Consider the following 288,358-nt stretch of genomic DNA (forward strand, 5'->3'; position numbering starts at 1 on the left):
ACTGTCTCATTCCAAAAAACATGCAAACACATCAGTGTCCCAGACTCAAAGACTCAGACTGGTTTTTATGATTCACACATTTTCCAAGCCACTGTGTCTGACACAACAGTGACCCTGGATTCCACCCATCACTGGAGAAGAATGAGTTTCAGTGTTATTCTTTCTGTAATTGGTGAAAACAAATAAAGATTACCAAGCCTCAAGTCAATGGAAACATCTGTAGGGGACTGCTTCATTTTTCTCTCTTTTTTTCACAGCATATTGTTGCTGAGAACATTCCAATAATCTGATACTATCTTCTGAATCCTTGCATTAGCCGTTCACGGCAAGATTAAAGTATCTTAAATTCAGTCACAGTTTTGCTGAAGCAATAGCAATAGAGTTAGGAAACATCTACTTTGTTTTCACCATTCAACTAAATTTCAGAATTCAGTGAGTTTCATTTGAATATGAACTGCTGAGTTAAACAGGAGCAGAACCACATTTTCAGCAGAGCTTTCAAAGAATCAGTTTACAAAAACAGTAAAAAATTTGACTCAATCTGAAACTTCTGAAATAGACATTTTTGGCACTGTAAATGATATCATATACAAGCAAAATCAAAATAGAACTAAAATACAACCAAATGATTTATAAATCAAATAAAATGTGTTCCAAACTGAATCAAATCAGAAAATATGTATGGACATCCAGTCCAATAGTTTTGTATTAGAGACTGTATGAATGCGTTGGTTACCGTTACGGTACTAAATCACCTTAGAGTGTCAGTTACTACAAGTCATTTCCAGTGACCAAGAGAGTAATGAAACAGGCAGTTGTATCTCAGCTTTATGAATTTACTCTTTTAGAAGTTGAGTATCAAGAGATCGACTCAATATACGCACACTCTCATGATTTAACGAGTCCACATAAGTGCAAATACAATGTACATATAAGGAGCGTAGGCCTACGCAAATAACAACTGAAAACAAATAGTTACAACAGATTTAGACCTCAAGGATACACAATCTTGCAATTATGCAGAGAGAAACAATGATCACAATAGTCCTGGTTGGTTTTCACAGTCTCAGGAACGTTCAGATGTCTGGTTAACTGTGAACTTGGGCATTGAGCTATAGTCTAAGATCCACTGATGCACAACATCCGAGGAGAATAAATGCAGAGGTCCATAAATGAATGTATGTTACTGCAAACGGATCTTGTTCGTATGGTGTATATAATTATTGGGTGTGGTTCTACAATACACAAATGAAACTAGTTAGTAATGGAAGAATAAAATGTGCAATTAATGTTAACAGTTCAAAGGAAAAATGCAGCTCTTTAATTGCGATCGGACTTGTCACAATTAGCAAAATATTTCACATAATACGTACTCATACTCTAGTATGAGACAAAATATAACTTATAGCAGTACTTATAGATATACTTAAGCAGTATATCAATGAAAACATTGATGAAGAACAGTTAAATAACACTCACGGTCTTCAATGACGCACATTCAAATCCTCACGAAGCAAACTTCGGTGAGAGATTATTAACAGGAATGCACCATCAGCCAAGATCACAAACATTCTCCCTACAGTTCACAACGTGAAATTGCCGCAGGATGACCTTGTTTCGGACCAATTCACAACTTCCACATGCCAGACAGCAGGACTGATTCTCTCCGTCATTGCTGAACTAATTAAACCGCGTCTACTCAACTAGAGTAAATGACCAATCTGAATACGGTACAGCCCTTTTATTATAAAGAACATGAACTGAACATGTTTTATTATAAAGAACATGAACTGAACATGGGCTTTTTTACAAGTTTCACATGCTGTTATGAGTCATTTAGTTTAGTTACTAATTCATTTCATACTGGCAATTTTTCTTTTTTAAATAAATAAATAAAAGATTTGATGCATGATTTGGGTTTTCAGTCTCTAACAAACATTGAGGGACACACGCCCCCTCCTGTAGTTTGACCAGTCTGAGCTTGATGTGAGGGTTAAATATATATATATATATATATATATATATATAGTCCAGAGATTTGGCTCAGCCAAAGGGAGAGGCATTTCCTGATCCAAACATTGACAGCATAGATTCTAATGAAACAACCCATCCGCAAACAAAACCCGCAACCTATTCTTTGGAAATCCCTGCAAGCAGCACATTTCGGAGTGGCATCCGTTCTGCTAGATCAATCAGCGACCCAAAACAAAAGAGAGAGAGAGAGAAACTGAGGTTGGAAACAACATGGCCAATAAGCAACTGGAAAAACCTCTCACTTTTGCAGCATGGAAAATTAATACATGGAAAAGAAGCCATCACTTTGTCCAAATCATCCAGCAACAGGACTCTCAACAGGGGAGTTGGTGCGAAATGGCCACCACAACAGAGTTGTAGCGTGAGTGATGTATGTGTATGGATAGGTTGGACTACTACACAAACTGAGAGTAGGATGATAAATATGTTTCAAATAATGGTGGATATGAGTTTTCACGGTGGCCGGACCATACATCAAACTGTGTTTTAAAGGCTTGTGCATATATCCTTTCCTGGAGCGGTTTGGCTTTGGATAGGTCGGTTTGAGTTATGGCACTCACTGCGGCTGTGTTTGTGTTGTAATAGCAGAGCAGACGGGCTTCCGGAAATCAAGTCCAGTGAAAACGGCTGCACCTCATTAACACACCTTACACTCCCCACCCCCAAAACTGTCCCATGAGCAACACACTGGAATGTGCCACCGAGAAAGCACTGACACCATCTTTCACACACACTCAACTGAGAGAGATGAAATGCCACACATGCAAAATTAATCAAATGTGCAAAACAAGTTGTAGCACCACGTTATTAACCACGCTTGGCCTTGTAAAGCACAAAACATCACACCCTCTACATCTGTTTTTTTTTTTTCAGAACCCCTACCTCCTTTTTTATTTTTTATCTACAACATCTTTTGACTGGAACATGATTATTTACTGATTTTTTTTTTTAGGAAAGTTGGGAATACAAACAGTAAAAAAAAAAAAAAAAGTATTATATATATATATATATATATATATATATATATATAAAATAGTATATTATGTTAAATGCATTGTATATAGGATACATTTTTCACGCAACAATACTCATTTTTCTCTTATATAGTTATATTCATATTAGAAAATATATATTTAAATCAAAGAAGTTCAGATATGACTCAGATATGAAAACATCTGAAAAACACTAGCCAGATGAAATGCTTTCACCAGGGGGCGATATGGGAGATAAAATTGGTGGTACTTCACTCCAAATGATTTTAAAATACACAACCGCCAAACACTAGGATAAATACTGAAGAGCTTTAAGTACAGGTCTATTGTTTTCTTTCAAAACATTTCTTTCTTGTCTATTCTAAAAACTGAAGTCAAACTAGATTCTCCTGCTTGCTTTGAAGTAGAATTAAAAAGATTATAAGAAAACAAAACATCTAAGAATATTAATTTAAGTCTAGTAATAAGTATAAGCTGGTGATTCATCAGGAGCATAACCGCCAACGCCAACTCACAAACTCTCTTCAGTTTACATTTTCAAGCAATAAAGTCTCAAAGACATAAATAAAGCCTTTCAGACAGCAATAAATCAACTGCCTACTTACTCCAGACAGTATTTTCTAGACATCAAAGATGCTGTGATCCTCTCAAAGAGTTTTATGACTCACTTAAAAACTGTTTGCATGCATGATTCACACTCACCGCTGAAGAGAAGCCTAAAGGGTCAAATATTGTATAGTTTGGAGACGAAGTGATGCAAGCGTGACCGTGACTGCAGGGTAAACGTAGTAGTAGTGAAATGAGGAAAAAGTGCGCGCTCCTCCTCTCCAAAATCCTGAACAGCCCAGAACTCTTGTTGGGTGTGGTCTGGAACTCAATACGTGCTGTGCTGTGCTGAGGAAGGAAGGGAGGGAGGGGAAGCTTTCTGGAAGCATTAGGTGTTGACAGTATGTACAGAATTCATTGTGGAATGCTTCCTTTTGAATCTGGACAAGTTTTAAGACTTCAGGACAAGTTTTAAGACTTCAGAAGTCGACACTGCATGTCATTTGTCCCAAAACGACCTGCTCTGAACGTCTCACACATCTATTTTTCCACTCATTCTCACATGATTTTGAAGGGGAGTGTGACAGATTTGGTTGGTGGTTTGCGTGTGTCTATATGTGGTTCTCTGTGGTGTTGAAGAAGACCAAGAGCGCAGGGGAAAGTCTTAGCCTGTTCCTGGCGGGAACTGAGAATGAGGCCAGCGGCAGGAAGAGTGGAGCAAGGAGATTTACTCACAAAGGAAACGGCTTCGCCCCCCAAATTCAGCCACTAAACAGCTGCTTTCTGTGAACATCCAGATGGCTATATCCAATACAAAAAATATCTGCAATATTTATAGTTAAGTACATTTATAGATAGATAAGCACTATGTAGCTGTGCATATTTGTAGTTCCACTGTACATATTTATTATGTAACAGAGTGATATTGATATATACCATTGTTGTATGCCATCTGCAGCCATCTGCAAATATTTGTCCATTCATTTCCCATGTGCGCCTCCCTTTTGCATTACATCCCCAGGATTCTGGCTCTGTGGGTTTCCTGAGCATATATGTATGTGTGTGTGTGTTTGTATGAGATCTAAGCTAGCTGACTTTAGGTTTGACTGACTCTGATCCACTGATTGGCTTTCTCTCTAATAGGACAACAGTGCTTAAAAATAAGCTGTAGCACTTTCCTTTCAGTAAACACCTGTTTCTGTTACAGGACATGCAGCTTCTTTACAAAAAGAACCAATTTTTTATCTGATTTCAAACTTACTTAAACATACAAATGACATTTCAAACTACAGTAAAGACTGTAGACAAACTTTGACTAATTAACCCTAATTTATAGGAAAATTATATCACCAACACTAAGTCCTGAAAATTTAGCTACAATAAAATTCCACATTGGAATTACGAAATTCTAAAGTTTTTGGAATTTTGAACATTTAAAAAAAAATAAGTTATGATATAAAGTAAAGTAGAAATAGGTAAGTTTCTGCACTTTTCATTCCGAGATTTTTACACATATTTGCAACACTAATCTTAACACTTTCTAGATTTCTATTTTTGCAATAAAAGTATTCAAGATACATTCTAACGGCTCTAGTTAAAATTTATAGCAACCCCTGACATGCCTTTATCATCTATGGGGGGGGGGGGGGGGTTTCAGAAAATTCCTTGGATGCCTGTCCAAAGTACTGTATAGGATTTGTCATAGAAAAACAAATCCTTTCACAGTCTCAATCAATGATTCTGCTAATTTACAACTTGAAGCATCAGGCATGTATTTTTTATGCTTACAATTCTTATAATGGAATCGGTAGCTAACAATGCAAAACTCCGTTCTAGAAAGAGTTTCCAAGCATACAAACTCCACTCGAGTCGATGCATTCCTCTTTTGTCGCTCAGCTGTCATTTTGTGTATTCTGCAGTGATTACAGAGCAGGCAAACTTTGCTCATGATATATTTACATCCACGATGGCTTATGAAGTGCCATTGTTCAGTTGAAGACAGCAGAAATGCAAATAACAACCTTCTGAAAGCGTTGCCAAGAGTAATTCTTATGAGCCGTTTTACCCATAGACAATATTTATACTGCAAAAAGCATACAAAAACAAACAATCCCTATTTGATCATATCACGCAGATGAAAACTGGTTCTTTTTTGCCTACCTTGCATATTTCAGCTGTGTGCTTTTGTTGACAAAATGTTTCGAGCACAGAGGGATGTTATACACAGTTTTATGCAGTAAAATGTGTATTAATCATCAGACCTTTAACAGCAAAAACATTTTGGAGGAAAATTTAGGACATTGCAACAACTGCTAGGGCATTGCTTATAGGCACCATAAATGTCATAATAAAATACTTAAATAATAAGCAAAATAGTATCGCAAGTGTATTAAAAGTGAAGTGTGTAATTTCTGCATAAATACAATCACTAAATCCAAGCCAAGCTGATGTTGCTGTTTTGGGCAGTTCAGATAAACTTTTTGGTAAATCAAACTATCGATGACTTATCTAAAACTTACATCCATCACATCTATGCTTCGCTTACATAAAAAAAAAAAAAGCTGGTTTGGATCAGACAAGGCAGGTTTATATGCTCAGTCTTTGTGCTGTATGCTTCTGGCTCAGTCGGTGCAGTGATGTGGAAATTCTGGCGATCCAGACAGCTGTGAAACAGCAGGCCAACTGCCAAACAGCACAGAATAAGGTGGAGCCAAAGACTGGGGAGGCCCCACCGTGGCCTCTCTACACCCTCCGTACCAGTTTAACATTGTGCCTCAGATCTCTGCCTAATGAGACAGGAAAAACGGAACAAGTATTCCATGTCATGCAGTGGGAATGCAGTGTGCATTTATACAGTCCAGTATATGGAATCGTTTTGTTTATAGTCTACCAATGATCCACTGTACATCCAGGTCACAGGTTCCTCCCAACTTTTCACTATTCTCAAATATAATTTTTGCTGATTCAGTGGAACAATAAACTCTCCAAGTTAAAGCTGGAGTTGTAATGTGTCAAATTACAAAAACAATGACTGTTTTCAAACAGGTTCCCTGAACATTTCTCATTTCACATTCAAACAGATAGTCCAGTTCCCCAGTGTGATAACATTGGTTAAATCAGTGTTGCTATGATGGGCTGGTTGGAATGTTCAAACAGAGCAGTGTTTTGATAACGCCACAATGTGTTAAACTTTTTAGGGAAGTCAGCCCATAAAATTCATTACCTAAAATTTATGTGATCATTCACATTTTAAACAGCTCTAATGACCATGAGTGTCACCAGGATTCTTGAGTAGCCGGGGTGAAAAGGTGCAGAGGAGGAAGGTCAGAAGCTGTTTTTGGAAAGAATGCTGTGGGTGATGACCAGATCACAGGTGGAGAAGTATGGTGGTAAAACCCTGGGGGGCTAAAGTGAGTTGGACTACCATATATCTTTAAAAGCAATGAATCCATTTGTTTCCATGATAAAGAGCTTGTTTCCTTATGTGCAGATAAGTTCACTTAATTTATGCAAATGTGCAATGTATGCAAAACTCCATATCACAACCAACCAAGAACAACATAACACAAAAAAAGGAAAAGTCATCAAAAGCAATCAAGTTGTGCATTTTAAAAGGCAAAAAATGATATACATAATTCCTATATAAATTCAGAATAGCATATTTGATAATAAAATAAATATTTACTGTTCATTTTGAAAGAGAAATATATGCATGTTTCCATTTATTTTCCAGTAAAAAAAAAAAAAAAAAAAAAAAAAAACTCCTTTATGTTAGCAGTAAAACCAGTTCTAACACTCCCTCACACTTCCCAATCCCATCAATAGCTGTGAACAGCACAACCTTTATTTTCCAGCACACGCTTTCCATACAATTTACATTTCATCTTTCGTTCATTTGTTTAAAATGTGTGAGCCACAGGAGAACATTTGAGCAGAGGAGTCAAGAGCTCTTCAACCTCATGACAGAGACTCCTCTTTCGCACTGACATAAGCAGAATGAATTGCTTTCTCCCGGTTCTGATTAAGCTCAAGTGCTCTCGTAGCTCTGAAGAAGTGGAAGGAAATTAAGACAAAAGTGGCCTTTCTGATGAATATGAATGAAAGGTTTATAAAAGATCTCTAATTGTGCCCAAGCTTCTCGACAGAGTCTAGTTCCTGTCTGTTGTTGGAGCAGTTTTTCTTTGTGCCAGTTCAACTAATGATGATGTGGGCTTCTGGCCATTGATGCAAGACCACACCTTCTGAATCAACACACCTCAATAAGCTCAATAAATAATTAAATATACTGTAGGTCAATGAAACTACAGTGAATTGGTCCTATCTTAGATGGTTGACCACCTGAGCAATATTCAAAATGTAAGAACATGCTTCACAAGTAGGAATTCACAGGACGTTGAAGTGGAATTTCAATTGGAATGACAGGAAGAGGACTTTAATGAATTTACTTTACTTTTAGTCATTTAGCAGACGCTTTTATCCAAAGCGACTTACAAATAAGAAAAAGTAACTAAAACTAAAAATCAAAACTCTGTAAATACTATATACACACACTTTTAAGAAAATAAAGAAATTAAATAAAATTGACAAATGCATACAACATTTCAATACTAAACATTTAAATGAAAACAAAAAATAAGCTAAAAACAATTCAAAATATTAAAACAAAAGGTACGAGTATAATAATGATTCTAACATAACACTAAGCCAAACACCAAAAAAAAAAAAAACTACATGTACAGCCACACACATATACATATACATGCATATAAAAATAAATTCAATATACTGTATATATTATTTCATTTCCATATAGTATGAAGTACTAAAATAACTAAAATTAAATAAAACTAAAACTGAATAAAACAACCTATACAGACATCAACACTGAGCCAAGCACGCATGTTTTAAAACAACAACTTACACATAGTAAGAAATTTTATAAAAACTGAAACAGAAGTGAAACAAGTTGCCGTAGCTATTTAACACAAGAAATCCACAACGATATGTTTGGCATCTTTTTATAGGTTCAAAAGTGTGCTTTTTGTCAGAGCAAATTTTCACAACATGCATGAACGGTCTTTTTTTTTTTTGTAGCCAAGGCTAATGTGAGAACTTATTCCCCCGGTTTCACAGACAAGGCTTAAGCCTAGTCCTAGACTAAAGTGTAAGTCTGAGCTGTTTGAACTGAAATAAACTTGCACTGACTGGTCTTAAAATATATCGGTGCCTTTGTTTTGTCTCAAGATGCACCCCAGTAATGTTTTTTTATCTAAGCATGTTTATAAAAATTACTTAAGTGTCCTAATTGAACAATGATCTAATCCTGGCTTAGTCTAAGCCCTGTCTGTGAAACCAGGCAATAGAGTCTCTCATTTTAATTCAAATTTAAATTCTACATCCTGTTTCCTTGCTACATTGATTTAAAATTTCATAACTGAACTGGACTAAAATGCACACACTCCTGATTGACGTCTTATTACTTTTGACGGTGGTCTGAATATTCCAGGACTGAATTACACTGCAAGCAAACTTCTAACACACCTTCATTTAATCAGCATTCAGCTACCATAGACTCTTTGAAGAATGCCTTTCACACTCTTCAAGTGTAACAATAAAAATCCATCGGCAGAGGTCTATGGTTGCAGATGTGATTTGTAAGATGGGGAGTGTGTTTGCACAGCTGTTTGAGGTCATTGCAGGCAATCCTTCCCCCCAGACGAACATCTACTGCTGCCTCCTTCAATGTGACTGATGATCTAGTAGCTCAGTATACACACCCTAACATCCTACAAGACTCCCTGCTAGTCCTGCAATGTTCTCAGAGGTAAAACGCGTGTAGCTGGTTTTGTAAGGAAATGCATGTCTGGATCCTTCTTTAGGAACGGAGTAAATTTATACTGGTCGGAGTACAACCAAAATAGAAAGCTCATTTCCTTCCTGGAGTGTTTTCTTGGAGCAACGGTGTCAAATGTTGGTTGCAATGTCACAAGGTCAATTGGCTTGCCATAAATCGCTTGTTTGACCTAAGACACCTGACCTGAAGGGTTTACTGGGTTAAATTTGGTCTAACCATACGATTTACATATACGGGAGGGACTAAAGTGTTAGAGAACACATTTCCATCCTGGCACCCACACATTCCTACATGCCAAATTTGGTTCAGCCTCATAATACATCCTGGAATTTCATGAATTTCACCAAGTGAGAATAAATTGAACTAATAATATTTAGAATTGAGCTATTTTTTGGTAACATATTCAAAACCAAATCAAACTCTAAACGGCGAAAGCTGATGTTCCAGAACTCAATCAAATGGGTGCACTTTTCTTTCTGAAAACCAAGATTGAATGTCACCTTGCTAATGATGGAGCTTCAGTACAGGATCTTGGGCAAGGATCAATGGACGTCTCCCTGCTGGCAGTACTACTGTGCAAACAAACTGTATGAAAACACATTTATCTTCAGTGAACAGAAACTAGCTTTACTCTCAAGTATATGCTGGCAAACAAAACAAGCCGTAACAAAACAGCAGTAGTGTGATCAGTTCAGAAAAATAGTTTCTTAAATCATCATGAAGTCAAAAGTGACCTATTTATTTCACTGCATGTTCCTGATCTCATTGTGGACAATTCACTGGTGAATGTTATTCCAAAGAAAAAAAAAAGTACCACCGGTATTTGTAATCTTTAATCAAAATGTACTAACTTTCTCTTCCTCTGAAACAACTTTTCCACTGATGTCACTTAGGCTGTGTAGACTATTAGATATTTTTTTTGACCTATTGGTTAACATTATTTAGACAAAGTGTTAATCTCAAAATCACTCTGGGTTTATTCTGGGAAGTAACTCCCATTTTCCGAGATTCATTTCTTTTTTTTTCCTCACTAAATTTCTCTTTTCTTTTGAAAATACGCCATTAAAAAAAGTAAAATTCTACACAGACCTTCTTACTCGCTTCCTTCCTACTTCATTGCCTAAAATGTACATATTTATTGAAGTTCTTTAGAATTTCTATGGAGAAAATGAAAAGGAAATGACCTCAGGGACCAACACTGCTCAGAAAGTGGCCGTAACAGTTGCAGTCTGTTCACAATGACTTTAATCAAAGGACTAGACTCCAATCACTCATGACAACTTTGCTTTGAAGACAAGCTGAGTGCCACTGACTATAAATCCACCCAATAACAAATACGGCAGCAAGGTGAAGACAGGAAACTAAATGAAAAGAAATGCCTTTGATGCTCCAAAGCAGGGCAGAATTTGCATGCATGAGATGTGAAATGGTCGTGAAAAGCTGGCACTCTTTAGTGGTGGTTTGCATGTCACGCATTTGCTGCTTTGTATTGCCGTTGGAAACGGGTCATGCATCATTGTTTGAAAAAATCTATCACCTTCATAAAGGGGAAACTGCTGGTTTCATCTGGCCAGACAAGAATGATGGAGTTTTGGTTCCTTCGACACACTATTTTCCTGTTTAATACTGTAAAGCGGCTTTGACACAATCTGTATTGTAAAGAGCACTATATAAATAATCGTGACATGACTTTACTTGAAACTGGCTGAGACACCCTAACAGTTGTGGAAAAAATTGATCCAGATGTGCTTAGACACGCTTTGCTAAAATATCCTCACTGTAAAACTACATATTTACTTTATGCAAACAACTGAAACAATTAGCAAAATATCCTACTTTGTAGAAACAATTCGTAATAAAACAATTCATACAAGTTTGGGGATTGACGGGGTGCTATTTATTTGCACAACGTGACTGAAGCCTAGTTTAGATTTTGCATGGTGGTCAAATCATAGTATACAAGCTATTGGGTGCTCAATCACCAGTTTGCTCCAAAACTGTACTAAGATTTGCTCAAACCGCTACTATCACCATGCTGATGATAAAATGTGCAAAAATCTGAATTCTATTGAGAATATTATTTCAAAACATGGAAAATCAAACATTAAAACATTACTGTCAAGCACCAACATTAATAAGAAGGCTTAACTACTCTTGACTCCCTTAGAAAGTATTTTTTTATTGTATTAAAATTGTTACTGTGGAAAAGTTTGTAGTAACTTCTTGGTGAAATTTGTAATAAATAATCTGTTGCAGTATGTTGTAGCTAGATGTGCAAGCTGCTAATTTTCATTATGTTATAGTTAACAAAAAAAGTCTACATTGGCTCAAGCATGGTAATGGGAGCTATCAATGGTGTTGCCTGTCATTAGCCCTACTGTAACAATGCAACAATTACAAGAACTACAGTAAATTTTCATAAGGCCAAGTACAACACAAAATCAAGAGCCGTTCATGAAGTCATGAATCGTGAAGTCCATAACTTCATGAATTGTTGACGAAGCAGTCAATTTTCCCCATGTCTAACATGTGGAACTGATATTAGGAAAACCTTTCTTTGAATATTCCAAGGTATGATGTAAATCATTAAAAGAAATGAATGAAATATAAAAAAACTGTAACAAATGCTATAGTTAGACAATTAAAAGAACTATGGTACATTTTCATTAAATCAAGTATAAAGTAGAATCATGAGCTTTAATATCTGGACCTTCATGAATTATTGATCAAGCAATCAATTTTCCCTATGTATAAAATGCATTCTGTTCTGGTGGCTAATATTAGGGAAACTTGTCTTTGGATATTTCAAGAGATGATGTGAACATTTTCAGTAGTAAAAAAAAAAGTTAGTTTGATGGCACTCCCCAAGCAGAAAATTGTGTCAAACTGATAGGGTTCCAGGTGCTTCAATAATTCAAACCCCTCACATATTTTATGCAAACAAGTAATTGTTAACTATTACTTAATTGCAGTTGTGTTATTAACCTTTTTTTTTTTGCATGTGTGGATGATAGGTAAACTACTACAAAAGTCCATTCTGAATGCATGAATAAATCAATAAATCAATCTAACAAGGGCCAGCATGCCCTAGAACCCGACTTAAATGGTTTCCCTCTTCAATTCCCCCAATGTTCAAACCAGACCTACTGTACACCCTTGTGTAATGGAGTGGAAAGGTATGTTAAATTATTGCATAAATGGGGACAGCGCCATCTATGTGGTGCGTGATGTAATTTAGCATGTGGAGTAATGACCGCCCACAGCAGAGTTAAAGGTGGGGTAAGCCATTTCTGGAAGCCAATGTTGATATTTGAAATCACCAAAATAAACATGCCCCTACCACAAAAGGGTCTCGCCCCTATTTTGATAGCTCCACCCCACACATACGTAGCCTATGCAACCCAATGATTCTGTGAGCGCTCTGTGAAACAAAGCAAAACCAATGTTACACCGTGTCTACACAGGACATGAGCGGCGTGCCAAAATACTATAGAAGTCATTATAATCAGTGATGCTGTCTACACTGGATGCTGCGTGGCGTGACAAATCTCTGACAGAAAACAACCTCGCCGAGCAACCTCGGCGTCCGATCACAGGCCTTCCGCTGCTTGAGTTCTCTCCAGTGCTGGAAAGCTGATCCAATATTTACACGGGCCCTACTTCTTGCCTTATCGTTCCGCAGACGTTTTCCTCTTTTGTTTTTTATTCGCCATCCCTATCTTTCTGTCACTCAGCTCGGCTGTTCATTGAACGCTCTCTCCTCCATATCATGAGTAAACATGCCCCTTACTGCTGATTGGCTACAAGTTTGTTTTGGTACTCGCCCCGAAAAATTACATACCCCACCTTTAACGAAGCATTGCTGTGGGCAAATTGCACGTTTTTCACAGTCTGAGAATTACCATTTATAAGTGTCCAAAACACACAAATATTTGCTTTATTGTGATTATCTTTCAGTGAATATGTTGGGACTCTGTTAAGTCGTGTTTGGCGTTAAGTGTGTTGCTCAATATTGAGTTACAATGTGTTTATATTGAGACCCGATTGTAATCAATTTGTGTGTTGTCTTGTGTTTTATGTAGAAATGGTTTATTCTCGTACTGAATCAGAGAATCCCTATTTTCACACGCTGTCTCCATTGTGCAGGTATGTTGTTAAATGTGTTAAATTGTTTGATTCAAAATGAGTTGCTCAAGTTATCCGCTAGGTGGGGATGTTTCCCGTCACTGTGAGTTTAATTGTATTACTCTGTATTTCATTGAGGATCTTCATTCATTGATTTGTGATTTATAATTAATTGAAAGTTTGTCATCAGTATTCAAACTGTTTATATTTACAACTGAAACACAATACGATCACAAAGTTAAAAATGATTTAAGTGACAGAATTAAAAAAAGAGAACTGTTTTAAATTAAACAGAGTAGAGTTAACAAAGCATTGCTCTGGAAATGGTTTATTCTCATACTGAATCAATGAAACCCTATTTACACATGCTGTCTCCATTGTGCAGAGAGCGGACCACCCAGGCAAGACCGTCACATTGGTGCCGTGACCCGGATGGGAGTGAGGTTTAGGGGGGTGAGTGTAGCAGAGGCCAGCAGGTAAGTGCTGTACAGGTAAAAACTCACTCCCCTGATCTCAAGAGGCACTCCAGCGAGTGACACTAGATGCCTTTAGCTTCCTTGTTAGAGCGCCCGCCTCCCACACCAGAGACCATGGTTCAAATCCCGCTTAGAGCAGGATGAGTAGGACCGCAACACTTGCATATAGGTCTGTTGTGCTTAGAAATCTGAATGAATCTTACACCTGGTGGGGTGCACAGGGAAAACTCTTGTGCAAGCCCATGCGACGCTCCAGGCCTATGTGTGGCCTTGAAGTCAGCCAGCCAGCTGCTGCATTGTGTCACGTGCATCACTGAGCCACTGCTCCAACATGTTCATTGCCTCATGGATATCCTAGCACTCAGTGCCAAACACACACAACATATTATATCTGAGAGGTCTAATATTACATCCAATTGTTGTGCCACTGGTTCTACTCATTTTATCTTAACAGACATGTCCGTTTCTCATGATACACAAGGACAAATCTCCAAAGTTGGCACAGATCTGTTGCATCTGTTTAAAACGTGAGCAGTGAGAGCTGTAATAATACCATGAGAGGCATGCAAGGCTCTGACACAGCTGAAAGATTTCATAACAAAGAGCACACAGCATAAACAAAGGGTGAGATACGGGCCAAACAATAATCGACTCAAAGGAATGTGAGTCTTTAAAGATAATGACAGCTGAGTATGTAAATGAACATGCCCTGAACTGAAGGATTTGTGAGGAGCACTACAAAACAATGGGGTCAGTGCCAGCAGGCTTAATTATTATTACCCATACAATAATCAAAAATGTCACTTTAAAAACAAGATATGATTTAAGTACAATGAACAGGTAGCCTATGAAAGACAAAGGCTGAAAAAAGATGGAGTTGGTCTAAATGTTTGGAACATAGTTAAGGAACCATTCAAACTCATACTGAAATGATTAGTATGTACTCACCTTTATGGTGTTCTGTATCTATATGCTGTTAGTTTTTCCCAGAGACGCAAAAGGACAAATTTTGAACGGTTAACAGTTTATAGTGGCATGCTTGTCGAGTTCCAAAAAGGACACAAAAGGCCGAATTCTCGATGTGAACCTTTATCGTCGTTTAATAATAAGTTGTAAAATACGAAACATAGATAAAATGTTGAATGATGTCTAATAATCTCCAGCAAAAGAAGTCAAAACAAACGTATTTTTCTATAAACGAAGAAATAACACGAATGCTCCGGTTCTTTATAGTGAATCAGCAATATACTGCGCAGTTCAGTTTGATTCACGAGTATGACTCTTATGAACCGGTTCTTGTAATAAATCGTTCGAAAAAGATTGAAGAACTCACCGGTTTGAATCAGTCTGAGGCACTCTTCAATGAACTCTTCAGTCAATCAGGCAGAGTGCTGAGTGAATTAACATCTGATTCACATACTGAAAAGGAGGTTATCATTATTTTCAGTGATGTTTGTTTACTAAAATAAGTATCATTACTAATTAGTAGGCAAGTTACTTATTTAGTATATATATGGGTCATTCCTGGTATCCGGTAACATTTTGGCTTCATAATTTTTGGAAAAAAAGTTACATGGTTTTCATGTTTTTAGCATTCTACCGAAATAGTGACATGTTTAACTATATGGAACACATTCTGGTCAAGCTCAGTGACTTAAAAAATAAGAATTATGGGTATATTGTTCAGACACTCGCTGTGAATGTATTCCACCCTGTTAGGGACATATACATAGTTACCACACAATTTTAATAATGTAAATGCTAAACAATAATGAGCAATAATAAGATATGATATGTACCAAAATGGTATTTTTTATTCTTGAAACAAAAACAAAACAATTATTAATGAATAGATTATATCTTGATTATTAAGAACAGGTACTTTTTTTGTGCCCATTTTTGCCAACAGTATAGTAAATAATATAAATATTTTGCTCAAAAACATATATATGCTGGTAATGCTCCTCACCTCACAAAATAAGACAAAGGTATGCCAAACATTTAATGTTGCTTTCCAATTTTTATTTAAAATTACTTGTCTAACAGGGTGGACCGGAGCATTACAGGGTAGACCGGAGCATAACAGGGTGGAACGGAGCATAACAGGGTGGAACACCAGTGTTAACAGGTTCTAACAGCAAATGAGCTTTCTGTAATTGTCCTGCATGGTTTGCCATCTGTAATGTGTGGAACTGCACCTACATAATATTGTTTCAAAACATAAACATACAAAAAATAGCTATGTGGGTATAACTACAATCAAATTCAACATTTATCAGGCTTTAAAAATAACTTTTAATTTAAGTGAACTTAAATATTTTTTTTATCTAATAAAAGATTTTAAGAAATAAATAATTGACCTGTTAAGAGTATGTTGACAGTCTGTCTTGAGCTACAGAAAACCAGAAATCAGGCTTTGACAGTTGCAGATTTGAAAAACAAAAAGTATAATGCAAAAAACCATCTCAGCATATGAACTACATGTAAAAAAAAACTTTTTTTTGTAGGTAATATACAGAAATAAAGTTATCAAACACTTTACCGTCTTAACTGCATAAATTATAAACTAAATATAGACTAGTCCATATAGCTACAATTATTGCTATTACTTTTGTTCTTTGATTTGATACCTTTGTTGCTCTGATGCACATCTAATTTTCTCACAACTCTAAGTTAATTTAAGATGTTATCTAACTCATTTTAGACTGCGCTTATGAGGATACCCAACAAAACAAGATTAAATATTTTTATATATCACTGCTCGCCCTATTGGGTGGTATTTTTTTCCTCCAAGCTCGGGTTCTCTACCAGAGACCTGGGAGCTTAATAGTTCTGCAGAGTATTTTATATATATATATATATATATATATATATATATATACACACACACTACGTATATTGGCAAAAGTATTGGGTCACCCCCTTCTAATGAACATGTTTGACTACTTTAGTAATTTCTATGAGTACAAATCTTAATGTTTAAGCATATAATGATATTCTAGGGAATTGTGTGCTTCTAATTTTATAGCAACAGTTTGGACAGGACCCTTTTCTATTCTAACATGACAGTGCCTCTGTGTATAAGGCACGGTTAAAAAAAGATATGATTGAATCAGTCAGTGTGGAAGAACTTGACTGGTCTGCAGAAAGCTAAGTCCTGATCCCAGCTGAACTCCTCTGATGTGACTTTATATGCAGACCTTGAGCCAAAAACTCATCACCAAACACCAATGACTTGTATATGGGTACAGTCATTTTAGACACTTTCAAAACAGTGGAACAGAGATGGAAATACAGTTTTTAAATACATGAATTATGCTTCCATCTTTGTTGCCACAGTTTTGGAAGTGCCTTCTTCTTTTCTAAAGAAGGGGGTGTCCCAATACTTTTGGCAATATAGTATATATATATATATATATATATATATATATATATATATATATATATATATATATATATATATATATATATACACTACCGCTCAAAAGTTTTAGATCAGCAAGATTTTTTATGTTTGTAAAAGAAGTCTCTTCTGCTCACCGAGGCTTCATTTATTTGATCAAATATACAGCAAAAACAGTAATATTGTGAACATTTTTACCATTTAAAATAACTGTTTTCTATTTTAATACATTTTAAAATGCAATTTATTGCTGTGATGGCAAATCTGAATTTTCAGCATCATTACTCCAATCTTCAGTGTCACATGATCCTTCCAAAATCATTCTAATATGCTGATTTGCTGCTCAAGAAACATTTATTATTATTATTATTATCAATGTTGAAAACTGTTTTGTATGATTGTTTTTTCAGGATTATTTGATGAATATAAAGTTTAAAAAAACAGCATTTATCTGAAGTAGAAAGCTTTTGTAACATTATCACTACCGTTCAAAAGTTTTGGGGTCAGTAAGAATTTCTTTCTTTCTTTCTTTGGAAAGAAATTAATACTTTTATTCAGCAAGGATGCATTAAAGTGATCAAAAGTGACAGTATAGACATTTATAATGTTGCAAAAGCTTACTATTTCAGATAAATGCTTTTCTTTTGAACTTTCTATTCATCAAATAATCCTGAAAAAAAAATTGAACAACTGTTTTCAACATTGATGTCAACAAATCAGCATATTAGAATGATTTCTGTAGGATTATGTGACACTGAAGACTGAATAATGATGCTGAAAATTCAGGTTTGCCAACACAGAAATAAATTGCATTTTAAAATGTATTCAAATAGAAAACAGTTATTTTAAACTGTAAAAATATTTCACAAATTACTGTTTTAGCTGTATTTTTGAAGCCTTGGTGAGCAGAAGAGACTTCTTCTAAAAACATTAAAATTCTTGCTGATCTAAAACTTGAGCGGTAGTGTACATAAATACAATTGTATTCATGTACATTACCACTCAAAAGTTTCATGGAGGTAGATTAATTTGCAGTATACAATAAATACTAGTTATTCTATTAGAATTTCCACCCTGTTAGTTTCAAATTCCAAATTAGTTTCAAAAGGTTTATAGACCTAACAGGGTGGACAATTTTGAGCTAAATTAGCTGTAGTTTTTTGAGTTATCAACATTTAGCTCTCTAACCTTCTATAGATGAACATAACCTTTATAACTATGTCAGATATGTTTTTAATTTTTCTTTGATCAGACAAACATTCTCCATAATATAGCCTAACAGGGTGGAACTTTAAGAGTGTGACAAGATTTCAAAATTAATTTCAAAAACTAAAAAAAAGGTTGGAGTGAGAGTTGACACTTACCTCCATTTGTACAGTTGAATTCCAGCGGGAAAAATAAACAATATCACTTCCTGAAAATGATCTCTGTGGAATTGTAGTCTATTTTAGAAGGCGGGGGAGTACATACTAACAGGGTGGAAGATGACTTTAGGGACACGGTAAATTAAGAAAATAAATATAGTTTCACATGATTTATATGTATGATTAGATTAAGTTTAGCCTAGTCCATAACATAATTTAAAAATATTTTGAGGTTTTTATCATTTCATGGTTTATATTTATAGTGTAAGTTGATTACTTTGCACTGAGGACATGATAAAAAACTGAAAGCATGTATCAATAAAAACAAAATAATATTTTTAATGTCTGTTATCTCTGTTTAAGTGATAAAGTAGACCTATTATGTATAATTTAAGAGAAAATATGAGTAAGTAAAACATAGAGACAGAAAAGTCACTGTATGGCCAACAGGAATGACCCACATATGTATAGAGCGAGAGAGAGAGAGAGAGAGACCTTATAGACAGGTGTCTCTTCCTAATTATGTCCAATCAATTTACTCCAATCAATATTTAGAAATATCTCAAACATTTTCCAGAGAGATTTGGTGTACCTGAGCTAAATTTGAAATGTCATTGCAAAGGGTCTTAAATATATATATATATATATATATATATATATACACAGTGGTGTGAAAAAGTGTTGGCCCCCTTCCTGATTTATTTTTATTTTTTTGCATGTTTGTCACACATTAATGTTTCAGATCATCAAACAAATTTAAATATTAATCAAAGATAACACAAGTAAACACAACATGCAGTTTTTGAATGAAGTTTTTTATTATGAAGGGAAAACAAAATCCAAACCCACATGGCCCTGTGTGAAAAAGTGCTTGTCCCCTAAACATAATAACTGGTTGGGCCACCCTTAGCAGCAACAACTGCAATCAAGTGTTTGCGATAACTTGCAATGAGTCTGTTACAGCGCTGTGGAGGAATTTTGGCCCACTCATCTTGGCAGAATTGTTGTAATTCAGCCACATTGGAGGGTTTTCAAGCATGAACCGACTTTTTAAGGTCATGCGACAGCATCTCAGTAGGATTCAGGTCAGGACTTTGACTAGGCCACTCCAAAGTCTTCATTTAGTTTTTCTTCAGCCATTCAGAGGGGGATTTGCTGGTGTGTTTTGGATCATTGTCCTGCTGCAGAACCCAAGTTCGCTTTAGCTTGAGGTCACGAGCAGATGGCCGGGCATTGTCCTTCAGGATTTTTTGGTAGACAGCTGAATGCATGGTTCCATTTATCACAGCAAGTCTTCCAGGTCCTGAAGCAGCAAAACGGCCCCAGACCATCACACTACCACCACCATATTTTACTGCTGGTATGATGCTCTTTTTCTGAAATGCTGTGTTACTTTTAGGCCACTCCTGGGAAGGTTCACCACTGTTCCATGTTTTCGCATTTGTGGATAATGGCTCTCACTGTGGTTCGCTGGAGTCCCAAAGCTTTAGAAATGGCTTTATAACCTTTTCCAGACTGATAGATCTCAATTACTTTCTTTCTCATTTGTTCCTGAATTTCTTTGGATCTCAACATGATGTGTAGCAAACACTTTTTCACACAGGGCCATGTGGGTTTGGATTTCGTTTTCCCTTCATAAAAAAAACCCTTCATTTAAAAACTGCTTGTTGTGTTTACTTGTGTTATCTTTGATTGATATTTAAATTTGTTTGATGATCTGAAACATTAAAGTGTGACAAACATGCAAAAAAAAAAAAAATCAAGAAGGGGGCCAACACTTTTTCACACCACTGTATATATATATATATATATATATATATATATATATATATATATATATATATATATATATATATCTATATATAAGGAAAGGACGTGATGTGTGGCCAAGTATGGTGTCCCATATATATAGGCCTTATATATTCCTCTAGTCTCCTCTAGTCTGTATTTCACCGGTTTCAGTTTTTTATGATTTTTTTGTTTTGTTTTGGGGGTTTTTATCAGCGATGGCTGGTTGCAGCTCACTTGCAGTCCTCTCGATCTAACAAATCTCCTGCAGGGTCTGCGGACAGAGCACAAGAACAAATTGTGGCGGGTATGCTGTCATATTCTGACACTCCAGTGTTTTAGTGTGACTCAAGCTCTCCAGTATGACTATGTGTGCTGATGTTTCTGTCTGACTCTCTTATTTTCTGTACAGGGCTATGGAGACAAATAAGAAATGGCAAGATTAGCACATTTATAGTGAGTGAATCCAATCATTGTGATGGCTGGTGATGCCAGTGAGCCACTCCCCATGGGCAGCACACTGGCACTCTGAGTCACTGCAACAATGCACATTTGCATTCTTGCTTCTCTCTTTGCTTTGCCAGCACTTTATAAAATTCACTCACACATCAGAGGGCTCAAGATTTGTTTAATCTTGTTGATCTTGCTCTCCACAGAGCAAAATTCAGCTGGAATGCTATTTTATCTGGTCCATTTAATATCTTCTTGAGCATTAATTAATAAAAAATATGGTTGTTTTTCAACCAGCTTTGGCTGTTTTCACTGGATGTTCACATAAATACTTTGGGAGGAATGTGAGGTCAGAATAACACTACAGTATGTATTCTCTCCATACCAGCATGGTGATTACTGTAATTACCTTCCAAAGAGAAATGAGCACCCGCACTTAATAGCCTACTAAGCACTGAATTTACATCAGATGAATTATAGACACAGCAAAGCCTGGGTTCTCTCAAGCATTCCTCCAAATATATTGGATTAAATGAAGGCTTGGCAGAAATCCTGGATCATCCGTGACACATCTACTGTTCCACTTGGAATCATCAAGACACGTCACTGAACAGAAGTCATGTTGTTCTAGTATAACAAGTGAGGGCTGTGTATGATGAAATTCCACTAGAGTCTGTATCGCTCACTGGAAGAGAAGAGTGAAAGTACTGGAGATCCGCTCTCAATGATCCACAGTGCCATCAAAAGAGAACACTCTTGTTAACAATTGTTGAACATGTCTCTGGCCCTTCAGGGTGAGTGCGTCCATGGATATTGGTTACACATTCTTCGCTCTTCAAGAGTGCTCACCAATCGGCCGCATGTTGACTGAAGTGCGCTCTGCCATCCTTTGTCCAGGCCTTTAAGAATGGGCTATAGCCAAGCTTCGAAGAGCAAAATCTAATCCCGCAGACTAGCCTTGGAGGCTAATCTACGCAGGAGAGCGAGTGGTCCTGAAGGAAGTGCAGCAGATTAAAGCCTTTGTCCTTGGGGCCTGGAAGAAAGACCCATCACATGGGGGCTTAGCTCAGTTTCTCCACCATGAATCATAGACTCTCCTTCTCAAAGAGTTTGAGTTGAAGAAAAGTGTGCTCTTTTTTTTTTTTATTAATAATAATAATAGTAAAACATAAATGAAGGAGTGGATTGCAGATCTACAATGGCCCTCATAATAATGTTAATTATAATATTTCTTGAATAATTATTTATCACAGTTACATTTATGCATGTTAGAAAATAAGTTAAATGTGGCTTTAGTCTGCCTTTTTACTCTCTAAGAAGCTGATCTCATTGTGTGTGTGTAGTTAAACATATTTGTTAAGATTCAGGGCAGAGCCCGGCAACCTTGAAGTACAGATAAGTGTTCTCTCTATGTGTGTGAATGTCTATCTTTGCAGCTAGATGCAGAGAGCGAGAGCTCTAGGAGGAAATCGTCATTTGCCATCACCCTGATGTCCAGAGTAACAGATATATGTTGTATTGTGTCTGACCTCTGATCAATTGTCACCAAAATAATCACTAGAAATATGCTTCGAGTTTTATGTCCATGTGTGGAGATTTTCTAAGTTATCTACCAACCAGAATCTTGCTTACTTGCTTACTTAGTATTGACGTTCAAGTCAAGTTCAAGTTCAAGTTGAGCTTTATTGTCATTCCGCTACCTGTGGGGACATGCAGTGGAACGAAATGTCGTGTCTCGCAGGACCACGGTGCTACATAAATACAGACATTACAACAATGAAGTAAAAAAAACACTATAAACCTATACACTACTAACAGATTTAACTATAAGTATACTATATATAAGTATTTACCCTATACAAACTAAAAAGGATAAAAAATACAACTATACGAATGCTTCACATAAATATTACCCTATACAAACTAAAAAATAGAAGATAAAAAATACAAACTATACGAATGCTTCACAAATACTGTACATGTGCAAAGAGAGACATTTGAGTCAGCAGCTGGTTGGGGAACAATGCAGGATGGTTTGTAGTGCATGAGCATGTAAACATACATATATTGCTGAGTTTTTTGTGAGATTGTGCACACGCAGCAGTGTGTGTAAGTGTCCATAGTGCACATAGTGTAAGGTGTAAAGGGTCCATAGTGTAAAGTGTCCATAGTGCACATAGTGTAGAGTGTGAGTGTCCATTATATTCTAACAGACGTAATTAGTGACCTCTGTTAGAATATAACTACTGGTGTATAGAACATGTACGCAGAGTGGCCTACGAACTCCATCGCGAGCATTGAAGCTGTCTTCTGCTGATGAAACTGCAAACTATTTTCCTTCAATCTGACTCCTGGTATTTGTTCAACACACCTGGGGCCTCATGTATAAAACTCTCCCCAGACAGCAACATAGTGTTGGCCCAGATCCGGCCCATATCTGGCCCGTGTGAAATCCATGCTGGCCAGATGTGGGCCGGATCTGGGCCGACACAGATTTCATCCTAAAAGTGTACGTACGCACAAAAGCTCGATTTTGAGTACGCACAAAAGTTTTCAGATTTATAAAACCACGCGTATGCCAGAACCTGCGCAAAAATCCCTTTATAAAGCCCAGTCAGGGGAAGATTGTGCATACGTGCATCTCCACCCCGACTCCTCCCAGAGATCACATATATGGAGCTTACAACGCCTAGTTTTGCAATGCAATACATCATCTGCATATCATTTCCATGCATATTCCCATCCACGTGACACCATGTTTAACACCGTCAAAGGTACAAGACCTTAAGGAAATATGAGATTTTCCATGGCCAGTGGAAAAGAATGAGGGCAACTATATTCTAAAATAGGCTATTTATCGGATAACTAATTTGTATGGATATTTTTATATATTTATTCTAAAACATACTGGATGATTTAGAATAAATATATAAAAATATCCATACAAATTAGTTATCCGATAAATAGCCTATTTTAGAATATAGTTGCCCTCATTCTTTTCCACTGGCCAAATAGTATTTCAATTGTTTTAAACAATTCAAATCAAATTAAATGTATGCAGTTTTTCTGAAAGGGTGAACATCTTTTAGCTATTTTTAGTGGAAAAAGATAAGCCTATTTTTAGTGGAAAAAGATAAGCCTATATATTTTATTGCAGTGTAAATACATTTGTCTGATTTGGCGCATCACTGACAAAGTATTTTAAAAAGGAAACGCAAATCTTACCGTTTTTTCAAGCTGTATCCTTCAAATACAGTGGTATTTTTCATAATGTTGTGAATATGCCTTGACATGCCATCAACACCTCCGTGCAGCTGCAGTTGTACAATAAGTTATCATCATTACACCTATCTAAATCGGACAATGGACCGTTCGACCACCAAATTCAGCAGTATCCGCCAGTATCTAAGTAAGTGCGCATATGTATATGTATATATATATATATATGTGTGTGTGTGTGTGTGTGTGTGTGTGTGTGTGTGTGTATATATATATATATATATATATATATATATATACAGTATCGCACAGAAGTGAGTACACCCCTCACATTTATGTAAATGTGAGTGAAGTGAGTGAAGTGACATACGGCCAAGTATGGTGACCCATACTCGGAATTCGTGCTCTGCATTTAACCCATCCAACGTGCACACACACAGCAGTGAACACACACACACCGTGAACACACACCCGGAGCAGTGGGCAGCCATTTATGCTGCGGCGCCCGGGGAGCAGTTAGGAGTTTGGTGCCTTGCTCAAGGGCACCTCAGTTGTGGTATTGAGGGTGCAGAGAGCGCTGGACATTCACTCCCCCCACCTATAATCCCTGCCGGCCCGAGACTCGAACCCGCAACCTTTGGATTACGAGTCCGACTCTCTAACCATTAGGCCACGACTTCCCCATATATATTTTATTATATCTTTTCATGTGACAACACTGAAGAAATGACACTTGCTACAATGTAATGTAGTGAGTGTACAGCTTGTATAACAGTGTAAATTTGCTGTCCCCTCAAAATAACTCAACACACAGCCATTAATGTCTAAACCGCTAGCCACAAAAGTGAGTACACCCCTAAGTGAAAATGTCCAAATTGGGCAATTAGCCCTTTTCTCTCCCTGGTGTCATGTGACTCGTTAGTGTTACAAGGTCTCAGGTGTGAATGGGGAGCAGGTGTTAAATTTGGTGTTATCGCTCTCACTCTCTCATACTGGTCACTGGAAGTTCAACATGGCACCTCATGGCAAAAAACTCTCTGAGGATCTGAAAAAAATAATTGTTGCTCTACATAAAAATGGCGTAGGCTAAAAGAAGATTGCCAATACCCTGAAACTGAGCTGCAGCACAGTGGCCAAGACCATACAGCGGTTTAACAGGACAGGTTCCACTCAGTACAGGCCTCCCCATGGTTGACCAAAGAAGTTGAGTGCACGTGCTCAGCGTCATATCCAGAGGTTGTGTTTGGGAAATAGACGTATGAGTGCTGCCAGCATTGCTGCAGAGGTTGAAGGGGTGGGGGGTCAGCCTGTCAGTGCTCAGACCATATGCCGCACACTGCATCAAATTGGTCTGCATGGCTGTCGTCCCAGAAGGAAGCCTCTTCTAAAGATGATGCACTAGAAAGCCCGCAAACAGTTTGCTGAAGACAAGCAGACTAAGGACATGGATTACAGGAACCATGTCCTGTGGTTTGATGAGACCAAGATAAACTTATTTGGTTCAGATGGTGTCAAGCGTGTGTGGCAGCAACCAGGTGAGGAGTACAAATACAAGTGTGTCTTGCCTACAGTCAAGCATGGTGATGGGAGTGTTATGGTCTGGGGCTGCATGAGTGCTGCTGGCACTGGGGAGCTACAGTTCATTAAGGGAACCATGAATGCCAACATGTACTGTGACATACTGAAGCAGAGACTGGGCCGCAGGGCAGTATTCCAACATGATAACGACCCCAAACACACCTCCAAGACGACTACTGCCTTGCTAAAGAAGCTGAGGGTAAAGGTGATGGACTGGCTAAGCATGTCTCCAGACCTAAACCCTATTGCATCTGTGGGGCATCCTCAAATGGAAGTTGGAGTAGCACAAGGTCTCTAACATCCACCAGATCCATGATGTCATCATGGAGGAGTGGAAGTGGACTCCAGTGGCAACCTGTGAAGCTCTGGTGAACTCCATGCCCAAGAGGGTTAAGTAATGGAAAATAATGGTGGCCACACAAAATATTGACACTTTGGGCCCAATTTGGACATTTTCACTTAGAGGTGTCACTTAGAAGTGACTTAGAGGTCACTTAGACATTTTCACTTTTGTGGCCAGCGGTTTAGAAATGAATGGCTGTGTGTTGAGTTATTTTGAGGGGACAGCTAATTTAAGGGGAAAGGGAAGTGGTGTGTGGCCAAGTGTGGTGACCCATACTCGGAATTTGTGCTCTGCATTTAACCCATACATTGTAGCAAAGTGTCATATCTTCTGTGTTGTCACATGAAAAGATATAATAAAATATCTATATATATATATACTGTATACTTGGCCACACACCACTTCCCTTTCCCTTTCCCCTAAGTACCTGAATATGCCAAGTATGCTAAAATGAATGAGTGAATGAATGAATTTTACCTGAAAAGCACTGTAATAATGTTCAAATGCGTATCTTTTGGTCAGATGGCCATGAAGTCACCTTTTTCAATCAACTGAAATATAAGCCTCATTGAAGCCTTATAATATGGTTGCTAATTGTATATGCTAATCAAATGTTGTATTTTGGATGTAGGTATGCTTCTAAATGAGATCTAAAGCCTTTGAAAACTTAACATAGTCTGAAACACCAAAAACAACCCATATTGGAAATTGGGTGTACTTCATATATCTGGGCTCTGCTCAAATCCAGAAAACACACATATTTGACATCTCAGGTCAGTTAAGATGTAGTCGTTCTTCATTCATTATCATTCACCCATGAGATAGCCTAGGCCTATGATTCATGAAAAACAAGAATTTTTTTTTAGTTCAACAAAATGATTAATTCCTTTGATTCACATAACACGACACAAGATAAGGGTGATGCACAAGACAAAAACACTTGATCCTTCAAATTCAATGTGCATCTACAAGATGTTATCTATATATGTTGCGCCTTTAACACTCAAAGCACAAACTCACGTCCCCTGTCTTGCCTTATTCATAACATAGCTGTTCTAAAACCCATTTTTGGTCTCTCACTCTAACAATGATAACCATAAGATAGATGAGCAAATATAAATACCCACTCTTCTTATTGGTCTCTGAAGTACAACAAAATAAAAAGAAACCCTCGCACACCATTTCCAGTGAACAATGACTGGCAACTTGGTCTACCTTAAGCTAGCCAAGTGGAATAGTTTCCTTGGCAACAAACTGACATTTATTTGTGCACTTGCCCTAGGGTATTTGAGGTTACAGAGACACCTTTATGGGTAGTCAGTGACTTTCTACCATTTATGAGTCAGTGCTTTTATATAGATTTGCATGATTTGAGTGCAAGTCATGTGAATGAGGGGATCTCCAATCACAATAGTGTGCTTGTTATTCAAAATGTTGCTGCTTTGTGTTAGTATTTTTTATTAAAATGACGTTTGAGTTTAAAGACATTTCTCAGTTATTATAAGTAATAAATAAATAAATAATTAAAAAAATAAAATAAATAAAAACAGTTAATTGATTATAAATTCAAAAGAAATTCAGACATGCCAATTCCCTTTTCCTTTAGTGATTCCTTTGTCACCCCCTACAGAACAGAATGAAGTATTGCACTGGTCTTTGCATCCACTAAAATAACTTTTGTAGTTTTAATGCTGTACATTTGACTCTTTTCGCTCAAAGCTAAAATGCATTTAAAAAATGTACTACACTAATATTTTGTATTGCCTTTCCAAGAAAATATAGCTTCTGCACAGTTTTCAGATCAACTCAGCAAGAGAGACAATTCCTCAGCACACCTGAGGGGCTCATAAAAGAGGTTTTATATGAATGCGGGATGAGGGGGTGCGAGAGCTCTCCTCCCATAATGCCTGTCCATGGGCGTGACTCTTCATGGCTGGCTGCACTCTATAAGCATTTGTAAAGGGTGTAAAAAACAAAGGACATCTCATATTACATTCCCTGTCCATGGAAAACTCATGGGTGCAAAATTTGCCACCTTTTCCCCACAACATGAGCCTCAGAAGTTCAAAGAGTCAATCTCAAAAGCTTTGTAAGAGTTGTGGATGACAAATGGCCAGAAGTCAGCCAATCACCTTTTGCCTTTTATGTCGCTCTCTGGCATTTAAAAATAAATATCCGTAACTGGGCAATTCAAGCACAAAGCCATCCTGTATACAGTGCCATGGCCCTTGGGAGGGACTAGGAAACTAACTCCAGTGATGCCAGAAAGTCATTTCTGCTTCCTCAAAAACCCTGCACAAACACTTGAGTTAACGCTTTGATGGCTTAGAGGTGCAACTGCATTTTAATCATTGTTTAACTAAAAACAGCTGAGTGAGTGTGAAGATCTGAGATCAGAAATTGTGGCTTAATATATTTGTAATTTGTAGCCACAGGGTGACATTCCTCTTGATTTGCACAAGAGTTGTTACAGCTGACCTTTCATACACATTGCTCAAGTAGGAAGAAGGTCACCATTTGTTTTTTTTTTTGTATGACACCAATATATCTCCAAGTCACCACTAAATATGCCACATACTAAGAAAACAACAATGCCTTGATAAAAAAGTCATAAGTATAAGAGTCACATCATTTTGTAGAAAATCTGAATAGACCTGTTAGCCTACCACCTAGAAGTGAGAAGATATTCAGAGAGAAAGTTCTTCATAAAAGGCATCCCAGAGCTACTTGTCAGTATAAAAGTTAAGGAATTCCTAAATAAACAACCCTGCAGTTATATAATTCAATACCTTTCTCCAAAATACCTTCACACTTTGTTCTAAAACATAAATTACACACAATCATACCTCAAAAATGAGTTTTAAAGCTGCTCTAAATATTTTTAATATATGAATATGTTTCTATGATTTTTAAATGGTTTATTATGTATAGGCTATATAAGCTTTGTTTTATATTTATATGTTAAAGTTGATAACTACTTGCTAAGGACTATACATCTGAGATGAATCAGATACCCACTGCAGGCTTTATGTAACAGTTTGTTAAAAAATGTGCTAAATTCATGGTATTACTGTATTTATGTAGAACAGAATATGAACTTATTCATAAATCGATCAATACTATTTTAAAAACTCACAGACTATTACACATATTTTGTGTGAAAATGATTTGGTGTAAAGTGGCCTTGAGAACACAGTCAAAGGTTTATTTTTATCTGGAGTTAAATTTATAACTCATCATTATAAATGCATCTAAAATAGTAAAATAGTTAAAATAATATTTTAGGGGGAAAACAGAGGCACATAAAACAACAAAAGAAGAAATAAAAAGCAGTTTAAAAGAAAGAGATAATTATGTTGCTCATAAAGCTTTCAAATGATTGAAATATTTAGTCATTTATCGTGTTATGTGAAATTTTTGTTATGTTTGTATCTTAATTTATTTTATTTTTTACTTTTGACTGCCACACAAACCAAAGCCTCACTGTGTGTAAATTGGATGCCTATAAGTTATTATGCACCCAAACAAATTTACCGCAATGCCCTAACAAGAGACTGTGCGGAACCTTCGACACGCGGCATTATCCGGGGAAGTTCATTGTCATTGCACCACTGTCAGGAAGTGCGCATGTTTTGAAAGATGGCGGACGTTCCTAATGATGCACCAGAGCGTAAGTTCTATGAATGTTAAGGCATTTTCACATTTAGCGTATAGAGCCCCCAGTTTCCCAGGCTGCCTTCTGTGTAACTTACAGTTTAAATTACTCTTTCGCCAACTCTACACATATTAGACACGCTGTGCCTCTCTGATCTTGGAAAATGACATGTGTCATATGAGAGAGTCTGTCACAACAGCTGCCTAGACCTTTACATTACTGTTTACTTTAACATCCACAAATACAGTTACAATATGCTGTCAAGCTAAGCTTGGGAACTTCTGGTCTTTGAATGGCATAGTGAACCTATGTCTAAATCCGCCTGTCTTTCAGTGTATTAATAATCTCGGTTACAGGCAGAAAAGGGAGAGACGGAGTCATCTGTACAGAGATCAAACTTACAGAGGCATCTGTTCAAATACACACTACACATTTCTGTTTATTAAACAAAATATTAAACCTGTTGTCATTCTCTCTAGACTGTCCGGGCACGAGCAGTGACCAGGCTGGTAAATCATCAGCATGTCAAGGATGCCCAAACCAAAACACATGTGCGTCTGGTGCTGCCAAAGCTCCTGATCCAGGTATGCATACATACATAAATATCACCGCTAAAATCAGTTTCCTCCACGATGCTTTGAATGCTCATAAAGGAAGAACAAACAAAATTAAATTGAAATTGTTCTAAATGTTATTCAAGGTTGATGGCATGTCTTTTTAGATGTTAACAGATGATTATATACAACATCAGTGTTCTTTTTTATTAAAATAGCTTGCTGGCTCGATCTAAATCTGAAGTGTGTGACTTTGTTTAATCTCATTGCAGCCATAGAGGAGATCAGACAGAAATTAAAGCACAAGATTCTGGTTTTGTCTGGAAAAGGGGGTGTTGGGAAGAGCACGTTCAGCGCACTTTTATCTCATGCATTGGCCAGTGATGACTCCAAAGAGGTAAGACTAAAGAACGCTGCATCTCTGTACTATGCTGCAGATTTTTTTCAAAACACTGCAGTAGTTTTATACAGTTATCACTTGTTAACTGTAATATATATATATATATTTATTTGTACCATGGTCTGTCTGAATACTACAAGTCAGTTTAATCACTTCTATATTTATGTGCTGCTTTAATTGATGCACACAAACAGAGAAATCGCAGATTGCATTGCGCACACACATAGAGTAGCATAGAGGCTTGTTGTCAATGCTGCCCCGTGACTTTTATTAATAAAATTGCTTAGAAATTGGATCGCAATATTATATTCCTCAGCAACAAGGTGGTAAAATTGCTGTTTTTTAAGGGGTCATCGGATGCGACATGCACTTTTACAAGCTGTTTGAACTGAAATGTGTGTTAGCAGTGTGTGTCCACAACCACCCTATAAAGATCCACCCAGTGTTTTTATTTTAATCTCGTTAAATCATTTCCCCTTTGTCAAATCGAGTCGATCTCAGATACCTGTCTGTGTGATGTCACACGGACAGGCCCCTCCCACAATTGTTCGATTGACACTAGCGTTTCAGCACAGACTGGACTGGTGTCTTACCTTAGATCCGCCCTGAGTGAGCTGTCATCAGTCCGCCATTGTTTCACCGCCGGAGCACATGTAGACAAGAATCTCTCCAATTGAGGTGTTTTGTTGTTGGATGTAATAATGAACATAGCAGTCGTCATTTACTCCCGACATCTGAGCCACTGAAGACGCAGTGGATTACATTTGTTTCTGAAGGGAATGCACCCCTTGATCTACCTAAATGCGAATCGTTTGTGAACCAGCTTCACCTCCAGAAGAAGTGAGTGTAAGGTTTTTTTAATGAATCTTTATAAATCGCCTTCCCTAATAATGTGCTCGTTATCGATGAATGCGGCTAAAGTTGACTGTCTCTCAGAGAGTGGCTCGGAAGAGAGGGGCGGGGTGAGCAGAGCTCATTTGCATTTGAAGGGGAATGCAATAAAACAGCTTAATGTTGACAGAGCTGTTTTTGACAGGGTAAAAACTGTGTTGTTTTACACTACCATTGAGAAATTTTAACCAAACTCTGTTACAGACCTTTCATTAAGACATAACATAAGACATAACTTGTGGAAAATGGGCATCCGATGACCCCTCTTAGTAACAAAACACAGCGTCATTGTTTGTAGAGAGAGACGCAAAGACACAGGTGATTCACACACATAGCTGTCGTCTCTCTCTCTCTCTCTCTCTCTCTTTCTCTCTCTCTAGATCAATATATTGATAATTTAAAAAAATTGTGCAATTCATTCAAATAAATGTGGTCTTATCTCTGTGTCTGATTTGAAGCGGGCAGAATGCCTAGCACTAATGACCCATAACAGACGAAAATAACCATCATTTTTACCCTTCTGATAAATAATCATGGTATAAGCGGGATAATGCACAGTTAGCTGTGCATTAAATGATTTTAATGCACTCTGCTTTGCGTCGGGTGGTGGCGAAGCAGAGTGCATATTTTCTTCTTTAAAGATTGCATGCAAGTTGTTCAGAGTAGACAATACATCACTAATTTGACTAACAAAGAATTTTATGCTTTTCTTATTGCTAGGTTTGTACACAGCTATAAGTGTATTTTTATGATTATCATGTGGTGTTGGTTGGTTTATGCATAAGTTCTTGGAAGCTTGCACAGAAGGAAAACATTTATGTCGGTGTTCACATTAAGCCTGGTTCAGGTGTTTTATTAAAGTGTTGACTTGATGGTTAGTACAGATTTGGACTTTAGATTTTTAACAGATTTTGATTTATTTGCTAGTTTATTTACATTTTGATTAGTGCTGTCAAACGATTAATCACGGTTAATCGCATCCAAAATAAAAGTTTTTGTTTCCATAATATATGTGTGTGTACTGTGTATATTCATTATGTATATATAAATAAACACACATACAGTTGAAAATATTTACTTGTATATACAGGTATATATTTATATTATTATATTTTGTTATATTTAAATATAATTAATATATACATAATATATTTTTCTTCAATATATACATGCATGTGTTTGTATTTATATGTACATAATAAATATACACAGTATACACACATTATGTAATCACAAACTTTTATTCTGGATGTGATTAATTGCGATTAATCGTTTAACAACACTAATTTTGATATTTTGATACTTTTGAGCTTTTCTTTTTATTCACATGCACACACAAATTGTCAAATATTTGTGAACTTTCCATTTTTTTCTTCTTTAATTACTATGCTTATTATAAATAAAATCTATTGATTCAAAGAAGTAAAATATATTTTTTCAGCCAACTAGGCTTACACATAGGACTGTGGCATGTCAAATGGTACATTACATTGCCTTTGACGTTACACTGACTTTGACTAAATTATAGAGTGTTAGTAGAAAGGATGCTAATTCTGGCATACCTTGATGTCTTCCTTCCTCTGCCAGAAAAGCTAGCATTGTTTAGATATCAGACAAAGCTATTGTTTTGTCCAATATTTGTCTCACTATTAATGTGACAACAGTCAAAGTTTTTCTATCAAGACTCAATCATGACCTGCCCTTTTTGATTAAAAATGCCTTATTTTTTGCACAGAAGAAATAATGTGCCTCGATAATGTGCCTCAAAATGAGTTGGGAAGCCATTTGATTGAATGCCGCAGTAAAAGGGAAAGAGTAGCAATGCTCGGGTAAACCGCTATAGAGCTGATGTCACGACAGAGTTAGAGCCGGTGAATGCGGTTTACAGGTTTCATAGAAAGAGAACTATATGCACCAAATGTGTCGTAGAAACTGAATACTTCAATGGTTGCGGTGCGCTCAACACGAGAGACGACGCAAACGCAGTGACATGTGAAATAAAACATCCTCATGTATTAAAGAAGAGTGGCTTGATTAAGTGCTGGAAATAACGGAGGATGGGTAACAAAACTCTGAGACATACAGTCACACACAAGAGTATTATACAAACTGTACTTCATAATGTTAAGACAGCTATAGAATTCATATGTTCACGTTTTTTTATATTTAACTTACAGATCTCAGCTTAAGTTTTGCTTCAGTTTCTATTCTATTCTATTCTATCAGTTTGTTTTGATAATATATGTTAGGCCTATATTATAGACTCAAAAACAAGGTCCGTTATTTATCAGGTTTTTGACTTTGAGTCTCTTGCTCATCAAGGCTGTATTCATTTCAAAAATACAGAAAAAACATTGATATAGAAAATATGAAATATTATTGCAATTTCTAATATTGGTTTCCTATTTTAATACCTATACTTTAAAATAGCATTTATTCCTGTGATCAAAGCTGGATTTTCAGCATCATTACTCCAGTCTTCAGTGTCACATGATCCTTCAGAAATCTTTCTAATATGATGATTTATTATCAGTGTTGAAACTGTTGTGCTGCTTCATATTTTTTATGGAACCTGTTACTTTTTTCTTTGATTCTTTGATTAATAAAAAGTTTAAAAGAACAGCATTTATTCAAAATAGAAATATTTTCTAACAATAGAAGTCTTTGCTATCGATTTGATCCATTTAACACATCCTTGCTGAATAAAGTTTATTTAACTTTCTTTAAACTTTTTTAAAGTATCCTTAAAAAGAAAGAAAAAAATTTCTGACCCCAAACTTTTGAATAGTTTATATCGTAACACAAAATCTCTTTCTTGACTAAACACTGTTCTTATTAACTTTTTATTTTTAAAAAATATCACAGGTCCCAAAAAATACAGTATATATAAAAATAATAATAAAAAAAAAGCAGTACAACTGTTTCCAACATTGATTAAAAATCAGCATATTAAAATGACTTCTAAAGGATCATGTGACTCTGAAAATACTGCTTTGCTTCACAGGAATGAATTCAATTTTAAAGTATATTAAAATAGAAAACAATTATTTTAAATTGCAATAATATTTCACAATATTATTTTGTGAGATAATATTCAGTATTTTTTATCAAATAGATACAGCCTTGATGAGCAAAAGAAACCTCTTTAAAAAACTTTATTGATCCAAACGTTTGAACTGCAGTGTATTGTACAGTAAAAATGTTTTCTCAGGTAACCTAAAATGTACATCATTTAGTTACATCAAGGGTCAAATCAAATATAAATAGCACATTAAAGTTTTTTGTGTGTGTGCTGTACAGGTCTGGTATAAAAGAATGCTTTTGCTCAGGTGCCCGAAATGTCCGCTCAATAGAGAAACGTTTTGCTCAGCAAGAAAAAAAATTAGAGAGAACATTGCCCCCACGGGTCCTTAAATTTGATACGACTAAACTGAAGAGTTTTTAAGGTTTTTAAATACGTTAAATGGTATAAGAAATAATTTTTCAAATTGCCTTAAATTGGTTTTTAAGAATTCTGCAAATACCTTGTAAATAATAAAATAAAACCGTTTCCTTGATATTCATTCATATTTGTGTATTGAAAATGTTTTTGATTGACATTTATGGTCTTTATTTTATTTGGGCTAGTTAAATTCATTTTCGGGCTACCAAAATCTGAAGAGTACCTGCCCGAAGGGCTACCAGGGATTTAGAGATTTTGCGAGCCCTGGTATTAATCAGAATAGGTAAACAAACTAACTGCTGAGGAAAACGTAAGCTTTCGAACTTGGATGAATCACTACGAAAGAGCAGTGAACAGGAAAAGCTTCTGTTTGTATATCAGCATCCGACCCAGGCGCTTCACAATAATTTTTCTCCATTTGAGACTGCTGGCTATTTTTAGTGCATTGTAGAGCTCTGCGGCAGAAAGAGCTGTGTTTACCGGGTTCATTGAGAAGAGCCCGGCTCTAACTGGGACTCTTTCTGAGCCAGTGCACTGGGGAGAGCTTTATTGATCTCGTCTCAACTAACTGTGGCCACAATAGTGCAGTCAGCATGCAGACTGCGGCCGCTGTTTACCCTTTGGCAGTTCACTGACTGAAATAATCTTCAATCCCTCAAACAATTTAAATCGCACCGCTTGGGGACTTCCACAATGTGAAGCGCTCCATTGTTGGCAGACATCTAAAAAGCAGAGAGGAATGGAGTCCCACGCTCTCCGCTTCCAGTATTCAGAAGTGGCTTTAAAAGGTCTCACTGTGGAATTATGGGTCATGTCTTTTTTTCCTCTTACATCTCACTCTCTTTCCATTGTAATATGGCAGTTTGTGCAACTGTGAATTTTTTTTCTTTACTGATTTTTGTTTTCTTTATTATTCTTGGAGCACATGGTATACACTATATTGGCAAAAGTATTGGGTCACCCCCTTCTAATGAACATGTTTGACTACTTTAGTAATTTCTATGAGTACAAATCTTAATGCTTAAGCATATAATGCTATTCTAGGGAATTGTGTGCTTCTAATTTTATAGCAACAGTTTGGACAGAACCCTTTTCTGTTCTAACATGACAGTGCCTCTGTGTATAAGGCACGGTTCAAAAAAGATATGATTGAATCAGTCAGTGTGGAAGAACTTGACTGGTCTGCAGAAAGCCAAGTCCTGATCCCAGCTGAACACCTCTGGTGTGACTTTATATGCAGAGTTGCAGACCTTGAGCCAAAAACTCATCACCAAACACCAATGACTTGTATAAACACGATAAGGACAAAAGTGTTGGGACACCCCCCTTCTTTAGAACAGAAAAAGGCACTAACAAAACTGTGGCAACAAAGATGGAAACACAATTAATGTATTTAAAAATTGTATTTCCATCTCTTTTGCAGCAGTTTTGGACATGTCTAAAATGACAGTACCCTTATGTACAAGTCATTGGTGTGTGTGTGTGTCAGTATGATCTCCAAACAGCACCTTCCACTCAGGCCTGTGTGCTGATAGCTCCCTCTTATCTGCTGTCAAAAGTCCCTCTTCTGAATCCGGAAGGGCTGTGAGCTTGAGTGAGAACATCCTGTTGTATGCCTTGCATTGTATGCACACTTCCTGAAAACTGAAAGAGTGAGGAAAGCATTGAGAGGCTCCTCTAGTGCGACCTTCAGCAGATAAGAGAGGCATCCATCCCAACGCACACGCATGGACAGTCATAAGGAGTTTATTTCACATGGAGGGAAATAGATATGGAACAGAAAGAGAAATCTTGCTTACACTACCTAGCCAAAAAAAATGTAGTTTGGATTTAAATAAGTAAATGCGTATCTACAACATTATTGCAGTGATTAATGTGTTTCTGGCATGTTGTATGTTTGTGTTTAACTATTCTTTTAACCCTAACTGATGAATTTTATTTTAGCTTTTTATTTCTCAACCAACCATGTTAGAAGATGTACCCATGTCTTTATTCCAAGATGACAATGCAAAGATTCATCAGGCTCAAATTGTGAAAAACTGTCCAACGCCATTGAAAGCCTTTGGGATATGTTGGAGTCAACTTTACACTGCCTGTCCAAAAAAAGTCCCAAACTCATAACATTTTGTTGGATTGCCTTTAGCTTTAAAATCATTATGCTTTCATTGTGGCATTGTTTTGACAACATAATGCAACATTCAAACATTTATTTCCATCAAGAGTTGCATTCATTTTTGGCAGAGATCTTGAATTGACAATAGGAGAGTCAAACCACTTGTTTGAATCCAGCATCAAGACTTTCAGTGGGTTTAAAGGGGTCATGAACTAAGAAATCAAAATTCCCTTGATCTTCCCTTGAAATTCCCTTTTGATATGTAAGAGGTCATTGTACTATAAAAACACCCTGTAAGTTTCAGAACTCAAACCTTTCTGGTTAGTCTAAAAACAGCTTGTATTGAAGGCAGTCTGCCAAAACGACAGCTTGTGGAATGTACCACTCTGTGATGTAATAGTGTGGATAGACTCCGCCTCCATAGAAGAAGATCAACGCCTGCTTCTACGTCACGGCCTGTTTAGCCCTGCCCACCGATTCACGCATGTAATGTAAATAACGAGAGAGGCAAGAGCAGGTCTTTACAGAAACCAAACGAAAACCTTCATTTAATTTCCAGACTGTGTCAGTAGGCTGTCAAACATACACAATTAGCCAATCATAGCAGTGGGCGTTTACTTCTGAGTCTACAATTCTGCCACGCCTATTCAAACAGAGCATTCTGATGAGGGGGGTCAAAAACAGGACTGAAAATAACCTATATTACTTATAATTTGTGAAAATGATTCCTCATGCTAGCTAAATTACTCATTTAACTAAATTATCCTGGAATATGTACATGGATATCCCAAAATAGTTTTTAAAAAATAAAAAACTACACACATCACATCAGTTAGGATTAAAAGAATTGGTACCAGACATACAACATGCCAGCTTTAATCAGAAAGCAGACACATCAAGTGGCACATCCTGACTTCCTGTGGGAGGGTTCGTAGAAGCATCTCTGTATTCTCAATAAATATTTTCCCCGTTGTTTTTCTAGCATGTCCTCTGGAGTGAGTATGTCAGCAGGCCCAACTACCTCCTCTTGTCATTTTGGTTTTCTACACAGTAAATGCTAAATGTCATAAACTTTATAGACCGCCATCATGAATTGCAAAAATGCTTCCCAGTGTTGATTATTATGGTAAACATTGTTTGCCCTAAGACCCATTTCTTGCTAATAAGCATCTATGTAATGAATTTACTCAATTTACATTTTAATGTAGGTTAAGTGCTGCAGGCTTTGATTGAAGGTGCATGCGAGTTGGAAAAGTAGCGTAATTTACAGGTGCATTCACTCGCAGTAACTGGAGCAGGAAGGGGATGAGGTCATCACTGCAGCATAATGACAAGCGTTATGTAGCTGTTAATGAGAAAGTTTGTGTGTTAATGGTGATAACTGGATAAACCTGCTCTAGTGTAATCAGAGGCTGTTCACACATTTTGCTGAAAAACACAATGTTTAGTTGTATACCTTTATGCTGAAACAATTAAATTGTGATGCAGCATAGTTTTATTATCAAATGATTATATATTACACATGTTTGTACCAAAAAACAAAGGCTGTAACAGATGTGCTTTTGAACAATTGTGAGGTTTTTTGTTTCCATATGGAGTCTGTCTCATAGTTTTGATTACAGGGGAATACAAGAGACTTGTGTTCGACCCAAGAATGTCTTGTTCTTCTGCCATTTTAAGTGCTTTAGGCTCTTGCAAACACCCTTTTTTGGTTCTCAAAGTAGAAGCCACAATTTATTTATTTTTTCTGGCTGTTTTGATTTTTCTCAGACATTTCTATTAAATCTCTTTCTGTTGGCCTGTAGACATATGGTGTGACATTGTCATAATTTGCCACTAGACGTGTGAAGAAATAAGATATAAGAAAGAATTTCCCTTTGCATGAACTCTGTCCTCCTGCTCCTTCTCTTTAACAGAGGATAAATACCCTTTATGAGAGAGCTGTGCCTATATCTTAAACTTTTTCTATTTTTTCTTGTGTGTCCCAAGCTGCTTTCTAAGTAAATGATGGTGGTTTAGTAGCTGTCTGCAGAATCCTGATGAATATAGCAGCCACTTGTTTAGATGGTTGAGAATAATTGTCTGCAGCTGGGTAGTTTAAAAGCCAGTTCTTCAACAGTATTTTTGTTGTTGTTGTTGTTGTTGCACATTTGTAGCATGTGAACTTAATTGGAAGGCAAATTTGATCAGTCTTTAGACGTTCATTTATGGTGATGTGCCAGTCACCAGAAGGTCTGTGAATATGGTTTAGGAATCCCTCCTTTTGGGCCTCGAACTAACAACCTTTGGTTTACGAGTCCAATATCCCCAGAAGTGAACAAACTTGGGGAAAAAAAACATAAAAATGTCAACTATTCAGCACTCATTAGCTAGGTTTCCATCCAAATATTGTTCTGCAAATGTTGAGATATTTGGGGTATCCTTTATTGGTGATAAACATTGTACATTTGTACTTCTGATCCTTCTTCCTATCCTTTTTCTCTGCATAGTCAAGTATTAAAAAGGTATATATTTGTTTTGAAATTCTGGAAAGCTTTGTGTAGTATAACTTGAAGGGGTTATGATGTTCTTAAAAAGAACGCTATTTTGTGTATTTGGTTTAATGCAATGTGTTTGTGGTTTAAGGTTCAAAAAACACATTATTTTCTACATACTGTACATTATTGTTGCTCCTCTATGCCCCGCCTTTCTGAAATGCACCGATTTTTACAAAGCTCATCATTCTGAGAAGCGAGGCATGCTCTGATTGGCCAGCTATCCAGTGCGTTGTGATTGGCCGAATACCTCAAGTGTGAGACGGAAATGTTACGCCCCTCACCGTATTGTGATGCCGTGTCCTGGCGCAGTGACACAAAAACAATTTAACCCACTATAAATGAGGCATTTGTTGCATCCAGTGGGGACATAATTACTGATTATACTGTCTTTGTCGCATTGCATCTGGCTGCGTAAACATTACCATGTCTGCATTTGTGATCGGAGAAATGACAAACAACAATCACTACTCTACACTGCTCAAAACTCAAGTTTGAATAGTCAGTAGCAGCAACGTACTTACAAGCCAGCAAGCCAGCATTGAAGGCTACTCTGCGTGGCAGAGTCTTAACTTTTATAAAGAATATCTCTTTGGTGTTGAGACTTCAATCTTTGCGACTTCGGGGATCTTATCTATGCACAAACAGCTTGTAACACTCCAAAGAGAAAGGAAAACTTGAAATCGCATAATATGACCCCTTTAACTTTTAGAAAGAATATCTCTTTGGATTTGAGACTTCAATCTTTGCGACTTAACGGATCTTATAATTGAATAAACAGCTTGTAACTGCAAAGACGAAATAAAACTTGAAATCGTGTCATATGACCCCTTTAATATGTAACTTTACCTGTACACATGTATATGAATTGTGTAAAAATGTGATATTTCCTGAAAAAAGTTGCATTACATAAAATTTGCATAAAAATGTATACACTCACTTAAAGTGGATAATAATTTTAAAATATTAAATATCAGTTGATAAATATAAATTGGAAGGCATAAACCAGCAAATAATTTATGTTTAACATAACCATTTACATTTTGCAGCAGTTTTCTCAGAAGGGAACAATTTTTCTTTTAAAAACATGGGATGTAAACACTTTATTCGCGAATAAAAAAAAGGTTTCTTCTTTTGGATAAATTAAATTCACAATTTAAATGAAAGCAAGGCTAATGTCTCTTTGCTTTTCTAGAAGGAGCATTTAGGCTAAATCTGCTTCTGGTCCCAAACAGGCCAGTTTGTGGATGTTCCATATTCTCTCAAGAGCTCTGTGTGGGATTCCTTACATTTTTCTAAGGTTAAGATGTGCTTTTCCACTCCTCGCTCATCATATATTTGATGAGCCCTGAGGGTTTCAGACATTGATTTAAGAAGACCAAGTAAGACACAAGAGCACGGACATTTGTGTTTCTAGCCCAAGAAAGAGGGAAGTACTGGAAAAGAAGAGCGTTTGCCAGAAGAAAAGTATTCAGACTCTGGGAGGAAGTGGTGTGACTTCCCCTTTAGCTCGGTGGAAGAATCCCTGACTTTTGCCACTATGGCCTCCCTACAACCCTGCTCACCGAACATCCATTTCCTGTGAGTGCGAAAGGGAGAGCGAGGGAACCTGCTCGATTCTTGTGGGACTATTAAGTGGAGTTCTGTGCTCCTCCCCGTTTGCTGCTTTCACTCCAAAGTTTCCTTTCAGTAAATTTCCTTCAGGAAGCAGAAGAACAGGGAGGGAGAAATAAACAGAGTGTGACCCTTCAGAGGGTGTGTTTTAAGGGCGTGCTGCATAATTCAGCCGTCGACAAATAACATTTAACTCAAGCCAGGGGCAAGAAGGTCATACATTTAATTAGACTCTATATTTATTTTTAAACCAAAAGCATTTTACATTTTAAACAAGTGCTTGTAATAACATCATTGTTAATATTTCTGATCCATTTAGGTGCATGTCATGTCTTTGTTGCATCAAAAGAAAGAGCTTTCATGGATCCAAAAATGAAAATCATCAGCACATCTGGAATTTTAATCTGTTCCTATCACGTCCACAGATCAGTCACACGAACAAACTCTTATTCTGAAGTGATTATCTAAACACATGCTGCAGTATAATCCAGTGAGCATGCTGCAGATCTCAGGGGTCTATTGTAAGAGAAGAAAAGGTTTTCTATACAAAAGCCAGGAATATCATCACTCTAAAAGATTCCCAGGTTTTTTTTCCCCCTCGTGCCCAATGACATTTGCATCTGTTTCTGTGAGGCCCTGTTGAGGTGTTTGCAGTGACAGACAGACAGACTGATAGATTTTCATTATTGGTACAATGTGATCCAGTCTGTTGGCAAACTCATATAGTTGTGTTTGCTGAATGATTACTTTTAATGAACAGTTTGAAATTCAAATACATTTAATTCCCCTGCCTGCTCTAGTTTTGGCGGTATTTCTCGAAGTATTCTGGATCTATTGTCACGCTCGCTGACTCACATTGAGCACCTGTTCTTATGTCATGCACATCTGGCCCAGAGTTCATATATAACTATTAGGTCTTGTATAAACTCAACCCACACCAAATCAAGTCTGCACACTCAGAAATGAGACGACAGACGTGATGTGATTTCATTCATACCATAAAGGAAATGGAAAGGTTATGTTTCCCAGCCACAGCAGGGTAGAAGTGACATTCAAAGATGAGTTTAAATAGCCCAAACGTGTGTTGGAGGTGGTTGTGGTCTGTGTACAGAGCTGGAACTGAAGATGGCCTTATGTAATGACTGAGTCACTGCTGGTCAGACTGAAGCTGTATGTGTGTGTCTGTGTGAGTTGCTGACTCAGTAAGCTATGCCATGCTGACATCTTGTGTTAACTTCATTGAATTGCCATGGTGCAATTTTCATTTGTCTTTAGGAAATGTTACCTGGGTTCAGATCTCAACTTTTTTTTGTTTTTTGCTTTGTTTTGTTTTGCTATGTTTAATATGAGTAAGGTACTTATATGAACTAGTAATGTATTGCTGAAAACACATTACAAAGACTGTGAACTCTGTAGTGTACTGTATTGTGTAGTTAGTCATGTCAAGTCAAGTTGAGCTTTATTGTCATTCCACTACATGTGGGGACATACAGTGGAACGAAATGTTGTGCCTTGCAGGACCACGGTGCTACATAAATACAGACATACAACAATAAAGAAAAAAAAAAAACACTATAAACCTATACACAACTAACCTACTGACAGATTTAACTATAAGTATACTATATATAAGTATTTACCCTATACAAACTAAAAAATAGAAGATAAAAAATACAACTATACAAATGCTTCACATAAATATTTACCCTATACAAACTAAAAAATAGAAGATAAAAAATACAAACTATACGAATGCTTCACAAATACTGTACATGTGCAAAGAGAGACATTTTGAGTCAAGCAGCTGGTTGGGGAACAGTGCAGGATGATTTGTAGTGCATGAGCATGTAAACATACAGTCAGGTCCATAAATATTGGGACATCGACACAATTCTAACATTTTTGGCTCTATACACCACCACAATGGATTTCAAATGAAACGAACAAGATGTACTTTAACTGCAGACTGTCAGCTTTAATTTGAGGGTATTTACATCCAAATCAGGTGAAAGGTGTAGGAATTACAACAGTTTGCATATGTGCCTCCCACTTGTTAAGGGACCAAAAGTAATGGGACAGAATAATAATCATAAATCAAACTTTCACTTTTTAATACTTGGTTGCAAATCCTTTGCAGTCAGTTACAGCCTGAAGTCTGGAACACATAGACATCACCAGACGCTGGGTTTCATCCCTGGTGATGCTCTGCCAGGCCTCTACTGCAACCGTCTTCAGTTCCTGCTTGTTCTTGGGGCATTTTCCCTTCAGTTTTGTCTTCAGAAAGTGAAATGCATGCTCAATCGGATTCAGGTCAGGTGATTGACTTGGCCATTGCATAACAGTCCACTTCTTTCCCTTCAAAAACTCTTTGGTTGCTTTTGCAGTATGCTTTGGGTCATTGTCCGTCTGCACTGTGAAGCGCCATCCAGTGAGTTCTGAAGCATTTGGCTGAATATGAGCAGATAATATTGCCCAAAACACTTCAGAATTCATCCTGCTGCTTTTGTCAGCAGTCACATCATCAATAAATACAAGAGAACCAGTTCCACTGGCAGCCATACATGCCCACGCCATGACACTACCACCACCATGCTTCACTGATGAGGTGGTATGCTTAGGATCATGAGCAGTTCCTTTCCTTCTCCATACTCTTCTCTTCCCATCACTCTGGTACAAGTTGATCGTTTGGGGCAGTCCATGTTTCAGGAGGTAGGGGTTTGCATGGGGTTTCAGAGGGGGGTGGGGTGATTTGAGTTCAGGGCGCTCACAGCCTGGGGGAAAAAGCTGTTGAGCAGTCTGGCGGAGCGGGCTCTGATGCTCCGGTACCGTCTTCCTGATGGTAGGAGCTGGAAGAGACTGTGGGAGGGATGGGTGGAGTCCTTCACGATGCTGTTGGTTTTGCTGGAGCATCGTGTAAGGAAAATGTCCAGGATGGTTAGACCGTTTTGTGTTCGGGATTTTTTGGGTAAGCCTGAAATCATGTCTCGATGCACTGAAACCACTGAGCATGGGACTTCCCCTAAGACTATAATAACTAGAGAGCGCATTAGCATCGGTGGTTCACCCGCTCAAACGCTAGTTACTGTCAGCCTTCAGTTTGTTAGCTAGCTGCGCCTTAATCATGTAAATGCATATTTCATGTATGGCTGTGTAAATCCAATTAAGCTGCTAAAGGGAGCATCCATTCAGATTGTTGCGGTATTTGACAGTCGAGGTGGCAGCTTTCCCGCGAGTGGGCGTGGTTTCTGTGATTTTGATGACTTATTTTATTTACTTGCCTTTTTTTCTTTATTCAAATTTGGCTGGGTGGTTAATAACACATTGTTTGTGGTGTTACAAACTCGGAACACGTTTAATATTGCTTTACAGACTTTCAATGTCTGGGTAAAAGGCACATACTAATTAATCCATACCCCTAATAAACATTATTAAATCCTTGTACCAGTTTTTGTGGTTGTTTGTTTTTTTTTTTTTTTTTTCCTCTTCCAGGTTGCACTGTTAGATGTGGACATCTGTGGGCCATCTATTCCAAAAATAATGGGGTTAGAGGGGGAGCAGGTATGTTGTGTATCTCTGGTTTCATTTTGCTTCTTGCTTGTGTCAGAATGCTGATTGGGAATCTCAGTCTTTGCTTCTTTTCTCTGTAGGTTCATCAGAGCGGTTCAGGCTGGTCCCCAGTGGTGAGATCTTTTAAATCTCTATTCTTTTGACTTGTATTCTCAAGCATTTGTCATTCTTCCATAAGGATATATTCTCTCTGTCTAGTATGTTGAGGACAACTTGGCTGTCATGTCCATCGGCTTCCTGCTCAGTAGTCCAGATGATGCTGTTATCTGGAGAGGCCCCAAAAAGAATGGTTTGTGCTTTATTTTAGCCCAGCCTTCTGTTGTACACATCAGGAATATTTTTCATTTTATTAAATAGTTTAAATTGTCTTCCTCAAAGTCATGCAGTTTTATTTAGCTATCAGTTGTATCGGAAGCCAAACATGGCAAAAGTATGACAGTATGTGCTACCTGACTGCAGAGCAGTCGTTTTTGAAAATAGAAATCTGTTCAAGGTCAAAACAAGCAGGGGAGCCCGCACAATCCCACAAAACTATATGACCTATTACCAAGAATGCACTACTTCAGAGTTCTAGGGGATTTCAAGCACCTGATGAACAGACACATTAAAAAGCGCTGACGATCTAAACCGTCAAAGCATCTTGAAATCTAGTTTGAATTTCTGTCCAAACCAAGAACAAAGTAGAATTTGTAAATTACAGAGTTAGATGGGTGAGAGATTGACAGTGTTACTGATCATTACATTTTTAGTGGTGGGAAAAATATACTGTCATGCAGATATATGAACATCGTTCTAATCTGTTGATTTTAATTTTTTTTTACGTATTGTCGTAATTAAACTTACTGCCCTGATATGATTATAACCATTTATAAGAATTCAAAATAACAAATGGCACTTCACATAAAAAAAGACCCTATAAATATATGCCCTCCTAAATAATAAATAAATGATTAATCATAAATAATAGTGCTAAATACTGCCTACTTTCCAGATCAGGTCTAATCATGTCACCAGTGCAAAAGACAACAGTTAGTGGGTGTTTGTGTTGTGGGCAGCAATCATATGATTGGTTGCTTTGATGGGTAAGTATATCGTGGTGATGCATGTCTGGTTTCATGCAGCTGTTTTTAAGTGGCATGTTTCCACTTGGTTAGTCTGGTTAATCTTGGTTAAATGTCATTTCAGTAAGCAGGTTTGTTAATCTCTGCTAACTGGTATACAATATCTGGTGGTTTTAACAATCATATCATGATTAACTTTAGTGTAATTAAATAAATGATTTGTGTTCCAGTGATAGCTAAAACAAGGGCAGAATTAACTTCCAGCCACAATAAAACTCACGAAGCAGAAGTATTGCTTTGAAAATTAAAAAGGGTTCCGTTCTCACAGGACAACACAATGCACATATGACTATTAGCGGAACTTGGATTAAATCCATTTTATGATGAACAACAAAAAATGCATTGTATGACATTCTTCTTTCTTTCTGCACCAAACCTGAACGTATTACTGTTTCAGTGTGCTTTATACTTTATGCTACAAAGGAACAGAAAATCGGGTGTCATGTTCCACGATGAGATGCTCAGAAAAGTTTTCTGATGAGAGTGTTGTTTATTTTAAGCACTAAGTTAGATTTAGACCGGATGGGTTTCACTTCCTTGAACTCTGCATTTTAACCACTGTCTGATATCGAAGCGTCTCATCTGTGATGAGAACTGGTTCCCTTTACTGTGTGTTTCACAGGTGCCTTGAATGTAGCTTCCTTTAGAGTTGAGAGACCGCATTGAACAAGGTGTTGAGTAGCTTCATTGATATACATACTGAAGCTGAATGACTCTTGTGTACAGAAATATATATGGCATGTATTGCAAACAATAGAAGTTATCGAGCACATTCATCTGATAAACTTAATAAATCTTGTGGGAGGTATTGTTGATTTCTTTTTTTCATCTCAGGAAGTAACATTGTATGATTGAAGGGAAGTTGACGTAATGTCTAATGTTTTGTGAACCTCAAATCATATGTACAGCTCTCTTGTTGTTGTTTTGAGGATGCTCCTGAATACAAATGGACAGAAAGTTAAAGGAAAGGTCATAAGGCTTCAAGTTCAGGACATTTTTGTTTTAAAATAAAATTTTAAAAAAATATTTATTTGAATAAAATGTAAATGAATAAGTAAATTTTTGTGTACATTTTGGCCCAAGTGTTCTTTTTTTGGAAGACTGTAACTATGTGTGATCATTTAGCATGGGTGGAAGGTTTGGAAGGACAATGATTATTATGAAACAAGAATGCCTTTGTGTGATATGTTTGGTTTGGTGTCATAACAAGTGCAATGTTTTTCTCTTGTTATCTGTGTATTTACCCCGTGTTAGGTACTCTGTGTTATCTATGTGGCATCTATTTACTTTTGAGTTGTGAGAAAGGCTTATTGTAAGTTACACTGGCCTTGTCTGCCAGGAATAGGCTTCAGGAAATTAGAATTATACTCCTATAGTTTAAGACCATGACTAAAATGTCTGACAAAAAATGGCACTGTTTTGTGCGTAAAACAACAAACATGATGCAAGCCAACAGGAACAGGATGTGTGAACGGGTACTTTTTAATGCGTCAGACAAAATATTCACACAACTGCCTCACTAGTGAGTTAATGGAATTAATCTGGCTCATTCAGTCAATTATTAATTACAATTTTTAATGGTATTAAAAAACATTCAGATGTTTGTCAAAATAAAATTGGTTTTTATTTAACATAAGAGGTTGTATTGTTGAATTAAAGGAAAGTTAAGGGTAATTTAGTTTGAACCATACCCAACCACCAGCATTTTAAAATTGGAACAAATTTAAACTAAAAGCCAGTAGAAAGACTATATCATAGTCTGCTGTATATATTAAACTGGTTTGGTTCCATGTATTACAACACATAGCGGTTAGTGCTGTTAAAAACTAAATTAACATGCTGTGTACCAAGTCTCTTTAAGGCAAGTCATGTCACTCGGCGGCCATCTTTGAAACGCCTTTGGGGCATGCATCTCCTATCTCTTTGAATGGGGAAACATCAGATTCACCAAAACTGGTCACCAAGCCTACGATTCAATTTCATATTTGAAATCATCGATGAAATCTGACAACAGCTGTATCATAAATATGACCCTGGACCACAAAACTAGTCATAAGGGTCAATTTTTCAAAATTGAGATTTATACATCATCTGAAAGCTGAATAAATAAGCTTCCAATTGATGTATGGTTTGTTATGATGGGACAATATTTGCCCGAGATACAGCTATTTGAACATCTGGAATCTGAGGGTGCAAAAAAATCTAATATTAAGAAAATCAACTTCAAAGTTGTCCAAATTAAGTTCTTAGCAATGCATTTTACTAATCAAACATTAAGTTTTGATATATTTACAGTAGGAAATTGATAAAATATTTTCATGGCACATGATCTTTGCATAATGTCCTAATGATTTTTGGCATAAAAGAAAAATCAGTAATTTTGACCCATACAATGTATTTTTGGCTATTGCTACAAATATACCCCAGCGACTTAAGACTGGTTTTGTTGTCCAGGGTCACAAATGTTGTTTATTTTGCTCAAATAGCATTATAAAAAGCGTATTTTTCAGGCTAGACCATCCAGTGTACATACGCAGTCCTTAGCACATGTCTCAGAACACTGACTGTTTCTATAGCAACTGGGACTTCTAAGGGCAGTTGCAGTGATGCGCTGACTTTACCGATTAGCGATTGGCTCTTTTACTGAGAAGGTGGGGCTTCGTTCGATAGTGTTGCTTTTTTTCCCCCATTCAAAACCATACGAGTGACACGTCTTGGGTGTTCTGTAGTCTTTGTGTGTGTGTACTCCGAGAGCTTAATCTCTTTTGAATGACAGTCTTTGTCAAACACTTGAGAAATGTCTCAAAAGGTCATTTGGCTCCAGATGTTTCATTAAACAGCCTTAGTTGTCTGTTTTTTTGGTGGAAGTAAATCACTGTGGGAATACTGAATATCTGCATGATTACAGCCTAGTTATGTAGACAGTTTTGTCATACAAACATATTCGATCGTGTTTTATTGTGATGCACATCAAGCATCAAAACACTACAAGTATACAAAAAGAAGGATTTTGAGTTCAGAGTCATCTTGAGTGGCAAAGCTCTTTGCTTTTGTGATTTTCACAGAGATTGTATCTCAGATAAGATAAGACTGGAGTGCTAGACAGTGCAGTTTTTTGTAACATATTTTAATTTCTTACGAAGCTGCTTTGAAACAATGTGTTGTGTAGAGGCCTGTACAAACAAATGGAAATTGAATTGAATTCAGTGACATTTTCTTATGGTGCATTGTCACATTTTCAGTCTTTTGCTAATGTTTAGGCATGATAAAACAGTTTCTGAGGGATGTGGACTGGGGAGATGTGGATTATCTGATCGTAGACACACCTCCAGGAACATCTGATGAGCATTTGTCCATCGTGCAGTATCTCAGCGGCGCTGGCATCGATGGAGCCGTCATCATCACCACCCCGCAGGTGAACAAGCAACACTCAGACACGTGGAACGTGTTCCAGGAAGTTTTCACATCTTGTGATCTGCTTTGCATTATAAAAATAAAATATTAAAAAGAGATTCAAATAAAAAGATTTGCATTAAAAAAAAGTTAGATTTCTAATCACGAGTTTAGATGTGTGGAACAAGAGGCTTTCACACTTAACTGAAAGTAAAAAAAAAAAAAAAAAAAAGTTGATTTCCTGCACATTAACAGTGAAGTGGAACTCAGTGGTGTGAACAATTTCTAAAAAATAAGTTATTTATGTCTTCACACGAGTTGCACTTCTTAATTGTGCACATGCTGAAAGAAGCCATCAACACATTTCTCAGAAATAAGCATTTGAGCTTTGCTGTAAATTTTTAATCGAAGGTGATAAATGTTTATAGGCTTTCACTGAAACTCTGTGATAGGACACATAAATGCACTTACACTTCCTTAAATTTCCACAGGTGTTTTTTTTTTTTTTTTTGGTAGAATGTTGTATTTTGCAATACCAGACGGTGTTGCAGCAATGCACTTTAAGTTTAATTTTTGTTTTGTAGGTGTTAGGTTCACCCTTGTTGTGGCACTTTGCTGCCAGCACTGCACATGAGAAGAAAAGTATCGGCCATCATAAACAATTTTGCAGTAGTTGCAATGTGTTTATAGGAATACAGTGTAATAATCCTCCTTATTAATATGAAACTGTATGCTTTGACTGCTGTATGCTTTTTTTTTATTTTATTTTATTGTTCCCTTCTCGAATAGGAAGTATCTTTGCAGGATGTGAGAAAATAGATCCGATTCTGTAAAAAGGTCAAAATCCCCTTCATTGGTGCGGTTGAAAACATGAGTGGCTTTGTTTGTCCTAAATGCAAGGTACAGTATATGTTAAACGCAGTATCTCACAGCAAAAACACAGCACACATCACCCTTGACGTTTTCTGTATGTTAACGGTGTTGCGCGTGACTCTTTTTTTGTAATTAAGTTTGAGATTGTCGTCGCCTTGTTTTTGTTTTTTTGACATTATTTACTCACCCTCATGTTATTCCAACCTGTATGGCTTCCTTTCTTACATGCAACGCAAATGGAGAAATTAAAGATTGTCCTCTATTTTTTTTTTTTTTTTCTAGGCAGTTACAATTAATGGGGACTAGAGCTTTTAAGCTTCAAAGAGGATGCGAAAGCACCATTCAGTATCTGGAGAGAAGTCGGTTGGAGTCAATTGATCATATGATGATATGTGACTAAATTTTATACTACTATTTAAAAGTTTGCAGTAAGTACGGTATTTTATTGAAAACAATACTTTAATTCTACAAGGATGCATTAAATTGGTTTAAAGACATTTATAATGTTACAAACGATTACTATTTCAAATAAATGTTCTTCTTTTGAGCTTTCTATTCTTTAAAGAATACTAAAAAATTGAATACAGTTTCTACAGAAATATTAATCAGCACAACTGTTTTCAGCATTGCTAGTAAAAAGAAATGTTTCCTGAGCTCCAAATCAACATATTAGAATGATTATGAGTGATTATATAATGTGTTCTCTGAAAAGAAACTTATGTCATTAGTGTTTGGAGCGACACAAGGGTGACTAAATAAAATGTTGCATTGTGAAATGACCTGCCGCATTATATATTGTTTTTTGAACCCCTTCTCTTTCTGTTGACAGAATACATCACAGATATTTCCTCCGACCACAGGAGGAGCGCAGAGAATGTGTGAAGAACTAAATCTCCCTCTTTTGGGCAGAGTTCCCCTGGATCCACGGATGGGTACAAAGATCTTTAATCTTTTACCATTCACAAGGAAGCAAATATTTTAAACCAGATTAAAAGCAAGAGCAAAATATCATTCTACATTTGTTCCGCATTAAGTGGTCAGGACATGAGGAAGTTTAACAATTCACATCATAGCACTGCGGTGGAATCCATTTCTTTATTTTGAGAGAGTGTTTCCTTGTTTTTATATTTACAGCATGTAGTCAGTGAATCAAGTATCAAAAAACTCCCTATGGTGGTTCTTATAAAGTGTCTGAAGGAAAGTCAGCAGCCAGCAGTTTCTAGTTCTCTAAATACACTTCCGTATTTTGCTTTTCAAGGGAAAAGCTGTGACGAGGGAAGGTCTTTTCTGATTGAAGTTCCAGACTCTCCTGCTGCAGTGGCCTATCAGAATATTGAGTAAGTCATCCAAACCCCAGCAAGCATCTCTAAAACAGACCTGCCTCACACATAAGCTGATAAACTGCCATAACTAACCATTCTGGTAATGCTGCTTTAGTCTTACCTAACAGTCTTAAGTACTGGTATTGACAAACCAAGAATGCCTAGCTTTGCCAGAGGCAAGAAGACAATGTACACTAAATAAAGGACACTGACACTTAAGGAAAACAACTGCACAGACAGCAAATGTAAAGACATTAAATATACACTCACCTAAAGGATTATTAGGAACACCTGTTCAATTTCTCATTAATGCAATTATCTAATCAACCAATCACATGGCAGTTGCTTCAATGCATTTAGGGATGGTTGTTGGTGCCAGACGGGCCGGTCTGAGTATTTCACAATCTGCTCAGTTACTGGGATTTTCACGCACAACCATTTCTAGGGTTTACAAAGAATGGTGTGAAAAGGGAAAAACATCCAGTATGCGGCAGTCCTGTGGGCGAAAATGCCTTGTTGATGCTAGAGGTTAGAGGAGAATGGGCCGACTGATTCAAGCTGATAGAAGAGCAACTTTGACTGAAATAACCACTCGTTACAACCGAGGTATGCAGCAAAGCATTTGTGAAGCCACAACACGCACAACCTTGAGGCGGATGGGCTACAACAGCAGAAGACCCCACCGGCTACCACTCATCTCACTACAAATAGGAAAAAGAGGCTACAATTTGCACGAGCTCACCAAAATTGGACGGTTGAAGACTGGAAAAATGTTGCCTGGTCTGATGAGTCTCGATTTCTGTTGAGACATTCAGATGGTAGAGTCAGAATTTGGCGTAAACAGAATGAGAACATGGATCCATCGTGCCTTGTTACCACAGTGCAGGCTGGTGGTGGTGGTGTAATGGTGTGGGGGATGTTTTCTTGGCACACTTTAGGCCCCTTAGTGCCAATTGGGCATCGTTTAAATGCCACGGCCTACCTGAGCATTGTTTCTGACCATGTCCACCATGTACCCATCCTCTGATGGCTACTTCCAGCAGGATAATGCACCATGTCACAAAGCTCGAATCATTTCAAATTGGTTTCTTGAACATGACAATGAGTTCACTGTACTAAAATGGCCCCCACAGTCACCAGATCTCAACCCAATAGAGCATCTTTGGGATGTTGTGGAACGGGAGCTTCGTGCCCTGGATGTGCATCCCACAAATCTCCATCAACTGCAAGATGCTATCCTATCAATATGGGCCAACATTTCTAAAGAATGCTTTCAGCACCTTGTTGAATCAATGCCACGTAGAATTAAGGCAGTTCTGAAGGCGAAAGGGGGTCAAACACAGTATTAGTATGGTGTTCCTAATAATCCTTTAGGTGAGTGTATTTACAATTTGATTAAGTTCATTGATTTCCCCATTCCTTTTATGAAGAACCAGTTTTTAAAGGTTTTCAGTGAATCAAAAAACTTACTGGGCACATGATATTTAATCCTGATTTGAGTGCCAAGACTACCCAAAATAGCTTTCTGAGAACTTCTGTATACAGATTCTGTCTTTCCCATTTTTTTGTTCCTTAAAGACATTACACTTGGTATATTTCTCTTTAAGCCTGGAACACACCAAGCGGTCGGTCGGCCGTCGGGCAGTTTTTTTTCGTCAGCCGACAGAGTTTTCTCAGTGTATTCTGCACCATTGGCCAAAGTTGGTCCTCGTCTGCTTTTTTTCGGCCGATTCGACATGTTGAATCTGCGTCGGAGCTCGTCGGTCAGTCGGGCCATCTGATCATTCTGATTGGCTGTTCAGCTGGCAAACCAGTGCACGAGAAAGGCGCAGAACGGACGTGCTACTTGGCCGCGGGACTTAGTCAGGGTAACTGGACCCAGACGCTGCCAACGTGAGCAGATCCCGCAGTCTGCTTTCGTCACCACTACTTTGTTGGCGTCGGCTTGGTGTGTTCCGGGCTTTATTCATATATACTGATCTGCAACTAGGTGTACTTGCTTGTTTAATGACATCTACATGTGGTAGAAACTCAATTCATAAATATAGCTTCTTAAAGGGGTCAGGAACTGAGAAATCAACATTTCACTCTCTCTCTCTCTCTCTCTCTCTCTCTCTCTCTCTATATATATATATATATATATATATATATATATATATATATATATATATATATTAGGGCCGGGACTTGATTAAAAAAATTAATCTAATTAATTAGAGGCTTTGTAATTAATTAATCGAAATTAATCGCATTTTAATCGCATATAAATATTTGACCTGAGAACAGTGAGAAGTAAGTTTTTTTTATATGGATTTTTAAATTTCCCATCCACAGGGCCAACCAAAGCGGTCTCATCAGCTCCTTTGTCCATGTTCACTGTGGTTTGTTTTTGGCTGTTTCTCAATATGCGTTCTTCAGCGATCTTGCGTCCTTGTGTTCTCGTTCTACGTCATCATTAACCGTCGAAGTTCAGTTCCAGTTCTCAAGAACGCAAGTACAGAGGATGCATGAAAGTGCCCGGATATGTTCTTGAAACTGAGGATGCATCGAGTGCAGACTTGAGAGAATCGAGCCGTTAGAAATCCCAGAAAACGCTGTGGGTGGCCGGTGTACGGAAGCCTGTAAGCTTTAAAGTCGCTCTCACAAATACTTAACGGCTCTTCAAGTTGAAAGTAAACATTTATCGTTTTGTTTTGGTTAATTTTAATAAAGTTATAAGACCCGGAGAAAGTCTGCATTTTTATTGGCATATTAAAATGAATCTTAACAGTAAAACATATAACGCTGTAAAATAAAACAATACAATTATATGAAAGTAATATCTATAGGCTAATAGCATGAAATGTTTTAATAAGTTATGACATTTTGTAATATTTATTGTTCATTGGCCGTTTCTTATGCTGAGACTATGCGGTAAGTTAAGCAAGAACGCAGTACATCTCAGTTCTCATAAGTGTGCGTTCTGTGTTCTCGCGTCCTTCCGAGTTCGTTCTTCCAAGGAAGCTTGGCAAGACCGGTCTCCACGAGAACGCAAGTCCGTTCTTTGCGTTCTTGACGCTAGTTGGTGCTCCAGTATAATCGGTCCGCCGAAACTCATCCAGTGAGAAACGTTCCGCGGTGCAAAAATAAGTGCGATTAAAATGCGTTAAAAAAAAATTAACGCGTTATTTTTGTGTAATTAATTAATCTAAATTAACGCGTTAAAGTCCCGGCCCTAATATATATATATATATATATATATATATATGTGTGTGTATATATATATATATGTGTGTGTGTATATATATATATATATATATATATATATATATATATATATATATATATATATATATATATATATATATATATATACACACACAGTTGGGCAAAAAAGTATTTAATCAGCCACCAATTGTGCAAGTTCTCCCACTTTAAAAGATGAGAGAGGCCTGTAATTTTCATCATAGGTACACTTCAACTATGAGAGACAGAATGGGGGGGAAAGAATCCAGGAAATCACATTGTAAGATTTTTAATGAATTAATTGGTAAATTCCTCGGAAATATAAGTATTTGGTTACCTACAAACAAGCAAGATTTGTGGCTCTCACAGACCTGTAACTTCTTCTTTAAGAGGCTCCTCTGTCCTCCACTCGTTACCTGTATTAATGGCACCTGTTTGAACTCGTTATCAGTATAAAAGACACCTGTCCACAACCTCAAACAGTCACGTTCCAAAGTCCGCTATGGCCAAGACCAAAGAGCTGTCGAAGGACACCAGAAACACAATTGTAGACCTGCACCAGGCTGGGAAGACTGAATCTGCAAAAGGCAAGCAGCTTGGTTTGAAGAAATCAACTGTGGGAGCAATTATTAGAAAATGGAAGACGTACAAGACCATTGATAATCTCCCTCGATCTGGGGCTCCACGCAAGATCTCACCCCGTGGGGTCAAAATGATCACAAGAACGGAGAGCAAAAATCCCAGAACCACACGGGGGGGACCTAGTGAATGACCTGCAGAGAGCTGGGACCAAAGTAACAAAGGCTACCATCAGTGACACACTACGCCGCCAGGGACTCAAATCCTGCAGTGCCAGACGTGTCCCCCTGCTTAAGCCAGTACATGTCCGGGCCCGTCTGAAGTTTGTTAGAGAGCATTTGGAGGATCCAGAAGAGGATTGGGAGCATGTCATATGGTCAGATGAAACCAAAATATAACTTTTTGGTAAAAACTCAACTCGACGTGTTTGGAGGAGAAAGAATGCTGAGTTGCATCCAAAGAACACCATAGCTACTGTGAAGCATGGGGGTGGAAACACCATGCTTTGGGCCTGTTTTTCTGAAAAAGGGACCAGGACGACTGATCCGTGTAAAGGAAAGAATGAATGGGGCCATGTATCGTGAGATTTTGAGTGAAAACCTCCTTCCATCAGCAAGGGCATTGAAGATGAAACGTGGCTGGGTCTTTCAGCATGACAATGATCCCAACACACCGCCCGGGCAACGAAGGAGTGGCTTCGTAAGAAGCATTTCAAGGTCCTGGAGTGGCCTAGCCAGTCTCCAGATCTCAACCCCATAGAAAATCTTTGGAGGGAGTTGAAAGTCCGTGTTGTCCAGCGACAGCCCCAAAACATCACTGCTCTAGAGGAGATCTGCATGGAGGAATGGGCCAAAATACCAGCAACAGTGTGTGAAAACCTTGTGAAGACTTACAGAAAACGTTTGACCTCTGTCATTGCCAACAAAGGGTATATAACAAAGTATTGAGATGAACTTTTGTTATTGACCAAATACTTATTTTCCACCATAATTTGCAAATAAATTCTTTAAAAATCAGACCATGTGATTTCCTGGATTCTTTCACCCCATTCTGTCTCTCATAGTTGAAGTGTACCTATGATGAAAATTACAGGCCTCTCTCATCTTTTTAAGTGGGAGAACTTGCACAATTGGTGGCTGACTAAATACTTTTTTGCCCAACTGTGTATATATATATATATATATATATATATATATATATATATATATATATATATATATATCCTGTAAGTTTTAGAACTCAAAGCTGTCTCGTTAGTCTAAAAACAGCTTATGACAGCTTATTGAATGTTCTACTCTATGATGTTATAATAAATAATAGTGTGGCTAAACACCGCCTCCACAGAAGATGATCAACACCTGCTTCTACATCGCTTTCTGTTTAGCCCCACCCACCGATTCACACATGTAGTAGGTAAATGATAAGAGAGAAAAACGCAGGTCTGCGCAAAAACCTAACGATAAATTTCATTTGATGAACTTTATTTTTAATGAAGTACCAGACTGTATCAGTAAGAACTTGGTCTTTTGTTCACTTAATTTTACCACGGATTCATTTACAAACAAAGCACAATTTGACGCATTATTTTCAGAAAGAAAAGACAATGCTGTGCTGACTATATTGGATCCAACAATGTTTTCATTACATGATCACTATTGCTTTGTCTCTTCTTACAGATCGCTTGATGTGTATTGAGTTATTTATGCGTTTTTAACCTAAAACACAGCAGCACCCATCTGTGAAGGATGTAGGCTGTCAAACATACACAACTGTGTATCATAACAGTGGACGTTTACTTCCGAGTCTACAATCCGCCTCGCCTATTCAAACAGTGCGTTCTGATGAGGGGGTCAAAACAGGCCAGAAAATAACCTATTACTTCTAAATTATGTTTTTGATGTAAAAATCATGATAACACAGAAAAAAAAGAATTGATCTGAGTTATTGTGGTTAAAACAATGATTGGAGTTCCCTAAGATTTTGCACAACTGTAAGAACTGTAGTTCAGAACTTAAAGAGAATGCTAATAATAATAATAATAATAATAATAAAACAAGTAAATAAATAAAAATGAATTAAAAAATGTATTCTTATGTGGCTTTTTAAATTAAATCTAACAATTGATGTATTTGTGATTTTCAGAAAAATGATTGTCAAAATGTTTGTTGTCAACCTTGGAATTTCATAATATTTCATAACGGTTTTAAAACCCTCATCTGACCTGTTTTTTTCTATAAGAATATTTGTTGAATATTTGTTCGATTTTGTACTTAAATGCAACAACATAAAAAATGTTGGGAAAAAGGAGCAGTTTATTTTTGTAATGATGTAAAATTATTAAATATCACTTTCCATGCTAGGTTAAATTTTAATAATAATCAGTGTGGCCAGATTTTGTACATTTTGCCTTTTTGCGGGGTGACCAGGTGCTAATAGTAACTGTGCTGTAGTACTTGCAGATTTCTTCACAGACATATTTAAAACATCCTTCAACCAAGCCACTAAATGTATATCTCATAATATAAGAGAAAAATTGTTGAAATATAGACAAAATACTATGTTCAAAATCTAATCTCAAGGAAAGAATGTGTAGCTTGTGAGAATCCCCCCACCCACCCTTTTTTTAATTTAGAAGCAGATTACAGAAGTGAGTATTCGTTAGAATCCGGATATCTTGTTATTTTAACTCAATGTTGTTACACAGAATGGAGTGTGGCCTTCATTTGTGCTGACAATAACAAAAATATATTTTTTTTCTTTTCACAGAAATCAAAGATTACTGTTCTTCCCATTCTACACCAGATGATCCTTGCTGATGCAGAAGTATACATCAAATCTTTGTCCAGCCAGCTGGGATGAGACAAAGTTCAGACAGCAGTGTCATGTGATTAGTCAGTCACAAAAGAAAGGTCATGATGAATTGTGCTTTCTGCTCAACACACTTGCTCACCTTTATAAACTCATTTACAGGGCAAATGGAAATATAGTCTGAATTCTTGGGTTCCCTTCAAATCACAGATTGTGAAAATATATATAATTTTTGAGATTTGAAAAATAGTTTGCTACAATATGTCCAAAAATGAATTCATGTTATACATTAGAAGTAGAGATCAATCCAATTCAAGAATCCAAATTTGTACATTGTAAATGATGAAAGTGAAACCAAAATATAATTATTACTATAATGACGATGGGCATGTTTCAGCAGGCCAGGAGAAATTGTAATAAGAATGATTATTATCAGAAAAGGTGATGTGTGCTATGAAGTGGCTTTTCCCATCAATGAGATGTAATGGCTATAATGTTTAATTTTGCTACTAAATCTCTTAAGATCATTTCTAAATCCGGTCTGTACTAAATCTTTGAATTTTTTTATGTTATTTGATCAATAATGTAAGTAAAAATGTTTGTTTTAGTACACATCCACACATATACACTTGAACATTTTTGTATTGTTCCTTGTTATATTGTATGTCAAACCAATGAATGCTTCCTCCTTTCTGATATACTTCAGAGTATTTATATTATTCTTCCTAAAATATTCAGATTGCTACCATAAATACTAATCTAAATTTCAGGGGATTTCCACTTTCGGTTTATGAAGGCGTTGTCAGCCAGTGCAATGTTTTATTGTGAGTCATTGTGAGGTATTCAGGGGTCTTTATACAGGATCAAATGTTTTTGAGCTTTACCCAAAAGCAAAGGCTGCTACCTTGAAACCGAAACAGTACCACATTGTTGATTTGGCTGCAAAACTTATTTTCACTATTAGACGAGCCACTGGCACAGAGGCTCACCTCAAAGCATAGGCCACACTTTTCCTCACAGCTGCCATTTTGGACAAAATAATTGACATTTATTAATTAAATGCAACATTTCATTTTAGAAGAGTAGAATACATTGTGTTCAGTATATGGACGCATTTAATTTGTGGTAGTATACTAGTGGTAGGGATTGGGCTCTGTTAATGACATGTGTATATATATATATATATATATATAATCTCTTCCATATTAATTCCTAGTAACAAAGGAGAAGTGAGATGGAGATGTGGTCTCCTGATTTGTCCATGCACAGCACATTAGCGACATTAGTTTTCTTCAGGAAAAAGTACATGTGAAACTGTCCTCATCTGACCTGGATAAAACTGGTTATCCTTAAACCCAGTGTAGTATTAAACAAACAAGTGGAATCTGCGGAGGGGATTGTTTTTATCCAGGAACAAAAGCGCAGATAATTGGCTTTGGTGTGAGGAGGAGGAAATGAAGTATTAAAATGAGCTTTTCTCGCGGCTGCTGTCCAGTCATGGTTCCATTCGAGGAGGTACTGTTTCAGGTGAAGAAAGCTTTACAGGTCAGCCCTATCCTACTGCACGAGCTTCTCAGAGAGCTGCACAAGGCCAACGTCTTCTCTACCCAGTATTACCAGTCTCTCTACAAGGATGGGGAAATTGGAGAGCAGCCTTTATGTGAAGTCTTTTGTAATGATGGAGAAGATCTGGCCAGAAGACTCTCTTTGCCTGTCTGGCAAAACTGGGACATCAGCCAAGGCATCTTGGATTTGGCACTCTCCAAAGAGGAAGATTTGGTTCCTTCTGGTGAGTTAAATATTTGTATTTACACGTGCTGTCAAACGATTAATCGCATCCAAAATAAAAGTTTTTGTTTACTCAATATATAATGTGTGTGTACTGTTTATATTTATTATGTATTTATAAAGACACATACATGCGGTATATATTTTGAAAATATTTACATGTATATATTTATATACATGTATTTATTATATAAACATGACATTTTTCTTAAATATATACATGCATGTGTTTGTATTTATATGTACATAGTAAATATACACAGTACATATGTATTATGTGAACAAAAACGTATATTTTGCATGCGATTATTCGTTTGACAGCACTAATATTTACACATTCTTTGTCTACTCACTGTGTATGTATAATGTGTTACCCTAACTTGTTCTAAATAAAGATTTGAAATGGCATTTATTGTTCTGTCAATCTGTTGAAGCTTCTCATTCCACAAAATTTTATTTACAGTTGAAAAAGTTTCTTTCGATTTGTTCAAATGTTCTTAACACTTAGTTTAATGAAGAACTGTTCACTGAAAGGATCTTTGCTGAACCAAAAATAGTTCTTCCATGGCATCGCTGCAAAAAGCCACTTTTGGAAACTTAATTTTTGGCAAGGAGGAAAGAGATTAATTCTATTTGATTATGTTTATATGTTAAGTATCAAATAAAATTAGAGCATCGCTTTTATAAGTTGGCCATAAAGTGAATAAACAATAATAAAAATGCGGTTAAGTGGTAATGTAGGACAATTCTGCGTTATTGAGAAATGCATCAACATTTAGCTTTTCAAACAACAATATGAGCATAAATTAGTTGTTTGTATTAAAAACAATACTGCATATTATTCACAACTCATCCTGAAGTGTTTGACACAGTTTGCCCCACAGCTGGCATTTTTGGCAAAAGCTCAATTTAGTAATTAATGGCCAATATTAAGGCAAAAATGGCTTTATAAATTATAATTTTGCCATCATTCACTCCAAAAAAAAAAAATCCATAACAATAAAGCACAATGGTCAGTGCCAATAGCCTCGTGTTTAGTGCGCCGTCATACAGCGCAACTGCGCACAGGCATTAAAAAAGCCCAAAATATAACTTAAAAAATAGTACTATATACACAATGTACTATATTAATATTAAGGAATTTTCTGTTTTGATTTTTTACAGGTGTTTTTTCCTGTATTTTAAATTTTGTTGTGTTTTAGCATTAATGGAAACACAGTACAGGCTTTCCTGTAGCTCAAATAGTAGAGCATGGCGCTAGCAACGCCAAGGTCATGGGCTCGATTCCCAGGGAAAGCAAGAGCTGATAAAATGTAAAACTGTAACTTGAATGCAATGTAAGTAAAGCGTCTGCTAAATGCATAAATGTCTATAAATTTAATGCATAATGTCAATATCCTGGCAGAAAATTACCAGTGCTTTTTTTTTTTTTTTTATATATACAATGTGTATAATATGTATTTTTAATTTGTATTATATTATGAAGTGTAAATGTGCTCATCGTCTGCCATTTAAAATTTACTTAAAATGCAGATCACTTTCTCATGCGCATTTCTCAGTCACGGAGAGCTGCACATTATTCACGATGTTCATTCTCACAGACAGTTGTACATGATGGGCCCTGTTTGTCAGAACACTGCCCACAGAAACAGTGCACAATAGTTTATTTGACTACGGGGTGACGCATCTTACCCCAGTCTCAGCACAGATTCCCTACTTCAGTGCGAGTTCTGCCAATGTGAAGACTAGATAAAATGCATCAAATGTCTTACAGTTCTGAGAACTTGAGGAGAAAAATGCTTGATCTTTTTCTACGAATACTAATTCAGTTAAATAAATAGCTCAAAATTTTGCTAAAATGTCCTCATTCTTAGGCCATCCGAGATGTAGATGGGTTTGCCTCTTCATCGTAACAGATTTGGAGTTATCTAGCAATTCATCAATTGCTCATCCATAGATCTTCTGCAGTGAATGGGTGCCGTCAGAACGAGAGTTCAAATAACTGGTAAAAGCATCACAATGATCCACAAGTAGTCCATGTGACTTGAGTCTATCAGTGAACTTCCTATGAAATGAAAAGCTTTGTGTTTGTAAAAAACAGATTCATTAAGGCGTTCAACTTTAAACCATTGCTTTTGGCCAAAATACCAGTCCAGAGCACATAACACTTCCTCCAGTGAAAGGTTCCTCCTTTTGTCCTCTCACATCAAAATCCTCCTTCATATTTGTTTAGGGCTTTTTTGAACTTTTATCACTTGTAAACTGTGCTTAATCTGTGCATATTTTTCTACTGATTCAGATGAGATGGCTTTTTCACTGGAGAGGCAGTTATGGATAGAGGAATCTCATTTTAGCCTATAGAAATGTTTGTTAGTTAAAAACATTGATTGATTTGCATATTAAGGACAGGCAGCTTTTCGCTTCAATTTTAGGTAAACGATTCCTTTTAACCCTCTGCACAGAGAATGACATCACTACAATAGCAGTGCAACAAGAGGGTGTAAATAACATTTAAAACAACACTGCAGCATACTAGGCCAGCAGTGAAACTGTTGAATACATGTAAATACTGTCCACATTTACTTTATGTGCTTAATATTGCTATGTGTTGCAGCTCACAAACCACTAGTCAGTACAGGATGCACCTGTAATTAGATCTCTTACAGACACTAGAGGTGGTTTCTAAGCACGCTGTGTGGAATAGTCTCTGAAGGTTTTGTTTTTCTTCTGTGGGGATTGCTGATCAAAAAGCAAGAGGACACTGAACAATGTCAGGGCCAAACCCAAAAGGTGCCACTAAAACTTCTAATGGTATATGCCCTTCCTTGGTATAACAAATGATTGACTTGACTTTAAGAGATTGTGTGGTAAATGAGGTTAAATGTGATGTCACCAGCATGCCAAGCCAGTTGCCATGAGTTTATGGTATGGGCAAGGTTAACACAAAACTCCGTAAACAAAGTACTTGTCATACCAGTCTGATACGTGCACAACATTTTTGTTTCATTTTAGGAGGAGGATGGCATCAGATTTTTTTTTTTTTTTTGGAGCTGGGAATGTATTATTTTAGGATTTGCAGAGGGGTTTTTTTTTCTTTTTCTGGCTGGCTGGTTTTGGAAAGTCATAATAATTAACATTATGAAAGCATAAATGTGTGTATTATATAAGACCAATCTGTAAAAAAAAAAGAAAAAAGGGCACAATAGATAATGGAAAATACCTGGCACTCCTGGGTAGTGCATTTCCGCATAGAAGTGGCAAGCACCCAAAAAAAAACACAATGAGGGTCAACTTTAATTCTTCTTTCTTTTTTTTTTCTTTTGTCAACTTCTTTAAAAAAAAAAAAATCTATATTTTAGAGTTCCTTTTAGATTATATACTATATCAGTCTATCAACCTGTTGTGGCAGATCTATTTGTTACTGTAAAATGTAAGCTACTGACATTAATTCTTGGTAAAATGAAAGATCACATAATGACTTAATCACATGGCAATTCAGTAAACATTAACATTTCTTAAAATATTTTTCTTTACAATAATTTACTGTAAAAAACATGAATCTTTAAAATTTAAAATACTTTATATTAGCCGCCAGCATTTAAATAAAACTAGAGCTGGAACAGACACAAATAAAAAAAAAATAATAATAATAATAAAAATATATATATATATATATATATATATGTGTGCAGCCTATGTGTGAGTTCATTATCTCCATCATCTCAGAAAAAATTATGACGATGCAGAATGCATGTTCTTCGTGAGAGAACAGATTTGCTAAATGAACGAGGCTGGCAGAGTTTGGTTTTTGTAACGCCAAACCAAGTCCCTTCACATACTGAAAGTAAAAGTAAGCAGTGAGGTGTAACCAGTGTTGGTGTTTGCCAGACAATGCCGAGCCCGTGTAATCTGAGGACACGTCGAGCGCTCATTGCCCTATAAAAGTTTTTTTTCTTCACAACTTTAATGCAATGGATTAATAATTCTTCAGTAAACATGGAATATCTCTGTAAAGCAGGTAATGTGTAAATATATTTTAATTTATTAAACAATTGTATATTTGTAATGCGTTTTGCGTCATAACCAAACTTATTTTACTTTGATGGTGCATAAAACTAGGCATTTATGTAAAATGTCCAAAAGAACATTATAATTTGAATAGTCAGATAATTGTTTCTATATCAGAAACGGGCTTTTCTCTTTGCGTTGTTTTATTTTCTCTCAGCAAGGAGCGCGCGCTCCACAGCATCTTGCGCGTCCACGATATAAGCAGTTACTAACAACACTATTAGTTTTCCCTGTGGCACATTAATGTCAAAATAATGTAATGTAACGTTGCACTATGTTACAACAGATGCTGAATCGCAAGATATTGGTCCAGACCCAATGTCTGAACTCTTACCCGGTGAGTAATAGATGGACAGTTGTCTACTTGTTATAACATGGTTAACAATTTCAGTTTTCAAATGAAAGATTTACCTTTTGTTATTGTTTTTCCACAGATAATGTCATCTTAAAATATCTCGAGTCACTTGAGTCTTTTGAAGATGATTTCGGTCAGTTTCACCGATTTCCCTATTTATTGCATAACAGTGTGTTAATGACATGAAGTCTATAATAACTTCCTTGTGTCTTGGCAGATCCCTCCTTCCTTGATAGCTTTTCAGGTAAGACTCTAAAATAATATACAACCATATTAATAATATTAAATTTGAATAGAATCAGTCCTTGAATCGCATATGACATTAACATTTTTGAAGGTGAATGGGAACCAGTGACTGTTTTAATAATGCATTTGCATATCACAATTAGTTTTTTAGATTTGAGTAAAGGGAATTATATATAGCAAGTCTTTCATGTCTGCTTTGTAAACAACAGGTGACATAGACACAACCTCCACGCTAACACCAGAAAATGCTACTTTCCCAGATGAAGTGCCAAAAAAAAAACCAAAAGGTAATGTTATTTTCTCTTAGATGTTCTCTAATAAAAAATCTGCATTGAATTCAGTAAATAAGAGTTGTGTTTTCTGTCTGTCGATAGTTGTTGCAGACAGACCCCGCAGAAAACGCAACAAAAAAGGTAATTCAAACATCACAATGTAACAATGACACAATCATTGTAAGTGGTTTACTGCAGAGAACCAGAAGTACCGTGGTGGATTATTTGACTCCCAAAAAATAGTTTTAAACAATACAATTTTTAATTTTTTTAGTTTTTAAGTAACTTGTTTCTAAAAAAAAAACTTTTGTTAGAACTATTTATTTAAGAAAGGAAGGAAGCATATATCTCAATACCACAAATAAGATGAAACATTTCAAACCGAAAGCCTAATGTATTGCAGCAACTAAGTACCCTGAAAGTCCCTCAAACGGAAGGACGCCCACCATTACCCCTGAGAGTAGTTTCCATCTGGGCTCAAACCAATTCCAGCATGTATTACGTATACCCTTCACCCCTTCTCTTCTGCCTCCTAGTGGTGAGTAGCTGTTTCCGTACTGTATTTGCATTTCAAGGAACTATGCCTTGACTTGACTTTTGACTATGAGTCTTTGAATATCTCAGGAGGTTCACCACTACAAATCATCCAGACCATCGGCCCTTATTCGACACCTCTAATTGGCACTATGGTTCCAACAGGGTCTACGTACGTGATTGGTGAGTCAACTGTAAAAGTATCATTAAACAGCTGCATGTGCCTGCATGCTCTTTTTAATGTATCTCTAATTTCATATTCAATATCTGCAGTCTCGCCCCAGTGTGTGAGTCCAGGCACTCAGATAATTCCTCTTTCACCTGGTAAGTTAAAAAAGATGGTCTCATAAATAATTATGCTTTTAGGGTTAACAAAATTGTGGTGTGTGTTAACTGAAATCTTCGTCTTCCAGCCATTGGCACAGTTGCCCCACCAGAACTCACTGGTTCTATTCCTGTTGGCTCATCCTCAGACAGCGCATGCCAGGGTTCGCCAACAGTAGCCACACTCTCCCCTACAAAAGGTGAGCTCAGGGTTTGATGACAGCAAATACGTGTCTGTGGTAGGTTTTAACCAAGTGTATATATCTGTTAAAGATACAAGGTCTACAAACTATAGAATCTGTTCAAAAACGCATTTTTTTATTTTCAGTGCCTCCATTGTTAAAGTGCCCCTATTATGGGTAATGAAAGGTTCATATTTGGTTTTGGGAGTCCCCAACAACAGGTTGACATGCATGCAAAGTCAAAAAACACTTTCATTGTCTTATAATATGCAGTTATTTTTACCTTACTTGCTCAACGACTCCTAAAGATTCGCTCAATGATTCACTTTTCCAAACCCCTCCTTTGCGTGATGCTAATCTGCGGTGATTGGTCTCATTTCCATTCATCATGCCTGTAATGCCTAAAAAAGCAGCGTTTGTGAGCACAGTGCTGCTTTGTGTACAGCGTTATCAGGGAAACCTCTATTTTTACTGCTCCAAAAGCTGCACCTAGTGGCAAAGAATGAATTAGCATTTTCATTCAGACCAATGCCAAAAACCAACAAGTGGGCAGGCAATATGCTAATGTTTCATGTTGACCTCAACATTTATACACAGTGCATTTTCAGATTTAAAACTTTGCAGGATGTTTTCATTCACTTAGAGCTGTGTTACACACTGCATGAAAGGTAATTGTCAAAAATCCATAATTGGGGCACTTTAAAGTATTATTTGGCAGCACAAGAGACATTAGATGGAATAGTGAAAATAACTATATTTCAGTGCTTTTACGAGGGAACACAAAAGTTTATCTGAGGAAATGCAAAAGTTTTGGGAGCGAACAATACAAAAACATTGAAATATAATTTGATATCATCCTTATAAAGGATTACACATGTGCAAGACTAATTATTTTTGCTTTGAATACTTTCACATCAGCTATAACAGCACAGTGGTCACACTGAATGGCACAGATTGTACTATGGACTATTTAAACTGAGTAGTGTAACTTATTATGTTTCTTTAAATGTATTTTGCAGCTTCTTCATAAAAAAAAAATAGTTGTAATCCACCTCAGAAGGTCTGGTATTTACCTTTGAGTCCAGCTAAATTTTCACATTTTTATCCTATCTTGCATTGAGTTGCTGGATATTGTCTCCAGTTTAAGATCTACCACTCGCTCTCTTGATATTATTTCAGCTATGTAAGGAAGTGTCTGACTCTGAACCTAATATTGTTTCTGTTATCAGTAGTTCTCTACAAACTAGTTGTATTCCATCTCGTTTTAAACACGTGGTGGTTCATCTGATGCTTTAAAAAGCAAATCTGGATCCATCTGACCTTAACAACTATAGACCTATTTCATAATTGCCATTTTTATCAAAAGTATTGGAAAAGGCCATTTTAAATCAGTTATACCCCCTCATTCATTGTTTATCGATTTTATTTGCCTTATGCTCCCTCTCCACTTTATGCAGATCACACCCAATTATACATGCTGATAAAACCAATGTCAAAGCCCTTATCTGATTTGCTAGCTTGTGTAAATGGCATCAAAAGTTGGGAGGATGATACTTTTTCTCAGTTAAATGAAAATAAGACTGAAATCAATTTGTTTTTGTTTTTTGGCTCCCCTCATTTGTTAGATAGTCTGACCTCTAGTTTAGGACCACTTCAAGCAAATATCCGCACCCATGTAAAGAACTTGGATGTCCTTCTTGATTCAGAGTTAAAATTCAACAAGCAAATAAACTCTGTATAGAGCCAGTTTGTGTAAACTTTAAACTTTCTTATCTTTTACTGATCTAGATACAGTCACAGTGTTGGGGAAAGTTACTTTTGAAAGTAATGCATTACAATATTGTGTTACTCCCTAAAAAAGTAACTAATTACGTTACTTAGCTACTTTTTTGGAAAGTAATGCGTTACTTTTGCGTTACTTTTTAAATATGAGCAGGGCTTGATTGTTTTTAATACAAGAAGTTCTAATTATAGCAAATGTAAAAGCTCTTTCACACCAAAAAGTGTAATGAATAAACCTCAGGCTGAAGGAAAAGTAAATTCACATCTGTACAGTAGAATGCAGGAGAAGAAGGTTCAACACTCTTCAGCAATAAAAAAAATGAAGCACAATTGTTAGTTTATCTAAAGTCATTTTTGCTTATTAGTATGGTTGAACTGGATCATCAAAGGCCAGCAGCAAAGACATTGGTTAATAAAATGGGATTAGATACATTTGTGTTATTTAACATATTTAATTATTGCAGGTGTGCATCATATTCATCATCTGAGTTTGCATTTCACTGTTTTAATTCATTTTGATGAATACTAAATGTTTTTTGCGAGTGGGATGAATTAATGCACATTCACATTTAGTCTAGAACTACAGTAACAGCATGTTCACACCGCACACTGTCAGTTACTTTACTAGTTACTTGAAAAAAGTAATATTATTACGTAACTTGCGTTACTTGTAATGCGTTACCCCCAATACTGTACAGTCATTTATGCCTTCATTTCAACATGGCTTGATTATTATGATGCTCTATATTCTGGTGTCAAGCAGTTTTTCCTCTCACGCTTGCATCTGCATGTTTTTTTTTTTTTATGGAGTTAGAAAAATAGTGAGCATATCACACATTTTAGCACATTTAGCACATTCGGCCTGGCAGTCAGCCGGTGCAGCAGAAACTGAGGCGGTTACCTTTCTCAATTCGCAATGAGGTGTCCAAGGAATTACAGAAGCTTGTACAACAGGATGTAATTGAGCCTGTGGATGCATCTGAGTGGGTCTCCCCAATAGTTGTCACTAGAAAAAAAGATGGGGGGATTCGGCTCTGTGTCGACTTGCGTGAGCCTAATAAGGCAGTGGTAGTGGACAGTTTTCCTCTTCCACATATGGAGGAGATGTTTGCGAACCTGTGTGGAGCGACAGTGTTTTCCACATTAGACCTCCAAAGTGCATATCACCAGGTAACGTTGCATAAGGACAGTCGAAGCCTTACTGCATTTATTACGCATGATGGATTATTTCGTTTCAAAAGGGTTCCATATGGACTGGCCTCAGCCCCAAGCTGCTTCCAGAGGATGATGTCTGAAATCCTTAAAGGTCAGTCTGGAGCTCATTGTTACTTGGATGACATCATGGTCGCAGGAGCAACGCTCAAGGAACATGACGAAAATCTGCAAGCTGTGCTGCAGCGAATCAATGAAGCAGGCCTCAAATTGAACATGACAAAGTGCCACTTCAGAAAAGCAGAACTGTCATTCCTGGGTCTGAGAAGGGATTACAGCCTGATGCTTCTCATATCTCTGCAGTGTCCGATGCACCACCTCCTTTTGATGAGGTTAGCCTTCGTTCATTTCTGGGTCTCACATCATGGTATTCTAAATTCATACCAAATTACGCTACAGTGGTGGAGCCATTGCGTGTGCTTTTACGAGGCTCTACTCCATTTGTTTGGTCACCTGAGGCTCAGGAGAGCTTTGAGACAGTTAAAGGACTAATTGTGAATAGTGCTGCCCTTGCGCTTTTCAATCCAGAACTACCTACTATAGTCACCACAGATGCCTCAGACTACGGAATAGGAGGTGTTCTTACCCAGATACATGCAGACAACATGGAGAGAACAGTGGCTTTTGCCTCACGCACTCTTACCGCAGCAAAACAGAAGTACTCCACAGTAGAAAAAGAGGCACTAGCATGTGTTTGGGCCACAGAGCGATGGAGGACATACTTGTGGGGACGACACTTCACACTGCGGACAGATCACAGCCCGCTGACCACCCTTTTGTCATCTAAGGGTCAAGGCAGAGCAGGTATGCGCATAGCAAGATGGTCAGCTAGGCTGATGGCTTTTACCTATGATATTCAGTACAAGCCGGGGCATGAGAACGTGACTGCGGACTGTTTATCTCGGTTACCACTCCCTAGTACTGAACCTAGTCTGGAACATGATTTGGAAGTCGTAGCTCTCACTTCTACGCTTACGGCAATAACCAGTTCAAAGAGGCATGTGATTCCTGTCCTATCCAAGCTGAGCTACGCAGACTGCTCGCTTCAAAATGGCCAAAGTGTGCAAAGACACTGGATAATGCGTTAAAGCCGTATTTTCAAGTGCGGCATGAACTTTCACTCCAGGATGGTTGCGTGGTGTGCGGAACCACACGCCTACTGGTTCCAGAATGTATCCAGCCGAAGTTCATCGCACTCGCACATGATACACATGAGGGCATTGTGAGGACAAAAAGGAGGCTGAGAGAGCTCTATTGGTGGCCTGGCATCGACAAACAAGTAGAAGCAGCTGTCAAAGCTTGTGTCACTTGTCAGTTACATGACAAATCGGCTGTCATACATACCACACCACTCCAACCTGTTCCTTACCCTACTGACGCCTGGGAGAAAGTGGCCATAGACATCATGGGACCTTTTGGCGCAGCACCTGCTGATTATCGTTTTGTGATCACTCTGGTGGACTATTACAGTAAGTGGCCTGAGATAGCATTTGTCTCACATCCTACCACCCATGCCGTGACACGGTTCCTTTCTACAGTGTTTAGCAGGGAAGGAAACCCGAAAGAGCTGATTTCTGATAATGGAGTACAGTTCACTTTGCACGACTTCAAACTGTTCTTGCAAAACAGAGGAATCATACACAGGACATCATCTGTGTATTACCCAAGAGCAAATGGGGAAGTCGAACGTTTCAATCGCAGCTTAAAGGATAGTTTACAAACTGCTTTACTGGAAGGAAGAGGGTGGAAGGAGTTCACCACAGAATTTCTGCAGGCATACCGTGCAACGCCTCATGCCACAACACAGTGCACACCAACAGAACTTTTGCATGGGAGAGCCATGTTAACCAAACTTAACGTCTCGGGTCTTTGCTTGCCACCTGCAGGCAGGCCGCTCACACCTCACCAGCTTGCCTCACACGTGAAAGAGAAACAGAAAAAAACTAAACAGTACAGTGACAGAAAACGCAGTGCAAAACATGTTTCATTTCCGTGTGGATCGTATGTCCGTGTAAAGAAACCCGGAATTGTGCCAAAGATTGCTTTTATTGATACACTCAACTGCATTCTGAATCATTTGTAGAGGTTTAATTGTGCTTGATGGAAGTTCAGCCAGAAGAGCATTACAGTAGTGCAGCATAGAAATGACAAGGGCCTGGACAAGAAGTTGTCCAGCATGCTCTGTTAGAAAGGGCCTGATCTTTCTGATGTTGTGTAATGCAAACCTGCAAGATCGAACAGTCTTTGCAATGTGGTCTTTGAAGGTCAGCTGGTCATCAAAGATTACACCAAGATTTCTGACCGAAGTTGATGGGATAATTGTAGAAGAACCTAGCTGGATGGTGAAATCATGCTGTGGAGTCGGAGTGGCAGGCAAGACAAGAAGCTCAGTCTTTGCCAGGTTGAGCTGTAGGTGTTGTTCTTTCATCCATGCAGAGATGCCTGCCAGGCAGCCTGAGATGTGTGCAGCTACCGTTGGATCTTCTGGTTGAAAAGAGCGATAGAGCTGTGTGTCATCAGCGTGTAGGAGAAGCCATGTGCCTGTATGAGGGGACCCAGATGTAACGTAATAAAAACGTACTATTAATATGTAATTTAAAGAAGTAGTTTAATTTAGCTCAAAAGGGAATCGTTTATGATATTATAGAGATTTGAACAGAATCACTGTTACGGTGATTCACTGAACGAGCCGTATAACAACCTCTGCACTGGATATTAAAATCCAAAATATAGTGAAAACACCATTAAATAGCACAGTAACAAGATCGGCAGATTAAGACATTAAGTCAAGTCAAGTTGAGCTTTATTGATTAACTTGTGAGCACAAAACACAAGATACTTCTCTTTTCAATATAAGTAAGATTTTATTTATATAAGCCTAAGACATAAACTAATCTAACACAAGCATTCACACATTCACACGTTGCAGAAAGAGGGAAAGTAAGGAAAGGATGAGTTTGAGAACGAAAATGTGAAATCCCAAGTTTACAGCAATATGTTCAATTGCATAGACCTGAACAACCATCAATCACTTATTTAACCCTCACTTTGAGTTTCTCAATGAGGCTAAAATTTATATTAACTGCACCTGATTCAGTTAGAACCTGGAGGTGTTACTTGCTTGCTTTGCTAAGGGAATCCCTTTTGTCGTCGTCGTTGTTGCAGATAGGGGGGTTCCCCGAAGTGGCTGATTGGTTGAGAGTTCAGTAGCCGTGAAGTGACATCTTGGGCGTTGGCTGAGGATGCAGAGTTGGTCTGGTTGAAGTTTGAAGCGAGTGCAGTCGGAGCTGGACTTTGCAGCAAACTTACATTAGAACACGAAACTCCACGGAAAGAAAAGAAACTAAAGTAAAAGAATAAAAGGATGTAATGAGACTAGGTTTTCTTCTCATTATGGTAGCAGCTGGCACGTGGGCCAGAGCACGCTCAAAGAGCAGCGTCAAAACGCGGTGGCAAAAGAGAAGAAAAGGAGAAGGGTGACCAAGAGGTTGTAAGAGCATTTTTAAGAAGAAGAGCGAAGGGTGACTAAGAGAGAGTTTGATGATGTCCTGAGTTTTTAAACTCGGCTTCTGGACACATCCCCTCTGGTGTCTTGACCAATTAGATAGGCTGTCCTTGCTTGAGGTATTGCTTTGTTTCTCCACCCCACTAATAAATCAACATGTTATCTGTTCAGTCAGAGGTCCGAACTTTACAGGCTCTTGCAAAGTATACTTTTGAACATGATTTCTATAACAAGACTATGATGCATTTGACAAAGAATTGATTGGAAGAAACATTTAAAGCATGAATTTTCAAACTCATACATACCAAACATGAATATTACCCTTTAAGGCTTAAGCTATTCGATACTTATTAAAAGCAAGACATACACATTGAGTGATTAAAACAAGGATAGTCAAATGTGTGGGTTACATACATAATATGCAGTTATGCATAGAAATGATTAGTCTCATTAAAAATTGAAATTGAAAGTCGTTTAAGATGATTTTAGGTGCATATGGAAGCAGACAGTCTTTGTGAACCAAGGAATTTCAGTCGGGTTCTTTGTCTTCTATGTGTGGGGAGAAGTCAGTCTAAGGAAGCTGGTGAATTCAATCGTGGAACACGTGATGACCATCTCTTTGACAATCAGTCTTGATTATTTGCCCCAAATTTGTCTCCTTACTGAATTGGAATTATCAATAAGTGTTCTTTTGTCTCAAGGTTGTAAGCTGTTCTGTGAAAGAGTTGGTTAGTTTGCTTGCTTCAGACTAGTGGTGCCAGAATCTAATTTATGACATTGTCCTGTTTCCTTGGGAATTCCAGCTCCTCATGTTTCAATGGTCTGATCGCATCTTAAATTTGTCTGATTCAGTCTCTGATATCCTACACAGAGATGTAGTGTATGTGGACAAGAGGAGGGGTCCAATAACTGATCCCTGAGGAACCCCAGTGACCAGTTGATGTGCTCTGGATACCTCCCCTCCCCAGGCCACCTCGAAAGACCTAAACCAGCAAAGTGGAATCCCAGTGATGCCCAATGATGAGAGGGTGGACAGGAGGATCTGATGATTGACAGTGTCAAAAGCAGCAGATAGATCCAGCAGAATGAGGACTGATGAGTTGGAATCAGGTTTTGCAATTCGCAAGGCTTCAGTGACTGAGAGTAGCACAGTCTCAGTTGAATGGCCACTCCTGAAACCTGACTGGTTAGCGTCCAGTTTGTTGTTCTGTGAAAGAAACAATGATGCCTGGTTGAAAACCACTTAGTTTCGAGTGTTTAGCTATGAAAGGAGATTGCTTGGAGAAGGTGTAAGGGGATTGGTCTAGAGGACATTTTAGGATGGCTGGAGACGGATCTGACGGATCTTTTGATTTGTGCCATTTTCTGATTTGCTGCCCTGAGTTTGGTCCTATGCTCACAAAGAACATCGGATAACCAGGGGTTAGAAAGGGCAGCCCATGCTGGCCTTGAGGAGAGAGGACAAATGTTGTCTAGACAAGAGGTTAAAGTAAAGCATAAAGTGGCAGTAGCTGCATTCACATCCAGAGATGAGAAATGGGTAGGTGAGGGAAGAGAGGAGGATACTACAGAGGAAAGATGGGAGGGAGAAAGGGAGCGTAGGTTTAATCTAAAAGTAACCGGTAAAGGGGTTGGTGGTACACGGGTAGCAATTCACAATTAAATTCAAGTGTTACATTAAATCTGTATAGTAGTTCTGTGCATATACTAACAATTGTGAACAGGAATTAATAGTCACAGAATGACTGCTTGTTTGTTATGCAAATTACAGACCTACAAAAAATCTATGATTCCACATCTCCAAAAACCGGAAAGAAGATCCACCCAGAAGCACCAGGTAAGAAACCAATTTAAACATTGTGTAAAGCTTAAATTACTTTATTAGACTATGTGAAACATGATAAATGTATGTTTTACAGAATGTGTTAAGGACTACATACATCACATAAAATCCGTCGTGAGAGATGTCTGCTGCTCAATGCATGGGGGAATGGAAATGGAGTCACACTACGTGGACACACATCTGATCCAGAGAAAACTACTTATCAAATCTGGCAAGAATGCAAACAAGTGTCTGGAGAAAGAATTGGTTGTCCTTAGTGAATCACAGCGAAAGAAAGCAAAGCTGGAGAGAAGCCAGTTGTTTCATAACAGTGATTCCAAACCAAAACAGTCTGTCGCTCTCCTTGGAAAAGCCGGAGCGGGGAAAACCACATTCATTCAGCGTTTATGCTTGGACTGGGCGAGTGGGAGCCTGCCTCAATTTCAGTTTGTTTTTTTGTTGAACTGTAAAATTTTAGACTTCACACAATCAAACTACAGCTTGAAAGGCTTACTGTTTGATTTGTCTATGTCTCCTCGCTGCGAAGACTCAGACTCTGTGTTCAAACACATTCTGTCCTGCCCTGATGAAGTTCTTATTATCTTCGACAGCTTTGATCACATTAAAGACTTTGAGGGGCTTCTCCAGTCCCCTGCTAAATCACACACAAACACTAAATACACAGTCAAACAGCTATTTTCCGGTTTGTTCCAAAAGGAAATCCTCTCGGGCTGCATGCTTCTCATCGCTACGAGGCCTAAAGACGTTTTAAATCAGGTGCTGCGAAAAATGGACAGCCTTTTGGAGCTTTGTGGCTTCTCTCCTGAGGACATTGAGTTGTATACGTCAAAATATTTCGGAGACGCTTCCCTCCAAGAAAGTGCACTACAACAGATTAAGAATGAGAGATACATATTCAGTTTATGCTCCAACCCGCTGCTTTGTTGGACTACTTGCTTCCTGCTTGAGCACCAAGAAAGCTGCAATGATTTGCCCTCAACCCTCACGGATTTGTACCAAAGAGCAATCTCAAAGCATCTACAACTAGCTAGCCTTGAAAACAGCACAATGTGTAAAAACAGAAAACAGCTGGACATCCCACAATTGTGCAAAATGGCATGGGAGGGATTCAAGAATCATGATATGCATGTAAATCTTGCCAGTTCTACAGAGCTGCTGGACTGCGCTCTTAAAAGTGGCATACTTACATCCTACAAAACATCTGAGGGTCAGGAAAACCACTTTGCAGACCTTTTCACTCAGATCCTCCTGAGCGCTGTGCACCTGGTACAGTCTAAACAGGTGAACGAAAAAATGGTGGTGGCAAACAGCGTAGTCCATCAGAAGAAACGAAAGGTTCAGGGAGAGTCGCAAGATGTGCTGCAGAGGTTTATCACGGGCTTGGTCTTCCAGAAGGTTCCCGATGGAGTCAGCATCCTGGACAGCAGTGTCAACATAAAAGCCAAAAGAAAGGCTGTCGAAACCCATCTGGAGAGCATGAAGCCTAATGATTTGGTTCCTGTCAGGTTACTAGAACTGTTTCATTGTGTTTACGAGACCAGCAGCGACAAATTTGCCAAACTGCTGTTGAAGAAACTGCCTGACAATCTGTCATTCTATGGGACACAGCTTTGCCAATCGGACGTGTACGTTATATGCCATCTCCTTCGATTTGCCAGCACGCTGAAGCGGACCTTCTCCATTAACCTGCAAGATACATGCATTCCCATCAGTGGCCTGAAAGAGCTTGTGGGACTCAAATGTATCAAAGAATTCTGGTGAGAAGTTGTCAAAATGCATTCTAGTTTACCTAGAAATGGAAATTCTATCATCATTTAATAACCCTAACATCGAGTTCATAACCTGAATGACTTATTTCTGTAAAAATACAAAATTGGATATTTTAATACTTAATTCCCATGCAATCAAAGTGAAGGGAAACTGAAGCGTTTGAGCTTCAAAAAAGATGTAAAGCCATCATAAAATCACAGTGAAATTAGACTATTGTGTGATTATCACGTCAAAACTTAAATAGTTATTCACTGAACAAATGATTCATTTGAAAGATTTGACACAAAAGGCTGATTCACTTAACAAGCCAGATCAAATGACTCAAAATAATGATTATTTCATGAATTATACATTGATGAATGAATCATTATTTTGAGTAATTTTTTTCCAATTTATAAAACAGGAAGACTAATCGCTAGTTCACTTTATTTTTTCATTAACATTGAAATTAAAGCTAAGGAGGATGTCAAGACTGTCAGTGAGTAATGACAAATGAATAATGATGATTTTGGAAGATTGGGTACAAGTTGTATTTACCACTTTTGTGACCATTTGTGTCCTTTTAGCAAACCATTTTGAAAGTAATTTTAATTGCATGGAAAACTTTTCTGCTTTTGAGTTTCTTGGTAGCAAGAAATTTTGGAACTTACAGAATTTTCACAAGGTTTTCATTTATATGTCATGATGTTTATTTACTATATTATTATTTGTTTTCCCAATAGGGCACATACAGCAGACACCATTGGCTTATGGGAGGACTTGCACCAAAGCAATGATGAACTGAACCTGAAAAGTGCCATTGAGAAATTCACATTGCACCCATTCAAGGCAACCGAAGGTTATCACATAGAGAGCCTGCCTGTCCTTGTCCAAATTCACAGAGAGAAGAAGCTACCAATGAGGTACAGCATCAAATTTGTGTTTGATAGGAATTCTGATGACTATTTATAACTGACCAATGACATTCCCATTCATGCTCTTCACTTCAAACTGTAGCATAAAATGATGCTGTTGATAAGGAGTATGATTGTACTTTCAGTGAATTTGTGTCTGCACTGGATGAAGGTGTGCCAGCCCTTCGGCATCTTCAGAGACTGGAATTTGAGTAAGCTTCCTGTTTCCATTTTCTCTGCGTCCTTGTATATATTCCGTGTTTTTATACTAAGTTCTGGTGTTGTGCATTGCAGACTTGGAGTCCAGAACGGTCCTGAACTTTTCCCTAAACTCGTAGAGGTCCTGCCTTCTCTGCAGTCTCTCCAACATCTGGAGTGAGTATTAACTGGTGGATATCATATGGTTTCACGACTATGATTGGATTGGAAAAAAAAAAATCCTTTAGAGTTTTAAGATTTAAAAACGTTCTTGATTCTTTGTTTGTCTTTTAGCCTTGAGAAAAACCAAATAGGAGACTCTGGAGCTGAGAAGCTAGCTGGCGTTTTACATTTTTTGGAATGTCTGAAATTGCTAAAGTAAGTTTTGAAACCTCTATGCCCTTAAATATCACACACAGGGTTTTAATAGTCTCTGGAAAACTATGTTTACAAAGTAAATACAACTTGTAAAGGAACAACTGTGTCACAAATGAACCGTCCAATGTTCCCACCATACAGTCTGTCTCAAAACCTCATTGGAGATGCAGGAGTAGAGAAACTGGCTAAAGCTTTGGCATCAGTCCCTTCTCTACAGAGCCTCAGGTACAGACACCCTTGGAAATATATTTACCACCACTAAGTAAAATGTGAATTTTGGAAGTGTTCATAAGACCTCACTGTTTTGTCAAAATTGTTCCACGTTCCTCACTTCTAGCCTTTATGGAAATGCAATTGCTGACATTGGAGCTGAACATCTGGCCTTGGTATTACCAGACATGAATTTCCTGCAGGACCTGGAGTAAGAATCTATTCAAATCATGTTAAATCTTCTTTAAAAGATTTAAATAATTTTTAAAAAAATGAAGCATCTTAGTCATTTTTACATACATTTGCTCTTCTATTCTCTTCTAATGCTTGTTAAAAAAAGAGAGAGAATTATATTATATCATATTATGTTATATTATATTATATTATATCTATGCATTTCTCTTTTTTTACTTTCAGTGTTAAGTTCAACAAGTTCACAGACATTGGAGCTACAAAGCTCAGTGCTGCTCTGAAAAACTGCAGAGGAATGAAATCCCTGGAGTGAGTCTCCATTTTTTTTTCCCGCATCTACCATCCTTTTGGACATGTAATGTAGTGGTCTGATATGCCAGCACATTAGCTTTTACTTGGATAATATTTTCTTGTAATTAGGTAAAAGATACTAAGATCTCAAGAATGAGCACAAAATTTGAGCTAGTTTAAACCGAAAATAAGAGATCTTGCTACAGTTTGCCAACACAGTCGGGTGGACAGGAAGAAGTTTATCTCTACAATCTGACCACAGTCACTAAGAAAAGTCCATTATTGTTCATGCATTTAGTACCATTACATAACTCGACCATTTTTCCTGATATGCACATTTCTTTTCCTTCTCCCTCATTAGGATGTGGAATGACTGCATTCCATATGGAGTTTTTGAACACCTCCGTCTTCAAAATCCACGGATAAGATCACTTTGACGCACATTTTAAAATGACCACATGCTGGATACTGTTACTTTTTTTTTTTCATCAACATTTGTCAACCAGGACACTAAACTGCTTTAAAATGTTATTTCACTTTCTCATTGAAATGACTGTACATGTGACTTGTATTATGACTGACTTGCACTTTCTCACTCTTCTGTGAATATACTCTTCCTCAGCACTAAAATTACTTTTTATACTGTATTTTTTTAACAATAAACACAAGTTCTGTGAGTCTGCTTTTCTGATTGTGACAGTTACAGAAGTCAGATACATCAAACTTTTAGCTGCTTCTGTAATTCATTATAATTTGAATTAAACATTAGTTAATACTGCTGCTTTGATTATCTGTTCAGTTACAGTTTTCAGGGGCTGAAAAAATATGTACAATGAAATTAAATGCATACATACAATGACTTGAATACACCTCTCCCCTCTTCTATGATAAGCATGTTTTTAATTTCTTGATTTATATAGTGGAGATCAAATGTAGTAGAAGGGCAGTTGTTTTAAGCATATTTCATAAATTAATTGTAATCTGAAGCACAATATAAAAAAAACTCAGTTGAGATATTTGAAAAGGAACTCTGATAAAAATGAGAGAACAGACAAAATCAGAGATACCTCCAAATTATTGGTGTTAATCTGGCATCTGGTGCTAATTTCTTTAATATCTGACAAGCCCCATTTAGCTGGCAGCATTCATGTCATTCACCGGTGACAAAACTTTGAAAAAAGGGGAAAGGGAAGCGATGTGTGGCCAAGTATGGTGACTCATACTCGGAATTTGTGCTCTGCATTTAACCCATCCAAGTGCACACACAGTAGTGAACATACACCCGGAGCAGTGGGCAGCCAATGCTGCGGCGCCTGGGTAGAAGTTGGGGGTTCGGGGCCTTGCTCAAGGGTCTCACCTCAGTCGTGGTATTGAGGTATTGAGGGTGGAGAGAGTGTTGGGTATTCACTCCCCCACCTACAATCCCTGCCGGACCAACTCTCTATCCACTAGGCCACGACTGACTATTAATTATTATTTTTTTTAAGGGACAAATTACTGTTTGTAACATTACTACAATACCAGGAAGGAAGGACAGGTCAGGGTATTTGGTAAACTCCCATGCAATTTGTGTAAAAAAGATCTGAACGCCAGTTTGCAGTTAGTTGTGGGGGATTTCTTTCCACTGGATTCACCGCCGACACCCTAGCGTGAAGAATTTGTATTTTTTTATTAAGGATGATGGCGACGAGGGCGATCACTTCAAATGTGGTCACCCTAGGGCACTACACTGTGTTAATCCGGGCCTGATGCTTACTAATTATGCATATAGTGATTGGCTGATAGGGCAGGGGTCTCTGTCAGAGATTTATTCATATAAATATTGTAGAGCATGATATTATGTTACTATATTCAAATAAAGATTTTAAAATAAAAATGTTAATTTGCCACATTCAAATTAAGATTTTAAAATGCAAGCTTAGTGTCACTTATTAAACAAGTATATGTTCAGCTATTTAGCAGGAGGGGGATTAAGAAAACAGTCCCGTACAGTGCTTTAATACAAAAATGCACACAATGAATGGCGAAAAGCAAAAGCCAAATCCTGGACATTTCGGGCGATTTAAAAATCCTGGCAGGATGCATTTTTAGGTGCAAAAAGAGGACATGTCTGGGGCAAAGACCTAATCAATTAGGTCACCCTAATTCCGAAAATGTTGGGTCGTTTTTTTAAATTTGAATAAAATGAAAACTAAAAGAATTTCAAATCACATGAGCCAATATTGTAATCACAATAGAACAGATAACATAAATGTTTAAACTGAGAAGTTTTACAATTTTATGCACAAAATGAGCTCATTTCAAATTTGATGCCGTATGTGGTTTTGCAATGTCCTAATGAAATACAAAAGGCCTTCCCTGAAATAAACGTCCTCTGGAGGGGAGCACATGTTGCTCTAAAACCTTTATATACCTTTCAGCATTCACAGTACTTTCCAAAACATCTTCAAAATTTCTTGCTTTTTTAGCTCTTTGTTGCCCCCGTGCCAACTTTTTTGAGACCTGTAACAGGCATCAAATTTGAAATGAGTGGATAAAAGTGTGACATTTCTCAGTTTAAACATTTGTTATGTTATCTATGTTCTATTGTGAATAAAATATTGGCTCATGTGATTTGAAAGTCTTTTAGTTTTCATCTTATTCAAATTTAAAAAAACGTCCCAACATTTCCGGAATTCGGGTTGTATGTAGCTATAATGCATGCATGGGTCAATATTCAGCATCACCCATTTATGATGTTTTGTCTTCATATTTTCAGCACAATGTAAGTTAATCTGAAATTGGTTTGGAAAGTGCATTATGCATAGAGAAAACTATAAAGACATTGTTCTAAATCATGGACTTTAAGCTATGCAAATAGACCTCATGCCAGAGAGGCCATACCACCAGAGAGGCCACCTCTGACAGCATCAGCCAATCCAAATGCTGGGTCTATAAAGCGCCAACTTGCAAATCCCTTCTTCTCAGGAAAGATTAAAAGGTTCTCTTCAAGAAAAAGAATGCTAAGTTAAATGTAGTAAGCCAAGAGCTGCTAAGTTACACTGTGCTAAGTAAGCTAGCCCAAGATGTGCTAAACTGCTGTTGTTGTACTACTGAGAAACAAGGAGGTTCTGCAAGAAATGAATTTGGAAACTGCCACAGCAACCTCAAACACAAGCTTCTGCACAGATGTCAGACATTTGAAATGTAATCAAAATATTCAACTGACGGTAGTGACGAAAACCTGAATTTTAACTATCAAATACATTGAATCAATTTACTGTATTAAAACAAACACAGCAAACAGGGAGTATGTTATTGTTTAAAAAGCTTTTATTCAAGAGTCACATTTCATTATTTTGATATATCATTGGAACACAAAATCTCATGGTGGTGACATCTGACGGTGTTGACAAATTTGGCATTTCTTTCACAAAACAAGTAGCCATTTTTTAATAAAACCCCATTTATTACACTTGTGTCTTCCTTGCGTTGATAATACAGTAAGATGGCTCTACAAGTTAACAATATCTCACAAATCCTTCTGACTGGTCAGAGTACAGCTTCTTATCATTTATTCAACAATCTTTCATGATTATTATTTACTGTCAAGGTGAAATTCCTGGAAGGTGCCCCATGAAATAGTATGGCCAAAACTAAATATTAATATTAATATTGAAGCTCAAAGCCATTACACTGGTGGTGCTACTTAAATCTAAAATCATTACATTTAGTAGTGCCCCATGTGAGGCTATCCCATGCTGATTTCACTACAAGTACATTACTTTTTACTTGATGAACCCATGCCACACGATTCACAGAACTGAAACCTTTCGTAAAAATGGGTTAAAGGTTTTTCAAAACCATATGAAACTAACAATTATAAATAGAACATTTCTAAGAAATCAACATGTGTTTAATTTAAACTAGATCTTGGTTCCCGACCTTTATCTTTTAAGCAAACAATTGTGATTTCACAGTCAGTTGTTGTAGTAAAAGTCTGATGCTATACACGAAGGCACCGGATATTTGAAAGTCAAAAATGACACCATGGCAGCACAAAGTGAAAGTAATCATTTATTAAATATATATTGAGTGGATAAACGAACCTCAATCAAATATATCATTCTTAGATGGTCACAAATATGCGGTTCATAAGTTGAGACTTTTAGGAAAAACCCAGAACACTGATTCAGACACCCTGTTTGTCTCATGACGTATTGCTCATTTAAATAGTGTTAAAGGGAACGAAAACATGCCGAGGCTGACCACGTATAAGGGTTTTGCCTAGAGAGTAATAACAAGCCCTTGCTGGGCTGACACAGAATCCTGCATGAGTGCTGAATGCCCAACTAAAAATAAATAGGCTAATGTAATATTTATATCCACAGTAGTGGTTAGTGCCTGAATTTGATCTCTGTAGAGACACTGGCTGGCTGTCCCATTGAAAACCACACGGTGCATCTGGCTTATCTGTTCCAGGTAAATATTCCATGTGGCACGATGGCTTGCTTGCAGGTCAGTCCCCTGAGCCAGGACAGCCTGTGGAGACACGATACTTAATGCACATATATTCTTTGAGTATGACTCATTATTTAAAAACTGACTACTTACTTATCCATGAAAGTCACTTTTTTATAAGGTGACCTTTGCAGCATCTTTTTATGTCTGCAGAGATCATATGTAGTTCCCTTTGACAATGGTTCTCCAGTAACCAAATGAGTCAGCCAAAAGACAACTTCCCCAAGATAGCTTCGGCTGGAAGTGTCAGTCATGGTTTGTTTATTCCAGATATCCCTCAAAAACATCCAGCTCCATGTCTGTGTCGTACGGAATTGAGGCTGGGTCAGAAAGTACACCCAAATCCACCAGTGCCTGGTCCATATCCTCTGGCAAGAATACTATCCCTACATTAAGGACTATGTATTCCATTAAAAAGGCATAGTAGAGAATTAAGACATTGACAAAAAACAGGCCGAGATAAAACATATATGGAAGCTGGTTGATTAGCGATTCCACTGAATCTAAGCGAGAGTAAACTGAGTGGGTCATAGACTCCAAAACATATGCTTCAGTCTCATTGAGCAGACTGGGCGAATTAAAAGCATTTAAACACACTTTATATGAGACAGGTTAGTTTGGAAGCGTCAATCCATTCATTTCACTCAAACACGCGGTGAAACAACTCCCTTTTCCGCAGTATTTCCCCTGCAATCCGTTCAACGTAAGTATGTTTCCACTATACAGCAAACAAGTTAGTGAAGAAAAGCATGTCTGAATGCGCCAAGGCCAGGCGCTGCTATTTGACATTAGGGCTATCCCGTGTGATCTTAAAAGACCGACGATGAAGAAAAGGCGTAAATAAAAATCATCTGAAGGGTCGGCGGAGCTTTATAACGCGTGAAAATCAAAAACAAACGGCGCTTTCTCATGAGTTCACCAAAACCGTTGCACTCGCACGGAACTCTGGGAAATTGAGTCCGTAACGGTCGGGTGACTTGGTTCGAACGCACTGTAATGGCTTCCGCAATAAACTACAAATCCCATAATGGCTTAGAGTTGAGGTTCGGGCTGTCATGAGCGATAGGACGACAGGTATGTTTTCATGTGAGGATTCTGGGCCTTCACTGCGGCGGATATGGATCCATTCGCCTAGCAAACTGTGTTAAAAACATACATATTGCGAAACAGAACAACCGAAAAATGTTCGGCCGTTCAAGGAGCTGGGTCGGAGGGCAGGGGAAGTCCAAAAACATTCATTCTTTGGACCATTTGAAGTAAGCTTTTATAGACATTTTGTGGCTAATTCGCTAGCTAGCTCAGCTAGTGCAGTTCAAGCTTTTTAAACTCTGTCAGTGTTTATAAATGATGTGGAAAGTCACCAATAGTCCGTTTAGAAATGTAAATATTCATATTACTCATGTCGCGATATATTCGCGATGTAAAACTGAGAACATATGAGCAAAACTGTAGGCTATGTGAAGTATTAGGCTAGGTGTCCAAACCTAGTGAGCTGCCTACCAAGACAGCATTTATGTGACATTCGGATATATGCATAAAATGGTGTCTAGGTAGTCAGTTCACTGTTTTTAGCCATTGTGACGTACAGCATGAAATGCTGGGTTAGTATCTAAAAGCAGCAGCAGTGTCTTATTTAATATGTCACTTACATTATTTTCTAATATACAGAAAGCATTTATGGTCGTTACGATCTCAAATAAATTATAATAAATGATACGTTGTGCTCATAATATGAAATGTACTGTGTCATTTAAGTGGCATTTCTTTTTTATCATTATTATTATTATTATTATTATTTTTATTATTATTTATTTAGGTACATGTACCACGTCCTAACAAAGAACACAACAGTGACTGATCACAACAGAAATCTGCTGGTGGAAACTATCCGATCCATTACTGAGATTCTCATCTGGGGCGATCAGAATGACAGCTCTGTCTTTGAGTGAGTTTCACCTTCAGTTTTGACAGTGTTTCCACGTTAAATTTGCATTAAAATAGGCAAACCCAAAATCTTGCTCTTTTTTTGTAGCTTCTTTTTGGAAAAGAACATGTTTGCATTTTTCCTCAACATACTACGGCAGAAATCCGGGCGGTATGTGTGTGTCCAGCTTCTGCAAACGCTCAACATCCTTTTTGAAAACATCAGTCATGAGACTTCTCTTTGTGAGTACACCCCTGGACAAAGTTAAAATTTTATGCTTTTTAATTTTATGTTTATGTCCTGAACATATAATATGTTGTCTTTCCTTTTCTAGATTATTTGCTGTCCAATAATCATGTCAATTCCATCATTGTGCATAAATTTGACTTCTCTGATGAGGAAATTATGGCCTACTATATCTCCTTTTTGAAAACTTTGTCTCTGAAACTCAACAACCATACAGTGCACTTCTTCTACAATGAGGTAAGGTGCATTAACTAGGGCAACTGTCATTTTTCAAATGACAGTTTATAGACTGAAAGCAGAAGGGGGCTTGTATTTGTGGGCTCGCATGCATTCTGTGTGTAACAGACCGTAGTGCACTTCCAGGAAGAGATAACAGCTCACTGTGACTTTGTAAAACCACGTTTCCTGTGTGTTCATGCAACCTGAGCAGTTATTTTATTTCATTTTGGACAAATGCAGTCCAGCTGTAAGTTTACAACTGTTTTATGTAGATCGGACCTTGACGGAAATGTTTGGGGGCTCCTTTGTATAGGGGGAAGTTATTGGTGTACTGTAAATGGTTGTATTTAACCGTCATGTGTTCTTTATTCTGTGGCACCTTTGATGCTTTTAATCATTGGTGTCAGGAATAGAGAGGGCCTGCATGGAAGGATTTGCTCTAGGAGAGATCTGATGCTGCACTGATTGACTTTCTCTTAATGTAAAATGTAAACCAGTGCGTAATAAGACAAGCCTTTTACAGAAATATACTAAAACTACTTTTTAATCTGTTAAAGACTTATGAAGCTTATGAAATCAGCTTTTTCCTTTACTATATAAACCAAGGTCAGTGTAATATAACTGAATGAGATAAATTAGTTTTATAGACACATTAACAAAGTGAAGTTTTGGGAGTGACAACCGCATTGCTTGAGGAGTCACATGAGTCTCATATGAACTCATTATAATTGTTATACATATAAATGTAATTTTGCCATTTCTGGCCAAACTAATATTAGCAAATGTAGACATAGACTTAGTAAATGAATGATCTAAATCTTATATCACAGCATAAAAAAATATAGGAGCGAAACGCATTTCAGGCATCAGCATTAAAATAGTTACATATTATGTAAAACTTGGGTTAAACGTTATAAAATATTCTTAAAGTTTTATAAAAATATTTCCAACTCTAAATTATTATTGGAAGAGCCACATTGAAAATTGTTCTGCAAACACAGGCAAAATAAATTTAATACCATTTAATAGTTTGTATTTTGTCTGTATTTTCATGTTACTCCATATTTCTTCTTTTTCATAAGGAGCCCTGCCACTTTTAGCTATGAATATATTTTTACTACAGCATAATAACAAAATGTATATATAATATATGGGGTTAATTTTACATTAAACTTTTTACATTAAAGTTTTATATTTTACATGTGTCATTCAACTTTCTATTTATCAAAGAATCCTGAAAAAGAAAATGTCATGGTTTCCACAAAAATATTAATTGATAATAGCAAGAAAATTTTCTTGAACAGCAAATCAGTGCATCAGAATAATTTCTGAAGGACTGTGGGACAGTGAAGACTGGACTAATGATTGCTGACAATTCAGCTTCACTTCCATCACAGGAATGAATTACAATTTTAAAAATATATTAAAATAAATGATAGTTATTTTAAATTGTAATAATATTTCGCAATATTACTGTTTATGTTTTTGATCAAATACAGCAGCCTTGGTAAGCATAAGAGACTGTAAAAACATTCTTTTTTAAATCTTCCCTACCTGAAACTTTTGAACCGTGCTGTTCATTCAATATCAATACGGCCTAAATTTTCACTACAGAAAACAAGAGGAGAAGAGTGACAAATTTATTGAGGTGCAGTCACGGTGTGTGTATGAACTATATATAACAAAAGCTTTAATTAGACACATTTTAAGCCAATTTAATACCCAGTTGCATTGCATTCAGCACACTTTTCAGTGTCAGTGATGTTATGTGCCTACTTCTGCTTTGTAGACATACTGGATTCACATAAGAGAATAAAAGTGCAGGGATCACCAGTTGCAGTTCTCCTCTCTCTGAGCTAATCCTCCTCGCTGACGGCCTCACTCTCTGTCTCCCATGCTTCTAGCACACTAATGATTTTGCCCTGTACACGGAGGCCATTAAGTTTTTCAACCACCCAGAGAGCATGGTCAGGATTGCGGTCAGGACTATCACACTCAATGTGTACAAAGGTGAGTAGAGCCCTGACTCAGCTGCTGCTGCCGCCCGATCCTCCTCTCTTCTGTCAATCGCTCTGTCATGCCTCTGATGCATGGGCATGCTGACGCTGTTCTCTGCCATCTGTGAGTAACACACTTACATTTAGTGATTGCTGCTGACTCCACACGCATGCACGGGCACACTGAGGTTTCACTTGGGTATGGTCACGTGCTGAAGACTGAAGGGCTTTCGGTGATAGTTTCTCTGGCTTGAGCTTGTATGTAAATCCTTCTTACCTTGAATAACTGACTTAACTGTTTCTTACTATCTGCTTGGCATTTGCCCTTGAATTGCGGTCCGTCTTATAGCTAATCAGTCGTTCCCTATGGAGATCGTTAAAGTCGTTGAAGTCAAACTGCCATCGGTGCATGTTACTGACGTTAATGTGCATTCAATGGCCCTAAATAATATTTAGAGATGCAAACAACACTTAAAAGTTTTTAAATGTCATTGCACTGAATTTTTTTAATACAAGCCAGTTGGTATAATATTTTATAGGGATGCTCCTACATGGATAATATGTCTACATATAAAAATTCAATTAGTAATATTTTCAGTAACCAATATATATTGGATATGATTAGATCTGTCTGCATTTCCAACATAAAGACAATAGATAGTTACATACATTCACATAAACACAAATAAATCTTGTTTACTTACTGCCAACTTTCTTTTATCAATGTTAAAATATTATTTTAATAATATCTAGGCCAAATAGAAATAAGGTGGTCACCCATGATCACTTTGTCTTAAATATCAGCCTTATTTTTATTTATTGGTTCAATAACCATCACATAAAAATCTCACGACTGAGTCTGCTGAAACCTTCATGACTGCAGTGCACCATGTGTCTTCAAGATTTTATGTAATGCAATAACATTCATACATTTTTAAGTGTTGCTTAATTGTAATCTGTGTATTTCTTGATATGGCAGATCACATAGCTAATTACAATATAAATGCAGTTAAAATCCCTGATTGTCAGAAAAAGCAGTTGGGTGGTATGCTTTGCTTTTTAGCATGTCCTGGCAGCTTCGTGGATCTGGTTGATATGTTTTGTGTTTTTAGGCTGTTCTTGGTTCCAGATGCTCTTTTGTGCAGGTTTAGTACCAGCCACTAGGTGGTGTGATGGTTTCATCTTTGGGCTTCTAGGGCCCAGAGCTCCACTAGCTCAGTCCCCTTATCCTGTTTAACCCTTTGTCTGTTCTTCCCCTCTCCCTCTATGGTGACTCCTGTGTGCCTTATTCCAGTGTCATGTAAGTTGGTTAAATTCAGAACTCTCTTGTGCCACTTGTATTGCATGATCTCTTGAACAGTTTTTATTGTTTTCACAGTTGCTTCTTTTGTCTGTGTGTACACAGGTTTACAATTCACACACTGATAGGAGTTAAAAAATACAATTCACACATTGGTGCCTTTATTTAAACCCTCTTGTTTGGCTTTGATGGTGATTTTTGGCAATATCAGTTGTATTTGTGTGTTTTAATTTCCAATTTAAAAAGATGCTGGAGGTTCATTGAGCATTGTTCATATTCAGTTTATTAGTGGCACTTGCAAAGGTCTTTTGACTTTTGACCACTTAGACCCATGTTTATTTGTTACTATTTATTACATAGTGAGCCTTTATAAGTTTAGATACATTTCACAACATCTAATTCTCTCATGCTTAGTACATGACTAGCTTCGTTTAGCGACTTTGCTTAGGGAATGTCATTTAACATAACCCTCCAACATCTGACCAATCACATTGCACATTGCTCTGTAATTAACCCCTATTGCTTTTTAAAGACCACTTACCGCCAGTAAGTCTGGCGCTGTTGTGTTATTAGTTACACTAAACCTAACAGTTCTTTTCCCACGTCACTATGACTGTATGGTTTCCTGTTTCTCTGCCGGTTCGTGAGTAACCGTGTTTCTTTTTGGTTCTGCTCCGCAGTGGACAACCAGCATATGCTACACTACATCCGGGACAAAACAGCTGTGCCATACTTCTCCAATTTAGTCTGGTTCATAGGCAGCCATGTCATCGAGCTGGACAAATGTGTGCAGACTGATGAAGAGTAAGGTTTTTGTGACACCATTTTATGTGCGGTTCACCACCACACCACTAGGTGTCACTACAGACCACATTTGATCACTGAAAATCTGAATTCACAACATAGCCTGCTCAGTAATGTTTATGATTAAAATATTGCACTTTTTCCTATCTTTACCCATTCTCATCAGACATAAAAACCGAGGAAAACTAAGTGATCTGGTAGCTGAGCACCTGGATCATCTTCACTATCTGAATGACATCATCATCATCAACTGTGAGTTTCTCAATGACGTGCTGACCGACCACCTGCTCAACCGCCTCTTCCTTCCCCTATACGTGTACTCTCTGGTCAGTCAAGAGCAGGTGAGGACACAACAGCACATATCTGAAAAACAACTAACATACAGTACATAACATAACAGTAGGCTAGTGTTTATTCCACGTGCTCCACGCACCCTGTTTATCATTATTTACAGGCCTCCACGGTGCTCCACGCACCCTGTTTATCATTATTTACAGGCCTCCAAAATATTCTCCAGCCTTTGTTGATGATTTCACTGAACTGTTATCAATGATTTCCTCAGAGTTTGACTGTTTTGCTATTGCAGGGGATTTTAATATTCACATAGATAATGCAGAAATCAAAACTACAAAAGAAATTATAACTGTTTTAAACACTTTTGACCTGATTCAGCATGTGCACGGACCCACACACAATCGTGGACACACCCTAGATTTACTCATCAGTAGAGGTCTAAACATCTCATCCATTGTAATCAAGGATGTAGCACTATCTGATCACTTCTGTATTTTCTTTGATATATTTATCTCAGTCACCACTGAATCTAGATCTGTCTCTATCAGAAAGAGATGCATTAACGAGAACACTAGTACGCTATTTATGGAGGCAATATCATTAACACCAAGCATTTCTGCAGACTCTGTTGATCTTCTCCTGGAGTCATTTAACTCAAAAGTTAAGAATGTTATTGATGATATTGCCCCGATAAAGGTCAGCAAGAAGACGGGGAAACAAAAATCAATTTGGAGAAAATCAACAGCAGTTCAGAGCATGAAAAGACAATGCAGAAAAGCTGAGCGGATGTGGCGGAAGACGAAACTCGAAATTCACTATAGCATCTATAAAGACAGCCTTCATGCTTTCAATGTGGAACTAGCCACAGCTAGACAGACTTTCTTTTCAAACCTTATAAACAGTAACTTAAACAACACCCGCACTCTTTTTGCGACTGTTGAGAGACTGACAAACCCCCCAAGTCAGATTCCCAGTGAAATGCTCTCCGACAGCAAATGCAATGAGTTTGCTTCCTTCTTTTCTGAGAAGATCAATAATATCAGAAAGGAGATTGGCACATCCTCAAGTTATGCAGAGGTCACACAGATTCGACCGCAATTTAAAAAAGAAGTGACTATGTGTGTTTTTAAAGAAATTGATAACAAAATTTTGGAAGAAATAGTACAGCACCTTAAATCTTCAACCTGCTATCTTGACACACTTCCCACATCCTTTTTCAAAAATGTGCTTAACTGTTTAGAAGCTGATCTCTTAGAAGTGGTGAACGCCTCATTCTTTCTGGGACTTTTCCAAACTCCCTTAAAACTGCAGTTGTTAAGCCCCTTCTGAAGAAGCGCAATCTTGATAACACCATCTTGAGCAACTATAGACCCATATCAAATCTTCCTTTCATAGGTAAGATTATTGAAAAGGTAGTTTCTAATCAGCTGAACAACTACTTAAAGTCAAATGGATACCTGGACAATTTTCAATCTGGTTTCCGAGCACATCACAGCACAGAGACAGCACTCATTAAGATAATAAATGATATTCGCGTCAATTCTGATTCTGGCAAAATATCAGTGCTGGTACTACTAGATCTTAGTGCTGCGTTTGACACTGTCGATCATAACATACTTCTAGAGAGACTGGAAAACTGGGTTGGGCTTTCTGGGATGGCACTCATATGGTTCAGATCATACTTAGAAGGGAGAGGTTATTATGTGAGTATAGGAGAGCATAAGTCTAAGTGGACGGCCATGACATGTGGAGTCCCACAAGGCTCAATTCTTGCACCGCTCTTGTTTAACCTGTATATGCTCCCACTAAGTCAGATAATGAGGAAGAACCAAATTGCCTATCACAGCTATGCTGATGATACCCAGATTTACCTAGCCTTATCTCCAAATGACTACAGCCCCATTGACTCCCTCTGCCAATGCATTGATGAAATTAACAGTTGGATGTGCCAGAACTTTCTTCAGTTAAACAAGGAGAAAACTGAAGTCATTGCATTTGGAAACAAAGATGAAGTTCTCAAGGTGAATGCATATCTTGACTCTAGGGGTCAAACAACTAAAAATCAAGTCAGAAATCTTGGGGTGATTCTGGAGACAGACCTTAGTTTCAGTAGTCATGTCAAAGCAGTAACTAAATCAGCATACTATCATCTCAAAAATATTGCAAGAATTAGATGTTTTGTTTCCAATCAAGACTTGGAGAAACTTGTTCATGCCTTTATCACCAGCAGGGTGGATTACTGTAATGGTCTCCTCACCGGCCTTCCCAAGAAGACCATTAGACAACTGCAGCTCATCCAGAACGCTGCTGCCAGGATTCTGACTAGAACCAGAAAATCTGAGCATATCACACCAGTCCTCAGGACCTTACACTGGCTTCCAGTTACATTTAGGATTGATTTTAAAGTACTTTTACTCGTTTATAAGTCACTCAATGGCCTAGGACCTAAATATATTGCTGATATGCTCACTGAATATAAACCGAACAGACCACTCAGATCATTAGGATCGAGTCGGTTAGAAATACCAAGGGTTCACACAAAACAAGGGGAGTCAGCTTTTAGCTATTATGCGGCCCGCAGTTGGAACCAGCTTCCAGAAGAGATCAGATGTGCTAAAACATTAGCCACATTTAAATCCAGACTCAAAACTCATCTGTTTAACTGTGCATTTGTTGAATGAGCACTGTGCTATATGTCCGAACTGACTGCAATAATTTTTATGTACAATCATTTTCTTTAAATTTATTTTAAATCATTTTCTATATAATTTTAAAATTCCTTGTTTTTATTATTTTTATTTCCATGTTTTTATTGATTTTAATGTCTATTTCACTTTCTTTTATGTAAAGCACTTTGAATTACCACTGTGTATGAAATGTGCTATATAAATAAACTTGCCTTGCCTTGCCTTGCCTATTCCGGGCTAACTTTGCATAACCATTGGAGGTGAGGGAAGAAAATCTGTACGCTACATTATTGCAAACCCCTTTCAATATAAATTCACTGTATTGACTTGAGTTATTCTTTTACTTACTCCTGTTGTGCATTTATGACTCTTTTTGTACCATGTATAATGGCTTCCAAAGTATGTTGAATAGAAAAATACACTTAATGCAGTCTTCAGTGTCACATGATACTTCAGAAATCATTCTAATATGTTGATTTGCTGCTCAAGAAACATTTCTTATTATTATCAATGTTTAAAACTGTTTTTGTGGAAACCATTGAAACATTAGAAAAGATGAAAAGAAAGTTCAAAGTAACGGCATTTATTTGAAATAGAAATTGTGGTAAAAATGTAATTCTTTACTGTGACTTTTGATCAGTTTGACGCACCTTTGCTGAATAACATACTAATATCTAGATATTTTATTTCTTAAAAAAAGAAATATATATTACTGACCCCAAACGTTTGAATGGTAGTGTATGCATATAATAGTGATCCAAGCATGTAACTATGTAGTTTTCATGCCGCATAATAACAATCTTTGTTTTCCAGTCTGATGAGCGCAAGATCAACCCTCAGGTGTCTCTCTACCTGCTGTCACAGGTACAGTGCTTCAGTTTTGTTGAAACTTGCAATGAGTAGAATAGCCACAATACACACGATGTGAGCTGTGGTTAGGTGACAACATGTGATGTCCCGCTGTCTCTAGGTGTTCCTAATCATCCACTACCAGCCGCTTGTCCACTCTCTGGCTGATGCCGTTCTGAACGGAGACCTGTCAGTGTTCACCGTGCAGACTGAGCAGAGCGCTCACAAGAGTTCAGTGAGTACATTCGCCAGTTGGCCTCTTCATTTGGATGTGCATGCAATAGGTAACCAGGATGCTGTATTGAGCCATGAACCATTTATTAGGTTTTATGGGAACAAGTGACTCCTAGTCGATACAAATATTGCTCTAAATGTCCTTCCAATGACCTTGACAGTGTGTGGTGACGTCATGCTTTAAGTTATATCAAACTAAAGTTATATCACTGTGTTTGCAGTTGCTATTTTTATCAATAATTTTGCACATTTTCTGTTTTCTTGTGTACTAGCAAGTTTGTTTGCTGTCACGTAAAAAAAAAAGCTTGTGTGAAAGGTTATTTAGTTTAAAGGCCATTTATTTCTGTTCAATAGTTACAGGTATTTGGTAGATCTCTCTCTCTTTCATAAGCAGTTTGAGGTTTATTGGCCTCGATCTGATATTTACTTGATGTCAAATGAGTTGTCATGGCTACATCAAACTGGCCAAACATTCCCCTACCTCAAGGAAACTTCAATCAATGTGTCAGTTTTACAGTGACACCTGTGTCCAATTAGCTTGTTAAATGTTTTCGCTTCTGTTGATCACCTAAAAGGTGTCAGTCTAACGCTACAGTCTCACCGTGCCCTTTTTTTAATATAAGATGCATATCGGCCACAAATAAACTTCTCAGAAAAGAGGTAGTTACGATACACCGCTGCTCCAGTCTGTGGATGAGATGGTTGAAGAGGAGAGAACTAATCTGTGGTTTGCCTCTGCCCTTGTTATTCTCATGAGGGTATTTACACTGAGGTAAGGCAGACAGATAAGAGCGCTGCGATATCAGTGGTGTTAATGAGCTGCTTTGATGTTTTCTCCACAGCATTGCAGCGTGTAGGTGGATTTGAGACTGATTGTGTAGTGCAGCCTGTTGTGCATAACTTGTTTTTGCTTTTTTTTATTGTCTGGATATCAGAATCCGGGCCAGGCCGTGCATATGCACATATGCAAATATTTTGCAATGAAAGCGTCCCGAATGTTTGGCTTGTTGAGTCGTTAGCTTGCACCTGGCAAAAACAAAATCACTTAAATGTCAGATTTGTTTCTCAGAGAGGAGAATGTCATGCATGCTTGAACTGTAGGTTTCCACTCTTTTGAGACTTATCATGTGAGAAGCATCTCAGTTAGTAGTGTTTGTTTATGCAATGATATTAAGTTGCAACATGAATTAGGCAATGCCAGCAGATAGTTGGCAGATTCATTTTTGCCATTGCTCATACTTTGATCTGTAATACTCTAGAAACCTATCAACACGTGCAATCTTAGCAACAACCTGGCAACAATCTATGACGTAATTTCCTATGTAAAATAATATATATATTTTTTTTTTACTTATCACCAGTGATGATCCTTAGTTATTTGAAGCTATACTGTTTTGGCTGATTCAAAATAACACAGTTTGAAATGAAATCTACAATAGTCAGAAGGAAAATCCATTTCACTACAATTATACACACTATACAAGAAAAGATGTTGCTACTTCCACTTCATTGTGACTTTAATGTACATTTACATTTATGTGTTTGGCAGACACTTATCTATTGAACTTATGAATGGTATCAGTTCATGGCGTTGCTTGCGTTATGCATATATATGGCAAAAATCATTAGGATATTAAATAAACAATGTTCCATGAATATTTTTGTAAATTTCCTACTGTAAACATATCAAAACTTACTTTTTGATTAGTAATATGCACGGCAAAGGACTTAATTTGGACATCTTTAAAGGCGATTTTTGTCAGTATTTAGATTTTTTTGCACCCTCAGATTCCAGATTTTCAAATAGTTGTAGCTCAGCCAAATATTGTCCTATCTTTAAAAAAAAAACATACATAAATGAAAAGCTTATTTATTCAGCATTCATATTATGTATAAATATAAATTAAAAAAAAATTACCCTTATGACTGGTTTTGTGGTCCAGGGTCACATATTCTTATTATTTAAAATAAAATTGGTATTTTTGTTTTCTTTAAAAACAAGACAGATAATTAAAATGATTCTAATTTTGAAAGTTGATGATATCACAAATATATTCTTAGAATAGTTATTAATTAGTGCTCTGGTAATAGTATACCAGTCTCAGTACACCATCCTGTACTATTCTGAATATCATCAGCAAAATAAAAATAATAATGTTAGGGACAGTCAAGCAGCCTTTTCAGGGAAATGGTCTGTGTTTTCATGTGTCGGTATTATCAAAAGCCATTTCCTCTTTCCCATTCTCTGGCTCTTTCTGTGGTCTGTTTCTGTGTCTCACCTCTCAGGCTTAACCGCAGCTTGCTCTACTAGACCCTTTTTTACAAGCTGACGGTAATCTGTCAAACCCAGCTTCCCTAAACCAGTGCAACTTGTGCGATTTGCAATTTTAGATCAGTTTAAGAAAAGGGGACATTTAAACAAAAATGCTTTGTTCAAGACAACAACACAAATTGCAGATCTTGAAGTCCAAAAATGGTTCAAAATGAAGATGTAAACACATACTGTAGATCAGATAAACTGCACTATGTTGAAAGTAAGACCATGACAGCAACATTAAGTTTGCATTCAGTGCTGTAATAATTTAGCTGACTGCTACATTTGTTTTGGTTTGCACAAAACTGTTGACGGCATGCATATCCTTGCAGTCATGTACCGTAAACAAAACTTTGTATGCCTCTGCAAAACTCAGCACATCATTATGCTGTAAGGTCCTGGTTTGTATTGAATTTCATGGGAGAAAATGTTGTTTATAGCATATAATGAATGTAATGAGAAATGTGTATGTATGGATATGCATAAGGATGCGGATTAAATAGTTGGCTTCAAATTATGAAATGTAGTGTTATGCAGTATACAACATCATGATCATTTTTCAGATTTCAATACAAATACCCCCCAAAAAACCTAGCAACAATAAAGATGCTATTCAAAATGAATTGGCTTATTGTTTAAAGGGGTCATGAACTGCCTTTTTATTATTATTTTGTACTGTTCTCTGAGGTCCCCTTATAATGTTATCAAGATTTTACATCAAAAAACATAAAAATGACCGGGATCTCAATGATCGTGATCGAGGCCGATCAAGCCTTTTTTTTTTTTTTTTTTTCAACGGAGAGTCTGTTTACACTAAGTGCAAATAGCCCGCCTTGTTGGCAAAGGCTATTTATACTAATTGCGCCCACTAATGTGTGATTTGGTTAGTCAACACTAAAAACAGATGCCACTTTAGTATCGATTTCAGTGGCGTAAATGGTAAGGCGTGTGCTTTTTGACACGATCGACCCAAGTTCGAGCCTGCCTTTTGCAGAACTTTTTTTCTCCCTTTTCAAATCTCATATGGCATTGGAAAGGCATTTATTTTCAATAAAAATGAAAGAAATAATCAAAAAGTTGAAAATAAAGTATAGGGTAGGGTTAGGGTAGGTGTAGGGAGGGCTTTATTGTCCCAATGAGGTGGCATCCATTTAATAATTTGAATTAAAACTATAATTTACACTCAGTACATTATTATTGCGTACTGTTTTATAATGTACTACATTACTGAGGTGCAGATAATTGCCACTATTTGTAATAAGTAGTATAAATAGCAGAAAATCTTGCTATTTTAACATAGTGTAGTCAACTAAGATGGCCGCGCGATCAGATGCAGCGGCTGCTCCGGGTCCCAAAGATGGTGCTTTTATGTCTTTTAATATCGTCTGTTCGTCTCAAATAGTGTCAGTTTACTGCTAACTCATAAGGAAATCACCCCAGAACTCATCTATGATCGCCAAAGTCTTTTGGATATCCGTAACGCATACGAACATAAACTCTCGCCGGCGGCTACTGAGAAGCTACGAGGCCTTTGTTTACTGCTGAAGCCGGACCTCGAGACCGCGGCCTCGCCTACTGACGCTACCCGCACAAGACAGCGTCGCAAGCGGTGTGAGAGAGGACGGAAGCGCGGTAAGCGCGGAGGTATACGAGCTAGGCTAAGAGCTAACCCCACAAGACTGGCTCTTCCAACACTCATGCCCTCAAACGTTCGCTCCCTGGAAAACAAACTGGACTTAATTCAACTCAGTCGGTCTACACAGCATGAGGCAAGGGATTGTTGTGTGTTTGTTTTCACTGAAACATGGCTAAACAACAACATCCCGGACTCCGCCATTCAGCTGCACGGGCTAACCAACTTATGAGCGGATAGAGATTCATCACTGTCTGGTAAGACCTGCGGAGGTGGCTTGTGTGTGTATATCAACAAAGACTGGTGTAACAATGCTGTGGTATTATCAAAACACTGTTCATCGCTGGTGGAGTTTATGTTTGTGAAGTGTTGACCGTTCGATCTGCCGCGGGAGTTCAAGGTCATTGTTATTGTTGCGGTCTACATACCCCCGTGTGCAAACGCTAATGACGCGCTTCGTGAACTGTATAGCGCCATCAGTGAACAACAAACAAAAAACCCAGACGGCTTTTTCATCATAGCCGGTGACTTCAACCACGCAAACTTAAAGACAGTTTTGCCAAAGTTCTACCAACATGTGAACTTTGCAAAAAGGGGAAACAACACACTGGACTTTGTTTACACAACAGTAAAGAACTCTTACAAGGCTGTACCCCGCCCCCACCTCGGGTACTCAGACCACATCACTGTTATGCTAATCCCAGCATATAGACCACTTCTCAAACTTGCCAAACCGGTTCAAAAGCAGATCACAGTATGGCCAGACAATGCCACCTGAGCACTGCAGGACTGCTTCCAGGACACAGACTGGAACATGTTTAAAGAGGCAGCCACCTACAACAACCACACAGACCTGCATGAGTACACTGAAACTGTGACTGCTTACATCAAAAAGTGCACTGATGACGTGACAGTCACCAAGACCATCACCACACGTGCAAACCAGAAGCCATGGATGACAGCAGAAGTTCATGGGCTGCTAAAGACCAGAGATGAAGCATTCAGATCAGGAGATAAAGCAGCCCTCAAAATAGCAAGAGCCTGTATGTCCTGTGGCATCAAAAATGCAAAACGGTCATATGCTCAAAAAATCAACAACCACTTCACAGACAACAGAGACACACGGAGCCTGTGGCAAGCCATTCAGACCATCACTGACTACAAGCCCCCGCCACAGGCCTGTGATGAGGACACATCCCTCCCCGATGCACTCAACCACTTTTATTCACGGTTTGAAATGCAGAATGACACACCTGCACAAAAACTGCCCACACCTCCCAACGACCGAGCGCTCTGTCTGTCTCCAGCCGACGTAAGGAAGACCCTATCTAGGATTAACCCACTCAAGGCTGCGGGTCCTGACAACATACCTGGCCGTGTTCTGAGAGACTGTGCTGCACAGCTGACAGATGTCCTAACAGATATCTTCAACACCTCGCTGAGCCAGGCAGTCGTCCCCACATGTCTCAAATCCACAACAATCATACCGGTACCAAAGAAATCACCTGTGTCCTGTCTCAATGACTACCGTCCCATAGCACTGACTCCAATCATGATGAAGTGCTTTGAGAGGCTAGTCATGCACAACATCAAAACCAGCCTCCCCAACACACTTGACCCGCTCCAGTTTACATACCGTCCAAACCGCTCTACGGACGATGCAATTTCCTCCACCTGGCTCTTACCCACCTAGAAAATAAAGACTCCTATGTTAGAATGCTGTTCATTGACTTCAGCTCAGCATTCAACACAATAATCCCACAACAGCTCATAAATAAACTAAACCTGCTGGGCCTTAACAATTCCCTGTGTAATTGGATACTGGACGTTCTAACCGGAAAACCTCAGTCAGTCCGTGTCGGCCACAACACCTCGAGCTCTACCACACTGAGCACAGGGGCCCCACAAGGCTGTGTGCTCAGCCCGCTGCTCTTCACACTGCTGACCCACGACTGCACTGCCAAGTTCAGCTCCAACCACATCATCAAGTTTGCTGATGACACAAAAGTGGTAGGTCTCATCAGCAACAACAATGAAACGCACTACAGAGAAGAAGTGGCACAGCTGGCTGAATGGTGTGGCACCAACAATCTGTCCCTCAATGTGGAGAAGACAAAGGAGGTTGTGATGGACTTCAGAAGAAACTCGGTTGACCACCCCCCCCACTGACCATCAACAGCTCGACTGTGGAGAGAGTCAGCAGCACTAAATTCCTGGGGGTGCACATCACAGAGTATCTCACCTGGACCACCAACACCATGCCACTCTCCAAAAAGGCACAACAGCGCCTACACTTTCTCCGCTGGCTGAAAAGAGCAAGTCTCCCTCCACCCATCCTCACCACATTCTACAGAGGCACCATTGAGAGTGTGCTGACCAGCTGCATCACTGTCTGGTACAGGAACTGCAGTGCTGCTGACCGCAAGACCCTCCAGCAGACAGTGAACACAGCTGCAAAGATCATCGGTGCCCCTCTCCCCTCCATCCTGGACATTTTCCTTACACGATGCTCCAGCAAAATCAACAGCATCGTGAAGGACTCCACCCATCCCTCCCACAGTCTCTTCCAGCTCCTACCATCAGGAAGGTGGTACCGGAGCATCAGAGCCCGCTCCGCCAGACTGCTTAACAGCTTTTTCCCCCTGGCTGTGAGAGCCCTGAACTCAAATCACCCCACCCCCCTCTGAAACCCCATGCAAATCCCTACCTCCTGAAACATGGGATTGCCATTAAAGGGGTCATATGATGCGATTTCAAGTTTTCCTTTCTCTTTGGAGTGTTGAAAGCTGTTCGTGCATAGATAAGATGCCTAAAGTTGCAAAGACTAAAGTCTCAAACCCAAAGAGATATTCTTTATAAAAGTTAAGACCAGGGCTCTGAACGGGTTCAAGAAACGAAAACCGGAAACAAACTAAATTTTTACTGGAACAGAACCAGAAACCGAAACAAAATAAAATGTTATATTTCCGAACAGAATCTAAAATTTTAAATGGCCATTAACCAGTTAATAACGTTATTTTATCGTTCTATTTAATATTTGAAATTTGCTGTCAACCAATCAGGAATTCAAGTAGTACGGAATGTGCAAATGGTCGCAATGGCAGTGCACCGGCGTTAGAGTGCACCTGCAGCGCATCTGTGAACAGAGAAAACAGAATAAAACTATAGGCTTACATAAAAAGGAATATGTATGCCTGTACACTAAATATATTTCACTTAAATCATTTACAGATTAAGGAAACGAAAGAAAAAAAATGTTGTTAGGTCTACGGTTCATTGTGAATGCGTTCCAAAGTTCTCGGAAAGGAAAACGAGACAGCAGAAAGTAGTTTTCTTCATTTTGCAAAAGCTTTACAGTTTTATTTACAGTTTTATTTGTTTTGCAAAAGCTTGACAGTTTTGAATGATGTCTTGCATCTGTATAACCAACCAGCGTTGGTATGGCCACATCGTGCGCACAGAAATTTTTGCGACATTGCAGCCTGTTCATTATCAAAATAAAAGTTAAAAAAATTATAAAAAGTTACAGTGCTCCATTGGCCAATCTGTTGCTTTCAGCGTGACCACCGTAGATATATATACGTACATTAGCGACTGTTTCTATGGACCGCTATACGCAAGCCGTCCACCACACTGTAGCGGTCAACTTGACGTCATTTACCATAGTAATCACTGAATATTCAAAAGCCTCCCCGGGCGCCGCAGCATAAATGGCTGCCCACTGCTCCGGGTGTGTGTTCACGGTGTGTGTGTGTTCACTGCTGTGTGTGTGCACGTTGGATGGGTTAAATGCAGAGCACAAATTCCGAGTATAGGTCACCATACTTGACAGTATTTCACTTCACTCACTTCAGATGCCACAATCCTGCACAGCCGATGGTCTGCGACAAAAAAATTGCTGAAATTATTAAAATAACCCCATTCAAAAGTTTGGGAACCCTTGGTCCTTAATACTGTGTGTGGTTACCTGGATGATCTACGATGTTTTGTGATGGTTGTTCATGAGTCCCTTGTTTGTTCTGAACAGTTAAACTGAGCACTGTTCTTCAGAAAAATCCTCCAGGTCCTGCAGAATCTTCAGTTTTCCAACATCTTTTGCATATTTGAACCCTTTCCAGCAGTAACTGTATGATTTTGAGATCCACCTTTTCACACTGAGGATGATTGAGGGACTCAAACACAACAATTAAAAAAGGTTCAAACATTCACTGATGCTCCAGAAGGAAACACGATGCATTAAGAGCCGGGGGTGAAAACTTTTGAACAGAATGAAGATGTCCAAATTTTTCTTATTTTGTAGAAATATAATTATTTTTCCATTTAGTACTGCCCTTCGGAAGCAACAGAAGCTACTTGCATGTTTCCTGGAAGACAAATTAAGTACAATTTACCTTGATCTTCAAATTCAAAAAGTTTTCACCCCCGGCTGGTGCTTCTGACTCGCAGCCTGTAAGTACATTTCGATATTTAAAGAATTTGCTACTGACTATTCAAATGTGAATTTTGAGCAGTGTAGAGTAGTGCTTGTTTGACATTTCTACGATCACAAGCCCAAAAGAGCGCATGTTACACCTCTCTTCATCTCCTTGCACTGGCTACCAGTGGCAGCTTGCATCCAGTTCAAGACACTGATGCTTGCATACAGAACGACCACAGGCTCAGCACCCTCCTACTTCCACTCACTTTTACGAACCTACATCCCCTCCAGGGACCGGATTCACGAAACATTCTTAAGAAGAAATTTCTTCTTAACTGCCATTTTCTTCTTATTTTTTAACTTAAGAAAAAAGTTAAGAATATTTTGTATTCCCAAACATTCTTCTTAAGAAGAATATTCTTATCTTTTTTTCTTAAGATTGTTCTTAAGACAAAAATGAAGAAGAATTCAAATTCTTGAAAAGAATCTTCTTAAAAATCATCGTAAATAACTTCTTAAATTTAGGACAGCCCCAGACTTGTCTTGAATCCAAAACAGTAAGAATTATTTAATTAATTTATTGGGTTATTTCAAATTAATTGTTATATTTAAGCATTACAACAACGTTAGCTACATATTGCCTAATACATAGTATGACTATTAATAGCGATGTGCGCAAGTTTTCTGAAGTAACAGCGATGACTGATAATGTAAACAATGATCGGTCATGATTAGCCTGTGTGTGACACTACTTTTTGGTGACTTCAAAACTCAGTAGCAACTCTACAAAAACGAGTAAGATAGGGAACTTTAATTGGACGCTATTATTTTAGCTTATAAATACAACATAAGCTTTGGCAGTATGCAGCGCATATGACTGTGCAGCGCGGACACACATACCGGAAGCGTTCACTCGGATGAGAGTGCAAAAACACAGCACTGCAAAACTGAATCAAACTGTTCAAAAACATACTGCATTAAAAATGTAAAGCTGAGCGCCAGTCAAAATCGCGACAAAAAGAGTGTGCGTGCTTACTATGATTATTAGGGTAATCTGCAGGAAGCACAAAAAGACAATAAAGAGTTTAGACTGTCATTTTCTTCTTAAGAACACACCTTTTTAATGATCGCTCATTCATTTATCGGTTACTTATATCTGCCGTCAGACTAACATGGGACGTCATTGTCGTAACGCACTGCTATGGGTTGCGTTCTTGCTTCGGATTTTACTGACAGACTGGCATTCTGACACTGCAAGCTTCATGCTTTCTAACCATATCTCCACTTTTTTATCTTTGTTACAATTATTTAATTTATTATGCAATTGTATTTTTCTAATACAAGAAGTTTACGTAGTCGGCACAGGATTATCTTTTAGTTTCAATCTTTCTGAAAATCCTGCATCGAATTGTGCTTTGTTTGTAAACAAATCCACAGTAAATTTAAGTGAACAAAGGACCAAGTTCTTACTGACGCGGTCTGGAACTTTGTTAAAAATAAAGTTAATTCACTCTTTCCTAACATTGGGATCAGAGGGAAGGCAATGCAAAGACTGTTTTTCCACAGCTTGGCACTGCACAGCGTCTTGTTGTCTTTGGAGCCAACTTTTTCACGTGGTTCATGGAGCTCTCAATAGTTCCAAACAACTCCGCGCTGTCAATAGGTTTGAATGGGATTAATCGGGTCAGACAACAACAGCAGGTATACTTGCAGCATTTTCCGGCAAATATTAACACAAAACGTCCATTGATTATTTTGTTTAATACACTGATAGTAGCATTTTGTCTGTGGAGTTTAATGGAAATAATATTAATGGGTTTTCCTTGTTTAATTATGGAGTAAAAACATAGTACAATGCAACACACAGGATAAGGCGGTTACATTTCTTTGTATGCAAAGTATAAATAGTGTAAACTGCTTACTAAAGATTGGAGACTTGAGGCATGACTTTGTGTATTTTTGTGTTACACTTATTCCTGTGGATGTGCAGACTAATGAGGAAATAAATTATGCTTATTTAAAGAGTATAAGAAATCTAATTAGTATGTAAAATGTGTTATTGTATTAATATATATTTCTTCATTATGGTCATCTATTATTCACATTTTAAAACAATATTATGTTAAAATATAAGATACAATATGCATACACAAGTGAATATCAATGAATGTTAGAAAAATGCTAGAAATTGTTTTAGCCATTTAAAAAAAAATACATCTAAAGACATCTTTTTCGCCACCATCTGACCAATTAATACTATCACTTACCTATTCTATATATATATATATATATATATATATATATATATATATATATATATATATATATATATAATTATTTTTTTTTTTTTTAAAGCATTGCTATGTGAACTGTGGTAGACTAACTGAGACTTGTCACATCACTTGTATTTTGTTGCTCTTTCGTTGGTCTGTTTGCTTCTACATTGTAAGTTGCTTTGGATAAAAGCGTCTGCTAAATGACTAAATGTAAATGAAAAAAAATTAAATTTAAGTTTTGCAAATACTTCAAAATAAAAAAGGCAACCAACTGTATTCATCAAAATATTTTATTATATAATATATCTACATTATCTAACTGCAAATATAGCATATACTGCCTATTATCTAAAAATAAACATTAACTATAACGCGTTTCATAAAATACAACTACTGGTCAGATTTCCGCGAGATAAACTAATGCGTTAAAATGGAAAAAAATTCAGTAATTTCCTCAAATTTCTGGCGACTGTGCTTGAGAAGCACTGAAATGAATGGGCTTCAATGCTGAAACTATTGGTTGTTTGGAACTATTGGCTGCTCCATGACACGCTTTACTTCCACATTCCTAAGTTCCTATGGAAGCCTATGGGAGTGTCGCAACTCTGTTTCTCAATGGCTCTGGCTTTGGCTTTAATATAAGCTGTTTTTAGACTGATAAAGCTTTGAGTTCTGAAACTTACAGGATGTTTTTATAGTATAATGATCACTTATATGACAAAATATCAAAGGAATTGTGTTTTCTCAGTTTATGACCCCTTTAAATATGTTGTTAAAATGCATTACATTTGCTAGTATTACTAATTTATTCTGTAATTTATCAATAAATCAAATCCAGAAGGGTAGTGTGTAGGAAAAGTAAAGTCATTTACACTCTTTGAATTGCAGAAGTGTATTATTAAAGCTCAATAAGTACAAATATTGTATTTTTGTACAAACAATGAATACCATCAGATAACAGTGGCAAAACATGACAAAATCTCTCCCACTGCAAAGACTGCACTGTTTAAGAAACACTGATATGCAATATCAAGATTTCAAATTGAAGCTCTTTATTGTCTTTGTACTGGTATAAGTTTTTTTGCACATATATTTCACTATGCAAGCCAACACCTTTTTCCCCCCGATGAACTGAACGCATCAGCTACAAAATAGTTATGAGTTCAATCACAAATGATTAATATTAAATAATTGAAACTGCACGAGTTTCATGTTTATGTTTCCAATTCTTGCAAATGTTCTGAATTTATGCCAAAACTGAGGTTAGCCGAAGTTTGGTTATTGAACAAACCATCAACGTTTCAATTTATAGTAAGCACACAGTGTGTGAAGGACTGTGTTGTGAAGAGCTCTGTTGAGGAAGCCAGTGGAAATCCTTATGTAAATGCAAAGTTCTGGTCTATCATTTGTTGTGGCTCTCGTTGCTCTGATGTACAGCGATTTGCCTTACACCATCACCGCACTGCCTCTAACCTACTTTCCCTTTCCCGTAAAGCCTGTGAAATAGAAGCTAGTACTTGTGTTACCAGCAAGCCTCTGCTACCCAAACACACATACACGCACATCACATGACCTTCCTTCACCACAAGCCACAGGTAGAGGATGAGCACAGAAGGGACCAGACAGAGATGGTGGGTGCGTAGATCAGGATTTCAAACAGGTCCTTGCGCAGATGACAGGAAGTATGAAGTTTATGTAGTGCAGAGATGAAACCGCCACCGTATTAGAAGCTTCCCCTGTTTTCTCATTATACATTTACATACTGCACAACGAGCAGGGTGCATGTGTTAGCAGACGCACACCTGCTACGCAGTTTGCTGGAAACGCACCTGTAGCCTGGTGGCATGCTTTAGCGACCCCGTTTCGGGAGATTAAATGAGCACAATGCAGCGTTTCGGCGAATGCAACTTGGTCATTTGGGGGGGCTGAGGTGACTGGAACTCTCACATCAGTGCAACATATACCTGATGTCACAAATCTGTTGTTTTGATTCATAAAATGATGTCACACATGTATGAGGGGATGCAATGCATGTCAGACAACCACACTTTAGCCTTTAGTAGAACTCTAGATGTGTTTTTTAATATATATATTTGGCTTATCTTGACAGCAGTGGCAGTGAGTGAGGTAATCATAAATTCTGATCAGCTGCTTTTTATCTCTTCGGTCGTTTCTCGTAAATCGCTCAGTCTTGACGACACGCTTTGCACTTTGAATAGAATTCACTCATTAAGCCTGTGACCACAAGCAAGACCCCAGATGGCTGTTTTTTTGCAAGTGTGGCATCCTACTGAGTGCTCCACTTATCAGCTGCGAGCTGTTCTTCGCACCGTGTCACTGTGACCTGTTGTGGTCCTGTTTTTTTGTCGAGAGCGGTTTTTAACTCTTTTGCTACCTTAGGTTCCTTAAACCTGCTTTCTGAACTTAAAAGAGAAACTGTAGATGGAGAACATCGTTTCACGTATCGAAACAGTAGAGGTGGGTTCTTTGAATCCTCTCAGGCGTTCTTTGAAAAGCAGACCGAGTGTTTCAGAGTGCAATAGTGCAACTGTGAGACCACGAGCAGGTGATTGTTCACAGTGTTTTCCTGCTGTTCTAAGAATGAACGTCTTATTTCTTGTGCGGTTGTCGTAAATGAGGTTGGGGGTCCTGTATTGTCATGCCCAAAAGCACTGCCTAGGGCTTTTCATGTCGTGTGAGTTATTGGAGCTCCTTACAAACGTCACCTCTGTCCGTGCTGCATTTACCATGTGTGTCCTTGACTGTTTGGCAGCTGTTTCCTGTTTTAGCGGGTTCTTGTTTCTGAGAAGCCAGAGACTGTTTTCCTTTCACTGCGTCTTTAAGTTCTGCAGACGCTGTAAAAGCAGCTATTGCTGTTATCCAAGATGGTTTATGTGTGAATATGTTGTAGACCAAGCAGCAATAGGTTTATTGTATTTATTTGTTTTATAGGGAGATATTTGAAAACATTTATAGAATTTTTTAAATCGAAAAAGTTATAGATTGTTTTATTCATATTTAAATATCTATTAAAGTTTATTAATGTTTGAAAGTAGGGATGCACGATATTATCGGTCCAGTATCAGAATCGGCCGATAATGGCTTTTAATGTAAATATGGGCATCCGCCCGAAATGAAAAATTAGGCCGATATGTCTTGCCGATAAGAGGAATACATTAACTCACATGTGCTCAGGGTGTGCTAGCAATTAGATCACGTTAACAGTGCGATTAGATCACGTCAGCAGTGCGGCTCGTTCTTAAAGCAAAGTCTTGCTGTTGGCCTACTTCTAATAAAATGAAAGCAAAATACACAAATCATATTTAGACTGTGTTTTCTGATTAAATAAAGGAGTAATTGATGCCATAAAATCATGAGTATGTTTTTATTTTAAGGTCAGAAGCTATAGCTTACATGAAAGAAAAATAAATCGTAAACATGAAACTTAAATTAAATAATTTTATATATATACTGATTTATTCATTAATGTGCAATATGTTATCATTTTTAAACAAATTATGAGCTCTAAAAGTTTTTCAGAATTTTTACAACTTTTGCTTTAGACCATTTAGAAATGTTAAACCTTAAATAAAATGTTAAGGTTACCACTGCATCTTTCTGGAAAAAAATGCAGGGATTAATATACAGTATATTTATAGTTATTTTCAAATCTTCAATGTACTGTCATATAGGGCTGTTGCGATTCGTTGATTTTTTTTTTTTTTTTTTTTTTCAATCGTCGACTTCATTTTGCTCGCGCCGACTAACCGGACAAATACCGGAAGTGGCGCATTTCACGAACGACAATCCATAAAACACATTTTTAGACTATTTTCCAAGGCTGCATGATATAGTAAACCCATTTAAAAATCATAATTAAGCATAATTGTGAATTCACAAACGCTATGATTTAACTAAATAATTATATGCGATGCAGTTCACACAGTATATGCGCTTTAATTATTTACATGCGTGCAGTTAAGCAAGTGCGTCTCACAGCAGAAACTGTAGCTCTACAGAAACTGTTATCATTTACATGTGGAGCGTCATCTCTGCATGTTGTGAGTTTGTTTATAATAACGTTCATCTGGGAACGCAACGTGCGTCGTTTCATCAGATTTGTAACGTAAATCAGTTATAAATCTACACAAACACAGGAGAATACATCGATTTCAAAATAAAATCTCATACCCTCAGTTTACAAGGATAGATCTCCACATATTCATTTAATTACAGAGGCTGTAACATTTCTGTCCTAAAGAAATGAACAAATATTAAAGATTAAGTGTACGTTTGAATTAAATGGTGCTTGGTCAATATTAAACAGTAATGTGTAAAAATCATCGGCGCCTCCTGCAGGCCTTTGTTGTAATGCGTTATCTACATTAGCTCTATTGTTTATATTACATTATGCATTTTAACAGTTTTGTTCAATAAAACCATATGATTTCTTGCTTTTGATACTTTATTTGAACTAATTATTATTGCATCATTGCGATTTATATATGTACTTTAAGTCATTTTAAAAGCTATTGTTCACTTAAATGTTTTTATTACCACAAAACAATATTATAATTATAGGGCCCTATGAAATCCTTTTTATTTCCAAATTCAGTTTTTTACATTTTATTAATCAAAAAGCCTGTCTAATTAATTACAGTTTTACTGTAATTACAGTTTTACAGTTTTGTCTTTTACCAAATTCTGTTTTCCATTATTTTCTGGATTCCATTTTAATTGTTCCATTTACTGGTTTTGGAGTCCAGATATCAGAAAAGTTTCAGTCTATAAACCTGTTTTATATTTTAAATGCACATGTGTTACGGACGTGACCAAAAAAGACACGAGTTTCTGGGAGGCAACATATTTTGTAGACGTTCTGTGAATTCTGCACAAACCAGAAGCAACAATATCTGCAGAATGGAGAAGGGTTGGCCATTTGTAAAACCTAAAATATAAATTTTGTTTAAGTTTTCGTTTTTGTGTGTCAGAGGAAAAATCAATGTTACGGATGTGACCGTTCTGAAAGCAGAATTTTTCAGGCTATGGAAATGCATATGAAATGCTTTAAAAACTTTAACGGAAAATTCTAGAGGGTGTTTAGTAGGGCTGCCCCCCACTAAGGATTTTTCTAGTTAACTAGTCGTTTGTTTAAGCCATTATTTAACTAATCGCACATTTATATTAAGCTTCAATATGTTCTGCTCAAGCACACACACGTACAGTTTTCCACAAAGTAAAAGCAAAAGTAGATTAAATTAATGATTATTAATGTATAGAAAAATTCGACGTTTTAATGATTTATCAATAAACGAATGTTTTCTTGTCGGCTGCAAGATGAAATTCACAGTGCTGACTCTCGTCTCCACTGTAGCCTACTGGACGTGCCTTTAAAAAGAAATGTAACTTTCATACAGATTACATAATCAGGGAGTATTTCATTTAGTTTTTAATTGATTCGTTTAACAGTATACATTTCAAGCTATAGCTATGTTTCTCTTGTAGCCTATGTGAGAGAGTTTTGGTTCTTTTTTGAGATGCGCTCTAGTTCAGTGACAGACGGCAAAAAGCATATCCTGCTTGTTTTCATTATTTTACAAAATCACGTTTTTTTTGTCAATATGAATTGACATAAAATCCGTTTCGAACTGATTTTAATTTGTTTCATTATCAGGAAAAAGTGCAAGTGATCGCACAGGCGCCTGCCTCCCTGTCATGCTTGCACACAAACACTTAAATATGGGCCAAAAATGTAGCACATTTATATAGGTTAACGCTAGAGTTTGGAATCACATTAAAATAAATCTTCACCAATCTACATCTGTGACAGATGCAGTTATAACCTATCAATTGAAGGCTATTTGACATTTTAAAATTGGGCCGTTTTAAAAACAGGCCAACGCAGCTCCAATTCGTTGATCAGTTGTTGATCGAGATTAAAAGGATGCCGCTGAAAAAAAGGTTTTAATGATTTGCTTATGCATTAAATAACTAGGATAAAATACAGGTTAAGTAAAATATGCTGAATATATAATAGGCCTGTCTACTGTACAAATATTTATAAAATAGACTACGAATAAGATGGCAGATTCACGTTTTGCATCTGCACAAAGTGAATTATTTTAATATGCAATGATACGAAGTTGAACCAAACAAGATTTGTAATGAAAAAAATATTTAGACCAAAAAAAAAAAAAGATGGGCCTAACTGCGGCATGCTCACCGAACGCACAAAATCTTGCACTACGCATGAATGCAGCACAGATAGCAAACAAGAGTTATTTGAAACACATAAAAGGTTTAAATTAGATAATATTGACAATGAACATTAGGCCTATATGATATTTAAAAAAAATTGTTTTGGCCATCTGTCATCGGCTATACAGTCCGCCCGTGCATATTTATATACAAATGCTTAGGCTATCTTCGCGAAGTTCTCGCAGAGAATGCGATTTCTAAAATGTTATTAAAATGGATTTCTTACTAAAATGTTATACGGTAAGCCTGAAACTAGTCACAGCAGTAGACCTTTATCAGTCATCAGCAACGAGGTAAACATGCGCGCCGGTATGCTTTAATATGAAGCATCCATAGACTACAATAGATTTACAATGCACAAACCAGAAGCAACAATATCTGCCGAATGGAGAAGGGTTGGTCATTCACAAAGCATAAAATATCATTTTTATTTTTATTTTCGTTTTTGTGTTCAAGCACACGCGTAAAGTTTGCCACAAAGCACAGGCGATAGCCTAATGATTATGAAAAAATTAGACATTTTAATTATTTAATAATATACTAATGTTTCTTGAGTCCTTGTCGGCTGCAAAGATTAAATTCACGAAATCTCCACTGGACGTTCCTTTGGAGAGAAAGGCATTCATAGATTACATAGCCTAATCAGAGAGTGTTTGATTTCATTTTGAATTGGTTCGTTTAAAAGTAGACTTTACTTTATATATTTCTCATGTATGTGAGGCGCCCCAATTTTAATTTTTTTTTTATTATTATTATTATCTTAAGTCGTTTCATTATCAGGGAAAAAATGCAAGTGATATTACCAAGAATCTATCTTTTTATGACCCTCAAAAAGTGTCAATGTCCTTCATCCATTGATCGTTTCATTTCAGAGCAATGCTGGTGTTCGTCGCTTCACCAAGCCTCCAGAAAGTCTGGAACGCTCCCTGGAGATGAGTCGTCATCGTGGGAGGAAGAGGACTCAGAAAAGACCCAACTACAAGAATGTGGGTGAGGAAGAGGAGGAAGAGCGGGGATCAGAGGAAGGCCTGGAAGAAGAGAAGGAAAAGGCTAAAGGTACAGAGGCTAGTTCAAAGGCCAGCAGGACAAGTGGGGACAAGGAAGGTGAGTAGCACTAGATGAATGTCCCAGCATGACTGACTGACCCTCCATTCTTTGGATCACACCACACTTCGGCTGTGGCTCTGCTCTCAAAACTGACCGAACAGCTGCGCCCACTTGAGTTTGTAGAAAGTCCCGCATTAGCACTCTGTACAAATCTATGGGGAGGTTTACAGGGAAATTTCCCCTGAAAATGAGAACTGTGTCATCAGTGTACTGGCCCTCATGTTGTTTCAAACCCATATGGTGGATGAGGAGATACCCACTGACAATGTAGAGCACTATGAGTGCTTAGAAAAACAGAAAAGCGCTATATAAATGTAATGAAATATTATTATTATTATTATTATATGACTGACTTCTTTCTGTGGAATACAAATGGATACATTTTACTGTGATTTACCCAAGTAGGATATAAGGATTGGAGCAATAATCCAATCAGATGTTAGGTTTAGACTGGGGTTAATGATTTGAACAATGTTTTAATAATTTTAGGAATGGGTTTGGTCTTTTGATTGTTTCTTAGCATTGTTGTTCCAGGACCAATAATGATGACAGTGTTGACCCAGCAATGCGTCCTACTTGGCAAAATCATGTTTTGCCAGTTGCGAGAGCACTCCACCTTCTCACATCATTTCTGTGTTATGACACGGTCACTTTGGTCCACATTCATTTTGTGCTCCACACCTCTCCGATTGGGCAAAACCTCACCCCCACCCTCTCCCTCTCCAACCTTGGGTGACATTTTTGTGTCTCCTTAATCTTGCTGGGAGTAGTCAGACTTGAGAGGGAAAGTGAGCTAAGCCCTGTCTCCTGTCGTGTTCACTCCTCTGTGTGATTCATTCTTTCAGTCGCCCTTCCCCACGTCTGACACACATGTTGTTCTTTTAAGTAACTTTTAAACTTTTGCAGGTTTACTAGTTCATAAGGCATTCAGGCATTAGAATAGTGTAATTTTTTTTTTTTTTCACCTTGTGGTCTCTCAACCAACCAACCAGTTGTGTAAACAGCTGTATAAATATTTATTTACATATTCTGTTCTGCAAAACTCTGTAGATTTTCCGCTTACAATTACTGCCAAATATGTTTTAATAAAATTCAATCCATCGGTCACTACAATCAAATTCTAGAAAACATTCCCTTGTGGCTTGGGTGGTTAGGTTCAATTCTGAAAGTTATTAAATGCAACTAAGTGGTTTCCCTTTTTGAAATAAATGTCCACTGGCATATAATCATTTCAAGGGAAATGCATTAATGTAACTTTAGACAGCTTAGATCAGTTTGATTCAGGGATCTTCCACTGCTGACATCTAACATAGACAATGCCAAAATCCAGCTTTGCTGTTATACTCTTGGTGTTGTGTTTGTGTTTTGCAGAAATTGAGATGGTGGTGATGGAAAAATGTAGGATCTCTGAAGTGTCCTCGTTGACAGAACAGAACATTACAGACGAGGAGAAGAGCGCGGCTGCGGCACGATCTGAAGGACAGAAGAGCAGGTACACAAGCAACCACAGACCTAGAAGAAAACATGTAGCTCTTTTTAGGCTTAGAAAACACATTTACAAGCAATTTTAAGAGTGTCCACAAATAATTTTTGTCAGATTAAGCCAACCTCCTGTGTAGGGGTGGCTGATATGACCAAAATCTTTTCAATTATGATATGAGGAATTTTATTTCACAGTAACAATATATATCACAATATTTTGTGCCCATTTTCTGATTATTGGATTTCCGGTTTGATTGGGAACGCTGGCGCGTTTTTGGCTGCCGCTCCTTATACCGTTTGTTTTGTGTTTTTATATTAACGCAGTTTTAAAATCTGCGGCATTTCGCAATGTTGCGGGACTACTCCATATTCCTTGGATTATTGTTTTTATCTGCCTCCGTTCTCTGGAGGACTTTGGAGCCAAATCGGAGGAGCTTTCCCTGTGGTCTTATTGGGAATTTTCGCAGCATTGGGATTGTTGAAGTCCTGGACTCACAGAGCATGGCTTTAAGGTATACTGCAAAACAGCTGCTCAACTTAAAACAGAACTACCGTTTACAAAAAGACGCTTATGAACTCTGTCGTAATGCTGGCTTGTTGAGACAAAGACGGTACTTACATCGGAGTCTAGGACGCAGTTATTGCCTTTCCACATCTAACAACATCTGCGTTCCTGTAAGTCGGCGACAGACTAAACGAGCGTCTTATACTGGTGCGGTCCTCAGCAACTTATCTTCACTTGTTCGTTCGAAGTTACCTTCTGTGGTGCGCCAGAGCCGTGTAAATGTCGCGCTGTTTAATGCGCGCTCAGTAAACAACAAAGCTCTGCTTCTGTCGGACATCATAGCAGATCGAAAACTGGACCTTTTGTTTTTAACTGAAACATGGCATAAACAAAATGATGGCCTCCTCTTTAACCAGATTACTCCTGAGGGGTATGGACTGTTTGACCTCCCGCGCCTTACTGGTAGAGGTGGGGGAATTATTGTGGTTTATAATCTGCAATTCAACATCAGCGCTGTGCGCGTACCACAGTTCACATCATTTGAATGCCTTGTTCTGAGCATTTCTGCCCCTAAAGCAATTACCATTGCTACTGTTTATCGACCACCAAAGCCAAATGAAGCTTTTATGTCTGAGTTTGCTGATTTGTTGTCCATACTGTGTTTTAAATTCAAGAACATCCTTATTTTGGGGGATTTTAACATTCACATTGACCAAAATGACTGTATGTTGACAAAGAATTTTCTATTTTTGTTGGACTGTTTTAATCTTAAACAGCTTGTTAGCGGCCCGACACACAACAAAGGTCACACATTAGACCTTGTGATTGCAACTGATGAAATTGTTTCACAGCTGTCTTCTGTGGACATTGGTCTTTCTGATCACTTTGCAATCTTTTTTAATCTGGATATGTCTCTCTCTTGTACTACTTTATCACACACTGTTAATTTCCGTAAATGGAAATCAATTAACTCATCTGATTTTGCTGACACTGTTGTTTCCTCTCTTAGTGTTTTTCCATCAGCTGTTCTTGAAGATAAGATCCTGCAGTTGAATACTGTTCTTGCTTCTAATTTGGATTATTTTGCTCCCCTCAAGTCTCGCTGTGTTTCTTTTGCTCGTTCCGCCCCTTGGTATAATGACGACCTGCGCTCTAAGAAAGTTGCTTGTCGTAAATTGGAGCGCAGGTGGCGTGTCTCAGGTCTGAATGTATTTTATCAAGCTTGGAAAGACCACTTGGGGGAATATAGAACTGAAATTGAGTCTGCCAGATCTGTTTATTTTTCTCAGATTATAGATAATAATCAAAGTAATCCCAGGCATCTTTTCCATACTATTAACAGACTTCTCAAAGTTAATGATGGTATTTCTCTACCTGTATCAAATAAGTTGTGTAATGATTTTCTTAATTTTTTCAGTTCCAAAATTGACAACGTTTACAAACTTATCCAAGTTGTACCTGTTCCATCTTCTACAGTTTCCTCGTCTTGCTTTCATGGCACATTGTTCACAACTTTTTCTCAAATTGACTCTGAATTGCTTATTAGGGAGGTATCAGGTATGAAAGCTACCACTTGCGTTCTTGATCCCCTCCCTACAAGCTTATTTAAGTCTTGTTTTGACTCTTTGTGTCCAGCTGTTCTCAGCATTGTTAATGATTCTCTGTGTACTGGTGTTGTACCAGCAGCATTGAAAACTGCTGCTTTAACACCTGTTCCAAAGAACCATAATGCTGACTTGGATAACTTGAATAATTACCGTCCTATATCAAACCTTCCATTTCTTGCTAAAGTTTTAGAACGTGTTGTTGCTTTGCAGCTCCACAATCATCTCATAGTAAATAATCTTTTTGAACCCCTTCAGTCTGGCTTCCGAAAATTTCATAGTACTGAGACAGCTTTGGTCAAGGTCACTAATGATCTGCTAATAGCCTCAGATTCTGGCTCTCTCTCCATTCTTATTCTTCTTGATCTTAGTGCCGCCTTCGATACTGTTAATCATATTGTTTTACTTAAACGTCTGGAAACTGTCTTTGGTGTTTCTGAGACTGTTTTAACTTGGTTTAGATCTTACCTCACTGATCGTCAACAGTTTGTTTATATGAATGGTTCAAGGTCTGAGATGGGCTCTGTCCGCACGGGTGTTCCTCAAGGTTCAATTTTAGGCCCTTTACTTTTTAGCATTTACATATTTCCACTCGGTCTGCTTTTAAGATCACTTGGGCTTAACTATCATTTTTATGCAGACGACACTCAGATTTATATTCATTCTAGGCCTGGTCAAAATTTGGACGTACCTTTCTTAACACATTGTATTTCTGAGATAAAAATATGGATGTCTGAAAATTTCCTCTGTCTAAACAATGATAAGACTGAGGTCCTGCTCATTGGCACTTCTTATCAGCTTCGTAAAACTGGTTCAATAATTTTAAACATCGATGGTTCTGTTTTGGAGTCACAGCCTAAATTAAAAAATTTAGGAGTAATATTTGACTCGAGTTTATCTTTTGACTATCACGTGCAGTATATTGTCAAAAACTCTTTTTTTCATCTCAGAAATATTGCGAGACTCCGTTCTATGCTATCCCTTCCTGTGACTGAAAGGCTTATAAACACCCTAGTTTTTTCTCGCATTGACTACTGTAATGCACTTCTTGCTGGGGTTCCTAAAACCACACTTAATAAATTGCAATATGTGCAAAACTCCGCTGCTAGGATCCTGACTGGTGCCAGAAAAAATGAGCATATTACACCAATTCTCAAGTCTTTGCATTGGCTCCCGGTCAGGTTTAGAGTTGATTTTAAAATTCTTATGCTCACATATAAGGCACTGCATGGTCTGGCCCCTCAATATATGTCTGCTCTTTTAACTTTATATACACCTAAGCGTCATTTACGATCTTCACAAGCTGGTTTATTGGTAGTTCCTCAGACACGGATGCGCTCTGTAGGGGACAGGGCTTTTTCTTCCTATGCTCCCAGGCTTTGGAATGTACTCCCTCTACAAATTAGAGATGCTCAGAATTTAAGCATTTTTAAGTCTTATTTAAAAACTCATTTTTTTAGGTTAGCTTTTTCTTGACTGTTTTGATTTTAAATGATATCTTAGTCTGTTTTTAATTAGTTGTCTTTTGTGTGTTGTACTTTTATTTGTTTCGTTTTATTATGTGAAGCGCTTTGAGAAACTGTTTAAAGGCGCTATATAAAAATAAAGTTATTATTATATTATTATTATTATATAGTTATTTTTGCTTTAAATAAGGTCTTTACAATATCAACATTTTTAATACAGTAGATATTTTATAATTCTTGTCACCAGTGTCATTATCACAAAAAACTAATACTAGCCTAAATTAAAAAAAAAAAAAAAAAAAAAACTCAACCTCCCTGAAGACAAGTGAACAGTCTGAGATTAAATAATAATAAGAAACTAATTACATGCAATAGGGCAAAAAAACTACAGTAAAACAAATTAATTAGAAATGCTACATGCATTGTACAAAGTAGTCAAATGTATTAAACATTGCATATTCTTTACTGTGTGTGTATGTGTGTGTGTGTGTGTGTGTATACAGTTGCATGCGAAAGTTTGGGAAACCCTTGCAGAATCTGTGAAAATGTGAATAGTTTTAACAAAATAAGAGAGCTCATACAAAATGCATGTTATTTTTTATTTAGTACTGTCCTGAGTAAGATATTTTCAATAAAAGATGTTTACATATAGTCCACGAGACAAAAAAAGTGCTGAAATTATTTAAATAACCCCATTCAAAAGTTTGGGAACCCTTGGTTCTTAATACTGTGTGTGGTTACCTGGATGATCTACGACTGTTTTTTTTGTTTTGTGATGGTTGTTCATGAGTCCCTTGTTTGTTCTGAACAGTTAAACTGAGCACTGTTCTTCAGAAAAATCCTCCAGGTCCTGCAGAATCTTCAGTTTTCCAGCATCTTTTGCATATTTGAACCCTTTCCAGCAGTAACTGTATGATTTTGAGATCCACCTTTTCACACTGAGGATGATTGAGGGACTCAAACACAACTATTAAAAAAGGTTCAAACATCCACTGATGCTCCAGAAGGAAACACGATGCATTAAGAGCCGGGGGTGAAAACTTTTTGAATTTGAAGATCAAGGTAAATTGTACTTAATTTGTCTTCCAGGAAACATGCAAGTAGCTTCTGTTGCTTCCGAAGGGCAGTACTAAATGGAAAAAAATTATATTTCTACAAAATAAGACAAATTTGGACATCTTCATTCTGTTCAAAAGTTTTCACCCCCGGCTCAAATATGAGTATACAGATCTCTCGCGCACACTCGCCTCATAATCACACAATCCCTGCGTCCCAATGCGCATACTATCAATCCTGTATGCCCTAAATAGTATTGAAAGTGACTAATATCACATAGAATTTAGGATGGATAGTGTGCATATTGGGACGCAGGCTTCCGTGCTGTGATGACGGCAAGAAGTTGGAGTCAAACCTTATCAAACGATTAATTAGCGTAAAAAAAATATTAACGCATTTTTTTTTTTTATTTACATTAAAGAATATGCTTTTTTCTTATTAAAGTTACAAAAGTGATTTGGTTAAGAGCAGTGAGAGATTTTCTTTCTTTTGTTGTTTGATTAGCATGAATGACAGACAGCAGGAATATTAGGCTGCTATCACTTTAAGAACTTGCCGGATCCAATATACTGTTACACACGGTTTCTTTCTCAGCTGTTTGCCTTCACTTAAGGCCTCAATTACTGTGTTTATGAGCATTCTTGCAAAGACGGGCGTTTTGACACATTACAAGTAGGGCTGCAACTAACGATTATTTTGATAATCGATTAGTTGGCCGATTATTCTTTCGATTAATCGATTAATCGGATTAAAAAAATATTGACCAAAAAAAACACTATTCCACATTCTGCCCAATGTCCTTCAAACAAACGTGACAACTGAATGCTATGAAAACATACAGTGCTTAATTTATTAGACCACTTATCATAATAAAGAGAAAACATATTTTAGAAAATTTGTCAAAAATTTGTTTAAATTTAAAAATGTTATTGTCATTTATTGGACATAATAATAAAAAATGTCCTCATAACAGCTTGCATTCTTGCTGGTATTGTTTATGTACTTTTTGACTGCAATTGGGTATCGCGAAAAAAAAATACTCAAATAAAAAATACAAAAAAAAAATAAGTGCTCTGGTTTTCTTTCATAGATAACAGCAATAATGATATTATAGCATTAAAAATAGCCTACTACTGTTACTAAAGAGCTTACACATATTGGAGTACTAACCAGTACAGAAAGCCGAAAAATGATTTTGGTTATCACCAATACTGTTACTTTAGAGCAGCAGTGGCACAAACCTTACATAAACACATTGTTAAAAAACTTACATAAATTTGTTAAGCATTGTAAAAATTGAATATAGTTTAAACCTCTATTAAAAATTAAAATAATAAAGATAATAATAAAGACGAATAAAAACACAAACTCAGTGTTAACCAACAGGTAAGAGTAATGTTCTGCAGGAACTACTTTGATCACAGTCACCTCGTCATTTCTTTATCCTGTAAAAGGCCGTTATGGAGCGTCTCATGTTTATATTCAGACAGACAATTACACGCTGTTATCCCTTTAAAGTTCCTACTCTCATAAAATATTTTAATTTATTTTAAACCTTAAATTAACTTTCAACAACAGATAATTCAGCACAATGGATATGTTTGCGCTGAAAAGCCTATTAATTGTCTCCCTCTCTACTGTGTTCTGTCCGTCTGACGCGCGTGCGCGCGCCCGCCGCGCCGGCGCTCATTCGGTATTTTAAATTTAACACAGACTGTCAGGACGGACCTTAATGCAAAAATGGAAATGCTCGCGTGAATTTGTGGCATTTATAGATAAGGATATGACCGTAAACTGAACGTTTTTGCGCTGAGGACGCACACGCATCTGTCAAAGCGCCTGACAGGGCAAGCCATTACTCTTATGCATTAACTTAAAGCTTAAAATAAAGAATTATCATGTTTTGGGCAGCTCATTCTGTTTCCTCCACTATTTTTAGATGCATTTTGTCCATAGAAATGCATTATTCAGTGCCGTAATTTGACTAACCAGCTGAAGTTGGACGTACACTGTGGGCAGACCCGATTAATCGATAATGAGAATCGTTGTCGATGATTTTCATAATCGATAATAATCGATTTTATCGATTAGTTGTTGCAGCCCTAATTACAAGTGTGTTTATTTAACCATTGAAGGCTTATTATTGTACAAAAATAACTTGGTTTAATACTCCCCCGCTCTATGAGCAGCGTCTTCACACTCTGCTCTCAGACATTGATGATTGCATTCCAGTGACTTAAAATCACTTGTTATAAACTGCGTGCAAACAATATGTTTTCATGACCACATAGCACAGCAATGTCACTTGAGTGTGTAACTGCGATGGAGACGATACTCCAAAATCTTTACCAGTTGACAAATTTCTAAAGGTTAATTGTGTTGACCGGTAAATCACCCATCCCTACTTCTGTGACTGTTTTCATTAAGGGTCAAAAGCATCTATACTGCTCCACCTTTTAGTTACATCCATTAAAACTGCATTGTAGTCCAAAATTATGCTTTATGAGCCATTGTATTGTCAGCATTGTTAAAGGGTGTTAACGTTGAACCGATGACCATGCAATTGACTTGTTTTGCTGTTCATTGAAGTGCAGCAAAGCTCCCCTATTTAGATTGGCGTGCTCCAGAGAAAGAGAGCCCAGGACATGTTCAGACTGTTCCCCAAGCCTTTCAAAAGCAATATTTATGTGTTTTCGATATCCCAAGAAATACATGGCATGCCTGTGAAAAAGCATTATTCTTATGAATACTCTGCATGGACATGATGTGATACTTTGATACTAAGAAGAGTTTACACCTGTGGAGAATACTTTTTAGTTTGAGAGGGAGGGAGGTAACTAGCGTTTAGTCTGGATATGAGTGCTTCTCGAAGCCAGTCTAAGTTTGGCATGATTTATAGACAATAACTTGCGTAGTAAATGCCTTTCACATTTGCAACACTCAAACAAAACAGTATGTCCTCACAAACTGCGCAATGCGCATTGCAGACAGTGTTCTGTTGTTCATATTTTTGTGTGATTTCCAGAGAGTGGAATGAAAGAATAGCTGTTATCTTCTTGTTTGTTGTTCTAGGCCCTTCCTGGACATGTTGTATAACGCAATGGACTGTGACACAGAGGATTACCAGGCTCTGTTTGTGCTTTGTCTCCTGTATGCCGTGTCTCACAGTAAAGGTATCTGATCTGTCTCTTCAGGAATAACGGTCTCAAACAAAGCATTTCAAATAAATGGATAATTATGGTAATAGGTGTGAAAGGGTTTCTATATCAAATATTTACAATAATATTAAATAAATTGTAAATAAATATTACCAAAGAAACTTAATGTTTAAACACTTAGACTCTGATACTAATCAGAAATGTTTCTTGAGCAGCAAATCATCATATTGGAATGATCAATGATTTCTCAAGGATCATGTGACACTGAAGACTGAAGTAATGATGCTGAAAATTCAGCTTTGCCATCAAATATATTTAAAAAAAAAAAAGAGAGCAGGAATTGTAAACTTTTGAATATTTCAGAATATAATTTTTATTATATTTTAGAAACATTATGTCCAACCATTCAAAAAAATGCTTACATGTAACATGTTTGCTTTCTTGATAAGGTAATACAGTACTTAATACTGTAATACAATGGTTATATTGTTTCATGATTTCAAAAATTTTAGACAGCTTTACAAGTGTCAGCATCACACTCCAGCATTCTGTTTATAATCTCTTGTTGGTTTATGCATGCGTGTTCATGTGCAGGTATAAACCCAGAGCTCTTAGAGAGGATCCAGCTACCTGTGCCAAATCAAGAGAGGAGCTCTTACAGTCAGGTGTTGGTGGAAAGAGTGATCCGAATCATGAGCCAGGCTGCTCAGCCAGGTACACACACACACACACACACACACACACACACATTCTCACTATACTGTACTTTACAGACAGATTCCAAATATAATCCTTCACCTGCTTAGACATGCTCATTAAATACTACACGCTGCAAATTTCATTGGTGTGCCTGAACTTGACAGTGTAGACCAAAGCACTCACTGTTTATTCAGGGTAGTCCTTGACTCGTATTTTAATACAGTGATTGTGCAACATTTTTATGTGCGCGCACTTTTTTTTTGATGTACTTAATAAATATATCTGATTTCAATGTGTGTGATTCATCAGTGCAAATTATTTTTCAGTTTCTTTTCATAATCAAATAACTTTCTCTAACTCTGAACCAGTGCAATTTTAGTATTATTTAGTTTTTTTGTTTGTGTTGTTTTTATTAGGTTTTGTTTTGATTTTAACTTTAATTTGCTTTTGTGCTTTTGGTAACACTTTAGAATAGGGTTTTTTTTTCCTGAAAAAAAAAATCCTAATTTGCTGGCTATTAATAGTTAGTAAGGTAGCTGTTAAAGTCCTTATGAAATCAAAGTTGACTTTATTTACTTTGTTAGTGCACATAGTCTTGAGGTGAACAATTAGTTTTTTCTTGGTGATCTTTAATTGAAATCTGAACATTTGCGTCTCTGAATTGGCATTCCTTCTCTGATGACGTCAGTTTGACAGCTTGGGCAGAATATGCTTAATGTCCATCCAATCATGAGTGAGAGGTGGAGTACTAAGATAAAACTCCATCCTCTATTCAATTTTCCGTTTCTGTTGGAAATATGTCACCATAGTGAAATACAGTCGGCAGTAACTTCCGGTTCACGTGGACTTTAAGTTTAGGTATAGGGTAGGATTAAGGGATCTAAAATATGATCATGCACAATAAGGCATTAATATGTGCTTTATAAATACTAACAAACAGCCAATATGTTAGTAATATGCATGCTAATAAGCAGCTAGTTAATAGGGAGTATTGGTCTTTAAAATAAAGTGTTGCCATGCTTTTTAGTTTTGATTTTCTTAGTAATTTGAGTTGTTTATTTTATCTCAGTTATTTGTCAATGTAACATTTCAATTTTTCGTTATAAAATATTAATATTTTATTTAGTGCCGTCAAACGATTAATCGCATCCAAAATAAGTCTTTGTTTACATAATGTAGGTGTGTACTGTGTATATTTATTATGTATATGTAAATACACACACATACAGCATTTTGAAAATATTTGCATGTATATATTTATATTCATATAATTTATATTAGATATAGATATTTAATATAAACATTACATATTTTCCTTCAATATATACATGCATGTGTGTGTATTTATATATACATAATTAATGTACACACAGTACACACATATATTATGTAAACATAAACTTTTATTTTGGATGCGATTAATCCCGATTAATCGTTTGACGGCACAATTTTATTTCATTTCAGCTTTTAATTAAAGATTTTGATTGAAATTATTTTTAATTGTTTTAATTTGAACAATAACGGCGCTTCTCTTAAATGACCTTTCTTTCTGCTGAAAATAATATTAAGGGGAAAAAAACAGCCCATAGAAATGCTTTTTTGCAATACTTTTTTTTTTTTTCAGCTCATATCTGAATAATATGCCTTAAATTTTTGCCACTTTTTTTTAGCACATTTTGCCAAAAATCTTGCTGTTTACAGAAATCTCCAGTTTTTTTTTTAAGGAATGTTTCAAAAAGCTTTAGCAACAGTTATTGTCAGTAACCGTAACCAAGGGGGCTAAAGTGCAGTGAAGTGTCACTTGTTATTGATGCATGTTTCTTTAGCTCTGTACCCTTTACCACAGCCTTGTGTAACACAAATTGCAACCAATTTCCTCTGACCGTTGATGTCTTTCACCTTTGTTTAGAGGAATTGTAGCTGATTTCTTCTCGCAGGGCTGCTGTTAATTGTGACATTTGAATGCTGACTTGCTTCACATACTCGCTATACTTGGAATTAAAATGTAGAACTGATTGAGTCCACAATATACACAATGAGCTGTTATCCTCATGTTATATGATTCATTCTCCATTGTGACACTAGCATGACAAGAAGCGAAACACCTCTTTCCCCAAGATCCACAGATTTTCCTCTTCATTTGTGTCATTTTTTTGTCTGCTAACATAGTTGTTTGGCTGTTGCCGTGATTACACATGTCACATCTGAGCTATTCTAATGCCACATACTTCCCTTTTTAAGTCATGTTTGCATTTTTCTCCTCTTGAGAGTCCGAAATTAGTTGCATAATATGAACTGTCACGTGTTTGGTCTGCTTTTACATAATGCCACTTTAATTCAGTTTTAAAATTAGAACAATTGCACCTTATCTGTTTGATCTACTACATCATCACAACTTAGTGTGTGTGTGTTTCAGATGGAAAGGTGCGTCTTGCCACCTTGGAGTTAAGCTGTCTGCTTCTGAAGCAGTCTGTGCTGTCTGGCTCTCAATGCATTATAAAGGACATTCATTTAGCCTGTTTGGAGGTAAGTCTTATCACAGAACATCTCCTACTTCCAAAGAACTTCACTTTACTGTTACACGCTCTGCATTTATATATGCCAGCAACTGTAATAGCTTTGCCAGAATTTTTTTTTTTAAGTTCATGGTGCATAAGATTCAAGTTTACCAAATGGTACTGGTGAAATCCATTAATATTTATATATACATATATAATGTTAGGAAAATTTAAATTGAAGAAAAAAAAATGAAGCAAACAGGAATAAGGTGATAAAATCATTTACATAAATGATGATCAAAGTAATTTATTGACATCAAAGAATATTAATCATTTATTTGTATAAATGAAAATATTAATCAAATTTACTTACATAAATATGAATAATAAATTATGATAGACAATGTTTGCAAACTTATAAGATACATCAAATGTAAGTCATTCTGAATCACTTATATTGTGGTGACTATTTTTACAATGAATGTACATATTATTTATGGCCTGCTTTGTCACTGAATATAAAGGCTTGGAAATTTGGCATTTCACAATAATTTAAAAGGGTGGCTTTTGACACCAAGTTAAAAAACATGATTCATGCTGATTTGCTTATCAACCATTGCATATTATATGATTTAAGACTGGTTGCAACATATTTCTAATTAATCAGTTGTTTCTTAACACAGGCAATATGCACATTTAGGTTTTTCCCAGTCATATTTTCTTACATTGGGTAGCCTTTCATTCTTATTTTGAAACTAGACAGATTTGCAGGAAGTAGGATATTTTACTTGTTTATATTGCGCAACTCAATCATACCATTGCTATGATGATATTTTGTTTTTTTTAGGGTGCTCGAGAAGAGAGTCTTCACCTTCTGAGGCGGTTTTATAAGGCAAGATGGTCTTTTATTTTATTTTCGGTTCAAATAAAAGTCACCAGTTGGTTCAGGTACTTACTGGAACCCAGAGAGTTCAAGGGAGCAGACCTTCATACTAATAATTCTCATAATTACCACCTAGTCACCCCACTTGTATATGATTTCCTTTAAAGTCTGAGGAAGAATTAAGCTCAGACACCTCATCCTAAAGACTTTGTTGTTTTGATATTTGGGAAAATCCCAACAGCTTCCTGTTGAAACTTGTTAGCGGTCTTGGTGGCTCATTCGCATTGAAAAATTTCAGTAAACTACAATTAAACTTAGATTCCTGCAAGATAACGAAGTACAGTAGTGCGTTCAACTTGTGTTTTGGCCGCTCTGCCATTGAAGGACATGTTTTCCAGCTTTTACTGCAGCCTGCAGCACTTTCTTTTTTTTTTTCTTTCTTTTTTTCCTTGAAGTCATTTTCACTCATGAAATTTGAGTGCTCTGGCGTGATTCTGTTTAACGTCCGTGAGAACAACAGCCAGTTTTGCTTTCACAATTCAAAGAAAGCTCTCTTTCGGAATTCTTTATGCAGGCTGAACATTATCCAAAACCTCTGTGACTGTGAGGGATTATGGAGGGCCCTGGGAGGACCCATGTTTTGGTATCTCATCTGCATTTCTTGTGTGCATAATTGATCAGTGTGTCCCAGCTCTTCCAAGAAACTGGACAGACACGTACAGCAGCAGTCACGAGTTTAGACACATCCACTGTTTCTTTATTGTTTCTGTTGTCTACACTATAGCATAATAGTGAAGTCAAAACTATGAAATAACAGAAGTGAAAGCATGGGAATTATGCAGTGACCAAAAATGACTTGTACTGTATATGTGAAAGAGTCAGACTGTTCTGAATAATTTAACTCTTGCTCATTTTCTCTTTAATTCTGTATATCATCACCTTTTCTCATAATGTCCCTCCCTTCATCCTTCCCATGGGGATTTTCATGGAGTGTTCACACTGATACATGTTAAGAGTTGATCTTTCTAGTGTACCAGCGTCAGATGGTAACACAAGTTGAATAACTTATTAATGATAATTCATTTTTAAGAATGTGATAGTCATTATTTAAATAGTTTTTTAGCTTTCCCTGAGGGACATTGGGATTAAGTTTTGACTTTTTTTTCCTCTTTTATTTTAATATACACTATCATTCAGAATTATTATTTTTTTAATGTTCATGAAATGCCACTTGTGCTTACCAAGGCTGCATTTATTTAATCAAAAATACAGTAAAAACAGTAATATTGTGAAATGTTAATATGATTTAAAATGTTTCATATATTTCAGTATAGTTTTAAAATGTAATTTGTTCTTGTGATGATGGTTGAATTATATGCAGCCATTACTTCAGTCTTCAGTGTCACATGATGCTTCAGAAATCATGCTAATACTGAAAATGATTTGCTGCTTAAGAAAAATGTCTTAATATCACTGATGTTGAAAACGGTGTACTGCTTAACAACATTTATTTGAAATTCTGAATCTTTTGTAACATTGTAAATGACTTTGTGGTCACTTTTGATTAGTTTAATATGTCCTTACTACAAAAAATTATTATTTCTTTTAAGCCAGTTTTTACCTTTTAATCCAAATATTACTGACCCCAATCTTTTGAAGAGTCATGTATCCTTTTTTTTTCTTTTATGATAACTTTTTTTCCGTGTAATGTCCCTCTTCCTGCAGGGGGAGGAGATTTTCCTGGACATGTTTGAGGATGAGTATAGGAGCATGATGGTAAGCTGCCTTACTAAACACACAAATTTTGTCTTTTTTGCAACCTTACTGTTATTGTCTGTTATAACCTGATGACACAGCAACACATTCTGCTTCTGGGTGAGAGGAAATCTCTCTTATCAATCAGACATTTACTGGACAAGGAGTGGCTAATGCACCATACGTTTATACTACTTCCTCTTTACAAAACATTGTTTCCTGGGAGTATTGCTTTTCTTAAAGAATTAGCTTGGCTAGAATTAAAGTTTTGCCATTTACTCGTGCTCATTTCATCCTTCCATGTAACACAGAGGAATAAAAAAAAAAATTAAAAACATAAATTTAGTTGCTCTCTCATTTTCCTGCTTATATTGAAAAGAGTGGCCAGGATATTCTTTAAAAGTGAACCTTTAGTGTTTTTGCAGAAAAAAGAAAGTAATTTGGGTTTAAAATGATATGAGAATGAGTAAATGAATCATGGCTGTTGGATTTAAAATGTTGAAAGTGAAAGTTACGTGACATACGGCCAAGTATGGTGACCCATACTCAGAATTCATGCTCTGCATTTAACACATCCTAAGTGCACACACACAGCAGTGAACACACACACACACCATGAACACACACCCGGAGCAGTGGGCAGCCATTTATGCTGCGGCGCCCAGGGAGCAGTTAGGGATTCGGTGCCTTGCTCAAGGGCACCTCAGTCGTGGTATTGAGGGTGGAGAGAGCGCTGGACATTCACTCCCCCCACCTACAATCCCTGCCGGCCTGAGACTCGAACCCGCAATCTTTGGATTACGAGTCCGACTCTCTAACCATTAGGCCACGACCTCCCCAAAATTGTCAAATTTAAACTGTGAATCTTAACTGTCGTGTTTACACTGAACCAACAACAAATGCCAAGAGAGTGTTTATCCAGCCAAATAAATGTTTGTGTTTGGTGGACCAGGATCAACAGGCTCATAGAGTTGATTAATGTTTTTGCATTTTTTCTTTGTTCACTGTGTGTATAGAATAAGCCCCTAAACGTGGAGTATCTTATGATGGATGCATCCATTTTACTTCCTCCCACTGGCACCCCCCTTACCGGCATTGATTTTGTGAAGCGATTGCCCTGTGGAGATGTCGAGAGGACACGCAGGGTCAGTGATCAACATATATACTCATGCTGAAAGATCTCAGATTGTATTATATGGGAGGGTCTTGTGAACTTTTGTCAAATATTTTGGCTTTTTTGTCAAACGTTCTCCCCGAACGTTCTTCACGATCCGTGAAAGTATGTATTTCTTGGCCAGTGTGTGCACCGTTTGTCTTCTGGGAAACCATCCAAAGCTTTTTAGAAATGGATTTCATGTGCTTCAGAAACATAACAATGCCAGGATTTCTGCCATATTGATAATATAGAGTATCAACTTAATTTGGTCTGAATGACAAGTAGCTGATTTTAAATAGGCAAATGCTTACTTGGTGATGCAGAGCCAAAGCTGTAATCAGTGTCTGCGTGTGTAGCCTCGTGGTTAGTGTGTCGGCGTACAGCACAACCGCGCTCAAGGCGACCCGAGTTTGATTCCCATCTCAATGTCCTTTGGCGATCCCGCTCGCCTCTCTCTTCCCAGTGCTTTCCTGTCATCTCTCTACTGTCCTATCTCAATAAAAGGCATAAGAAGCCAATAAAAATAACTTTAAAAAACTGTAATCAGTACCATTATATGTATGTCAGTCATTCAGTAAAGACTGTAGAAGCACTGTAAGTAGTGTTATTTTATGTCTGATATGTACAAAGGAAACTTTAAGCACTGTTTACTTAAGTAAGCAGTTGTTTTACTGTTTTATTTTTCATTAATATTTAACTTTCTACATAAAGGATTGTTGAATATTATATTAGTTATGAAAGTGGTGCCGAGAGTTGTAAAATTTCACAGGTGTCAGTACTGAAACTATGATATCATGACAACTCATGGCATAAATTCCAGGAAGATTCATTGATGCTGCATGTTCATTATTCATTATGGCTGCTATAGCAGATTTAATTGTGTGTGTGTGTGTGTGTGTCTGTCTGCAGGCTATCCGTGTGTTCTTCATGCTGCGCTCGCTGTCCCTACAACTGCAGGGAGAACCAGAAACTCAACTTCCTCTCACCCGACCGGAAGATCTCATAAAGACCGATGATGTGCTTGACCTCAGTAAGGCCTTTACAGTCACACAAACCTGATGCTGAATGAGTTGGTTTTGCAGTTCAAACATTTTCCATTTTTCAGATCTCAACTGTAAGGATTTTTTTCTGCTCGTTCAGGTTTTTATTTGCTTTGCCAACGTTTTTTTCTCACCATCAATTTGTTTCCATCCTGTATAAATTTCTATCTTCTGATCAACACAAAAGAAGATATTTTGAAGAATGTTGGTGACCAAACAGTTTCTGGTCCCCACTGACTTCCATAGTATTTTTCTTTCCATTCTATGGAAGTCAGTGGTTACCAACATTCTTCAAAATATTTTGTTCAACATAAGAAAGAAGGTCATAAGGATTTTGAACAATTTGAGGCAGGGGAAATGACAACAGATTTTTTTTTTTTTTTTTTTTTGGGTGAACTCACAACAAAAAATTATACATTTAAAGGGATAGTTCATCCAAAAATGAAAATTCTGTCATTAATTACTCACCTTCCTGTCATTCCAAACCAGTAAGACCTTCATTCATCTTTGGAACACAAATTAAGATATTTTTGATGAATTCTGAAATCTCTCTGACTCTCTCATAGACGGCAAGGATACTACCACGATCAACGCACAGAAACATAGCATGGACATCGTTAAAATAGTCCATGTGACATCAGTGGTTCAACCGTAATTTTACAAAGCTACAAGAATACTTTTTGTGTGCAAAGAAAAAAAAATAACGACTTTATTCAACAATTCGTCCATTTTGGAGAGTACCCACTGAATGTAAACAATGTTCTGTGTCAGCTGCGCCACGCGGAAACGTTGTTTTCGTTCAGATCAAAGCGTAAACAATGTAGAAAACGTATTCGCGTGGCACAGCTGACACAGAACAGCATACGTTGTTTACGTTCAGTGGATAATCTCAAAAATAAAAGAGACGGCATATGATTTTCCAATGATTTTTTTTTACAACAATGTTCAGTTAATCACAGAAACCAAATGTTTAGTTCTACAAGGATTAAAATGGCCCTATTATATCCTTTTGCAAAGTCTTGATTTTGTTTTTAGGATGTTCTAGAATTCACATAACAATCCTTGATTGTTCCAAAAACATTATTTTTGACACATTTTACATTATTGCAGCACCTCACTTCCCAGTCTTCTCAAATGAGCTGTTAGTTCCAGTTTCAATGAAACCCCTCCTTCCAAAATACGAAAAGCGCTCTGATTGGTTAGCTGGCCCAGTGCTTTGTGATTGGAGAACCGCTGAGAGCGTGTTCTGGAAAAGTCATAACATAACTGTGAGTTTCCGTCTGCTCAGCTGTAAATATTAACAATGGCGTAAATTTTTTCTTTTTCCAATTTTGCCATACCAATTCAATTTTATTTTTATAGAGTCTATGGTCTAGTGAACCAGCCAACCAGGCCTCACCTCCTTTTTTGCATATTCCATGGGCAGGAGTTATTTAACTGACTTCATTTGTGACTTCACCATATCTGGCAGAGGCACACTGTCGTCCGAACTTGTTGTAGTTGTAGAGAATACCTCCCTTTGTAGTGGACTTTGACCTTGCAGATGTTTTTTTTATATATATTAACAGCAACATTACACTTAAATTAAAGATGAAAAAGCATAATAGGACCACTTTATAAAACATTTATATGCCCAATAAATGTAAGATTCAGTGACCTCACATCCCCCAACGTGACCCGATGACGTTTTTGTTCAGTCCTTCTTTTCTTAGCATTTAAATTCTCTCAAATCCACTTTACAAAAATTGATTGTGGTTGCTTATAAGATTTTAGCTATAAAATCATAAAAATCCTACCTCGCTCATAACATCCTGCTCTTATCATTACAAGGATTACTACTCAGTTTCATGCGAATCTTTGCGATAACTTGATAACAAACATCTACAGCTGAGTGATTCACATACACTGAATTGTGTGCTAGCTCTTGTTTCTGTGGTATCAGATAAAGTGCAGTTAGATAAAGGTGAAACTGCAGCCCTTCGGTTGAGTTTTAATAGAAAAAGAACATAGTCAATATATTTCTCATGAACTGTGACCATCTCCTTGGTTTTGAGTTCCACGTTAAGACCTTCCTCGTTGTATCTAGCACTCAGTCACGAAGTGTTTACCACACATGATGAAATTCATGCTTCTTTCATGCAATCTGTGGGTTTGCACTGTTAACCGATTTTCACTTCACCCCAGATGTGTTGCATGGAGGCCCTTGGTCTCAACACCTCCAGCTCAGTTCTTGTGTCCAGGTGTCCTGGTTAACTCAGGTCGTCTCACTTTGACAGGTAAGAAAGAGGGGGTGTGCGCAAAGACAACTGACTCAGACCTTCCACTGTCGCTGAGGCCTTTGCTAGAGCTGGTGCAGCTGTTGTGGGCAGCAGCCTTGAGCTCTTCCAGTATATCTCATGTCTAACAGTAAGGCTGCTTGAGAAGCACCTACGGCATGGGTCAGAGAGTGGGCAGAACGAGCCCTGGAAGTGTGAGCAGGTGGGAGGAAGTTCAGATTTTTGCTGCCAAAATCAACCCTGCAACTTCCTGTCTCACAGCCGTTTGTGCATAAAAGGGTTAATGCACAACGCATGACATCGGCTGACTGTTTTTGCTCTGGGTTTGAACCGGTTTCATTTGTGAAGAGCAATGTTAGGTCAAGTGGATGAAGATTTAAGTCTGTTAGTCTAGCATTAAACCTGGTTTTATGTTTAAGAATCTATTTTTAAATTTATATGTAAAATGAAAAATGTTCTTTGTTTTAATAATGTCAAAATCCTAAAAATGAATCATTTTGATTCAGAATTAATTTATTGAATTGTCCAGACTCATTTGTTCCTTTAGATCATTTAAAAACCTTAAAATGAATCATTGTGAACCATTTCTGTGTTTTGAAAATTTCTAAATCCAAAAAATGAACCGAACAAATCCAATGAATCATTCAGATGAATTTGTGAACCATTTCTTTGTCTTGAAATTTTCAAAATCCTAAAAATGTTATGACATAAGATTAATTCCCGCTGGATAATATGATCATCAGATTTTATACAATTTGTGGAGTTCATGGAGCTCAGATCCTACTCTAAATAAAGCCAAAATGGGGAGAAACCAAATATTAAAATTAATCATTCTCTTAATTTAACTTTTCACCCAAATTATTGTGCTGATAATATAATTTACAATGAAAGGACTTTTGGACCCCACTATATGTCTGCAAACATTTTAACACATAAAATAATCTCCAGTTTTCATATCTGGAAAATCTTTTGTACATCCCCCAGCTTCACAGTAACTACAGCTGGTTCATCTTGCACCATCATGATTTGTGATAACATTAGCCTTTTATGTTCTTTTTTATTGTGCATCCTGGAATGGCTCATCAGTGAGTGGATGAAACAAGCACCTCGCTATCAAATGACGAGAGAGTCAGTCAGACAGATAGACAGACAGATCGACCTGAGAACCTGACGTGCCACTGATCTGTGTTATTTTTAGATGTGCAGGAAATGATGCATGCGCACAACACAGTAGACGCAGTGCATTGTGCGAACTTTGTGTGAACATGAATTCTTGCTGAATATTTTCCACTCTTTGCTGTCGTTTTTTTTTTTTTAGAACACATTAACTGAAACGTTGAACTGAGTTGCAGCTACACTACATATTCAAATGTATTTTGTGCCCTTGTTTCATTTTTTGCATGCATATACATAATTGGTGCACATGACATGTGAACACTTTCAGACGAAGTTCTCAGAAAAAGTTTCTCTCCTTAAACACTTAGTCACATGGTGCTTTTGCATGTAACACCCCACCCCCACTTTGGTTTAGAGCTGAAATCTCTTCTATTAATTGGGGTTTGTTAAAATAGACAAGCACATTACATTTTCTCATAAAATTACACAGGATGTAACTATATATTGATTTAGCTGGTGGTGTCTGGAAGATTTGATTCAGTTGCTCATCCAGGGTTAGAGTGAGCGATTTGTCCTGCAATAAACTACATTTATTGTGTGTATTGAAAACTACGTTTTCTACGTTATTGTTTAGTTGACTCTTGCTTCAGGATTCCCAAGGTCATGAATAACCTGAAATATGAGGGAATTGTTATGTTTTTCTAGCAACGACATCTTAAAGGGATAGTTTACCCAAAAATGAAAATTCTGTCATAGTTTACTCATCCTTAAGTGTCTCCAAATCTGTATGAAATTTGTTATTCTTTTTAACACAAAAGATATTTTTAAGAATATTCATAACCAAACAGTTGACGGTAGCCATTGACTTCCATAATATTTTGGAAGTCAATGACGACCATCAGCTGTTTGGTTACCAACATTCTTCAAAACAACCTGCTTTTGCGTTAAACAGAGAAAAAAGAAATTTGCACTGGTTTGGTGAGCTGTTTGTTGTTTTGATTAGTAAAGTTTGATTAAAGTTTTAGTTATGATTTGCTTCCCCCCCCCCCCATGTTTCAACACTGCGCTTTCACACCTTAGACTTGGAAAAGACTCCAGAAATGGGCATGTAAAGCTGTGGAAAAGTGGAAGTGTAGAGGGTGGGAAGAGGGGAGAAAACTACACAGGCCAACAACACTCATTATACAGACAGATGAATATTTAAAATAGAAAGAATAAAGGCATAGTTACTTTTTGTTTACTCTTCTTTGAATTTTCGGTCCATATATCATAGTTTGTTGTTTATCACAATAAACTGTCTTGTGATCGCGTTCATGATCAGACGCACCACTATATAAGTGCCCTTATTTGCATGTATTTTACTTGAAGACAAGATATGTGCGCATACACGGTGCTGGTTCACGTTTGGAGCACATGAACATATCATATTTTCAGAGAATATGAAATGTGCACAAAAACTTGAAACATGTTTGCGCCGGTCCATCTGTGAACTACGGTCCGCACAGCAAGTGTTGTTGCAGAAACTGCTCTCTCATGCGCACTCTACGTGTTGTTACACATTAAATATTGTTACTGTTATGTTTACAGAGGTAAAGTGACAGCGCAGAAGCTCTTTAATGAGATTTGAATTCTCTGCTGTAAGATAACCTCATGCATAATATTACACAGTGATTGGATCATAAGAGTTCATTCTCATGAATAATACTGAGAAAAGCTCGGTAAACCAGAAGATTGACATGGCTCCAAAAAATTAAACAAATAACCACTTTTTCCTTAGAAATAGACACAACAAATGCTATTGTTGTTTTCACTGATGTGCAACCTGTAAATGTTAAAGGAATAGTTCCCCCAAAAATTAAAATTTTATGTTTATCTGCTTACCCCAAGGTCATCCAAGATGTAGGTGACTTTGTTTCTACAGTAGAACACAAACAAAGGTTTTTAACTCAAACCGTTGCAGTCTGTCAGTCATATAATGGCAGTCAATGGGACTCACGGCTTTGAGAGAAAAAAGAAACATACACAGACAAAACCAAATTAAACCCTGCGCCTTGTGACGATACATTGAGGTTTAAAGACACGAAACAATCGGTCTGTGCAAGAAACTGAACAGTATTTATATAGTTTTTTTACCTCTGATCTGCCGCCCGGTCCAGTTGTCCTGAGCGCGTTCACAACAGGCCGGCACGTGACGAGTCTTCTTCTTCAGTGCTCTCAAATGGACCATTGACACTCCCAATTGAGATTGTAGATAGAGTGTCAATGGTCCATTTGAGAGATAGGTGGAGGTAAACGCACTCAGGACAATTGGACAGTGCAGTGGATCAGAGGTAAAAAACTATATAAATACTGTTCAGTTTCTTGCACAGACCGATTGTTTCGTGTCTTTAGACTTCAATGTATCTTCACGAGCCACAGGGTTTAATTTGGTTTTAGTTATGTTTGTTTTGTTTTTTTCTCTCAAAGCCGTGAGTACCATTGACTGACATTATATGACTGACAGACTGCAACGGTTTGAGTTAAAATCTTCGTTTGTGTTCTACTGAAGAAACAAAGTCACCTACATTTTGGATGTCCTTGGGGTAAGCAGATAAACATCAAATTTTCATTTTTGGTGAACTATCCCTGGTGTGTTTTCGAGTTTCATGACCCTAACTATTGCTTAGTGACGCTGATTACTAAACAGGTTCTTCAGAGAAGATCCGTTTTCCTGAATTGATCAAACTGGTTCACAAGTATGAATGATTCATTATATTAGTTCGAATGAAGTTACCCAGCTTCCACATAAACCCACTGCCATTTATAGACACTGAAGTGAAGGCTCTTTGTTCTATTTCCTTTTTTTTGAATACAACTTCATCATGAATCAGCCAGCATAACCACATGTAACCACCCTGAAGTGTATCCTGATTGTCCTTAGGATATGAGAATCCACAGAGCTGGTGTGAATCATGGTATATGTGGCTTTAAAAACGGAGAACTACTGTGCCTCAGCTGTCTGGTTAGCTAGTTAGACGGTGTGTATTCTATGGTATACGGGCAGATCATTTTCCCCAGAGGCAACACAATTCTCTGTCATCACTTTTGGTTGCGAGTTAAAAGGAAGAGCAGCGCTTGCTATTTCAGCTCTAAAGTAATTCCTCAACCATTCAGTGTGACTTCTTAGGAAGTTCAGAGAGAAACTGGTACAAAGTCATAGTACCTCAGTTGTGACGATGCTATTTCAGTTATTAGTTTAGTTGGTCTACCTAAAACCAACTTCAAACGTTCATGACCTACCTCTCTTATTTACCCCTCCCCATCTTCCCCCACCCCCCTCTCCACCCACCTGTGAGTAGCTGTGATGCTCTGTATAGCTCATGACTCACTGGAGTGTTTTTGAAAACTCCCGCATGTCTGAATACAATCTGATTTCATGCCAGGTTAACACACTCTCAGTTACTGAGTCTTTAATGTGATTGAATTCACCCTGCGCTAACATTTTCTCAACGCTTTATAATAGGAAGTGCATGACTATATTTAGTTGTGTAAGGCCTACTGTTTCTTTGGAAATAGATTAGGTGGTTGAATTGAAAATTTTATGCTAAATTTCCTGACGCATGTGATCAGAGTCTACTAATGCAATGTAGTAATGTCGAAATCCTAATGTAAGTGGGCATATCTGGACTTGCATATTTGTACAATTTTTTTCACTGGGGTTTGTTTTGAATGCATGAAGTTGTTACACAGTGTTCCCATCCACAGTCTGAACTTTGACCTTTTATGGTTTGTTTTTTTACTGATTTATGTAAGTTTGTTGAAGGACCCTTGGAATTAACTATCAATTATTCTACCTTATTTTTCCCTTGTAGATAACAGTGATCTTATTGCTTGCATGGTGGTGAGTAAAGACGGGGTTCAAGCTCAGCGCTTCCTGGCTGTGGATGTGTACCAGATGAGTCTTGTGGAACCGGATTCAAAACGTCTCGGCTGGGGTGTTGTCAAGTTTGCTGGCCTTTTACAGGTCTGCTTTGTTCCCACTCCTACACTGCAAACATGACACTCAAACCAAAAAAAAAGTACATTTTGGCCACATTCTTGTCAGAACTATGATCTTCAGCTCAGAGATGAAAGTCTGATTGTAAAGTTAATGCATGTAACAAAGGAGGGTATTTAAAGGCTTTGGTTGTTTTTAGCTGTTGCAGTTCTGCATTAATATTGTTTCTAACAAAGAGATCAGTTAAATGCTGTCATTTGCTTTGCAGTGCAAACATATGACTAAATTTGTGTAAATATGGATATGATGTGCGACTTGTAAGTTGCTGCATTTTTTTATTTTTTTTACTTTTCATCCAATCATGTTATACAATGCAAAATTAAGGTTTAATGCATACTGTATTTGGTAACAATGTTCCCTCTAATTTTTTTCTTGCTGAGCAAAACTTTTCTCTATTGGCTGGACATTTCGGCCACCTGAGCAAAAACATTCTTTATACCAGACCTGTACAGTGCACACAGAAAAAAAAAATGTGTTACTTTTAACTTTAATGTGCTATTTACAGTGTATTTGATTTGATCCTTGATGTAACAAAATGATGCACATTTTAGGTTACCTGAGAAAACATTTTTACAGTGCTTTGTTGCCAAGAAATTCTATTAAAAAATCTCACACAGAACAGTTCACTTCTTTATAATAATAAAATATAATATAGCTGATATGAAAAACATGAAGCCGTTATTGTGCATGAATTCCTTGAGGTCAATTAAACATTAGGCTTATAATATAATATTAAAAATATATATATTCAATAAATATTTTCAAAAAAAGTGAACATGGGAATTCTTTTACAGTTATCTAAACATCCCTATGTAGTAGAGTTCGCACACTACTACACCTGTATTGGCTCCCGTGTTGAGCTGTTTCGTCCCCAGCCAGTGAAGTATTCTATTTCTACAGCGACTCATTTGGCGCACATCTTCCTCTTTCTATGAGACCTGTACACCGCATTCACCGGTTCTAACTCTAGAGTGACACCAACTCTATAGCGGTTTGCCCGAGCATTGCAATTATTTAGCATTTAGTACAATTTCAATCAAATGGCATTACAAACTCATTTTTCATGTGTCCTGTGGCGTATTATTTGTTCTGCACGGCTGCGTACACGCGCAGGTTAGAGGAAACATTGTTTGGTGATGTGTTGCTTCGAAAACCTCTGTGAGCATCCTGGCAACTTAAGATTCATGAGCAAAACCTAATAGTATATTTAAATGACCACATGGAAACACGTTTGCAGTTAGGCATTTTACAAATCATTCTCTTTAGCCAAACTTGGTCTTAAGTGGTTCCTTTCAGCTACTTGTCAGCACAACAATTAAGTCATTAGGTGCAGCTATTTGATGACGGAAGTAATTATTATTAGTAGTAGTTGTAGTATGGGGATTGATTTTTCAGAAGACATTTCCTCAAAGGCACTGGAAGTGTTATAGGAAAGCCCAAAAATAAAAAAAGAATACCAAATTAATTCTTAAACTAATTCTGAAAACAAAAAAAGCAAAAAATGAATAAACACATTATTTTCAAAAACATTGTTGTCTGAGAAACCAGCATTCACATTTCCAGATTTTAATCTAATGCTTATGTTCACAGGACATGCAGGTTTCAGGTGTAGAAGACGACAGCAGGGCTCTGAACATCATCATACACAAGCCCACGTCTAACCCTCACGCCAAGCCTGTGCCCATCCTGCAGGCTAATTTCATTTTTGCAGACCATATTCGTTGCATCATCGCCAAACAGCGACTAGCCAAGGGCCGCATCCAGGCCAGACGCATGAAAATGCAGCGAATAGCAGGTCAGGTCTTGGCGGTAATTTGCCTTTAAGCCAAAGCCATAAACTGTGTTTTTACAGCAGCTTGTATCTTCTGTTTATAAATGATACTTCTGAAACCTCCCAGCTGTTGTGCAACCTTGGGGGGGTGGGGGTCAGTTGAGTTGAATGGGGTCAGTTGAGCTGAATGGGGTCAGTTGAGTTGGACTTTAGTTATACTTTAACTGCCCAGAATAACATTCTGAATTAATGGATGCCAGGGGCAATAAGTTTAATTGTACTGATTCCCAGAGACGCATGGAATTTCCCTTTAGCTTGGATTTTACGATTTAGTTTTAATTGTAGCTGGAAAAATTTATTAATATTTTTGTCACACATTCTTATTTTTAATTTTTTGCTCATGTTATCTTTTTTTCCCCTTCTTTTCATAAATATTCATCCTCCAGCTCTGTTGGACCTTCCTGTTCAGCCTTCCACAGAGGTTCTGGGCTTCAGCCAGCCGTCTGTTGCTTCATCTCTGCCTTTTCGCTTCTATGACCAGTCCAGACGCGGCCCAGCCTTCGCTTCTGTAGATAAAGTTCCAGGTAAATGTGTGAATGATTGAGGAGGAAATCACAGAAGATTAAGGTGCCAGGTGTTTTTTAAATGCTTCTTGCTTTTTTAATTTAAGCTTCTCGAGGTTGCATTAAATTAATTAAAAATAGCAGTAAATGACAGTAAAAATTTAATTGTTACAAAAAGACTTCGGTCAAATAAATGCTGTTCTTTTGAACTTTCTGTTCATCAGAAAATTTGGAAAAAAATTGTTGCGTTTTCCACAAAAATTATCAGCATATTATTAATGATTTCTGAAGGATCATGTGACACTAATGACTAGAGTAATGGCTGATGAAAATCAGATTTGCATCACAGGAATAAATTACATTTTTAAATATATTAACCCCTAAATTTTTAACAGTGGTTTAGTTTATAATTTCACACTTTTATTAATCAAAATTCTGAACAAAAATGAATGTCTAGCCTGTCTTCAGTTGCCGTTTTTGAGAAAGCTGCTGCATACTTTCTTACGGATGATTTGGTGGTAGATGAGTTCTTAATGTAAGCTTTCTATTTTATGGAAAAGTGCTCACAACATTAGAGGTTCCTGTTTCTGTTGCAGTATAAGATATATTTAATATATGTTGTGAAACATTTACCTCTTTTGCATTTTTTATTTCTGAAAGGGACTTGCTCACTCACTTCTCTTTGTGGAGATTTGCACAGAAATTAGACTAATTCTCAACTATTGCACATCCTAATTTTGTTTTCCCCAGAATTTCTCTAGTGCTCTTCTAAGTTATAGTTCTGTTTTGTCTGAAAAAGGTTTCTAGGTAATGCTTCCTCTCTACCAGCTGTGAGTCTGAGCAGTCATGGTATACAACCCTTATTTAGACTTTTGGATCCAGACCAGTTGGTCATTCACAAAGTAATGTGGTTTAATGTGCATTTAAGTGTGATGACTATATGTGTGTGTGTGTGTGTGTGTGTGTGTGTGTGTGTGTGTGTGTGTGTGTGTGTATATATGTATGTGTGTATGTGTATGTGTATGTGTGTGTGTATATATATATATATATATATATATATATATATATATATATATCTATCAAACCACCTAAACCACTGCTCAGCCAAATACAGCAAAACAAGCTAACAAGCCCCCTCATCAAAAAAAAAAAAAAAATAAATCCGCCATATCTCTCAATATTTACAAAATGTATTGAGACTTTCAGATTTCAGTAGGATTGTGGTGGTTTTTAATTTTGCAAAAGTGAGTTCTCTGTATAGGGAAATGGATGACTAATAGCTGTCTCTCAGTCCCTTTTGATGACGTGTTGTTGGTTCAGGTAAAAGAGATTGTGGTTCCCAGAACTCTTGGTTTGATGCCAAGTCTGTTCATTGCCTGCCATTGGATCACATTAAAGTCATTTGGATAATTAAGATTATTTGTACCAAAATGTAGGAATGAGATGAATTAGTGTTTCAATAATCGGCAGGTAAGGGTATGTAGTTGTGAGTAGTGTTGTCAAAAGTACCAACCACGATACCATTCGGTACTGAAATTTTAAAATCTTAGCGCTCAAATCTTAGCGGGAAATGGACGTTTTTAAAATTTCAGTACCGAATGGTATCGTGGTCGGTACTTTTGACAACACTAGTTGTGAGTGTATATGGGACCTCTTTATTTTTATTATTTTGTAATTGGATGGAGACGGGTCATTATTTATTAGAGGACTAATGTCCACACTCAAATCTTCACTTTAATCCACAGTACAGTACAGTGGGGAAAAAAACATTTTTGATCCCTTGCTGATTTTGTATGTTTGCCCACTGACAAAGAAATGATCAGTCTATAATTTTAATTGTAGGTTTATTTGAACAGTAAGAGACAGAATAACAACAAAAAAAATCCAGAAAAATGCATTTCAAAAAAGTTATAAATTGATTTGCATTTTATTGAGTCAAATAAGTTTTTGACCCCTTCGCAAAACAAGACTTAGTACTTGGTGGCAAAACCCTTGTTGGTAATCACAGAGATCAGATGTTTCTTGTAGTTGGCCACCAGGTTTCCACACATCTCAGGAGGGATTTTGTCCCACTCCTCTTTGCAGATCCTCTCCAAGTCATTAAGGTTTCAAGGCTGACGTTTGGGAATTTGAACCTTCAGCTCACTCCACAGATTTTCTATGGGATTAAGGTCTGGAGACTGGCTAGGCCACTCCAGGACCTTAATGTGCTGCTTCTTGAGCCATTCCTTTGTTGCATTGTTGCCCGTGTGGTTGGGTCATTGTAATGCTGGAATACCCATCCATGACCACGACCCAATTTCAATGCCCTGGTTGGCCTCAGTGCCCTGGCCCTGATGGTATATGGCCCCGTCCATCGTCCCTTTTGATGCGGTGCAGTTGTCCTGTCCCCTTAGTGGAAAAACACCCCCAAAACATAATGTTTCCACCTCCATGTTTGACGGTGGGGATGGTGTTCTTGGGGTCATAGGCAGCATTCCTCCTCCTCCAAACATGGCGAGTTGAGTTGATGTCAAAGAGCTGGATTTTGGTCTCATCTGACCACAACACTTTCACCCAGTTCTCCTCTGAATCATTGGCAAACTTCAGACGGGCCTGTATATGTGCTTTCTTGAGCAGGGGGACCTTGCGGGCGCTGCAGGATTTCAGTCCTTCACGGCGTAGTGTGTTATCAACTGTTTTCTTGGTGACTATGGTCCCAGCTGCCTTGAGATCATTGACAAGATCCTCCCGTGTAGTTCTGGGCTGATTCCTCACGTTCTCATGATCATTGAAACTCCAAGAAGTGAGATCTTGCATGGAGCCCCTGGCAGAGGGAGACTTACAGTTATTTTGTGTTTCTTCTATTTGCAAATAATCACACTGTTATCACCTTCTCACCAAGCTGCTTGGCGATGGTCTTGTAGCCCATTCCAGCCTTGTGTAGGTCTACAATCTTGTCCATGAGATCCTTGGACAGCTCTTTGGTCTTGGCCATTGTGGAGAGTTTGGATTCTGATCGATTGATTGCTTCTGTGGACAGGTGTCTTTTATACAGGTAACAAACTGAGATTAGGAACACTCCCTTTAATAGAGTGCTTCTAATCTCAGCTCCTTACCTGTATAAAAGACACCTGGGAGCCAGAAATCTTGCTGACTGATAGGGGATCAAATACTTATTTGACTCATTAAAATGCAAATCAATTTATAACTTTTTTGAAATGCGTTTCTTTCTGGATTATTTTTTTTGTTTTGTTATTCTGTCTCTCACTGTTCAAATAAACCTACCATTAAAATTATAGGCTGATCATTTCTTTGTCAGTGTGCAAACATACAAAATCATCAGGGGATCAAAAAAAAAATTTCCCCACTGTATGCCAGGACATTCAATGATACCAGGTCTGTCAGTGTCTAAGTGATTTGCATGTGCCGTGTGTTTGCTTTCCAGGTTTTGCAGTTGCTCACATTACTCAGCACAACCCCTCATCATCCTCCTCCACCTCACTCCCTTCTAGTGGCCCCACCGGCCCCGCTGACTCTGCCACAGCCAGCAGTGCATCCACTCACACCTTCACACAGAGTCAAACAGGTAACAAACACACTCACATATGCAACTCCCTTCTCTACTTTTGCTTAACCACGCTATTTTACTACCAACTGAAACAGGTTCATCGCTGATAAATCGCATTTGATTATGAACGCAATTTTGCGTGGCTTGTCAGCGAACTATTGCTCCGTGTATTAAATGCCGCTCCATCTGAAAGCAGGTGATGGAGATTTACTGCTAATCGAAGAACCAGCTTTACTGACGAGATGCGCATGACAATCGCATGCGATTAATCGTGCAGCCCTAGCGCTGCTACAGAAACACCCTATTTGCAAAGAAACAGATTGCGTAATCTTTTTTGTTTTTCTCACAGTAGATCAGACTATGTGATATCCAGGGTCCAAGATTACTTTTTTTGCCACACTTGTCAATGGCAAATTGACAAGTGTTTTACTCATTCTCATGAAAAACATTTCTTGTCATTTTCCTTTGTATATTTGCAGCAAACAATGCAGGTCATTGTCTCTTGCATCATTGTGTGTCTGTCAGTTGCCAAAGAGTGATTTTGTTCCCTGTATTTTCCCTGTATCTGTTTTTTATGCATTTCCACAGATCTGGAATCAGATCAGACGTTTTATGAATAATTGCATTGTGATTTACATTTACACGTTTGGCAGATGCTTTTATCTGGAGCGACTTACATTGCATACAAGGTATACATTTTAGCAGTTCATGTATTCCCTGGGAATCGAACCCCTGACTTTGGCATTGCTAGCGCATGCTTTACTGTTCGCTATACATGTTGCTGTACATACAACACCATTTAATTAAATCTTCTAAGCCAGTTTGTACTTTCATTTAGTGCTTGGCAAGTGTTCATTTTGGATCCTGCTGATATCACAGTCCCACTTTTACAGTATCAATTTTATTGTTGCAGCCATATAAATGCATATTATAACCTGCCGTTGCACTATTACAGCTATAGTACATGGTTATACGTAGGTTAAAGACCCGTACACACCAGGGATGAGATGATAACTATTGCAATAACTATAAATATACAATTTTAACAATCCTTCTAATTCTAGAGAATAGGGAAGTCTACTCCACAGCTATAACAGTAAAGATACAGAGAAACAATATCGTTGGAATTACTTTCGGAACGCTTTTTTTCAGCCGATGAACAATTTTTTAAAAATGGCAGCTAATCAGTGATTACACGCATTGAAAGCAGCAGATAACGTAACTGTAGTGTTTATTTAACATATTGTTATCATCCGTTGCTGTGGACACTAATATAGTTATCATTCTCTGTGTGTTAAGACCATGCTTCTTTTACTATAAGCTCAAAGCCTCATAGCTCATACTCTCTAGTTATTTTTTTAATCTTCAATTGCATGTAAATGTGGTTGAATGTGTGAGTTCATGTAATTTCATGTTGACATCATCTTGTCAGACAGCCAGTTTTATCAAAATTAGCAAGGCACGAATTCCCTGGTAAGCTGTGGTCAAGTACTTGTTTAAATGGAAGACTATTTTATGACTACCAGCTAAATATTCCTCCAAAGGGCCTTAAGAATTGATGCTGGGTAGAACAAGAGTCTCTGAGGGACTTTGTTCACTTCTAAAGGTCTGTATAGCGTCTGGCTGCTCTTTCTATCTCTGCCTCCTACACTGCATCTGTCAGCAGATCGCTGGTGGTCAGGTGTGGTTTTGGAAGAACTTGAAAACTCACAAAGTCTTCACACCACACGAGCCCAGGAGCCAATCTGGTGGCTAATTCTCTGAATAGAGGAGTGGAGTCTTGTGGCCTCTGTGAAGTCTCCTACAGATTTCAGTTTTTTGCGGGGGCGTTTAACTAATACGGTCATGGACTTTTTTCATTTCTTTCATTATGTATCTCAGTTCCTTCTGTTCTCTGAATCACTATGATGATCTATTTTGAAATACAGTGACCTTTTGGGGTTGTCTGAGGTGAAACTGTCCATGTCATTTAATAATCTCTTTGATTATTTTTTTTTTTTTGGACAGAGTCTTGTGAAGTCACTCAAGTTGTTTGAATAAGGACACTGTCACAAACACCCAAGTGCACCAGTGTGAGCTGACCACATTCATTGTTAGTTAATGCATTGTGGGGCGGCACATCTTTGTAGAGAAGTTCTTAGAAAAAGCAGCGGTAGTAGCAGATGACATATTGTTTTGAAGGTGTGGATTTGTGGTGAGACATCCATTTCTCCCTCGGTCTCTGTCATAACAGACATGTACCACATAGTGGTATTCAACCTGCATAGTGTTAAAGTCAACAGGAAATCCATCTGACCCTTTTTTATCTTCTTAAAGCACACTAGTCTTATAAAGTGCAACAGTAGGGTTCCAGTAGTAAAAACTTAGAAGCCTTTAAAGACAGACCTAGTTGTTAATTGATGGTACATGCTTCTGTTGAAGCTACCTGTTTGCATTATTTCAACTTATTTTTAAAATAACTCTGTTTAACAGTTGAATTTGTGGTTAAAAACGACATTACCCATTGTTATGCAAAGAAAATTCCATCTATCAGAGAGTCTCATTTATGTTTCTGCATAGCTTTTAATTAGATTGTCATTCACAGTGCTTCATGGGTTTGTAGCTCTTTGCTTCAAATTAAAGTTTTTAATGTTGTGACTCACTTTGTAGATGGTTGGTTTGGTTCATAGCTTATAACGCTTTAAAAAAAACTATTTTAAAACCCCTATGGGAAAAATGAATCTTGAATCAGTACTGCTGTACTCTATTGTGTATGATTTATGAGTTCGTGTCATTTCAAATTTGAAAAAAAAGTCCCACCTTGCTTTGTCCCATTGCAGAAGTAAAATGGGTTGAGGGAATAGGAGGAATAAGATCAAGACATTTTGCAGTCTAGACTCGAACCCAGATCACTGGCATAAGCATCAAGTGCTCAAATGTCGGATAGCTAGCCAGTGCACTTTCAAGATTCAAGATTCAAGATTTTTATTTGTCACATACACAATTATACAGGGTATAACCAGCAGTGAAATGTAGGTAAATTTTTAAACAGTGCCGATGTGAAATGTGTAAAAAGAGAAAGTAAAAGTAAGTAAAAAAGTTCAGTGAGCTGTTGTTTTTAAATCAACCTGTCACCATAATCCTGCTTTGATGTTGTTCTATGTAGATATAAAATAGTGTACTTTGCATGTTAAGATAATTGATAATATACTTTGGCTGTAGGTTTTGCTCCATGTATGCTTCAGATTAGATGCTAAATACATTTGTCAGTAGGATGCGTTCTGATCTGTCCCTCTGTTCTCTAGTCAGGTCTGGCAGGGAAGGCCGAAGGAGCGTGTTTTCTCTGTCTGAGGATGACAGGCACGGTGGAGAGTGGGTTTAGAGCTCCATGCACACATAACAGGCATGTCCGTGTGATGTTTTTACATAGATTGACTATGCAGAGTCCCCCCCCCCCCCCCCCCCCCCAGTTTCCAGTGACTTGCATTGTGCTACTAAAAACTAAAGCTTTGAGAGTGTGTTTGCATTGTGCTACTAAAAACTGAAGCTGTGTGTGTGTGTGTGTGTTAGGGATGTGCATCTCTTGACTGAGGCCGATACATAGTCTACGATACATTAAAGATACATATGAAGCAGCTACCGATGCGATTCACTCCATTACGATTTAGTGCGATCTGATTTTGATTCGATTCAACACAATGCGGTTAGATGCGATACAATGCAATGGAGATCACTTTTAATGCCTTGAGTCCCGTTTCATAAAACAGGTTAACCAAATAACCCAGGCTTATTTCAGTTAGTCTGACTCATTGTCAAATGATTTGGTTCCATAAAGCAAATTTAACATAGGCTTAGATCAAGCTTAGTCACTGTGGCAACTTATGCTGGGGAACTAACTGACTAACAGGTCTATGGTAACCTGGTTTTATGACAGCTGTACCTTTTATAGTTTGCAGAACAGATAACAGAACATTACAATCTAAAATTGCTCTTTAAAGCATTAAAATAGCTAAATTAAATAGTTAAAATCACTGAATTAAAAATGAAAGTAAATGACTATTTTAACTGCTGTAAGAAACTCATTTTAACTTGGTATTTTAGTTTGAGAGCTTAGTTTGAGCTTACATTTGATTTACCCATTACTATAGTCCCTTTACAGTTACATAAAAATACACTTATATGTAGGTTTAAAATTCCACAAAAGACACATTTAATGTCCAAAAACAAATATTTTAGCAAAATGTATATTTTACTCAGAATTATTGCACTCTGTCTGTTTTGCGCGCAGCAGCGCTCGTTGCTCTCGCAGGCCTCGCCCATTCCGGACCGTAAAATAGATATGTTTGCATGACTTTCTAATATTTGCAGATGAAAGATATACCAATGATGTGTCAGTTATGCACTGAGGAAAACGCCACGTCTCAAATGCATTAAAGAGCACAGATATATTCACTGTTTGCCATGGTTCATCGATATGATCCATGATCGACCATTAAGGGCTGCTTAAGAATAAGCGTGCACAAATTAGTGAGATTGTGTAAATTTAATTTGTCATTTATGGAACCACCCCGATTGATTTGTTTTTCCTTGGGTCTCCGTGGTGTTGTGATTTGTCATTCACACAGCAGTGATGATGAGAGAACGCGCTTGAGACACAGTTTCGAGAGGAGAAATCAATCTACATATAAAATATTGGTCACAGATTATTGGTCGCTTTCTAAATAATAAAAGTATAGCGCATCCACTAGTAATTATATAGAAATAAATCCGTTTTTACCGATGCAAACATGTTAGAAACGATGCATCATGATATAAATGACAACTTGTAGCCGATGCACACTTTTTAAACCGATGCATCGCATCAATGGCTTTTTATGCTGATGCACCGAACGAATCGGGGAATCTTCCCATCTCTAGTGTGTGTATGTATGTATGTATGTGTGTGTGTGTGTGTGTGCATGCACTTGGTAAGCCTAATATAATGCAACTGCTCAGGAAATGATTTAGATTAGTTGATAAACAAAAATAGCTGATTTATTCATTTCATGTATGAGTCAGTGTTGCAAATAAAGAGCAATAAATTAGCAAATTTTAAACTTTGCATTGCATTTATCTGAAGTGACTAGTGAAGTGATGAGTATTTATAAATGTATACATCATTGTAGAAACTGTGAAACCTCACTCTAAAAGTGCATGGTATTAGCAAGTGTGGGTTGGCTGATGAAATCCAAAGGCTCTGTGAATTAATACCACCCCAAAATGAGAAAGCACTTTATCCTGTTTTTCTGCTTCACCCTTTTTTATCTTCATCCTTTCACTTCCATGGCTCTCTGCCATTCCTCCATTTACATCCATACTCGTATTCTTGGCAGAGAGCTTCTTAATAGAGAGACCTTAAACACATCTGACTCACATAAGCATTTCTTAACTTGTAGCATGAATTCAGTTATCTACACACCTCACATTGTCAGTTATTACCTTATCTATTATCTTACCATATATATATATATATATATATATATATGTATGTATATTAGTGCTGTCAAACGATTAATCGTGATTAATCGCATCCAAAATAAAAGTTTTTGTTTACATAACGTGTGTACTGTGTATATTTATTATGTATATATGAAAGCACACACTTACAGTATATATTTTAAAATATTTAAATGTATATATTTAGATTCATTTATTATATATTTATTATATAAACATAACATATTTTTCTTAAATATATATATATATATATGCATGTGTTTGTATTTATATATACATAATAAATATACACAGTACACATACATATACAAAAACGTTTATTTTGGATGCGATTAATTGTTTGACAGCACTAATATATTTTCAGATTTAAAACTTTGTAGGATGTTTTCATTCACTTAGAGCTGTGTTACACATTGCATGTAAGGTCATTTTCAAAAATCCATAATTGGGGCACTTTAAATTTTGAAATGATATGATCTAATTTACATTAAAAACTACTCATACTATCTACCTTTTTCTTCCCGTAAGAGCAGGCTTGGTCATTTGTTAATTCTATGGGTCTAGCTTCATGTCTCATCTGCATCCATTTTTAGCTGTACAAAAACAGCTCGTTTTGCTGCTTGATATTGAAAATTGGTGTGTATTACCATATTGTCTTAATTATGAACACACTGGTTTGTAGTGCAAACAGTTTTACCATTTACCGTCTTCTCGTTACTTCCCTTATAGCGGCTAATGAACCGGAAGTCTCACCCATAGGCTTACTTCCTACGTGTTGAAAGAAAAAGGTGGATACTGTAGAATGTTTGTTTGGATTGTGATTAAAATGCAGTGGTTTTGCAACTGTTTCATGAAATCTGATTCATATAAAGGCACAGTCAGGGAATGCTAAACCGTGAAACCACCAGAATTCTAAAAAAAACGTGATACAGATTTTTGGTCAAACTGCCCAGCACTAGTATTTAGCCATCCTATCCGTCTACCAATCATCTAATAAACTCTCACATCGCTCACATTTGTCTATCTATCACAAGCAGTTCTCCCTTTGACTGGTTTGTATTAGGGCTGGACGATATGGGCAAAATTTATATCACAATATATTTCTTAATTTAGGTCGATACGATATAATTCCGATATCGATATGAACTCTATTTAAAAAAAGCCTCATAAAAACTGCCAAGAATAGCCACAACAGATGTCTGTAGCTGCAAACTTTGCCAATAAATTTGCCAAGTCTACGAAACCTCCTCCTATAAAACTATATATTTTATATATATATATATATATATATATATATATATATATATATATATATATATATATATATATAAAAAACCGCACAAATACATAATGTTCACCTTTTTATTTGTATTTAGCCTTCATACAAACAAGAAATGTGAAATCACTGTCAAATAAACATCTCAGACGCACATTAATAATATTAATATCTTTAACTTCAAACTATAGGCTAGCATACATTACCGGTCAAAAGTTTTTAAACCGTATGATATTTAAGGAATTCTCTTCTGCTCACCAAGCCTGCAATTTATTTGATCCAAAATACAGCAAAAATATTTTGAAATATTTTTGCTATTTAAAATAACTGTTTTCTATTTTAAAATGTAATTTATTCCTGTGATTTCATTTGATCTGATAGTCACTCATGAACGCGACTATCAGATCAAATGAAAATGTCATCGAAACTTTTCTGAAAACAGTCGGTTCCCTTCAGAGATACATTCATATAAAACAACCGCGATGCGTTTTGATTTTGAAACGTGTAGAAAAATTATATCGCGATACATATTGATATTGAATTATTGTCCAGCCCTAGTTTGTATGTTCAGTATGAATAGACGTTTCTACATGTGTGTAATTCCCACCTCCTGTTTCAGGATTCGCCCTGGCGCCTAGCCTCACCCCTGCACCGCAACCCACCATCTCCCTCCTGTCTGACAATGATGCCGAAACGCTGAGCGTGGACTCCCTGACCCTGCTGCCCCCTGCCGACCCGCCTCGCTTGCGCTCCTTTAGCACCCAGTCCTCCGTCCAGGATGACGCCTCTGCAGACGGAGCAGAGACGCCGGTTGCCATCCGAAAGGAAGACGACGACACTGGGGCTAGGGACGAACCGTCTCAAGACGACAGGAAGGATATTTCAATTATTCCAGAGGAAGATGAGACATCATCTGAGTCTGGGCCATTGTTTAGTGCAGAAACCGAGGAATTGATGCAGATTCAGAGGGAGGAACCTGTGACTCAGCCCGAGACAGACTGTATGGGCGTCATGGCCGATCAAGAGGACAATCCAAACCTGGAGGAGGAAACCGCGATAGATTGATACAGCTAAACTAAAATGTACCAAGAAAATTAGGGCCAGGTTACTAAAGCAAGAATGCATGTTAATGTTGATTACTCAATGTGAGCATGACCGATTCTGGTTTTACACAAGCTACTTAAGCTAGTTGGCACATGCTTTCAGCTTTAGTGATTCAGGCCCTCAGTTGTATCCGTGTGTATTTGCCGACTGTGTCAGCACAGTGGTTACCAATACTTCTCGTTATATCAAGACCATGATGCATTTCAGAGGAAACCGGCACTCTTAGAACAATGACATTATTGTTTGTCAAGAGTGAGTGCTGCTTGAAGCACAGTCTTTTTTCTGTGTCGTGCACGAGTTGCTCCAGCTGTTTCTCTGCATGTGTGACTGTTTTGTGATTGTGTGCGACTGTTGGAGTTTGTGTGCGAATGGTTTTATGATACCGAGCAGATGGAGAGGAAAGGGTGTGTTTGTATAAATCTGTATCTGTGTGGGTTAGTGGGGAAAGCCCGCTTGATTTTACCAGTCTTAACACTGAGGAATGTACAAAGACTTCTGGGTCTATCCAGCGGTGCTCTTTTGTGAACGTATATTTAGTTTTGGCTGAACATTCGTTTTCACTTCATCGTTTTGAAAAAAGCCCTTTTGTGTCATTCTTTGGAGATTGTACGGAACCGATATGAGCTTGAAGTGAGCCGTTTCAGTTTGTCGCTGCATTTAAGATCGTTCAACCCATGAACTCTGGCACCCTCAAGCCTTTTTGTTCAAAAACCGCTGACTCACTTATGTCACGTTATTTCTTCAGGTGAACACACCTGATGTCATAGAGTTTCATTCCTAAGCGTTTATGTCACTGCCGTACATGCACGCATTTTTTTTTCTTTCTAAAACCTTTTGAAATCTGGATGAATTTACCTGTTTCTGTTCATGTAGTTACTGCTTTAAGTACCACTAAAGTGGTCTCTGAGGCAACTTATCCGTATTTTTATGTGCGTTTTAATGTTCTTTAACACTTAATATTCTAGAGGTCATCAAGAGCTTGTGCTGGACACACGTAATCAAAGCTGGGTGTGATGTACTTGTGGTTTTGTTTTACTTTGGTGTGCAATAACAGTCGTTCAAGACTCATTTATTTCACTTACAGATTCAAGTAGTTGGACTACTGTCACTAATGGACTGAAATGGAAAATTAATTTTCGGTTTATAGACTGCAGCACATAGAAGGGATCCGCACACTCTTGCGGTGTGGCACAGATGCAAATGTGTGGCAACCGTGACTAGACGCTTTTCTTTCCAAAGAAAAGCACTCCTATTTAAGCTTTATTGGCGGAGTTTATAAAATATTACCTTTAAAGCAATACGATTAATTCTGCATATATCAGTATTTTGAGGTTAAATTCATTGTTGAGAAGGGGGGGGGCTTCATAGTTTGTACACAGTGTAAAGATTTGTTTTGATCTAATGTTATAATTAATTTACCAACTGGAGCTATCAAAGTCATGCAATAAATTATTCTGATGTACATTTTGGTCGTCTTACTGTTTTTTGTGTGTTTTTTTTAATGAAGCAGCATTAAACATTATTCTGTTATGAAATCTTATCTCTCACACTGTTTATATGTAGTTATTCTGTCAAAACGCCTATTTAATTCCCGATAGTCATTGTTTCCTAGAATAGGAGGGTTTCTCAGTGTTTGGGTCTCTTGATGATTAAGGGGAACTCTGGCTTGAGTCCAGTTCAGCTTCTTGTGATTGGTTAACCTTGTTTTCAGTTAAAACATACTATATAGTATCAGTTTTGTAACTAACTCGTGCATATTTTATTACTGTGATGACAAAGTCACATTCCTGTGGGAGGGGACATTGCAAAATTCCATTTTGAGGTGATTTGCTTTCGTACTGTGTAAAATGGGCTGCTTATTCAGAAGTTATTTCTCTTAGTCCATTTTCCATGTATGTTAAACACACCCATAATGTGGATACCCATATTTTTTTAATAGCTTATCCAGAAAGCAGTGATGGATCTGTGCGATACTGAGAAAAATGTGATTTCTGTTTATTTGTTTTCTCCGCGTTTTTCCAGAGACTTGACATGAAATTGACCCCCGCCTGAACTTCCTACATTTGAAGAGATTTTTAAGCAAGGAAATTTCACGATAAGCAAACAAAAAGCAAGTCTACATAATTCAAGTGTCCCACTTCTGCTTACTAGCTGATCCTCTTCGACTGAAAATGAACGTCATGCAGTAGTATGTCACAAATTGCTTTCAATTCACTATCAATAAGCTTTTCTGTGAAAAATTAGGCTGTGAGGTCAGTCTCAAGTATGTCGGTTTGCATAAAAGCATCTGTTAAATGAACAAACGTGACCTTTATCTTCAGTGTGGTTCCTCTGGTCTGAGAAACGGGTTGATATGAAGCTTATTAAAAGAGCGACTATAAATGGATGCATGCAGATGGTCTCATGAGACATGTTCTCTAGAGGTCTCGTTCCAGGAGCCCGTGCTGATAGTGTCTCATGCCTTCTGCTGAAAGATGCATCACAAGTGTGTTATTTCTGAAGAACACACTCACTAGCTTGTGGTTTGCATTATACGGCATTTACCTGAGAAAAGCCATATGACTTGCCACAATACAGCACCCTGTATTTCACTGTAAATTGATGAGATGGTGAGATTGTTGCAGGCGCTATGTTGCGAAGCCTTTAAAATTATTCTTGTTGATGAGCTGTATACTTGTATATTTTAATTTTAACTACTAAATTTGAATGTTGCATGAAATAATGGAACCTTTAAATTTGGTTGAAGTTGACTTCAACCAAATTTAAATTCACTTCTTTTCGCCCAAAATCAGGTCAAAAAGGTGTTATTGGACCCCCTGCTGTACCTCCACAGAGCCCCTAGGGGGCCGCAAACCCCTCATAGGGACCTTACGTGTGAAATTACTAAATATTTTTTTCCAATACTCAAACCATCTAAACCCCATCTCTTTGTGTATGGAAAAGGGGGGCGAAGAGATGACGGAGTGGTGGTCTTGCGTTCTGTTAGCGTAATACACGTTTATCTTTGTGAATCAGTGAATTGGAAGTCCTGCCCACATATTCTCAGTGGAGGCCATGGGGACCTTTTACCTTGATGTGGGATGGCAAGAGATGAGTGTTGTCATAGTAACCATTATGTGGGTAGCCGTATCACTTGCCTTCCTGGAATATAGCTTTGTGGTCTGAAACATTGTAAATTTACAAAAACCACTCCCAGGGGGCTTCAGCATCACAACTATAAATAGATTTGAAAAAATTACAGTTTGATCACGGCTAATGAGTTTCCAGGCCATCTAATGAGTAGGTTACAAAGATAGCTACTTGCCTTTTCATTTAGAAATTAATTAAACCAAAGAAAATATTTATTTTCCAAAACATTATTTGCCACAAATGATTTGTTTGTTTGATTGTTTTTTCCCCGTTTTATTTTATTTAAAAACCTATATTATTTGCCACAAATATGAACTTTTTTATTTTATTTACCAAAAAAAAAAATATATATATATATATTATTTGCCACAACTATGCCACATATATACCTTTTTTATTATTACCAAAAGACTGTTATTTGCCACAAATGTAAACTCTTTTTAAAATGTATTGGACTACTTTTTTATTATTTTCATTTATTTTATTTTAGTCTTTGAAAGTCAGCTCAGCTCAAATTTTCTGCATGGATGGGTTGAGGTTGAGCACTCAGTGCATAAACCAGGGCCGTTTCTATGAACAGATTACCCACACAGGCGTGTCTGTGTCTGTGTGTGTGTGTGTGTGTGTGTGTGTGTGTGTGTCTGTGTCTGTGTCATTTTGGAGAGGAGCGTTGTGGTTCCAAAAGGAAATACATGGCTCAGGACTGTGTACACATGTATGTTTGTGTAAGTTGAGGCCAGATGCAGTGGAGATTAGTGGCTCTTCAGGGAAACACAACTGTCTCTTTTCCTGGAAGTCACTATGCGCTTTCATGTGTATTAATCACTACAGGCAAGTGAGGGAAGATAGACCGATTAACCCTCTACCACATCGACCAGTTCACGCAGTCAACCTCAGCGACCTATCTAACCTTATCAAACGAGGCTTCTCCGTTCGATTTTCTGAGTAAATAGTTTCCTATTTCTGTCAGATCTGCATGTGAATTAAATTTACAAAGTTAATCGATAATCTGCATTGAGTGTTGAAGGGAAATCTCTTGATAAATAAACCAGCTGGGCGTATCGAATGATTTCCCCCTCACTTCCACATTACGATAACATGAATTCATTAGAATCAGGAAGGTTTTTTTTTTCCTCCAAAGATAAGCTTACTTGTAACAAAGCTCTTCCTTTTGACCTTTGACATGTCTATATCCACTGTTTGGCCAATGATTGATTCGAATCTCTACATGTAGCCAGAGAAGAGCTCATTCCCATTGTTCATTCAGAACGGTGTCTGACATAGAATAAAACAAGTTTTTCAACATCTCATCATAGTCTTATCTGATGACTGAACAGTGCAGATCACCTCCTTCAGCCTCGAATGGAATTCCAAGCAGTGATCTAAAGTTTACGTGAACCCCTGATGCCGAGCATTGTTTTGTTCTTAGTCATTTTTCTGCGTAAGCCTGTGAGATGTGTCGCAGAGTTTTATTGATACAGTGTTTGAGCATCTCTGGAGATCACAGGCTCCTCCCCGTCACACTCCATCGGTCCTCACAACCTACTTCATTTCTTGTAAATGTCTGTCTGAGCCATAAGCAATTTACGGTCACCACAGCTCCGCCCCTCAACCACGCTACTACCTAGATTAATCAGTCTGGTTCAGTGCAGAACGTCTGGCCTGAACTTCCTATAAGTCCCTGTCTATATGTCATTTCAGGAATCCAGGTACACAAAGCCCGTAATCTAGTAAAATACACCATATCTTAAACATGACCTGTCGGATTCTAAGAAAAAGGCGGGTTTCAAGAGCACGGATTAGGCTATGATATGAATCTTGAATCTTAGACAAGGGTGAGGCTCAACTTGGAAACTTCTCGCCTATAGTCTATTTAAGCACTGATATCATTTTAAATGTCATTTAGTGTATCCGTTTATTTAATTTTTGTTTTGGTCTAAGTTGTTTAGATAAAAACCAATAGCAATATTGAAAGAAAAGTTCTTGTCTACATAGTTTAATTGTATTAATATATTTTCGGATTTTAAACCTTTATTTGAATATAATTGCACAACTTTTTATTTAAATAGAACTAGTATCATAAGTATTTTTAATATTTGTAATAGTTCATTTAATTGAAATGTAATAGTTTAAAACAACTCCCATTTGATGACTAAAGTCGATCTGCTTTTTTGTGAATGTAATAAACTAATCAAGCATTTCCGTTCAGGTCTCCGAGTGCATGAATCCCCCAACAAATAAAGTCAAAATTGAGATGTTTTAAGTTGTTTACAAATATATTTATTATTTTTATAAAAAGTATTATCTTGAAATAAATCTTTCTGCATAGCAGAAATATAATCAAAGGAACACAATATTCCCGTATAGTGTAAACATTCACAAACAATGTAAACTTTCATTGTGCAGTGTTCAAGTCTGATATTCCAAAATGTGCTAAAGTATGATTCCTGCGTCCTAAAACAGAGCAGGACCACGAGGAGTCCATCAAGTATCTTCAGAATATTCCAGCAGCGCTTTAATGCAATGAGTCTCATCTTCATAGCGGATGAGGGAAGGCGTGGAGGAAGTCTTTGAGGATCGGGTGCACAGGTATGCGGTCGATGTCTTTTCCACCACATGTTTCGATAATCCGTCTGCGGCACAGCTGCTGCAGGGTCTGCACTGGTTCTTTCCTGTAGGGCCTGATGAGACCCTTCTTTGGGGAACTGATGTAGTGCTCCAGCAGTTTGAAAAGACAGTCAAAAGATTGCTTGCTGCTGGTCAGACTGAATTTGGAATTCTTGAAGTTAATCCGGACGCTGACGGGACCGTTTTGTGCTGTGTAGCTCAGTGTAAAGAAAACGTCACTCTGACGACTGTCCCGGATCAGGAATGTTCCCACTGGCTCCTTCTTCAACTTTTGATGCGCTTCCTCCACAGTCATGGGACCCCAATAGAAGCCACTCTCCTCTAGCATTGAGGTGGTCTTCGCGATGGTCTTGAAGTCCCTGTCATCGTTGAAGGGCCTGAAATGTGTCTGGATAACCGCTGCCAGTTGGCTTGGCCTGGGCCTTTGGGATTGGAAGACCTCTGGAGAGGCTTCTGTCCTCGCTTGGGGTTCTTCTGTGCCTTGATTCCCTTCCACTGAACTGTGCGCCACCATCCTACAGGAAAGACCAACCGGTGTGGTCTTCCATGCCGTACCACAGGAAGGTCATCTAGATGAGACTCATCTGTCTGTTGAGAAACAAGTGAAGAACACAGTTAATCGGTGGCCTTTCCAAATCTACTCCAAGCCAATCACATGTTCTACTGATAAACGCAACGCAGGCTGCAATAAGCTGGCTTGTTTCATGGCAACATAGTGAGAAACCGGGATTCACTCATCTGGATTTAAAATCTGTAAAAATGACTAATCCCGTTCACTTCGTTATCAAGGCATTAGGTCTTTAAGTCTATTTAATGAAACTTTTATTTAAAAGAATGTGTAATATAAGTTTTTCTATTGAACTTTGCTACAGTATGCAAAATATTGTAAAATTCTAAAGTTTAGTGTTATTATAAGCGTTGCATTAGAACGTAAATAAACCAAACAAAACGTTCCTAAACGTTCTCACATTTATACATTTCAATCGAAAACGGTCCGTTTTAACAGTAAAGTTTAGTTGCGCGTAAAACTAGAAGTTGCGCGTAAAACTAGAATCTTACCGTTTTAGCGAATGTGAACTCCAAGAGCAGTCAGTACAACTTTGCCTTTGACAAACTCTCGTCGCCGTTTCCAAAATCAGGTGTTTTTGAACTCCCATTGATTTATTCCACCGTTATATCTCGATAGAGATTTCCTCAGCGCACGACACAATCTCCGCTCGTTCTAATGTCAGAATGACCTGACAGTGTTGTGAAACCACTACATATAATGCGCACAGCTCCGCCCATTTCCAGGAATCCTTTCACTTTCAAGTTTTCTCTGAACTCAGTTCAGGATTAGCCACGCCTACCCGATCAAGATCATAGTAACGCGTCTTCTTTCACTTCTCTTTTAAACATTTGTGCACTTCCAAATAAAGTTCCATGTTTTTTGTTTTTTTACCAAAGAATACCAAGAAAATTATCTGAATGAACAATGATCAGTTGATCAGGTTAAGAGCCACATGAATATCCTAATGTCACTGTGTGTTTCTAGTCTGATTCAGTATTGATATCATATCAGTATTAGTAGGCCTACACAAACACACACACACACACACACATATATATATATATATATATATATGTTCATGCATCTAGAGGTTAAACATGCTTGTCTTACAGTTACGCTTGTTGTGAATTCTGCATGTCTGCATTTGTCCTGTTAATGTGTTATAGCTGACAGATCAATTCAGATCCACAGTGGGTTGTATGAAGCATTAGCCGTAAATGAAACTCACTTTCAGCCAGTAAATCCACATCTGTGGACCATGCAAACATGTATCCATGACTTTCATTTCTTACAAACCGTGATAGTGACTTTAATTTGCATGACAGCATGCATCACATGCAAACAGACACTCAGACATGCACTGCACAAAAAGTTCTGCTTATTAAACATCATAGCATTTGTGCCAAAGTTATTATTTAAAATCTTCAGAATAGAAAAAGTTTTGCATGCAATTTCAGGGGAGTCAGAAAGGTATTGTCTGCATGAGCTTTTAGTCTTTATGGCCCAGTCAATGAGATTTAGATGTGAATAGGTCATATCCTGAAAGCCCGTTTAACAAGAAGAATGACATCAGTGTACAACATAATACCTTTTTAGTGAAATGAACTTTTTTGACTCTGTGATTTGTTTAAGTGATATCATTATGAAACTGAAATTCCAGTCATGCAAATGAGGGTGTATTTTCTTTACAATGAGATGTTTGCCTTTGAATTACTGGTTATACTTTCGTTTCTCTTGAATTTCTCAGAAAGGCTCATATTTACAGTAGGAGGACCACTAGTGGTGAACAATGTGCTTGCACTTCCACACATAAGGAAGAGGATCTAAACAAACAGGCGTGTGTCAATCATAAGAGCTTTTCCCTGAAACAATCCTCTTTATCAGATGGAGGAACTGCTTGAACATATTAGGCGCATTTTTTATTCGATGACATTTTGGTGCAGTGCTAGCATCACTGTCATCATCATCTGTTCATGCCTTCTCTAGATTTCTCTGCAGATATTTACAGTATGTGATTAGAGGTCTATATATATATTTTTATTATTAATTTCATCATACACAAATGCATAATTCCAAATGCAGACTGTGTTCTGGATGCAGACACCAGAAATCAATTGCATATTTTTGAATATCTGTTTCATTCACAAAGCCATATTCTGCATATTTATCAAATCCGACTCAATCAGTCACCTCTTTCTTAGAGCCTACAGCAAAGTCAGGGTACAGCAGAAATCTATAAAATGCTTGCATTATTACTATCCGTTTACATAATTGCGTACATGAAAATGATCCCTACCTTGTTCCTTTACGGTTGAAATGCATTGTTTGCTATTCAAACACATCTGTCTGATTTATCTTTGCTGCACACTCCAGTGCTTTACGAGAAAACGAAAGTGAAAGCAAGTGACCTGCTTCCATAATTTCCTATAGATGGTGCTGTTTCTCCTAAACTCGCTTTATGCTATTTATGGAAAATAGGGAATAGGCCTAATTCTTGAAATAGTGAATCCAAAACTACAATCACCTAAATTCTAAAACATGTAGAAACTATATGTTAAGATGAGCTGAACCTCACTATCTCATCCTTAACTGTTACCTCCTTAGAATGTTATCTGTCCTCCCGTCTCGGAAAGTACGTTATCACAAAAACAATGCTGTCGTAATTTAGACATCAGATAAAGAAAATAAACTTTGGTCACTTTCATTTAGATTTTTCTTTATTTTTTTTAAGTCACGTGATCCAGAGGCCACATCACTGAATTCCAAACCACATAAACAAAGCCTCGTGTGGTTTCCTTGAATAGTAGCCGATGTTTAGAAACGCTTCTTCCCTTGCGTTTTTATATGAAACCATTTATCGTGACCCCATTTCAATATTACGCTCTGCATCAATGTATTTTTGCAATTAGATTTTTTTACATAGCGACTTACAAATGACATTTATTAAACCAAAAAAATCAGCTACTTCTAAATCTTCAGTGCATTTTTTTATATATAAATAATAATAATGCTATAATAATGATGATGATCCGTGTAATGGGAATGACTCATTATGAAGTTACCGAGAATTCATGAAAACTAGACAAGAAAATCCCTTGCATTCAGAAGTGTCGCGTGACTGGCCTCAGCTGCAGGCACGTGTTTACATGAAAACAGCTCTTTTCTGTAAGGGCTGTTCACTGAAGAGGCGTGTATAGCGCACAGGTGTACTGTTACATAATCAGGAGCCAGATTTTTGGACAGGTGCTACCGGATTACTCTTAACTGAAATAATATAAATGTATTTTTTATGGAACATTGTGGAAGTTCTTTAATCAAATTTTGAAAACAAATGTTATTCTATATACACATTGTGGTACTGCATGGCACAATTAAACAGTTTCGGTTCCTACTGACTGTATTTATTTGCCATACAATGGCAGTCAATACTGAATATATTCTCTTATGTTCTGCAGATGAAATTTATTTATTTCGACTATCCTTTTAAAAAGCTGCTGGCGAAGGTTAACTCTATTGAACTGTACTGAACTAAACATCTGATTTACATTACAGCTATAGGAAATAAAATGACGGTCTTCCTGTAATTCCTTTTCTCTTGTACCTTGATAAGCAAATAGTGATTAATCATGTGTCTTAAAGCTTTTGTGTGTCTGTATTGAATTTCCTTTTGTTGCAGTTGCAACTCCTCCTGTTATTCCTGTTATTCCCATTTAAATTCCATTTCAACATCCTGAATATTGAAGTTGAATATTTCATGCATTTTCATGACTGCATCATTGTTATTGCAACTCTAGCGTCATCTTCTGGAAACTATACTGTGTACACCTCTGTCGGTTAACACCAGTGTTGGGCTCCAAAAATGTCATTTATTACTCGTTACTCCTTTCAAAAGTAATATTATTACTTTATTTATTAAATATTTTTCCTTCATGCCCCCACTTAAGTTGTAATTGTGTCTTTCCCACAAAATTCTTCTAAAATGTTACGAATAATATATTTCTGCCTAATCATTTGATCAAAATCCACATTGGTTCGCAGTCAAAAGTTATTGCAAACACTCCCATTTACCCAGATATGATTATATTTCATGATGTATGACATGCATTTGTAAGATTTTTAATTATAGTAATATTTTATATCAGAATCAGAGGGATGTGGGTGGGCAAGCCAATGCCAGAATAATGCCACAACTTACACATCAGTGTTCAGATCATTTTTTTCTCCTGACAAAATCAATGTAATGGCAATATTTTCATCCGCTAAATATAAGATTTTCCATATTCCAAGTTTGCTTGATGCACTGCTGACTTCATGTTAATTCTGAAAATAAATCTAGGAATTATTGTATTGTTGGATTTCAAATCAGCAGGGGTTGAGGCATCAAAAGTAACTAACCAGCTGTTTTATGGATGGTAACTGTAATTACAAAAACCTTATTAGTAATTAGTTACACTACTAGTTACTGTAAAAAGTAATATTTTTAGTTGCTAGAAGCTAGTTACTGCCCAACACTGGTTAACACGTAATTTGAGATTGAAAAAAGGCAAATAATGTTGCTAATAATGTCTAGTGACCAGTTTAGACAGATTTGGGCTGTTTTATATATGTTTTATATATATATATATATATATGGATGGATGGATGGATGGATGGATGGATAGATAGATTCAAACATACTTTTCTCATTTGTCAAGGATCATTAAACATTTTAGTGCAGATGGTATTATATGAAGTTTAAAAAGTTCTGCACACCTTTGAAAAAAAAAAAAAAAAAGGTGAAAAAAAATAAAAAGGACAATTTACATTTGCAGAGTGACTTAAATAAACGTTCATCCACAGCTCATGTTCATATTTACAAGTCTTATCATGTGTGAAGCTGTTATCAGGAAAGAAAGGCTGGTTGTTTAGAGGACCCGTTTGTCTTGAATGTTAAGATAGCTAACGTTTCATTTAGGTTAAGTCCCATTCAGACACATTCACCGGTCAGCAGTTCATGTGACTCTTCTGGCTTTTAAACAAGGCAAGTATATTTAGCACATTTCATAATGGTAATAAGTGCTTTAAATGAAATTATTTAAGTAATCATAACAGATGTCTAAGAAAAAAGATTAAAAACAAGGAAAAACGGGATGAGAATAGCTACATAAAATGCTACCGAGCAATCAGAAGGACTCATTCAGTAAACAGATGTGTTTTTAGTCTTTAATTTATATGTGAAGTCTGTACATCTGATCTCTTCTGGAAGCTGCTTTCTTCCAGCTGACTTGGTCCTAATGATCCTAGGCCTATAAAACAAAGACGATAGCATGCAAAGGAAACATTGTGCTCGAGTACGAGATCAACACAAAATTACAATGGTTTGTAGAAAGAAAAAGATCATACTAAAATGCTATGATTGTTATTAATGATTTATTCGCCTTTGCTACCGCCTGTGCGGTGGTGATGGCGCAGTGGATAAGACACATGCCTTTGGTGTGAGAGACCCGGGTTCGAATCCACTGTGAGACACCAATGTGTCGCTTTGGATAAAAGCGTCAGCTAAATGAATAAATGTAAATGCTACAAAATTGGTCATATAGGCCTATGCATTGAGCAATATTGATCTCGTCATATAATATAGGAATATATTCTGTTTATTTCTGGGTTAACCCTCTTGTTGTGAAATAAATTCAAATAAAGCAAACGCTACTTGATAATTATTTGGGTCGGAACTGAAAATGTCCCTTGAGTTCACCCGGACGGATTTCAGTGACGGACTATCAACAATACGAGTGGTTATGCTCTGTCTACTCCTGTGATAAACCGGGTTTCAGTTAGCTTAACAAGAGTCACAACTGTACTATTATCTCGGCTGCTATTTTCTCATTATTTAGTGTAAACATTTTTAATTTCTGGGAGCATGCCAGCGTTGGTTATCGCACATAGTAGAGTTAACATGCACACTGTCGGATACAAGATAAGAGCAACTTCTCAGAAATCTTAGCCCTGTAAATCCCACAAGGTAACTTTGTGAGTACTTAACTACTAATTACAGCATAGAGTAGCATGTCCCTGTGTTTGGTCACGGTAATAGTGCGAATTAAATCGATATGAGTTTTGCCCGGAGCGTGTGGTTTCCATAGAAACGACCCAAATTCATGCTCAATTCATTTGAAGGGCACGAGTACAACAGAACTGTTCTCGCTAGATCCGTGGATGCTTCTAAGCAAACTGCATGTTTATTTATTACTTGACGATTTAAAACTTTGTACTATTAGTAATATATACACACATGCATATTAAAATGCAAGTATTCTTGTTTCCAGTCCTTTAATAGTGCGTTTTGCCCATACAGGAGTGTATCTTTCGGACTTTATAGCACACCATCATGGTGCTGAAGATCTTCTTTCCCCAGTGCTGCAACACTGCTGACAGCGGCCTGCTAGTGGGGCGCTGGATCCCAGGTCACAATTCTGCTGTGGTGCTGGCTGTCATTCACTACCCCTTCATACCGGGTCAGGTGAAGAAATACTTGAGTGAGCTGCAGAGCCAGACTCAGGTGGATCTGACCGTACTGGGATCCTGGAGTATGCCCAAAGAAGGCCAAGAGGGAATGGACAGCTTCCTAAAAGACCTGAGTACCATCTTTCCTCAGAAATCTTGGCTGCAGTTGAGCCGTGAGATTGGCAAAAGAGGCTTTACTTGTGAGGTGGTCCAAAACAACGGGAACCTTCTGCAGGAGCAGAAGAACGGTGATGATAAGATCGTCCTCATTCACTACGACCAGAGGAAGGTTATGCTGTCCCAGCTTCACCCGGTACAAGATGTGGGCCAGAAGTCTGATATTGAGCCCTCAGAGCTGCGCTTGGTCTTCCAGACAGTTGCTCAAAGTCAGCCTCTCTTTTTCGTGGACAAATATGACGACGGGCCTCTCAAACTCACCCACTGGCAGTCTGAAGGCAGGGAGGCTAGTATTATTGCAGAGCTTCTAAAACAAGCCTCAGTTCCAGTCTGCATCTTCCTAACATGGCTGCTGTCTCTGTGGCACTGGTTGTGCAGCTTCAGGTGAGTTGATGTGTCTCGGCTTGAACCTGTTGTTGAGACTGAAGAGTGATGAGGAAAATTCATACTCTGATCTTTTGGTATTTTACAGGATTTTGCATTTGCGTCCAGTGCTGTTCATCTCAAGCAAGCTGTCCACCTGTGTTCAGTCGGGATACAGAGCAGTTCATTTCAAGACTGTTTTCTCTCCCAAAAAAGCTGCCACGCACATGGAATTCATGAGGTACAGTACTTGGGTCAGTGACATACAAGGGTATCATCGGTAACAAAAAGACAAAAATCAGGTTTAAAATACGTGCCAACTTCTTAGAAATGTACTCTTTGAGTTCATGTTGGTTTCATATGGTTTTGAAAAAAACGTTTCACTAATTTTGAGAAAAGTATTAATTTTATGACATTTGTAGTGTGACATTAGGTAAAAACATGTGTTCCTTTTACATTAAATACTTTTGAGTGTATACAATAAGAGCTTTTACATCTCTCTCTCTCTCTCACACACACACACACACACACACACTCTCTATCTATCTGTCTATCTATCGATCTATCTTTATACACAGTGCCCTCCAAAAGTATTGGAACAGTAAAGACAAAATTGCTCTGTTGGCTGTGGAGTCAAGACATTTACAAATATGATTAAAATATGAATATGAGACTACAGAATGTCACATTTTGTTATTGGGAGATTCAACTTATAGATGTTTTACCAGCTAAGAAGATCAGCACTTTTACCCCCGGTTTCACAAACAAGGCTTGAGCCTAGTCCTAGACTAAAATGTAAGTCTGAGCTGTTTCAGCTGAAATAAACTTGCACTGACTGATCCTAAAATATATCGGTGCCTTTGTTTTGTCTCAAGATACACCCCAGTAATGTTTTTTTATCTAAGCATATTTATAAAAATTACTTAAATGTCCTAATTGAACTATGGCCTAATCCTGGCTTAGTCTAAGCCCTGTCTGTGAAACCGGGCCTTAGAGTTTCATCCCTCTATCTGATGTGAGCATAAGTATTGGAACAGTTGCCTCACAGGTCTTTCTAAGTGATCAGCTGTGTCCTGTTGCATTAATTCTTCAGATATTAAAAGCAGGGAATGTGTCGTATCAGTTATATCCATTTCTTCTGTATTCTGAATCTTGCATTCGATGATGACACACACAAATTAGGATGAAGACGAGGGAGCTGACTTTGAGAGAAAAGCAAGCAATTTGGATGCTAAAAGAAAAGAGTAAGTCAGTTAGAGCTCTATCAAAAACAAAGGGCATGGAGAAATCAAGAGTTTGGAAACCACCAGCAACCAACAACTACCTGATCGGCTGAGAAAACAACAGTAGCTGATGACAGACAAATAAAAAAGGCTATGAAAATGAATCCTAAAAGACATGTCTGTAAAATCACCAACAACTTCCAGAAAGCTGGGGTGATGCTCTGACAATCTACTGTCCTCAGGAGACTTTAACACAGAATTACAGATGCTACACAGCAAGATGCAAACCTCTGACCAGCACCAAAAATAGAAAGGCAAGACTAGAGTTTGCAAAAAAGCACAAAGGTGAGCCAGAAGAGTTTTGGAACTATGTTTATGGACCGATGAGACAAAGATGAACCTTTATCTAAGTGATGGGAAAGCAAAAATGTAGAGGAAAAAAGGGAACTGCAATGATCCCGAGCATACAGCCTCATCTGTAAAGCATGGTGGAGGTGATGTCATGGCATGGGCATGCATGGCTGCCTCTGGAACAGGCCCTCTCAACTTTACTGATGACTTAATGTATGATGATAGTAGCAGAATGAATTTGGAAGGGTACAAAACCATCTTGCCTACCAATATTAAAGAAAATGCCACCAGATTCATTGGGAAGTGCTTCATATTGCATCAGGACAATGACCCAAAACATCCTGCCAGTTCAGTCGAGGAATTTATAAGGGCAAATAAATGGAAAGTCTTAGATTGCCCAAGTCAATCTCCAGATTTAAATCCGATTGAACATGAATTTCACCAGCTGGAGAGGAGAGTAAAGGCAGAAACTCCCCAAAACAAACAACAATTGGAATTGGCTGCATTAAAGGCTGGGAGAAGTATTTCAAAGGATGAGACCAAGAGTCTGGTGATGTCTACGGGTCACAGACTCACTGCTGTGATTGTGCGCAAGGGATCTGAAACTAAATAATAGATTTTAATCTTTAATATCTGCCTTATGTTCAACTGTCCCAATACTTATGCTCACATCAATGAGTGGGATGAACTCTAAAAGTGCTGTTCTTTTTATTTGGTAAAACATGTATGTGTTGAATCACCCAATAATAAAATGTGACATTCTGTAGTTGATCCATGTATCATGTTGTTCCTGTGTTATTTAATAAAACATATTCTCACACCCTTCTTTTTTTGATTCTCTGCAGAAAAGCAAACATTTTTGTGTCCTTTCTTGTGGACATGGCCCTTGGTTTGCTGCTTATCTCATGGCTTTACAGGGAGAATCGGATCAGCAAATTAGCAGATACCTTGGTACCTGTGGCTGATGTAAGTATGACATATTAGATCACATTTGCGGAAAAGTTTGGGATCAGTAAGATTTTTTAATGTTAATGTTTTTGAAAGTTTTGTATGCTTGACAAAGCTGCATTTATTTGATGAAAAATACAGTAAAACAGTAATATGGTGGAATATTATTACAATAACTGTTTTCTATTTTAATATAAAATGTAATTTATTTAAAAAGTAATTTATTCATGTGCTGGTAAAGCTGAATAGTTTTTAGTGTCACACGACCCTTCAGAAATCATTCTAATGTGCTGATTTTGTGCTCAAGAAATATTTCTTCTTATCAACGTTGAAAACAGTTGTTTATGGAAACCATGATACGTTTTTATTCAGGATTCTTTGATGAAAAGAAAGCACTGCATTTATTTGGAATAGAAATTACAATCTCTTTACTGTCAATTTAGATTTTTTTTTTTACTTGCGGAATAAAAATATGAATTTATTTCAAAATAAACATCTTACTAACCTCAAAGATTTAAAGAGTAGTGTGTATAGATATAAATATGTAGACAGATCTTGGGTTATCTCACAGCGTGTTGCTAAAGAGCTGCAGGAGCTGTTAGAATGGCTGATGGGAGCTCCTGCTGGACTGAAGATGAACAGAGCTCTCGACCAGGTGCTGGGGAGATTCTTTCTCTACCACATTCATCTGTGGATCAGTAAGTAGATCTTCAGTTCAAGCATTCTCATAGTGTTCCATGTTTAATGAATGAATCACATCTGTGTTTTGTGATTGCATCCGCAGGTTACATCCACCTGATGTCTCCTTTCATTGAGAGGATCCTGTGGTATGTTGGACTCTCAGTCTGCTTGGGATTGACCTTTGCTCTTTCCATATTGTCCGACATTGTGGCCCTCCTCACTTTCCACATCTACTGTTTTTATGTGTATGGGGCAAGGTGAGATTCAGTTTTGTTGTGATTTACTGTCATGTTTGTGCTTTTCCAGTAGAGGGCAGTGTCCATTCTAGAAAGAATGTTACACAGGTTGGGAAAAACATGAGAGAACATAAACCATGATAACATTTTAGGTGTACTGTATCTTTAATGTTCTATCTCAGATCTGTGTGGGCAGTTACTTGTCATTTATATTTACAGTCTTGCATCTTTTATTTACATATTAACCTTAACACAGCATTCCAGGGCTTGTAATCCTTTCTAAGAATTGCAGTATAGTTTCTTTATTTGTGAAGTGTACTTTGCTATCTCTGCTGTCAGACTCTACTGTCTGAAGATCTATGGTCTCTCCTCCCTGTGGCGGCTCTTCAGGGGAAAGAAATGGAATGTATTGAGGCAGAGGGTTGACTCGTGCTCATACGACCTGGACCAGGTACATTTCCTGCACCACTATTTAGCACATCCCTACAGAACACATCTGACACGGCTCTGTTTCCTTTGCAGTTGTTCATTGGCACTTTGCTCTTTACGATTCTGCTGTTCCTGCTTCCCACCACTGCCCTGTATTACCTCGTCTTTACTCTGGTGAGTCTATTTTCACACTTTTTCCCTCTCACATTTTTTTAAATGTTACATCAATCCAGAAGTCAGCTGCATTTCTTCGTCTCTATATGTGACCCTGGACCACAAAACCAGTCATAAGGGTCAATTTGAAATTGGAAAGCTGAGTAAAAGAATGCTGGAAGCTGAATAAATAAGCTTTCCATTGATATATGGTTTGTTAGGATAGGACAATATTTGGCCGAGATACAACTATTTGAAAATCTGGAATCCGAGGGTGCAAAAATATCTAAATATTGCGAAAATCGCCTTTAAAGTTGTCCAAAGCAATGCATATTACTAATCAAAAATTAAGTTTTGATATATTTACAGTAGGAAATTTACAAAATATCTTCATGGAACATGATCTTTATTTAATATCGTAATGATTTTTGCCATAAAAGAAAAATCAGTAATTCTGAGCCATACAATGTATTTTTGGCTATTGCTACCGTGCTACTTATGACTGGTTTTGTGGTCCAGGGTCATATATCCAGGTGAATTTGGTCATTATGAAAATTATTAAATCATTATATGGCAATTATGACGTTTTAGCTCTTGATGATTTTATTGCTTGCAATGGCCTACTATATAGTACTGTTCAAAGGTTTGGGGTGTGTGTGGTTTTTTTTTTTTTTTTTTTTGCTCAGCAGTCATTACAGTGTTACACAATCCTTTAGAAATCATTCTAATATGCCTATTTGCAAGAAACGTTTCTCATTATAAATGTTGAAAAGAATTGTGCTGCTTAATACTGTTGTGGAAATCATATTGCAGTTTGTTTTTAAAGATTCATAAAATCAAATAGAATTTATATATTGATAACATAAGTATGTTGTTTCTCTGTTTCTAGCTACGGCTGGTTGTGGTGATGTTTCAGGGAGTGATTCATCTTAGTGTGGACTTCATCAACTCCTTCCCCCTGTTTGCCATCGGACTACGAATCTGCAGACCATACAGGCTGGCAGGTGAGCCATACTGTATCACACTGAAGAAATCAATAAAAAAAAAGTCATACATTTTGTAACTTTCTTTTCTTACGTAAAGCTTGATGATAGAGATGAGACTATGAATGTACTTCTAGGCCATGCACTGCAGTCATATACTGACCTTCTGAGAAAACCACTTCCTTAATTATGTTTATACAACTAATAAGTACTTTATGAATCTGTTTGTATTCCAGAGGGCGTTAAATTCAAGGTGCTTTGTCAGGAGCCGGGAACTCCTTTTCACCTGATGATGGAGGTAGGTTGATTGTTGCTAAAACAGCTTGTCGTCCCATAGTTTATTTATGCTTGGGTTTCATTTATGGTTTGGGTTTGACCTGTTGATTTTGTGGGATGGATATGAGGGTTATTGAATAGCTTTGTTTAGCTCACAGTGCAGTGCAAACACTGGACATCCTTTACTTGTCTCTCTACCAGATGAGCAAAAATGAATGAAAAATGTATTTTCTTTTCTCCACCTTCAGATCAACCCACTGAAATGTAGCTCTGTACTGCAGTGTTACCGGACGCCCACTTATAGCTGTTACCCTAAGGATTCCTGGGCCGCACTGTGCAAGAAGCTGTTTGTAGGAGAACTCATTTACCCCTGGAAGCAGAAGACTGCCAAGATCGACTAACTCTGGGACCTGCAGCCAGACGCATGAACACTGGGAGAAAGTTGCTCTATTGGTCAGATTCCACTGACGCTCAAAATAGTCTTACTTAGGTTTTTAACAGAAGTAGATATTCCTTCATTGTAAATTCAAATCATGATCTTTCCTTTTCCAAACATTGTGTAGAATCTTTGATTGAAACTGTGATTATTTTTTGTATTTATTTTTAAACTTCTACTTTTTATAACACTGAAGATGTACCATTTAAAAAAAAGAGTATTACTTATATTATAACATTGATATTTAAAACTTGTTGTTCAATCACAACCATAATTTAATGAAGAGGATTTGAACTGAAAGTGACACTGTTGTCATCACAGTTTGTTTTTTTGCTGCCTCTTACGATGGGCAGATAGAAAGGGAATGACTGGTAAAACTGAGCTATAAAATGTTAGACATTTATGAGTCTAATCTGACTAATGTGTACTGGCTCTGAATGTTGAATTTAATACAGATTAGTGTAAATTATCTGACCATGAACCACTTATGTCAGTGTTGCCACATTGTTGTTTTGTAGCTATTATTATTAATGTAAATGACTGAATAAATACTAGATTTTTATAAATGCATGATCAAAATATGCATTTGTGCTGTTGATTTTCAAACTCTAAATGTACCTCAATAAAGTTTAAATACCTTTTAAAAAGTTTGAATACCTTTTTATAGATTGCCGTATCATTTTTCATCTTATATCATATGATTCATGTTTGGACTATAAACAGTTGCTATTTAAAGTTTAGCCAATTTCTGAAACGTGCTAGTATAACTAGTCTTGCATATTTTGTTTGGGAGAACAGCCTGTGAAGAATGTGCTCAGACTGGACTGAGAGCACAACAGCAATGACAGGCTTCTGACTATTCAATAAAAACACAAAACACATGAAAAACATCTGAGCTGGGGATTCACCATGTTTTATAAGGGCAAAATATCCTTGTGTATATCTGACACAAAGATGGGTAGTTGAAAACTCCAACTCTCTTTCTGTTTCTATATGACAGTAAAGACTTATATAGTGTTACAAAATATTTCTATTTCAAGTAAATTCTCTTCTTTTATTAATCAAAGAATCATGGAAACGAATGCATCGTTTCAACATAATATTAAGCAGCACGACTGTTTTCAACATTAAAAATCATCGTATTAGAATGATTTCTGAAGGATCATGTGACACTTAAGACTGGAGTAATGATGCTGAAAATTCAGCGTTGCCGTTACAGGAATAAATTACATTTTAAAACATATTCAAATATAAAAAGTTATTTAAAATTGTAGTAATATTCTACTGCACTTGAGTGTTTTTACTGAGACTAAAAAATCTGATGTGCTATAACTATTGTATAATATATAATGTATTATTAGTATGTCTGTTTTACAGTGTATAGTCATATTATGTTGTAATTTATTATAAGTACTCTATATATGACCGTAAAAATGGAAATTGACAGAATTCTATTCAAAACAGCTATCTCATATCTCATCCTAGGAGAACAAGCGCTATTATTCATGTGTTGGGGGAGAGCGTTTATGTTTTTTAATGGCTGGTATAGAACTTGAAGCAGGGTCCAGATGTCCCCTTGTCTCCCTTGAGACCCTCGTGTAGCTGTAATCTCGATGGGCAGACACATACAGAAGACTTCATACAGCAATTTGCATTTTAATCTATTCAGGGGGGGGGGGGGGGGGGGGGGGGGGTTATTATCTTCTTTTGATCTCTGAAAGTGCAGAGACCTCTGGCTTGTCCCCAACACATTAACCCTCCTGCATCTGCCACAAAACCAGCAAACTGTAATATAAGTACTGGAAACAGAAGGTGAAAACAACACATTTAGATTTTTTAAAGATAGATTTAAAGGGATAGTTCACCCCAAAACCATTATTTACTCACCTTATGTATGCAGAATATTGGGTACTGACAGCCTCAGTCACCGTTCACTTTCTTAGCATAAACATTTTCCATACGCTGAAACTGAAGGATGACCGAGGCTGTCATTCAGTCTAGCATTTTCTTTTGTGTTCCACTGAAGAAAGAATGTCATACAGGTTTGGAACAACATGAGTGTTTCTAATACTAAATATTTAACAATAGACAGACAAAAAGAAATAGAATTATACCAATTGTCCCTCATCTTAAACAGTTTCATAATTATAATTGTTGAACATATGCATGACATATCTCACACACTGAGAACAAATAATAATTTACTCTAAACAATTTATCCTTAGAAGGGTTGTGAGTATTTATTTGTTTATTTATCTTATGTTAATTTTGTCAAAATATTTTAATTATGCTTTATATTAAATTATTCACATAATTTTTTATTTTTTTATTACTTAACTTATTATTTGTTAATTTACTGTACATCACACTATTTTAATTATACTTATATTATACTGTATTTATTTATTTATTATAATTTAAGTACAAGTTTATATTACTTTTATATAAATATGCGTTATATTAAATTATTAACATTATTTTGTTTTAAATATACTTATATTGTACTGTATTTATTTATTTATTATAATTTAAGTATATTAGTTTATATTATTTTTATATAAATACTTAAATTATGCTTTATATTAAATTATCAACATTATTTCGTTAGTTAATTTACTGTATATCACAATATAATTATATAATTTAAGTATATTAGTTTATATTATTTTTATATAAAAATTGTAATTATGCTTTATATTAAACTATCAACATTATTTATTTATTTAGTTAGTTAGTTAATTTACTGTATATCACAATATTTTAATTATACTTATACTGTATTTATTTATTATAATTTAAGTGTATTAGTTTTATATAAATAATTAAATTATTGTTTATATTAAATTAATAAAAATTGTATTTATTTTTTATTTTATTTAATTAGACATATTTTATACTGTATTTATTTATTATTACTGTATGTATTTATTATTTAAGTGTATTAGTGTTTTTACTTTTATATAAATATTTTAATTATTCTTTCAAAATAGTTTAAATAAAAAAAAAATAATTATGCTTTATATTAAATACCTTCTTAGCATCGTCGCCTTATTTTATTCATTTGTTTGATTTTTCCCTGTTTGTGGTTTTATTGTGTGTATTGATATTGGTGTAAGTAAAACTAACTACAATAATTTCATGCCCAAATCAATCTCTCTCTCTCTCTCTCTCTCTCTCTCTCTCTCTCTCTCTCTCTCTCTCTCTCTCTCTCTCTCTCTCTTCTCTCTCTCTCTCTCTCTCTCTCTCTCTCTCTTTCTCTCTCTCTCTCTCTCTCTCTCTCTCTCTGTGTGTAGGGGGAGGTACAGTCACAGTCAGAGCGCAGAGGTGAAAGTGTGTGTGATCTCTCCTATGTGAGAGAACATGGGACATATTTGGATATCCCAGAGCATTTACAGCACAAGCAATAATATCCAGCGGCTCGGATTATCGTTTAATAATCCCTCACCTTCCGCGCCTCGCCCCAGAGCCGCCTGATAACGCGCACAGATCCCGAGACGAGACGCGTGAACCTTCATCAATCTATTTGTTATTCGCAGGAAAACAGAAAAGGAGCCATGATTTCTGCCAGACGCGCTAGCATCGGCTGCTCAAGCTAACTCAAGCGCGACTGTGGATATCCTTAATTTTGTCAGCCTAATGTTTCTTTCTCACATTTAATCGTGAGGAGTTTATGCTGGAGCACAGAATTATGGTATAAAATCAGTGTTGTGCGCCTGTTGTTGACTCGCTAGGCTCATAGCTAGTAGCGTTAGCCGATGCTGTATTACTACATCTTAAGCAACCGCTCATCTTAATTGGGTTTTAATTAGTTTTACGATAACAAATATATATTCGTATTAGTAATATTGACATAACCGTGCTGGTGGTTACTAGATAAAATTGTAATAAGATTATTTCTTTGTGTTGACAGCTTGGCAGGCGCATGCTAACAATGCACTAGCTCGATAGCGCAATTGCTTTTCTATCATAGCAATAACTTGCCATGATTTCACATGTGTTCTTTTCATTTTGTATAATTAACGATGATTTGAACTCGTGTGAAGAAATGTAAACAACCTAGCTGTTCAGTTTAACAGCCGTTGAAGCATTTATACACTGATATTATTTTAAGACTGGAAGAGTGAATACGACTGGACATTTTTAAGACTAAACACTTCTGGGTCTGAACTGGAAGGGAGGGAAATGGTTTGATTTGGTCTGTCTACAGATTTGGCTCAGTACCCTTTCAAAGATAGACCTGACACAAGAGACTCATAGAGAGCCCCAGAGCTCTGGAGGAATCAGAGAGGGACACACACAGTTGTCTCCTATTCTTTGCTCTGGCTCTGATGTGAGCAATCATGGGCACCCAGGGCAGCCCTGTGAAGAGCTATGACTATCTGCTAAAGTTCCTCCTGGTGGGAGATAGCGATGTGGGGAAAGGAGAGATCCTGGACAGCCTCCAAGACGGATCTGCTGAGTCTCCATATGCCTACAGCAGCGGTGAGTTAGTCAACACTTCCCACACATCTTCACGCAGACTGCGAGTAACACATCCTTCAGCCAGAATAATCTCACAGTAAGGCCGGTGCTCCGTGAGCCATTCATATAATTGCGCTTTTATCAGGTTTACCAACTAACATGGTCAATATTGTTCTTTAGAATATGGCGAGTCATTCTGCGGGTGCCATATTGTTGCAGTCAGTGATTTACAGGAGGTGGAAACACAGTTTATTATTCTCTTTATCTTTTGCAGGATTGTGTAATGTTCACTTTTGCCCATTTAGATGGTTATATAAAAGCTGCATGTTTTTTCTGCTCAGTGGTTGTATGACATGCACTTCATGTTTGTTAGAACATGATCCGATAATCGGTTTGAACAATATTTTTATTTTTAAACAATATTGCCAAACTTGAGTTTAATTGTTTATTGATCCGCAAATAAATGGCACAGTGAACTTTTTAATTACTAGCCATTCATTTTCAAGCAATGATTTATGCAAATCAACTTTGCATAAATATAGTATCACAAATAAATCCGATATTAAATATTTATAATTTTTATTGTAGTACAACGATCAGGGAAGGGGGGAAAGGGAAGTGGTGTGTGGCCAAGTATGGTGACCCATACTCGGAATTTGTGCTCTGCATTTAACCCATCCATGTGTATACACAGTAGTGAACATACACCTGGAGCAGTGGGCAGCCAATGCTGCGGCGCACGCGGAGCAGTTGGGGGTTCGGTGCTTTGCTCGAGGGTCTCACCTCAGTCGTGGTATTGAGGGTGGAGAGAGTGTTGGTTATTCACTCCCCCACCTACAATCCCTGCTGGACCTGAGACTCGAACCCACGACCTTCGGGTTACAAATCCAACTCTCTATCCATTACGAGTATCAAATCATTAAAATTAGTTCCACATTTTGCATATTGGACACTTAAACAAAATAATTGGATTAACCCATATTGTTTTTTTGTGACTGATTAGTGCCCGGTAACAGATACTGTGTCTTGCTTGAGAATAAATGGCTGTTATTTAAAGAGTTATTATCCAGTTATAATCATTATAATACATACAGTTACTGCACAGCTGAATGCTGTTATTAGGTGCTCCCTTATTCAAATGGTACCTTTTTTTTTTTTCTTTAGGTAACTTTTTCACTTAAAAAGTGTGAAATGAATATTGGTCACTGCTGGTTATACTCTGTATAATTGTGTATGTGACCAATAAAACAAAAAATCTTGAATCTTGGTCAAACCCGTTATCAGTAGCTATCTGTAGTTCTAAGATGCTATTAAAAATAATATGTATTAGTATTGGTCATAAAGTCAATATTGATTGACTTTTATTAGTCAAGACTGTGCAAGATGTTTTTGGTGAGTGTTCCGGTGCATAGATCTCCTTCAGGATACGTGACATACAAAGTAAATATAACTAAGAAGTGTGAAGTGTGTTTGTATGTCTGTTTTCTTTGAACAGGTCTGTACAGCACACCATCAAGACCGGTTAAGCACAAGGTTCTTTTGATTTGATTTCTTTCACAGCTTTCCATTTGCTGTAATTAGATCATCCACGCTCTGTCATTAGGCTGAAGCCAGTGAGGTGATAGACCAATTATAGACCGATATGCCTTTCATATCCAAATGAGCCTCATGTGTGCAGACGAACAGGAGCTGGGTTGCTCTTGTTCCATCCCTTTTCATACATATGGGCTGCTGTTTATCTTGTTTGTTGAAGCTGATAGGGAACAGTGTGTGTTTTATGGGTGTGAGAGATCTCAGAGTGATGGCTCTTCTCTGAGATCTCCTAGGGGAGCTTGCTGGTCCAGCTTCAAACGAGTTGCCTTCTACCATCACTCAGAATCAACACAGATGGCTCCACGATCTGTGCGTGGATTCAGCAATGGAGAATTGCGCTGCAGGCATATATATTTCCCTGAGGGAGATGCCGTCCTGACGTGCTCAGATGGTTTAAATGTTGAAAGGCTTTTTTTAAAATGAATTATATATATATAGGGTGTGTAGAGGAATTGACAGCGTGCAAGGTGCAATATTAAAGCCTGATGAATAGAAAAGCTTCCTTTTTTGGTTAAAACTTCATCTCATTATTTTAGATTTTTTTTTATGCAGGACATGTGGTTGGTGTTAAGGATCTAAACTGGCAACCCGCACAGCGGTAACAACATGACCAGAGAGTGTTTTCCCTTTAGACAGTACTTTTCCTTTCCTTATTTATCTGTTCTGTTCTGACTGAGTCAAAAATTTTAAATGCAACAAACTATATAATTGTGTATTGTTAGAACAGCACAATAAATGGGTGTGTTGACCTTTAAAAAGGAGGAGATGTATATACTTTGCCATATCCTCTTTGCTTTGTTTGGTTAATTATTGCTGGCAAGACCATGAAACCTTTTAAAGTCATTAAAGAGACAATTAGAAACCGGAATTTGCATTTTTCCATTATGTCATGTTGATCATTTAGTATATTAATGGATTTTTGTGGTTCATAATTATTTTCGTTAGCCATTTGGTGTCCAATATTAAGGATGGGTCATGGTGGTTGACCACAAACAGCCAGTTGATTAGTCAGGTTGTCTAGTTTATCTTATTATTTTTCTTTTCTTAACTACATAACTTGCATTTTGACATCTTTAGTGGCCGTGCTTATTTCAGAAATATGCAATTTTGAATTTATCCCAGTGTTTTTTTTTTTTTTTTTAAAGAGTTCATGTCAAGTTAAAATAGTAACTTTTAAAAAGCATCTCCAGATTAATTTTTGTTGCTCTGTGCCTGAATGTTTATGAATCCAAGAACCTTGCGTGACTTATGTACACTAATGATCAAATGTTTGGGGTTAGTAAAATATTTTTTTTAAAGTCTCATGCTAGACAAGGCTGTGTTTGTTTAAAAATACAGTAAAATATTAATATGAATAAATATTAATATATTACAATTTGAAATAGCTGTTTTGTGTATTGATATATTTTAAAACTTCATTTCTAATATAATATTAAAATATATTGATTTGGAGTTTAAGTAACATTTCTTATTATTAATGTTGAAAACAGATTTTTGTGAAAACTGATAAAAAAAATTCAGGATTCTTTGATGAATAGAAAGGTCAAAAGAACAATGTTTATTTGAAATAGAAATATTTTGTAACGTAATTGTCTTTACTGTCACTTTTCATCAATTCAATGCATCCCTTTAAGAAATGTCTTATAGCAATCAACTTGATATCAGATTGCTAATAAAGGGCTTCCTTAAAGGGATAGTTCAGCCAAAAATTGAGAATTGTCATCATTTACTTATCCTCATGTCAATTCCAAACCTGTATGTCAAAGTTTCCATTAGTACTTTAACCAAAATGAGGCCTAAACTCTTAGCTTTGCAGCTAAACCTTCAAACCCTCAAAAAGACCTCATTATGACTCTGCTCTCATTGGGCCTCATTTATGAAACATGAGCAGAATGAATTTTTGTGTAAATCGTTCGTAAAGCCATTCTGGCGTAAACTTTCGAATTCATGAAAATGTTCGTATTTTCAAAATTTTAGTTGGTATGAAAGAAATGTACACCTGCTCCCCACCACATGTAGGTTGTGTAAAACGTACTGTGCTCTTTTTTGCAAACTGATGACACAGAATTTTGATCCACTGCCATAATAATTACAAGTTCATTTGCCTTTGCTCTCTTTTTTTGATTTTTTTGTAGTTGATTTGATAACTGTAAAACACAGTGCTCGTCACTGTCACTATTTACCCAGCCGTAAATAGAGGATGGGTGGGACAAATAGCGACCAACCATCCTACTTGTACAATGACTACCTACAATAGAGAAGTCAATATTACTGTTTTTTATTATATTTAGTAAAATTATTAAAAATGAGATACTAGTAATACATTGCCGCTGTGGATATTCCAAATCATAGCAACTAAAGCGTATCAGCTGGAAAAACACTGTGCCACCAAAACATTTTCAAGCACCGCCAGCTGGTCGTTTTAAAAAGAGCGCCTGACATTTTTCAGCTGGCTAAAAACTATTTGGTGGACACACGTTATTGAATATTTATTGTTAGGCATATGGCCTGTTCATCTCTTTTGCATTTATGAAGTTTGGAGCCAAACCTGAGAGTAGACCAGAATATTCCATTGCGTTCCTGGACATGCAATTTGCGTAGCTGTAATTCCTAGGCGAGGATTAAGCTAATTGTGAATGAGTGTGCACAAGTGCCCTATTTACGAATGATTGGAATTCATTAACATACACTTGTCGGAAGTTTACGATGAGTTTGTGAATCCAGAGGAGAGTTTTTGGGAAGGTCTGTTTTACGTGCAGATTACTCTGAATTTACTTATTTACACAAGTTTCATGAGCAATTCCATGGAAATGTCAACCTTGCCATGAAACATTTTTTTCAAAGTTGTCCTTTAAGGTCTGTCTTTTATAGTATTGATGTGCTGTCATGGAAATTTTAAGAAAATTGCTTTATTCACCACATATGAGGTTTGCACAAATAGAAAAGGTAAATGTTCAGTCAACCATATTTCATGCTTTCAAAAGAGGGATCAAATCCTCCCTTTTTTATACTTGTTTTTATATATGTTAACAGTAAGCATTTTGCAGAAAGATGGGGGGATGCATGAGAAATAAATACTCTCACTTTATGACAGCACTGCCTTGTACATTTATAAGCAATATATTTAGGAATTCATGACGCTTCAGTGCTGTGTCACGTCCGTAACGATTTAAATATAAAGTTTATACGGTATAATAAATATTAATACAAATAATGTCAATCTTCATATACAAAGCCAAAATATGTCCATGCTAATTATGATGAACAATTCATATCACTTACTTGCTCTAAACAACCTTAATTATGCGTTACGGACGTGACCGTTATGGACGATTCATATTAAATCATGCAATTGACCAGCTCATATTTGTTCACCATGCTGTTGATATTAAAATCACTGGCTCACATTAAATTTATCTCGGTTACTGTAGGCTATATCTGAACATTTCAGAAACCAATTAATTCTAGTAACATTAAAAAAACAAACAAACATGAAAAATACATTTTTAATAAAGAGAACATTAAGATTTACATATCGCCATAATAAATTATTATAAATATAATTATTACAGTATTTAATGGAGAGGGACGAATAGACGTGCACAAATGTTTACTGTACCTTAAAGGACACGCCTCTCGTGATGATGCGTTTTCCCTTTTCCCTCATTTTCTTTTCCTGTTGACCAACAAGAGTTGTTTCTGAGGTGAATGCAGATCTTCTATTTCTGGATAAATATCTACTTTATTTGAAGTAAATGGTAAGTAATTTGATATGTACATGTACATTTTAATTTTGAGAAAAGTGTATGAATTACAATAATAAATAAAATATCTCGAACACTGGCCTGTGCATAATGAAAGAATCAGTTCAGTTTTAATATTTTTTTTATTACACAATATCAATGTTAATAAAAGTAATTAATATAATGCAACAACCAATAAAACAATATGCAATAACCAACAAAGAAACAACAACAAAATGTAATTATACTATATAACTCTCATCCTATAGCACAATGGCAAAAACTAATACTGAAAGACAAAGGGAATTCAGAGAAAGGAAGAGGAATAATGAACATTTCAAGGAAAAGGAGAAGAAAAGAAAAAAACAATCAAAACAAGAGACAGAGAGGGCCAGGGAGCTTGCTAGAGAAAGACAGAAGAAAAGGCGTTTGCTGAAGAGCTCACAGGTTCCTGCTTTACTCCAGGAGTCACCACAGAATTCACCGTTTAAAACAAGACCGTCTCTAGGCAAGGCACTAAAATGAGCACTCCGAGCCCTCGAAAAAAATGTACAATTATAAAACAGATTCCAACATCACTGTGCCGCCTTCCAGAGAAAAACAAAATGAAGCATGTGACCACCACCACTACTACATATGATCATGTCAGAGAAATCTATGAGAGAGATGACATCTCAAGGCAAGCACCAGGAATGAGGGATGTGGTAACAGTCAGAGAGGGAGGAGTGAAAAATAAAATCCAGAAACGGCATTTAACAATGTCTATTCTAGAGGCCTACCGCTACTTCAAAAATGAACATCCGGAGTCTATAATTGGAAAATCTAAATTTGCTGAGCTTCGACCATCTCATGTGCTCCGGTCTTCAGACACTCCAAGAAATGTGTGTCTTTGCCGATATCACGAATATATTAAGTTAGCCCTGGACTGTCTGCAACATGTCATCCCAAGGCAGGCATTCCAGAGCACACAGGATTTTGTGTGCCTGTGTGCTGTGGCCTGCAATCACAGATAGTCCCCTCTGCATGTTAGGACAGTGTGCTGAATGCAGGAATGGCAAGCTCTTGGAAATGTGTACCCTCTGTAACATCCCAGAAGAAGATAAACAAATTAAGGTAACCTGGTACGCATGGGAAACAGAAGGGCTGCCAAATAAGGTCCAAAAGAGTGGCACACTAGGTGATGTACTTAATTTTCTCAAGACAGCGGCTACAAAATTTGTGCATCACTGTTTTGTTAAAAAACAGCAAAGTGGATTTTTTCAGGCCAAAAAACTGCAGGCAAAAACAGACCAGGAAACTGCAGTGCTGCAAGTAGATTTTGCCGAAAATGACTCCGCTGCCTACCAAGACCAAATCCAGTCAGCACACTGGCATCAGAAGCAGGTCACAGTGTTTCCCTCTGTCCTGTGGTCTGATGGAGATCCTGAGTCATATGCTATAGTGAGCGACAGCCTGGAACACGACAAGAGGTCTGTGGCAACCTTCCTCTCCAAGATTGTGGAGGACATTAAAATGAAACATCCTGCAATGAAAGAGATTAACATATTTAGTGATGGAGCTGCTTCTCAGTTTTAGAACAAGTTCATCTGGTGTTTCATGTCAACTACATTCAAGGAGCTGTTTCCAGCTTTAAAAGTACAGTGGCACTTCTTTGCCACAAGCCATGGCAAAGGTGCAGTGGATGGCGTGGGAGCAACAGTGAAGCGTGCAGTTAACACTGATGTCCTCTGCAGACAGGCAGTCCTTGTGACAGATGCTGCCTCATTTGTAGCTTCTGCAAGGAAGAGTTGCCCAAACATCAACATCAAACTCATTACATCCAACAAAATCACAGATTTTATACAGCATCATAAGCTAAATGAGAGATGGGCCATTACCTCAGCTGTTCTAGGCACTCAATCAGTGCATCACATGGAGCCAGTCTCCTGGGGAGAAGTGCGGCACAAAGTCTACTCCGAGGCAGAACAGTCAGGTGTTTTAATTAATATTTTGTAAGTTTCTTATTACAATGATTCATGCCCATAACAGTGATCAATATACTCATGATCAGTATGCTCACCTTTTTTGGACATCTGTTTTACAGAGCTCTTGTTGCTACAAAATCTTCAACGCTAGTGAGTTACAAATGTTGACCTATTAAAAAAGTTCATGTTGTTGTTAATTATTTATCTTTCAAGTATTTCTTAAAGATGTTCACATTAAACAATAAATGAAAATACTTTTATGCTCACCTTTTTTTGAGAGACGTCACGTCCGTAACAATGGTTTTTCCTTATAAATGCAAAAATGAAAAACAAAATAAAATAAATAATTTATGTCCCATGGAGAGACGACCCTTATCCTTTCGGCTGGTATTATTTCTTTTGGCTTGTGCATTTGAATTCGCAGAATTTCTACAAAGTATTTTGACTCCCAAAAACTCAAGTCCTTTTTTGTCACGTCCGTAACGCATGCATATTTGCCTGATTTAAAATATAAAACACGTGCATAGACTGTTTTTTTTCTGATGCCTAAACTCTATGGTTAGGGGTTTAGAAAAATGTAAACCGATGTTTCAGTATATTGTTAACATTTACATTCTCAGAGAATTTATATTTCAAGTTTTTACTGCAAATGTCACGTCCATAACGCTGGAATTGCTCAGGCCCATTTAATTTTTAGTGAAAAGCGAGCATCCACAGTTCTTCTCCTGATGAATGATAAAGTGGTGATCAGATATGTAAGTCAGAGTCATGTTGTGTGCTGTTTAGTCACACACACAAGCTCCTGTTGAAATGCATTGTCTCAGTGAAACCAGCTTTTCTACCTTTCTCAGCCTCAGGCATGTTTGTTTCATTGCTCTCATGTGCTCGCAGTCTCTGAAATTACCCTCAAAATCAGACGCACATTGTTCTAGCTCATCAGCGTAGCAGGGCACATTGCAATTCACAGCATCTAAATATGTCATAAATAAACCCAACAATGAGACACAAAGACATCTTGCTCTGAAAGCAAAGGCTTCCTGCAATTAAAAAAATCCAACGTTGCTACATTCTCCAATTTAAAAATTTTTTTTTTTCCTCTGTCCATTGATAATAGGCTATTTATATCGTATTAAAGGTGCAGTAGGGAGATCTTGGAAAATGCTAACTTTAGCCTGATATCACTGAAAGTGAACGTCCCACCCTCCCTGCAAATCACCGTCCAAAATCACGGCTCACAGACCAGACAATCAGAGACAACATTACCACAATACATCATGTGTCATTCACCAGTTATAGTACAGTGTACAGTTTAGAAGATCAGGCCCTTTCTTTCGGAACATGCAGCACAAATCCTTGTTCTGTCCAAACTGGACTATTGCAATGCTCTCTTGTCAGGTCTTTCAGACAGTTCCATCAAACCAGTTCCTGGCTACCAATAGCTGTTCACATAAAATTCAAGGCATTAATGTTTGCCTACAAAACCGCCACTGGCTCTTTTTTTACCTCTTTTTACCTCTTTACCTAAATCCAGTACTTCAGACCTATGTGCCCTCTAGAAGCTTGCATTCTGCAAGTGAGCGACGCATTGTTGTACCATCCCAAAGAGGCACAAAATCACTTTCACAGACTTTTTCATTAACTGTTACATCCTGGTGGTATGACCTGCCCAACTCAATCCGAGCAGCTGAGTCCTAAAGAAACAGCTAAAAACACATCTCTTCCATCTTTATCTGACCCTCTAACACTAGCTTTCTTTTTTTCTATCTACTTGTTTTCTTTCATTAAAAAAAACTTGCTACATGTACTGCGTTAGGCTAACTGAGACTTGTCACAGCGCTTGCATATTGTTGCTCTTTTGTTGGTTTTGATTGTTTCTGTTGTCTTCCTTTGTAAGTTGCTTTGGATAAAAGCGTCTGCTAAATGACTAAATGTAAATGTACAGTTAGTAAAAGTACTACAATATCAGGAAGGAAGATCAGGTTGTTGATGTCTGTTGATATTTTGTTTATGATATGCAAAGACATACAGTCCCCTCCAAAAGTATTGGAACAGTAAAGACAAAATTGCTTCGTTGGCTGTGGAGTCAAGACATTTGCAAATATGATTAAAAGATGAATATGAGACAAAACTACAGAATGTCACATTTTATTATTAGCCGTTTCAATACATACATGTTTTACCAAATAAAAAGAACACCACTTCAAGAGTTCATCCCACTCATTGATGTGAGCATAAGTATTGGGACAGTTGAAGATAAGGCAGATATAAAAGATTAAAAGCTATTGTTTAGTTTCAGATCCCTTGCACACAATCACAGCAGTGAGTCTGTGACCCGTAGACATCACCAGACTCTTGGTCTCATCCTTTGAAATACTTCTCCCAGCCTTTAATGCAGCCAATTCCAATTGTTGCTTGTTTTGGGGAGTTTCTGCCTTTACTCTCCTCTTCAGCTGGTGAAATTCATGTTCAATCGGATTTAAATCTGGAGATTGATTTGGGCAATCTAAGACTTTCCATTTCTTTGCCCTTATAAATTCCTTGACTGAACTGGCAGGGTGTTTTGGGTCATTGTCCTGAAGCACTTCCCAATGAATCTGGTGGCATTTTCTTGAATATTGGTAGGCAAGATGGTTTTGTACCCTTCCAAATTCATTCTGCTACTATCATCATACATTAAGTCATCAGTAAAGTTGAGAGGGCCTTTTCCAGAGGCAGCCATGCATGCCCATGCCATGACACCACCTCCACCATGCTTTACAGATGAGGCTGTATGCTCGGGATCATTGCAGTTCCCTTTTTTCATTTTCACAGCTTTTTTGATTTGTCTGTCATCAGCTACTGTTGTTTTCTCAGCTGATCAGGTAGTTGTTGGTTGCTGGTGTCGCAGGTGGTTTCCAAACTCTTGATTTCTCCATGCCCTTTGTTTTTTCTAGAGCTCTAATTGACTTCTTCTTTTCTTTTAGCATCCAAATTGCTTGCTTTTCTCTCAATGTCAGCTCCCTTGTCTTCATCCTGGTTTGTGTGTGTCATCATCGAATGCAAGATTCAGAATACAGAAGAAATGGATATAACTGATACAATACATTCCCTGCTTTTACTATCTGAAGAATTAATGCAACAGGACACAGCTGATCACTTAGAAAGACCTGTGAGGCAACTATTACAATACTTATGCTCACATCAGATAGAGGGATGCAACTCTAAAAGTGGTGAACTCACCCAATAATAAAATGTGATATTCTGTAGTTTTGTCTCCATATTCATCTTTTAATCATATCATGTCTTGACTCCACAGCCAACAGAGCAATTTTGTCTTTAATGTTCCAATATTTTTGGACAGCACTGTATGTTGACAGGCAGGTAGGAAAGCCAATAAAAACGCTTGCAACGAGCGTTTTGATTGGATGAACATTTCTTGGTCCTACGCCTTCCACAGAATATTTAAATGCACATAAATACATAAAGACCACTTAATGATTGCTAAAGATTGTGAAGAGACTTTCAACTAGCATAACAATCACCTATTGCACATTTAAACATGCCTGTACATGTCCCTGTCCACTTGGTCCCTCTCAGGTGTCCTCAAGTCCTGCTGGATCTTTCCCTTCCAGGCTCTTCCTCAAAACTAGGCTCTTCAGGCTGTCTTTGCTCAGCGTGGCTGGGAAGTCTTGGCCTGCAGCCCGAGCTGGAACCTGAGATGATAATTACACCGTACTGCCCTTGTCAGGCCACGTAGCCAAGCCATCTGCCCATACAATTACCCAGAACGAAGGAGGAGGGATGCTAGAGGAAGGAAGTGCAATGCTCCTTTGGCTTGATGTGCTGCCCTGCCTAAGAGCAAAGCTTTTGCAGAATGGAGAGCAGCAGGAAATCAGCCCCAGTGGTTCTTTTTAAGTGCAAGCCATTTTTCCTCATTACATTCTCTTGTAGATGTTTAATAATGGAGGACTGAAGAAGTCTGTGGGCTCAGAAGCAGCTGATATTCGCCTGTCAGGAGATCTTACGCTGCCTATGTAGCTTAGCGTGAGAGGAGACCCTCCTTCAGACATGTTCTATTTCAGAGTCATCAAAGCTTTATGAAGTATCTTAAAAAAGATGGCCGTCCCATCTTTCCCCTTCCCTTTTTCTATTTAAAGCCTCTGCTGTAGGGCTGCACAATTAACCAAAATAGTGAAAGACTGAAAACTGCATCTTGACTTCTGTTGCCAAAATAAAAAGTTTAACATTTGAAAATAAAGAAATTAAGATTTTACCACTGTAATTTACTGTTGTATTGTAACAGAAAAAATATTTATTGTAGTGCTGTCAATCGATTAAAAAATTTAATGACGTTAATCACAGTCCTGGACTCTCTCTCGGACACACTCGTCACTCATAATCACACAATCCCTGCGTCCCAATGTGCATACTACCCACCCTATCTGCCCTACATAGTATTGAAAAATACTGATCACATAGAATTCAGGATGGATAGTGTGCACATTGGGACGCAGGCAATGATAGATTACCTTCCGTGCTGCGATGACGGCAAGAAGTTGGGATCAAACCTTATCAAACGATTAATTTGCATTAAAATAATATTAACGCGTTAATTTTGATTAATCGCATGCGTTATCTTTGACAGCCCTAATTTATTATTGTTGCGGCAGTGTAGTATATTGTAGTTTTATTTTACAGTACTATTTGTTATTTTATTTCATGCTGTAATGCTGCACAAGTCATTGAAATAACACTGAAATTGCTGTTTGACCATCTGCTGTCAACAAAAGAGAAGCTTTAAGTGCTCCTTGCTTGGCTTGGATAATCAATGTTATGGTGTTAAGCCACAATTTCGGTTACATCACTTGCCCACCGCGGCACCGGCCCGCATGTCATTTAGATTTTTTTTATTGTAAAAAAAATTATTTAGATTTAGTTTAGTTAGAGAACAGACACTACAATTAAAAACTGGACGTGGCTGCTCAATTGCGCATCACAGATCAGATTTCATTCATCACGTGAAGAGAGTCGAGATGTCTGACAAGAAGAGGTGAGACCGACAAGACGATGGTGGAAGATTTAAGTTTTGAAACAAAATGCAAAAGCGCCTGTTTTTTAATATTTTGGATTTTGAAAAGCCTGTTGACTTTTGCCGTTTATCTAAGGTGATTTTGGACGTTTTTTTTTTTAACATTTGTTACTTATTTATTGGGTGCCGTGCCTCCAAGCTTTCTTATTCGTTTCGCTAATAAACATTCTACATTTCTTATTTACTTGGTTCCACAGTGAGAAATTGCAATAGTAAAACTTGCTTTAATTTGAATTTAAATCAGGTTTTTAATGTAAATAGACAACGGTTTTATTCAGAAGTGTGTCTAGCTGATTTATTAAAAAATGTATCACCTGAATATAATTTAGAATTTTTTGTCTAGTGTACATCTGAAATGTCTTTTATAACCTTTTGTTAATTGTATACCTTGTATAATTTCTTCAGAGATCGCTATGAAAATAGCCTTGATGCTGGCATGGCATTAAAAAGTGAATAAATGAATAATTTAAATCAGAATCAGAATGGGCTTTTTTGCCAGGTATGTTTACACATATGAGGAATTTGTTTTAGTGACAGAAGCTCTACAGTGCAACAGAACGACAGTGACAAGACAAGATACTGATAATAAAAAGAATAATATACAAATAAAATAGACAATGTACAAAATAGACAGTAAGTCTATTCTGTAAGTCAGTAACAATATTCTAACCACATTGATTTTCAGTTATTTTTATGATAAATATTGCAATTAGTTTTCTTCCCTAATTCATGCAGCTTTACTCTGCTGTGTCCCCTCTTTTATGACTTTGCAGGAAGTAAACAGCAGATATCTAAGTGGAATAATAGATGACAGAAGGGTGCGACTTTGTTTTTGCCTCTAATCAGAGAGGAACAAAGTTGATTTCCTTTTTGAGAACTGATGTACCAGAGGAAGCAATGGCCAAAACCACTCTTATTATGATGAATAAACTCTCCCGACTACTCCAGGTTGGGGACAAGTCCATGTCCATGTTGTCAGCATTACATTACAGATAATCAGATTTTTCAAGTGTGCAGAAAGATGATCCACTGAGACAAGCGCTTTTGGCATGGTGAATATTCCAGGCACTGTCCTGTATGAAAAGAGACGCAGTGAGCCTTTGTTAGAGACAGAGCCGTCTATTAAAATGCAAAACAGGCTTGAATGCTGACCTGCTGTGAAGCGCCCGAAAATGCAGATGTTGCCATTCAGTTGATGGAGCTCGTACTGTTCATTTTTTCTTTTATGAATGATAAATGTAGATAAGCAGTCAAGGTAATCGCCTTATGGGAAGCATCCTGGTCACATTTCAGCTATGATAGCATTAGGTAACAGCAGATTGGTTGCAGCTGTCAAGCTTTCCACTGAATGTGCACAGTCAGTATCAAGATGGTCATTTCAGCTTTTGGTGCCTTCTAATGAAAGGAAGAATTGGCTGAGAATTAAATTAGGTAGTACACCAAATGCAGTCATTCTGACAGCCGAAGCTTTTCGAGTTCCCGATCCTGTCTAGAGTATTTTCTTTTCAGTAGACAACCTTGTGTGATATCTGATGGCAGACAGACAGGTACGTGTCTTATCTAAATGTTCTCTGTCTTTCTTGCAGGAATCGACTATAAGACCACCACGATCCTGTTGGATGGGCGGAGAGTGAAACTAGAGCTTTGGTAAGTGCATCACAACTCCTGTTTTGTCTTTCTCCTCTAGACAGAACAGTGCTTCTCGTGCTTAAAGCACAAATCTTATAAGGCTTCGTTCCACAGACAGCAGGCTTTCCTTCTCATTGCAATGAAAATTAACACAGAGACAGACGGAAACTTGATTTGCGAAATAAGTAATCCGTATCCATGTTTACCAACTTTATGGATATGAGTGTTTATTTCCCAATCATCAGGAAATATGAGATAGGAAAATCATAAATTTTAGATTTGTTAGATTTTATTAATTATATTAAATTTTATATCATTAAAAAATTATATTTTGAACTAATTTCTGCTCCAGTTTGTTGTTTTTAATATAATTTACACAGTGGCTGTAATAGCTTATCTTAACAGATTTATATAAACATAATTAAGACATAAGACACTTTCAGGTTAAGCAAAATATACTAGCCTATGTATTCATTATATATATATATATATATATATATATATATATATATATTAGTGCATATATTTAGCAAAATGCTCTTCTCTAGACTTCTCTCGCAAACTGACGAGCTATTAACCCCAAATGACTTTTCTGAGGTAAATGTGACGCATTGTTCACAACTGGTTTATTGACTTCTTTTCCACAGTTGAACATAGATTACATGGGACATGATACATATTAATAAGTTGTACTGCTTCTTTCAACATACTTTCCTAGGTATCTATATTTGAATATATTCATATGTATTTTGTGCTATAAGTAGTAGTAAGAAGGAAGGGTTGGTCGCGTTCAGTCATGCTCTGTGCTGCATTGTATTTTGTGTCATTATGCTTTGGCAAAGTATCTGTCAAACTAACTAGAACCGAAAGCACAATATGCCTTAATCCCTTCAAGTCTGTTTTCGCTTCGTGTTTCAAAGCACACATTGTTGAGGCCATTAGATCCGGTCTTTTCTGCGCCTCAGAACGGCTCAGTTCACAGTGAATGAATGTAGTGAACTTGTTTATTGCACGTGCTGTGAGTTTAGCGTGCATTTGGGAACGCAACAGCCACCAGTTAGGCTTTATTTTCATGGCATTTCACTAGATTTACAGTGAGACGCATTTTTGTAAGCATGTTTTCACTGAAGCTGGAGTTCTCCTTCAAAATAAAAGCTTTACTGCCGTTTACGTCAAAATAAAAGCTTAACAATTGCTTAAAGCTAGAGGTTTAAATGCAGCCCAAATTCAAAATGTCTCTTTCAAGTACAGAAATTAGAAAGTATTGTAATTCCCCTACTGTACTGTAAAGCAAAAAGAATGTGCCTGTGAACAATTCATTTTAATTTATTTTGCAGTGCAATTGGTTTACAATATATGGCTATCATACTATAATATATTACTGTCATGTTGTTGTTGTTGTTATATTCTAATTTGTTTGGCTTCCTAAAACACCAGTGTGAATGTAATTTAGACTAAGACAGTATATCACAAATAAAAGAGAGTTGAGTCCTCTTTAAAGTTCAGGTACAAGTCAATTCACTGACTTTTTTTCTGACTTTAGTTTTCTTAGTCAAGAAACCTTCTTGGTTAACCATGGGTTGGAGCTCTTAATTTTGAACTCTCAAAGTGCATTAGATGGAATAATTTAACTTTTAAAATGTACAAAATTTAAATTTTGTTTAAATTCTTTCATTTGTCTTTTTTTTTAATATATCGCAATAAACATATCGTGGACTTAATTTCGCGATATTATCGTATCGTTATCGTATTTGATATTGTTTTACACACACACACATTTTATGTATGTAGAAATGTACATTAAATACATAATCGCAAGAGCTCATAAATAATCAAGTAAACATTCCATTATCTAAAGGAGGAAAAGGAATCTCGAGCCCACGTTCTGTTATACATCCATAAAAGCATTTAGCGACTTCCCCAGAGAGAAAGAACAGTTTTCTAATCAGGGAGGCATTGGAGTATAAGACATCAGAATTACACAATATGCTCATTAGCATTAACACACAGTGTGGTAAGTGCCTGAGGAGCAATTCTCAAAACCCTTGAGGAAATTCCCATGGTCCGCTGTAATGTGCTGGGCTGTATATTATGTAATGTTTTATAGTAATTGGGCTTCTTAGTGCATATTCCTTATAGAGCCACTCCACAGGGCTTTAATCTCCACCTACATCTATCTTTGCTATTGCACGTTTCAGAGATCCCAGGTATATCTGATGAGCTCTCTGATGTGAATGTGGAAGTGCAGCACTAAACAGCTTTCCCAAGAATGGGTTCAGCCCCACAACTTTAAAAGTGCCACTGCCATTTGGAATTTATTATGCAGATTTATTTAACACTTTCCACCCCATTACAGCCAGCTTAACTGTGAGAGAAAGTTTTCACTGACAGAGAGTGTAGGCAGCTGGAAAGGTTATTTGGGTGCGGACGTGCCACAGTGGAAAACTTGTTTTTCTAGCCTGTGACGCCAACACAAGTGCCTGAGTCATCTTGTATTTGGGTTAACTCTAAGCTCAGTGTGCAAAACGGTGTCGATTTCAAACACACATCTTTGTCCCAAAGTATAGTGAGCCGCCTATCTATTTACTGCCTACATAGGCTGCTGCCTTTTAAGGGAGCATTGTAACTGAAATAGAACCTCTTAAGCGACCGATTTGGAACGCTTTTCATAGGCAGAAACTCTCAGTGCTACGTATATAGTGCTGAAGCATGGTGCATTAGTTTGATGTTAGCTTGCTATTAAGTTAATGCAATGCTCTTAAAAGGATAGGAAATGGATAGCACACAAATAATGAAGTTTTCTTTTTTATATATTTGTCTGCCAGATTGGATGAAGAGTTTGTCACAGTGCATTCTGTTATTGCCTTTGCTTTAATTGTGGTCAAAAGAAAACAGCATTATTTTGATGCCCACCTTTTGGAACAGCTTTCACATTATAAATGCATATATGATGCCTTAAAAATTCTCTGAAAGAAGCTCACAGTGTTTTGAAACAAAGCTTGTGTGTCAAGCTTAACTGGTGTAGTATTTACCGGCTGTTTGCTCTGTGATTTTGTCTTGACTTGTCTTTGTTTGCTTCCAGGGACACTTCGGGACAAGGCAGGTTCTGCACCATTTTCAGGTCATACTCCAGGGGAGCGCAGGTAAAAGCACTTTTAGTGTTTAAGTCCAACAAGAAAAAAATCACTAGTGGTCTTGGAGTGTGTTGAAATGGTTTTGTGGAGTGCAGATCATGTCCTGTAAGTGCTGTTAACGTCCCTCTTCACTGCATGAACAGGATACCGGCTAACAATACATGTTTGTTTGTCCTCTACAGGGGATCCTGTTGGTGTATGACATCACCAACCGCTGGTCGTTTGACGGGATAGACCGCTGGATCAGGGAGATTGATGAGGTAAAATTAAGCTGCTCCTTATGATAAAGTGAGGTCAGTAATATACCCATAGTCCTGTGGGCTATAAGCTAGAGACTGATAGATAGATGTCCCTGCTTTACTGCATGTATGTGTATATTATGCACATTTGTGTATTCATAAAAGAATATTGTTCAGTATTACAGCAAGTTGAACCCAGACTCATAGCATACAGTGTCACTGTGACTCTCCTCTCCTTTCCTTTCCTTTCCTCCCCCTGCTCCTGTTGCTGTGTTTGATATCCAGAGAGGATGTCCTCTCTTACTATAGCCCCCTTCCTTTTAGGCTACTCTGTTACGGTCTCTTCCTTCCTTCCTTGTTTGAGAATTGTATGTTCTTGTGTATATTTAAAGGGATAGTTCACCCAAAAATGAAAATTCTGTCATTTACTCACCCTCAAGTAGTTCCAAACCTGTATGAATGTCTTTGTTCTGCTGAGCACAAAGGAAGATATTCTGAAGAATGTGGGAGTATTTTTTTCCTACTATGGAAGTCAATGGTGCCCCAAAACAGCCTGATTACAAACTTTCTTCAGAATATCTTCCTTTGTGTTCAGCAGAACAAAGACATTCATACAGGTTTGCAACTACTTGAGAGTGAGTAAATGATGGCAGAATTTTCATTTTTTGGGTGAACTATCCCTTTAAGTGGATATTTGTGCTTAGGTAGTGTGTGTTTGTTGCGTGGCTGAAGATTTCTTCGCACAAAGAGCTGCAGAAAGCATAAACCGCACATATGACGGAAAGAGGGAGCGTGTTGTATTAGTTGGCAGCAGAGACTTAAACTTGAGGACTCTTGACCCGCTTTGGTACATATTAGAATACTTGAGTCAGACTTAAGCTGATGATTCACAGTGAGTCATCTCATTACAGAATGAGCTTTGACCTTGCTGAGCTTCAGAAGGGTGCATGGTGCAGTGCCTTGCTCAGTAAGCTTCGAATTAGTGTAGGGAGGAAACTTTGATGGTCTCTTGTAGTCAGTTGATAAATATTTTGTAATCTAAGGTTGAAGACAGTTTAGTTTATAGTTATGTTCACAAAATATTTACACTACCGTTCAGAAGTTTGAGGTTGGAAAGATTTTTTTTTATTTTTTTGACAGTCTCTTATGTTCACCAAGGCTGGTACAGAAAAAAGGTTTTTGTGTGAAATTATTACAATTTAAAATAGTTGTTTACTATTTAAATTTATTTTAACATGTAATTTATTCCTGTGATGGTAAAGCTACTCAAAAAAAAGCTCTTCAGTGTCACATGATCTGACAGAAGTCATTCTAATACACTGATTTGCTGCTCAAGAAACATTTCATATTATTATCAGTGTTGAAAACAGCTGTGCTGCTTCATATTTTTGTGGAAACTTTCAGGAGTCTTAGAAAGTTCAAATGAACAGCATTGATAGTATTGGTAGTGTAGATATGTTTTTCCATGTATATTACTAGTGTATACATTTTTATTTTTTATTGGTGCCAATAATGTAACATTATTAGTATTATTATGTATCCATCAGTAAGAAATCATCAGAATTCATCATTAAAAATTAAACCATATATTACTAATACGTAATATAATACAATTTAAAATTAAGTCCTAAAAAGTAAAATCAATCATTTTGTTTTAAATTAAAAAAAATCAATTTAGGCCACATTGTAATGCACAGTATCAAAACAGTATGGATTTATTTTTTTAAGATTTCCTTTAGAATGTGCTAAAGATTACATTGAACTGTTATTAAATTATTTGTTTTCACTGATTAAAGGAAAGAGCATAATTATTCAATATCCGATATCAACTGATATGATACGTCTTTCCGAGCATTATTTGAGATTCAAGATTCAAAGAATACGATTTGAGACTCGACTGTGATTTTATTTGAACCTACTTGCTGCTGCTCAGTACAGCTCCTAGAGATGGGCGAGTGCTCTTTTTTTTTCTGTGGACTCGAGAAAGGCACAGATATGACAGGCCTCATTGAATATATAAATGAAACAGACCAGCTGTGACACTGTTTGAGATTCACTCAGCCTGACAGGACTGTGTATCTCCCTCGTTCTTATCTCTCCGGTCCTCCCATCCCCCCTTTGTAACCCAAATTCTTGTCTCTTTGTCTTTCCTCAGCATGCACCTGGTGTACCCCGTATTCTTGTGGGTAACCGGCTGCACCTGGCGTTCAAGCGACAGGTCCCCACAGAACAGGCACGGGCGTACGCAGAAAAGAACGGCATGACGTTTTTCGAAGTGAGCCCTCTCTGCAACTTCAACGTCATCGAGTCGTTTACAGAGCTGTCGCGCATCGTGCTGATGAGGCATGGCATGGAGAAGTTCTGGAAGCCCAACAGAGGTGAGTCTTCCTCAAGCATGTGTTCTTTAGTAGACCGATGATACACCAACATCTCTTCACTTTGAAATCAATAAAAAAGTGGCGAAAAGGTCCATTCTTTCTGCTATTTTAGATCGTAATCTTTGGTTTTAGCCTTCTGGGTGATGCAGGAAGACTGACATGATCAGCATAGCTTTCCATTAGCATAGAAAACCACACTGTATGTCGTCCAGAGCCGCGTAATTAGAGGCAGAAGGCTTTCAGTGAAGCACTTCTTTCTCTGTCTGTTTCCACTATTATGTGGGATTTTCCCATGAGGCCTCACAATGCCTCAGATGAGCTGTTTAGCAGAAGCAGCGCCCTGCAGTTCTGAGAACTGGAAACACTTTCAACATGCCTTTCAAAACGGCAGAGATTTACTCTTTATTTCTATTCTATTCTAGGTTTTGGATCTGTAAGATTTTGTTTTTTGAAAGAAATGTATACTTTTATTCAGCAATTGCAATTTAAATTGATCAAAAGTTTCAGATATTTATAATACAGAAGTTACAGAATATCAGTTACAGAAGATTTCTATTGCAAAAAATGTTTTTGAGCTTTCTGTTCAAAGAACCCACAAGTTAAGCAACACAACTTTTTGTAATTGATATGAAATGTTTCTTGAGCACCAAATCAGCACATTAGAATGATTTCTGAAGGACTATGTGGCAAGAATAACTTACTTTTTAATATATTTACATTACATTTTAAAATTTTAATTGTAATATTTCACAATATTATTTTTTACTGTACTTTTGATTAAACAAATCCTTAGAGAGTGTAAGATATTTCTTTCAAAAACAAAGTACTGACCCCAAACTTTTGAATTATATTATTTTTGAAGGCTTGCTAACAGCACCATGTTGTTTTTTTGCTAAACATACCACACGTCCTTCCCAGAGGTTTTTCCTCGTAGATCACATTCTAACACCGTTAACCAATATTCCCATGTCAGGCTTCCCATGTGAATCTCATTTGCATTCGACTCCATCTGAACAGAAATGCAGGCAGCGTGTTAACATCTGCTGAGGGAATGTTGAATAATTTAAAACATTCTCATTACTTTTGTAAAGGGAATATAAAATGATCTCAGCATGCAGATGCATGGAGGCAGCTACTGTTGAATCCCTGGAGTATCACATGCTTATTTTTTTAGTTTTTATGGTTCGATTATGTAACCGTTCAGGTTTGTTCTGATTGCCTTTGTCTTGTGACAAAATGTTTGTGTTTTGTCTTTGTTTCGTTGCAGTTTTCAGTCTGCAGGACTTGTGCTGCCGTGCCATTGTGTCCTGCACCCCTGTGCACCTAATCGATAAGCTTCCGCTTCCTGTGGCCATCAAGAGCCATCTGAAGTCATTCTCCATGGCGAACGGCATGAACGCCGTCATGATGCACGGACGGTCCTACTCACTAGCCAACGCCGCTGGAGGCAGCAAAGGCAACAGCCTCAAACGCTCGAAATCCATCCGGCCACCTCAGAGTCCGCCACAGAATTGCACCAGGAACAACTGCAAGATCTCCTAGCCTCTGGGCACAGGGGTGGGGCCACCCCCCTCCCTTCCCTTACATAACACTCAGGTGCACACATACAAACACACAAGAAAACCGACACGGGGCTGGGCCGATGACGCGACAGAGGTGTGGCGCCTCCCGGTGCGGGGAGAGCAGGATGTGAACAAACACTTCCTGCCGCTACAGACGGCTACATTTCTCCCCTCACATTGCTGCAGTACAGTTGATTCCTCACTCACAGGTCGTGAATAAAAACAAACCCTTCGTCAGAGTCTGATTTTGTTGCAGTGACCACCGACGGCATGTTTCCTATCGCGCTAGCACCCTCTGCTGGAGAGTTCATAACCCTGCATTGGCTGAGAGGCCTCTTTTGAAGTTGTTTTATGGGCTTATAATACGCTTTGGTTGTGTTTTCATTTGCTCATACTCATTATCCTCACTGCTCTGCATATAGTGTTCCTCTTTTTTGCTCTTTGCAGGGGCCTGTTCTCCCTGCAAAAACAGAAGTACCTCGCTCACATGGTCTTGCATGCTTGCCAACAATGAGAGAGGGCTGATGCGAAATTACATGTAGTGCTTACGTATGAACCGATGTATTAAAAATGTGATTTGCACTGCAAATTGGTGGTCTCTGACTTTGCTGGTCGTTTGCACAATGACTGTTGTTGAATGTGGACTGTGGGACCACTCGGCTGAGTGCGACGGCACAAGCATTTCCAGGCACCTTCTGTTCACAATCTTTCCTCGCTGAAGATCCAGAAAATGGTGTTGTTGGGTCAGAACTGTCTTCTCCTTAAACGCAGATTACAGGAAATTTCTCCTCAGGGGACAGTATTGGCAAAGGTTTTTTTTTTGTCTTTGTTTACTCTCTGCTTCTTGCTTTTTCCTGCACGTCTTGTGGGATTATTTGTCATAGTTTTAATCTTATACTGTAATTACCTCTCTTCTCATGTCCAGAATTCGATACCACAACTGCCTTGCAGCCCTATTTTCGCACTCAAACCCACACAGTTCAGTACTTTCCCATTATACTTTCTGTGCAGTTACAAGTTTCCACACTTTTCCGGCTAAAATGTGCAATTATTTCAAAGTCCACGTGTTCTACCAGTTTTCAGTGTTGTAGCATGAGTTCAAAAGTCAGGTTTTTGCTCGAAGCCCTTTTAATCTGCATATACAGCATGGTTTCTCTCTAGATGTATGAAGGATAATAAATCCATTCAAGCTTGCTTCTAAATATCAAGCACAAACAAAACAAGTGTAATCTACAGCACTTCCTTTCACTTCTCCCAACGCATTTCTTCCAGGTCTGATGAGCTGTAGTTGTTGAATAATGGATGCTCTTCATTTCATCAAAACTCCCAACAGTCTTTCCCCCCCTCTCTCCTCCACCCCTTCATCTCAGGGATGAGCCCTGGCCTCCAGCGGCAGACCTGCCCAATGAAGCCTGTTTAAACCTGGCTGAGCGACGGGCTGCCAGCAGGGGCCTTTAAACTTCCCCAGAGGGCTGTGAGCTCTCGGTGTTTGACCTATATGCTATTTGCTACAGGCCTTTTGCAGTTGCTATAGCTGATAGAATGATCCTGGCACATGTTGGCTGTGTGTTTAGAGCAGTTGTGCGTATTGGTGTCCATCTATTGGGTGACGTAAATACTAAAGGGTCCACAGAAGGTGTTATTGCCCCCCTCTTAATCTTTGAATCCCAAAAGGTTGTGGTAATAGAAATACTACAAAGAAGTGTTGTTTTATTCCGTTTTGGGCACCTGTAGGAATTAGTTTATCCCTCTCGCCTGAGAGCAATGGTTGTTCTTCTCTGTTATATGCACATCATATAGTGCAAAGAAATTCTGTGACTTAGTTAGAAGGTTCCATTTCAACTTTTTTTGCATTGTAAAGTGTTTTTCCTCTTTGTAACTGAAGCCTCTGATTATATTTTTAAAAACACGCTCATGCTTTTTAAGTCGGGCGTTGAGATGGGACCCTCCTGGTGTTGCCAAAGGGGTGGTTTCTTTAATTCTGTTTGAACGGGATAAAGGGAAATGTGATTTGATGGAGCAGTAGGAACACAATTGTAAACACTATTTTCCTTTGGTTGAAGCTGAAAGCTGCTGAATAACTTGCGTAATTATCAGACGTTCTTGCAACAACAACGAAAAACTATTTTTTTAAATTATTGATTGTACAGTTCTTAGTGTATGAAAAGCAATGACTTTTTCACAATAAAATTGATAATGTTATCAGTAAAACAAAGCTTTGAGGTTCTTTGCATCCATCATGCTCTTCACAGATGACACTTACGGTATTTACATAGTAAAATATGTATTTGTTGATATTTTACACAAGCTAATCAGAATAAATTATTAGGGTGTATCAGAATATGTGTTGAGGAAAAAACAAATCAAATTACTATAGGTAAAATATTAGGTTTTCACCTAGTACAGTGTTTTTCCTTCTTGGAAATGAGGAAATTATGGAGCATTGCACATGAAGAAAAAAAATGTTTTCTCGTTTTAGTCATAGCCATTATTTAACAAAATTAAAAATGAAAATTAAACTGTACTACATGGCCATGATTTACCTAAAATATGGGAACAAATGAATACAGTGAGATATTGACTTAACTAAAACAAGGGAATGAATTAATAAAACATGGCCACAAATAAATCTTGGGAACACGTTCTTAATTTGTGCCCACACTATCTAATTTATTTCACACATACCATATGTGTGAGACTCCATAGAAAATCCCGAGTCACCTACTAGACAAGCACAAAATGCAATTCCTATGCTAATATTTCCAAATCATTCCTCTTCCCATTCAGTAGAGAGATGATAGTTGCAATTTTCTAAATAAGTTACATATTAATGCAATATTTACAAAGGCATTTACAGTATAAAAATAATTAAAGAATATATTTCACATATCCAAGGGTAGTGTATTCATCCAGTTTGGGTTGAAATGTGGTGTCTGGTCAAAGTCCTACATGATGGAAATAAGATCACAATGTTTAAAAATGCTTTTAAATGAGCAAAATAACTTTACAGTAGCAACTTAAGCAGAACTTATCAAATCCATTTCAGCTTTACTCAATATATGATCTATAAATACACGCTTTTTCTGCTTTTACAGGCTATCGAAACAGGTGAGATACATAAATCTAGCTTCCTGTCTGTTAAGTGGTTGTGGTGTTTGAAGGCACAGCCCCTGGCTATAATCTTCATTAGGTAGGTGCCCTATGTTTCTCTTTCTGTTGAGTACAGCATTTCACTAATGACAACTAGATGCAAGGAGGAAGTAGATCAGACAGAACACATGAGAACAAGCACCTGAGGTCTGTAGGATGCCATTTCCCTTCTCTCCTTCTGGAGATTTCGCAGTTTATTCAAGAGAAATGCTTTGTCCTTTCCTTCCTGACAGGCAGATGGAAGAAGAATGGAGTCAGTGAGGTTAAAACTAATATCCATATATAGTAGTTTTTGATGACACTGAAGTGTGGTGGATGCTAGAGTGAGGTTCGTATGAGCTTAGGACTCACATTCACAATCTGCTCTCGCAGAGTTTTGATGAACTGTTTCCGTCCCTGAGTGATTTGCCAGAGGAAATAAGTGATGACTCTGAAAGAAGAGAGAGAGAGAGGAATGAGAACAGATCAGAGAGTCTCAGATCTGCCCAGGGAAAAAAAGGTTTCCTTGAATATTTGGCTGTAAAAATGGATGTTTCCTATGCGAATAGTTCACAAAGCATCCAGCTTGTGGACTTACAGGACGATGAGGCTAATCAGGTAGTAGAAGAGTTCACTTCTCAGTATGTTTTCAAATATCCACCTGACCCAGTGATATTCAGGCAAAGAATCAGTCCAAGTGAAAATGGTGTGGAAGGGGGTGTCGAGACCCTGGAAGGGCCCACACTGATCTGAGGGCTTCAGACTGTAAGACAAGCAGAAAAAACTAACATATAGGGGTCTTGTTCACACAATGCATTTTTTTGACCCACTGCACTACTTTTGAATTGTTTTTCTATGTAAACAATGCACTAGACCAGTGGTTCTCAACATTTTAATGGCAGGGTCCCCCATTGTCCATAACAATTGACAAAATGTTCATGATTTACTGGATAGGGATTTAAAAACTTTTTTGGATTCCCATTATAGATTTGGTAGCTTGGCATAACTACAAAAATGTATATTGTTTAAATTTAAATGACATAATTTTTCAAAAGAATTTTAATTGATTTAATTAATTTACATATCTTTTCTAGGTTCAGAATTCACACTTTAAGAATAGGCTTCATCGATATTTAAATTTTTAGTTGTTTTGGCTTATTTTAATGCTCGGTTTGTCTTATTTCAAATAGTTTTTAAATAATCTTGAAGTGCCCTCGGGAAGTTGAAGTGCTGAGGCCCCCAGGTTAAGGAGCAATTAATCTAAACGGATGTATTTGACCGTTACACACCTCTCACTGCTCTTTTCAGTGTCTCTCCTAAAACGCAGAATCAAGTTAAAAGATGTTCAGCTTATAAAAAATGTATCTTAAGTATTTTTTTTCCATTCCTCTGTGCTGCATCTCACATTTTTTAAAAGCAAGAATGCAAATGGCCTTGTTTACACAATGCAGCCTATGATTTAAAACACAAGGTGCAGTGGAACAGTCTTGAGACATGTTTCTTTTTAACTTGACACAGTTACCTATTTTGTTCTTTCCATGAACATAAGAAAAACAACAAAATGAATACATTTGACATGGTATTTTAGAAATATGGCAGTTGCGGAACAAAATGTCTATTGAGTGCATGTTTACATAGACAAATGATTAAATAAAAGCAGCACAGTGGAATGCAAAAACACATATTAACTGGTGCCGCTCTCCAGTCTGTCATCTGAAAAGCAGCTTATTAAGAGTTCAAATTGAAAGTGTTCATAAGATGTAGCACTGTAGAAATGTAACTTGGTAAGAAGACAATTGATGGACCAAAACTGAATGAAGGGGTCACACCTCCACACTGTGAATGCTACCATGGACAATGCTCCCACAAACGAAGGGAAGAAGAGTAGAGCAATGAAGACCGTTTGTATCTGAGCGGCTTTGCCAGTGTGTTTGGAAGGCTGACAGTTCATACTCAGACTGATCTGAAACAGGAACCATAAAACTAACAACATGCAATATAATCTTGACTGCAAGGACAAAGTGATGCTATAATGGTGCTTACCTTTTTCAAGTAAAAGATGATAAACAATTTTAGGACTTGCATTACAGGAAGTAGGGGGGAGAAGTAAATTCCAATCCTGGGCAAACAGGAAGAGAGATAAGAGACAGTGCAATCAGCTGGAAGGAATATCAAAGTATAGAGCTGAAGAGATGCAGATATTGACTTACCAAGCCAGAGTCTGGGCATAGATCAGATCAAGTACATTCCTAGCAATGTCAAACTCTGGGACGCCAAGACTTTGGATGCACATGGTTCCGATTACACTGTAGCAATTTTGAAAAAGTGAAAAGAAAGCGAATCTATTGATTCTGTGTCATGTGTAATCGGTAATTACTCTTCATGTGGAAGAATCCACAGTATGCACATGAATAGAACTGTAATGTAATCCATGTCCTTAGATTTATTTATTTATCAGTTAGTAAAAACAGAGTTTATAGTACAAAGTATAAGGCAAATAGATTATTTACAGTGTACACTATCGTTGAAAAGTTTGGGGTCAGTAAGATAAAAAAAAAAAAAAAAAGTTAAATAATTTTACATACATTTTATTCAGCAAAGATGCATTAAATTGAACCAAGATAACATTATAGATCTTTAAAATTTCACAAAATAATTGTATTTTAAATCAATACTGTTTGTTTGAACTTGAAAATGTATCTTGAGCAGCAAATCAGCCTATTAGAATGATTTCTGAAGGACCATGTGACACTAAAGGCTATAGTAATGATGCTGAAAATTCAGCTTTGCCATCACAGAATATGATATATATAAAGAGTTAATTTGCAAAAAAAGATAACTTTTTAAAAATAAGTTTGTAACAATTTTCAAAAATCATGTTTTTTTTCATTGTGCATTTCAATTAATCTGTCAAAATGCAGTTGGATTATTTTGATTAGGTTAACAAATAACTAAAAAATACAGCTAACAAACAATGTAACAAAAAAATATAACAATAAAAAACATGATTTAAAAAAAAAGTTATCTGTTTTTGCAAATAAACTCTTCATTCATTCATATATATATGGAACAGGTAGTCTATTTATTATTTGGAAAATGTGAAACAACACTAAAGCTGCAAAATATTTTTCACTGTTGCAGCAGATGGGTTTATACTATAGGTTTAATGTGGACGTTGTCTACTAAATGGTTACTTTTAGTAGCTGGCTTTTCCCAGCTGTGATCAACTGGTTTTTGCTGTGTCTGACTTGCTGTGTTTGACTCACTTGCGTAGGAACTCCCCAAAGAAAATGCCAAGTAGACAGAATATGAAGTCAATTATCAGCAGTCGATACACGCTCTGCCCCACAAAGGACTCCCAACACTTGAATAAAAAGATTACAATAGAGTAAAGAGACACATAATCATGCTTTGCTAGTAACCCATAAGAAAATGAACTCTTAGTGCACCTACTGAGATTTGTTTGGGAACAAAATCCAGCCAGTAAAAGCAAAGGATTCCAAGAATGGACATCTTCAAAATAACATTTCTAGGAACAAAAGACACAATAAAGGCGAGGTCATCTGACATTGTTAGCAATGGAAATCTGATGCTACGAAACAATGATCACACCTCACAATGCCGATGTAGATCTTTGCACGTGGGTGGGAGTAGTTCTCTATTTTGCTGATGAGAGAGTAGAGAAGAGGCACTATCAGGTTGATGAGCGACACAACCACAGGAAGAAGCAGAGTAGATGCCTCGGCCCCTAAATCACTTGGATCGGGATTGAAACTGAAAGCCTGCAGCAAAACATGAGCACGGGAGTATGAAATACATATTTTTGTGATAATATTACACTGTAAATGAACTCACCAATTCTTGATTTGTCCCCAGGAAGTAGATGCCTGCACTAGATCCTAGGGCAAGTCCTAAAGAGAGTAGCCAGGCCAGAAGGTGGAGAGACAGACGCTTTATTCTGTCAGACAGAGACATTTTGTTTTTCTCCTGTAACCTTTCTGATAAGGACTCCTGGAAGACGTGCAAAATGAGCCATTGGAAACAGAAAAGGGATGACATCTACAAGAAGATACGAACAGGTATGAACCTTCAGCTGAATGGCGAGATTGTTCTTGTTGTACTGTATGGCTTTTTCATTGATAACACTGAAATCCCAGCTGCACAGGAGACGCCATGCTCCTCCAGAGACAGGTCCTGTCTCGAGCACAAAGTTCTTCTGAAAGGATCTGGACATGCTGAGGAGGAGGAAAAAGAAAACCAGATCTTTCTGCATTCCCTTCTGCCATTGAAATGGTAGACTGTTGCATCATTCATCACTTCTATTCATATGGTGACCTTTGAGTCCCAGGATGTAAATATTCAAACATCAACACGTCCATATTTTTAGGGAAACAATCAGCCATTGACTTGAATGTTCAGTATTTCAATATGGCTTTCAAATGGAAAATAGTCCATGTGTGAAGTCTGGGAAAATGTGCAAATGCTCAACAGGAAGTGATCTGGCTACAAAACAAGCTTAGTATTGCTTGTATGCTGTAAAGGCCTTAACCCTTTAAGCCCTTGAAGGCATTTTCAGAGGGTTTTGACATACAAAAAAGTAAAGACTCGTAACTCCAAAACTATAGCAAAGAGAGTCAAAAGGTTGGTATCGTTTGAAAGGAAGCTTTAAAAAAAAAAATAAAAAAAAAAAAAACTTTGGACATTCTCATGCTGGGAAACTGCTAATATAACCTACCGCACTGCTAAATATGTTACCTGTAGATAAGAGACACCCCACACAGCACCAGATATGCAGCTATGGTGAAAAAATAGGCCAACTGCATGTTGTAGGCTGGTTTGGATACGATCACTTCACCATTGTAACCACCATAGAACAAGACCGTCTGGTTGAAATAACCCTGTCGACAGAGATATTGGCACTCCATAAAACCAGTTTTTGACAATTAGGATGATTTATTTAAATGAATACTCCACCCAAAAATGAAAATGTACTTACTCTAAAGCCATCCAAGATGAGTTTGTTTCTGAAGATCTGGAGAAATTTACATCTCTTGCTCACCAATGGATCCTCTGCAGTGAATGGGTGCCGTCGGATTGAGAGTCCAAACAGCTGATAAAAAACATCACAATAATCCACAAATAATCCACGTGACTCCAGTTCACGAGTTAACATCTTGTGAAGTAAAAATCCATCAATTAATGTAATGTAAAGTGAAAAGCTGCCTGTTTGTAAGAAACAAATCCATCAAGACATTTTCACATTCAGACATTGTTTCCAGCTAAAATTCAAGTAGGCTATTCATAACATTTCTTTCTCCAGTGAAAAAAAGTCATCTTGTCTGAATCACGAGAGAAAGCGAAAAAGTCCAAAACAGTTCTAAACAAATGTGAGTGAATATTGATGTGAGAGAACAACAGGGGATGGACTTTTTTCACTGGAGAAAGCATTATGGATTATGGATTGTATATTGGCCAGACGTGACGATTTAAATATAAAATGTCTTGATGTATTTGTTTCTTAAAAACACACAGCTTTTCACTTCATATTACATTAATTAATGGACTGGAGTGTGGATTATTAGATATGGAGGTTTTTATCAGCTGTTTGGACCCTCATTCTGACGGCACCCATTCACCTAAGAGGATCCATTGGTGAACAAGTGATGCAATGCTTTTACTTTACTTTACTTTTAGTCATTTAGCAGACGCTTTTATCCAAAGCGACTTACAAATAAGAAAAAGTAACTAAAACTAAAAGTTAACACTCTGTAAATACTCTATACACACCCATTTAAGAAAATACAGAAATTAAATAAAATTGACAAATGCATACAACAACAACATTTCAATAGTAAACATAAAAAGGGAAAAAAATTAAATTAAAATAAAAAGCGATCCTTAATATGCTAAATTTTTTCCAAATCTGTTCTGATGAAGAAACAAATTGATCTATATCTTGGATGGCCTGAGGGTAATTTTCAGCACACATTTTTGGGTGAACCATTCCTTGAAGATAAGCTAATGCATTAATTAACATGTTGTTAACAATATTTTTACAGCATTTAATATAGATTAAGGAGAATCTCTACAGACATACATGCTAATATATTTTTAACTTTTAAAGCTGTATTAAATTTAAAGCAAGCATGAATTAACAATGAATATTTATTTGATAATTTACCTTAATAAACGCTGTAAATGCTTATTGTTAATGCATGGTAATGTGAACAAATGAAACCTTTCTGTAATGTGTTAATTAGTATATTTGGACTCACCACCCCAGTGAGGAGCTCAAGTCCTCTGAACCCTGTGATGCTGCTGATATTGGGCTTGTGCACAATTTGTGGGATTGTGATGAAGCAGAAGTTGACGATGAGGGAGAAGAGGTTGAATTTCAGCAGCCACTTAAGGAACAAGAAGTAGGAGAGGACAGAAGTGCCAAACCTGCTGCCGATCTCCTTCAGAGAGTCCTGCCATATAATCAAATGCTGCCTGGCTGATGCTAAGCTGGCACGAAATCTGCGGAAAGACTGGAAGTGGGGTCTCATTTGACTTGAAATATCATGCAACACTTTTAGGAATGTGAAACTTAATAATGACAAATCTGTATTTAAAAATTGTATTTTTACCCGAGACACCTGTTGACGACAGTCTGCAGCGAGGATGGTCTTTGAGAGTTTGATAGAGTTCACTCTGTTCCTGTTGAGACATGTACAATTTCACGTTTAGATAAAACTTAGCATTGTGGGAAATATTGCATAAATGTATAATCATAAAAGAGGTTAACCTGATTGTTTTCTTCTCATTAAATGGCATAGGTGTCGATCGTATGGCTTGAAATCTGGCTCTGGCTGACAGGTTAACCAGGTCAGATACAAGTTCAGATGTATCTGGGATCACACGTATCTTCAGTTAGTTCACATCTAAAACTTAATACTGTAGACACATATATATATTTTTTCATTTATATAAATCATTTATATTTATATACTACAACTATGATTTAAAAAAAAAGACAATAATACATTTATTCAGCAAGGATACATTTAAAAGTGACCGTAAAGACATTTATATTATGTTACAAAAGATTTTATTTTAAATGCTGTTTTTTTTTTCGAACTTTCTATTCATCAAATAATCCTGAAAAACAAATGTTTTTTTGATTTTCACAAAAATACTAAGCAGCACAACTGTTTCCAACATTGATAATAATAAGAAATGTTTTTATGAAGACCAAATCTGAATCTGAATGATTTCTAAAGGATCATGTGGCACAGAAGATTTGAATTATAGCTGTTGAAAATTCAGCTGTCCATCACAGGAATAAATTACATTTCAAGTATATTGCACTAATATTTAAAAAACAACAACAAATAAATGCAGCCCTGTTGAGCTTTTATAGACATAAAACCTTACTACACCAAACTTTTGACTGAGTGTGTGTAAATATATTTACATCCATATATTTAGGAGACACTTTTATTTGACACAAAAACTATACAGATTCTGTAAACCATGACTTACTGTTTTCAGTTTCCTGTCGGATTTCGTTCGCAGTAAGTCCCAGGTTTCCCAGAGCAGTGCCATGCTGAGTGAAGACACTCATCCTCCTCATCCTGCTGTTTTGATCATAGATTTGTCTTGACAGAGAAGAAATAAATTCATTTATTCCAGGAATAGCAGACTGCTGGGTTTGCTGGCCTCACTGAGGAACAAGGAAGTTGTGGTTTAATTGTAGGACACAAGGTACAAGTGGGCTGTATCTCATTTTATCTTTGTGTCCTGTTGTCCGGGTGACAGGTTTCACCAAGCAGGAGGAACTCTGTGGCCAGGTGTTGGATTACATTTAAAAAGGTAGTCATTAGTTATTCATTAACTGTCTTCCGACTCGTCAGCAGCAATATAAGGAGGACATATACAACTGAACAACTTCTGTTGTTTCTTTTTGAAAGGACGCATTAAAATCCCGATTTTGATTGTTATAGCCTATAATTCAGCTGTTAAATAATTTTTTTTAGGCCCATATATTTAACAGTGGCAATGCCTTGTTTGCCTTATTTTTATTTTGAGCTCTAGGGAGTAAATATTAAAGGTTTTTTTTTTAAGTCACGTGATGTCCAAAATATTATAGGCTATTTGCCTTGTTTTCATGTAAATGGAAAACGCTTATGAATGCTTTCTCCAGCGTACCTAAATTGTAAAATTAATGATTAAATGACTAACAAAACACAAAAAGTCTGTCCCACATACTAGTCGCGATGTGGCCTGCAGAAAGCCTCGCAGAACGATGCTTTTTGGAGAAAGCATGCACTGCATGAATCAAAATCGCCTCCAATTCGGTTTTCTTTGTCGTGAAGGACTACTTTACCTATTATGGATATTCTCGGGGATGATATGACAGGTAAACTAAACGCTATCCTGAAACTTGTATTGTTCTTGGGTTGCTGCTGTCGAACACATTGAGGGAAAAGGCCAGTTAAATTATGTGTTATTCATTAACACAGTTATTGTCGAACACTATTAACACCATAAAATAAGAAAACATTTACATTTCTGTTAAGTTACTGTTACTGCATTAGCCACCGTTGTCATTCTGAATAATTATGAATGCCTCATACATTAATGATATTACATATGGACATTAATTTAAAGTGGTAAAAATAAACGTAGCAGGAGTATGATAAAATGTAGGAAAACGTAACAAACGCATCACCTATTTTATTAAAACAGGCTAAATGATGTTTTGCTGCTGGTATGTAAGTCTGTGTGATTTTACAGCCACACTTCTGCAGCTACAGCACACACCAGGCAGCAGATGGCAGTATTGAAACATTCATATTTTTTTCTTTTTTTTCACCCAAAAGTTATTTGTCAGTCCTCTGCAGCTGCGAAAGCAGGCATTTATAAAGTGAAATAGTTTTTATTATTGCTTTAATAAGTTTAAATGTAGGCAAGCTGAATGTGTATGAATGCTTTTAGTTGGGGTCACTCCTAATGGCAGTTTTTGACACAGGCAGAGCAATTATACTGTTGGAAATGATAATAGGGTCAAAATTAAAATGTTCACTCTAGATTTCATGAAGATAGCCTGGATAATCTATGCCGTTTCTTCCTTTCAGTCTGGCTGAAAATAAAAAATAAATAAATAAGAGGAGTACTGATAATCGTGGTTAACAGTATGCCTTGCATAATTCATGAAAATATGTGAAGGCTTCATTGAGATTGTTTTAAAATATACTTCGGATATTGTATGTGTAATGACATTATTATCACAGCTCTTTTCTGAATTGTCTTTAAAGTACAATGTGCATTCATTGATTTTGCAATGAGGACATGAGGCAGACAGATTGGATAGTGTTCGTTACTTTTAATGCTTTTTGTTCAAATTAAACATACACTGAAATCCTATAATGTAACCTCAGCTCTGGCTTATGATTCTGAGAATCATGTTATTGTAATTGTATCATTACTTTTGCCCAGAAAACTCCAATATATTCATTCCACACCCATCTGACCCTCCGTATCTCTTTCAGGGTGGCTGTGTATACTTGCAGCTGACAGTATTAGTCCGACATGTGATTCGCAGGCTTGAGCAAGGGCCAATTACTGGTGTGACCCTTTCAGCAGCAAATCCAGGCCCTGCCAGAATCCGGACCGCAGCTGTGTTATGTGTCTGACCTGAGTAACGTGCCTGTCCAGGGGCAAGCCATTCACACCAACACATGACGGCTTTTCACACTAATCTACGTGCCCTGAAGGATGTGCCACACAGCATCATGAAGTGAAGTGACATACAGCCAAGAATGGTGACCCATACTCAGAATTCGTGCTCTGCATTTAACTCATCCAACGTGCACACACACAGCAGTGAACACACACACAGCAGTGAACACACACTCCGGGGCAGTGGGCAGCCATTTATGCTGCGGCGCCCGGGGAGCATTTGGGGGTTCGGTGTCTTGCTCAAGGGCACCTCAGTCGTGGTATTGAGGGTGGAGAGAGCACTGGACATTCACTCCCCCCACCTACAATCCCTGCCGGCCCAAGACTCGAACCCGCAACCTTTGGATTTCGAGTCCAACTCTCTAACCATTAGGCCACGACTTCCCCGCATCATGCTCAAGGTGTGTCGTATATCCAGGCTGGTAGATCCATGGCATAGGCCAAGGCAAAGCAACAAATCCTGCCGATTCAGAGATTCCCCTCAGCTAAATGTCATGGGTTTTAGTATCACTAGGACTGAATCACGTTGACCCTGCTGCACACAGACATATTTGTAGAAATAGCTGCATGGGTTTGAGCCATGCTTTCAGTCGATCGTTGCGGCAAGGGGTCACGGCCGTGACAAATGTAATTTGCTTCTGGGAGACGGCTGAAATGTGCCAGTGCAGTGACCGTTCGGGGTAGGGGTGACGCTGGGGGCAGACCAGGCAATGGGCCATGTGCCACTTAGCAACCAGTCACATTTGTTGATGAATACGTAAACAGTGTTAGACAGTGGCAGGGACTGATAAGAATGGGGGGTCATTATGGTGACAGGATTGGAGGATGAAAAAAAAAAAAAAAAAAAAGATTGTCAGATTAATATGAGGCCTCAGTGACTCCTTTATTCTGTCAAAATGATTCATGAAATATTTATGGCAATAATAGGGAGGATTATTCTAGTGCAGTGAAACCCGATCAGAATGGGTAATTGTATCCACTGCCTCTGTGCTGGCTAGCAGAGGGTGCGGCGAGAGAGGAGGGTCGTGCCTCTAAATCTGAACCAAATAGTACTCTATGTCAGTCAGAATGAAGGCGAGGGAACACACTCTGTCACTGCAATGAGATACGAGTCAAGGATGAATATCTTGGCATAATTAAAAGATGCCGTAGTATCTTCCTTTGCCTGAGCACTCCACTGATTTGTTGTTTATTGTCCGTCAGCTCTCTATTGAGCACATGCAGGGAATCTTACATGACCCCTGGTTAAAAATATATCAATACATAGCATTCTGTTGACTTAAACTAAAATGAAATTCGGTAATAAGTAAAATATAAATATTAGATGAAAAATTATAAATATTGTCTATAATGGAAATTAAAATAAATTAAAGCTAAATAGAACTATTTAAACAAAACTAATAAAAATGACAAAAACACATAAAAAAATGACTGAAACTTACAAAATATAATTCAAATTTGTAATAAATACTATAATAATAAATAAATAATGGTAAATTAATACTGATACATAGGTCAATACTTATGTATCAGTAATATATATATATATATATATATATATATATATATATATATAAATATATATATATGTGTATATATATATATATATATGTATATGTGTATATATATATATATATATATATATATATGTATATGTATATATATATATATATATATAATGCTGTTCAAAAGTATGGGATCAGTAAGATTTTTAATGTTTTTTAAAGATGTCTCTTATGCTCATCAATTCTGTATTTATTTGATAAAAAATACAGAAAAAAAAAATTATATTGTGAAATTAGTCCACTCCATTACTCCAGTCTTCAGTGTCACATTATCCTTCAGAAATAATTTTAATATGCTGATTTATTAGCAATGTTGGGAACAGTTGTGCTGCTCAATATTTTTTTGGAACCCATGATACTTTTTTTCTGTATTCTTTGCTGAATAAAAAGAATAGCATTTATTCATCAATGTTTTTTAAAAATAAACAACTTTTGAAAATTAGTGTATACTGTTACAAAAGATTAATATTTAAAATAAAAATTGTTTTCAACTTTTTATTCACCAAAGAATCTTGAAAAAAGTATTGCAGATTCTGCAAAAAATACTAAATAAAATTAAGCAGCACAACTGTTGCCATTAACATTGATATTAAATCAGTAATATTAGAATGATTTCTGAAGGATGACACTGAAGACTGGAGTACTGATGCTGAAAATTCAGCTGTGTCACAGAAATAAATTATATTTTAAAGTATATTAAAATAAAATAAAAAACATAATTTTAAATTGTAATAATATTGCACAATATTGCTGTTTTTTCTGTATTTTTGATCAAATAAATTCAGCCATGATAATCATAAGAAACTTATTTAAAAAAAACATAAAAAATCTTACATTTGAACTTTTGAACAGCAGTTTTTCACACTATAGTTTTTCTTTCTTTATTGCAGTATTGTATGCACTCTTTTTCTATGTAAGTTTATTTTTCAGGACTTTAGAGTAGATAGGGTGAATGGGATCTGGACATGACGGAGGCCAAACTTGAACCTGCAACCTCGTAAGTCAACAGCTTTTATGTCACAAATGTGTACTACCCATTGGGCCATTCCTCTGACACAAAATGATTAGATATTTGTGGTTGGAGTAATTGAGATGCAGAATCAGCACTAATGTAGCAAGCCATATGTTCAGTTTACATAGTAATTTAATCTTAAATTAAGTCAATCCAACCATACTAAACACATTTTTTTTTTAGCAAATCCTTGGCATACTGCATATCAAGAAGATAAAGCCCTATAGCTAAAGTTTTCTACAAGCAAAAAAGTCTCTTTTGCCACTGATGGCAAATCTGGTTATATACAGTCACGGCCAAAATTGTTAGAACACCTGACAGATCTGAAAATATTGACCTTTTTTCCCTCCAAAACATGATTTCATTTCATAATGTGAAACATGCAGATGGTTGTTCTGAGCACAAAAAATATCAGATGAAGTGAGTCATACTGTTTTTATCCACTTATAACTTATATTATTAACTAATATTTGGTATGTCCACCATTTGAAGCAATTACAGCAGCACATCTCTCAATATATTTCAACACTAATGTTATCCCATGCTTTCTGCAACTCATGCCAAAAGCTTTCCTTTGAATGTACAATAGATCTGTCTGATATTTTCCAACTCCCCCCAAATTTGGGGTTGAGATCCGGACTTTGAGGGGCCAGTCTAGCATTTTCAATGTTCCAGCAGATTCCTTCCATCGCAGGTAGTTCTGGCAATAGTTCGTTTTATGGATATTGTAAAAGCCAGTTCAACAGAAACAACTGAAGCCTCTTACAACATGCCAAGTCTTCTAACAATTTGGCCACAACTGTACATTTTCACAGCAATCACAAGTATTTCATTATATTATAGTAGATCTTTTAGCAGTGACAGGTTATTTTTGAAGGACTCTTAAAAGTGTGAAATGTACTTATTCTTCCCTGTCTGCTGCCTTTCATATCACATCTCATGACGCTAGTGAAGTGTGTGTTCTTCGGCCTTGTCATATATCATTTTAATCTAGAGTGATTAGTCACACAACATATACAGCAGGGGGTCCAGCTGAGCGGCTGCCATTCGGAGAAATTGAAATGCTAACGGATAACTCTCTTCAGGTAATGTACACCTCCTTGGCATGAACAAAGTGCCAAAGTCACCTCTGAATAGCTGATTATTCTTAGCTTCCAGACCATGTAACACTAGTCCAACCTTGAGACCCTGATAGCAGCATTATGTCCATCACGGTGCTTTATGGACAGTCTGAAGCAGAGCAGTGGTCATGCTGGGGCGGCCAAATCTTTCCTTTAAAAATTCCAAGTGTGATACAGCAGCTGAAACTAGTATCAGTTAAGGAGGAGGGAATCCAAAATAAGTTCAGTACAGCTTTGTATTTCCCTTCAGCCTATCACCATGAAGGAAGAGTAGATAGCATGCAAGATTTCATTGACATAATTTATTTGCTCCTCCAACTGAATTTTAAATGCTCTGTGTTTCAAGTTATAAACCTTCTGTCTGAACATGTGGCGAGGTGAGGTACTTATATCTGTGTTCACATGAATTTGCATTTGTTCTGCATTGCAAAACATTAAGTCCATGCCTCAGCATAGGGAGTTTCGGACCACCTTCCAGCTGCACGTTGTCAAATATGTATGTAATATGTAAATATGTGTTTTCCAGGAAAGCTTGTAAGCGTCAGATGCATCAGCAAGATGTGCCGGTTTTATCAAGATTTATTCGTCACATACACAATTATACAGAGTATAACCAGCAGTGAAATGTAAGTCAGGTCCGCTCCAAGGACAGTGCAATTGTATAGAATACAAATATTAAGAAAAAGAAAAGTAGAAAAAAATAAAATAATAAAATAAAATAAAAGATAAAAAAATTTATAAATATAAATGTGCAGGTCAGTATGTTGTTGACATAAATAGTACTATAACAGGAATGTGCAAAAGAATGCGCAAAAAAGTTGTACAGGATATTTAAATAGCAGCAATATGAGGTAGAAAAAATTATGAATAGCTTATATATTGATATTTACATGGAGTCAAGTGATGTTATGACACAGAGTTAGAGTTTAGGAGCCTGATGGCCTGGAAGTTCCTCCTAAGTCTCTCAGTTTTTGCCATCAGGCTACGGAAGCGCTTACCAGATGGAAGCAAAGTGAATAGATGGTTACCAGGGTGATTAGAGTCCTTGATGATTTTGACAGCTCTATTTTTGCAGCGTTTGAGGTAGATGTCCTGCAGAGAGGGGAGAGCAGACCCTGCTAAGTCTCAGCTAAGCGCACAACTCTCTGTAGTGCTTTGCAGTCCTGATTGGAGCTGCTTCCATACCACACTGAGATGCACCACACTGAGAGTCAATACACTTTCTATGGTCCCTGAATAGAAAGTTTTCAGGATTGCTGGTGAGACCCTAAATTTCCTCAGCTGTCGCAGATGGTACAGTCTTTGCCTGGCTTTCTTAACCTGTGTTTGGATGTGTGTAGTCCAAGTCAGGTTCTCAGAGATGTTTACACATGTTTACAGTACTTGAAGCTACTCACCCTCTCCACAGGGGTCTCACTGATCATAAGAGGAGTGTAGGGCTGCTGCTGTCTCTTTCTAAAGTCCATGATCAGCTCTTTAGTTTTGCTCATGTTCAGAGAGATATTATTATCCATGAGTCTGTTTATCTCAGAGTGGAGGAACCTCTTTGGCTCCCCTGATCCTCCACATTGTATAATCGAAGCGGCCATGGTTTCGCAAGCTATTGACATGGTTCACGAGAGGGGGGTCCTTCTCGCTCAGCCAACGTCTGTCCCAGAAATGGCATCGAAAATGCGTAATTTGAAATTCTCGGCCAGCATAATTTGTCAGGCTGGGCGCTCTGTCATTACTCACTGTGTCAGGTCAGGCAAATATTTATTGGGTGCCTTCAATAATAAATGGAACATTGGAGCATCTGTCACTTTGGGTTTGGGAGATGAGTAATAAGTCCATGTTCAAGGGGCCGTACGGAAGATGTCCTCTGCGCTCGGTAAAGCTCCACTGATACGAGCCCCCCCACAGTCCATCAGCTAACCGCCGCCATGGGGCATTAGTCATGAATGAGCTCCAAAATAATATCAAAGCTCGTAATGAGGTGAATTAATAAGGTTACAGTATAAGGAATGTGCCTCAGTATTTAAAAGGCATCAGTGTTCAATGTACCCTGAATTCCCTCGTCCCATCTTTGCACATTTATATTTGCCTGGTTTTTCACTCTAAAAGGGGAACTAATGGCTGCAAATATGAAGCCCGGAAAGTCGCACGCTTTATGGCACCCAAATCTTCCGCTCTTGAACAAATGTGGCAGGATGGGTCGTTATGATAATATTTCTGCCAACAGTACAACAGTCGGTTTTGCTTTAAGAGCCGCCTGTCACACGAGTGCTTGTTTCCCAGCACAGGCCACTGAATGAAATCCTGCAAAATATATATGTGCTGCCTTCTCCGTAGTATTAGAATTCAGCCTTTTTCCAGAACCGCTAAAATGCCAAATGTTCAGATTCATGCACACTGTGAATAAGTGCATAAATGTCAAATAGATTGTAAACAGCCTCCTGTATTATTGTATGGGTGGGAGTTCAACCTAGATATGGTTCATTTAATTCTGACCAGGTGGTACCTGACTCTACAGGGCTTCAAAACAAACATTCATCATGCGAGCGAGAGTGCTCAACCACTCAACCGCTGGCTTAATATCTGTCCCGCCGTGCACACGTGACCACACACAAAGCCTAGGCTGCTCTCCTGAGCGGAGAGACCACAGGCCAAATGCGTTTAGTTTTCATCATATTTATCTCTTTTTTTCAGAGTGCCTTTGAAAACCATCCCCGCTGGTACAGTAGGTTCGTCGCGGTTTTATACTGCCGATGCCCCATTTGTCACACACGTCAGGAAATATTTCCCCTCCGCTGACACAAATACCAGCATTATGCATAAGCAAGTTAATTCATGTTCATCCATTATGCCATCATTACTGTGATTAATTCTCATAACAAGCACTGTTGTCTGCAGAAAGCAAAGCCTTGCCCCACAGTTTTATGCCATTGGTGAGAACTGCTCAGATGCCGTGGAAGGAATGCATGTTTTTTCAAGCAGGCACCTCATTATCATCTGCGCAGGGTGTGTAATGCTCACAGCGAGCGGGTTGAGTACAAAGTAGCAGATGGAGGGATAGTTAGGGCCGCTTGATTAGATCAGTGTCTAAGATCATTTCATGATTTTGAGTGCGGTTGGGTTGTTAAAGTCAGAGTCTGTTGAGGACAGGATTGGTGACATTGAGGTCTGTGATCTCACACCAGTGAAAAACAAAACAGGTCTTGTTCCTGTGTTGCGTCAACTTCAGCACTTTCTAATGGGTGGAATGTGCCTTAATTGAATCCAGCTAATTTATACCATGCAGATGGTGCCTCGCGACGGCATAACCTAAACTGCGCTGGCAATTTTATGGCTAATTTGTATTTATATTCTTCTCCCGAAACAAATAGAGGTGGTGTAGATGTTCAATGGGATTGCAAGCTCATTTAGCAGGCAGAATTGATCTTCTCGGCGGTGGGGACACAGGAGGGGCTCCTCCTGGGAAGGGGTGAAGAGGAGCCAGAGACGTTTCACTTAATTGAGGCTTAAACTTGGCTGCCTCTTTTGCCCTGCTTGTACAATAAAGGCACCTCTGAGCATTGCTGGGAAAATGTAGGCTATTTGTTTAGGGGGATATTCAGATTCTTCCAGGCCATTAATCTAATTTATTTTCCAATCCAGATCCCTATTAACGATAACCTTCTTGGCACATGGCTGAATCAAATTTGCACATCATTTGCAAAATTTGAAGATTAAATAAAGCAGAAGTCACTCTCTCGACACACTGTGCTCTTGCACGTTATAGCTCTTGGTCAGCTGTGTGTGTGATATTGGCTTAGTCTATGCATTATTCATTCACCTAATTATAGAGATATGCATATCTGATTCTGTCTGTTTCATGTCTTGTGGCACCAAGACAAACCTGATGTATGTAGGCTATAATATGTAAAGACCCCCTTGCCTTTTCTCTACTACTATCATGCCTTTTGACAGATAACAAGCTGCTAAGGTTGGTGATAGGAGGGGCTCGTTGCTTTTGCAGTAAAAGGCTGACAGATTTTATTTACATGAATATCGCCTGTTAGAAGTGTCAGCCAGTGATTTATTTGGGATGTTTCTTTATGATAGATGGATAGATAGCTAAAAGGGGTGTAATGATTCACTCAACTCACGATATAATTTTCTCATTATTTTTTTAATAAAATGAGATTTAAGATTAAGATTATAAATGAAAAAAGTGTCCTTTTATTATTTCTCAGACAAAATGCTGCACATTTCTTTGTGAAATTGAAATGTCAAATAACAAAACTAAATTAAAAATCCTAAATCAAATAAATAAGAAATTACCTTTTAAATTTACAGTGAACCACTGCATTTTAATCATGAAAACAAATATGCTGGATATATTCAGCATGAGCAGTTTTTGGTTGAACAGAATGGTCGGACTCTAGCTTTGTGAACTTATGCTACAGTACATGCAACATCTGCATGAAACAGAAACAGCAGACGGACTGAATGAGAACACAAATTCAGTCTCTGACAGCAGGTGGCGCTTATGGGCCAGCAGCGATACAGAGTTTCCCTCATTACTGCTGTAAACAAAGCAGCTGTGCGCTTATAAACACTAATATGCGTTAAACTGAAGAAGATGAAAAGAAAATACCATCTAAACTTTTCTGAAGACACTCAGTTCCCCTCATTAATATAAACCATACCCCCATATCTATCCCAAATCATTTAACATCTGAACTGACTTGAATCGTCATATATTTTTTATCGATTTTCAATGGCATTGTTACATCCCTAATGAACAGATATAAAGACTGATAGATGCATAGACTGATAGAAGCATAGATAGATGCATAAGCTGATGGCTTGATTAACAGGTAGTCAGATACATGATGTATTTATGTATAATGCTGTTTTCATTGCATGTCCTCTAACAAAAAACCACATTCTGTTTTCCTCCTAGCCAATCAGATAAGAAGTAACGATCAGCAGTGGAAGCCTGCATTGACCTGACCTTTGGGCTTATCTTTCCTTAAATTTCCTTTATAATCGTGTGTTTTGGTTTCCCCCGGGAACGTTTGATATCTAATTTCGTCCCTCTTACAGGAAACAACTTCAGCTTTAAAACTAAAGATCCTGCTGTGCTCTTGTATTTGTGAGTAAGCATGCATGCTGTAATGGATGATAAACTTTATACTAGCTGCTGCTAATGTGGGCGCAGCTCCCATTGTTCACCATTATGTGAATATCGGTGTAGGAGTTTGTTCAGAGCTTCGCAACACGCCATATCGTGCATGCATCAAATTAAGCCAACCTGATCCCCAGCAGCACTGAACTCAGTTAATATGAGCTGCAAAAATGGGGAAATTTGTCAATACTCACATGCTCGATCTGTCTCCATTTCCCATTTGTGGGAAATGTTTGCCTCAATGAGCGTAATGGCTGCTGATTTATCCACATCAGACGGGTAATGGAAGGTTTTCCTTTTAGCTAATGGGAACGTAAACATCATCCATTTGAGTTTATATAAATACACAGTTAAATTGTAAGAAACTCAAATTGAATTTTCTGCTATTAATAGTTGTTATTTATTTACAGGCACACAAAAATCTAATTTCCTGTTTATATGTGTGTATGGGGCAGATTTTGCCTTAATTTTTTGGAACCAAATGTCCCCACAAGAACGGTAAAACCTAGAATTTAAACTGCAAGGAAAAAGTCTCTCCAAAACAATATTAAAGTCAGTTGACTTGTCTGGAGTGAAATGTTAAAAGTTCATCTTGGTGCTCCAACTGTCCAGGTTTTATGATCATGACACACACCATATATATTTTTTTAATAATAATAATTTTTACTTTTAAAGTGCCTCTCCAAACCCCAAGGTTGATTAATTAGCATTGGATTAAACTTAGCAGTTGCAGCTCTTTCATGCATGTTGGCTTTATGAAGTTCTCTGTTGCCAGATTTTGTGGAAACAGGGTCTTCAAGGTAAATATTGAGGTTTGTTGTCACTTGCAGTAGTTCTGTGTGGTTTGAACGCAGTCAGTCTTTCTATTGTTCTTCATTGATGAAGTCTTGCCATGCTCTGTGCATGCAATCATAATTATAAAGACTGTTGTTCTTAAAACACTGAAAAATTGGACTGTTAAGATTACAGACGCTTTTTTACAATTTGCCCTTTTTGGAAGTATGACAAGTCACCTATTTCACAGACTAGCTTATACTACACTAATAGAACAAATTTTTTTCACTGTAGCCTACAAAAATATATGAACCATTATAATAATAGTGGGGTTTTACATTATCTTGTCCAACCCCTGTTTATATACTCTGTATATATAGCGCAATTATATATATATACTCTCTATATATAATTGTTTGCAACTTGCAATATGTGTGTGTACAGTACATGCACGAAAGTATGTGTAAATGAATGTCATATGTCTATTTCTGTTCATTTTCATATATATTTAGTGTATGTATGTGTTCATTAGTGAGCGGGGGGCTGCACAGGTGGAACCGCAGGACTTCCTGTCAGGGCTATCTGACAGCTGTTCAATAAGGCCTGATGTGCTGGGCTGCCAGTGCCACATTTATCTTCTGCCCGCATCTTATCTGCAGTGTCTCAGCACTGAGAAAGTGTCAGCCATTAATCAGTTTCATCAGTAGTTAATGCTGCCCTCTGCACCCCCTCCAAACACACACACACTCAACACTGCTCATCTGGCCTTGTGTTGTTCCTATGTCTGGCAGTCTGCAAAGAGGTGGGAGTTTTCATTAGCTCCTTGTCAAGGTTTAGTCTAATTCAGGCAGTGGGTTTGAAGCTGCACTGCGGTCCTGTCTGTCAATCAAAGCAGCTTCACATTTTTGTGGGGAATATAAATGTTTAAGTTTTAGAGTCGTAAATAAAGCATCTCTTTTAATTGATCATGCAGTCTGATGCTGCCCTAGAGAAATAATCAATGCATATGAATTTCCACTAGAATTCATTGTAATAATGCAGTGATGTATAATTTCTTTTGCTTGTACTCAAGAAGTAATTAATGAATTACCTGAGAAGCGAATTACAGGTTTTGTCAGTATCAGTGCTTTTTGAAAGTTAGAAATGTTTAGAATGCTTATTTTAGTTCATCTGTCAAATGCCTCTTACAAAGTTCAGATGTAGCTCAAAGGGCTAAGTTTGCATACTAAGGCTGCTGTTTAAAGCTGTTATATACTGTATAATACTTTAATGGATCCTACAGATTGGGAAATTGAACATTTATCATTATTTGTGTTTTTTTTTAACCACGTAGAAAATTAGCCTATAACTAAATGTACAGCAAAATGTTTTATTTGCTTAGGCATTACGAACAGCTTCCCCCTGGGGTCCTAGGAAGACTCAACAAGCAGATGGAATTGTTCATAACATAGACCGATCAGCACAAGAGTGCACATTATCCGTGTGTTTGCGGTGCATCGGCTATGCACTTGTATCTGTGTTTGCATACTTGTTTGAGTATGTTTCTGGCCAAAAGCATTGAAATACTGTTAGGATTTTACAGATCCATGTAAATTCTCTTCAGGGACAGCACCTACCTTTCACCTACCCTTGGTTGCTGTTGAGTTGATCTTTTAATTACAGTCCTCTCTTGATTTTAATCACAGATACAATTTTAGTAATTCAGTGCGCCATTTTTATCTCAGCTGCAGCATATTGTGACAGTGATTGAAAGCTTAAAATGTTTTAAACAGGGTGGAAGGCCTCCAGTGCAGTTTAGATTAATGTCGCCACCCGGCTATGAAAAATATCTGCCTGAATAATTCATCGCACTTCCTTCGTTTCTCCTCATCATTAATTTATTCCTTCATTTTATTCTGGAGCAATTACTGTAGCCCATGTCCTGTTCATCAGTCCAGTGACTATTATTAAATCCTCTCCTCTTGTTTTTCCCCTTTTGTAGCGCAGGTACAGAGGGGACTAGAGGTTGCGACCACCTGCTTGATTTAAGACTCCTCTGAACAATTAATGACCATGTCACATTATCACAAACAGAGAGAACAGAAGCCGGAGGATTTGTTGAGTGTTTTTTCAGCATTTGAAAATGGGCACCGCAGAATAAATTAGCTCAGTATTGACTTGGATCACGCTATTTCCTGCCAAATGCTAGAAAACATAAAACCCTCCCTGCAGTTAAACAGGCCCAGATCCAGGGATAAAAAGCCGCCCTGGAGGGACTGGTTTCCTAATGCTTCTCATGCATACAGGGTTCATGTTTACAGAGACAGTCAGTGCCACAGGTAGCATGTTAAACATGGAAGCAAATATGAGCTTTCTGGCTATTTTTGATGCACACCAAAGATGTGGTGTCTGAGCTTGATGACTTAAAGAATAGGTTTGTGCCTTGTGACAAACCACAGTGGATGATTTAGGACAAATATACTGTTGGGATTTGCATTGGCAGGCTTGTACAGCATATGTGTCTTTGCTTTATAATCTTCGATTTGCCCCGGCTGGATATTTCTGCCTCTTTCATGTTTGTGAATTAATTTGAAGTGCTAGGCAACTGAAGCATTTCAGAGAAACAGTGTTAATCCTCAATGACTTTAAAGCAGCATGCTGTTCCATCTTTATAAATTGAGCCGCTCACCTATGCTTTCTTTTAAAATGCTGTTGCTACACTTTGTGCAGCCTTCTCTTAGTTTTCATACACGTAACATTTATCTTGAGCTCAGTGCGACAGCAACAATAATTGGTAAGAAAGCACAGCTGAACAACAGTTTTTATTTAGATGATTTTTCTCTTTAGAGAGAAGTTATTTGTTATGATGTGCTCTGACTACCTGTTTGTATCAGAGCAGTGTGCCTGAGGATAAAAATACTAAGGGACTAGGAACCTTCTGTCAAAATGAGGGGGGTATTCTGAATGCTTGTTAGTGCATTGGGCTTTGTAGTTGCTAGGATGTTCTGGGTGATTGTTGGGTGTGTCTGAATTGCAGAATCAACCAAGCAACAATCTAGAACATCCTATCATGTGTATAGCTGTTAGGATGTAGAGGTAAATCCAAACTTTCTTTAGACTATCTTCAAGCTTTTATCATATTCGTTTTTCTTATGTATGGCTTGTGTCCTTCCATCAGTGTTAGATTTGAGATTTCATTCATGTCCATAACTCATTGACCCTTAGCAAAGACCCATCCTCCTTTGTTACTGTTGTTATGTCTGACATACCAAGCTGCTCTCAAAATAATGTTTTGTGGCTCTTTAAGTCGTGACAGATCACTGTAGCGCTTCCGTTCAAATGGCACGTGAAGTGATCATCTCTTCCTCTTTACTAGTTATAGCAGGAAATAAACATGAACGAACATCAGAAGGTATCTTCTTTCAACCGTGGAAAGATGTCAATGCACACCATTTTTCAAGTTCTAGTCCACCAACGTTAATCTACTCTCGTGCCTGGTTTGTTTGTCGGACAAAAAAGGCAGATTCGGCATTATGATTGGTCAGATCACCTGTCAATCAAACTCCCTGCGAAGGGTCAATTGGTGTGTGACTAGTTATGAGCTGGAGTTTAATACCCAAGTATAAGCGATAGCAACAGTTACTGTTCCATAAAATAGTGTTGTCATTTGCATTGTAGCTACATAGAACATCAGTGTATTATGGCAAGATAAATGGAAACTTATCATCCGAATAATACTGTTATGAGAATTATGATTGCATGTGTTCCATTTATTGGGATGATGCACTTGAAATGCAGAAGTAACACATATTTGAATCGCTAATGAAATGAGAGAATGGGGGAAAAAGAGTGAGTGTTTTGACAAGTGTTAACAATCACATTATGTTTGGTGTTTATAATGGAAAACTAAAAATATCAACCCAGACTCATTAAAAAAATGTGCCTGTGCTGACTTTTCTAATAATATTGTGTTTCGTCTTGCACATTTCACAACACTTTCAAAGTGAAACGTCCAGTGAGTGCACAAAAAGCATGTTTAATTTTATCCTAAACAGATGAACGTGAATGTGGCAACATTTTATTACACTGGTACTAGTTGTTATACTGTATATATGTACTGTCAGAAAAGCCATGCATTTTTTTATATATACTCGACAATCTGCCCCTTTTATTATCATTGCGTGAAAACGAATAAAAGTTCTTTGTGCTTTACTGCTACTAGTGCACATTTCAGCATGGAGACACATTTTTCCAATGAGCCTAGGTTGTGCAAAATATTGCTCTGAAATATAAGTAATCCTGTCATGAAAAGCACCTCCCATGATTTATATTTTTGTTATGAATACTTGTATATACTAATTGATGCATTAAGCACTAAACTTATGATTTTATGGTGTCTATCATTTCTTTTTCCACCTGCTAAAAGCTGATATGCATGTCATAGGTATGAGTAATATAATTACTGTTCAGAGAGAATAATTAGTAAAGTAACACCCATCTCAATTTAGAGAAAGTAATTGAAGCAACTTCTGAGTCTAAAACGTATATATTTTAAATAAAATTGAAAAATGTATTTTAATTGGTACATAGTTGTGAAGTGACATGAACTGAAGCTTTCTAGGCAGAAGCGATTTTGTCACCTCTTCACTTAGATCAACAACACGCTCAAAAGACATAAACACTTCACTTCTTACTGACATCTGACACATCTTCTCACCTTCCAATGTGAGAAAGTACGTCAGGGGGGTGTTCCATCTGGTGCCGTGCTTCTCTCTTTCTGGTTCTGTTAAAGAGCAGCAGGCCCATTATCCTCTTATTTGTCTGACATCGTTGTTCATGTTGGCTTAATGATTGGAAACAGCACGGCTCTTCATTGGCAGGCTTGTCATTGTGTCACAATTGATGAGGTTCTGTAATTAACGCCGTGGAATTAGACAAGCTCTGTGGAACACGGTCCCCAGAGGTTAAAGCCGCAACGCTCACCTCGCAAAAAGCTGCCCAAACCTTGAGTTTAGGGTGGGCCTGTCTCGACTCGCTGGCTCCAATATATGTTATGATTCAGGATGCCAGTGTTTTTAATGAAGTCTGTCCAGATGATTTTCTCGTTTGCACTGCTCTCGTCCTTGTGGCGCTTGTTTAAAGCCATACTGCGATCAAGGAGGGCAGATGTGACGATCATTTAACACTATAGATATATATTTTTTTTTTTCGTCTCCTGTGATATTATCCAGCCTGGGCGTAAACTAAGCCAAAACGCTGATGATATTGAACCCGAAATCAGTCAACAAGGACAGGAAGTGTTTAGGCTATTCTTAGCCAATGAAGCAAGGCGGCGGCGGCGTTTGGGTCATATTTGGGTTGACGCTAAGAAGTGTGCATTTGTGTAGGGCATATTGTCCTGTCTAGATGAGGCATGGTTTGTTCATTTTCTTGTTTAGGAACGTTGCCCGTGGCTGGCGAGAGGCTCCCGTTTCTGACAATCCGTAGTGAGGTCATTTCCTCTGGCCCTTGGCTGGACTCGCTGTGCTCTTTTCTGATGGGCGCTGAAACTAAACAGCTCTGCCTGTTAGCCAAACTGTTTATCTCTCTGTTTCTCTCTCTCTTTCTCCACCTTCAATTTGTCATTTGTCTCCCCAGCCATTCAGCCCATGTTTGCAGTTACAAAACCAAACCTTTTTGTTCCCCTCTGGTTAGAATTCACGTCACTCTGTTAATTTCCTATATTAACTGTGTCTGATAGAAGCACATTTGCTGAGGCAAAGAGAGAAAAACGCACAAATAGCCAACTCGGGGGACAATTATCTTTTAAAATTGAAGGGACGTCTCCATTACCACTCAGATCCTTTGTAGTTTAAATGATTTGCAGTAACACGAGGCTCTGTGGTGTGTTTTTTATTTGAGCATATTTAAATAACACACTGAATTCTGCTACTGTGTTTTTAGCAAGCAAGCAAACCTTTATGTAGCAAAGCCTTCCCTCATTTGAAATACAGCTAGTTGATACTTAGTTTAATTAGAAGCTCATTCATAGATTAATGATAATATAGTTTTGAACTCTGGGAATCTAGCCCAGGACTCTATATGTTGAATACAGCAAGGATGTATTAAATGAATCAAAATGGACAGTAAAGACATTTACATTTGAACAAAAACAAAAGTTTTTTAAAACGAAATGCTGTTCTTCTGCATATTCTGTTTATCAAAGAATCCTGAATAACAGTGTTGTGTGGTTTCCACAAAAATATTAACGACTACACTGAAATATGAAAGACAAATTAGTAAAATCACAACTAAGACAGACATAATTCCTACGCTATTTTCATCACTGATAACAATAAGAAATGTTTCTTGAGCAGCAAATCAGCATATTAGAGTGATTTCTAAAGGATCATGTGACAATGAAGACTATATATATATATATATATATATATTATATAGAAAAGCGTATAGCCAAGAAGATATTCTTTATAATCTGATCTTTTGTGTTGAGAAAAAAAAAATGTATACTGATTTGGAATGACATTAGTGTATACATATATTTATTTGAATATTATATATAATTTGTATTCATTTATTTGTTGATCATTTGAGAATTTTCACTTCCATTTGTTCCATTCAACTCTTATGCCACAAGAAAGATACACTTGGTTTTTGCATTATTTATTTATCTTATGTGTTCGAACACACGTGTGTGTCTCAGTCAGGTGTGATGAAGGGTGTGGTGTGCCATCAAGGTTTTCCGTGTCTCGCTGCATGAAGGAAGAGGTGTTGGAGCGTCGGGAGCTTTCAGGCCTGCTGTTATAACTGTGGGGGTTATGACACTTGTCGTTGTTTAATTGCCTGCAGCTCTGTGGTGCCAAACTCCTGCAAACTTTTCTTAATTAGAACCACTGCCAGCTCTAACAATCACACAGGAGCTAGAGACGCAGGAGAGGATGAGCGAAGATATTTTGGCAATTAAGAAGCACGATGGATGATCTTCTTCTTGAGGGGGGAAAAGGAAACTCTTTAAACTATCTCTGCATGAGCCTCGTTTTAAGATCATGGATGTCTTGTAAAGATGAAAAACACTGCGGTGACAGCTGATGCATGAAGGATCAGTAGACAATGACAAGTATTTGATAACGACGATTAATGAATTTAATTAACTGGTTATATGGTGAAGGACAGGAAATGGAATAAATGACATACAGTATGTCTCATCAGCAAAAGAACAATGCAGAGAGTGTAAAACATTAGGGAAGAATTCAGTAAGAATGATTTGTGCCTGCTGATAGCGTTAATGATGTTCAAATGTTGTCTGCGTTTTAGTACCCAATTCACTAAAGGAATTATGCAAAACAGTTCATTATTGTTCTTATGGAAAATCATTTGAATTTGTTCTGACAGATTCAAATAGGACAGTGGATATATGGAATTGTTGGAATATAGCTTGAAAGTAACTTCTGATGAAACCGATGTTTTCAAAGTCTAGACAAGCGTGAAACATGACAGCTTTTCATAGAAAATCCATATGGGCATGATTTATTTTTTTTCTCTCTTATTGCTCCAAGACTGTTGTGATAGCACAGATAGTCTTGAACAGAACACATTAACAGCGTATGCAATTGCATATCAACAAAATGTTTATTAAAATTAATAATGGAAGAAATGTGAGTGTGGGCTTGGCCAGTTGTCAAATTGTTTCTGTAAAAATTATTATTCTATAAAATAATTAGTTATTTTAGCATTGTTTATATACAATTATAGTATTTATTAATATCTTAATTGTCATGTGTTTTATCTTTTTTCATAATTCTTTTAAGTTTAAGTTTTTCATCTAACTTATATTTTATTTATATATAAATCTATTTTAAATTTAAACTTTTTTTTATTTCAGCTTTATTTCAATTAATTATAATAGTATTTGTTAACAATAACAGGATTGTTGATAATACTGCACTTAGACACGCTGAATTTGATCCAGAACAGCACTTAGTACCGCTAAAACAGAAGGAAATCTTGTTCATCGTGGTGCAAAACACAAATCATCTGACACTGATAATTCCTTTCATAGAGCAAAATTCAACAGCAGTCGAATTATTTTGTACTTTAATGCATTCGGGGAAAAACCTGAAATATAAAGACACAGAGGGTGAAGTTCTTTCATTAACAGCCGCTCAGCAGTGTGAGGAGCTGTAAACATAATACATGGCTGTTGTCATGACAACTAATTTAGTGAAAAGCACTTCATTTGAGTTAAAACGTTTCTGTTTTTGCTCTTTGGCAACCTGCTTTTGTGACACAAAATGCTAGTCATTTGTGACTGGTTAGAATGGAAATGACGGTAAATAATATGATTGTCTCTGTAAGTAAACAGTGTGTATGGTGGTGACCTAAAATGGCAAGCCACAGGTTTGAACTTAAAATCCTTATAATGTGACTTATTTGACCAAAAAAACCTGTTACTGATTCTCAATAGGCATAAATAATGTGATACATATTCTTACTTTGTACTGACACCACCATGTTTAAGAAGTTAAGGCAAAGCAGGAACCGAATCACACTTGGATGTTCATTCATGCATTTATCCACTGACCTTAAAAATCCCAGGACCAACAGTGGCAGATGCAGGGGATGAAAACAAATATGTCTCTCCAGTACTTTATGGAAGCTTGTTTCTGCCACAGAATTAAAATATTTAAATTAAAAATAATAAAATTTCCCCAGTAAAAAGTCATATATTTAAAATGCCTTTATTTATAGAGTATAGTTCAACCCTATTAATGTATTTACTAGCATATCCCTTGAGACTTGCTGATATAAAAATTGTAATTAAACTTTATTTGGAGTACTACTTGTGCACAATGCACATTTATTTCTTAATTTCTTAAATGCAAGATATTTAAAGTGTACCTGCAGTATACTTGCAATAGTTCCACTTTAGCACAATCAAATATACTTCAGTATATCTTTAGTTGAACTTCAGCACTACTTCTGCACAATTAAAGTGCATTAAGTACATAATTAGTTGTTCCAATTTAGCAGACTTTACGTATACAAGTTAAGCACACAAAAATGACAATTGCAGGGTAATTTTATTAAGCACTTTAATATGCCAATGTATTTGAAGTATACTTAGCATGAAATAAATGTATTTCAAATATTTTTTTGTATATTTATTTATCCAATTCTGAGGAAGAGTCAGCTCACAATTCTGATATTTTCTTACAATTGCAAATTTGTCACTATTCTGACTTTATAACTCGCAATTGCAAGTTTATTTCTCGCAATTCTGATTTCCCTTACGAAATAGAAGTTTATTCAAGTGTACTTTTAGTCTACTATGTACTTCTCAGAAATGGGCTTTATGTACTTCTCAGAAATATACTTAAAATGACATTTAAGTATACTTGATTTATACTTTATACTCTATATAAATCTGTTGATTTATATTTATACTCTAAATATATGTGCTCCTAGAATCTGTGTTGTCATTGTTATATGGTAGGGGGCGCTAGTACACATCTTCTGTACAGAATTTCCAAAAAACACAAGTGAAGAAGAAAAAGAAACAACAAATTCTACCACATGTAATCTAACACGATCATCTGACTTAACCACAGCATCTAAACTGTGTAACGTTATGGAATAAAATGTCAACCAATGTTGCGGTAATAATGACTGTCAAGCTATTTTTTTTATTTATGAAACTCACCCACATTCAAATGTTTAAAAAAAGAATGCAAGAAGCTAGAATGAAATGTTTTTTTTTGTTTACAAGCAGATACCCTGTTCTTTCGTTTGATGTTTTGTATGTTCAGATATTCATATAACACAATTTTTTTTTTAAAATTACGCTAATACCTGAATAGGCACATAGTAGTATACTTAAAGTATGATGTAAAATTCACTTTTAAAAAAAAAAGTGTACTTTCAGTATAAAACTATTAAACAGTTTACTAAGACTTTACTTCAAAGTGTACTAAAATGCTACTATTTATAGTATTTATTCACTAAACTATCAGTATACCTATAAGTTCACTTTTAGTATAGTATACTACAAGTACACTGATATTTGTATACTTACTACATGAAGTATACTTAAAAATATACCTGAACTTTACTTAAAGGAACACTCCACTTTTTTTGAAAACAGTTGTTAAACAGTTGAGTTTTACAGTTCGAGTTTTACCCCAGCTAGGTAACTAGTTATGATATAGCTGGGGACTACTTTCAGGCACATTAATCTATGCTAAGCTAAGCTAAAAGTTCTACCGCCAGACCCGGAGATCGGCTGAATGGATTCGAAAACGGTAAAACTCAACCGTTTAACTCTTGGGGAGTTGGAAAATGAGCCTATTTTCAAAAAAAGTGGAGTGTTCCTTTAAGTTTACTTCCCCCCGGTTTCACAGACAAGGTGTAAGGCTAGTCCTAGATTAAAATGCATGTTTGAGTTGTCTCAACTAACAATACCTTGCTCTGACGTCTTAAAATATGTCAGTGCCAATATTCTGTCTCAAGATGCACATCTGTAACGAAACCTGGCCTTAATAAAATACTTATTTTTGGTAAGGGTTTATTTCTCAGAACTGTGAGTTTATATCTCACAATTCTCACTTAATAACATGCGATTGTGAGTTTATATCACACGAGACAAAAAGGTCACCGTTACCTTTTTTATTTTTTTATTCAGTGGTGGAAACAAGCTTCCATATACTTGAATTGGTTTAAAAGTGATTTAAATTACTTTATACTTTGTCAAAAACACTAAGGTAATTATTGAAGTTTAAATGATTTTGACATTTCAAACCTTAATATTGTCATTTACATTTCCAGATTTGACTTGGAAATGAGCAAACATTCATCTACAGGCCTGATCTCTAGATAAACAATAATAGAAAAAGTTAAATTATTTGAGCACATCACAGCCAGCAAGTTTTGCTCCTAAACACTTTGTAAAATGAAATGATCCCCATGTTTGGTGTCAGTATGATCTCAGATGAGTAAAATGGGAATTTTGAATTCCACAACTGGCACGAGAGCCGCCACCATCTGTGATGGATTCACTTGCCGTTCACACACTTTTCCCAGCCCTCAGCAGCTCATCAGACCTGCGGTGTTCCTTCACGTCATCTTTCTGTCTGTATGCAGAAGGTTGGAGCGAGGAGGAGGAGAGTCTGATGTGTTTTGACTAAATCCCAGGAGGTAAAAGGGGTGATTGGGGGGCTGCGAGCAGATGCCCAGCACTCTGAGAGTGTGTGGGTGTATCGCGTAATTGGATTTGTCAGACATGAGCCATGTGGTGTGGAAAGAGACAGAATGAAATCTCTGATTAAGTTTGTCGCCCTCTCTTCCCTATAATGCTTATGGACAGAGCAGATATCCCAAATGCCATCACACAGAGCCAGTGCCCCAGCTCATTTTCAGCAGGGTAATTTTATATGCTCATTCTCCTGAGGTTAAAACACACACACGCACACACTCCTCTAGAAAACACAAATATATGAAGAGATTCTGTGTGTGGCTAACAGTTTGATTAAAGATTATAATGGAATATTAGTCTGAGCCACATACAGTTACCCTAAACAAATTTGGATGATAATTCACACTTAAAGGGGTATAGGACATTTCAAAGGGTATAGGTATATGCTTTTTCACTTTCTGAATTTTAGTCAGTGTGTAGTGTGTATGTTTGGGCATAAAAAAAGATCTACAATGTTACAAATCTCAAAGTCTACTCCAAAGGGAGATTAACTACAACGAACGGCTCGTTTGGACTACAGCAGGGGTGGGGAACGTTGATCCTGGAGGGCCGGTGTCCCTGCAGAGTTTAGCTCCAACCCTAATCAAACACACCTGAACCAGCTAATCAAGGTCTTCAGGATGCAGTTAGGTTTTTTTTTCCCCAGGGTTTCTAGGGTTGGAGCTAAACTCTGCAGGAGAGTGGCCCTCCAGGATTAACGTTCCCCACCCCTGGACTACAGTGTCGTTTTCGGGGTTTTTATGATATCACAAAGCGGCCCATTAGAATATCATTAAAATAAATCCCGCCTACGGAAATTCAAATGGTTGGGGGGTGGGGAGGGGCGAGGTCGTGGTTAGAACGCTTGGTTGAGTGCATCAGACAAGATGACAACAAAGAAGAAGTGCAGCTGTAGCGTCAAGTTTTCACCATGTCGAAGAAACGCTACCACTTAATATGTTAATAATTAAGGTTCTGCGCAATCCTCTTGTTCAATACTCTCGGGATCTGAATCCGGCTCATATTGATATGCCAAAATTGACGCCATCCTTAACTATACTGGAGCAGATGGTACATGACGGAACTTCCTGCTTTGGCAAGGAGCGGGGCAGTACTGAAACACCGTCTCAGCTGTTCGCCAATCACAACGCACTGGGACAGCTAACAATCACAACACATTTCGTTTTTCGGAAGGCGGGCCTTCATCAAACCCGAAACAAATCGAGCCGTTTGTGCCAGGCTGGGGATAAAGGTATTGTAATAATGTAAATTATGTGAAAAATAATGCGTTTTTTAAACCACCAATAATGAGAGCATGTTCTAGTACACCCCCAAAACAAAATCAAGACTTTGTAAAAGAGCATAATAGGACCTCTTTAAAATTAAAGTAGACCTTAGACCTTTTATATAATATTTTAGACCTTTTCTCAGAACTAATTTTACTTTTCTTAGTCATTTTTGCCTAAATAATTGTTTATTCTGTGTCTACATTTTCCTACATACATTTCTGATATATAGTATGTGAAATAGTGGCAAAATACTTTTTGAACAATATATTAATATTTTTGCAAACGCTATTTAATATGTATAAATGTGTGTGTGTGTGTGTGCGTGTGTGTGTGAAAATTATATTAAATATAATTAATATATATCTATATATAATATAATGAAACAAACGGTTGGCTGTTTTTATATATATATATATATATATATATATATATATATATATATATATATATATATATATATATATATATATATATATATATATATAATTATTATTATTTTGAACAATATATCCAACTATTTATATGCATATATTATAAGTGATTATATATTGCTTTAATAATAAATGTACTAATGTAGCAATGCATATACACACTTCGTATTATACTGTAAATATATAAATAAATACTGTGTGTTTGTGTTTACATAATTGTTTCTACATTTTTAATAACCCAATGAAATTATGCCTTATATGGTCAAATACTTTTTAGAAGTGACAGTACTTGAATACACAAAAGGAATGAAAACCACTTTATCTTTTAGCAGCTTGATTAAAGCTCAGCTAAGTTAGCTAAGACCTTTATTTCTCATTAAAACGGCATTATTAGTGCCAGTATTCTGACAAATGCTGACTAATTAAAGTCCTGTGCCCATAGAATGACAACGACTGAATGAAGATTCGGCTTCAGGGATTGTCAAGCTGTAACAAAGCAGCACAGCAGACAGCAAGCCAGGTGGGGAACTGTCCCCAACAATTAAACTGCATTGGCCCTGTAATGTTTTAGTCTCAAAATTGCCCTTGATCTCATGACCTTTTTAAAATGATGTTATGGACAGTGACTGCCAGCCATGCAGGGTTAATGCAGCCCATCTGTTCGAATCTGCGGAAAGCGGGCTAGTCTAATGGCAGGGGACACATACAATTGGCCAGTGCCCTGCCTTAATTGCCTTCAATAAAGAGCTCACCGCTGCACCTTGATGGGGGTATTTCACAAGAACGATATCTCTCTTGTTAGTCAGGGTTGTTCTACTTCTCTACATTACCCTTGATTGTCAAAGTTAAATGTCTTTGTGTGTGTACATAGATAGAATCACCCGTAGGAGTAAACTGCATCGGATGCACCGGAGGAGGTCTGTGCCTGTTTGACAAACAGCACAGGAACATTTATATGGGCCTGGAGGCATTTGCATAAAGATGGAAATCAATACAGCTATGTGTAATGCTCAGTCTAGACTACGGGGTGCACAATTCAATGTAGCTCTGCTCGTGTATAAATCAGACTGTCTGTAGCTCCTCTGGTATATTAGAGACAGAGGAATAATGAAGGGAAAACCTGAGCTGTGCATAGCGCAGACTATAGGACAACAGAGAAAAGAGAGATACAGTTGCACACAGTGGCCTGTGGATGAGGGGATTTAAGGTGGAGGTAATTTGGGGGATGGGAGGTGAAGCCGATGCCAAAAATCACAACCTGATTAAATTGCATTTCTATAAAGAAGTTCAGCCGTGCATGATGTCTTAATGCATAAAAAGCAAACTGGAGTTGCTTAAGTTTTCCTTTTTTTCAATATGTTTTTTGTTTTTTTGGAAACTGGGCCCCAGCATGGGATGCTAATGCAGAGCCTTAACCACCAAAGACACCTCCAATAATCAGCAAACTGTCCATTTAACTGATATTTTTAATGCTGCTCTGCTCCACTCCATTACCGCAGTCAGGTGTCAGCGTTGTCTTGTGTGTGTTTTTGCTCCTCATGTGTTCACTATGACCCAGTTTCTCCCCAGTCTGATTGTGTTAATTTGCTCCAGGTGTGTCTCGCCGTCTTCCCCAATTACCCTGTGTTTATAAGCCCCAGTCCTTTCAGTTAGTGTTTGTCGGTTCTTAAACGTCATTCCTTGTGTTCCTGTGTCTCCTACGTGTGTGGACTATTAAAGATCGTGTTTTGTATTACACCTCACTCCTTCGTTCCTTGCTTCCTGGTCAAGCGTGACAGAAGAACCGACCAACAAACCGTTACCTGCGTCTACCCTCCATTTTGTTTTCTGTTTTTGCTCAGTGTTTTTTGTTTCCGTTGTGCCTTATGGATCCCTTCCTTCGCCCTGAATTTCTCCTCCTCCTGCTGGAGCAGGGGGAGCATTCACTCGAGGACCATACCAGACTGTTTCTGGCCCTCGCGGAACTCACCAGCTACCCGGACGACGCGCTCTGCTCATTCTATAACGCAAGCCTCAACACCGCGTGCAGAGCGCTGTCGTCCGAAGATGGTCCTCGAGCGGAATTCGTCACCTTCGTGGAGTGGACTCTGGCGAGAAACGGATCGCCCCTCCCAAGAAGATGATCTTGCCAGAGCCCAGCCCACCATCTCCCCGTGGTGCGGAGAGCCATTTCCCGCCGCGATCTGCGAGCCAGCGCTAAGCCGAGCGGATGATCGCCCCAGAAGTTGAGTGGAGCTCCGCCCCCTGCACCGCGGCTGAGGGTGAGCTGAAGATATATCTGGGACTGCTGGACAGAGAGGGGGCGTCCGATCCTCCAGTGCCTGCTCCTCGAAAGTGTTCTCCACGACGCTGAAAGTTACATGCAAACGGAGATATCGTTTTTTTTAAAGTCAGTTTAATGCTGGTAAGGGACTACGAGTTACTTCCTGGGTCCGATACTTCATGGACCCAGATAAGAGCCCTTTAGAAAAGAGGAAGAGAAAACTAGGGGTGCACTTAAAATCTATTCATATGTGAATCGCGATTCTGTCTTCTAAGGATTCTAATGGATTCACAAGTTTCAAAATCATATGTTTTAAAGCAGCTGTTCTTAATACTGTTACTCGTGTCACCGAAGAAGCAGTAGCACTTACAAATAACAGCGTGTCTAAATGTATGAACCAACAACAAAAAAACATACCATTAAAAGCCGTGTTTGCACCGGTTTAGCGAATCACAACACACTGGACCAGCTAACCAATCAGAGCCCATAAAGTATTTCTGAGGGAGGGGCTTCATAAAACCAGGAATTAATCAGGGCGTTTATCAGAGAAGGGACAGAGAAGTGTGGGATAAAGGTAAATTATGTGAAAGACAATGCGTTTTTTTTTTGTTTGTTTTTTTTTTAAACTAAGCATGAACAGATGTTTGACTGGACCCCATAAACAATTTTTTTTAAATCAGTGTTGACTTCCAGTGTTGTGCAAGATCTTTTTCTTCAGAATCTGAAATCTATTGCATATTTAGTCTGACTATGTTATAAAAATGCTAAGTTTTAAATCACAAATTATATTACTGAAGCTGAAAATGGTCAAATAAAACGGTTGTCTTTTTAGTTTTTCTTTGGCATAGCAAAAACTTGTCAAGATAAGTTTGAGCAACTAGAACAAAATGAAACGTTACATACACTTTTGATCTTTTAGGATTCTGTGAGCAATCTTGCATGACACTAGTCGCTTTGTCACTGCAGAATCACTGTGTGAGCATCCTTCAAGATGTCTTGCATGACACTAGTCGCTTTGTCACTGCAGAATCACTGTGTGAGCATCCTTCAAGATGGTCTATTTATCAGTGCAGCGTGATTGCATTTATGCGTTAGAGCCATGTGATTGCCTAAAACAGTCTCAATTCTTCTCTAAAAGTGCAGTTTTCTTCAAATCAGTTCCGGCATATGCTGTTATAAATTTGCGGCAGGAGCACATTACTATTCACGCTTGTATTTCTCCTCAGCGCTGAACTCACCTCAGGATCCCGTCATTGATATTGATGCCTGCTTTGTGTGCTTCCCTCCCTGAGCTGTTTGTTTCTAAAGCCTCTTTATCTTCATCTGGCTCATCCACACGCACACATGCTCGTCTGACCGTCCTTTATATACACACACTACTCAACACAGCATTTATCAGGGGCTGTAATGTGTGCTGCAATGTGTGAGATATAGGTATATGTGGGAGTTATAACTGCTATGAGACTATATGTTGATTTGATTACATTAGCATTTGAGAATAAATATGTAAAGGGCATATTTGAAGCTCTATGGTGGTTTACTAGCAGCTTCTATGCACATTTCAGTGTTGAACTTGTTTAATGTATACAAAAGGACTTAACTATTTAGTTCAACCAGCACATTACGCATCTCCAGTTATTTAGCAGTGTTCAGATCAATTCTTTAACGGCAACCTTGCGGTCAGCACCTCAAATCTGATCTTGTTATTCTGTCAGACAAGTAGCTTGGTTGTCAGTGGCAAAGCATATAGGCTTGGGCAAAGATATAATTGTATAAAACAAGTCTCCCGCTGTTGTCCATGGCAACTCGTTGTAAAGGTGAGCTGAATGGTGAATTAGGAGGTTAACCTGAAGAACATGTGCTCATAAAAGACACATTTGTGCACATAACACTATCACAAGGCTGGCCAAATATGATTGTAGTCACTCATTTGTATTGTTAATGTTTGCGGATATGCTTTTTTACTTTTGTACTGGTCAACCACTCACCAACATGCCATTACAAACCTGTATGAGTTTCTTTCCTCTGATGAACATAGAAGATATTTTGAAGAATGTTTGGAACTTAACAGTTGACTATGGAAGTTAATGGGGTCCAGCAACGGTTTGATTTCCAATTTTCTTTAAAATATCATCTTTTGTGCTCAGTAGAAGAAAGAAATTCATACAGGTTTGGAACAACTTGAAGGTGAGTAAATGATGACTGAATTAAAATTTTTGGGGGAACTATCTCTTTAAGCCTCAGATTGAATGGACACTATACATACGGATAAATTCAGTTACGCTGGGCACAAATGCACCCTTTCAACTGGATCAAACTGGGACTGCAATGAAATTGATTGAAAAGAAATTGTAGCCATTCATCTCATTATAATGATTACTGCCTGTGATTCACTGCCTAATCTTTCAGTGGCGGGCACTTGTGAGTTTGTGAACGCTGTGCACACTTCCTCTGAATCTCTTGAGACTAATGTATAGTGCGCGCAGTGGGACGCTGTCTTTCAGAGGCCGTGGAAACTTATGATTTGCCACAGTAAATCTATAAAATCTTTAAAAGGGAAAAGACTTCTCTTGTGTACTGGTATTCGATGGCGGGCTGTGTTATTTCAAGAACTGAGGTCTTCTCTGCGTGGATTTACTTGAACTTTCTTTTAAAGATTCTTCATGGTTGGAATGCGATTAAAGAAGGCTAGAAAACCAAAGCGGACAGATCATTGAGAACAAAGTCATGAGCATTAAAGATTGGGGTGTGAAATATAAATTTGGAGTTGGGGTGGGGAAGATGTTGAAATGTTTTCGCCACATTTTCTATGAATTTATAATCATACTTCCTGCTTTTAACTTTAAAACAGCTATAAAGTACTTACATTAACCTCTCCAAGTTTGTTGGGGTTCATGAAAGTTGTTTCCACCTCAGACTCAAAAATGTAATGAGATATAAAGTCACAACTGTGAGACCAAAAGAATTGCAAAAAGTCACAATTAACTTAAGTTAAATTAAGTGTGTGCGTGTGAGAATCATGCTTTTTTTGCTTATTTAATCAACAGTATTTATTTATTTATTTTTAACATTTACATTTAGTCATTTAGCAGATGCTTTTATCCAAAGCAACTTAGAAATGAGGACAATAGAAGCAATCAAAACCAACAAAAGAACAATTATATGTAAGTGATGTGACAAGGCTAACACAGTATATAATAAGAAAACAAGTAGATAGAATAGGGAACTAGTGTTACTCGGTCCTTTTTCTAATAAAAATAAAGCAAGTCAGAAGAAAAAGAATAGAGAATGCTATTGTTAGAGGGTCATTATTTATAATAAATAAACAGAAAATAAGAATAGATAAAGAATAGAGAATGCTAGTGTTAGAGGCCCTTTTTCTTTTTAAATAAAACAAGTAGTTAGAATAGGAAATAGATTTCTTTTTTTAATAAAAAAAGAAAACAAGTAGATAAAATATAAAGTAATAGAGAGTGCTAGAGTTAGAGGGTCAAATGCAGTTACATACAGTTATATTTCATATAAATTATGTTCTTTAGAACTTCTCATCGAGGGGTCCTAAAAATGTTTCATGATTTGCAAAAAAAATAAAAAATTAAGCAGCACAACAATTTTCAAAACTGATAATAATAAAATGTTTTGTAGAATATCATAGACTGAATCAGACAGATTTAAGAAGCATCCGAACATTGAAACCTGAGGAGCTGGAATTCAGAGAGGCCCCGAGGAAACAGGACGCCGTAAATCAGATTCCTAGCTCCAACTAGTCTGAAGCAAGCAAACTAACCAACTCTTTCACAGAACAGCTTACAACCTTGAGACAAAAGAACACATTGATAATTCCAATTCAGAAAGGAGACCGTCAAATTTGTTGCAAATGATCAATACTGATGGCCAAAGAGATGGCTATCACGTGTTCCAGGCTGGAAGTCACGAGCTTCCTTAGACTGACTTCTCCCCCACATAGAAGACAGACCAAACCAAAATTCCTTTGTCTAAAGAACATGCCTTCGTTCTCCATAGAACTATACAAAGACTGTCTTTTTCATGTGCACATAAAATCATCCTAAAAGGACATTTCTATGCAGAACCCCATATTATGTTAAATGCATCAGTCTTGTTATAGAAATCATGTTCAAAAGTATACTTTGCAAGAGCCTGTAAAGTTCAGACCTCTGACTGAACAGATAACATGTTGATTTATTCGTGGGGTAGAGAAACAAAGCAATACCTCAAGCAAGGACAGTATCTAACTGGTCAAGATGTCCAGATGGGACGGTCTGAAAGCCGAGTTTAAAAACTCAGGACACCATCAAACTCTCTCTTCTTCTTAAAAATCCTCTTCTTCTTAAAAATGCTCTCTTGGCGCTCTTAGTCGCTCTTTCGCCTCTTCTTCTCTTTTGCCACCGTGTTTTGACACTGCTCTTTGAGCGTGCTCTGGCCCACGTGCCAGCTGCTACCATAATGAGAAGAAAACCAACCTAGTCTCGTTACATCCTTTTATTCTTTTACTTTAATTTATTTTATTTTCTGTTGTGAGTTTCGTGTACTCAGTTAAGTTTTACCGCCGCGCCTCGTCTCCGAGTTAAACTGGAGTCTGTGACCGCCTCAAAATTTCTACCAGCCACAACTCCATCGGCTTCCCAAGACGTCACTTCACGACTACTGAACTCTCAACCAATCAGCCACTTCGGGGAACCCCCCTGTCTGCAACGACTACGACGACAAAAGGGATTCCCTTAGCAAAGCAAGCAAGTAACACCTCCAGGTTCTAACTGAATCAGGTGCGGTTAATATAAATTTTAACCTCATTGAGAAACTCAAAGTGAGGGTTAAATAAGTGATTGATGGTTGTTCAGGTCTATGCAATTGAACATATTGCTGTAAACTTGGGATTTCACATTTTCATTCTCTTAAACTCATCCTTTCCTCACTTTTTCTCTTTCTGTAACGTGTGAATGCTTGTGTTCATGTGTTAGATTAATTTGTCAGGTTTATATAAATAAATTTAAATCTTATTTATATTGAAAAGAGAAGTATCTTGTGTTTTCGCTCACAAATTAATGTCTTAATCTGCCGATCTAGTTACTGTGCTGTTTAATAGTGTTTTCACTATATTTTGGATTTTAATATCAGTGCAGAGTTTGTTATACGGCTCGTTCAGTGAATCGCCGTAACAGTGATTCTGTTCAAATTCCTTATAAAATCATAAATGATTCCCTTTGAACTAAATTAAACTATTTCTTTAAATTACATATTAATATTACGTTTTTATTACGTTACGGTTTCTTGATCAGCAAATATTACAATGAACTTTTTGAGCCATTTCATAGAAAATAGCATTTGACATTGATATTCCAAAACACAAGTAGTTATTGTAAAGCTATTTATTAGAAAAATGTCACTTTCACTTAACAGATATTTTCTGAATATCACCAGTGAATTGCAAGAAGACTTGTTCTTCAGTCGACAAAGTGTCATCAGCAACCGTTCCAGGTCTTTAGATGCATTTTGTTTGAATCAGGGCTAAATTGTGTTTCTGATTACTCGCTGTTATGTAGAGATACAGCAATCATTACACTGCCCACCACTTTTAGAAATGTTGTCCCCATTTTTTGGGGAAGTAATAGTTATATTTAAACAACTTTGTTTTTCTGTGGTGCACAAAAACACAACTTTAAGAGCAAGCGGAAGCATCTGCAAGCTGACTGCATCAGTCAAAGACTGCAACAAGCACGCAAGCAGTAAGATCTAATCCTAATATAGCTGGCGCCTACTTACCTGCCTCTCAGCAAATCATTGACCAAATATTGTCACGTAATTAATATTCATAAGCCAAGAAGATAAAGTTCTAACATGTCTGCTAATACTTTTCAGATCATTCCTACGCCCTCGCTATTATGAATCGTGTCTGAATATTGGTGGATTAGATCACATTTAAATTTAGCTGTTGTGGTTGGCACCCTAGTTCAGTTAAGAAGTATTTACAAAGTGTATTTGAGTGGAAAATTCTTAATTAATTCCATACTCTTCACACTACTTTCTTGATAGCACTTTGGGTGTCAACAAAACTTTTTCACATTTAATCTATCATGTCCTTGACTGAAACACAGGCCTCTTTGTCACATCCAAAGATTACTTTTCTGTTTTGCTTTTTCTCTGAACGGTAACAGGCATGTAGCTGTCCTTTCATCCTGTGCTGGTGATAAACTGTTATATTTTTGCAGACATCATTTCTCTTGGAGTGAGGTATGTCTGGGAAGAAGAACACAGACGGTTGAATCTGGAGGAACATGGAGAGGGTGCTTCAAAGACTATAGTGTGTAGGCTTTTATTCTTGTTTTTTTCCAGTGACTTTTGCAGACTAAAATTGATCTGAGATGAAATTGGCAAATTGAAGAGGAGCAAATGTAGAGAATGCTTGCATCTATTCTCGACATCTCCACTCACTCACCTACATTATAAAGCTAATTTGTTTTTCGAGATTGGACTGTGATTTTCACGTTTCCTTCTCCCTCCCCTCCCCTCATCCTCTTACATTTAGCCTGTAAGCTGAGAACATTTCGCCAGCTGTCATGGAAACTGGGACACTGTGTAGTCTGCAACAAACACTTTTTGAATTACTTTTGATTTATTTTATTTCCTGCAGTATGGCATTTTAATTGCTGGGTCAAATGTCCTTCTAAGACATACAGTGGTGTGAAAAAGTGTTGGCCCCCTTCCTGATTTTTTATTTTTTTGCATGTTTGTCACACTTTAATGATTGACAAACATTTAAGGTTATAAAGCCATTTCTGAAGCTTTGGGACTCCAGCGAACCACAGTGAGAGCCATTATTCACAAATGGCGAAAACATGGAATAGTGGTGAACCTTCCCAGGAGTTGTCGACCAACCAAAATTACCCCAAGAGCGCAGCGACGACTCATCCAAGAGGTCACAAAAGACCCCACAACAACATCTAAAGAACTGCAGCCCTCACTTCATGACTCCAAAAAATGGGCAAAAATGATTTCCAAGACGAAAACCGCTGCTGAGCAAAAAGAACATGAAGGCTCGTCTCAGTTTTGCCAGAAAACATCTTGATGATCCCCAAGACTTATGAGAAAATACTCTGTGAACTGACAAGACAAAAGTTTAACTTTTTGGAAGGTGTGTGTCCCATTACATCTGGCCTAAAAGTAACACAGAATTTCAGAAAAAGAACATCATACCAACAGTAAAATATGGTGGTGGTAGTGTGATGGTCTGGGGCTGTTTTGCTGCTTCAGGACCTGGAAGACTTGCTGTGATAAATGGAACCATGCATTCAGCTGTCTACCAAAAAATCCTGAAGGACAATGTCCGGCCATCTGTTCGTGACCTCTAGCTGAAGCGAACTTGGGTTCTGCAGCAGGACAATGATCCAAAACACACCAGCAAATCCCCCTCTGAATGGCTGAATAAAAATAAAATGAAGACTTTGGAGTGGCCTAGTCAAAGTCCTGACCTGAATCCTATTGAGATGCTGTGGCATGACCTTAAAAAGGCGGTTCATGCTCGGAAAACCTCCAATGTGGCTGAATTACAACAATTCTGCCAAGATGAGTGGGCCAAAATTCCTCCACAGCGCTGTAACAGACTCATTGCAAGTTATCGCAAACACTTGATTGCAGTTGTTGCTGCTAAGGGTGGCCCAACCAGTTATTAGGTTTAGGGGGCAAGCACTTTTTCACACAGGGCCATGTGGGTTTGGATTTTGTTTTCCCTTCATAATAAAAAACTTCATTCAAAAACTGCATGTTGTGTTATCTTTGATTAATATTTAAATTTGTTTGATGATCTGAAACATTAATGTGTGACAAACATGCAAAAAATAAAAAAAATCAGGAAGGGGGCCAACACTTTTTCACACCACTGTATATGTCCTTGTATGCCTTTGCAATATCATTTAGATGTTCCATCTTTCTTGCTTCTGAGAAATTCTTCAAAAGAAAATCAGGTTTGAGCAATAAAACATACAGGCAGAAGGCATTTTGAACCATGTTCTATTCAGGCAGTTAACTGAAGGCCGTCATTGTCCGTAAAGACTGACCCCAAACATTTAAACGATAGTGTAATTTGTATTACTTTTTTTTTTTTTAAGAAATTACTTATTAATTACTTTCAGCAAGGACACATTAAAGTTGAAAAATACATTGTAGGGTTACAAAAGATTTCTGTTTCATAAATGCTTTCTTTAGAACTTTCTCCATTAAAGAATCCTGAAAAACACGGTATCGTGGTTTTGACAAAACTGTTAAACACCACAACTTTTTTCAACATTGATAGTAATAAGAAATGTTTCCTGAGCACCAAATCATCATATTATAATGATTTCTAAAGGATCATGTGACACTGAAGACTGAAATAATGTTGTTGTACCCCAAAATGTACAATTCTGGCCCCCCTAGGTCACATGATCTGTCACAAATTTGCTTATTTGGATGAGTCGCCTAGAAATAGTGCAGAGTCTGAAGTATTGTTCAAAATTTGTATGTCCTCTAAGTTTTTCATCATCTAAAAATGACTCATAGGCCCGGTTTCACAGACGGGGCTTAGCTTAAGCCAGGACTAGGCCTTAGTTAAATTAAGATATTTAAACAGCTTTCATAAAAATGCCTTAGAAGAAAACGTTGCATTTGTGCATCTTGAGACAGAACAATGGCACTGACAGATTTTAAGATATGTCAGAGCAATATATTTTCAGTTGAGATGGCTCAAACATTTAGTCTGGGACTAACCTTAAGCAATGTCTGTGAAACCGGGGGTTATTTTCTAAATTTGTTAAAACTGTAATGCTATGGATTTATTTCCAGATTTTAAATAGATTTTAAATCCCAGATTTCCAGCAATCACTTTTTGATTGCTGTGCCATTAATCCACTCCCATTTCTCACTCATATCTGTGCCATGTGTCCTCGGTACGTGGGGCCAGCGGGCTCCCACCAACAACCGAAATAACATGACCCAAAAATTATCCTAGCATGCAATTACCATAACGGCATCAACGGTCTTCTACAGCCAATGCTGTGTGTTTTTCCTGATTGCAGACTCTTTGGAGAGCGACGGCCTCCCACACAGGCCTTTGTTTCTGCAGCAGCACAGCAGGTTGAGGGGCTGACGAATGCTGACAGGTCTCTGGGGCTCAGGTGATTGCTGAATCTTGCGGCCCTTTTCATCGCTGACACGGAGCGAATGATACAAGAGCCGCAAGCTTTGCCACTGACTCAGATGGAGTCTGATTGATACGGAGTTGATGAAAAGATTGTAAACTTAGCTTTTACTCTTAGACTTGCAAATATACTCGTATACATGCAAAACACACTCCTCTGCTTTTTAAGTGGACTGGGCTTGGATTTTATCCGTCAGTTTGTCAGTGTAAACGAGGCAACAGCCTTCAATCATCGTCTCAGAAATGACACAGCTCGTGCGGGCATAATTAAGGTGCTAGTGATTTCCATGAATAATGTCTAATTCCGATTGCGGTTATGGGGGCTCGTCTTTACTGTGTGGTTGCAAATAGCTTCATGTTAATTAGACCATGTAAGCCTAGCATAGGCAGAGGTGGAGTGTGTTTCTGTGCTTTGATTGTCGGTTGGCTTGATTGTGGATGCTTTTGCTAAATTTAGTGGCGCTTTTTATCTTTAAACAGCTACATGCAAAATTAGCATCGCCACCTACACTTCACACTGAAGCTCAAGTATTTTGTTCCAAGCGCAGAAGTTTCTCTCAGTGATGTTGGCAGGTACAGTTGGGCAAAAAAGTATTTAGTCAGCCACCAATTGTGCAAGTTCTCCCACTTAAAAAGATGAGAGAGGCCTGTAATTTTCATCATAGGTACACTTCAAATATGAGAGACAGAATGGGGGGAAAGAATCCAGGAAATCACATTGTAGGATTTTTAATGAATTAATTGGTAAATTCCTCGGTAAAATAAGTATTTGGTCATCTACAAACAAGCAAGATTTCTGGCTCTCACAGACCTGTAACTTCTTCTTTAAGAGGCTCCTCTGTCCTCCACTCGTTACCTGTATTAATGGCACCTGTTTGAACTCGTTATCAGTATAAAAGACACCTGTCCACAACCTCAAACAGTCACACTCCAAACTCCACTATGGCCAAGACCAAAGAGCTGTCGAAGGACACCAGAAACAAAATTGTAGACCTGCACCAGGCTGGGAAGACTGAATCTGCAATAGGCAAGCAGCTTGGTGTGAAGAAATCAACTGTGGGAGCAATTATTAGAAAATGGAAGACATACAAGACCATTGATAATCTCCCTCGATCTGGGGCTCCACGCAAGATCTCACCCCGTGGGGTCAAAATGATCACAAGAACGGAGAGCAAAAATCCCAGAACCACACAGGGGGACCTAGTGAATGACCTGCAGAGAGCTGGGACCAAAGTAACAAAGGCTACCATCAGTGACACACTACGCCGCCAGGGACTCAAATCCTGCAGTGCCAGACGTGTCCCCCTGCTTAAGCCAGTACATGTCCGAGCCCATCTGAAGTTTGCTAGAGAGCATTTGGATGATCCAGAAGAGGATTGGGAGAATGTCATCTGGTCAGATGAAACCAAAATAGAACTTTTTGGTAAAAACTCAACTCGTCGTGTTTGGAGGAGAAAGAATGCTGAGTTGCATCCAAAGAACACCATACCTACTGTGAAGCATGGGGGTGGAAACATCATGCTTTGGGGCTGTTTTTCTGCAAAGGGACCAGGACGACTTTCAGCATGACAATGATCCCAAACACACCGCCCGGGCAACGAAGGAGTGGCTTCGTAAGAAGCATTTCAAGGTCCTGGAGTGGCCTAGCCAGTCTCCAGATCTCAATCCCATAGAAAATCTTTGGAGGGAGTTGAAAGTCCGTGTTGCCCAGCAACAGCCCCAAAACATCACTGCTCTAGAGGAGATCTGCATGGAGGAATGGGCCAAAATACCAGCAACAGTGTGTGAAAACCTTGTGAAGACTTACAGAAAACGTTTGACCTCTGTCATTGCCAACAAAGGGTATATAACAAAGTATTGAGATGAACTTTTGTTATTGACCAAATACTTATTTTCCACCATAATTTGCAAATAAATTCTTTAAAAATCAGACCATGTGATTTCCTGGATTCTTTCCCCCCCATTCTGTCTCTCATAGTTGAAGTGTACCTATGATGAAAATGACAGGCCTCTCTCATCTTTTTAAGTGGGAGAACTTGCACAATTTACTAAATACTTTTTTGCCCAACTGTATTAGTGTCTGTGTCATAGGCACTCAGAGACTACTTCATGGGTTGAACTTATTTTAATTTAGGCTTTATTTTACATGAAACTTAAATGTAAACTTGGAGACCTTGTGTAGCAGAAACCGAACCGAACCAAAATGCGTAAATTGAGTAAAGTTCAAATTCAAACTGAAACACTTGCAGTAAACTATTAGCTAGCAAAACACACACACTAGCATGCAGGATGTTTATTTGGACAACCAGAAATAAAGAAAAAACACAACGCATAGGACTAATTTCAAAGTGTTGTGCTAATTTTGTTGTATTGTGGCTTGTTTCTGTTGTGTTGTGGAGGTTTTGTTGTGTTGTGCACTACTGGGCCACCATAGCATAATTTTATCTGGAAGTGCAGAAAATAAGAATAAGGTACACTCAACATTACAATTGCATCTCTTCATTACCGTTGCGAACTGAGACAAGATTTTCAGAACATCCTAGTGATCTTAGTGAACAATTTAGTTTATTGCATCTGTCATGTGACAAATGAACGAAAGACATCATGCAGGTTTATCTTTGGCTGCATTATATTGATTTCCCTATTCAGAATATTATTAAAGATTACATAGGTAGATGTGTTCAGGGAATTTGGATGTTGAATATATATAACAATATAACATATCGGTAACACTTTTTTATGAAGGTCGCATTTGTTAACAGTAGTTTATGCATTTATTTTAGTGTTATTTAATCTAAATGTCCATGTTCATTTCAGTTCACGGTGCATTAACTAATATGAAAATACATCATTTTTAACTTAAAAATGTGTTAGTAAACCCTAGTGAAAGTGTAATATATTTAAAATACATTTATTTCATATAGTTCAAATCTATTAACATATTTACTGACATATTGCTCGAGACTTTCTGATATAAAAAAAATATAATTCAACTTTGTTTGGAGCACTACTTGTGCACAATGCACATTTCTTATTATTAAGCCTAAAACAGGCTTAATAATAATGAGGACTGTATGATCTTTGAATAATATTGGTCATTAAATGCAAGATATTTAAAGTATACTTGCAATAGTCAGGGCCAGTTCTAGACATTTGGAGGCCCTAGGCAAAATTTATATTGGAGGCCCCCTGGACTCCTTCCCTCCACATTTCAGAATAAATAAAAAGCACTTGTAACAAATCAAATTTCTAACCTTTGTATTTATACAAAACCTTTTATCATTATATTAATTCAACTTTAACTGAGGTCAACGCTAAAAAAATATGAAAGGTCATCTGGACCAGCTTTTCTTCTTCTTCTTATTCCTTGGTCATGGCCACGGCCAACTACAGAGGCACTTTTCTGCTTTTTTTTAAGCAAAGTCATCAATAACTGCTTCATAAGAAATCTGCTGGGCAAGTTCTCTGTTAATGCTGATTAAAGCAAGTCCACTTAGTCGTTCCTTATTCGTTGTGCATGGAACGCGGGTAATTCTTAACAAGCTCCAGTTTTGAGAAACTTCTCTCAGCTGCTGCTACAGTTACTGGCGACTGCCGAGGTAACTGCAATTCTGAGCGCAATACAGAAATTTGGATATATCTCCTGCTGTTGCTTCTGATGAAGAAATCTCAGAAGCTCCATGGCTGTGCTTTTTGATGGTAATGGTGGAAGGTTGAGGATCTCTTCTGCCATTTGCATTACTGAGATATCTGCATGTTCTTCCTTGCTGAGTGCTTTCTCAGTGGCTTCACAGTGTTTCCTCACTGTACTTCTTGACATGGTTGCAACATCATTAAAATTCAAAAGGATACCAAAAGTGTCCCTGACATTTTCCATGGTCTGAAATCTGTCCTCAAGGGAATAAATTGCTATATCCACAACTGTGTTAAAATGTCACTTCCAGGTTTCGTAGTGAATCAGTCAGAGGCTCATCAGCAGCCTCATAAGAGAACTGGTGTTACTTAGTCTCTTCTGTTTGAGAATCGCCTTAGTGTTCGTTTCTTCACAGAGATATTTTGCAGTTGCTTGTACTGCAGTAAAACCACAAGCCCTATACTGTGAGAGTGCTGTTTTGGTGCTAGTGATCAGGTTTGAAGCAACATCCAGTTGCATATGGGATGATTGGAACAGCTTACTGACCTGGTTGACAAGTGTCAGAATTTGACACCATACAACAGAACAAATTAAAAAGCGATAAGACCCCAATTCTTCAACAGGAGCTTGGGCTTCCTCTTTAGAAACAGGGTCAGACAAACTCTGCCATACTTCTACAAGTGCTTCACTGATTCGGGCAACCTGGAACCTGACAGCCTGAACACTTTGTAATCTGCTCTCCCACTAGAGTGAGGTCCACATATTTTTTTTTATCTCTGAGTGGATCCTGAAAAAAGCTGAATAGCTTCTGCAGGTGTCCAAAGAATCCAAAGGCATCCTTTGAAGCTCTTGCAGCATCTGCCAGAACCAGGTTTAATGTGTGTGCCCCACATGGGACAAACAGGGCTCTTGGGTTCTTTTCAAGCAGCCTGGCTTGTACACCTTGCTTCTTGCCCTTCATGTTGGAGGTATTATCATATGACTGACCTCGACAATCCATAAAGTCAATCTGAAGGTCCTTCAACCTATTTAGGATTACAGATGACAGATTTTTGCCAGTTGTCTCTTCCACAACCAAGAGTCCCAGAAAATATAATTTTATTTCTGGCTCTGGCTGAAGTTCCACAATGTGTATAATGATAGACATCTGTTCCTGGTGGCTAATGTCTGGTGTGCAATCAAGGATGATTGAAAATGGATTTTTGCAACAGTTTGTTTGGTCAGTTGACTACTCATGAGATTCAGTAGCTCATTTTGTATGTCTTTTCGGATGTATGGTCCTTTTCCTGATATAAATGTAAAACACTGAGCTGCTACAACGGAGCGTCCTGCAGATCACCTTGACTAGCCATTAATAAATTTGATTTTATTTATTAATTTATGTACAAATAACAATTTAAATATATATTAAAATAACAACATTATGTGCATATTGACGTTTGAGTAGAATTTTTTTTTAACAAATATTTTGTAAAATCTTTCAATCATTAGGGGGCCCAGGCCCTTTATTTTTCACTAGGGAACTGAGATTAACATTAACTGAGACTAATAAATGCCATAGAAGTATTGTTCATTGTAGTTCATGTTAACTAATGTAATTTACAAATAAAACCTTATTAAAAGTGACATTTTAAGGTACAAACTGATTTGCTAAATCTGCTGTAAGAAACCAAAAGAGTCAATAAATTGTTCCAGTTTCCCTTCACTAGAACATCCTATAGGAACAAGCTAGAGATTTTCTGTGAACAGCAGAATTTACAGTTGTTGGGTATTATTCTTACGTGGACTGGAATGACACATGGTATCACAATACGGTTTAGTCTGCTGTTTTTCTGTAATTAAATGTTTAAAATATGCAGTAATGTGATAGAATCAAGACAAAAACTGTGACACAAAATTGAGCAACACAGAGTCAGTTAACTAATGAGAGAAGCTTCATTTGAAACAGATTACAAGTGGAAAGAGTGGAAAGAAAACAGAATGTTTCTTATGGTACTAATGGTAATTAGACTGTTATTTAAGCTTTTATTTACTGACTTAACAATTACCTGAATCAGTAAGTACAGTAAATGTAATGAAATTTCCCTTCATGCAGTTCCAATGAAAAATCATGAACTATTTGCATTTTATTACTTCAAATTTATTGCAGGTGATAAAAATCAAGAATTGTGTTGCATTACCTCATTTTAATTAAGCAAATTGAGCAGAAATCGATTTTTGAAAGCATACTCATAGAGTATTTTCATCTATTTGCAGTAGTTCCAGGTTGGCTTGTCTCGCGGTCCTCTGTGCGGCAAGCGATTTGTCTATTACCGTAAGGGTCATCCAGTCAGACACCCAGAGGTCACTGATGACAGCCGGGTTCCCTGGCAGTGATTGAGTCAGTACCGGGGCACTCCAGCTCCCTAACCACTCTCAGACACGTCTGGCCGCGGGCTCCTCTCGTTTATGATGGATGAATGTTTATGGGCTAGTTTGACTCTGATATATAATGGATGTGCTCCTCTTGGGGTAGCAGGAGTGCTTTCTGTTGGACAAGTGGATGGATTTATCATCCGTCACGCTGGAGAGTCTGCTGCGTACCGCGCTCACGCTGCCCTGCTGTAACCCACTGTGATGTCACAGCTAGAAAGCAAGCTACTATTAGGTCTGTCAGAGACATTTATCTAAGAGCAGCACTGTAATGCCATTACAAATGTCAAGAAATTCAAAGGATACAGCCAGAACAGCTGCTCTGATTTCTTAAATGAAAGTTTAATGGGTGGTCTGACAGGGAGGGGCGTGTTTGACTCATGTCCCGATGGCAGACCCCTTTCAGGAGTACATTCTGCCACACGTGACTGGCGTTATGTTTTTGCGTCCTCATCTGCTTGCGTGCAGGGACATCTGTTCCACCGATGCTTCAAGGTGCCTCCGACATTCCCCAAAGGTCTGAAATGGAGAACCCGGCACTCTGAAAACAAACGAGTTCTTGGATCCTTGTTGTCCCAGCTGACCCTCCTGTCGCTGTAACTGACGCTTGCCTGGGAAAGATAGCAGCGCTCGCACAAGACGCAGTCAAATCGCAACGGGGTGAAAATAGAACAAGCCGTTTGAGATGTGGTTACTGTGCAACACACGCTCTGATCTTTTTGACATGTTTTGTTGTTTACAAGGGTTTTGTCATCTATTAAACAGTCTTGGGTGAAATGATGTACAGCGTGGTAAGAAATAGTTCACCCAAAAAATGAAAATCTGATATTGTTTACTCACCCTCATGTCATTTCAAAACTGTACTAACTTTCTTCTGTGGAACCTGAAATATTTTGAAAAATGCTGCTCTTTCAAATTTTCTGCTTTCAAAGAATAAAAAAGTATCACTGTTTCCACAAAGATAATAAGCAGCACGACTGTTTTCAACATTGATAATAATAAGAAATGTTTCTTGAGCAGCAAATCAGCATATTAGAATGATTTCTGAAGGATCATGTGACACTGAAGACTGGAGGAATGGCTGCTTGACATCACAGGAATAAATTAAATTTTAAAATATATTACATTTAAAATAATAATATTTATATTATTTTAAATTGTAATAAATAATATATTTTATATTTTTATAATATAATATATGACCCCAGACAACAAAACCAGTCTTAAGTGTCAATTTTTCTAAATTGAGATTTATACATCATCTGAAAGCTGAATAAATAAGATTTCCATTGATGTTTATTAGGATAAGACAATATTTGAAAATCTGGAATCTGAGGGTGCAAAAAAATCTAAATATTGAGAAAATTGCCTTTAAAGTTGTAAAGAAAATCAAAATTTTCAGAAGTTTTGATATATTTACGGTAAGAAATTTTAAAAATATCTTCATGGAACATAATCTTTACTTATTGTCCTAATGATTTTTGGCATAAAAGAAAAATCGATAATTTTGACCCATACAATGTATTTTTGGCTATTGCTACAAATATACCCCAGCGACTTAAGACTGGTTTTGTGCTCCAGGGTCACATATAACATCATTTTCAAATAAATGCAGCCTTTCTGAATATTCAAAAACATTAAAAAAAAATGTAGCAACCCCAAATGTTTGAACTGTAGTGAACAACTGTAGTGGCTTTCATTTTATGACAAAAACGCAAGGTTTATTATAGTTAACTCAAGCTAAAACTAAAATTAACTATATACTAATTTAATAATTAATATAATACACTAATACTATTTAATTTAAAACTAAAATATTAACTAAAACCATAAAAAACTGTTTTGTTACTTGCAACAAAATAAACCTGAAATAACACTTTCAGCTAGTTCTCAAGGTAACATATCTCATTTTGATTTAGCTCAACTTGAAGTACTAAAAGAAATAAAACTAAAACGGAAATAAAAATTTATAAAAACTCTAAAGACATCATTTAAAAACGAATAAAAATGACAAAAACATACAACAAAATTACTACATCTTTAACCAAAATTAAAATGGGAGCAAAATATAATATAATACAAATAAATAAATAAATATAATATATTAAATGTCCACCGATGCTTATGTAGCCACAGTGAGGCTGTTGATGTGCTGAGATATGGATTTCTCCCAAAGAAAGAGTCTTTTATTTCACACTTTCTCAGGCAGCGTGAGTGCCGTGTCGACACGGTCCCACTGCATCAATTAAAAATGTGTTGCTTGAGGTTAGACTGGATATGAGCAAGCAAGCACTTATTAATACTAGCCGCATAAAACTTGCACTCTCTGTAATTAACGTTGACCCTGGCTGCCTTTATATACCGTTCTCAAGAAGTTGCTGTTTTGTGCAAAGACTCATATGCTTGTGTATCCAGAGATGAATAGATGTAAAGATGCAGTGAGGTGGGGGAAAAACACAGGGAGGAAACGGGAGCTGTTTGCTGCACTGCATGAAGGTCATGAATGACAGTAACATCATTGAGCTGTACACATGCATATTAACATGTGAATGATCGTTTCAGGAGAGAATAGCGCTTGTGCGTTGCTCTGTGAAGAATGACATTAAGGGCTTGATTTATTGTATGTGAAGGAGCCTCTCAGCAGCTGTTAGTCATTGGAGAATTCATAATGATGCCTTTCGCTTCATCACTGCTTTAACTGAATGAGAGGAAGGCTGGAACTAAAAAGATCTGCTTTTTGTTTTATCTTGAGAGCTGTACCTTGGCCTGTTGTGCATGTTTTACAGGATGTAGAGCTTCTTTAGACATTCATTTAATAATTTATGATTTGTGATTTTTTTTAAATAAGCACGAAACCAAAAATTGACCTTGTTTATCTTTACTTACTGTATTAATACAGGTTGCTTTTGCATGATTTATCTGTGCATGTTTTTCCAAGTGAAAAAAAGTGGCCCTCCAATCACCAGGACCTATTCTATGTTATTTTAAAACTGTAATAATATTTCACAATATTACTGTGTTATACTGTATCTTTGTTCAAATAAATGCAGCCTTGGCGAGCATAAGAGACTTATTTTAAAAACATAAACAGTAGTAGTTGTTTAGTTATCTATGATGTATTTTTTCAAAGTGCTTTATAAATAAAACTTTAAATCCGTTTTTTTTTATCATTTATTTTAAATGTATTATTTTTTATTGTTTAAAATAGTGCCTTATAAAGTAGAATTATTTAGTTTGAGTGTGTGTTTAGATATTTTACTGGACAATAGTAATAGATTTTTTTTTCTTTTGAGAGTTCATGAATCTATTCCTTCTCAAGAGCTGTTCTTGATCTGTGCTGCTCGAGAGCTTCCCCCCTTTGTTTCGTTTGGACAGGTTTTCACTTCTGAAGGATACAGGCATGTATCCTTAGCTGTTGGAAAGAGCATCATCTTTTATTCAGCATCCTTGTGTGTTCACATTTAACATGTGAAAGGAGAGAAAGAAACACCAGGTGAGCAAAGTCTTTACTCATTTTGCGTGATCCCTGAGAACCATCAACCTCACAGCTGCTCTTTCATCCTACACTCATGAGTTTCCCCTGCACTTGTTCTTCTTCAGGAACAGATAGATGATGATGGAGGCCTCACTGTTGTGTCTTGGGATCAGCTCAGTGGTGTGTGATTGATACCCAGGTGAGGCTGAGTTATTTTACACACACCTACACACTCATTCACACTGAGATATCCACTCGCTCATACACAAAGAAATATGTGCTTAGGCATTGATCAAACATCTTGACATCTGGCTGCATGTGTATATACGCCCATAAGCTCCCATAGTGACATAACTGTACAGCAAGCAATATTTACTCATACGTTCTTGTTATTTTAGGTGTCGGATTGCAGAAGACAGGAAGATCAGGAGAGGTAAATAAGTATGGAGACTGGATATTAATTCAGTTTGTGGGAGATGTTTGAGTGAACAAGTGGAGGGAAAGTGAGAACGAGAGAGTGCTTAACATGATTTACCTGAGTAGGACATCCTTGTTGGTCCTGGAACAACATTTGTATCAACCAATCAGATTTTCAGGATAAGATTAAAGTTATGGATAGGGTTAAGATCAGATCTGAGGTCTACGGTCTACTACGGTCTACGGTCTATCAACCTCTTACAGTTTATCTGATTTTGGGGGGTGGTTGGTCTTAAAGGGATAGTTCTCCCAAAACATGAAAATTCTGTCATCATTTACTCACACTCATGTTGGTCCGAAAGTTTTTTTTTTCTTCTGTTGAATACAAAAGAAGATATTTTGAAGAATGTGGGTAACCAAACAGTTGAGCCACTGACTGACTGATTTTTGGGTGAACTATCTCTTTAAGGTGCAGTCACATTAGTGAAATTTAGCGAACAAAAATGGTCCATTTTCCAATGTTTGGAGTGTAGCGATGTATGATGCACAGCTAACACAGAAGTCCATCTCAAATCAAGCAGCTTTCTGTTGATCAGTGCAGCGAATATTTGCAACCAACTTGAACTTTTTTCGCCAACTTTACGCAAAACTAATCAGATTCTTATTGAAATGTATGGAATTTACCTGTGAAATTTCGCAAAGTAGCGATCTCAGACAAAAAAAAATTTTTTTGTCATAATTTCCTCAAATCGAGATGGCTTTCCTTTTTCTGATATTTAGAAGGATATTTAATTTTTTTGTTTTATTTTTCATATTATGAACGTCGCTGAAAAATGTTCTAAAAAGGATATAAACTAAAGTACTGTAGCATGAAACTGATGCAAAAGGCTTGACTGCTATACTGAAAGCATCACAGTTACTTTGTATGATGAACAAGGTGAAATTTAAGCCTTTGTTCACTCTCAAATCAAAAAGTACAAAGGTACAGTAAAAACAATAATATTGTAAAATATTCTACAATTTAAAATATCTGTTTCCAGTTGAATATAGTTGAATTTTTGAATATATTAAAATATATATATATATCTGTTTGATTGCAAAGCTGAATTTTATGCAGTTTTTTTTTTTTTTGGTAACATTATAAAAGGTTTTACTCTGTTAACTAACACCAAGTGTATGCTAGGTAGTTTTTTTAGTTGTAGTCCATCCTTGGGCTTATGACTAAGATAAGGTCTATGGTTATTCCAGGACCAACAAAGGATATTGATCCAGGATCATGTTCTACTTTAAAACATGTAATGCGGGACAGAATTTGGTAGAAATAAATGTGCTAGTGAGAAATTAAAATAGTAAAAACTGCAGGTTTGTGTAAACGTTTTGTACATCCTCCACAGAGACTGGTTGTTTCACCTGCACTCTTGTTTTTGGCTCTGCGTGATACTCCCTCACATTTCTGTTCCTCAAGGGCTCCAGTGGCCCACTAATTAAACTGACATTGGCTCCAGCCTCTTGCCCATGGGCCGTCATGCCAGTTGATAAGGGTATTATGGGGGGAGGGTGTTGTGATATGTGGTGGCCATGGTCCTCCTGCCAGCATCAGATGTTCAGAGATCAGAGCGTGAGCGTCTGCAGCGCCTGTTCCCAGAACAGAAGGGTTCACCAAGCTCTGCTACCCCAGCAGTACTGAGATAACAGCAGACAGATGCACCCCAATGCGCCTGACACTGCTGATAATGAACACGCACACGCTGGCCTAACTCTGTGCAAGGAACAAGCAATTTGTCTGTAGACAGTGAACGTGAAACTGCTGCGCAATGTGACACAGTTAAAGCCAATCAGGACATGCTTGAAGCAGGGTTGTTATTGTTAACTAAGACTAAAACTAATAACATTTCTATTACTTAAAACAAATGTTAAGTGAAATAAAATATAAAAACTTAAACTTCTATTTCAGGTAGTTGCTAAGGCACCATTTCTCATTTTAAAATAAAACAAAAAAAATAATTACATAGACAATTTAAAAATAACAAAAAAAAAGACAAACACACAAAAAGTTACTAAAATTTTACTGAAATAAAAATAGAAAAATAAAGGGGTCTGAGAGCTCTCGGATCTGATCAAAAATATCTTAATTTGTGTTCTGAAGATGAACAAAAGTCTCAGGGTTTTGGAACGACATGAAGGTGAGTAATTAATGATAGAATTTTCATTTTTTTGGGTGAACTATCCCTTTAAAATGCATTGTTATATAAAATTGAATTGCTTTTCTTTATGCTGTTGCCAAATGTATTTCTTTATCCATGAAATCCCCCATATGACTTCATTTCCATTGAGAATTATTGATTAGACCATGAAAAGTTGCTATTTGTTAACATTATACAGTAGCACACACATCCTAAGTGATGTCAGCAGAAAAGGAAAGTCATTTCAGAGGAAGAGCAAGTTCAAACTGAATTTGATCAAAGATTATGAGCCCTTTTTTTCCTTTGAAAAAAATAAATGATAAACCGATCACAATAAGACTAGGATTAAGTAAATACGGTCAGTTGTCATTTTATGTTGACTTTTATGTTGGTTTATATATATACTGCAGATTATGCACCAATGAAATTTCACTGTGGGCGGGGCTACCAGCTCAACCAAGCTAAAATGTCATGGCTGACTAGGACACAGTTACAACTCAGATTTACATGGAAGCAAATCGCTTGTCTTATTGTGCTAGAAGTGTTAGAAGAACAGCTTCCGTTCATCTATGCTTACATTTCACTCATACTGAGATCAAAACAACACTAAAATTCTCGAAAGAGCACTTCGGTAGGCGCGCACACTCATACACACCCACCCACACGTTCAGTCAGCATCAAACCAGCCAGACGAGGCCAGGAGGAAGCGACTGATGAGAGGACACCCGCTGTCTTCTGCTCTCGTGTGAGAAAGATGTCAGGTTGCGTTTGTAAAATGTCAATTAAAACAGACTCCATGAATATCAGCCACCGCTGCTGTTGTTCTAGCACTTTGGCCTCCATGGAAAAAGACGGCAGAGAACCAGCCAAATGTTTTGCCGCTGCCAATCAATAGATCCCCCTCCAGAGCAGTAAAGGTCACTTCAGGATGAAGAAGATAATTCCCTGCTCCACCACTCTGTACAACAGTGGCGTGTGTTGGGCTTCTGAAATGAGGAGGCAAAGTGTGGAAGTACATTACCACTAGGGATACACTGATATTAAAGGGACAGTTCACTCAAAAATTAAAATTCTGTCATCATTTACTCACCCACATAAGCACAAAGGAAGTAAGTTTGAAAAATGTTGGCCGTCAGCCATTACCATTGGTTTTCATTTTTGGGTGAACTGTCCTTTTAAAGTCCCAATGTAACTGAAATAACAGATCTTTATGTCTTGTGACGTATATCCAAAATGATATGGATTATCTAAAAGAAAAGATAAGTAGACTGGGGAATTGATTTGTCTGTTGGTTATTGATTGGATGGAGCGTGTTAATTGGAATAAATAAGTGGAGAAGTCCCCTATACATCACCACAGAGAAGTTTGTTATTTTACTGGAAGATTGATATTTTTATTAAAAATTACAAGGTCGAAATATAATTTTTTTTTGTTCACATTAAGATCAATAACATGCATTTAGGAAATAGATATAGTGAAATTCCATTTCAGGCCAACTTTAAATGGCTGATTTTAATAATCAGTCAGTCTTTTATTATTTATTGTTACATATTATATACTAATATTCAGTTAGTAATTTTTCATTTAATATTTAAATGACCCTATCGATACCAATAAGCTGTTATTTGCAAAATGGCAGATATAATGGCAGTATAATTTTGTTATTTTTAGCACAGACATAAACATTATACTATTTAATAATTAATAAATAATTAGCACAATAAATGATTTAAAAATAAAACAATAAAAATCTAATCAATTTGTTCAATTATTATTAAAACTTTGAATTTACCAATTTCAATTCCATCACATTTAAAATTATATGGTGAAAATTATTATGATAAATATTTTTGGAATAAAATTGCAAGTCTTTGTTTGGAATTTTTATTTATTTATCACGGAATATTAGTGAATTTAGCATCATAACATTATAACTTGAAAGTATTTAGATTTATACACATGAAAGATTTATATTTATATTTTTAATAAGATAACTTTGAGTGAGCCAGAAATGCCATGTGATGCCAGAAAAGATCATCTAAATGTAAAAATAGATAGGCAAAAATAGGTTGATTTTGGATAATTACACATCCAATATCAGTTAATATATTCTATACTACTACCTATACTGATAATTAAAAGAAAAGGCTAATATTGGGCGTTAACCAGGTACTAAAATGTTGTGCATCTCTAGTTTCTGTTGGCTGTAATTTTGATAACAAAGCATCAACAATTCCCTCCCTGTGCGCCTCTGCTCGAACTGGGGCGGAAAACTGCAAACACAGGATTTTCGTCCTACTTTTCAACATTCTTTCACCTTCCCTCCCCTAATACATGATAGATGAGCTGTGGGTTGATCTGCTAATTAGCTTCTACGTGTCTCCGGTAGCCGGTTGGTGGAGGACGCTGGGACGCTGGGACACTGGCTTTTGTTGTTTCTTGCCAGGGTCCCAGATGGGAGGCAGTAATTTATGCCCCATATCCATTAGTGATATGCCACGCGAAAGACAGAAGTCAAACTCAGTTAGATGATACCAAGTTGTCAACATGAGAGTTTGACTGCAGCCTGAGGCAATCCGATCCCTGACTTACCTCCCCGTTTACTCTGCAATGCCAGGAAGAGTGTGTGTGTGTGTCATTTTTAGTGTGAGGCTGGGCATTGAATTCACATAGATACTACAACCCCAACGGCCTCTGATGTGGTCTGACTTGAATGTATAATTTTATATCCACAGGTGTGAATGCTACTAAGGGAGAGATGAGTAGACATTGTAGAATTGGCAGTGTGGTAGGATATTGCATCCCATACATACAAGAAACCTTAAATATATATATAGATATATATATATATCACAGGCTATCTTCGAGCAAGATTACTTTAAGTGCATCAAAAGGAGGTGCTAAAGTCCCTAAATTCATTATATCGATAGCCTGAAGCCATTTGTGTCCCTCATGAGCTCTGCTTTGTAATCTGGCAAAACTCTCACGCCTCAGAAAGTTCCCCTGTGTGAAAGCTCTTGTTCAATAGAGCTAATTCATGTATTTAAAATCCCTGATAAAATGAAAAGTAATTTCTGGGGCTTTTTCATTCCTCATTCGCTCAATTCAAATCTCATTGAGATGCTCTTGAGCTCTCACTGTTTGTCTCACTGGCTTTGGAAATGTTGAATAGAAGCTGTTAGAGGCAGGGGACGCCATGTCCCACTGCATGTCTGCTATGAGTCAGGTCAATGTATATGTACTGTAATATCTGAAGACGCTAGGGCTCTGTGGAAAATGACAGTATAGTCTTTGTTTCTGAAGTTGTGGATTGTAATAGCATTTCATGGCAGTCTTTGATGGAAATGACTGTTGGTATTATCATTTTAACATTTAGGAAAACAATACATTATATACTAAGGATAATTTTGCTTGAATTTTATATATCCTAAATATACAATATTAAATAACATTGTAACACATTTTTTGAAATTGAAAAAAATTACAGGAAAACTATGTGCTATATATCTGACTATAGCTATCTAATGTTCTGATTCTGAGTTATATTTTACTTGGACGTCATCTTGATGTCACGCATGTTTTATATGTATTATTTTTTAAATAAACATTACACATTTTCATTCATAAAAAAAGAATAAATTAAAGGTAGTGAAACAACTTTTTTTCACAATATAGGAACAAAATATTGGGTGACAATATACCTTTAAAAAAAACATTAAAGAGCAAAAATAAACAATGTTCATAAAAATAATTTACATTTTAATAAACAAAATATATGTATACAATTCTTAAGATAATTCATATTTTATTACTAAAGGAAAAAAATAATGGCAGTTTTAATGTGACTTTCATATAACAAAAAAGGAAATAGAAGCCTGTTGTTTTAATATCAAAAAACTGCCCCGGGACATAAAAGTGGCCAAAGTTGAAGAAACACTCACATACTGAGGATTTTTGCAATGCATCAAGGTACTTTTTCATGTCTTCAAATCATTTTGCCTTTCTTTGATTATTTTCATAGAAAATGATCCTTAATTATTATCTGTGTTTTTGAATTAATATATTAAGGCAACATTTCTGATAATTCTGGTAATTTCCTACCACTTAATGTTTCGAGGCTTTTAACAATTCTGACTTTACACTTTCTCCTTGTTACTCAATTCCGGGATGTAACCAAGGGCTCTCGCTAAATTGGCTTTAATCAGATATTTGAAACAACAGCTGATTGAATTACATCGCAAATTAATTTAAGTTACTGATGAGCTCATAAAATCCATCTGCTTTAATCAAACTGAATTAAAGCATAGAAAGGATGGGAATGCTGATAGCGCCTTAATTTACGGCTGTATTTCATTCTCAGGGCTAAGCTAACCCAACCATCTCTAGCTGCAATTCAGCATACTAAAATCTTCTTTATGTACACTTTCACGTAGTATATTTGACTTAATCGCAACACTTGCATGACACTTTAATATGACGTAGACATCATCAAAGCGTTATGTCTCTGTGAGGTGCAGCGAATAAACTGCTTTAATCCCTTTTGAAGGCCTGCAGCATCACATGGGTAGGAATCTGTTGTGAGATGGGCTGTCAGCTCACAAGAAAAGTGTCTAGGCCGGTTGTGCTTTTGGAGACACGTTGGCCCAGGTGAGGAAGTGAGGCGCTGCAGGTTCTGTACTTTCATCCAGTGCAATCAGGCTCAACGTGGACGGCTTTCGCAGCGAGGAGCCTCCCCATCCGTCAATTCAAACCCACACCAGTGTTCACGTCACTTTCCATGATGGTGGATTAGGCCTCTCGGTGGAAAGCGCTAGTTCTTATCTGGCAGGTGTATGGCGAGTTCCCTTCCCATGCTAAAATCATCACTGGCTGCTTTTCTCCGCTTGACAGGTGCTGCAAACGGATGAGGACTTCAAGGATTGCTCTGTACGTCTGGTTTAGGAGGCGAGGGACATATTTTTTGTTATGCTTTTCAAAATAAATAATCACTTATCGCTGTGTTGTTAACCGTTTTCTCTTTTTACTCCCTGTGAATTACCTTGATAGATGGAGTATTTTCACATTTATCCCCTCCCAAAATCATAATGAAGTGTTTTGCACCTCTGACGCCTTTTCAGAAACGTCCTTTTGAAGTAGCGCGAGGATGTGAAAAATTTCACCCCGAAGCTCTAAGTCTGGTTTCCCTGAGCTACTTGAGGCAAATTGATCACTCTCGACCGGCTGAAATCTTTGCATTCTTTACGGATTTCTCCTTCCTTCTGTGTTTGTACGGGGAAAATGAGATTGCTTGCTAGGGTGATGAGACTCCAAATGGCTGTCATTTCTCCTGGAATCAGATGAAAGTGGCCACGTCGCCTGCGGAGGAGCCCAGGGCAGCGATCAGCACTCACAATTTTCCTCTTGTCCTCTCTGCTGTTATTGTATGACTCTCTGGAGGGCCTCTCATCTTATCTGCAGCTCCAACCGCAGGGCCGTGCAGGGAGGCAAAGCCATCTTCTCGCCGAGCGGTGAGTAGGTTAGCACAGATGCTGCAGTAGATCATCTGCTAGACTTTACAGCTCAGCACTCAGGCCTATACATCACACACCTATACATGAGTGTGAGGGTGGGTGATGTAGTATCTGCGCTCATGCGCATGTGCTGTAATTGAAGTCACACATATTTATAGTTACATTTTAGCATGTTCCAAGTTTCTAATTTGCTTCTGTTTGTCTCAGCCTCTTGCCTTTTGTCTTCTCTAGAAATTCTCCTCCCCACATTCCTGTAATCTTTGCCTGCCGTCTGCTACGAAATGCACCACGGTAACCATGGCAATGCTGCACCTGAGCAGGAAATAGCCACTCCAAACCCACTGAAAGCAAATTCTAGCCTTGTAGCCACATGCCAATGTCTGTTAACAGTACTGTTTGTAATGCAGGGTTGCTGTTCCTCATCTCATTTCTTAATAGTACTAGATAAGTACTATTAGTATGTTATGTGATGATTAATTTAACCCAGCTCACAACAGTTCATAGGGCTTTTGTATATGAATTGTATTCATAGTGTGTGATATTTAGAAGTTGGTAGGCCTATATTAAACCAAGGAAATATGTTCAAATACCAAAGATATTTGAGAAATAAATACTTTTGTTCAGCAAGGATAAATTAAATTCATCAAAACTTACAGTGAAGACATTTACAATGTTATAAAAGGTTTCTATTTCAAATAAATTTTGTTCTTGAACTTTGAACAAAAATCCTGAAAAAAAAATGTATCACGGTTTACACAAAAACATTAAGCAGTGCAACTGTTTTCAGTATTGATAATAATAAGAAATGCTTCTTGAGCAGCAAATCAGCATATTAGAATGATTTCTGAAGGATCATGTGACACTGAAGACTGGAGTAATGATGCTGAAAATTCAGTTTTACCACCACATGAGTAAATTTTCAAATTCAAATAGAATATAGTTATTTTAAATTATAGTGATATTTCACAATATTACTGTATTTTTGATCAAATAAATACAGCCTTAGGAGACTCAAAAATATTAAAGTCTTACCGACCCAAAATCTTTAAATGGTACTGTATATTAAAAACTACATTAATTATAATAAATAGTATATTTCATTAATAATAAAATATTTAAAACAAATAAATATCTTATTTAAATAAAAAGTAATCATAAAAGAAAAAATTTATTGGACAGTAATAAAATGAAGAGAACAGTGGAAATAACATTAAACCAATGAATCAAAATTAAAAGCATAAGAGTATATGGTGCTTGTAGTTTCAAGTATTCATTAGTCATTCTGAAAATGAGAAGTAATAAAATGTGAAATAAAACTATTGAACAACAGTGAAGTGAAGTGACATTCAGCCAAGTATGGTGACCCATACTCGGAATTCGTGCTCTGCATTTAACCCATCCATCGTGCACACACACAGCAGTGAACACACACACACCGTGAACACACACCCGGAGCAGTGGGCAGCCATTTTATGCTGCAGCGCCCGGGGAGCAGTTGGGGGTTCGGTGCCTTGCTCAAGGGCCTGGACATTCACTCCCCCCACCTACAATTCCTGCCGGCCAGGGACTCGAACCCGCAACCTTTGGATTACAAGTCCGACTCTCTAACCATTAGGCCACAACTTCCCTAACAGCTACAGCTTTCATTGAATAATGATCAATTATAATGCATTATTACTGTTTGATGCTGTTTGACTTAAAAGCAGGTCTGTAATGAACTCTTTCTTTCTCTTTAGGTCTAGCTTAGTTCTATCCACTAGGTCACCCCGAAGCCTGGGATCGATTCCACAGAAATGAATGCGTGATTATGAGAAACCGACTAAAGCAACAGCCGACCCCACACACCAAGATGGCACCGTTATGGAGGGCAACATTAGCGGCGTGTGCCAGCCCAGGCTGGAGCTCCAGCAGCAGGTAAATGGCTTCACAGCTAGGGACCTGCTGGCTTCCTGACGGGCTTTCAGATGGCCTGAAGTTTGTTTTTCTCTCCCTCCTCATGACGGGGCTGAGTCAGAGCACCGATGGCAGCTCACGTAACGGTGGCGTGCTGCCAGCTGAAGAATCTGTGATGGCGGTGCTCACTGACGCTGCACGAGCAGACACAATTGCATGCATGCCCACGCATTCACAAAATGCTTTGCTCATATTCATACATCACGTCTCCTCACTTTCCCAACCAGATTGTCAGAGTAGGACTTTAAAAGTCATCCATCTAACTCCGGCTCTATTGGAGTATGTCATTGGAGTGTGCAGGCTTTTGTTTTGCTGGTATGTGCGGCTCATGGGGAGAAAAAAAGGGCCATTACTTTCTAGCAAGAGAAGTCGCACTGACAAACACCTGTAGGTGGGTTGAGTCTATGTGCCACTATGACAGAATGCCATAGAAACCTAAATCAATGCGGTCTGTTCATGAACATCCCTGCTTCTTACACGTCTGAGCAATTTTTAACTGACCCTTTGCCCCTAGCGTCTCTTCTGCTTTGTGCCTTTTTCTCTAATTCGCCTCGTTGGAGCCTCATGGGCTGGATGGAAGGCGCCACATTCCTCCTCTCAGAGTAAAACTACACCTTTAAATCACAAAATGGGCTCCACCTTGTCTTAAAGGGACCAGTGAATGCTGATACATCACTTGCAAAATGAGGTAAGGCAACATTTATAATCCTGTGCTATGTTTTGGCATTTAAACTGTGTTATGAAATGTAGCTAGCTAAGCTACTAGCTACTCTGTAAATATTGGCTAAGGTAAGCTGAAAGTTATCCATTAGAGAAAGTACAAAATATTTTATGATTTAGATGAGTGAGTCATTCCTTGATTCAAGCACTGTTTGTGTTAAATCTATACAGCTGATAGAGAATACTGTAAACATGTTTTTTTTTTTTTTTTTTTTTTTACTGAAATCTAATGAAAAATGTAATGGTTTGGGTTTCTTGACTTGAAAAGTGTTATTCATTTCTGATTCACTCATCATTTGTTCTGATTCTCAACATAATACTTACATAATACTGTAAACTGGTTTATTGTTGGAATATTGTTATGTTTTTCTTGACCAATTCAACCGATTAATTGAAAAGAACAAAGGGGGGTGGAAATTGCAACAACAAAAAAGTTTTTATAGATACAAGTATCAAAGCAATGTTTTACCTTATTGCACCGCATCAAAGCAGTCAATGCAGCACAGTCAAGAATAACTTAAAGAGGTTGCCAATGTTTACTAAACTGTGGACTACCTTTGACTCTTGCTGCTGATTTGAATGGTGATTCCTCCCGTTTTAAGTGTCTCTTGATGACTTTTAATTTTTTAACCAGAAATGTGCATGCTACTTTTCTGATGTTCATTGAATTTTTCCATGTCTTTATTTCAGTTGCCAAATCCAGTTCCTTGAAATGCGTGAATTTGGACTCATTGCCACCAAAAGTGAGACACGTAAATAAATAAACAACAAACAAGTTACTGGAAAAGAAATGACTGGTTTCACTAAAAAGCTGTCACTCATCTTAATTCATAACAATCTCACACAGTTCCATTATAATCAATGAAGCTCTATAAATTGCACAGTGAATATAGTGTTTTCAGCGGTGAGTGAATTCTGTCCAACTAAAATGCCTCTGATTGGCCATTGTGTTCAAGAAACCATCAGATATGTCTGTGATTGGATTTCCCCAATGTCGCCCCTGTCTGGCAGAATACTCTAAACACATATTTATTGCTGAAATATTTTCATATTTTTCTTCACCAGAATTCCTAATTAATTTCCATTTCCCAATGCTTGTTCTGATTCTAAACAGCTAAGAGAGAATACTGTAAATAAATATAGTCTTATAAATGTTTTTCTTGACAGATTCGACTGATTCATTGAAAAGAACTGGTTCGGAAGAGACAATTAATACTAATTTGGACATTGTTTTATGTTCTAAACAGTGATGAATAGCACTGTAAACGTATCTTTATTCCTGAAATACTGTCAAACTAAATTTCTAATTTTAGTGATGCTATAGTAACCGTCACGGTATTTAGATGGTGGATGAGCTCATCCTAGCAGTGATAATGCTGCCTTTTCCAGCAGGGCTCCCTCTGTTCTACCTGTTCTTCTGACATTCCTGGCGTGACTAACTGTACAAACAGTCTGATACCAAAGGGGATGTGTTGTCAGAGAGCATTAATGTGACCTCTAACCTAAGAGGCCGACGCTGCTGTGCACCAGACTGCAGCTCTGGTCTGAAGCATCCACACCCATCTCACTCTCTGCTCTCCTGCGCTCTGGGCGATGACTCTATCCGTTTATTTGACTTTCCCCTGCAGTTATTTGTGCCGCGTCAGTGCCCTGGCAGCTGGTGTGCAACGTGCCACCTTCACCTCTTATTAGGCACATATTTCACATCTCTTCTTCTCTCCCTTGCTCAGGCCCTCACTTGCTCAGCCTTTTGGGTTTCAGCCCCATACTTTTAGACGGACATTGGTGGTAATTTCAGCAATGCAACTCCCCGCTGGATTTGTTGGGATGTGTATTTACTGTATTTACTAGAAGCACACACACACACACACACACACATACGTTCAAATACGTATATACACACAGTGCCATTTTTGTATTGAGATTACATTATTTTTATTTATTTTTATTTTATTTTAGTGTTTATATTTTGATTAATTTTGTGACATTTCATTGTTTAAAAATATACAGTCATGGCCAAAAATATCAGCACCCTGGGTAAATATGATCAAAGAAGGCTGTGAAAATTAATCTGCATTGTTAATCCTTTTGATGTGTTTGGATTATTGTACGGCTGGAAGATCCAAACATGCCCCATTATAAGATTTCCAACACAGTCAGTCACTTATTGATTTTTTATCTGTTGGTATTTGATAGAATCCATGATGCCATGTGTCTAAACAAGATGTCCAGGACCTCCAGCAGAAATATAGGCCCACAACATCAAAAATACAGCAGTATATTTCATTGTACACATGGGGTACTTTTTTATCCTTGTGTTCACCAAACCCATCTTGAGTGTTTGCTGCTAAAAAGATAATTTTTTAGTTTAATCCGACCATAGAAGCCAGTCCCATTTGAAGTTCCAGTCGTGTCTGATAACTGAATATGCTGGAGTTTGTATTTGGATGAGCTAGGAGAACTTTTCTTGAAACCCTCCCGAACAACATGTGGTGATGAAGTTGTTGTTTGACCATTTTTTTGACAGGTTTTCTGACCCCGAGACTCAAATATTTTATGCAATTCTCCAGCTGTGGTCCTTGGAGAGTCTTTAGTCACTCAAACGCTCCTTCTCACCGTGCATTAGGACATATAGACACGCGTCCTCTTCCAGGCAGTTTCGTAACATTTTATGTTGATTAGAAATTCTTAATTATTGCCCTGATGATGGAAATGGGAATTTTCACTGCTCTAGCTCTTTTCTAAAAGCCACTTCACTAATTTGTGAAGCTGATCTTTTGCTGCACCTCAGAAATATATTCTTTGGTTTTTCTCATTGTGATGGATGATTAAAGGAATTTGGGCTTTGTTTTTCCTCCTATTTATATTTCTGTGAAACAGGAAGCCATGGCTGGATAATTTCATGTTCATAATCACCCTGGAGTGCTCAAAATTGTAAATATGAATGGAAATACTCTTCAGAGATATTTTACTCATAAGAATTTCTAGGGGTGCCAATAATTGTGTCCAACGTGTATTTGAGAAAAACATTTATTTCATAATGATATTTCCCCCCATTTTAAATTCTTATTATCCAATGAAAAGTTAGATTTTTGTGATTTTTTTTAAATGAAAGATCAAAAGGATTAACAATGCAGATTAATTTCCACAGCTTTCTTTGATCATATTTACCAAGGGTGGCGATATTTTTGGCCATGACTGGCCATGATATGATATTTTTGGCCATGATCTTTTCATTTTTACTTCAGTTTTACATTTTTACTTCAGTAATTTCAGTTAACGTTTATTTTAAGTAACCTTTTTTTTTGTAGTTTTAGTTGACTATGCATACAAATATACAAAAAATGCTAAATGAAAATAGTAGTAGATAATCGTTAATAGTGCAAAGCAACAAATTAATAGAAGAAAAAATATTTTCACACCATATTTAGACTCTTTCTCTCTCTTTATTTTTTTTATTAATATCCCTTCATCGCCTGTCCTAATCTGGTTATTAAATTACGACCATTGTTAAATTAGCATAGGATGATTGGCAAACATGTAGAGTTTATGCATATAACCTCCATTCAGCTGCAATACTGAATACACTGAAACATGTTAAAGCTGATGTCTTTTGTTTGTACTTTTAGGGTTTTGTGTTTTCTGCTCTGATTTTGAGAAATCAGCATGATAAAGTATGTTAGGAGACCAACACTCTTATTAGCAGCTGAAAGTACAGTCAAATTAATCACTATTTAATTAAGAAACATTCAAGGGGTGGTTGATGTGTGGAATGTGTTGTGGCATCATTTCAATTCTGTGTAAACCTGTGCACACAGCTGTGGTATTTTATAGGGAAAAAAAGCAAATAATAATAAAGACTAATAATAAGAGACAAAAGACTTTAGGTGGGTTTTATGGCAGAATAAGCCACTGTGATTGATTGTGGGTAACAGAGGATAAGCCTCATTCTAGGCCAATTCCACTACTACTTAAAATATGTGTAGCCCCAGGGTAAAATAGGGCTATGTCCAATTTTCTTTCTTCATACATTTGGGTCTAGAGTTAAATATTTACCTTTACACCACTTAATGTGACTTATTTAAATATACATTGTTCTCTGTTTACATTATTAATACATTTCTTCCACTCAGGAAAAAAATAACAAGAAAGAATGTGCAAAGAGAACCAAGTTAAATTCAAGAACTCTGGCCCAGCATGACAATGCACAGGTAACACTTGTGATGTGGCAGACTGATGATTATGATATGTATCCACAAAAGTCACTTTCTAATGGACTAACCTGCGACTAAATGCCTTGCTCAATCACCACTACTGTGATTCAAACCTGATGTGGGACATTGGATTGTTTCTATCTATCACAGAGGTCTAAAATAGCTATCCATTAGCATTCCCATTAATCTCAATTGCAGTTGTTTGACTGGCGCTGAACCCTGGAGATGATTTAGTTATGGCATCTACCAGGGGCCAACGGGGTCGTACTAACCCGCCAAAGTCATTGGCTTCTGTTTCTAGACATCAGGCATGTTTGGGTGTGATGTTGTCATGTTGGCTGGAAAGAAGAACCCAACCCTTGTCTCAGCGATGGCCTCTTATTGGTCCCAGACAGTCTTTTCACGGCCCAATGAGATCACAATGTTTATTTTGGCTTTCATCTGTTATGAAATGCCCTCTTCTCATTCCAGCTCTGTTAAAGGAGGAGGGCATTGGCCTTGTTTTCTATGAACTCAGTGAGGACACTCATCTGCGGCTTCTTTCTCTCTGTCTCTCTCTCCCCCTCGCTTTCTGTTTGTATGATTTTATAATGCTCTATAAATTCAGCCACAGAGGCCGTATTGAAAGACAAGGTCGACAATAAACCAGCTGGGGGTGTGGGTAAATTGGAGCCTGTAGAGCCAATACTGCACAAATATGAGAGATATACTTTCAAAGCTACTCACCTTTTCACCTCATCTCTGAGGGCCTGTTTTGAAAAAAAATATATAATGGAAGACCAAGATAATCCTTCCCAGCACATATTTGTTTTAAAATATTCTTATTTTAGAGATACTGTAGACTTGAATCGACCACTTCAGAGACTTTCAGTTCTTTGGTTAGCTGTGTCGAAGCTGAATTAAATACTAATGGAAATTACTCTAAAAAGGTTATTATTTGTACTTGAAAATGGGGAAGTGAAGTGATGATGATGATGATGTAAGCATGGGTTTTGAAGTACAATCCAATCAGCGGCCATAGTGCTTGAGAATGCCTTTTGTATTTCAGTTCAATTCTTGTGTTTAAACTGAGATAATTAAAACTGATGTAGCTAAAACACGGCTGTGTTCTGGGGGTGATCGGGCATTTTCATCTTACGCCCCCAAATTGTGGAATTCTCTCCCGGCTGACATTAGGGAAGCAAATTCGTTGGGCATTTTTAAATCTCGTCTTAAAACTTTTTATTTTCGTCTTGCTTTTAACTGATTGTTATTCTGTATTTTTGTATTACCTTGGATTGTTGTGTTTGCTTGTGTTGTAAAGCGTTTTGAGAAAGTACTCTTTTAAAGGCGCCATTGTTATGGTCTTGCAACCAAAGATAGTCTACGATAATTTTCTGACAGTGTCAATAGGTGTCATCATCGTACAGTCTACATGCATGTTGTACCCAAGTTTATTAGATCCATCTCGCACAATGTGTGATATGCAATGATCTTGTATTGCTAAATTGGATTGCTAAAATTGTGCAGTGAGTCTCAGGCTTCAGTCAGAGATTTCAAGTAAGAATATCTCACATCCTACACTTATCCCACATTTAAATAGTTTGGCACAATGAGATCTACCATCTAGACCAGTGGTTCCCAACCACAGGTGTATATGATTAAGGTGACATGGAAAACATGCAGTGTTGGGGGGCCTCCAGGAACGTGCTTGGGAACCACTGATCTAGACACAACAGTCTCAGAGGTGTTTTTGCTTACCTTACTACTTTGTTGATAGGTAATGAGGTCCAGGTGTTTCTGATTACCCCACCCCACCATGTTTGTTCGGTTGCGGTTGCCCAGGGGGATGCCGACATCTGCATGGAGGACTCATGAACCTCACATCTAATAAAGAGGTGCGATTCATGCGACAGCTGCAGTAAACTCAGCCATGTGATTCTGCTTGACTTGCTTTATTAATAGAAATCAAAGGTTTCTCGTTCAATAAAGAGCAGGGGTTTAATGAATTAGTACAGGCGTCTGTAAATGTCACTGATTTGAGCTTTTTTACATTTTCAGATTCTTTTAAAGTTCCTCTGGTGCCTGTCAAAGCCCAAATTGGTATCGTCCCCGTTGATTGATGGTAGGTTTTTTTTTTTCTTGAGAAAAGCCTCAAGGGTTTCTACTTTGATCCACCAAGCCGAGGTTCTCATTATGCCTCCCTCATGAACTGAATCTTTCTGGTCAGTAAAGTGGATAGAGAGGGAGGAACCAATAAGAAATGATTTTTCACAGTCTATTTTTAGACATTTTGGTTTCTTATTATATAGAACCGGTCATAGATGTATGTCTTCGTGGCCTTTCAGCAAAGAGCACATGATGGTAGACTGCCACTTGTGTGAGACGAAACCCAAGGCTGGTGTCGCATAAAATGTGTAAATTTGAATGTAATGATTATAGGGAACGAATAGATGGGGAGTGGCAAAAAAGAGAAGAGATCAAAAGAGACAAAGAGGGCGAGAGAACAAGAAAGTAAGATCATTTTACAGAGAGAGCTGTTCAATTGCCCTGAAAGTTGGCAGAGCAATTGCCATTTGAGGTGCCTGATCCAGACTGTTCCCCTAACTTGTTCTGACCTTCAAGACTGCCATTCTGACAGGGGTTTGGAGAAGCATCTAATCTGGTCTTTTTTTTTTTCCTCAGCCCATAACCCTTCAAACCCCTTAGTGTATGGATATATTCAGCTATATGTATGTGTGTGTGTGTCCATGCTATTCCCAAACTTAGCTTCTCGCTGCTTCTCATTTAAAGTTGGTAAAGACAAACAGGAAAAAGCAGTCGTCCATAGACTGCACAAATAGACCCCTGGAAATCAGAAGCAACGAGAAAAGTTGGAGGTGTGAGGATGGTAAACATTGGTTTGTTTTTCTGCTCTAATGCTCTACCCCGCTGAGGTGCCTCAGTTATTTTGAACCTCTGGGACATAAACACCCCCTCTCATAAATACCATGTGCCTCTCGCTCACCTTCAGGACTGCAGTCCTGGTAGTGATGTGGAAGCTACTTTGAAACTCAAGCTTATCAAGTTACAAGCTATTCATATTTTAAAGTTGTGAGACTAAAGCTGCTTTTACTAAGGCTGTAAGCTACACTACAAGCTTTTAGCATACAATGCTAACTACACTGAATCTATTTTTACATAATTTATTTTTAGCAGTTTTAACAATCTGGTCAGTATTTATCAGAAATCCAGAAAGGATCTGGAACTCTGTATTTTACCAGTCAAAATTTTGGGACAATTAAAGGGTTAGTTCACCCAAAAATGAAAATTCTGTCATTAATTACTCACCCTCATGTCGTTCCAAACCCGTAACTCAAATTAAGATATTTATTGTGAAATCTGAGAGCTTTCTGACCCTCCATAGACAGCAAGGGTACTATCACGTTCAAGGCCCAGAAACATCATTTAAATTAAACTTCAGGACATCATTTATATAATCCATGTGACAACAGTGGTTCAACCTTAATTTTATGAAGCTACGAGAATATTTTTTGTGCGCAAAGAAAACAAAAATAACAACTTTATTCAACAATGTCTTCTCTCCTGGGACAGTCCTCAGCCTTTATAGAGAGTAGGGATGGCATTTTTCAAAAATATTGTATTCGATTATTTGGGCTCATAAAAAAACAAATATTTGTTTATTTAAATGAAGTTTAAGAAGAAAGATGTTATTTTTTAATAATCAAGTTTTTGTCACCATTTCTGAACAAGCTTTAGGATTAGGCATTTTACGGAACAAAGTTCTACAGCAATGTTACGTTATATCTCAAGGTTTTCTTTTAGTTGAAAATGTGTGTAAACAAAAATATGTATGTGTATATATAAAGAACAAAAGCATTCAAGCTCAAGCAGAGTAAACTGAAAAAAATTAAGTCTATGCTAATTACAGTACAGAAGATACATACACTTGAGTCAGCTTGTGTTTATTGTGCTTATATTGTTTCACATGTTAATGTTGAGAAAAACAATAATATCCACATGATCGAGTGAAAGGCTCCCCTGTCTGATAACAATAAGAATGCACGCCGACACAGATGTTCTAGAGACACAAAGATAATGAAATATTATTATAACTCAGTTTCACTGATTCATTTGATTAAAAGTATGAATGAATGATTCACTTATATAGCGTTTTATTGTGTATTGCTGTACACCCAATACAATCATGTGTGGGGGGGGGGGGGGTCTCTCCTCAACCACCCACCAGTGTGCAGCATCCACCTGGATGATGCGACAGCAGCCACAGGACAACGGTGCCAGTGCGCTCACCACACACCAGCTACAGGTGGAGAGAAGAGAGTTATAGAGCCAATCAAGTGGATGGCGATTATTAGGAGGCCATGATTGACAAAGGTCAGTGGCAATTAAAGTAATTCTGTTTTGTAAGATCATTTAGTAAGGTCGTTTCGATCAAAGTAATTACAAACTTTGCGAGGCAGACAACAATATTCTGTGATCAAATACAATCCACAGTGCCACCCAAAGTTGTAATTTTTGTTTTCTTTGCGCACAAAAAAATATTCTTGTAGCTTCATAAAACTTTTCAAAAATTACATTCTCTTCATACGGTTGAACCCCTGATGTCATATGGATTATTTTAATGATGTCTTTGCTACCTTTCCGGGCCTTGAACGTGGTAGGACCCTTGCTGTCTATGCAGAGTCCGAAAGCTCTCAAATTTCATCAAAATTATCTTAATTTGTGTTTGGAAGATGAATGTAGGTCTTACTGGTTTGGAACGAAATGAGGGTGAGTAATTAATTGCAGAATTTACATTTTTGGGTGAACTATCCCTTTTTTATTTTTAAATGTTTTTGAAAGAAGTCTCTTGTGCTCAACAAAAGGTACAACAAAAATGATAATAATATGAAATAATATTACAGATTTTTTTGTATTATAAAATGTAATTTATTGATGGCAAAACTGTATTTTCAGCAACTTTACTACAGTCTTTAGTGTCACATGATCCTTCAGAAATCATTCTAATATGCTGATTTGTTGTGCAGTAAACATTTCAAATTATTATCAATATTGAAAACAGATTTTGCTTCTTAATACCGTAATACACTACCATTCAAAAGTACAAGAAATTGATGCTTTTATTTAGCAAAGACATTAAAAACTGACAGTAAGTGAATTTATATTGTTACAAAAGATTTAGATTTCAAATAAATGCTGTTCCTTTATTTTAATTTTAAATAAAATCTACCAAAATATTAAGCATCAAAAACTTCACCACTGATATTTTTAAGAATCGTTACTTTTATTTGCGCACAAATAATTGATCATTACTGAGCACCAATTCAGCATATTTGAATGATTTTTAAATATGATTAGTTTTATGTAAAAATATGTAATATTTTTGATCAAATAAATGTAGCCTTTGTGAGCATAAGAGACATCTCAAATTAACTAATTTAACTTGTTGTTAACTAATGAACCTTATTGTAAAGTTACCAATATATTTAAAATTCATCAGATTATTGATTATTTGATTATTATCAGTTCAATTGGTTAATGAGGGTAAAAGTAGCCATACACTTTTTACTTTTTTTTTAAGGTTACTTTCTACTTGGAAACTCTGTTTTGAAAAAGATGAGCTGCTGTTTTGCTGCTAAAAAAATGTCGTTAGCAGTGTTGCTTCAGTACTTTTAGTTAGATGCTCCCTAACACTCAGTCCTTGAGGTAAAGTGGGGTTACAGGATATTCTGTTTCATTTACACCCAAAGAAAAATTTCCAAACCAAAAGTGAAAGCCAGCAGTGTAGTTAAAATGTGATTCTGCTCTACATTCCCAGCTCTCAGCGAGACACTTGTAGCCTTTGAGGCCTCGCCGAGGTAACTCAACATCTTTGTGAGCTCAAGGGAGGCTTCCATTGATGTTTCTGAATTTCTGCCTCCAGCTGTCTTAATATCACACAAGTGCACACCAACACACACAAGACACTGATAGGCCAGGCTTGATTAAACATTCTTGAGGTGTTAGCTGGTAATTTGTCACTGAACTTCTAAGGAGCCGTTTAAGTTTGGCCTCCATGTGTCACGCAGCGCAGCAGTGATAGGCCGTTCCTCACAAAAACAATTTGAACTGCTCTTAATGTGGCCACAGTATCTACAGCACTGTGAAGACCTTTTAGACAGCTTTACTGCCGCACTCATTAAATCTGAGTGAAAGCGCTGCTTTCTGCACACAAAATGCACAAGATTTAATAGATGATACAATGTCGCTTAAATATGGCTTTGTATGCTCTATATGTTATAGTACATTTAATGTCTGTACTTGTGTGTCCCCTAAGGAATGCTCAGAGATTGTCTTTCATAAATCAGGCAACATAATGGAGTTCTCAGATATGTTTTCAAATCTTTAGATAAAAGGTTTCTTGATAAATCTTAACATTTTTTTGACAAGATACTCTACTTGTAGATTGGTGTATTTGCGAAAATATTGTTCAAAATTGACGTCTCTTGGCATTAAAAAAAAGTATTTTTTTTGCTACAAAAATCCTAGTATGCTCTCATTTAAATGAATTGAGAAACAACAGATAATAAACAGATCACTGTCATCATGTGACAAAAACAGGTTTTTGTATTAATTAGGTTTACATAATAACAGTAGCTGGTCCCCATTAACTTCTATAGCATTTTATTCCATACTATGGAAGTGAATAGAGACCGTTTGGTTACCAACATTCTTCAAAATGTCTGTCATGGCTCGGTGTGTGGAATGAGGCAGGACGACGACGAAGATGAATAATACAATAATCTTTAACCCTTTAACAGTCACACTAAGAAATGCATTTGCCAAAAATTATTTATTGTTAAAAATTGTGTTCCTGACACCACAGCGAGCAACTTTTCAGTTTTATTTTTTTCAGATGACCCATTCACTAAGCGGATACACAAGTCAACCGGCCGGTTGACTTGCCCATTTAGGGTAATTCTCGGCATGAACTAAAAAGTATAATGCATTAATGGAATTTTTCATTTGTGCAACTGAAGTTTAAGGTTTTTGTGTACAAAAACATTACAGACAGTAGAATGTTAACAATACCCATGATTTACCCATGATTATATATATAAAAAACCCTGTTCTTATTATAACACAACAATCCACTGTAAAAAAAGATCAACATTAAATCTAATAGAAATCTAATAATTTAAAGTAAATAAACAAATACATCAAAACAAAATAATGAAAAAAAAAACAATAAACCTAATAAAATAATTATTAAATTACATTACAAATAATAAAAATAATAAATAATAGATTAGAGACAATCTGGATAAAATGTAAGGTAAAAGGCATATAGGCAGTGTGTATATATATATATATATATATATATATATATATATATATATATTAGTCAATATAATAGAACAAATTGGATTTTGTTCAAACAAAGGAACAACTTCATCTATGATCTTGTGCAGTGCTATACCGAGTTATAAACCTGAGTAACAGAGATACATTTTATCACCACGTTTCTGCCATTCAACAAAATATACCGTTAGGAGGTCTAGAACATGAAATATATATATTTTTTTTTCTCAACTTTTAACGTCATTTGCAGCTAGTGTTAGAAGGGAGGCGTCACATCAATAGATTCCCGGTTTTGTCGCGGCTTTTCGGCAACAATATATTTTTGCTGCAGTGCCACCCAGTGGATATAATTGCAATAACACACTCTATTCAATGAGGGGGTTATGGACAAACCGCCAAAAATGGGGTTTGGCGAGTTTTAATTACAGTAATTTGATTGCAAAAAAAGGTCAACCTTTTAACCGTTAAAGGGTTAATGATTCCACAACAAGGGTAATCTGAACATCACAGGAATACACACACAAGGTAATGCTAACAATACCGGATGAAGACAGAATGAACAGACTTGACTAAGTAGGGGTGCTAATCAGGGACAGACAGGTGAGAGGATCAACTAATAATGACACAACGAGAACAGGAGCATAACCAAATATGGGCACAAGAGGGAGTAACTTCCCTCCTGGAAGGCGCGGTCTCGCGCTGCAGGAACAACATAGGAAGGGACGGAGGAGGACTTAGGAGGAGGACAAAGGAGAGGATGTGGGGTGGTGACAGGGGATGACAAAGGGCTGGCAGGAAGGGAGGCAAACAGTACAGGTGGAGATTTGGGGCGGAGGACGGACATCCGGGAGGATGACGACAAACAGAATTCCGGGTGGAGATGATGGAGGGAGGAACCAGGATGGAGACAGGAAGAGCCAGGGCGGACCAAATGGATTGCATTTCATTATTGAATTCAGAGATGTCATTGTCTAGCTCAGTTTAGTTTAAATAGTATCTGTGAAATCAAATTTACGATAATCGCTAGAAATTAAGTGTCCCCATCTGAGCAAGCCAGAGGTGACAGTGGCAAGGAACCAAAACTCCCTCTGTGACAGAATGGAGAATAAAACCTTTGGAGAAACCAGGTTCAGTCGGGGGGCCAGTTCTCCACTGGCCAAGGAGCTGATGGGCCACGGAGGAGAGGAGGGAGCTAGGAGCCATGGTGGAGCTAGAGGCGGAGACAAGGGATCCTCCACCGCCGTCGATCAGCCCCCTGGAGTCGGCAGCCCTTCCTCCACCATGGCTCCTCTCTCCGTCTGCTAGACCGTGGGTCGCCTTTTGGCTGCGGCCTGGGTCCCGCCTGGCTCCTCCTGCTCCAAGTCCCTCCTGTCTCCTCCCTCCAGCTTAGTCCTGTGGTGTCTGGGAAGTCATGGGATGATGGAAATTTACCCTGATCCAGAAAAGAGACTTTAATGTCTCGTCATCATAGGGGCAGGTGGCGGCAAGACTACAGAAATTAAATGTAAAGGAAAAAAATGGTGTCTCAAGATGAATTTAGCAGCGTAATCCATAAAACAAAAGACTGGGAAAAACGGGAAAATAAACGAGGTAGATCACGGCGCTTTACTTTCTTTTATGTCTGGTATTCTGTCTCTCACACACACACACACACACACACACTCACTCATGTTTGTTTTTGTGAGTTGTGGGGACATTCCATAGGCGTAATGGTTTTATACTGTACAAACAGTATTTTCTATCGCCCTACACCTAAACCTACCCCTTACAGGAAACTTTATGCATTTTTACATTCTCAAAAAAACTCATTTTGTATGATTTATAAGCCTTTTGAAAAATGGGGACATGGAGTAATGTCCTCATAAGTCACCTTCTCCTTGTAATACCGATGTCACACCCATGTCATTATACAAATTTGTGTCCTCATATGTCACAAACACACACACACACACACACACACACACACACAAACACGAGGTAACGCACGAGGTAAAGCTAACAATACCGGACAAAGACAGAATGAACAGACTTGACTAAGTAGGGGTGCTAATCAGGGACAGACAGGTGAAAGGATCAACTAATAATGACACAACGAGACAGGAACATAACCAAATATGGGCACAAGAGGGAGTAACCACAACAAACAGTCCTGGGGTATGGCAATATCTTCTTTTGTGCTCAACAGAACAAACTAATTCATACAAAATGAATAAATGATGACAGAATTTTCTTTTCTTTATTTGATTTTTTTCCCCAGCTAGTTCCCAAGGCAACACATCTTATTTTCATTCATTTTCGCAAATAATTTTTTTTTTTTAAATATTAATCAAAACTGTAAGAGTATCTCAAATAATATATAAAATATAATTGCTATAGAATCATATTTGAGGGTCCTTGGCATTAGAAATAAATAAATACAAATAAAAAACTCTTGCTCTAGAGGAGACACTTGTGAGATTTATAGTTTTTTTTCACTCCGTATGCTGTGCATTTTAATGAATTGTGTATGAAAAACAACTGATCTCACTGGGTATTTTTCTGTCCTGTGGGCTCACATCTGGACGTTTCTTAATTGTGTCACATCCCTTCACACTGTATCATATCATGCATCTTGTGTTAGGTAAAAGTGGCACTACTGGTTGAACACCATCTCAGTGGGCCACTCTGAATTCAATTAAGCATCTGAAAGGCTGGAGACCTCATGTGTGTCAAATGAATTTGAGGCTACTGGTGCGTCAGCCTCTGTTCGCTGCTGTCAGGAGTCAGTTGCCATGACAGCCAATCGCAAGCCTGCCGCTCCGCAGCGACAGGTTAGTGAAATCATGCCCAACTCAAAGACCTTTGTTTCCGCACTCAGCCACACTGTTTGCGATCGTGGTAAAAAGCCACAATTATTGCCTTTGTAATAGGCAGGTTTTGTGTGGGCAGAAAGGAGAATGACCACCTGCTTTTCACACCTCTGCAAAAATGCGGCAAATGATGTCGATACAAAAGTATAATGAAGAGATTTCAGTGTTTATTGTGACCCTGGCACCTTAACTAGCAACACCAGAATATTTTTTTCTTTCTCATGAGAGATATAAATGTTCTTTGTGTTTAAATGGATTTTGATGAGCCTCATGGGGGATCACTGTCTCACTTCCCTTCAGTGCAGGACCTATAAAAGGCCACTGACTGGGGTCATTAGACCAGTGATTCCCGACCTGGGGGTTCTTAAACCGTTTTAATACTCCCTGCATTTGCATAGATTTCTTCTTTTTTTTCCTAAATAAAAACCTATAAAACTGAAGAATTAATCTCATTATTTTTCTGATTCTTATTAGGTAAATAGAAAATGTATTTTATAAATGTTATAAAAAGTTTTATGAATTTGAATAGTGTATACAACCAATTAAAACCTTCAGTTAAAAAAAAAAAACATTCAGCAAGGCTGAATTTAATTTGATTAAAAGTGATATTTATAATGTTACAAAAGATTTCTATTTCAAATAAATGTTGTTCTCATGAACTTTATATTCCTCAAAGAATCCTAAGTGTTTGTTTCGACAAAAATACTAAACAGCGCACCTGTTTTTAACATTGATAATAATAATAAATGTATTTTGAGCATCAAATCAGCATATTAGAAAGATTTCTGAAGGATCATGTGACACTGAAGTAATGATGCTGACAATTCAGTTTTCCCATCACAGGAATACATGATCATTTATTGTATATTCAAAAAGAAAACAGCTATTATAAATTGTTGTAATGTTTCACAGTATTACAGTTTTTACTGTATCTTTGATCAAGTAAATGCAGCCTTCTTTCTTCTTTAAAAAACATTTAAAAAAACTTACCAACCCCAAACTTTTATTTGTAGTGTATCATGTAAACATATTTATATTTACTTTAGTAAATTCTATGGGTCTAGCTTCTGGTCATCCACGTCCAGCTAAATTTAGCTGTGCAAAATAGTTTGCGTTGCTGCTTGATATTGATAATATTTAAATTTATTGTCTTGATTATGAACATACTGGTTTGTAGTGCAAGCAGTTTTACCATTTACTGCATGTTGTTATTCTTCTAGTTATTTCCCTATAGCGGCTAATGAACCGGAAGTCTTGCCCATAGCTTTACTTCCGCGTTGCTGTGGGTGAAAAACACTGAGATGGAAAACACTGATTTAGACCACACACTTAAGTAGGAAAAGTTTGGATGGGAGAATGAAATGCATAAAACACACTCAAGACTCACCAAACTGGGAAACACTGAAAATTTGCTGTCTTCAGAAAACTTTTAGCAAAATTGCCAAGCTGGTCCTCACATAAACCCAAATTACTGTGTGAGACTTGCATAACTAGTGCATTGGTTGTTTGTGACAGATTTCCTATGCCATTTGTGTAATCAATAGCGTTGTTAATTAACAAACAAAGAACATATTGTGTGTCTAATTATGTGTGCTCTTTCTAAATTGTCCCCAGCTTTCCTGGGTATCCAGTGTGTCTGCTCATATTGTAGTGGATTTGAAGTGGTCCAGATCCTCCGCTGAGCACCTTCAGTGAAGACAACACTTGGACAACAGTCATGGCCAATGGAGACGATGAAGCTGAAACATGTGCTTTCTCTATTAAATGGTAATTTCTAAACAATAGGGAGGCATCACTCTTTAACATGGTCCAGATGATAGCAGCATCTCCCCTGCTGGGCTGTTCTGTCCTTCTGCTGGATATAATTCAATGATCTGATCAGTACAATAACAATGATGTGCTCTATAATTGCTGCTGCCTTTGCCAGTCTGCAGGGGCCAGTTTGTGAGACCCCCTCTACTCTCACTTTCATTCACACTCACTCTTTTTATCTTTCTTCCATAACAAAAGCATTAAAGGAACACTCCACTTTTTTGGAAATAGGCTCATTTTACAACTCCCCTAGAGATAAAAAGTTGAGTTTTACCATTTTTTTAATCCATTCAGCTGATCTCCGGGTCTGGCGGTAGCACTTTTAGCTTAGTTTAGCATAGATTATTGAATCGGATTAGACCATTAGCATTTGGTCATCAAAAATGACTAAAGAGTTTCGATAATTTTCCTATTTAAAGCTTGACTCTTCTGTAGTTACATTGTGCACTAAGACCGACAGAAAAAGAAAAGTTGCAGGCAGGTGCAATGATATTACGCAGCGCCTGAAAGTAGTCCCCAGCTATATCATAACTAGTTACCTAGCTGGGGACTACTTTCAGGCAATGCGTAATATCACTGCGCCTGCTGCACCCACAGTACGGCAGCAAATTTCCTTGATTATTACGCCGGAACGAGAGTATAGTTCTGAGCCATATCGGCCTAGAAAATCGCAACTTTTCATTTTCCATTAGTCTTAGTACATGATGTAACTACAGAAGAGTCAAGTTTTAAATAGGAAAATTATCGAAACTCTTTAGTCATTTTTGATGACCAAATGCTAATGGTCTAATCCGATTCAATGATCTATGCTTAGCTAAGTAATGCAAGTAAACATTTAACAACATTAATGCATCATAAAACCCTAATGCAGCTTACATAACTGATAAGAAATAACTAAAAAGAAAACATTACAAAATATCAAATGTGAAGTGTCACTCTAAATCAGGGTTCCTCAATAAGTTTTCACCAAGGGCCAAAGGCCATCGACCCCAATGTTACGACCAAAATGTTTGCTCCTATTATTATTGTTGTTGCTGCTGCTGCTGTTTTTGTTTTTATTGTTTTTTGTTAAAAGTATCACAAGATAAAAATGTTAACTTGTTTTAGTCAAACAATTATGAAAATATTTTTTTATCGCGATAAAAGTTATCTTTTCCATGTAGCTTTTGTCTTAACCACCCATGACAGTGACACACGACAAGTGACAGGGAATTCTACTTTCTAAACTTTTTTTATTTTCTGCGATGTCGCAGCTGGAACAACATACAAAATATGACAGTGATAATCTCAGGTAATGATTATGTGCTTTATTCAATGTTAAACGTGTCTAATGTGAGTTTGAATATTATTTTGCATGACCTTTATAGCCATAATGAAAGCAACAATAGATATTTTACCTCAGATCCTGAAAATAAATTAAAGCAAACTTGTGGGAAATTAAAATTGTGAACTCAATGTGCACTCCATATTTGAATGGTCTATTTTCCGTGTCCACTTTTCTTTTCTTCACATTCGCCATTGTTTTTGCTGTCACATCGTGTCTACAATGGACACCACAAAGCAACCGTTGCAAATCATTTGAACTTTGTGTCAGTACGTCATAAATAAAACGAGGCAGTGTACTCTCGGGGATTTGTCGTGTCTTGTTGTGAGCAGAAGAGAATTCTTTAAAAAACATTAAATATATATAGGAATGTGCAGGTGATGTTGGAAGTGTTGGGCTGTCATAGGTCAAAGTTCAATCCTTTGAATTGCACAATTACTGGATTACCCCATTACCATTGGGCCCTTGACCTCCAGTTGTTCCAGGGAACTGATTCTGTTTGTAAATGAACTAAACATTGCTTAGAAATTGGAAAAGAAATCATCTGCCAACTGACTAATAACCAAAGTAAGCACAAAGTTAGCAGGCTTGTGATGTTTGTATTGTTTATTGAGTCTATTTGTGTCTTTCCCCTTGCCACTTTACCTTTTGTCTTCCTTTGTGTCTCTGAGGATACTTTGTTTCACCCAGGCACCACTGTCTATAATGGAAAGCTGTTTTTGTCTTTAATTCGACGCTCCTCCTAAACTGAAAATAACCAGCCGAGACACATTCTCACTAAAAAACAGCATCAGGTCTTACCAGGACAATGACTTGATACCTCGGCCCTGAACGGTGGCTTAGATTGTAGGAGCGTCTGTGGCAGGAGCTGCCTAGCTGCTTTGAACTCTTCTGCTGAACACGGTGTGTAGTCATGGACTAGCTGGAGGAAATCTGTACAGATAACAATATTAATCTGCTCAGACAGCTGGGCTGGGGGATATCTAGTGGCATTAGACTAAGGACACGGGGACCTTGGTAGACCTAAATATATATCAGGGCTGGAATGAATTTTATCTTAGTTGAGCTCACAGGATCTCTGCCACATAGCTTGTACTCTAATGGTTGTAGTGACAGTCAAATGAGTTCATAAGCTGTGCTGAGGGCACGAACACCTGACCCTGTCACAAAATACGATAAGCAGAGGTGTAAATCTGTGTCGTTTGATATCACATGCAAGCATTTATCTATAGTCATGGGACAGTGTTCCAACAACATTCTCTTATTATAATGGTAATAATTAGGGGCTTATGGGTGATCTAAAAAATGTTGCTTAGTTGAGCACGTTTCGTTTAAAAACTGAACTTTCCAGAAACATCAAGTCATGCTAGCATTTTGTAAAGTTAAGAAATGAGGCCTGAAATATTGTTGCAACAACCATCAATATTTGTTTTTTTTAATAATTTTGTCAGAAGACTTTTGTTATAGACACTACACAGGCAATTGACTTTTTGTCAGAGGTTTAGCACACAAACAGCTCCAGGCTTTTCTTAGATCATTAATATTTATGTTATTTGACCTTCATCCCAACTCAGGGCTTTTCAGTTTGCAAGAGGGGTCGGTGGAAAATTTGAGAGAGAAAGAATAGATTATATATATATATATATATATATATATATATATAGTAAGGGGAAGTTGTGGCCTAATGGTTAGAGAGTCGGACTCGTAATCCAAAGGTTGCGGGTTCGAGTCTCGGGCCGGCAGGGATTGTAGGTGGGGGGGTGAATGTCCAGCGCTCTCTCCACCCTCAATACCACGACTGAGGTGCCCTTGAGCAAGGCACCGAACCCCCAACTGCTCCCCGGGCGCCGCAGCATTAATGGCTGCCCACTGCTCTGGGTGTGTGTTCACGGTGTGTGTGTGTTCACTGCTGTGTGTGTGCACGTTGGATGGGTTAAATGCAGAGCACGAATTCCGAGTATGGGTCACCATACTTGGCAGTATGTCACTTCACTTCACTTCACTTCACATATATAGTATAAAATGTACACTACCGGTTAATAGTTTGGGGTCAGATTTTGTATAAATGTTTTTAAAAAGGTATCTTTTGTTCACCAAGGCTGCATTTATTTGATCAAAAATACAGTAAAATGTTATTACAATTTAAAATAACTTTAAAATGCAATTTATTCTTTTGAAGCCAAAGCTGAATTTTCAGCTTTCAGTGTCACATGATCCTTCAGAAATCATTGTGATAGGCTGATTTGGTGCTGAAGAAACATTTCTTATTATTATCATTTTTGAAACTGTGTGATAATTTTTTCAGGATTTTTTGAGGAATATAACATTTTTGATGAAATAGAACAACAGATCATCAGTTATTTAAAATAGTTTTATGTAAAAGTCTTAACTGTCACATCGTATCAAACTGTTGCAAGCTAGCTTAATAAAAGTATTAATTTCTTTAAAATAAATAAATTTGTGTTTATTGCAATAATGTGTTAAAATTAGATATATAAAATTATTGATTTTCTTTCTGCTTTCTAAATTCTGAAATTATTGTGATTATTTCACTCTATTCACAGACCTTGTTTTTTTGTTCTTTATCTTCTTTTTTTGCCCTATATTTAGACAGGTGTCATCATGAGGGGCTCATCATATATGAGGGCCCTTTGCATATAAAAAAAAGCCTGGCCCTAACTGCTTTTTTTTTAAAGGAGGATGTCAGGTGAACGCAGGCTATTGCAAAACTTTTTTAAAATATAATGATTATCTTCTAAAAGTGGGGGCTCACAATCAATGTTCCCTCTAATTTTTTTTCTTGCTGAGCAAACATTTCGGCCACCTGAGCAAAAACATACCTGTACAGCACGCACGCAAAAAAGTATGTAACTTTTAACTTTAATGTGCTATTTATATTTGATTTGACACTTGACTGAATGATGGACATTTTAGGTTACATGAGAAAACATTTTTTCTTTACAGTAATACACTGCCATTTAAAATTTGGGGATCAGAAAAGTTTATTAAAGAAGTTTCTTATGCTCATCAAGGCTGTATCTATTTGATTAAAAAAATACTGAATATTATTTCACAAAATAATATTGTGAAATATTATTGCAATTTAAAATAAAAGATTTCTATTTCGATATACTTTAAAATATAATTTCTTCCTCTTCAGTGTCACATGATCCTTCACAAATCATTCTAATATGCTGATTCTATAATCAATGTTGGAAACAGTTGTGCTGCTTAATATATTTTTTTGGGACCTTTTTCGGGATTCTTTGATAAATAAAAAGTTAAAAAGAACAGTATTTATTCAAAATAGAAATTTTGTGTTAGAATATACACTACTATTCAAAACTTTGGGGTCAGTAATTTTTTCTTTTTTTAAAGAAATTAATACTTTTATTCAGCAAGGATGTGTTAAATGGATAAAAAGTGATAGTAAAGACACATATTGTTAGAAAATATTTATATTTTGAATAAATGCTGTTCTTTTTAACTTTTTATTAATCAAAGAAAAAAGTATCACAGGTTCCAAAAATATTAAGCAGCACAACAGTTTTAACATTGATAATAAATCAGCATATTAGAATTATTTCTGAATGATCATGTGACACTGAAGACTGGAGTCATAGATGCTGAAAATTCAGCTTTGCTTCACAGGAATAAATTATATTTTAAAGTATATTAAAATATGAAACCAATATTAGAAATTGCAATAATGTTTCACAATATTACAGTTTTTCTTCTGTATTTTTGATCACATCCTAGATGAGCATAAGAGACTCTATTAAAAAACAAGGTCAATTATTTATTAGGTTTGTAATATAGGCCTAACATAATATAATATAATATATCAAAACTGTAATGAGGAGTCAGAAGCGGACGGATCCATTTGCAGTGTTTATTAAGATCAATATCAACAGCAGGCAGTGGTCGATCAACAGCGTCAAGAATGTCACAGAGAACCAGAATCATAAGAGTTCACCAGGCTAGGGTCAGGGCAGGCAGCAGGCTGGGAACAGGTCAAGAGCAGATCAAATAATCAAAGGGGCAGGCGGCAGAGAATCTCCAGGGTCAAGGCAGTCCAGGATCATACACAGAATAAACAATCAAAGTAAACGCTCAGAAATGTCAGACGGTGCTAAACAAGACTTCGCAATGAAGTGGAGTGAGAGTGTGGCTTAAGTAGATGGGGTAATGAGAAACACCTGGCGTAATCAGTCCTAGGTACGTGGAGAGCTAATCCTCGGGTGAGGGTGCCCTCTGGTGGTGATCGGAGAGAGCCACAGAGGCCTGATTTGTGACAGAGCCCCCTCCCTGCGAGCGGCTCCCGAAGGAGAACGATCTGGACGCAGAGATCTTCCACGGGGTCTTGGTGCTGGTTTATTAGGGTGGTTCTGATGAAACTCCAAGATGTCCTGGGAGTTTACCCAGGAACGTTCCTCGGGACCATACACTTCCCAGTCTATGAGGTACTGGAGGACCCTGCCTCGGCGTCGTGAATCTAGGATCTCTCGCACCTGATAGGCCTCCTCGCAGTCCACGACAATGGGAGGGGTACTCTCTGCGGCGGCCTCCTCCTGGTCCCTCTCTCCTCTCGAACCACCGTACATAGGGTTGAGTTTTTTGCAGGGACAGCGGAGCTGAAGGTCTCTGGTTGAGAGCCATACCCACTGACCAGGGGTAAAACTTGGTCCTGCTCTGCGGCGACGATCAGCCTGTTCCTTTACTCTCCGAACTGCCTGTTGTAGGTGTACATGGGCTGCGTTCCATGTCTCCTCACTCCTTCTTAGCCAGTCGTTGACAGCTGGAAGCTCTGAGGGTTCACCTGACCAGGGGAACATTGGAGGTTGGAATCCTAGAACGCATTGAAAGGGGGGAAGTCCGGTTGCTACCTTCCTGAGAGAGTTCTGTGCATACTCTGCCCAGATCAGATACCGGCTCCAATCATTCTGGTTGTTGTGACAGTAGGAGCGGAGGAAGCGGGTGAGTTCTAGGTTCAATCTCTCGACCATTGGATTCGGGGTGGTATCCTGAACTGAGACTGACATTGATGCTTAGCTGTTGACAGAAAGCTTTCCAGACTCGATGTAAACTGTGGTACCCGATCGGAGACGATTTCCTCTGGGAGGCCATAAAACCTGAATACCTGTTGTATTAGGGCTTCAGCCGTTTCGAATGCTGTGGGTAATTTTGTGAAGGGAGTTAGACGGCAGGCCTTGGAGAATCGGTCGATCACCATGAGTATGGTGGCGAAGTGATTGGAGTCGGGTAGATTTGTTACGAAATCGATGGCGATATGGGACCAAGGTCGTTGGGGAATGGGTAGAGGCTGGAGGAGACCTGCCAGTCGATGATGGGATGACTTGGAGATGTTGCAAGTGTCACAATTCTGCACGAACTGTGTTACATCTGATTGGAGGGTTGCCCACCAGAATCGATTAGAGACGAGTTGAATGGTGGCATTGATACCTGGATGACCGGCGTTGGGAAGTTCGTGGACCCACTGCATGACCCTTAGACATAGAGCGCCGGGAACGTAAGTTCGATCAGGTGGGCATTCAGCTGGTGCTGGAACATTGATGAGGGCTTCGGAAATCTCAGTCACGATATCCCATTGTACAGGTGCTAGAACAAGTGTGGAAGGCAGAATGGGTTCAGCCGTGTTTGAAGTGGGGAGATGGTCGAGCTGTCTGGATAGGGCGTACGCCTTGCCATTCTTGGATCCGGGTCAGTAAGTTACTTTGAAATCAAAGCGTGAAAATAACAAGGACCTTCTGGCTTGTCTGGGGTTGAGTCGTTTGGCGGACCTGATGTACTCGAGGTTGCGATGATCTGTTAACACGAGGAATGGTAATTTTGCCCCCTCCAACCATTGCCGCCACTCCTCAAAGGTGGCCTTCATGGCCAATAATTCACAATCACCCACATCGTAATTCCTCTCTGCGGGGTTGAGTTTGTGGGAGTAGAAAGCACATGGGAATAGTTTGGGTGGATTACTATGACGCTGAGAAAGAACTGCCCCGATTCCAGTGTTTGAAGCATCCACCTCTACTGTGAATTCCAGGTCCGGATTGGGATTATGTAAAATGGGGGCTGAATCGAGATCTGTGTCTGGTGGAACTCACACTTCTGTATCTTGGCGTACAGTTGGTGTTCGATGAGACGCTGGAGTACTGCCCTGACGTGTTGAACATGGGTTTCAAGGGAGTCGGAGTATATCAGTATATCGTCAATATAAACGATGACGAATCGGTTCAGCATGTACCGGAGGACGTCATTGATTAATGCCTGGAACACAGAAGGACTGTTGGCAAGACCGAAGGGCATAACCCGATATTCATAGTACCCGGATGTGGTCGAGAAGGCTGTCTTTCACTCATCTCCCTCTCTAATTCGAATCAGGTTGTATGCACTGCGCAGATCAAGCTTAGTGAAGTATGAAGTTTGGAGGCTTTGGCTTTACTGAAGGCCTCAGACAAGTCCTGGTATTCAATAGGTAGTTCAGGAAGATCTTTGAGCTCGGGTCTTACCTCCGTGGGAAGATTGGTGGGTTTGTAGCTGGAGGTCAAACAGTGATATTGACAGAACTCTGACCATTGGGGAGATTCTGAGGAGATTCAATGGCGAACAGTCTAATGGATTCGGTGTGTAGGATTCCGGTTTGAAGTCGTAATTCGGGAGCCAGGTATTTGACCCTCCCAGAGCCCAACGGTCGTCCATCTAGCGCTGCCACCGCCACCCGGGATTCACATGAAATGAGAGGGAGGTTATGAGATTTGGCAAATGTAATATCAATGAAATTCCCCGCTGCCCCAGAATCGATCATGGCTATAGTCTCGATTCCTCCCTCGTCACTGTTAATAGTGATGGGAATTCCAAAAGAGGTACAATGATTGTAGTCAGCTCTCACCGAAGTGGGATCTCGCCGGGAGCGGCGAGCGGAACAGGCAGCCCTCATATGCCCCGATTCCCCTCAGTACAGGCACAGATGTTGGCGGATACGTCTCTCTCTCTCCTCCGCAGAGAGATGGGTTAGACTGACCTGCATGGGCTCTGGGTCTGGGAGTTTCTGTGTGACGGGCAGAAGTAGAGCTGGATGACGAGCACGTCGTGAACGCATCAAATTGTCAATGAGGATGGTCAGTTCCATAAATTTTTCTAAGGTTTTCCCCTCATCGCGGCATGCCAGCTCAGATTGAAGCTCCTCGTTAAGTCCTTTTCGGTAGAGCAGTTTAAGGGGGTCATTCTCCCAGCCGGTCTGAGCAGAAAGGGTACAGAAGGTGATGGTATAATCCGCCGCGGTGCTGTTGCCCTGGCATAGAGCGACCAGCTCCTATCCTACCTCCTTTCCACTGGCCAAGTGTTCGAAAACTTCGCGGAACTCACGAAGGAAGGTGTTATAAGAAGGAAATGACATGCGGTTTCCCTCCCACATCGCTGTAGCCCACTCCAACGCTCTGCCGGTGAGTAGTGAGCAAATAAACAAGACTTGGCTGTCATCCGTGGGGAAATTGAGAGGTTGTTGGTTAATATAGAGGTAAAACTGCATTAGAAAACCCTTACATCTTTCCAGGGATCCATCGTATTTGTTAGGAAGCGAAAGTCGTGGGTTTTGCGGAGTTGGAGTCGTTATGGGAGTGGTTGATACTGGCGCAGGTGCGAGCGGCATGGGGTTTGATGGCGGACTCACCACGTGGAGATTTTGCAGCATCCTTACTAACTCCTCGGTAAGTGTGGTGAGCTTCTGAAGCTGTTGATGATGTGCGGCTAGCATCGAAGCTTGGGCTGATACCTCAGAGGATAGTTGACTTAACACTGCTGGGTCCTGGCATGGCGAAGTCTTCTGTAATGAGGAGTCAGAAGCGGTCGGATCCATTTGCAGTGTTTATTAAGATCAATATCAACAGCAGGCAGTGGTTGATCAACAGCGTCAAGAATGTCACAGAGAACCAGAATCATAAGAGTTTACCAGGCTAGGGTCAGGGCAGGCAGCAGGCTGGAAACAGGCCAAGAACAGATCAAATAATCAAAGGGGCAGGCGGCAGAGAATCTCCAGGGTCAAGGCAGTCCAGGATCATACACAGAATAAACAATCAAAGTAAACGTTCAGAAATGTCAGCTGGTGCTAAACAAGACTTCGCAATGAAGTGGAGTGAGAGTGTGGGTTAAGTAGATGGGGTAATGAGAAACACCTGGCGTAATCAGTCCTAGGTACGTGGAGAGCTAATACTCGGGTGAGGGTGCCCTCTGGCGGTGATCGGAGAGAGCCACAGAGGCCTGATTTGTGACAGAAACAAACTGAAGCATTTAAACTGATAGAATAGAATAGAATAGAATAGAATAGAATAGAATAGAATAGAATAGAATAGAATACAAACCGAAGCTTTTAAACTGAGATCTGTAAGTTAAATATAAAAAAAAGAAAAAAAAAAGGTTACATCGTGTACTAAGACCGACGGAAAATGAAAAGTTGCAACGATGTAACTACAGAAGTGTCAAGTTTTAAATAGGAAAATTATCGAAACTCTTTGGTCATTTTTGATGACCAAATGCTAATGGTCTAATCCAATTCAATGATTTATGCTAAGCTAAGCTAAAAGTGCTACTGCCAGACCCGGAGATCGGCTGAATGGATTCAAAAACGGTAAAACTCAACTGTTTAACTCTTGGGGAGTTATAAAATGAGCCTATAAAATGAGCCCGAGTGTTCCTTTAAATAGTCCAGGCTTATGTTGAATATTCTTGTACATACAGACGCTAAGCAGTACATAAATTGTTGAATGAAAAGTCTTTCTGTTACCACATGCAAATATCTAAAACTTATTTGACAAATATATCTAACACCAATAAAGACAGCAAACACTGCGCAAAAGTCGCGGAAATCAGAAATTATGGCTTCTCCGTTTACAACTCCTCCCTCGACTTCAAGTGGCAAATCTCGCTGGTCGGTATTTGGTAAGTTCATTTGAGATGCCAAACGCCTCGTCTTGAATGAGGATGAGAGTAGAAAGCTGCAG

General features: G+C 37.5%; 8 protein-coding genes and 1 pseudogene across 26 annotated transcripts in view; 5 read left to right on the forward strand and 4 right to left on the reverse strand.

The window, feature by feature from the left end:
- Positions 1-3,935, reverse strand: part of LOC306851979 (epithelial membrane protein 2-like) — an 18,344-nt gene extending 14,409 nt beyond the window's left edge. Inside the window, exon 1 of the mRNA XM_079388527.1 lies at positions 3,729-3,935. The gene's annotated coding sequence lies outside the window, so the exon portion shown is untranslated. The remainder of the gene's footprint in view (positions 1-3,728) is intronic.
- A 25,813-nt stretch (positions 3,936-29,748) lies between these two features.
- On the forward strand, positions 29,749-59,031 carry LOC306849387 (cytosolic Fe-S cluster assembly factor nubp1-like). 6 transcript variants are annotated; one of them, XM_079384351.1, is made up of 13 exons: positions 29,775-29,842; positions 30,307-30,411; positions 30,654-30,778; positions 44,865-44,933; positions 45,023-45,055; positions 45,141-45,231; positions 49,324-49,478; positions 50,041-50,155; positions 50,246-50,356; positions 50,612-50,757; positions 51,159-51,261; positions 51,588-51,666; positions 58,222-58,962. In XM_079384351.1, coding segments are annotated over exons 1-9 (726 nt in total). In that variant the 5' UTR covers positions 29,775-29,811; the 3' UTR covers positions 50,248-50,356; positions 50,612-50,757; positions 51,159-51,261; positions 51,588-51,666; positions 58,222-58,962. The 6 variants fall into 6 exon arrangements, with proteins under 6 accessions (XP_079240479.1, XP_079240477.1, XP_079240478.1 ...); XM_079384352.1 differs by lacking the exon at positions 50,612-50,757; XM_079384355.1 differs by lacking the exon at positions 50,041-50,155.
- A 447-nt stretch (positions 59,032-59,478) lies between these two features.
- Positions 59,479-79,169, forward strand: ciita (class II, major histocompatibility complex, transactivator). 2 transcript variants are annotated; one of them, XM_079384411.1, is made up of 20 exons: positions 59,479-60,052; positions 64,406-64,456; positions 64,554-64,607; positions 64,692-64,718; positions 64,930-65,007; positions 65,095-65,133; positions 65,396-65,530; positions 65,617-65,709; positions 65,800-65,850; positions 65,940-66,050; positions 74,303-74,368; positions 74,451-76,131; positions 76,867-77,046; positions 77,184-77,249; positions 77,332-77,412; positions 77,530-77,613; positions 77,755-77,838; positions 77,951-78,034; positions 78,241-78,324; positions 78,668-79,169. In XM_079384411.1, exons 1-20 carry the CDS (start codon positions 59,731-59,733, stop codon positions 78,741-78,743), a joined length of 3,447 nt encoding a protein of 1,148 aa, XP_079240537.1. In that variant the 5' UTR covers positions 59,479-59,730; the 3' UTR covers positions 78,744-79,169. The 2 variants fall into 2 exon arrangements, with proteins under 2 accessions (XP_079240537.1, XP_079240538.1); XM_079384412.1 differs by lacking the exon at positions 59,479-60,052 and adding an exon at positions 63,823-64,069.
- A 3,760-nt stretch (positions 79,170-82,929) lies between these two features.
- On the reverse strand, positions 82,930-83,477 carry dexi (Dexi homolog (mouse)). The gene has a single exon (XM_079376860.1). The coding sequence runs from the start codon at positions 83,335-83,337 to the stop codon at positions 83,068-83,070; it is 270 nt and encodes an 89-aa protein (XP_079232986.1). The 5' UTR covers positions 83,338-83,477; the 3' UTR covers positions 82,930-83,067.
- Positions 83,478-83,843: 366 nt separating this feature from the next.
- Positions 83,844-151,299, forward strand: clec16a (C-type lectin domain containing 16A). Of its 10 annotated transcripts, none has more exons than XM_079376708.1 (24): positions 83,868-84,062; positions 84,623-84,751; positions 84,839-84,972; positions 85,065-85,213; positions 87,100-87,205; positions 89,173-89,296; positions 89,463-89,637; positions 93,091-93,141; positions 93,248-93,361; positions 111,131-111,362; positions 112,737-112,857; positions 120,551-120,651; positions 121,231-121,350; positions 123,752-123,861; positions 124,681-124,725; positions 126,442-126,492; positions 127,488-127,616; positions 128,537-128,657; positions 135,911-136,062; positions 137,686-137,890; positions 138,313-138,450; positions 141,857-141,997; positions 145,264-145,361; positions 149,350-151,299. In XM_079376708.1, the coding sequence occupies exons 1-23, from the start codon at positions 83,989-83,991 to the stop codon at positions 145,338-145,340; spliced, it is 2,799 nt and encodes a 932-aa protein (XP_079232834.1). In that variant the 5' UTR covers positions 83,868-83,988; the 3' UTR covers positions 145,341-145,361; positions 149,350-151,299. The 10 variants fall into 10 exon arrangements, with proteins under 10 accessions (XP_079232838.1, XP_079232837.1, XP_079232834.1 ...); XM_079376710.1 differs by having other exon boundaries at positions 111,131-111,314; XM_079376707.1 differs by having other exon boundaries at positions 145,268-145,361; positions 149,350-151,297.
- A 3,925-nt stretch (positions 151,300-155,224) lies between these two features.
- LOC306848402 (suppressor of cytokine signaling 1-like) lies at positions 155,225-156,860 on the reverse strand. Its single transcript, XM_079382934.1, has 2 exons — positions 156,651-156,860; positions 155,225-156,179 (listed from the first exon to the last, which is right to left on the reverse strand). The coding sequence occupies exon 2, from the start codon at positions 156,103-156,105 to the stop codon at positions 155,500-155,502; it is 606 nt and encodes a 201-aa protein (XP_079239060.1). The 5' UTR covers positions 156,106-156,179; positions 156,651-156,860; the 3' UTR covers positions 155,225-155,499.
- Positions 156,861-160,989: 4,129 nt separating this feature from the next.
- On the forward strand, positions 160,990-169,540 carry pigq (phosphatidylinositol glycan anchor biosynthesis, class Q). Of its 3 annotated transcripts, none has more exons than XM_079381843.1 (11): positions 160,990-161,161; positions 162,476-163,185; positions 163,274-163,405; positions 165,584-165,704; positions 166,258-166,384; positions 166,471-166,624; positions 166,943-167,054; positions 167,126-167,206; positions 168,075-168,189; positions 168,405-168,466; positions 168,693-169,532. In XM_079381843.1, the coding sequence occupies exons 2-11, from the start codon at positions 162,509-162,511 to the stop codon at positions 168,843-168,845; spliced, it is 1,734 nt and encodes a 577-aa protein (XP_079237969.1). In that variant the 5' UTR covers positions 160,990-161,161; positions 162,476-162,508; the 3' UTR covers positions 168,846-169,532. The 3 variants fall into 3 exon arrangements, with proteins under 3 accessions (XP_079237969.1, XP_079237967.1, XP_079237968.1); XM_079381841.1 differs by lacking the exon at positions 160,990-161,161 and adding an exon at positions 161,868-162,142 and having other exon boundaries at positions 168,693-169,540; XM_079381842.1 differs by lacking the exon at positions 160,990-161,161 and adding an exon at positions 161,889-162,150.
- Positions 169,541-172,178: 2,638 nt separating this feature from the next.
- Positions 172,179-197,145, forward strand: rab40c (RAB40c, member RAS oncogene family). The gene is made up of 6 exons (XM_079395013.1): positions 172,179-173,362; positions 187,296-187,356; positions 190,421-190,481; positions 190,655-190,732; positions 192,867-193,089; positions 194,357-197,145. The coding sequence occupies exons 1-6, from the start codon at positions 173,221-173,223 to the stop codon at positions 194,629-194,631; spliced, it is 840 nt and encodes a 279-aa protein (XP_079251139.1). The 5' UTR covers positions 172,179-173,220; the 3' UTR covers positions 194,632-197,145.
- A 358-nt stretch (positions 197,146-197,503) lies between these two features.
- LOC306856034 (transmembrane channel-like protein 5) lies at positions 197,504-205,758 on the reverse strand (annotated as a pseudogene). Its single transcript has 16 exons — positions 205,305-205,758; positions 204,568-204,670; positions 204,410-204,479; positions 204,056-204,310; positions 202,536-202,678; positions 201,868-202,015; positions 201,636-201,791; positions 201,393-201,562; positions 201,234-201,309; positions 201,047-201,144; positions 199,991-200,086; positions 199,610-199,899; positions 198,379-198,543; positions 198,153-198,231; positions 197,944-198,027; positions 197,504-197,596 (listed from the first exon to the last, which is right to left on the reverse strand). The product of its transcript is annotated as a transmembrane channel-like protein 5 (transcript).
- Positions 205,759-288,358: the final 82,600 nt, after the last annotated feature.

Source organism: Barbus barbus (assembly GCF_936440315.1).
Source record: "Barbus barbus genome assembly, chromosome: 3".
NCBI classification, from domain to species: domain Eukaryota; kingdom Metazoa; phylum Chordata; class Actinopteri; order Cypriniformes; family Cyprinidae; genus Barbus; species Barbus barbus.

What these genes read in the sequence shown, in the direction of transcription:
- LOC306849387 (XM_079384351.1), top strand. Translation starts at nt 29,812, where the DNA reads ATGGCGGACGTTCCTAATGATGCACCAGAGC. An exon ending in CCAGTGATGACTCCAAAGAG is followed by an intron (nt 30,779 to 44,864) that starts GTAAGACTAAAG and finishes TTCCTCTTCCAG; the next exon opens with GTTGCACTGTTAGATGTGGA. An exon ending in GTTCAGGCTGGTCCCCAGTG is followed by an intron (nt 45,056 to 45,140) that starts GTGAGATCTTTT and finishes CTCTCTGTCTAG; the next exon opens with TATGTTGAGGACAACTTGGC.
- ciita (XM_079384411.1), top strand. Translation starts at nt 59,731, where the DNA reads ATGAGCTTTTCTCGCGGCTGCTGTCCAGTCATGGTTCCATTCGAGGAG. An exon ending in CAGAAAACGCAACAAAAAAG is followed by an intron (nt 65,134 to 65,395) that starts GTAATTCAAACA and finishes AATGTATTGCAG; the next exon opens with CAACTAAGTACCCTGAAAGT. An exon ending in GATCCACCCAGAAGCACCAG is followed by an intron (nt 74,369 to 74,450) that starts GTAAGAAACCAA and finishes TATGTTTTACAG; the next exon opens with AATGTGTTAAGGACTACATA.
- dexi (XM_079376860.1), bottom strand. Translation starts at nt 83,337, where the DNA reads ATGACCCACTCAGTTTACTCTCGCTTAGATTCAGTGGAATCGCTAATC.
- clec16a (XM_079376704.1), top strand. Translation starts at nt 83,989, where the DNA reads ATGTTCGGCCGTTCAAGGAGCTGGGTCGGAGGGCAGGGGAAGTCCAAA. An exon ending in CTCTGGTCAGTCAAGAGCAG is followed by an intron (nt 89,638 to 93,090) that starts GTGAGGACACAA and finishes TTTGTTTTCCAG; the next exon opens with TCTGATGAGCGCAAGATCAA. An exon ending in GACAAGTGGGGACAAGGAAG is followed by an intron (nt 111,363 to 112,736) that starts GTGAGTAGCACT and finishes TGTGTTTTGCAG; the next exon opens with AAATTGAGATGGTGGTGATG.
- LOC306848402 (XM_079382934.1), bottom strand. Translation starts at nt 156,105, where the DNA reads ATGGTGGCGCACAGTTCAGTGGAAGGGAATCAAGGCACAGAAGAACCC.
- pigq (XM_079381843.1), top strand. Translation starts at nt 162,509, where the DNA reads ATGGTGCTGAAGATCTTCTTTCCCCAGTGCTGCAACACTGCTGACAGC. An exon ending in TTTTATGTGTATGGGGCAAG is followed by an intron (nt 166,625 to 166,942) that starts GTGAGATTCAGT and finishes CTCTGCTGTCAG; the next exon opens with ACTCTACTGTCTGAAGATCT. An exon ending in GCTCATACGACCTGGACCAG is followed by an intron (nt 167,055 to 167,125) that starts GTACATTTCCTG and finishes TTTCCTTTGCAG; the next exon opens with TTGTTCATTGGCACTTTGCT.
- rab40c (XM_079395013.1), top strand. Translation starts at nt 173,221, where the DNA reads ATGGGCACCCAGGGCAGCCCTGTGAAGAGCTATGACTATCTGCTAAAG. An exon ending in TCCATATGCCTACAGCAGCG is followed by an intron (nt 173,363 to 187,295) that starts GTGAGTTAGTCA and finishes TCTTTCTTGCAG; the next exon opens with GAATCGACTATAAGACCACC. An exon ending in GGATCAGGGAGATTGATGAG is followed by an intron (nt 190,733 to 192,866) that starts GTAAAATTAAGC and finishes GTCTTTCCTCAG; the next exon opens with CATGCACCTGGTGTACCCCG.